The sequence below is a fragment of the Vidua macroura genome, chromosome 22 (assembly GCF_024509145.1).
Source record: "Vidua macroura isolate BioBank_ID:100142 chromosome 22, ASM2450914v1, whole genome shotgun sequence".
Taxonomy (NCBI): Eukaryota; Metazoa; Chordata; class Aves; order Passeriformes; family Viduidae; genus Vidua; species Vidua macroura.
In genome coordinates this window covers 1441076-1710317 of record NC_071592.1, presented here as the reverse complement: position 1 = coordinate 1710317, position 269242 = coordinate 1441076, and the positions used below count along the sequence as shown (strand labels likewise).

At 49.3% G+C, this 269242-nt stretch overlaps 3 protein-coding genes and 2 long non-coding RNA genes across 18 annotated transcripts; 2 read left to right on the top strand and 3 right to left on the bottom strand.

Annotated features, from left to right (window-relative positions):
* Positions 1-57651: 57651 nt before the first annotated feature.
* Positions 57652-60892, bottom strand: LOC128817989 (uncharacterized). The gene is made up of 2 exons (XR_008440361.1): positions 60333-60892; positions 57652-58021 (listed from the first exon to the last, which is right to left on the bottom strand). It is a non-coding gene; the product is annotated as an uncharacterized LOC128817989 (long non-coding RNA).
* Positions 60893-75951: 15059 nt separating this feature from the next.
* On the bottom strand, positions 75952-79200 carry LOC128817983 (uncharacterized). 7 transcript variants are annotated; one of them, XR_008440355.1, is made up of 5 exons: positions 77946-79200; positions 77678-77823; positions 76960-77275; positions 76202-76831; positions 75952-76078 (listed from the first exon to the last, which is right to left on the bottom strand). XR_008440355.1 is itself a non-coding variant. In XM_053996941.1 (5 exons), exons 1-5 carry the CDS (start codon positions 79038-79040, stop codon positions 76771-76773), a joined length of 801 nt encoding a protein of 266 aa, XP_053852916.1. In that variant the 5' UTR covers positions 79041-79200; the 3' UTR covers positions 75952-76770. The 7 variants fall into 7 exon arrangements, 1 of the variants encoding a protein (XP_053852916.1); XR_008440358.1 differs by having other exon boundaries at positions 75952-76831; positions 77946-78130; positions 78530-79200; XR_008440359.1 differs by having other exon boundaries at positions 75952-76831; positions 77946-78650; positions 78871-79200.
* A 73108-nt stretch (positions 79201-152308) lies between these two features.
* Positions 152309-243898, top strand: NCAM1 (neural cell adhesion molecule 1). Of its 7 annotated transcripts, XM_053996929.1 has the most exons (20): positions 152309-152445; positions 198711-198785; positions 199496-199714; positions 201047-201190; positions 201886-202023; positions 202416-202533; positions 203225-203394; positions 204108-204250; positions 208127-208156; positions 211958-212108; positions 212589-212773; positions 213256-213352; positions 213987-214157; positions 214769-214900; positions 226846-226970; positions 228918-229098; positions 237201-237408; positions 238337-238453; positions 239389-240138; positions 241197-243898. In XM_053996929.1, exons 1-20 carry the CDS (start codon positions 152391-152393, stop codon positions 241309-241311), a joined length of 3324 nt encoding a protein of 1107 aa, XP_053852904.1. In that variant the 5' UTR covers positions 152309-152390; the 3' UTR covers positions 241312-243898. The 7 variants fall into 7 exon arrangements, with proteins under 7 accessions (XP_053852904.1, XP_053852900.1, XP_053852899.1 ...); XM_053996925.1 differs by lacking the exons at positions 208127-208156; positions 239389-240138 and adding an exon at positions 215869-215883 and having other exon boundaries at positions 152311-152445; XM_053996924.1 differs by lacking the exon at positions 239389-240138 and having other exon boundaries at positions 152311-152445.
* Positions 228513-231465, bottom strand: LOC128817988 (uncharacterized). The gene is made up of 3 exons (XR_008440360.1): positions 230395-231465; positions 229259-229497; positions 228513-228627 (listed from the first exon to the last, which is right to left on the bottom strand). It is a non-coding gene; the product is annotated as an uncharacterized LOC128817988 (long non-coding RNA).
* Positions 243899-249944: 6046 nt separating the features above from the next.
* TTC12 (tetratricopeptide repeat domain 12) lies at positions 249945-268325 on the top strand. Of its 2 annotated transcripts, XM_053997042.1 has the most exons (21): positions 249945-250063; positions 250612-250763; positions 251042-251072; positions 251567-251644; positions 252495-252616; positions 253301-253360; positions 253807-253878; positions 254232-254292; positions 254374-254562; positions 255099-255165; positions 255651-255739; positions 256303-256468; positions 257782-257874; positions 258021-258084; positions 259897-260031; positions 261106-261207; positions 262539-262607; positions 264209-264310; positions 265220-265319; positions 266852-267077; positions 268167-268325. In XM_053997042.1, the coding sequence occupies exons 1-21, from the start codon at positions 250000-250002 to the stop codon at positions 268240-268242; spliced, it is 2118 nt and encodes a 705-aa protein (XP_053853017.1). In that variant the 5' UTR covers positions 249945-249999; the 3' UTR covers positions 268243-268325. The 2 variants fall into 2 exon arrangements, with proteins under 2 accessions (XP_053853017.1, XP_053853018.1); XM_053997043.1 differs by lacking the exons at positions 266852-267077; positions 268167-268325 and adding an exon at positions 266291-266584.
* The last annotated feature ends 917 nt before the right edge of the window (positions 268326-269242 follow it).

The following is a 269242-nucleotide window of genomic DNA, read 5'->3' as shown; positions in this document are numbered from 1 at the left end:
GAAAAGTTGCTACGAGTGGATTTTGCCTTGCATCTCTCAGCTGTGAGACTCTCACATCCTTGAGGCAGTTTGAAAGGAGGATTTTCCCCCTGATTTCCCACCCTAAGCCCCTGTAAGGGACACAAGGTGTGGCCTGTGCTGTCTGTCTGGGATTGAGCAGCAGGTCCCTGCTCTGGCCTGGCAAGAACTGAGCTTGGCTGTTCCTGGACAGCTCCTCCAGAGCCACCTGAGCTCTCAGCTTTAGCTCCAGGAGCCTTTAGCAGCAAGTGGGTGACCAGGCACTGAGGAAAGGGCCTGTGGGAGAGGCATAAGTGCAGGAAAACACTGCAGAACCGGGCTGCTTTATCCAGGCTTTGCTAAAACCCTTCCCCCTGTCTCAGAGCACCTTGACCTGATCATTTGTGCTCGTGCCTGGCAACTCTGCACTCGCTGGGGAGAGGGGAAGAAAAAATGGAGGGGGAAAAGCATTAAAAATGCTTCACTTGAGCTGGAGATTCAGCCCTGCCTTGGCTTTCTGCCGGCTTCAAACACAGCAGCAGAACCTCTTGTGTTTAGCCCCAAAGGAGTCCCTAATTAGTGGAGAAACTGCAAAGCTCTGAACTTGTTTGGGAATGCTTCAGTGCAGTGGCCCCCTGAGGTTCATTAAACAAATGAATTCAAAGCAGTCAAATAGCTGGGATCTTCAAAGTGACAAGGACCTCAGTCCCCCACCAAGGCAGGCTGGCACTGCAAATAAAATATTTCCTGGAATGGGGGAACTGCTCACACTGACATGCACGGAGAGAACAGAAGGGAAGCCACGGACAAAGCAGACTGCCAAGGGGAAGGGGCAGCAGCAGCTCCAGCCCTGCTGCACCCTCTGCCAGGGGCTCTGGGGAGACAAGGAGCAGCCAGGTCAGTGCAGGGATGGGGGACAGGGGACCTTCCAGTGGCACTGGTGCAGCTGAATGGGATGGGGCTGTGGGGAGCAGGAGTTCCTCAGGAGAAGGACAGAGGTGTGGGGAGAAGGAACTCTTCAGGAGAAGGACAGAGGTGCGGGGAGTAGGAATTCCTCAGGAGAAGGACAGAGGTGTGGGGAGTAGGAATTCCTCAGGAGGACAGGGCTGTGGGGAGCAGGAGTTCCTCAGGAGAAGGACAGAGGTGTGGGGAGAAGGAACTCTTCAGGAGAAGGACAGAGGTTTGGGGAGCAGGAGCATTTTAGGAGAAGGACAGAGGTGTGGGGAGCAGGAGAAGGACAGGGCTGTGGTGAGTAGGAATTCCTCAGGAGAAGGACAGAGGTGTGGGGAGTAGGAATTCCTCAGGAGGACAGGGCTGAGGGGAGCAGGAGTTCCTCAGGAGAAGGAGAGAGGTGTGGGGAGAAGGAACTCTTCAGGAGAAGGACTGGGGTGTGGGAAGCAGGAGTTCCCCAGGAGAAGGACAGACGTGTAGGACTGCTCCAAAAATTCGGGGAAAACTCCACACCTGCTCTCCTCACTGATTTTGACCAAACCTCTGGCACTCCCCCAGATATTTTGGACACAGAGCCTGTCTCATAACGAATGCCCACTCTGTCGGTGCAGATGGGGCCGGCAGAGCCGGGGGCAGTGACATTTCTGGGGCAGGGCTGGAGCTGAGCTCCGTGAAATGTTACCCAAATACCTCCAGCGCCTCCAGGGCACGGCTGCTCTTTCCGTGCCCAGCCCTTCCCTGAGCTGGGACTTCCAGCAGTGGGGAATAAGAACAATCCGGATGGAGCTGAAACTCTCTCAGGATGGAGGGGAAAGAGGGAAAGAGCTCCAAGCCTTGCCCTGGTGCCTCTGCTGTGGTTTCCCTTGCTCCAGCTCAGCAGCTCCGGCGCTGGCTGGGCTCGTCCTGCTGCCTCTGCCCTGGCCCTGCAGCATCCAGGAACGACAAACTGAGGGCGGCTGCTGTTTGCAGAGCCCGTGTGGGCACCACAGCTCCATTTCTCAGAGCTGAGCTGTTCAAACACGCAGAATTACATGAATGCAACCCGACAGGCTGCAGTTCAGCTCTCCAGCCTGGTTCAGGTACTGGATCCTGATCCCCGGAAGGCATTTCTGCATTTCTGTCGTGCCCTGGAGGGAAGCAGGGTTGGTCTTGTCCTGGGTTTTCTCTCCTGATTGCTTTGACCCAGGATTTTCCAGGTAAAGCAGTTTTTTTTAGTAGAGATACTTATTTGTTTCCATTTCACTGATATTTGTTTCCATTTCACTGATCATTACCGAGCTGCTGTGAGATGCAAACTCATTTCTTGCGAGTTTTGGGTAACAGCAGCTTCTGTGTCGAATATTTGGTGACTTTTTCTCTGACCTAGGGGCAACCTGTGCCTTCCTCCTGGCCTGTCCTACCCTGGCACTCGTTCTGGCCCTTTTCTGAGGGTATAATAATTATAATTTGGTTTCTAGAGGTTATGAGTTGGAAAGCTGAGACCAAGGTGTCACCCTGCATAAATCACCCTCAGATTCTCACTCCAAACACGCGCAACACTTAAATATTGCAAACCCCTGGCAACCCTCGGATCTTTAAAACTCTTTGTAAACCCTCAAGGAAACCCTCCCACCGCAAGATCCGAGTTCATTTGTATTAATTATCCGGTGCTTTAGTTAATAATCTTCCCCCAGTGCCACAAATTCCACGGTGCCCGTGCAATTCGTTATGGAAATGCTGCATGAATGGCGCAGGGCGGGGTGGAGGGGACAGCAGGAACGGTGCCCGAGCAGGAGGAAAGCAAGGCAGGGAGTGTGGGGTAAAGTGCTCTCAAACACGGCCCCGCTCCAGCGCCGCCCGCGTTTCCTGGGATTTCAAGGCTCCTAAAGGCAAGAAAATCTCGGGGTTCTGTGGTCAAGATGAGCCCAGGATCGTAAAAAGTGTTTTCCTCCCAGCCCCGCAGCCAAAAAGAGGCTCAGACGCGTTGGTTTTGCTTCTCAAGGTTGTTCATTTTCCCTTCTCTAGGACATTCTCTCTGTGCCCTGCTGAGCTCTGTCCAGCAGCTCGGCCATGGCATTCTGTCTGCCCTCAGGGCAGAGCTCACATTTTATACCAAAAACTCCGTGTGCCGTGGTTACAATAACGTGCCAATGTCTGCCATTGATGTTGGGCACTGTGTCTCTAAACCAGAGTGGTTGGGAGGCCAGGGGCTGATCAAACGGCACAGAAAAAAAAATTTACTAAAAATAAAAAAAATAAAATTAATTAAAATAATAAATATTGAAAATAAAAATATTAATAAAAGAAAAATAAAAATATGAATTAAAATAATTTCAATAATAAAATGAAAATTTAAAATACTATTACTAATAATGCAATGAATTAATGTAATATAATGTAATGTAATATAATGTAGTGTAATAATGTATTGTAATGTAATAATGTAATAATATCATATCATATAATGTAATGTAATGTAATGTAATGTAATGTAATGTAATATAATGTAATATATAATATAATATAATATAATATAATATAATATAATATAATATAATATAATATAATATAATATAATATAATATAATATAATATAATATAATATAATATAATATAATATGGTGTGATGTGATATGATGTGATATGATATGATATGATATGATATGATGTAATATAATGTAATATAATATAATACAATATAATACAATATAATACAATATAATATAATATATAATTAATAAAATAATAATAATCTAACATACAATACTGGTCCCAAACGTGCAGGGGAGCAGGGAGAGTGCCCAGGAGTGCCTGGGTGGGGACAAGGCAGCGATTTCCTGCTCCTCCTGGAGCTCCTCCTTTCCTGCCAGGGAGGGATGGGATCCGTCCTTGGGAAGGTCTCCCTGGATTTTCAGCTGTGCTGGTGGCAGAGCTTTTTGCCACATTTAGGGAAGGAGAAGAGCACGTGCAGAGAGCTCCTGACACCCTTTGCAGGGAGATCAGCCACAAATCTGCCTGTGCTGGGTTTGCTCGAGTTAATAAATTCTGCTGGAGAATAAATAGATCCTAAATTACACCCTGGCCTGGCCAGAGCTTTTATCTTGCCTGTCAGGACTGTGTAATATTAATTATAGCCTGCTCCAGCTGCCCTCAGGGAGAGCTGGCACATGGCTGCAGCACTCAGCTGTGACTCTTATTTGATTTTTTTTTTTTTTTTCATTTAATCAATGCCCAATAAATCTGTAATCTCCTGAATCTGGACATCTGTGCTTAATGTATCCGGGGAGTGACCTAATTAAATTCCAGTTTAGACCATCTCAGGCTGGGGCTGGACCCTTGGATTCCTGCTCTGGTGGCATCACAGGGGTGGGGGAATATCCTCAGTGGGGGAAAACATCCCTGGTGAGGTTGGAGCCACCAAAAATGACCCCTTAAAGTGACCATGGCACAAAGTCCATCACCACAGCTCCTGCAAGGACACGCTGCAGTTAAACCCAGCTCAAAGCAGGGCAGGGATGGGCAGGGTTAGAATCGCTGCGCTGGGTCCTCCAGCCTGGCGTTGGCGCGGAATGATGAATATTTAGAGATGCAAAAGCAGAATTTACGTAGTGCTGCCTTCAGTCTGGGTGTGTTAAGGGCTTGCTGAGCTGGAGGGCACCTCCAAAGCCCGGCCCCTCCGGCTGATAAAGAAAGGCCAGATGGATTTCCTGCTCTTTGGGAACTCCTGGCCGTGCCACCTCCGCTCGCGGCCACCGGAGCGTTTTTTGTCTGCAGCTCCTCCCTCCTGCCCAGCCTGCGGCCCCTGCCCTGCGCGAAGTGCATGAGCAGCCCGTGGGTTTGTTTGCTTTCTTTCAGACGAGCGGGAGATGAATCCCCCTGCCGCAGAATGGGATTTGCTGCTCGCGCCTGGTTGGTAACGCGGTTTATTTTTCCCGAGGACCCTCCTCTGAACCCCACGTCCATCACGAGGAGCAGATCCCGTTATTCTGTGGGGCAAGGATCTGCTTTGTCTGCTTGGTGCCGACCTCAGCAAACCCGGTTTAATGAAATCTAATTGTCCTTAATGCCTTCAATGAACGACAGCGTTGCCACTGTCCCTGGGGCATCGCCAGAGGGTCTCTGTGGCAACTGCTCGCCAGGTGGCATCCCGGGATGCCTGGGTGACATCCTGAGGATGCCTGGGTGACACCCGGGGATGCCAGGGTGACATCCCAGAGATGCCTGGGTGACATCCTGAGGCTGCCTGGGTGACATCCTGAGGATTCTTCGGTGACATCCCGGGGTTTCCAGGATGACACCCCAGGGATGCCTGGGTGACATTATGGGGCTGCCAGGGTGACATCCTGAGGATGCCTGGGTGACACCCCTGGGGCTGCCAGGGCGACATCCCAGAGATACCTAGGTGACACCCCGGGGATGGCTGGGTGACATCCTGAGGATGCCAGGGTGAGATCCCGAGAATGCCAGGGTGACATCCTGGGGATGGCTGGGTGACATCCTGAGGATTCTTCGGTGACATCCCGGGGTTTCCAGGATGACACCCCAGGGATGCCTGGGTGACATTATGGGGCTGCCAGGGTGACATCCTGAGGATGCCTGGGTGACACCCCGGGGCTGCCAGGGTGACACCCCGGGGCTGCCAGGTCCCTGGGGTCAGGCACAGCTCCGGGTTTGCTGGGAGGGGAGCCCAGGGAGGCGCAGGGCACAGGGCAGGGAGCGGTTCTGGTGGTGTTCCAGTGCTCAGCCCCCTCCCAGCAAAGGATTTCTCCCTCAGCTTCGGGGGGATACGGCTGTGACGGTCCTTTGGCATCCCTGACAAGCACTTCCAGCTCGAACCTCCCGATGGTTCCATGGGCTCCCCTCGCTCCAGGGTCGGGCAGGGCTCCGGGCTTCCCCTCGGTGCCAGCAGATGGCAATCCCTGCCCAGGCAGCGCTGTGCTGCCCTCCGCCCTGCTCCCCGCACAGATGTGCAGCTCCAGAGGTGCTCCCGAGCATCCAGAGGTGCTGCTGGCCCTGCAGCTGGCAACCCGCCCACCTCAGCAGCTCCGGCAGCTGCAGCCAAGGATTTGCTGGGTGCCGAGGGGTGGAAGGAGCCTGGGGGGGCTCTGAGAGAGGCTGGGGGGGGATTTTTGGGCAGGCAGGGCTGGCTCTCTCCCTGCGCTGCCGTGCATCACTCACATCCCTGCCGCACGGATTCCAGCTCAGCTGCTTCTGGAACGTTCCTCTGAGAGCAGCAAACGCTGCTGGTTTGGGGATTTTTGCTCTTCTCACACGCTCTGGGCAGGAGATCAAAGGGGCAGAGCCAACTGAGGAGCTGGAGAGGAGGGGAACGAGGTGAGGTCTGGGCAGGTTTGTGGGGTTCACTCACTGCTGGGGAGAGGAGCAGGCAGGAGAGGATTGCAGCCGGGCTGGGAAATGTGCTTTCCCCCAGCCCCTTGCTCTGACACGCAATTCCTGCATGACCTCGCTCCCACCCTGAGCCTTTGTCTCCCTTTTGTGGCTCAGTGCTCAGGAATATTGTGGCTTCTGCAGGGACAGCAGCTTTTGGGGTGGGACACGAGGAGCACAGGGACATCAGGGGCTGAATCTCGCCCTCCTCACCCGTCCCTGCTCTCCCTTCCTTCAGCAGCCCCTCTGGGGGAACACGTTCTGCTTTTCTCTCACTCTTTGGTGGTTTCCATGCCCCACTGGCTCTGACACCCAGCGCTGGCGTTGCTGGGAAAACCAAATGAAAGCAGAGCAACAAATGCAGCAGCGTTTGCTGCAGTGGCTCCTGATGAACTCCTGGCAGCTGAGGGTGAATTTTTCACTCCCTTCAGTGCCACGTGCATTTCCCCACGGCCCTTCTTGCAAGAGGTAGGAAAATCCCAAGCCCTGCAATTATTTTGTCTTTTAAAGTCTTTTTCTTTTTTTTTTTTTTTGGAAGCAGAATGGGGCATCCTTCCTTTGATAATTTGTACCCACATGCTCAGCTTCTTTGCCAAGGGAATTCAGTCCCCCAGGTGCCTCAGTGGCTCCAGTTCCCTAAATTTTTTTGCTGGAGGTGTGTGCAGTGCCCAGCAGGAGCTGGGGGTTCCCCTGCTGCAGGGGAGCAGCACAAATCTCCTTTTTTAGGCAGCCTTTGTGCGGATGAGAGCGTGGCCTAGAAACCTCATTGAGCCCATGTTCTGTGATTTCTTAGCCCCAGAGCAGAGATAAATCCCAGTATGAGCATTTTGAGTCCTGACTTTTCTGGGTTTCTGTGTTCCTCCCCATGGAGGGAGAGTTTTCACTGCAGTTCCCTGCCAGGAACTGTTTTCTTGCTAAGAAAACCAGGGTATTTTTAAATTGACTCTTATTTTTGCCTGTGCCTCAAAAACACGCATGAATTTTGCAGTAACATCTTGAAACCTTTCTTGTCTTGTTATATCAAAAGCATTTCCCAGACAGTGTTTAAGATCAGCTATTCCTGGGACCATTAGCATTGAAAAGCCAGCAGATACTGGATCATTTTAAATAGCCTTGGAGAACTTCCTCCTGACAAGAATCCTCTGAAGGCTCCTCCAGGTTTGGGATTTTTTCCTTTGCCAAATTTATCTTAAAAACTATTTTCAGCAGCATTTTACACCCTGTCCATTCTGGTTTTGGGTAAAATCTCCTCTAAGAAGTGTTGGTTTGGGGTTTTTTGTTTGTTTGTTTGTTTTGTTTTGTTTTGTTTTGTTTTGTTTTTATTAGTGCCTAAAGCTGACCCGGGAGGTGAAATCCTGCAGGATCCAACCCAAACCTTCCCTCCTGCATTTATTGCTGGGGATTGATTTGCTTGGGAAAGGAGGCTCTGGGATCTGGGAGAGCCTGGATCATCCCCGTGGAGGCTTTGGGAAGTTTTGTGTGCCTGGGAGGCTTCACTCCTCACTCAGGATATCAAACTGTGACTCTCCCTAAAGAACGGGCAAACAAAAATGAACCCACAGAACCCAAAAGCTCCAACCTGAGACACAAAAAGCACTTTATTGCAGCCCTGTAAAGCTGTTTTTGATGGAGTTTTCAGAGCTACCTGCCCTCAAATCCAGCCAGGAAGGAGCTGGTGCCAAGACCGAGCTGTGCTTTGGGGAGATTTTGCTGTCACTGTCCCAAACTCCATCTCCACTCCTCTTTTTCCCCATCAACATCTGAAATGTCCTTTTTTCACATGCTCTGGTGGGGTCAGTCATCCTTAATTTAAAGTTCTCCACTCTCACAGGCTGTGAGTTTGGATACACACATTTCTTGTGCAATTAAACCCACAAAGTGCAGCGGGATCTGCATTAAAAACATCCTGCCCATTAAAGTTGCCTGAAATTTCCTCCATGATCCGCAGCTCTTATCCTCCCAGACCAGTTAAAAAGAGAGCATTTTCTGTCTGGGAGCCCCAGAAATGATCAGCAGAAGGAAATTGTTGCTCTTAAGAGCCTTATTGCTTATTAATGGAGGTAATTAAATGGCTCTAGGCTGGGGCCAGCGTGCAGCTGAGAGTGCAGCACATGTTCCTGGCCCGAGTGCTGCACTCAGATTAACAAAAGAATTGATGTAGACAGTGGCTGATGGCTGGGAATTGCTCTTGAGACTGTAATGAACACAGTTGCCTCCTTTAAGCTTCCTTTCACTGAAATAAAGCTAAAAATAGCCCAGGTTGACACTGGCAGCAGAGCGGCTGTTGTGCAACAGCATTAGGATGTCACAGAACACCCGAAATAGATGGAGGGGTGGAGGATCCAGGCTGCTCCTGCTGCTGAGAGCCAGAGGGAAGCAAAGAGCCGGAGCAGGGCAAGGAGGTGAGATCCTTGAACCCCTGGGCCTGCTGCAGGTGGGGTTTTGTGGATATTCTCAGTTCAGTCAGAGAGGAAAAGGGAAAGATTTCTGCCAGGCTAAACCTGGGAAAAAGTCCGGGAGGAATGTAAACAATCTATTATCTTGTTTTCTGGTCACATTGTTTATAGATCTGTTCTACCACGCTGATCTAAGTCCAGTGTGCCAAGCAGGTGAAATGTTTTTACTCTAAGAGCAATGGAATGAATGTTCACGATGTTCTCCATAAAAAGAGAGAGGTGCTTTTAAATAAAGATCGCTCTTTGCCCTCTGAAGATGGAGCCTCTTCATTCCCGTGCCTGCCTCAACAGCCACAGGGTTTGGGACCAGACAAACCCAGCAATTTCTGTGCTCTCTGCTCCTGGGTGGAGCCCCCGAGGTCTGGGGCGCAGGGAAGCCTCTGGAACTGAAATGTGCGACTCTGCTGCGTGGAAATAATGAGAATTTGAAGCACAAATGTCAGAGAGGTGCCCTTTCTGATGGGAGGCTGCTGGGTTTTCAGCTCGTTCTGGAGCAAAAGGCCTTGGTGTTTGCAGCCCTGGGCTGTCCCCTCCTCTGACAGAGGGGGAACTTGGGTCAGTAAAAGCTAAACTGGCCAAAAAACCTGAATTCTCCACTGCCTGACCCTCTGTGCTGATGTGCTGATGCTCATTTAACTCTTGCACTGTTATTTAACTCTTACCCATGTATTGTTATTTAATTTACCCATGTATTGTTATTTAACTATTACACGTGTATTGTTATTTAATGTACCCATGTATTGTTATTTAACTCTTACCCATGTATTGTTATTTAATTTACCCATGTATTGTTATTTAACTCTTACCCATGTATTATTATTTAACTATTACACATGTATTTTTATTTAATTTACCCATATATTTTTATTTAACTCTTACACATGCAATGCTATTTAACTATTACAGATGTATTGTTATTTAATTTACCCATGTATTGTTATTTATCTCTTACCCATGTGTTGTTATTTAACTATTACACGTGTATTTTTATTTAATTTACCCACGCATTGTTATCTAACCTTTACAGATGTATTGCTATTTAATTCTTACACATTTCTTGTTAAATTCATAGCCATGTATTGTTATTTATCTCTTACCCATGTATTATTATTTAACTATTACACTTGTATTGTTATTTAATTTACCCATGTATTGTTATTTATCTCTTACCCATGTATTGTTATTTAATTTACCCATGTATTGTTATTTATCTCTTACCCATGTATTGTTATTTAATTTACCCATGTATTGTTATTTATCTCTTACCCATGTATTATTTCACTCCTCCACATGTATTGTTATTTAACTCTTATCCACGCATTGCTATTTCATTTTTCACACGCATTGTTATTTAATTTACCCACGCATTGTTATTCAACTCTTACACAATCCCGGGGGAGAGAGGTTAAATTTGAGGTTTAACCTGCCAAACGCCGCCGGTGAATCAGAGCTGCTGTGTTTTCTTTCACTTGTGCTAATCCCATCAGAGGTTGCAAAGGTCCTGGGACCCTGGTGGAGAAGAGCAGAGCCAAGTGACCGGTTTGGGTTTTCTGAATAGCATCAGCTCTGCTCTGCTGAGCAGCTGGAACACCCTGCTCAGAGTAAGGCGAGAGCAGGAACCTGCTTGGTGACCAGATTATACAGAATATTTTGGCTTTCTGCTGTTGAGTGGAACATAAATTTTGGGTTCTGCATAAAACAGGCTCCATGTTTTGCTGTAGTTCAGTGGTTCAGTGCCTTGATTTGCTGCCTAATAAAGGTGCCAGCAATGAGAAATCAAAGCTCTGAGCTGGCACGGCTTCACCTGGTGGGGTTTGTGCCCACGAGACACAAAGAGGAGTTAACAAAACCCCTGGAGGATGAGAAGGAGTCTGGAAAGGCAGGACACGGAGTGTTTAAAGACTGTTTAAAGAGGGTGAACCCTACAAGAGCCTCTGAAGGGAAGAGGAACTGCTGTTGATAAAAGGAGAGGATCAGCCAAGTGCTCCAGTGATCTCCAGCACAGGGATGGAGCAGTAATTCCTCTTACCCCAACGACCTCATTAATCAGCTCTCATTCTGTGATGTTGCCTGGTGGTGGAAGCTGTCTCTGGATATTCTTTATTGCTCTGCTGTTCCCCACTAATCAGTGGAAATGAACCACCAGAAACTTGCCCAGTCTCCTGATAATGTGATAAGCGAGGAGCTCTGAGAAATCAGATTTTTTTGGCAGCGTGAGGCAGCGCTCAGTGACAGCTTGTGACTCCAGGGGATCACACACCAGCTTTTCTTCGTCAGCAGCTCCATGGGTCCCCTAAAATTCCTGATTTGCTCCAGCACAGGCTTGCTAGGGACGGGTTAGTTAGGGACGGGTTAGTTAGGGACAGGTTAGTTAGGGACAGGTTAGTTAGGGACGGGTTAGTTAGGGACAGGTTCGTTTGGGATGGGTTTGTTAAGGACAGGTTAGTTTGGGATGGGTTTGTTAGGGACAGGTTTGTTAGGGATCAGTGAGAGAGCTCTGCTGCCCAAATCATCTTTTCCCTGGCTGGCCCTGCCCTCAGGATGTCCTTTGAGATGCCCCCAGCACTGTCTGGGCTCGGGCAGGGATGTGCTGGGCACAGCTGGTGCCCAGAACTCACCTCTGGACCTTTAGCAAAAGGGAAAGTCACCAGCATTTGCAGGGACAGGGGAGGTCCCTGGGCAGACAGGGATGATGCTCGATTTCTCCTCCCACTCCACTCCTCTCCGGGAAGGTGATGTGACAGCTCCCAGCCTGAGAACCTTTCCCTGGGGAAGACTCCCTCTGCTGCTGTCAGTGCTCTCCAGGCTGGAGATGCTCTAGAAAAGAGCTCTGAACGTTTCCCCACTAATGGGATTTAAGCCATGATTGTGCCAGGCTGCTCAGCCTGGAGTTCAGCCACAGCCCCCAGGGAAAAACAGCCGGGGTTTTGCCCTTTTTTTCTTTCCCCCCCCCCCCTTTTCCTGTGCAATCTGCTCCAGCTGAGCTGCCCGTGGTTGGTTTGCCACCCTCGAGTGTCTCTGCCTGGCTGGAGCCTGGAGATTTCCTCTGGATCCGGCAGATCCCGGGCTCCCAGAGCCTTGTGCCGTGCTCAGAGCCTCGGCTGATCTGTGCCATCAGCAGAGATCGGCAGCACGGATCCCTCCCGGCCGGGGTTTTACAGCGGGGCTGGGAGCACTGAACAAGGAGATGGGGCTGGGAGCACGGAACAATAGCTGCGGGGTGGCTTTAACGCAGCTCAGTCCCCGTGAGGACGGAAAATCACAGATAAATTCTCATATTGGCAAGAACAGCGCTAATCCCAGGAGATTTCCTTAGTTACGAGTAAGAGTTTAAGGCAAGCTGTTCCCTTGCCACCTGTTGGCTGGATTGTAACAATTTGTTTCTCTTGTTGTGGTGGGGTTTTTTTTGTGGTTTTTGTTTTTTTAATCTGGAAGATGATCTGTCAGAGGAAAAAACAATGCAAACATTGTTGTCTCAGTTCCAGCTTGAAATTTGGAGTGGTTCTACCTGTTCTGGGTGCCAGAAGCAATGGAGTTCCCACAATAAAAAAGGAATTTAGGATATCAAAGGCTCACCTGCCAAGGAAAGGCTTGGATTTAAATATTATCTTGGGGCAATGGGGAGTCCTGAAGCGCAGTCCTTGCTCAACCAGTGATGCCAAACCAGATTTTTTTGGGGGGAAATTCTCCACTCTGGGAAGCAGACACACATTGAGTTCAGCTTCCCAGGTGCTATAATGGGGTTTTTCTGGGAAGGAGGGTGGAGGGGATGGTTTAACCCAGGAGGGCACAGCCTCCCTTCTGTGGCACAGCCTGACCTGTGCCAGCCACCACCCAGCCATGGGGCTCCTGCAGCCCTGGGGTCACACAGCCAAGTGACAGCTCCCAGATGGTGACAAAACGAGCCCCAAGCCTCTGGTGGGGGAAGCTGAGTGGAGCTGCAGGCAGGAGAAGTGTCAGGAGCTGTTTAAAATAAAAGCACAGACAGAGCTGATGTTGCTGCATCCCCGTGCAAAGAAAATCAGCCTGGATGTCCCAAATCACCCTGAAAAAGGAATTCTTGTGAAATCCATGCAGAGCTTGTAGTCACAGCTCATTGTGCTGCCTGGAAGTGCTTTTTGGATCAATCCAGGAGCAAGAATGGGGAGCAGCCCCCTGCTCTGGGTGTCTGAGCCATTCTGGGCACACAGGGTGGGGATGATGCTGTCACTGAGGCGCTGGGTGTGCAGCAGGCTGGAGAAAGGTCTCGGTGCTCCCCAGGGCTGGGATGCCCCCGGCTCTGGTGGTCCTGGGGTGCTTCCTGTGAGCTCAGGGTGAGGCTGAAACCCCTGAATCCTTCACTCCCGAAGCCACCAGTGCTCATCAAACACAAAATCTGCCTTTGTTCTGCTCCCAGTGGGGTCCCTCAGCCCTGCTGCTCCTGGTTTGCTTCTCTCCTTTCTGATGTTTTCATTCTTTTGTCATTTTTGGGCAGCTGAACCCGAGGTCTCCCGCAAAAACCTTTCTGATGTCTGTCTGTGCTGCATAGAGCAGGTGCCAAGAGCCCCAAGAGCTCAAGTTTTGTATAAAAACTTCTTTTAGAGATCCAGGGAGGTATCCAAAGCTCGCAGCCCCCTTCAGGGACTTCTGCCCAGTCAGTTCTGTGTTTGATAAGAAAAGAGGGGAAAATTTCACTTCTGTGGTTGAAGCTGAATCCGCAGGGGGACTTTTCTGACTCGAATGGCTTTGTGGATATTTTTTTGTTGTTTTTTTTCCCCCCGTGCCTGACCGCCCAGTACCCCCAGAACTTAATCCCCCTCCCACCAACAGCACATGAAAGCAGCAGCTGATTCTCCATGTCAATCTTTCAGCAAGAAGTTTTACCCCTTTTTATTTCCCAGAGAAGAGATGGAAAAGAGTCACTACAGCAAACAGCCGGCTCAGGGAGAGTGGAGCACGATTCTGGCTGAGGGGAGAGGGCTGGAGGTCAGCAGAGGTGAACTGCATGGGAAATATCTCTCTAAACGCTGGGCTCACCCTTATCCTCGAGTCAGACCTGCTGGGACAGCCCCTCACAGACCCAGCACCAAGAGAAGGGACAAAAACCTCTCCCACAGCAGCTCCTTGAGTGCCACACTGAGTGACCGAGCTGGGGACACACCCTGGGGCAGGCTCCAGGGCAGGGATGGCCCTGCAGCACTGCAGGTGTGCCCAGCACGGCCCTGGGGCATCTCTGGGGACAGGGGGACTGCAGGAATCTGGGGGACTGGGAGGGGTGGGGGGTGTCAGAGCAGGGGACAGCACGGGTACAAATCCTGGTGACAACAGCAGCTTCTCCCCCGGCACAGCCCGGCCTGAATTCCTGAATTCTCCACGCTTGCCAGTCCCCTCCTGGAGCAGGAGGAGAGCGGATGGATGCTGCCCTGGCCAGGAATGGCAATGCTGGGAAGCTCTGAAGCCTCAAAAGCACAAGGAAGAATGGTTGAGGAGTGCTGTGAGGGTGTTGGACACCTTTGTGTGGCCCTGGGCCCGGCAGGAGGAGCTGCCCGTGCAACGTGGAGGTGTAAATGTGGTTTCAGCTGGGATCTGGCCCTGCTGCACACGGGATCTCCAGTCTGTGGCCACTCCCACGGAATTCCCATCCCCATCCCCCTGGAATTCCCATCCCCGTGCCCCCGGGGCTGTGCCAGCCCATCCCACCCGCCCAGGTGGGTCCCACCCCTGGTTCCTGGGGCAGCTCCCCGCTCCTGCCTCATCCCCCGCGGCTCCAAAAGCAATCGGTGGCTGCTCCCCGCTGCGTGTTTGTGCTGGGGCTGGAGATCAATCCAGCTCACTTGCTGAATACGCGAGGGGAAGGAATTTAGAAGAGGCAAAACCGCCTCGGTGATGCTCGGCTTAGCTCGTTGCTACGCGACACCGTGCGGTAACCATGGCAACGCCCGGCAGCCGGGTACAGCCCTTTTCTGGGACAGAAATCGGGAATTGGGATCCTGGAGGCTTCTCACATCGCCCTGAGCAGGGGCTCAGCAGCCCAAATGTGTCCCAGGATCCCCTGCGTTTGCTTTTGCAACCACCACTGCTTTGGTTTTGTTTTGCAGTTATTTCTTAAAAAAGGAAAAAAAAAAAAAAAAAAAAAAAAAGAAGTGGAATTTTCCTGATTGTCAGCCCTTGGATGAAGAAATCCTGGCCAGAAGAGCAATAAAACTGCAGGGGAGCCGAGCAGGCAGTGGTTACACGAGCCGTGTTGTCCTGAAAGCAAAGCAGGAGATTTGTTCTGGGTTTTTCTTCTGGTGAAGAAAAGGGAATCGTGTCCTTGCTCCTGCAGGGTCAAAGCCATTGGAACTGCCACAGAGAAACACTCCCTGCTCTGACCAGCATCAGGTCCTTATTGCTTGTCCCGGGGAACGGCCCCAAGAGCAAGGAAAAGTGGGGAATCAGGGATGGGAATGAGGTCAGAGCGAGCTGGCAGCGAGCGGGGAGCCACGGGGGCTGTGCCAGCGGAGCTGCCCGTCCCTGCTCCCCAGGAAAGGTGCCTGAGGTGGCAGAGGGTGGGTGCCTAAGCCAGCTCTCCACAGCATCCTTCCCGTCCACCCTCTGAACGGAGGAGTCTCCTTTGCATCCCTTTGAAGTGCGGTGCTGCCAGGACGCGGCTCCGGGCACGGAATGTTCCCGAGGGTGTCACAGCCATCCTCCCTCCCTGCCCCAGCCCGGGGACAGCTCCTGCTGCGGAGGGAGGCACAGCCAGCGCAGCAGGGCTGAAGGGACCAGCTGGAGACGCTGCTGCAGAGCAGATCATGCAAGAGAACGCGAAGAAAAAGGAGCTTTTGGGAAGAACGAGCACGCACGGGAGTAGGAGGCTCGGAGTAAAATGTGATAAATGTTTGGGATTAAGCGCTAAACCCAGAAGGGGAGAGTAATCTGGATCAGTGCTGAGGAGGGGAGTGGCTGGCTGTCCATCTGGAGTGTTGCAGGGGTGGCTGAGGGGAGCCTGCTGCTCTCAGCAGTGCAGATGCGCCGGGAGAGGGCTGGAATAGGGACGGGAATCCCAAAACCTGGGAGCAGGGGGGGATAGGGCCGGTTTAACCACTCGCATCTGGACTCAGAGCAGCTCGTAGATTTGACCCCGCTTTGCTTTCGAAGCCGTCGTGGGAGGGGAGCTCCGGAGCTGAGAGCAGGATCTGCCCTGCGAGGGGAAACCCAAAGCCTGACGGGGAGCACGGAGGAGCAGCCCCGGCTGCGGGGACACGGGGCTGCGCTGCCGGGCGAGCCCCGATTCGGGCAGGACAGGCGGCCCTGGGCTGTGGAGCTGCTGGGACAGCCAGGGCAGGGCTGGCCCTGGTCACTCGCGGTCACTCGCGGTCACTCGCGGCCGGCAGTGACCGCTCCAGCCCCAGCAGAGGCTCCGGCGCATCCCGGGAGCTGCGGGGTTGCCAAGCAACAGCGCGATCCTGCACAGCATCCCTGCCCTCACCTGCCTCCCCTCCGGCCCGGCACGGCTGCTCTGAGCCCTCCTGGCTTCCCTCTCCTCGGAAAAGCCCCGGCAGGGAACGGCTGTGGGGCTGGGATGCTCCGTGGGGTTTCAGGACGGGGAGATCAGCGCGAGCTGCTCTGGGTGTGGGTTCTGGAAAGGCGCAGCCTGATTTTTCTGGGAAAAACGGGAATAAATCCAGGCAGCACCTGGAAAGCTTTGCCCCCTTTGTCTCTCACAATGAACTCGGAGTTTGTTAGGTGCCCTCTAATCCATCAAATCTGTCAGGGCGACTCTGGGAGTTCCTCAGTCGGGTGTGTGTCCCCAAATTCCTGCAGCCTCACCCTCGCACGGCATCCCTCCCTTCTCACCTGGCAGGGCGCAGTCCTGCAGGGGCTGGGGGTTGTTATCCCTGCCTACTTTGTCCCAGAATTGTAAAGGATGGGCCTCAGCAGGAAATCCAGCCTGGTTTAAGGGACAAGAAGGGAGTTCAGGACACAAGGCAGCCCAGGACAGCCAGGAAGGGGTGTGGGAGGACTGACAATCAGAGAAATGCTGCTCCTTTCTCTTTTTTCTTTTTTTTTTTTTTTTTTTTTTTTTTTTTTTTTTTTTTTTTTTTTTTTTTATGGCAGATAATATTTGGTCATTGGCTTTTATTCCAACTGTGATTTTTTTTCGTTAACTTTGAAGTAAAATTGGTTTTGAGGCATTCATTCCTCCACAGAAATCCAGGTTCAGCCCCCTACAGCCTCTCTCACTAAATTCAGCTCCCCCAGGCCAGTATTTCCCTGGCAGTAAACACCTTGTCCTGCTCCTAAAATCCATTAAATTCCCACAGGATGTCAGGGAAACAGCCACGGCACAGAGGCACGGTGAGAATTCAGAGATAATCAGCTCTGGAAAGCAGAGGGATGGTGCTGGCCCCGTGCAGGGGGTTTGGGCACAGGGGCTCAGGAGCTGAGCCCTTTCTGCTCTGCTTGTTGGGGCTTCCCAGAATTGTTCAGGGGTGAGGAATGGTGCACGTCCCACAAAGAGCGGGGATTTTATGTTTCTGGGGGTGTGGTATCCTCCAAAAAATATTCCCAAAGGGAAGCAGCCACAGGAAATACTGCAGGCAGTCACAAAACCACTTCCAGCACCACAAGCAAAGCAGCTCCAGCAGAGGAGAGCTGGCCCCGGTATTTAAATGATGGCATTATCTCTGATAATGTGGGGAGCTGAGTGCTGATTTCAGCTTTAGTGCTGCTTTTCTCCTCTCTTTTGTTTGGAATTCCAGGTTGGGAAGACATTTTTGGGCTCTCCTCCATGGCCAGATTACACAGGGTCCTCCCCTGGGTGTTTGTGCCTCACCACCACTCCCTGTTAATTTGGGGTTTGTGCTGAATAAATAGTGCCTGGCTATTTGATTTTATTTTTTTTTAAAGCACATTTGTGATGACAATAAATTAAATTGCTTTCTGATGTTTGACAAATATAATTTTCAGGGTGGGTTTTTTTCCCCATCTTTTTTTCTACTGACAACGATTGCAAATAAAATAAAAAAAAAAAAAACCCAACCCAACCAGTCATCAACTCCAGAAAGCAAGAAAGTGCATTTTATCAACAGAATGAAATTAGATACCTGTCAAAATACATTTGTCCTCAAAATAACTATTCATACATTTCATTTTCCTGCATAAATAGATACTCATCTGCTCTCTTCTGCCTGTCATTTGTTACTCAGATCCAGCACTGGCTGTGGGAGGGAAATATTTAAAGCTGCTTCCAAAGCAATGGGCAGGCTGGCTTTATAATTTCTGCCTCTGGCTTCCTTCACTTCATTATGAACGGGGAGGGAAACATCCATTTAAAGTCAATCCAATCAAACTGTCGTCCAAAACACGAATTCCTGGCTGCAGCCCCTGGTTGGGCTCGCTCAGATGTGCAGCTCTGGGGTTTTGATTTCCCAGGCAGGGCAGAGCTCCTTGGGGTGCCCAGGGAGATCCAGGGGGGTTTGGGCTCTGGGATGGGAGCAGTTAAAGTCCTTGCCATAAGGGATGGACACTCCCAAGTGTCCTTGTGGTGGTCAGAGGGATCTAAAGGGGGTTTAGGGCTCTGGGATGGGAACATTTGAAGTCCTGTCCACAAGGGCTGGATGCTCCCGGGTCTGATCCGCTGGATTTCTTTGGAGGGCTTTGGTGAAAAACCAAATTAATCAGCCCCAGGGCTGCAGGGAAGGTCAGGCGTCCCCCCTCTGTGAGTATCCTGCTTTCTGGAAACACTGGAGCTGTTTCCAGCTGAAAATTCCCACTGGGAAGCAGCTGGAAGGTGCCTGTGCCAGTGCAGCTGGGCAGGGAGAGCTCTGAGGAGACGGAGGGAAAATATCAAAGTAAAAACCCGGGGAGGTGTTTCTACCTAGATCAAAACCCTAAAAACACCACATGACAAACAACTTTGCAGCACAACCTTGAGGCCAGTGGGATTTAGAATTCATTGTGGTTTGGATCCAGCCTTTATAAAGATAAAAAATGGTTAAAAATCCCTACCCTGCTGCTGAGATTTGGGAGCTTCGCTCTCTCCCTTGCTTTGTATGGCAGAGGCAGCTCTGGCAGGCAGTTCCTGGAGGGAAGGCAGCAGATCACTGGCAGGTTTGTCTGAAGTGTGTGGACTGGGTTTTAATTTGCCAGTCCCAGCCCTCCATGAGGAGCTGCTAATAAAATTTCCTCTCTTGTAAAGTCTTCCAGCACGAGCAGAGCACATCTGAAAACGCTGCCGATGAAAGAACTTCCTTTGACCAAAGGAGAAAGCACGGATTTGAAAGCCTGCAGAACCAACAACACTCATTAGCATCTGCCTTTCTTCTGGAAGGGCTCTCGGGGGGATGTGAGCACGTTTAACACCGGGTGTATCAAAGGAAACCACTCGCAGCTCAGCAGAACATCCCTGGTGACAAAACTCCTGTTGTGGCAAAGGGCCCCGCTCTGCCCACCAGCACCCCGGGTTCTGCTCCCAAATCTCCCAACTTCTTCCTCTCGGCCGAGCTGGGAATTCAGGCACAGCTTTTCATTCTCTGACCTCGTTCCAGCTTTATTTCTTTGCTGCAGAAAGGGGGAAAGGGGTGGGTGAGGAGCTGGGGCGAGGAGCGATCCCTCAGTCCGGTGCATCCCTGATCCCCCCCCTGCTCTGGGGGTTCACCTGGCTTCCCCCTGCCCAGGCGCCCTGTACTGATGTGCTCCAGGCACCAGCAAGGACTGCTCTTCTGTCTGGATCTCCTTCCCTTCTCCCCACAACAGTTCCACTCTCGAATTTGCTTTAAAATTAAGTGGGAAAAGCAGAGGTGGGAAGTGAATCCACGCCTGGCACAGCAGCAGCCCAAGCCTGGCTGGGCTGTCCCCTGTCCCCTGTCCCCTGTCCCCTGTCCCCTGACCCCTGTCCCCTGTCCCCTGACCCCTGTCCCCTGACCCCTGACCCCTGTCCCCTGTCCCCTGACCCCTGTCCCCTGTCCCCTGTCCCCTGTCCCCTGTCCCCCGAGTCCCAGCAGCTCGGACAAATCCACACCAAATTTGCCAAGGTGAGCCTGGGTTAGCTCTGGACCTGGAGCTTCAAATCTGGGCACCCCCAGAGTGTGGAAAACACTCCAGTGGATTTCCTCAGCTCCAGAGGGTGCTGAGCACCCCCAGCACCTTTGTGGGATTGGGACAGGGGGCAGGGCACATCCCACCCCCAAATCCCCCTGGTTCAGCCCCCCTTGCCCTGCAGAAGTGGAGGAGCAGAGCAGTGAAAGCCTCGTTAAATCTGCAATTTGGAGCTGAAATATCCTTTATCAGAAATTTATAACCCATTTAAAATGAATCCATTCAGGGCCCAGCAAGGGTCCTGGCTGAGGCAGGAGATAATTCCCCAGGTTTATTTATATAGTTTGATAGCTTTTATGCCAGGTTAGTAAAAAAGAGTCTGTGCCAATAAAATACTTTTTCTGCTTGTAAAACTCGGGAGGGTTTTATCTGTGGTGCTGCCTTTTATCTTTCTGCAGGATCTGGGGGAGGCAGGAGAGAACAGTGGTTCAGCCTCTCTTCCCAGCATCCCAAACCATCCCTTGGCATCTGAACCATCCTTGAACTGCTCATTTGGGTGTAAAGAGAGCTGGGACTCACTGATGGAAGGAAAACCCATCAAGGTCTAATCAAAAATCCCCTCAGCTTTCCATCGCAGGGATATAATTGTTAGAAATTACACAAATTTTAATTTTTTAAGTGTAACTTTAGTCATCAGCAGGGAATAAAGGAGATGCTAGGCCCTGGGTGAGATTTGCTCTAATCTGAGGTTCCTTCTCAGCTCCTCAGCTCCAGGGATTGTTGGTTTGGACTGAAATTCCCAGTTTTTCCCTCACACTCATCCATTTCACTGCCCAGCTGGGTGAGGCTCTGGTTTTGATACCCATTAAAAAGTGCCAAGCAGCACCAGTGGTTTCCTTGTCCTTGTTAACAGAAGAAGAGAACCAAGTGGAAGAGGAAGGAAGAACCCCCCACTCCAAGCCCCCCCGGGCAGTTTTAGTCTTGGTTTTCTGTGCTAAGCTGTCTTCAGGCTGAGTTTAGTGTTGATGTAATGATGGTGGGTTAATAACAGCAGCTCTGACAACTCTGATAAGATTGGAATGCGATTCCTGCTGCTGCAAAAAAAAAAAAAAATATCATTATTGTGGAATTTACAGTGACTGGGGAACCACTGGATAATCCTCTGCAAAGTGGAGCATCAGGAAGAGGCAGCAGAGGTGATGCTGCTGCTTAATTTTGTGACCCACACGTGCCAGCTGCTGCTGTGGCACCCAGGAATGGTGCTGGAAACTCACATTTTTGGGGAAAAATCAGGCAAAACACTCCCTTGGGAATTTCACCTGGCAGGGAATGTCCTGCTCGTGCATTTTGTGGCCCTGGAAAAGACCTCAAAGAAGGAATTGTCTGGAGATGGAGGCTGTGGGTGTGCGAGCAGCAGCAGCAGCAGCCGGGAGAGTGGTGACAGGGAATTTGTGATTTGACATGCTGGTGTGGCAGGGGCTCTACTCGCTCCTCGCCCAGCTACAGCGCGGAAACCGGACGGATTCATGGCAGCGTTCATGGCGCACGCAGAGGAAAAGAAGGCGATCAAATCAGAGTTTTCCCCTTCCTCAGAGCCACGGGAGCAATTACAGGGCAGCGTAATCCGAGAGGGGCCTTTGTGCGCTCACAATGCGGAGAAGAAAGGGAACCCCGCGGGGGAAGAGAGGAGCCGGAGGGGAGACAGCGGCAGGGAAAGGAGCAGGAGCGGCGGCGTTATCTGTGACAGCGACACGATGTCACCTGGCAGAGGGACAACACAGGGGGAGACGCGGCTGCAGCGCCTGCTGATAACGGAGAGCAGCGCATCCAGGGAAATGAAACAGGGGAGAGCAGCGCACTGGGATGGAGGAGTGAATCCAGGGAAATTAGGGAGAGCAGTGGCACCGGGATGGAGGAGTGAATCCAGGAAATGAAATTAGGGAGAGCAGCGCACTGGGATGGAGGAAACAATCCAGGGAAATGAAATTAGGGAGAGCAGTGGCACCGGGATGGAGGAGTGAATCCAGGGAAAAGAAATAAGGGAGAGCAGTGCACTGGGATGGAGGAAACAATCCAGGGAAATTAGGGAGAGCAGTGCACTGGGATGGAGGAAACAATCCAGGGAAATGAAATTAGGGAGAGCAGTGCACTGGGATGGAGGAAACAATCCAGGGAAATGAAACAGGGGAGAGCAGTGCTCTGGGATGGAGGAAACAATCCAGGGAAATGAAATTAGGGAGAGCAGCGCATCGGGGTGGAGGAGTGAATCCAGGGAAATGGGGATGAGCACTTGCAGAGGTTGGGGCGCTGCCACAGGGATGGGAAGGCTCTGGGCACTGGAATTCCTGATTTCTGTGATTTTTTTTTTTGTGGCTTGGACCTTCCTCTGAAGAGGCCAAAGCTGAAAGCAGCTCATGGAGACAAAAGGGATAAATTGTCACTGGCCACCTGTTTTATTTAGAGTTTCCTACCCTTCCTATATTGCTTTTGCCCCCGACTAAAATCCTCTGGCACCTTTGATGGAGTCAGTCGATCAGGATCTGAGACGTTCATGGCACTGAGCACTGGCACGGCTTGGGAGGACAGGATCTGCTGCTTCCCAAATGTGCAAGAATTTCTGAATCCTCCCTTTTCCCCATTCCAGGCACTTGGTTTCCTGCTAAATCCTGAATTCTTTAATCTAGGTGATTAAAGAAAAATCCATAGGCAGTACAAGGGGAGTGAAAGTTAAAATATAATGAGCTCCAACTGCTTTTTGTTGTTGTTGTTGTTTTGCAAACCAGTCCATGCACCCTACAAAGAATCCAGGGAAGTGCAGTTGGTGTAATGAGCTGCAATCTTTAACCACGGAGAGCAGTCAGCCACAAAGCAAATCCTAAAAAAAAGCTACTTATTTTCACCACCTCCAACATGGAATTGTGAAATAAAAGCATGAGGGTGATGAAAATATTCAAGCAAGTCCCAAAAGGGAAACAGGGAGAAGCTGTTGATAGCGGGGACTTGTGTTTTTACTACAAAATCAACCTGGATTTGGGTTGGCATTGACCTGGCTGCTCATGGATCTCCAGGAGGATGGAATTCCAGAGGGGGAATGTGGCGCTCTGCTTTGGAGCTATCCCAAGGAAAAATTCCCCTTGGATGCTGATGTGAACAGAGAGGGAAATGAGCGTGAGGAGATCTGCAGTCCCTGTGCAGTGCCAACTTTGCAGGCACTGATGATAAGGAGGAAATTCAGTGTACAGGCAGAGCAGCTCCCCTCGACAGGCATTTAGGGCAGCAGTGACATTTCACAGGCTCCGTGGTGCCAGCAGAGCCATTAAAAGTTGTTTATCACACAGGCTCATCCCTGTTCTGGGGATTTGGGGGCAGCCATTTGGTTTCCACGACAATTTAATTTCAAGGTGCTGAGTTCCCCTCGCGCTCTTGTGTTGATTTGCCTGGGTTGGTTGAGTGTCTCGTAATGGATCTGAGAGAAATGACCTGGGTTGTGTTGGTGGAATTTTAGAGCATTCCCAACCAGATTAGAAAAAAATTATGCCTGGACTACATCAGCTTTACTCATTTGTACTTTAAATCAAGTGAAATCACTGAAAAATAGCTGTTATTTGTTACTGTATTAACATGTTGCAATTTTGCATCTTTTTCCTGCCCTGTTCTCATTTTCCCCTGCAGGTGAGTGGAGGTCACAGGTAAATTCTGACACTTTAGGAAGCACAGTGAATCCCTTAACACAGCTTTGGGAGCTAAATTCCCCCAATAAATGCACACTTGTAATGCCTGGGAGTGAAAGCAAGGGCAAGGCAGCCTGCAGTGTCTAAAACTCCTTTTTTCCAACGATTAAAATAATCACTATAATCAATCTCCCTGTTGCCAAAGCAGGAGGATCCTTGTAAAACCAACTGTGAGCAAGTGGGTGCAGAAGAAGTGGATAAATATTGTTGGGAATGGCTCAGGATGGGGATGAGTAAGGGCAGTTATCCACACCTTCAGAGGTGTTTATACTGATGCATGAAGCGTGCAAGGAACAGCTTTGGATGGGATTTTGGGAAGGAATCCTTCCCTGCGAGGGCGGGGAGGGGCTGGGATGGAATTCCCAGAGGAGCTGTGGCTGCCCTGGATCCCTGGGAGTGTCCAGGCCAGGCTGGAGCTGCCTGGGACAGTGGGAGGTGTCCCTGCCATGGCAGGGGTGGCACTGGGTGGGATTTAGGGTCCTTCCATCCCAAACCATTCCAGGATTCTGTGTCTTGCTTCTCTGGAGAATGGATTTGCCATGGAGCAGAGGAGAGCCCCGTGCTCTGAGGAAGGAGGGTGGCCATGGGGCACATGGATCACCCTGATGTCCCCAAAACCATCTGGATTCTGTTGGGGTGGCACTGGGGGAGCAGTCAATCAGACGGGTTCTGTGGCAGGTTTAAAAAGAACGAGGAATAAATTCCCTCCATCCCTCGCTCCATCCAGCGAGAAGCAAACACGTCAAATCTGCCAGCTGGGGCCAAACACTGGGGAAAACCAGAGAGGAAAGGGCAGAGAGGGAACATCTCCAGGCTGATCCCTTCAAAGTGATGCACCGGGCAGGGACTGCCCTGGGACAGGCTGAGCTCGGTGCCCACCTGTTGTGAATGCAGGTGAGTTGGTGGGAGGAGATGCTGATGTCTGACTCCAGCTCAGGAGGCTGAATGATTTCTTTATTAGAACTGTGCTATAATCCATTAATTTACTATTTAAAGGAGATACTAAAATTACAAACCTACTTGTTCTGACTGCCAAATCTAACTTGTGACCCTCTCTGACAGTCCAGCCACAGGTGGGTTGGGTTGGATTGGATTGGATGGGATTGGATTGGATTGGGTTGGGTTGGATTGGATTGGATGGGATTGGATTGGATTGGGTTGGATTGGATTGGGTTGGATTGGATTGGATTGGATGGGATTGGATTGGGTTGGATTGGGTTGGGTTGGGTTGGGTTGGGTTGGGTTGGGTTGGATTGGATTGGATTGGATTGGGTTGGGTTGGGTTGGATTGGATTGGGTTGGATTTGCCACCAGGCTCAAACAATCCTCCCCAGAATCCAACCAAGCAATCACCCCAGGTAAACAATTCTCCAAACACATTCCATATGGAAAAAACAAGGAGCAGAAATAGAAATTGTTTTCTCTTTCTTTCCTCTGTGCTCCTCTATGAAAAAATCCTGAGAGAGAGAAGGATGTGCTTACTACACCCGCCTTGTTTACATCCCAAATGAGCAGTGAAATGAGGGAACTCGATGCTGACAATCTCCGGGCAATTAAATCCCAGCTCGGCTGAGGTGTTCAGGGAGGTGCAGCTCAGCCCTGCTGTCCCTGCCCTGCTCCAGGGGCTGTGACAAAAACCCGCCTGGCCCTGGGGATTAATGACCCTGCGGAATCTGAAAACCAAACTGGGAGGAGAGAGAAAAACACACTGATTTTTCTCCCCACCTTTTTTTTTTCCTTTCTTTTATTAGCCTCTAAATAATTAAGAGGCGGATGGTGCTCTGCTTTGCAGCCCGAGCTGGCCCTGGAGCAGATGGAATAAATCCATGGGTTGCCATTCCCAGTTCCCTAGCAACGAGCCAAAGCAGGGAAAGGCGCTGGGCTGAGCACAAGAAGATGTTGAAGCAATTAATATTCCTCACCCATGGCTCCAAAGGGCAGCCCTGGTGCAGGGATGGGCTCGGGGAGGGAGGGAATCCTGCCAGCCCCAAAACAAGGGGGCACAGAGGGAACATCTGAGAGTGGGGAATGGGAAAATGAGGATTTTTTTTCCTGGTAAAACATCGTGTGAGAGGTGTGATTTGGCGGTTAAATCGTGCATCCTGCCCAGCTGAAGGACTTTGTGCAGTTTAAACCAAGCTCAAAATTCAGATTTCTTCAGCTGGCTGCAGATCCCACACGTGGCTGGGGGCCTGGGCATTGGGTTGTTCCACGCTGTGGCAGCAAATAAATGAAGTTCTGGGGACTTGTTTTTGAGCAGCCTGGGGTGGATGGAGAAATTTGGCTGTGGAAAACACAGCTGGGCTGGGGGAGGAGGGTGAGGCAGCACAGAACCAAGCCCTGGTTACTTAAACCAGCAAAACTCAGAGAAATAAATCACCTGTGTGCTGGACAGGGACAAACTGACGGTGACAGCAACAAGGGAAGAGGAATAATTGTCCAAGTGGGACGGGAATGCCAGGGAAGGAAGGGCTCTATGTCCCCAAAATCCTACATGTGCTCATCCAAAATTGTTTTGGACAACCTGAATTATCCAAGGATTATCTTGGCTGCTGCAGGGAAAGCTCTCTCCTTATCCTGCTGTGGATAACCCGACTGAGAGGTGCATTTATTTCCATCCTAAAGCTTAGAGGGATTTTTTTTTCTTCACCAGAGTGAGAAAATTGAGGTGTAACAATGTTAAAAACCAACCAAACAACCCCTCAAGGATGTGCTTGAAGCACTTTGGCTTCCTACAATTTTTTTTGTGGATGAGAAGCAACGTCAGATTTGCTCCCGATGCTCTGCCAGGAGACCAGGTTAAAACACACTTAATTGACCCCTGACTCATTAATTGTTTAAGGGGGAAGATAGCGACAGCTTCAGAATATTTAATTAACCGCTGAAAATTCGGCAGCGAGTTAATTACCACGTAACATTTGCCTCTCTTACAAACATTTCTTGAGACGGGGTAAGCAAGGCAACAATAATTGTAACAATTAATTAGAAATTAAACTGATAATGGCTACAGCTGCTAACAATTAGCGGCTAATTATGTCAAGCACTTTAACCGTTTGGAGAAGGACTGGAGGGTGGTCGGAGAGGGAGAAATAATTGGCTCCACCCTTCCTGAAATTTGTTACTTCGGAGTTTTTTTGGGAACGAAGAAGTTCAGCCGGGTTCCGGGGAAGGCTGGAAATTCTGAATTAGCAAGGATTAAAAAACTCCCTGTTTATCAAAAATTATCCATGTTTAGAAGACATTAAGCCTTCGAATTTTAGGGCACCATCAGTATTTTTTACTTTATTTTACTGGGAAAAGCGTTTCCAAGAGGCTTCACACAATGCAAAAGCTGCCCTTTCCCAATACTTTATTTCTTCTTGGTTTGGAAAATAACAATTTCATGTTTTAAATGCCTTGGGCCTCCATGATGTGAACAGTGAAGAGCAGGAATTGGCTCTCTCAAGGCTTGGGTTGACACGTGAGGAGCCAATGGCTTTTATATCCCTCTAGAAATGCTCTATTTTGGCATCTCTTGGTAATTTTTACCATTAAAATGGGTCTGTTTGATGCTGTGAGAGCTTGGAGTCCTTCCTGTTGGTCTGGGCAGCTTTTCCCCATGTCCCCTTCCTGTTCCTTGGAATCCTGACCATATCCCAGAGCAGCCATTCCATGGAGATGGCTCCTACTTTGATTCTCCTGAGCAGGGCAGGTGCCAGCAGCAAAAATACGGGGTTTTCCCACTTTTTTCCCCGCTGTGAGTAACACTAAATTTCTCACTGCAGCATCTCTGGTGAGCAAAACACCAATTTTGACGATTTGGGCCCCAGGGGTGACCTTGGGGCGTTGTCCCCTGCCTTGCCCCACACTGTGCTTGCCCACTTCCTTTTCCCTCCCCAAATCCCAGCCTCCAGCAGCCCCTGGTTGTTTTTGGAGCACAACGAAGCCCGGACTTTGCCAGCACGAGACAATGGAATGCAGTAATTGGAGCTGTAAAACCCATCTGTTCGGGCACACGGAGTTTTTTCTGCGCGGTGTGGAATTGCTTGTGCTCCACGTTTCTATTTAAATCCCGTGCCTGTGGAGGGAACTTGCCCTGCCAACGCAGCAGAGGCTCTGGGATGAGGGAATAGCCGTGCCCAGGGGGGTTTCAGGGCTCAGGCTGTGCACCCAGCTGGGGCTGCACCTTCAGAAGGCACAGAGCTGGCACTGCTGGCGCTCCCGAGGCGGATCCTGCTGCGTTTTGGGCAAATCTGGAGGCCAATTATTGGTGTCGGTGGGCATCGATGATTGCTGCTGCCATGGGAGGGATGTGCAGGTCCTGCCTTGTCCGAGCCCTGCTCTGCTCCAGCTTCAGCCCGGTCTGAGGAAGTGAAAATCCCAGGGTTTAACATCTCCTCCAGCTCTTCCTCAGCCGAACTTTCTCATTTAAATCACTTCTTATGTTAAATACCTGCGGTTTGGGCCATCCCACCCACATTTACCCTCATTTGTGTGCCTGAGGGGCTGAATTTGCCCAAGGTTTGGCCAGTGAAGAGCTGCAGGATTAGTGGGCAGGCCCTGCCAGGTGTCCTGCAGGCTGCTGGGCTGCAATTCTGGTAAAATTCCATGTTTAGCATGGGTTTTTTGGCAAGAACTCATTCCCTGGCTGCACCAGTGTTCCTTGCAGCAATGCTTTGTTGCTTTTGTTGTGCTTACCTATTTTATATAATTAGAATAGAATAGAATGGAATATGTCATAGAATAAAAAATTATCCCTACCACCTTTTCTTCAGAAATCTCCTGCACAAAGCTCGTGCACCATCTTAGGGAAACCAGTTTGCTGGTGTTGGGCTCCACAGAGGCTCCTGGTAAATTCAGCTTTTTATTTTTAGTCAGGGAAGCCACACGTGGCTCTCGCTGCTGGATCCATCAGCAGGCAGACAGGTGGGAGAGGGGAATGTGGAGATGTTTTCCCCGTGTGCTGAGGCAATCAGCAGGAGGATATTCTGGGAGCTGGGATGTGCTTGAAGGACAAAAAAATCCGGAGGAACAGAAACTAAAAATCCCTGCGTGGCTGCCAGGTAGGTCTGGGGAAAAACAACCCAAATGAAATTAGAGCCCATCAGGTTTTTGAGCAGTGTTTTATGAGCTGGAGAGGCTGCAGTGGCTCTCCCCTCTGCAGGGAGGCTGCAAGAAGATGTCAAATCTGCACTGAGGCACCGTCAGCGAGGAGGAGATGGAGTCTGCAGGGTGGCTGCTGGTGATTCCAGCAGGAAAGAAATCCATGAATTCACCTGCCTCACTGCAGCCAGGCAGGAGGGGCAGGGAGGTGGCAGCATGTGGAGAATCCTCTCTTCAGCAGTTTCCTGGGTTTGAAGGGGTGGGGAGGATAAAACCAAGCCCTGGGCACTCCCTGAGATGCTCCTGGCTGGGAACGACCTTTGGGCAGCACCCAGACTGTCACCAGAGGACACAAGGAAAAACCACGCACCACAGCTTTGGTCACGATGAAGAGACTCATTTATTTTCTCTGACTCCAATCTTTTATAGTTCTCAAAAGGTGCCAGTGGATTGGGGGGTGAGCGTGCCACCTCTCCAACGACACTGGACAAACTACCTGCACATCAAATTTCTCTGCCTCTATGAAAGATTGGAAAACAATAGGTTGTTTACAGGAAGTTGTGTGGGAAAGTTCTCTACAAGAATGTAAACTCAGAAGGCTTTAGAAAACTCTTGAAAATCAGGGTGACACCCAGACCCTGCAGGAGCACTCAGCACAGAGCAGGAGCAGCAGCCTCCACCCCCTCTGGGTGTTTTCAGCAAAGAGAGACGAGCTGGGAGGTGGGGAAGGGACCAAACCAGCTTGGAACCATCTTGAAGGAGTTGGGCTGGGCCTCAAAACGAGAAGGGGCAGCTTCCATGGCTTATCTATCAATGGCAGCTGAGTAACAACTGGAATAACAGCTAAAATCAAGTTTCGTGCTTCAGTTTAAGGGGATAGAGGGTTTTAAAGGCACGTTAAAGCGGGGATAACCTGAAATGGGCCAGGAGAATCCAGTCCCAGTTTGTCAGGGGGGTTGGGGAGGGGGTGAGGCTGTTCCATGGAGTCCCATCTGACATTCCCAATCCATGTGCATGGAGGAATGTGCCTTGGTTTCTCTGGCAGGGATTTCAAAGCCCCATTTCAGGCTCTGGGGCAGGGGCTGCTCTCCTGCCAGGCTGCTCTCCAAGCTCTGCTTCCTCACACTCTGGCCAAGGCAGGAAATCTTTGCCCCCATAACTCCCCTCAGACTGAAGCAACCACAAAAATCAAAATAAAACCTGCACAAAACCCAAACCCAAACATTTCTAACCTGTTGATTTTGCTGGGGCAGCACAAGGCAGATGCCTGGATGCATCCCACTCCCTGTTTTCCATTCAAAGGGCTTTGCAGTGCTGGTGTTCCAAGGAAGCCTCTCCCTCTCCTGCTCCAAGCAGAGCAGATTCCCATCCCCATGAAGCTCCCTGCTGCACAGAGCCATTACTGCAGGAACCATTTCTCCTCGTGCCCACACTCTCCCTTAAGTGCAGTTTATATAATTTTAGGAGTTTTGGGAGCCCCAGCGAATGCTCTGTGTTACCCCCTTCAAACCAAGGCTCACATCAGCATCTGCTGGGTCTCCTCAGGTGAGGTGGATCCTCTGCGTGTGTAAAACCTCCCTTTTCCTCCTCTGTTTCCTCGCTTCTGCTGGCAAACACAACATCTGTGCCTTGCACCGTTAGCCTTTATGTGGGTATGAGCAGACAGGGATTTTCTCTGCAATAAAAATCATCAACAGAGCCATGAAATGGGTTTGCCTCCCTGGCTCGGGCTGCACACGTCCAAACAGTAAAATCTGTAACCCAGAGGTGAATGTGCAGTAAAAAAAAAAAATATAAAAAATAGCAGCAGGAGTTTACCTCAAGTGATTTTCTCTGCTTCTGAAGCTGGCAGCGCATTTAAGGATGTTTGTGGCCTTGTGCTTAATATTTCCTTGATAAATTTGGGTCAGGGATGGATTGCTGTAGGTATTTTAGTGCAAAGGAAGAAAATATTTGTAGAACGGGAGCTCAGTGGAGGCAGCACAGGTAGGGGGGGTTGAGCAGTGGGAACCTGCACTGGTTATACTGGGATGGCTTTTACTGGGGACGATATCCTGTGTGATTTCTGTTTTGGAGCAGTGGTTGTGTTCACAGGGAGCAATTCCTCCCTCTGAGGATTCCTCACCCCCTGGTGCTCAGTCTGGGGCCCTCCTGCAGGGCTCCTGGAGCCTCTTCCAGGCATGGATTCACAGATCTGTGGGTTCAGAGCCCATGCTGATGCACCAAGGTTTATTTTCTTTAAAGCCAGGGATGTTTGCAATTACCCTAAGTGTGAACACATGCTTCCAATCCTTGTGGGAAGAAAGCCCTGGCTCCTAATGAGATTTATTCCCCACAAGCCTGAAATAAATGGAACATGGCAGCAGGAGCTTTTCTTTCTGCAGCAATGCAGCGAAGCTGTAAATATTCCTCAAATGATCTAATCCTTTTATGCTCCTCACCAGGAGAGGCACTTCCAAGTGATTCCCTTTTAAGGCTCCTTTTCCACCCAAATTCCTCTCCGGAGCAGTCACTGGGGTGGCTCTGAGCAAGGTCCAGCGTGGTTCCCCCTCAGCACCTGGAGGAGAATGGGTTAAGAGGGAGACTCGAGGCCTGAGCCAAGAGAGGAGCTGCACAAGGGACACTTTTGGCTGATTCCTGGTGGATTTTTAACCTCGCACACGAGCTGTAGGAGCACTCTGCACGGGAGGCAGTGCTGCCGCTTTCTCCCTGCTTTCCCTGAGCCACAGGCTGGAGTTTGAAGCTTGTGGAGGATCAAATTGCCCTCCAGGAGCTGTGGCTTTAGGGTTGGCATCTCTCAGGTTGTGCTCAGGGCAGGAGGTGCTGGGCCCCACCAGAGACCCCCCCCATTCAACCCTGGGCAAATCATTGCAGCCTGTGCCTGAGTTTGTGCTTAAAGCTGCCTTAACCCGTGGCTTAAACCTTTCCTTTTCCAGGCTGTCACCTCAGGGAGGACACGTGGGCCACGGAGCAGGGGCTGCCTGCGAAGGTGACAGCGAGATGGATGCGAGGCAGCCAAGGAGCTTGGCTTGAACCCCTGCTCCCAGCCAGGAAGGCTCCCAGCTGTTTGCACATCTGGATTCTCTGTTTGTGCTTAGAGGAGGTGTTCTCCTACTGGAGAGGGCCTGACAAAAATTACTTTGTGGGAAAAAAAAAAAAAAAAAAAAAAAAGAAGCTCTCCCTCCTGCTCAAAGTTTAATTTGCCAGTAAATGCCCCAAATATCAGGTGTTGTCAATTATTGGGGTGTCTAAAGAGTAACCCTACTCCAGGTTGTAAATGGCTCTGAGTAGCAGAGATGCTCCCTGTGAACTGTGAGAAACAACACAAGTCCAAGGCAATAAATAAAGATGTCTCATTATGAGGAATGAAATTAATTAGGAAACTCAAAGGTCATAAGAAATGGCAAATTTGGGGATGTAATTTGCTTGCAGTGACTTGATTAATGCTGGGCAAAGCTCTCTGCTCGTGGAACAGATGAACTGGGGCTTTATCAGGGCCTAAAGAACAGAAGGGACTCCAGACCTGCTGCTTTCTTCATACTTCTGTCCTGTACTTAGAAAAAAAAATAGTTTTCTTTGAACTTATTAGCTATGAGTTCTTTGGGTACTCTAAAAATGATTTAATAGCTTGGGCTTAGGTGACTGTTAAACCTAAATTGTCAAATTAGGGTTTTATACCATGCCTTCTAAAAAGATTAACTTCATAGACGTGGTCCTTGCAACCTCCTTCTGTTCCTGGTGCCTTTTCCATTCCTGTTCCAGGTGTTCTCTGTCCTGCTGGGGGTTCAGCTGAGCTGGGAGAGCCCTCCCAGCCCTGGCACTGTGGGATCCTGCTGGGCCAGGACCTCCGTCCCACACGGGGTTTGTCCCCCAGGCACCTCTGAGGTGGCTCCCAGAGCTCCAGCACAATCCCCTGGCTGCACTCGGGCTCCTGCGTGCTCAGGGGACTCACAGTTCTGCTCAGGGTCCCTTGGCAGATGTTTCCTAAAAATGAGGCCCCTCCCCATTGGTTTCCTCGTCCTGAACTTGCTGTGCTCTGGCAGAATTCCCATCCCACAGCCACTGCTTTCCCTGCCATGGCTGCCATGTAAGGAATAGCAGAACTCTGAGGAAAAAAAAAAAACAACAAAAAAACACTGATGGTAAACTTGATGTTGCTTCAAATTGTAAAGTCAGCTTGGGTGTGTTAGTTTTGGTTGGAGATGGGAGAATTTGGGGTTTCCTTTCTTTCCTTGAGATGTGGATCAGTGTTCTAGAGAGCTCAGATGAGTTGGAATGAGCTGATCTGCTGCTCTGGGAGATGACATCGATGATGATGATGATGATGATTATTGATGGCTATTACACCTTTTTAATGCAGGAGCAACCCTGATGCCCCAAATATTCCATTGAACCAACCCCAATCTCAGAATTTAAAGTCAATCCTCACAAATTCTGCCAGGTCCCTCTGCCTGCTGCCTCTGGCTTTTCCCTGTCCATATTCCAGGCTGGAGAGATGCTCACAGTGCTTTCATTATGCTCTGTTTTCCCCTGGCTGCCTCTACCTTGAGCTTGCAGGGGCTGCAGAGAGTGAAACCCCGAATATTTTGTCACTTTGGTGGCCCCGGGGTCGTTCCCAGCTCTTTTCTGTCTGACCTGGCTGCCAGGGCTCTGCCTGGTTAGCACCAAGGATCAGCCCCTGGCTCCCTGCCCCTTATGGACTTTCATGTCAATTTTTATTGGGATTATCGACTGTTAATTAGTCCCACCTATAATTACTCTGAGGAAAACCTTTCATTTGGCACCAGGGCCTGTTGACTCAGCTTTCCTTGGGAATGGCTGGGGATCAGCTCAGCAGCTGGATTTTTAACAGCACCCCTGGCACTCATTCCCAGCACTCAATTCCCATTTCCAGTCCAGGATGAGCCTGGGGGGAATCTGAGCACCCCTTCCTGCACTTCCCATCCCCGTGGCTCCGCTGCCTGGGTCTCACATGGAATGAGGAGGTAAATCAGAATAGAACTGGGATTTTAGGCCTCTTTCCTGGAAGGAAAAGTTCTCCCCCAACCAAATCCTTGAGGCTCCATGTGAGCATCTGCCTGCAGCATATGGGAAACAACGTCTGGGAGAGCCAGGCTTCAAAGCGGGGAGGTGATGCTGGCAAAAGGCATTTTTGGGATGTTTGGGGATGAAAACAGGCTGCTGGATAAAAACTGAGGTTTTGGTAGGATTCTTTTCCTGTATAACTTCTTAAAATGATCATCAGAGAATCTCAGTCGTGGAGAATGTCATTACAACTAAAGCTTAGGTTGTTATTCCCAGTGTTTGAAAATGGAACCACTTCAGGCCCATTTCTGCACGTGGTGTGGGCTGTAAAAGCCTCCAGGTTCCCAGCCATTTTCTGGGGAAAAGGGTTGGAAAAATTCATTTGATGCTGTTTCTCTGGAGCCAGAAATGGCTTTATCCTGTATCCCATCATCCCAGGCCATTTCTATTCAGCCCTACAAGTGAAGGAGCTGATAGAAACCTCCCCCACATCAACAAAGTGCCCTTATCTTAATAGGAAGGGACCTTTGGGGTTAAAAAGGACTGGAGGGGGTCAGAAGAGGGAATCTCTTCCAGCAGAAATGAGGCAGTGCTCCTGCTGACACCACGGGATTGATTTTTACAAGTGGGGCACTTCAACATCTCCACTTTCAAACAAATATTCAGGGGGTCACAGATAAGCTGGGAAGATCAGCAGCCCCCATTGTCTGGGACACTGGAAAGCCCATCAGGTAGGAAGGATTTGGGCAGGAAATGTTTAAAAAAGAGGCTCCTGAATTTAAATTTTCAGACAGGTTTTTTTTTTTTTTTTATTCTCTCCTGGGAGCAGAAGGGAGCTTTGATGGTGGAGCTGAGGACAAAACAAGCAGGAATGTGTGAGGAATGACACACTGACAGAGTTCCTGTCTCCCAGAGGCAGATTTTGGTGCTTTTTTTCAGCTTTTTCAGCCTTTGCAGCCCCCGTGGGTGGGGACAAGTGAAGCTCACTTGGATCTGGGGTTGGCAGTGGCAGGAACTGGGGTTGGACCTGGCAGATTCCTTATTTTTGATTCTTCCCTGCCTATTTGTTTGTGGTTGCCTCCCCCTTACAAATCTTGCCCGGCTGCAGTTCCAAAGCAGTGTTTTAGAAGCAAATCACATCTTTTTCCCTAATAATCCCTGAGAAAAAAGAGCTCCCCAGCAGCCCCAGGCCTACACGGTGCAATTAGGTGTGCTCGTGGCATTCTGCACCTCAGACCTGACTCCCAGTGGCCTTCTGGGGACAGCAAGCTCTGATTTTATTGGCTTCATTATCCTTTTCTCAGGAATTAATAGCTCCTGAGACTCCTGGCCTAATGTGGCTGATTTATGTTGGAATTGAGCAGCAGCAGGGAAATTGCTGGCTGGACTGAGGATGCAAACAGGAAACAAAGCTCACCCGGGGGGTGGGGGGAGATGCTCCGGCTGTGCCTGAGGGGTTTGGGGGCTGCTGCCGGGGTCAGCCCTGAGCTCTTGAGGGGCTGGACACTTAATTATTGCTTTAATTTTTAATGTGCTGGGGGAAACATGCCCTGAAATTAAAGAGGCTGCGTAGGTGAGGTGGATGTTTTACATGGAGAATGTGGGAGCAGCAGTTTTCTTAAGGAATTCCAAGCTATTCCCTGGTTCCCAGGAACTTCTGGTTTGGAAATTCTGTTTGCTGGCCATTGATAAGATATGGACAGACTTCACCATGTGTGGGAGCTTTCTCTGGGCAGGATCTGCATCAGCTGGAATTGTGGAGCTGCTTTCCCCCCAGCACACGCTGTCCAGAAGGGGCTGTGCTCCCTAAAATCCCTGGATTTCAGGCAGGCTGGATATGTCAGTCTGTTGTAGATGCTGTGACTGCTGCTCTCGAGGTTCACTCTCTTGTGAAAGAGAAGAAATTCCTCCCTGAGGAATCCTGAGGGATCTCAGCTCTGAGGGAGAGGGAGGAAAGAGGGGATTTTCTGTAGCCTTGGCAGTTCCAGAAAGCACCACCCCGGTGCCACAGGGGGCTGGGACAGGGAGAGGTGATGGATGTGATCCAGGACGTTGGCTCTGGATAAACAGAGCACCTGGATCCTGCAGAAATGGAGCTTTGCACTTCACTGATGCTGGCAGCAGAGCTCATGAGCCCGACAGGGATCAGAGAGCAACTTTTGGAAATTCCTGCCTTGGGAATTGATGAATTTGGGTCTAAACCAAGGGGAAAGTGGGTTAGCAAGTGGAGGAAATGGCAGATAAGGCTTGGCATGCCACAGGACGGGTCTGAGAGCTGTGCAGAGAGTGTGGAGACCTTTGGTAGTGCAAGGGGTGGGCTGGCTGCGAGCTGGGGATGTGCAGGGACAGGGGAAGGGCCTCGTGGAGAAGGGTTAATCCCACCTGGATTGCCAGACCAGCCCTGGTTGCTGCTGTGTGAAGTGAGACCCCTCTGCCTTGCGGTGCTCCCCCAAATCCGTCGTGTGACCCCAGGGCAGCTCAACCCCCAGGATTTTCTTGCAGGAGCAGCTCTCTGGCAATGCCCAGCTGTCCCTCCCTCATCCCTGCAGCCCTGCAGAGCCCTTGGCCCATTCCTGCCCTGCGCTGCAGGGAAAGCAGAGCTGATCTGCCCCCGAGGTGGGGCTGGGGGCTCGGGGCTGGAGCCACTGGATGGCACTGCTGCCTTGCACAAATCCGGCAGGAGCTGCCTGGATCTGGGAGGTAAAAAGGGAATGCTGGCAGGGACAGAGCTTTGGGGTGGCACTTGTCACACGTCCCCATGGCTGGGTCCTTCTGTCAGCGACGGACAGAGGAGCTGGGAGTGTTCCCCGGGTTGGAATGGCCCTGGGAGCCCTCAGCCTGGGCACGTTCCCTGTGGGATGGGGCTGTGCCCTTTTCCCAGCCTGGATTTGGCAGAGGTGGGGTCAGCCAGCCCTCAGGGCTGCCCGGGAGCAGGGGACAGATGGATCCCAAAGCCTCCTGCCATTCTTGGGTGCCCCGAGGTGGCTTCAGCCCCTACTTTGTGGTTGAGTCTTTACAAAGACTCTCAGGGCTTTGCTTTCTGCTCCCTTTCCATGTCTGAGCTGACTTACGAGAAAGGGAAAAACCCAAGAAACACCAGGCAGAAGAAAACTTGCAGAGAGAATGAGAAATGACGTTTCTTGGACTGTGCTGAGAAACTTTGCAGGTCACCCTTGCTTAGATCCTGTTCTGGACCTTCTTCAGAGCACGGCCACAGCTGGGGGAGCCTCAGGCCCGGGAGGCAGAGCAGTGATGACAAGTCCAGAGGGTTCACAGGGAGAGGGAAATGGAGGGGGAAACTTTGTGTGAGATCAGCAGATGAAAACCCAACCACTTGACCTTCTTTGAACTTATTTCAAACCCATCAGGCATGGAGAAAATTGAGGCTATAACTCAGGTTGCTCCTGTTGGTCACATTACCAATTCCATTACCCTGGGCTGTTTGTCTTAATTGAGCTGCAGTCTGGCCTATGACTAATTGCCAGGTCACTCTGGCCCTAAATTAAAGAACACGGTTGTTTTTTCTACTTTTAACAACTTTAAAGTCCAGTTATTGTCACATTTCTTCCAAAAGTCTGTGGGTTTTGTCCAGGCAGGCTAAATGGTGTGCTGAGTTCAAACCAACCCACATTTTTCTTCTTGGGATGGTTATTTATATTCCAGTGGTGGCTACACAGAAAATGGCCCTGGAGGTTACTCTGACCACTGGGAGTTCATTACATCAACAGGAAAAAAAAAGGTGAGAAAACGGCCTCCTGCTCTAAAAATCTCCTTGCTGCTCCCTCTTACCCCACACCATCATCTGTGGTGGGGTTTGGCTCCTCTCGCTTCTCCCCAGCATCACCTGTGAGCCTCAGCAGCACTCTGGGGGCTGGGACTGCTGCTCAGAGCTGCCCTGCAGGGTGAAACCCCTCCTGACCCTGCAGCTTGGGTTTTGGGGTGAAATCCCCTCCTGACCCTGCAGCCTGGGTTTTGGGGTGAAACCCCTCCTGACCCTGCAGCTTGGGTTTTGGGGTGAAACCCCCTCCTGACCCTGCAGCCTGGGTTTTGGGGTGAAACCCCCTCCTGACCCTGCAGCCTGGGTTTTGGGGTGAAATCCCCTCCTGACCCTGCAGCCTGGGTTTTGGGGTGAAACCCCTCCTGACCCTGCAAGCTTGGGTTTTGGGGTGAAATCCCCTGCTGACCCTGCAGCCCAGATTTTTGGGGGTGAAATCCCCTGCTGACCCTGCAGCCCAGATTTTTGGGAATTTGGGGGTGAAATCCCCTGCTGACCCTGCAGCCCAGGTTTTTGTGGGGTGAAATCCCCTGCTGACCCTGCAGCCCAGATTTTTGGGGGTTTGGGGGTGAAATCCCCCGCTGACCCTGCAGCCCAGATTTTTGGGGGTGAAATCCCCTGCTGACCCTGCAGCCCAGGTTTTTGTGGGGTGAAATCCCCTGCTGACCCTGCAGCCCAGATTTTTGGGGGTTTGGGGGTGAAATCCCCCGCTGACCCTGCAGCCCAGGCTCTGGGGGTTTGGGGGTGAAATCCCCTGCTGACCCTGCAGCCCAGATTTTTGGGGGTGAAATCCCCTGCTGACCCTGCAGCCCAGATTTTTGGGGGTGAAATCCCCTGCTGACCCTGCAGCCCAGGTTTTTGGGGATGAAATCCCCTGCTGACCCTGCAGCCCAGGTTTTTGGGGATGAAATCCCCTGCTGACCCTGCAGCCCAGGCTCGGGGGCTTTGGGAGCAAGGCCAGGCTGAAGGCAGGGCCCGGCTTGGCTCAGAGCTGCTCCCTGTTCGGCTGAGCTCGCCCTGGCTGCTCCAGCAGGGTGCTCAGGGTGCCAGGGCTGCCTGCTCGGAGCCGCAGCAGCTCTCCCCGGCTCCGGGGCTTTGCAGGCGGCCCCAGGGCGTTTGTGTCCCCGTCACCCCCGTGAGGGAGGCTGGGCCTGCGGGAGTCACCGTGAGCTGAGGGCATCCCTTACGCTTGAAGGGCCTTGCTCACAATCACCCTCCCTATAAAAATTGCACTTTCAAATGTCCATTGTCCATTTTCAAATGTCCAAATTGTCCATTTCAAATGATCCTGGCTAATGATTCTTCCCCTCCGGTGATTTCCAGGGCATTTCCTCTGCCTCGGCCCAGGCCGCCAGGCTCTGCGGCCTTTGGGGCAGGGGCTGCCGAGGCCTTTGCTGTGGCTTTGGGTGCGGGAGGAATTCCAGCACTTCTGGAGGGGAAACCAGAGGGAGGGAGGAGGGGATGGGCTGCCTCGTTGTGAAAAATGCGGATTTTAGGATTGGCTTCTCGCAAATATTGCAATGAATATCAAATGCGTGATGTTAGAAAGTTATGCCGTGTTAATTCTCTTAAGTAGCGTGTTAAATACAGTTTTAGGTTATAACACGATGTTAAAATAGAAACTCTGCGATGTAAGATATTTGTTACTAGCTCAAGAAAGGGATGAGATAATCAAGAAACTCTTCACACGGAGATAACAGCCACAGGGCACATAAAGAGTTACAGCTCCTTATCAGAAAAGACAAACGTTCTTCCACCTCCTCTCCGTCTTTATGGAACCACCAGAGTTAAGGGGAAGAAGTTGACAAAAACCAAAAAAATTCTTAACTTGCAAGGAATTTATGCATCTTGTATGAGATATATGTATATGCAACAGGCTGTTGCTTTTAAGGTGATTCCTTTGTTCACAAGGCATGCTTGTTGTGGCTTAAGTGCCCAAGAGCATCTGGACATCCATAATTCATTGTTCTTTATTGTCTTGTAATTGTCCCAACTCTCAATTTTTATTACTCTAATTGTATTACTATTTTTATAACCATTTTATTTTTATTAAACCTTTATAAATTTTTAAAACAAGTGATTGGCGTTTTTCACAAGAATACTCTGGAGGGGCTTTGTGAGGCTGGGACAGGGCTCGCCTCAGTGCCCTGGGGAGAGGGAGGATGTGGCACAGGGAGGAAAGCCCTGGTGTCCTTCCCTTGCATCCCCCAACGGCATTCCCAGAGAAAAGGCAAATAAAAAAGCAAATAAAAGGCCGAAGAACCCAATGCCCAGGGTTTGTGCAGGTCCTGCATCCTGCCCCAGCCTTGCCTCGTGGGAATTATTGAACTCCCTTTGCTCCTGGCCTATAAAATGAGGATCAAAGCTTGCCCTGCTCTGTCACAAGGAGAGTTCATTAATATTCATGAGGCAAGGTAATATTCCAGGGGAGGGAATGGTTCTAACTGCTCTGACTAATGAACATCTGTCATCTCCAGCACTCGGGAAGGTAAGAGTGATAGAAAATGTGAGGTACTGCTGCACACCCAGACACTTCAGAGCTATTTACCCACTCACACAAACCAAATTAGCACCTGCTGGGGAAGTGCAGGGGCATCCATTCACACAGACAGATTTTTTCCATCAAGGAATGTGCTTCAGAGATAGAGGCAGCCTCGGTTTCACAATTCGGCAATTAACGGGGCCATTAAATTGAGTTAAACACATTGAAGCCAAATGAAGTGCACCCAAAAATTTGGAACTGGATATCACAGCCTCAAAGCAAGGTATGGCTTTACATTCCTGACGGCTGTCACTGGTCCCTGGGATGTGACAAAGAAGTGGCTCTCTCCAAATTTCTTGGAAAAACACCAGCCCTGACACCACTGCAGCAGCCTCAGCTGCGTTCCTGTACCTGCTCTCAGCACTGAACACTTGGTAAGAGGAGATCTGATTCAAGGGCCAAAAAATTCAAATTAAAACAACCCAGGTGCTGCATAATGCCTGTTGCAATGCCAAGGAAACTTCCTCAGAGCTGGTGAGACCCAAAAGTCACCAGGTCCTGATGCAACCCAGGTTTTGTGTGTTGTAACAGAGCTTGTAATATCTGAAATTTTCTGCCCTCTAAAGGGCTCTGATCCCTCATTTCTAATTATAGCAGCTGGGATAACAATCTGTGCTGGGAAAAGCCTTTTACAGAGCTGTGCTGATTCGTCCTGAGTATTTATTGATTAATATAATCCAAGCTTACAAGCTCCTGAGCACTGACTCCTCTTTATTTATTTTTTATGGCTTATTAGCATTCACCTGAAGGGAAGATGATGGGTGCTTCAAAAAGAGCAGAATTCAGAAAAGCAGCTCCCTGCAGAAAAGCCACTCCACCCTTTGCTGTGCCCCAGCCCAGTGATTTTGGCTTCATCACAAAGCTTCTCCCCCACACCCCATTTTTTTTGTCCATCCAAGAAATGCTCAGGAACAAGAGCTTGTTGAAAGGGGATGTGAGGGAGCAAAGAGAAAAGAGGTCAAGAAATTATCAATAGGAGAATCTGTCAAGGTGGCCACTTGGCCAGGTTTGATTTCTGTGAATGTGTCCCCTCTGATTAGCTTTACATCTCGGGGCTATTATGGGAGTGTATTGTGTTGGAAACCATTCTCCAAACTGAAAATGCCCCACTGCTTCTCAGGCCCTTTTTTTTTTTTGAGCAGGGAGTGGGAATGTTTTGTGTCTGGGATGAACCATGGCCTCTCCTCCCGTCCTGAAGCTTCACAGATTGTTCTCAGATTTGGACACACTTCAATGGACACTTTTTAATAATTTTTTTTTTTTATTCTGTCTATAGGTCTTTTGTACATTTTCTTTCTTGCTTTTCAAGGCTGAGAGTTTTGAAGATAACAAGTCCATTTGTCTCCTGCTTTTTGAAATGTAGATATCGATTTTTGCTCAATTTCCCCTGTTTTTGCACCTGAAGTCAACTGGACAGAGGAGCCAGGAAGAAAATGATGGACCACTGAGGAGAAAGCTGAGCTGGAAAGCACAGGAGACTCCCACAAGACTGAATTTTGGCTCTCCCATCCTCTTGTAGGTGGTGTGAGAGAGTGATTGTGACCAAAAAGCTGCTCCTGGCTCCCCCCAGTGCAGCCAGGTGCTCTGGATGGTGTTTATTGAATTTTTACTGACTGCCCAGCCCAGCTCTGGGTCTGATGTTCAATTCATCTGCAGGATATTCCTCCCTTTGTGTGGAGGTGCTTGCTGGGGGAGATTTGGGGCAGCAGAAGCAAGGAAAGAGGAGAGTAGGTCATTAAATAATTAACAGGAGGTGCTGAATTCCCTTTTTTCTGGGGTTATATTCCTGCCTAGGCGCAGTGGTCCCGAGAGAATTGGGACAATTGGATTTTTTCCCACCAGATTTGCCCTGATGCTCTGGAATTGCTGGGTAGAACTTTCAGTGCTGTCCAGCTCAGCTCGTGCCCTGGGCTGCCTGGCTGGAAAATGGGAAGCAAGGCTTGGATGAGCCTTTTTTTTGGGGGGGGGAGGGGGGGGAATGACATTTGTGTGGCACAGACTGGTGTAAAAGTAGGTTTTTGTGGAGTGCACCATTTCACATATGGAAATATTATAGGTACCCTGGAAAGATGTTCTAAATCTGTATTTCTCCACGAACAGTGCTTAGCAATGTGCTTTTTGCTTTTTTTTTTTTTTTTTTTTTTTTTTGGTGGGAACTTGGCTGTTCGAGTCTCCACCTCAGCATTTTGAGGGTTTTCCAAGGAATTTCTCCTTTTCTTCCCGAGAGCCTGGGCTGATCACCTGCACATCAGGTGGAAAGCCCCTCCTCCAGCAGGATGGTTGCTAATTTTGAGGTGAGGTGGCTGTCACAGCACCGCCAGCGTCGCCTTGGATGTGACATTTGAACAAAGCTGCTGCAGGCTCTGTGCTGCGCTTCCGTAACCATCAGCATGCTAATTAGATGCAAATTGTGTCTAAATATTTAAACTCAAATCAAAACAAGCCACTCTCCCTGCTCCATACCAAGCACCCAGCTCACCCATGGCATAGCAACCATCTCCAGGAGGTTTGGGAGGCATCAGGAGGGATGGGAAGGGGTGTGGGGAACACTTCCAACACGACCTCTAAGGATTGAAAGCGTTTGTTCAGAGCAGCATATGGGCACACAAAGCAGCCCTGACAGCTCTATTAGGGAGCTTTCACAAACTCTTCTTCCATATTGGAATCTTATCATGGCTGCAGTTTGTGTACACATTTATTTATTTGATTTTTTTTTCATTTTTTTTTCTCTTTTTTTTTTAATTTTTTTTTTTTTTTAATTTTTTTTTTTTTTGAGGCTGTTTATTGGGAGGGAGGTAGGAGAAAGGAAGATCGGAGACTGTGGAGTGAATTTCCAGCCCTGTGCTTGGCAGAGATGGGCTCTACCTCCCCACACAGCACAAATGAGATCGCACATCCCCAACTTTGCTTTCTTGGAGAGGTTTTGCCACTTTCCCCAGGGAAGGGAGGCTTTTCCAAACAAAACTGATCAACACCTTCTGTTGTAATGAGATGTTTGTTCTCTCTGTGCTTACACAGAGAAATCCAGTGTGGAAGGAGCCTGTGCAGCATTGCCACAGGGCCTCAGCTCATGTGGAATGCTGGAAAAGCTGGGATTGTGTCCGAGGGGAAGCCCTGGCAGCAGCTCAGTCCCCAGCACTGCGGCAGCTGCCTCCTGTCAGCCTGGGCTGAGCGAGGGGCACTGAGGGAGCAGAGGCTGCAACCAGGACTGAAAAGCAGGGGCTGCACTGGGTGCTTTGCTGGCTGCAGGAAAATGAAGAAGGATTTGGGACGTGCTTCCTTATTTACCAATATATCCATGTGACTTTGTCACTTCTAGCCCTCATTTCTGCTGCTCAGAGGCCGAAGAACTTCCCCTGTGTTTTATTCCTGATTCTCACCTCTTGTTCCCCTCTCAGGGCAGAATCCCTGGTGGGCAGGCCTGGCTCTCCAGAGCCTGGGGCTGTTGTTCCAGCTGTTCTCTCCCCGACAGGATTTGCTGTGTCCTCCTGTGCCAGGGCCACTGTCCCACCGTGCCCTGGCTGCCTTTGGGGACAAACTGTGATTTCAGGCTCCACGCACTGCTGTGTTCGTGCACAACCTCAGCTGCTGGCATGAAATCACCAACAGAGCATGGAACAGCCCCGGATTTCACCCTGCACCTGCTGAATTCCTGTGGAAGTTTGGGATCAGGGGACACAGAGCCAGGACCTGCTGTCTGAGCACCCCAGCAGCTCCTCTGCCCCGAATTCCGTGCTCCAGGTGCTCAGTGCAGGTTCCAGGAGCTCCTGGGATGTCAAACTCTGCACCCACACAAAACCCCAGCACCAGCAGTTCTGGTTTGCTCAGCCAGATGCCTTTAAATTGAATTCATCCCCAACTCCAGTTCTGTGCAAACTCCATCAATTTGCCTGCAATTAACTCGTGGCTCTTGCAGAATTAAGCTGGTTCTTTTTTTTTTTTTTTTTTTTTTTTTTTTCCCTTGGAGAGAGTTAAAAAAAAAAAAAAGAGGCAAATCAGCAGCTGATGGAGTCCTGCTTTTCATTGTCCAAACTGCCAGCTCCTGGCTCTGTCTTCTCATGCCCACAAACAACGGGGCCTTCCCCTTCGTTAGGTTTTATTGCTTCTGCTGCATTGAACAATAACAAAGGTGCAGGAGTTAAAGTGCAGGTGCAGGATCCACTTCCTGCCCTCAGTGAGTGGCTGTGGCAGTGATTTTATGGGCTGTAACCTCAGACAAACACGAGAAAATCAGAATTTAGGGTATGACAATAAACGTTTAGGCTCAATTGGGTTTTTTTGCCATGGACTAGTGGGGTGCACAGAGGCAAATACTGAGGTTTATAGCTTTATTTAAGTTCTATTAATTTGTTTAGCTGGGTGCATGTCTGCGTCTGAGCTTTCATTTAATGCAAGGATTATTTCCTAGGTGGGATTCAGGCTCTGTGAGTCATCAATGAGGAGAAAAAATGAACTTCTTTGGATAAACTTGCATCTCACAGATTACATGAGGTTCAGAATTTACACTCCTGAGCTAAACATTATGACGGGAAAAATTAAAATGCATTATGCATCACTAAAATTAATTAATTTAATTTAATTGAAATTTTGGTGTTGCGTGTTCTGAGTGTGAAAAAAATTTTAAAAACCCTAAAATTAAATTGAAAAAAATTTAAAAACAAAATGTGTCCCAGTCAAATTTTGGCGTTGCCAGTTTTGGGTTTAAAATTCCCCCAGCCACTTCCAGAGCTGGAATTTCGTTGCTGCTTTCACGAGCAGCCCTTGGTAAAAAATTCTGGTGAAATGAAAGGGTTGGGTTTCTTTGCTTCTCTTTCACTCATCAGCCAGCGAAGGTCAGGCAGCTGGAAGCCTTTGGGCACTGTGGCACTCAGGCTTGCTCTCATTGTTGCTCGCAGAAAGGAGAACAGGAGCAGCTCCCCCAAATGTTCACATTTGTACAAGTCCTCCCTGTCCTGGCCCTAAAAGGGGCCTTTGGGGGTGGCTCCCGGAGAAGGAGGAGGAATTCCCAGCCTGGGATTTCCAGCCTGGATTAGGTGCAGGTCTCCCACGCAGCTCCTCAGCAGCGTGGCCACACAAGTCCCACTCTTTGGGGACTGAAATAAAACCTTTGGGAAGAGCTCCCTCCACTTTCAGAGCTGTTCCCCATCGAGTTAGAGCCCAAAATGATGCTGGGAAATGCTCTTTGGTGAGTTACACGCTCAGCACGTGGCCGGAGGAGGCAGGGGCTGTGATTTGGGACAGAAATCTGGGGGTTGTGCAGGAAAAGCTGGCAGCATCAGGTGGATCCTGTAAAAAAACCCTCAGGATTTATCTTCCCCCTTCTTCCTCATGATGCTGAGCCTCCTGATCCACAGGAGAAGGATCTATAGGATGGAGATCCACAGGAGAAGGATCTATAGGATGGAGATCCACAAGAGAAGGATTTTTCCATGTCCTTTCTCACCCTGTCCCATCTCACATAACTCGGAACCATCTCTGTAACTGCATGTCCAGGGGTAAAAACTTCATTTCCCTCAAAATCCCATTTTTAGGAGAGTCTGGCTCTGGGATTTCAGCCCTTAATATAGAGATTGTTCATGAATTGAAAACTTGGGCTGAAAATGGGGCAGGGTCTGATGGGAGAGTTTTCCATGTAATTCTCGTGGGTTCCACAGGCATTTTCCCATAGAAAATTTGGGATCACCCATTGCTGCAGCAATGATCAGATAATCTCAGCCCCCAGCCTCGGAGCACTGCGTTAATTAAAGCCTGGCTCCCCTGTGGGAATTGCCCAGTCCTTTGAGGGGAGGATGAGCATCAAGAGCAAGAGGTCCTGCCAGGCTTTGCCAGGATTTTGGGCTGGGGGGAGCTCCTGGATTTGTGCCAATGTCAGGAATTGAGGATGGAACACCCACGGTGCTGACCACACAGATCAGGCCCTGCCCTGCCCTGCTTGCTCCAGAAAATGCAGCTTTTCAGCACAGTTAGTGATGGGCTTGGACTCAGCCCTGGGGGGCTTTTCCAGCCCAAATGGTTTTGTGATCCAGCAGAACAGAAAATGCCCAGCACAGGGAAAACCAACCTTCACCAGGAGCTTCTTGGCTGCCCCTCTGCCCCCTCAGTGTCTGCAAGGGAGACCTCTGGGCTGGCAAATTCAACCTGGCTGCAACTTCTCTCTCCCAGTGCTGGGAGAGGTTTAAGTCCCTTTTTGTGTGGCTTGGGGATTGTTTTCTCTGCTCTCTGCTTGTTTTTTCGGTTTTCCTCTTGACTTTGTAGTTTGGTTTTACTCAAAATAGAAACATCTGTGGCTGGTGCCTCTCTCCAGAGAGCCAGGCCTGTTTATTCTCCTTTTTCTGGACTAAAATTGTTGGAGAAATTACTGTTCAAGGCCTTGGGTAAGTCCTGACTCCACAGACATCAGATTTCTCAGGGATTTCAGTGGTACAAATGTTTTCTTTCGGGGGTTTGGTACCTCTATTTTCTCTACTATTTAAGTGCAAGAATTAGGGGAAGAGAAATACCCTGTAAAGGAGTCAGAACATCAGTGGAGGGTTCCTTCTCTGCTTTGCTGTCTGCAGGAGCTTCTAATTCCAAGTTGTTCCTGGCTGTCGAGTTTGAACTGTGCAAAGAATGATCCCATGAGAGCCTGCAGAACCCTCCCTGCCCTCCAAATCTTGCAGCATGTAGCTTTTGGCCTGCCATTTGTTTTCCTTGGGTTTAAGAGAGGAAAGAAGTAGAAGAGCTGGAAGTGGCCTGGAGCACTTTGTCATCTTGGGGTTCATTGTTGTGCTGCCTTGATGAAAAGTTTGCTCTTTTTGACTCCTCCACCCTTCCCTGCATCCGATCAAAACTGCCCAGGGAGCTCCAAGCGAGGAGAGATTTTGTTTGCAGGGGATCAGATCAGCTGTGTCAGCCCCGCTGGGGCCGGTTCCCTCACAGAGCTCAGCCCAGGAGTTGTTTGTGCAGGGCAGAGATAAGGAGCAGCATCAGGCTGGGAGTTTGCACGGGCTCCTGGGGAAAAGCCAGCCAGGGAAAGCAGTCCCTGCTGTCACCCTGGCCTGGATGAGTCCCAGCTGGGAGCTGGGTGTCCCTCCTGACAAAGGAGCAGCGTAAGACGTCCCTAAGAGCCTTGGAAAAAGGAGGAATGACAAATGTTTTGTGCAAATTGGAATTCATGTAAATATTCCCATATGAGAAACTTTCATTTATCACTGAAAATGACTTTATGGCGGTGAAATCTTTGCTCTTTAATGACCTAAAAGTGCCCTGGTGCTGTCTGGGATGCAGGAGCCAAGGAACATTCCTAACTCAGCAACACCGAAGTAGTGAAGCCAAAGCTTGAACTTTTAGGGAAGATTTGTCAGAATCCTTATCCTGACCTAGTGCACAAAGGACAGTCCAAAAAATGGAAAAAAAAAAAACCCGTCCTTGTCTTTAATTTGGGGCACTTTTGGACAAGAAGTCACAGGGAAACAAAGGGAAAAGCAGCCCCATGGATATTTACTGGCATGGCCCCGTGTCCTGGGAGGGCTTTGCCTCAATTATCAGGTGACTGAAATCCCTGGAGCCTCAAGACTTCTGGAATTCACTGTTAGGGAAATAATGCTAAAAATCCTTTCCCTTCCAAATCAGGAGAACCCTTTCCAAGTGGAGCAACCCCACTCCCAGCTGTGGCGCTGCCTCAGTTTCCCCAGGTCCAGGAGCTCCCCTGCATCTGCAAACTCTGCACACCTGGGTCTCCAGGAGGAGCCTCAATGAACCCCCAGCCCTTTCCTGGCTTTCTTATTTGAGGGGTGCAATTCTTCCCACTGGTAATTAGGGTGATTAAGGGGTGTAAATAAGGGGTCTTGGATGCAGAACGTGAGAAGTGAGAGCTGTTCATGCAGGGGGGAGACATTTCCTGATGCATCCCACTGCCCTGGAACTGAGGATGCTCCTGGCAGGAATTCAGGGAATTCTGTTTCAAGTTCGGGGCTTTAACGGCTTTGCAGAGCATTTAAAGGGAAATTAGGGCAGAAAAAATGCAAATGTGACGCTGGGATGGCGCTGTGTGTGAGGTTAGGGGGTGTCTGGGTTTGTTTTTAGAGGAGATCATTTAGGGGAAAGCTGGAGTGAAGAATTCCCCGTCCCAGCCCACCCAGGCTGCTGTTCCTTCACCCAGGGTTTTCTGCAGGGATGCTGCAATGAAAGCCACGTGTGAACCCCCAGGGGAGGGGGAAGCAGCACCCCCAGGCATGTGGGATGGAGAATTCCCTGCCTGGGAAGAGGATCCCCAGCTGATGAACTCAGCCCAGATTCCCTGCCTTGCTCTCCAACAGCCTCTGTGCAGCCTGGGTAGAAATGAGTTCATTTCAAAGCTGTGGTGGAGATTGTCTGGTGCTTTCTCTCTTCTGCTCTTCATAATTAAACATTTCAGCTTTAATTGCTCCTGTCTCTATAAACAGCATCATCTTTTACCCTCTAAATTATGCTCTGGTACCTTTCCTTTGCTGCAAGAACCTCAATCACCAGAGTTGTGTTCTCTCCCCTGATTTTAACAGCTCACTCCTCTTCAAGAGCCATTCAGAGTCTCATTTGAAGTCTCTAAAATATGAATTATCTGGGAGGAGACTGGGAAAATATTGGAAATGTATTGGATTTGGGCTCCATAGCCCAAGGTGAATGGGATCTTTGGCCCCTTATTTACATGTGTCCCTTTAAAATGGGGATTTCGAGAATTAGAGTTTATTTTTCTCCTGTGATCAAAGTAGGAATAGAGATTTCTAAATAATCTTGAAACTTCCTCCTGGTTTGTTGGTTTGGGTTTTTTTTTTTTTTTTTTCCCAATCAATTGATTTACTCGGAGCTGCTGTCCTAAAGGCTAATGAGGCAGTACAGAGATTTATGGATGATATTTCCCTACCTCTGATGGGACTCTTTTAATGCCTAATTAACTCTGAATCAAAGCATCCCAATCCTCCTGAAATCTGAGCCACCAAGAATCCACTTTTTGTTGATTTTTCACCCAGGACTTGTGAAAACTGAGTCTTGGCTTCCCTGATTCCCTTGGAATGAACCACCAGCACCACTGGCTCTGGGATTGGGCCTTTGTGTGCAAAGATTTGGGGCTTTCCATACCAAATGTCAACTTTGGTGAAGAGTTGAGGGGATGTGTGAAAAGTGGAATTTACTTGTGTGGCTGAGACATTTCTGGTCGAGCCTGCATCTCCTCTGAGAGAGACATTGTAGGAGCAAAGCTGAGCCAAACATAAACAACTCCGGGGAGCCGGAAATTCCTTCAAGCCCGTGAAAAGAACAATATTTGTGGAAAAGCTGGACGGCCTCGTGCTGGATGTGAAGGCAGCCATCTCCAGAACAGTGTGAGCATCTCCACGAGGTTTGTTTTGAAACAGGAGCCACCCAGCAATGTGAGCAGAGCTTTCATGGCTTTGGCTTCTCCTCTGGAATGTGGCTGCTTGCAGAGGGAGAGGGATTCAGAGCATCCTCAGGAGAGAGAGGCCTCAGGGCTTTGAAGCTGATACTGTAATTAAGGCCATATTTATATAAAAGTAAACATTTGGGATAAGAACTCAGCGCTTCCTCCTTTCCTGCTGCTGGTGGGTGAAACTGGTGGGTTTTGCTTTTTCTTCCTGAGCTTGGCCACGTCCAGATGATTTCCAGCAGCTCAGGGTGGAGGGGGCATCACTGATGTCCACAAAGGAGCTGCTCGTGTGGCTCTCCTGCATCACTCCTGGTAAATTCCATGCTTGGGAGGCTCAGGAAACAGCTCCTGAGAGGCCAGGATTGGGATATTTGTCTTACATGCAATTTGGGAGGTGGTTTGCTGCTGCAATCTGTTGTGTAAAATGTTCCAGAGAGAGAATTGGGAATGGATTCTTCCCCAGACCTTTTGGGGGAGTGGGAGGAAGGAGAGAGAGGAGCAGTCTGAGGAGAGGAGTGGCAGGAGGGAGGTGGGGTTGGGATCCCACAGATCTCAGTCCCATGTTCCAGCAGCCCCTGTGCTGCACTCTGCTCCTGCCTCTATTCAGCACCACAACAAGGATTTCTGCCCCTCAGAAATGTCCTGATTTTTTTTTTTTTTTCTGATTTCCTCAGAACTTTGCCCCTGATTTCTGGAGATCAGGGAATTGCTCCTGCCTAAACCCATGCCCAGCTGGAATTCTGCTTGAGCACCTCCAGGCCACGTTTGTGCTCCTCAGACGTGGTGCCTCTCCTGATGAGCAGAGTGCAGCCCATAAAGCTCCTTCCACCATTTGCTGGGTGCCACTTCCAAGTGGTTCTGTTTTTCCAGGGCAGCTCAGCTCTCTGTGACATCAGAGAGAGAAGCACTTAGAGAAGGAGTTTGATTCTCCTCAGGAGAGAAGGAGGAGAGAGCCTCTGGATCTCCCTAAAAAATAATTTACCTGGAAGTGGCTCTTCAGCTGAGAGGGCACAGCACTGATGGACCTGCAGAGGAGCTGGGCTGTTAGAATTAGAGATATTATATATAAATACAATTTTCCAGGTGTTCTGTGGATCTACAACCAAGCTGGGCTAAATCTTCTCAGCATCTGTGTAAGAACCTGCAAGAACTTCTCTTTCTGGGCCATTTTTTTATAGAGTGAGTTTGGGAGAAAGATTCTTCCTGCCTGTTGATGTGACCTTCAAAAGCAGAGAGGGAGTGGAAGGCTGGAGCACAGGCTGAAATGTCTCATTTCGTGAAAGACACAAGGAAAGTTAGATTGATTGATGGATAATTCCCTAAGGGGAGAGAATTTTATTAGAGGAAATGACTGCCAAAAAAATCTTGAAATAATTAATATCAGCACTTGCAGTTTTTAAGTGCTGGGAGAGAGAGAAAATGAGGGGAATTTATAATCCAGAGCAGAGGAGCTGAATTCAGGGGCTGTGTGTTTTATCCAAGGTACTGAACGAGCTGATGGAGAAGCAGATATTTCACAGTTTCAATTAGCACAGATTACTTTATTACTTTCTCCCAGACAGTAATTATTTTTGGTGATGAGGAAGCCTTGCAGATTTTTAAATTTTCCCTGTGCATATGGGATGGAGTACAAGGATGAACTGTAGTGACAGGAAGTCAGATCCCCCGAGAACTTCAGTCTCTCTGAAGGGATGGATGGCTCAAGGAAACACTTCTGACATTTAACAGCATGCAAGTGTCAGAAACGTCTGATCAGGGAAATTAACAGTGTTTATTAGCAAACAGAACGACAGCATTTTTAAATCCCTTTCATTAGGGCTGTGTTTGGAGAACAAGGAGCAGGACATGTGTGAGAATTTTAAAATGGAGCTGGCAGGAGTTGGAGGATGAATGAATCTTTTTCAGGCTCAGACTGCCTCTTTCCAGTCCCTGAAATGGGGAATTTAAACTGGGAGTGGTTTCAGGGTCCTTTAATGGGCTCATTTATCTTGTGATAAGGGCAGGGATGTTCCAGAGCTGGCCCTGAGCTTCCCCTTCCCGTGGAAATCTGGGCTGGGGAGCCCCAGGTTCAGCATCCCAAATGTGCTCAGATCATCCAGGAGGACGTGCTCTGCTCCAGCACAGTCTGTCAGGGTCAGAGAAGAAGGGAGGGGAAGGGCTGAGCTGCTGAAATGATCTGGTGCTGCTTTTCCCCTCAGAGCTGCTGCCTTGCGTTCACAAAGCCCCGCAGCAGCAGCAGCAGGACATGCACAGAACCAGCTGCAGCTTTTGGGAATGTTTTCAGCAGCTCCTGCCTTGATTTTCCCCCTTTCTGTTTTGGAGTTTGACTGGTTCTGTGGCCAGGGCAAAAATCAGTGTGATCTCTTTTGAGGGGGAAAAACCTACAGGGAAAAACAGGAATAAATCACAGCCAAACAGTGCTTTTTTTTTCTTTATTTGAAAGATTTCCAATTCTTTTTCCTCTGAAATTTGTAATAGGCCAGAAGTTTTTATTTCAATAAGGCCCTGTTGGATTGAGGAAAGTGGCTGAGAAAAGACAGGACTAGATGGAATAAGAGGCACTTCAAGAACCACCCTGGCCCTGCCCTATTTGCCACGCTCAGGCAGAGCTGGGGTTTTATTTTGCTCTGGTACCAATCCATAAAAGTGTGATTAGGAAGCCTGGCTTCCAAGCTGCTACTGAGCAGATGTGCCCATTGTAAAATCCCATTTCTGTTGTTCATTCCCTGCTTTTTGTTTCCTTCCAGGCCTCTCCTCTGCCCAGCAGCCCAAAGCAAACACTGCTGGCACTCTGCAAACAGCCAGGCAGGCTGAGCAGCCTTTTTGGGGGTACAGAAAAGGAGATTTTATCTGCTCCTCTGGCCCCTGGCAGCTGCCCAGGGCTGTTAGCTCCATCCTTCCCCAATAAATACGATTCTCCTGGGCAGAGGTGGGTGATAAAGGTCTCTGTCCTGCAGGGCCTTTGTGCTCAGCCTTATCAGCCCCTGCCCAGGGATCCTTTTCCCTGCTCCCAGCGGCAGGACCTGCTCCTGGAAGGGCTGTGTGGAAGGCATTCCTTTTCTTTGCCCTCTGGCTGTGTGGTTTTGCACAAACAGAAAGTAAGAAAGGCAGCTCCAACACGAAGAACTGTGTATTTCTGCAGTAAAAGTCAGTGAGGCTCCACTGATTCCACAGGCTTTGATAATTTACATTGGGTTTTCTCTGGTGAGTCTGATTTGGTTTTAATCCCTCGCCAAAATGAGGGAAAATTGCCATTTCTGGGGCAGACAGGCCCCAGATGTCACTATTTCATCTACAAACGAGGAAAATAGTGAATTTGGGAATACTTTTAATGCTCCTGAATCTCCCTCCCTTGGCAGGAGCACCGTGGGTTAAAAGGGAAGGGGTCACTGAGGATTGGGCTGCAAAACACCCCAAAACCTGGTCAGTATTTATCTCTATAATAATAATTAGCCCCAAATCCACAGATTTATCCCTCTCCTGGCTGTGACACCCATCAGAGCAGCTGAATCACCCACCAGGGGCTGGAAATGTCAGGGGACACCTCCCTCAAAGCTCTGCTCTTTGCTGCTTTCCCTCTCCCCCTCGTTTTTGGGGCCAAACCAGGTGGGAGAGGGAAAGCCGGAGCTGTTTCATGGCTTTTTGGTGCAGAGAGCCACTCTCATTTTAGTTCTCTGCCTTATAATTAAGGCTTTGAGCTGGTTTTTCTCTGTCTCCCCTCTCTGTGGTCGTGTTTACCAGGAGGAAAATAAATAGGAGCTCTCCCAAGGCCAACTCTCAAATTGTACCCTTAGAAAATGTTGGGTTTAAATTGCCTGTGGTCCTGAAGCTCTTCCCAAGGCCCTGCCTTGGTCTCAGTTTAAGAGCAGCACTATAAATAAGTACAAGCAATGGTAAATCTCTGAGTAATGTGGTTCTATGATGTAGCAGAAGCGCTAAAAAATCAGCACAAAGATGCTTTGCAACCCAGAAGTTCAAAGTGCTGTGTCAAGCACGCTGAAGCTGAAGCACGGATGAGGTAAAGCCAAATATATCCTAAAGCCTTAAATTTAATCCACCCCATTCTGTGCCACGAGGAATCATTTATTGCTGTAAATCACCACAAGAGATGATTAATTGCCTGGCATTAGCACCACGTTCTCTGGTGAAATTATCACTCCAGCCATGGCATCAAAACATATTTCACCTCCTCTCCCCAGGATGAAAACAGGAGCACGTTCCTGTGTGTTAATCAAGCCCTCCATTAATCAGGGTAAGACACTGTAATTGTGATTACAGTCAGAAATCAATTAATGCTCACCTTAAAATAAAGCAGTGCTCTCAGCTGCAGCAGGTGCCCACTCTGTGACTTTAAAGCCCTTTTTGGTCTCCACAGCACCTCAAGCCCTGCCTTGCTTTGCAATCAACTGCACTTATTTGTTGTCTTTTCATTCCCTCCCTCCAGAAGGTTCAGGGGCATAAACATTCCTCAAGGCTCCTGGGGCTGTTCGAGTGAGATGTTAAACGTGGGCTTTTGTCTCTCCTGATCCCTGGAACTAATGCCATTTTTGGCATCCTGCTCTGGCCAGCCTGGCCCTCTCTGCAGCCTGAATCACGTCCTGGTTTTCCAGGCTCAGCTGCGTCTCTCAGCTCAGTGTCAACATTTGCAGGGCACAGGGGAGGGACTGGCCTGGGACTGGGGTGTCACAGCAGCCTTGAGTGGATGTTTATTCCCTTTCTACCCACCCAGGCTCCTCGAAGGTTCCAGAATTCCTGGGTGTGCTCAGCTCCCTTCAGTGTCCTGACAGGCGCGACTGAGACTCCGGGTGTGACCACCCAAGAGGAGCAGCTCCCCCTGAGCCCTGCTGGGGATGAGCTCTGGGACAGGACTTGCAGGACTTGGTGAAGTTTTTGGGACGAGAAATGAGTGGCTGAATAGCTGAGAGGGCTCAGAAGAGAGGGGAGCTGATGGTCAAAGGAAGTGACCCCACGTCTCTGGCTGGGAGGAACTTTCTGCTTAGAACAAACTGGCACAGACAGCAAAGAAACCTCTGGTTTGGGGCTTGCCAGCCTTCCCAAAAATAGTCAAGGGGGGAGAGGTTATCGTGGTTTCCCTGGGCAAGGACTGTTCACCCTTTCAGCGAGTTTGTCCCAGGCTGCACAGGCAGTGAGCAGAAAACCCACAGCAAAGGTAGAACAAGGCTGGGGCAGGCAAGAAAACAGAGTTTGGGAGTGTTTGTTCAGCATGAAACTCTTTTGGTGCTTCCCCTTTTCAATTAAGCTACCAGAAGAGAATCCAGATTAATTTTCAGATCTAGATCTGATGAGCAAACGCTGCTTTGCTTCCCTCTCCAACAGCTCTCCTTTCAAATATCACTTGCCTCAGTTCTGGCCGCTGCTGGTGGAGAATTTCCCCGAAGGAAACTACTCCTTGTGGCCTCTGGGAAGAGCTCTGGAGCAGGAATTGCCCTGCCGGCAGCTCCCACCTCGTGTCCCCTGCCAAGGAGCCAGATGGAGGTGGGCTCTAATCAGGTCACTGCAGGAGAGGGGAACGGAAAGACTTGGAGGAGGCAAGAACTGGGAAAGGCTATCACAGCTATTTTTGATTCCCGAAGAGGAGAGATTAATTTAGATCGTCTGGTGTACACAAGGAAAGAGGGGGGAAAAAAACCAAAAAAATCTGTTTGAAGACAAAGGGGCCCAGTCCTGACTGTTCTTCTGGGCCCCGTCATTAACTGCGCTGATGAAAAGGGAACAAACGGCTCCTGCATCATTACTGAGCCCGGGCTGTCACACAAACTGCTCCAGACACGGGGCTTTGTTCCCAGCAGAAAGGGAAGGCACACATGCCCTGGATGCAGAGAGAAGTGCGGGGTCTCATGGGGCTGATTAGGGGACACAAAAGCGAAAGCGCAGGAACGGCGTTGCTGACGCGCTGCCAGAGCCAGCGGTGCCTTGTGACCTCAGCCCAAAATGGGAAAACGTCCCGAGGTTCACACACTGGAAACCCAGTGAGATGATCTCTGTTGAATTCTGCCACTCTTCACCAGGGAAGTTGGGAAGCAAACGCTCTCCTGAAGAGCAAACCACCAAAATGCCTCAAACTCCTCATCAGGCTGGTGTGAAGTGCTGGATGGTCAGGGGTGCTGAGCTATAAAAGAGGAGGGAGGGGTAAAATCCTGTGGTCTGCGTGATCTGTGCTCCCCTGGCAAATATTTGAACCTGGAAATGTTGATGGAAGAGCAAAGGAAGAAGCTACAAAGGATTGTTCAGCTGGAAGAATTACAGAAGTTCGGGTGTCACATTTTCAAGCTTAAATTTAGAGTGATCCTGCTCTTGGCAGTTGTGGGAGGTGAAGGACCTGAAGCATCAGGTGGCAACAGTGCAAGCCCTTGGATCTTCTCATTTTCTTGCCCCTTTTCTCCCACAAATTTCTCCAAATGAGCAGATTTTACTTTTCAGACAGTGGCTAAGAGAGCTGTGAGCTGGGTGAAATTCCGAACGAATGGAAACTGCTCAAAACAAGAGCTGAAATACAGAAGTAAAGTGAGGTTGGGTCTATTCACAAGCCAATTCCGGGGGTTATTAGCCCACTTCTACTCCTCTGTTCATCAGGCAAAGGCCGGCAATTTCTTTGTTGCCGTAGGAATCCTAACACAAACACAGTAAATGAAGTGAAAACCTCATGCAAATGGAGTGAAAACCTCATGCAAATGAAGTGAAAGCTTCATTTAGGACTCAATTCCTTTGCCTCACCTCTTCCTGTCAGGGCAGAGACAAGGAAGAGTTGATAACAGGGAGAGGTATTGAACCAACCTTTCCCCTCCTGAATTTAAGTTTAGCTCAGTCTCTGACCAAAGGCCCTGCAAATCAATTAGGGCTGACAAGCCCGGCTCTGAGTGCAGCACCGGGGCAAACGCTGATGTCTCAGCACTGAGAAAAAAAAATCTCCAGTGTTTCTGACCTTGGGTGGAGTAAAACATCTCAGAGCATGAGCAAAACAGAGAAAAAAAAAATCATTTATTGGTGAGCACCAGCGCTGGAGAATAATCAGCTCCCTACAGCTGCTGGATGGCTTTGGCTGGGATGTGACCAATTACGAGATTATTGGGGAAAAACTGAATTTCCAGCATGATTTCCATCCTTCCTGTGAGAAGGTCCATGGAATTTCTGTGGAGTACCCAAAATTAGGGCTCGTTCCTCCCTGGGAAAATGACATTTGGTGCTGGGGCATCCACCCTCTTCCTCCTGGTGCTGATCATTCCCATTTATTTGCTTTGATCCCTGTCAGTGCCACCTTTTGGGTGCAGGGAAAGGTGGATTTTGGCTGACAAAAGCAGCCCCTCATGCCCGGTTGTGGAGCTGAGGTGTTTTCAGCCCTCAGGTGATGACAAATTGCTGCTTCTTGGGATCGCTCTGATGGGAGAAGGACAGCCTTGGGGGACTTCAAACTTCCATTACTTTTTAATGGGAGGAACTTTAATAGAAAGGCTGAAATGCAGCTTCTTACTGCGGCGCCTCGGTATTTCTGGAGCCATAAATTCTCCCCTTGCCCCTCTGCTATTACTGATGTATCAATTCTTTCTACTTCTCTGAGCACTTAAATTGAAATAAAATCAGGTTTTAGGCTTTATGTATTTTTAAAACAATGAAATTCAGCTTAAAGTTGTAGAAAAACACTCCTTGGCGTGGAGTCCTCAATAAATGAGAGCAGCAAGAGGGGAAGTGCAGGATTGTAAATCTGGGAGGGGGAAATCTCCAGTTTTGTCTCTGTGGCTCCCTCCCTTGCTTCAAATCCCCCCCTTTCCCCTGTTAATTCTGCCTGCTTGAGTTCATTCTGTATTTTTTCTGCTTTATCCCCTTTTTCTCAGCCAAACTGCTGAGGCACAAAGATCTTTTCACGTTCCGTGTCCCCCCCACAGCAACAGCAGAGGCGTGAAAAGCCAGGTGATTTTAGGTGAAAATCTCACCTTTTATACCAGGGAAGAAATGAAACAAAACCGGGTTTGGGTTTCTCGTGGTGGGGGGGGATTTTTGGTGCAGATTTTGAAACCCAAGTGGATGTTTTGAGTTTGAAGTGCCAGGGTTAAGGGGAAGAAGTTGGCAAAAACCAGAAAAATTCTTAATTTGCAAGGAATTTCTGCATCATGTATAAGATATATAAATATACAACAAGCTACTGCTTTTCAGGATTGTAAAAAATTCTTAATTTGCAAGGAATTTCTGCATCATGTATAAGATATATAAATATACAACAAGCTACTGCTTTTCAGGATTGTAAAAAATTCTTAATTTGCAAGGAATTTCTGCACCATGTATGACATATATAAATATACAACAGGCTGTTACTTTTCAGAGTTATTCCTTTGTTCACAAGGCGTGGTTTTGGCAGCTCAGTGCCCAAAAACATCCACACGTCCAAAATCCTTTGCTTTTTATTATCTCGTAGTGTCCTGATCCTCACTGTCCAGATTTTTATTGCTCTAATTTTATTACTATTTTTTTATAACTATTTTATTACTAATAAACTTTTAAAATTTAAAAAACCAAGTGATTGGTGTTTTTCAAACTCATCCAGCCAGGCACTAAAATCATCCTCCAACAAAGGGACCGCAGCGCTCCTGTCACTGAAACTTATTTTTCCATGCAAGAAGCAAAGTGGATGAGCTGGTTCCTAAAAACCACAGCCAAGGCCACAGCTGAGACTTGGGGCTGCTGAAAAATGAAAAATCATAATTAAAAAAAAAGGGGTTCAGACCAAGCTGATTTGTTTGATCACAAAATGATTTCCCCCCCTTTGTTTAGGCATTCCCGAATATTTCATTTTGTCCCAGACCAACAAATCTTGGGATTTATCACCTCCACCCAATTTTGGCTGTGATTTTTTTTTTCCCCCAATAAATTTAATTGTTCCTCAGTTTTTTTTTTTTTTGTTTCTTTTCCTGTAAAGAATTTTGTGCCCTTTTGATTAAAATAGGAAGAACTTGGTGGGGAAATCAGTGAAATCTTTTCTTTCCCAGCCCTCCTGGTGCTCCTAAATCTGATTTTAAGTGTCTTCAGATGGGATCACACAGGATCATTTGTCCATGTGTGAGAGTGCCGGTTGCTTCCAGGACTCTGTGGAGTAGCGAAATAAATTAAAAAGGGGGAGGAAAACCGCAGGAAAAATAGAAATACACGAATTTCAGAGGAAACCATCCCGTGTCCAAATGAGGAGCAGCATGGCAGCGGTTGGCGCTTTCTGAGCAGGCGTTTGTGGATTGCTTGGGAAGGACATCCAAATGTCAATGAACACCGGCAAAGGCATCATGATCAGGGCACCCCGAGGGTCCCAGCCCTTCCTGGCTGCCTCTAGGAGCAGTAATTGAGCAAATGAAATCATCCCGGGCCAGGCTGCTGGCAGCTGCTGCGGGATGCAGGAGTCCGTGCAGGGGCTGGTTGCAGAGAGAAAAGAGGGCTCAGCTGTGGGAAAGGGGGAAAAACGCTGCCCACAGCAAGGTGGGAGCTCTGTGTCCAGCTGGGAGCATCAGCCCCGGGTTCTGGAGGGGCTCTGAGGAGCCTCCTGCAGAAATCTGCCTCATTCCTCATCCTTTCCAAAGCCTCTTCCCAAGCTCTCCCTTTCCTGCCTCCCGAAATATCCAGCTCCCATGCCACGCTCCACATCCCAGAACACTTGTTGGGCCAGCAGGAAAAAAAAAAAAAAACACCTTTTTTTCAGGTTGGAAAAAACCTTTCCAGCAGGAAAAAAAAACCCAAAACTTGCAGCCCAAGGACAGAGCTTGGAGCAAGCTGGGGTAGTGGGAGGTGTCCCTGGAATGGGATTTGGGGTCCCTTCCAACCCAAACCAGTCGAGATTCCACGATTCCCAAGCGTGCACACAAAATCCCTCATCTGTGGCGACCGTGGAGGTGCAAACCCCCTGCCAGCAGAGCCGGCAGCAGCTCAGAGCCCCCGGCTCTGGGCGTGGTACAAATCCACCAAGCTGCACAATCAGAGGATGGCAGCGCAGCAGAAATGAAATTACAGCTGCTCCCGAGGCACCGTGACCCTGCGAGCAGCGGCCCTGGCAGGGGGCCAGGCCTGCACTTAGAGGGATGGTTCTGGAAAAAAACAGGAGGCTGAATGACATTTTTCATATTAATATCTATGACATTTTTCATATTAATATCTATTCCTTCCCTGTCCCCCAGCATGTTAAATTCAGCTGTGCACCAGTCCAGGCTTGTATTCCCATTTTCCAGCTGAGTTTTGCGATCATTTATTAAGCCAGAAACAATTAAATCAAGTCCTGGTGTAGCTGTTAATTATAAGGAAATAAGGACTTATTTCAATAATGCTGCTGTTGTGTTCTGCTTTTCTTTTGAGCTCAGTTTTTAAATCAGATAGAAATGGGAAATCGGGATGCTTGGAAGAATCTCAGCATCCAGATTTCCAAGCCTGGTGCCTCTTTTCCTTTAAGCCTTAACCCAAAAAGCTTTATTTTTAAAACTGCTCTCACTCTGTGGTATCTCTTCAGAGCTTCTGTTCCATTTGGCAACTTTAGCAGCTCATTAGGGCTTCTTGCTTTTATTTTGACTTGGGTAATGAGGGCTGTAAAGAATTGCGAGTCTACACTGGTGTTAATGAAAACCAGAGTGCAAAGGGCAGAGCTGATAAATCCCGCTCTCTGAAGGGGCTGAGAATGGAGCAGGAAAACATCTCAGCCAGGATTAGCTCGAAGCTGCCTCAGCAGGGCCCAGCTTTGCGAGGGATGGTTTGTCTGGGGGGTAAAATCAGCCACGTGGGGGTTGCCCCTTGCTTTTCAGCAGATTTGGTGCTCTCAGGCAGCAGGGAAAGCACTCCTGTTCTTCCAGGCTGCCTGAGAGCTCTGTCCCAGACGGAGCAGATGGCTCAGCTCTCCCTGCTCCTCAGCCTTCCACCTTGACTCCGGGCTTTGCTTTTTCCAGGGTGAATTAGGGACAAGGAGGAAAATCCCTGCCCAGCCCTGCTGTCCCTGTGTGCTCCCCACCCCTCTGTCCTGCCTCACCTGGATTTCTCCCCGTTGCCATGGCAGAGGCTGCAGGCACAGCTCTGCTCTCACCTCCACAGGCTCTGAGCACGTGTGGCTGCTTCTCCTGCAGCCCCTGCACATAAAAATTTCATGTCTGCAGCCGAGAGTGCATTTCATCAGTCTGAGTGCCCTGACGAGGGCTGGACTTGCAGGACCAAACGAGGCTCTGCAGGCTCAGTGATCGTGTCAAGGCCTGGCTTTTCCTTCTCTAAACCCGCTCTGAAACCCGGCCTGGCACTGCCCATGTCGCCCTGAAAATTCATCATTTGTCATTCCCAGCGTTCTAAGTCTGGCCTGACTCCAGAGAGGTCTGACAGAGAGGAAATTTAGATTAGAAATTAGGGAAAAATCCTTCCCTGTGAGGTTGGGGAGGGCCTGGAATGGTTTCCCAGAGCAGCTGTGGCTGCCTGACCCCTGCCCAGGTTGGAGCTGTCAGTGTCCCTTCCAACCCAGGCCATCCCTTGATCCTGGGAGTGGCTGCAAAATCCCCCCAAGGACGGGAGTGGGAGCTTGCCTGTGAGGCTGCTGCTGCTGGATTTGGCTGCTGTCAGGGGAGCTTTGATCCCAGCTCCTTGGAGAGCCCCCTTGTTGGGATAACGGAGCATCCTCCCGCCGTTCCCATGGCAACGGGATGCCAGCTCCATTGTCCTGTTTTGGGGACACCAGGGGACACACAGGCTCGCCCCAGCGAGCTGCTGGCCCCATCACAGGAGCCCTCACGGGGATTTGGTGCTGCTGCTTCCCCAGGGAAAAGGGATCTGGGAACTCCTCAGGATGAGCCCCATGAAATTCCATTTTCTGCCACCTTTTAATGCGTGACATCTGTCCAACTCCCCAAAAAAAAACCTCCAACTCCCGGAATCCTGGAGTTTTAGCTCCTCTTCCATTCCTATTCCATCATTTTTAAAGCATTCAAACACGCAGGGAGTCGAGCTGGTTACGACTCCTCTAAAAAAAAAAAGCATTTAAACAAACCCGACCTGGAAATGTGCTCGGCTCCCTCAGTCAGGGAAAAACCCCAAATTTCTAGGAAAAACCCAAGATCTTTTTTGAGTTTTCAGGTGTATTCTAGGAAAAAACCCAATTTTCTCGGAAAAATCCAAGATATTTTTTGAGTTTTCAGGTGTTTTCTAGGAAAAATCCCAATTTTGATGGAAAAACCCAAGATCTTTTTGGAGTTTTCAGGTGTTTTCTATGAAAAAGTCCCAATTTTTTAGGAAAAATCCAAGATATTTTTTGAGTTTTCAGGTGTTTTCTAGGAAAAACCGCAATTTTTAAGGAAAAATCCAAGATATTTTTTGAGTTTTCGGGTGTTTTCTAGGAAAAACTCAAATTTTCTAGGATAAAGCCAAGATCTTTTTTGAGTTTTCAGGTGTTTTCAGGTGTTTTGAGTTTTCAGCTGTTTTTCTAGAAAAAAACCAATTTTCTATGAAAAAATCCAAGATCTTTTTTGAGTTTTCAGGTGTTTTCCTTGAAAAAAAACCCCAATTTTCTAGGAAAAATCCAGGTTTTTTTTCTCTGATTCTTTGTTGTGCTTGGCTCCATTCCCACCCGAGTTTCCCTTTTGGAAACTTTTCCCTTTTTTCCCCAGGAAAAGCAGGTTTGAGGCATTGTCCCTTCCTTCCCAGGGGTCTCCCAGTTTGTGCCAGGGAGGGATTTTGACAGTGGCTCCACATTCTCCTCTCCCCCCAGTTGATCTCATCTCTCAGCAGGATTTTTTTAAACCTTTTGTTGGCAAAAAAATTGTAATTTTCCCTGCATTTTCTGTCCTCTCTAAAGGCAGGGACCGTGCTACAGTCCCAGAATTGTAATAACTTATCTCTCCTTGTTGCCTTTGTGTCAGGTGTTATTATTAATCCTTATCAGTCTGTTGAGGGGAGGAAATTAAAAGGTCTGAAGGGACTGAAACTCAGAAAATTTTGTACTTTGGTTACAAGCAGAAGCAAAAAAAAAAAAAAAAAAAAAAAAAAAAAAGATTATGTACAAGATTGAGAAGTAGATTTCAAACAGATTTCTTTTATTTTTGGAAATAAGCAGTACAGAGGCAAAAAAAAAAAAAAGAAAAAAAGAAAAAAAAAAGGAAACTCTCCCTTCATCCCCAAAAAAGGATGGGAAGCCAAAGGAGAACCACAGCAAAGCCAGACAGGGCAATTCAGTCCAGCATTAAATTGCAGAGTTAAATATATTTAACTGCAAAGGAGTTATTTGAAGTTGCTGTGACTAAATAATGGATTTCATTTTCATAAACAACTCATTTTCCTTCACAGAAAGCACCCAGAGCAAATGTTGCTCTGAAATTGTTTAATTAGCAAGCCTTGCACTGAGTTATTTGTTGTGAACTTTCTGTCTTTCAGCATCTTCCCCTCTTAGATTAAATCTCATTTTCCCACTCAAAGGCTGGGGTGTGAATGGAATCAGCACTTTCTGTATTTAGAATGGAACTGGGTTTCTGCATTATTAAAAAGGAAAAAAAAAAAAAAAAAAAAAAGGGGTTTTCAGGAATCCTGGAGCTCATTTAACTTCTCTGTTTCTTGTTTGCAGAAATGTTTTCCAGGGCAAGCACAAGCACTGGGGTCCAGTCGTTCTCCAGCTGGAAAAGGAAAAGCAATTTTGCTCCAGTCCCACGTCCATGACCTTGTCCAGCTGCTCATAAAATGGGATTTATTCAACACCATCCCAGGCTTTGACCTGAAAGGTTAATTTTAACCAAACTGGCCAATTTCCCTTTAATGGGATTTATTGGCACCCAAATAGGAATCAATAGGAATTCTCCATTACTGGGCTTGTAAAACCAGCACCGAAAATAGAAATAAATAGGAATTAGTCGAATCAAGAGAACAAAAGTAACAAATGCAGAGCTGTGCCTGGAGCTGATTCTTTGGGGTTTAGGTTTCCATTCCCCGCAGGATTTTGGTGTGGGTTTGGTGACCAAATTCCCTCCCTGCAGTTCCTAAACTTCTTTTTGAACAGAATTTCCTGCAGGGCTTTGGGGAAATCTGATCTGTGCCCCGAGGAAGGTTCATTTCCAGAACTGCCCCTTTCTCCCTTCCCGCCTGGAGCCAGGGATGCTGTTTGTGAGCTCAGCACATATTCCAGCCTTGCCAAGAGATTTTGGGGGCTGTGGGAGGGGCAGTCCCAGCTCCCAGGGGAGTTTCAAGGTGGGCTTACAGAGGCTCAGCTCTCCTTCCTGCTGCTGTCAGAAATTCCCTGCATTTCCTGGGAAGTTGTTTCACCTCAGAACAACCCCCTTAGTCAGGACTTGTGGCTGCTCCTTGTGGCTAAACAGCCAGCTCTGTCTGCAAAAGCAGTCATAAAACATAAAATTCAATCCTCTTCCACCAGAATGCATTAAAATCTCTCTTTATTTTATTTTTTTTTTTTTCCCCATGGGGAAAGATATCTTCGAGCTGTCCCAAAGCTTCCAGCTCCAGCCTCATTCCAGCTATCCAACAGCGTGGAAAACGTCCCAGCCTTTCAAAGAGCAGCCCAGAGCTGGGACAGGATCTGTTCACTTTAGATCAGCTGAAGGTTTGGCTTTCAGTGCCTGCAGCTTTGGGGGCTGAGCTAAAGGGGTTTATTTTTCCACCCAGACATGGATCAGACAGTGCTGAAGCCAGGACATTCTATCAATAGAGCAGGAAGTGTAAAGCACTTTATGTGTGAAAAGAAATATTAATATTTGAGCTAGAACTCCCAGAGAAAACATATCTGATAACCAGAAACAGATTTTGGTGCAGATTCTTTTTTTTTTTTTTTTTTTTTTCCCTGAACTTGCAGGAAGTTTGGGGGCTCTGTGTATCTTGCAAAGAGAAAAGGAAAGCACTGAGAGCAGCTCAGGCTCTGTTGTGTTTGGGACGAGGATGTTTGAAAGGAAAGGCTTTGCCAGGCTGGGCTGCAACTCTGGCAGGGCAGCAGGGCAGTCCCAGAGCACTTTTCTGTGTCATCCTCTCACTGAAATCTGCTTTTTCACCCAGCCTGGTTCAGAGGGAGACTGCTCTGCAGCAGGGTCCTGATTCAGCTGCAGGGGACCCATGGGGGATTTCCTTTTGGGTCACTGCAGTGCTGGAAAACCCCACAATCACAAATGCTCCTCTCTGCTGTCCTGCAGGTTGGAAGCATCTCAAGGACCTGAGCACATTTCCAGGCTGCTGGGGCTGAGAAAAAAATTGGATTTTTGGGTGATAATCAAAGGCTGAGTCTCCATCCTGCCTGTGCCACCACCTTGGGGTGAGCCCCTGGGTTTGTGGCAGAGGAAATTGAGATTTTTCATCCCTGCTAGGGTCTGGCTGGGGGTTGCTGCAATAATTTGGGGATGTTTAAAGGAGGCTCAGGGGGGACTTTTCCCTCCACAGCTCCCTGGCAGGAGGGTGCAGCCAGCTGTGATCGGGCTCTGCTCCCAGGGAACAACAGGAAAAGGGGAACCAGCCCCAGAGCGTGCCAGCTTTCCTAGAAATTCCCTTGTCTTCACCCTGGGGGCTGACTGGGAACCTGGCAGGGAGGTGAGGGGACCCCAGTGGAACTCGGCCAATTTCAGCTCCTTCTGTAAAGCACAAAGAGCTGCAGTGACGATGCCACCGATTTACCTGCTGGAAATGTGTGGTTTAAGGTGTGCTCTCCTGTCTCCTCCCCTTCCTCTTCACACCTCCATTTGCAACATCGCTAAATTCCCTGGTAACAAATCTCCTCGAAGCCCTGCTCTCAAAGGTTTCCCTGCTGCCATAAATCCAGGCTGAGGAACAGATTGGAGGGGTGTAAAAAATGCCACGTCAGGCAGCAAAACGGGGAGATAAGGGGCTGAACAAGCAAACAGGTGTTTGATCATTCCTCACCTGCTGCCAGAGCAAACAAACCTTTAAAAATAAGTAAATGGACAACGTGTCCTTTTCATCTGCTTTATCTCGTCTGCTTTGAGCTGGGAGATTCATAACTCGCTCTCCTCGGGCCTCGTAAATTGTTTCTATTATTCATGATTAAAGTCCGGAGCAGAAGGTTCTTGCATATATCAGCAGACACTTGTTAGAGACATCCTGATGTTATTAAGACATAGATTCAGCCAAAGGTCGTTAGGAGAGCGTCCAAATGGAAATATCACATGGGAGACAGAGGAGAAAATTAGGGCTGAATGTAAAATAGGAGCGGGGAAGCGTCGCAGCAGGACAAAAAGGGGACAGGGGGACAGTTTTGGGGCAGGGGACAAGTGGGAGGAGGTGCAGCACATCACTGTCCCCTCCTGGTAAAGGGCACGTGGGGGACAGAGGAGAAAATCGGGGCTGAATATAAAATGGAAGTGTCACTGGGAAGCAGAGCAGGACAAAAAGGGGACGGGGGATGGGGGGACAGTTTTGGGGCAGGGGAAAAGAGGGAAGAGCTTCAGCACATCACCGTCCCCTCCTGGTGGAGCTCAACCCCAAAACCCCGCCCAGTTTGTTCCAAGCATCTCTGAGCTGGGCTTTATCAGGGCAAATTCTAGATGTAAAGCCACACTAGAGCTTATCCCTGTTTAACACGGCCCCCTCCACGCCTGGCAGGAATATCCAGATGTTCCCGAGCCTCACACAGGCTGTGCCTGCAGTTCCAAGAATGCAGCTGGAGGCCTGGATGATGTGGGAACGTGCTGCTGCTGGCCCAGATGAGCCCTCCAAGCTCTGCCAACCCCCTCCTGTTGGAGCTGGAGGTGCTGGGAAAACAAAGGTATTGATTCATTGATGGTGGTTTAATTGGAACAGATCCACAGAGCAGGAATAGCTGCAGCTCCCAGGGGTCCCAGGGAATCTCCAGGCAGGTGCATTTGTCACATGCTTGGCTGATTTGGAGATCCACAGGAGGAGTCTGAAGGGGAAATAAAGGGCATTGAGAGGCAAGGAGCAGATTCCTGCCTGCCAGGCCCCTCCTGTGCGTGCTTTGGGATGTGTTTGTGTCCCTGAGAGCAGCTGCTGGCAGGTACTGCGTGCAGTATTGCACTGGCAAAGCATGCTCTGTGCTTCAAAAGTGCAAACGTGCCTTATCCTGGACTGGAGTCAAACCAGACCCCATGAAAGTACCAAAAAATCCTTTTTTCAGTTGTAGAGCCTGATTTGTTAAATCACATCAGAAAGGGGCCATAGACAATGGCTGTCAGTGGGGTGTTTGTTAATTCTCACCACAACGCCTGGGCCAGCACCACCAGTGCCTCAAAACCAGCCTTTTGTGCAGGGGGAAAGTCCAGAAAAGAAGATGATGTTGCCTTTTTAACAGGGAATCCTTTCCTTTTTGTTTTTTTTTTTTTTTTTTTTAATTTAATTTTTTTAAATTTAATTTTAAATTTAAATTATGAAGTGCTGTTTGAGATCCCAGCTCACTGGGAGCACTTCTCCTCCTGCTGAAGGCAAGAGCTGGGCTGGGTCTCTGTTCCTAACCCAGCTGCTTTTGGCTTCTCCCTGCACAAAAGGCTGGTTTGGAGGCCCTGGTGGTGCTGGCCCAGGCGTTGTGGTGAGAATTAACAAACCCCACTGACAGCCAGCCATTGTCTATGGCCCCTTTCTAATGTGATTTAACAAAACTGCCAGCGAGTCAAAATTAATGCAAATGAGTGCAAATTCACATATTCCAAAAGGATTAGAATATCATTAATGTGGGCATTAAATATTTAAACAATATCTCTATGAAAGAATTATGAGCTTTCAAAGCTTGTCTGTGTTTTATGACCACATTAAAGCAGTTGTAATGACATCTTCTATGCTGGGACTTGGAATTATCCTTTTTTTTAAAGGATCATCGTGGCCAGAGCCCCCAGTGTCCCCCCAGGTCGTGGTGGCCCTGGGTGTTGTGATCCAGAGCCCAGCTCCAGTGGATGTGTGGGGGTGGGAGAGGCAGGAGCGTGGCTGTGAGTGTAAAACCCAACCAGCATCACCAGCAGGGCTCTGCAGGGCCATTCCACCTCTGTTCTGGGGTCAGAGCTCATCCCTGGCCTTCGTCCACGTGGGATTCAACTGCTGGAGGGCTGGGAAGGTTCTCCTGGCTATGGGGGATCCCGTCCCCTCAAACCGTGCAAGAATTCCCAGAGCTTTGCTCCCTCTGCTCATTCTGTGCCTCAGCTCCAAGGGATCTCTTCAGCTGTGCAGGGACAGGGATCTCCTGACTCGTGGAATGGGTCTAATCCATGCTTTATTTACACATCTGTACCTGATACTCTGCTTTCCCGTCTAAACCAAACTGAAGCCACGTGGTAAAACAAGAGGCACGTTCCATAACCAGCTGCAGTGAAAAGCTCTGATTTTCTGGGAATAACTTGATGGAAAGTCTGCCCAATTTCAGTTACAGGAGCAGGAGGACTTGGAGAACGTCTCAGCTGAGAGAAGAGCTCGCAGGAAAAACAGATGACCACAGATCAGATAGGGACAGTGGGGATCGAGGCACTTATTTGAGTGGCAAGTGTAAAATTAAGATGAGCTTTGATATTCCTAGTGAAGGCTCAGCCTATCCTGAGCCTGCCAGGCCTTTCCCTGGCTCTCCATGAGAACAGGAGCTCATCAGGATAACTCAAGGGATCCAAATGTAAAATTTGGATGGTCCCAACAGCCACAATGATGTTTTTAAGCCCAGGAGGGCTTTGACAGGCAGGTCTGCAATGGGATCTGAGCTCAGCTCTCCACTCCTGGTATAAAGCACTTCTTCTGTGCCATGTGTGCCTAACAAAGGGATTAAAATTAAAAAATCAAAGGGAATCAAGTGCATTATTCCTCTCAGGGAAAAGAGAGAGGGGTGAAGAGCCCACTTGTGTGACTTAATGTGTTTTTTAAGGAGCTCTCTGGCACAGTGGGAGGATGGCTGGGAGAGAGCCACGGATCCAGAGTCAGGGGGAAGATCTTTGGTGATGGCAGGGAATTGTTCTCCAGGCTCTCCAGCCTCTTCTGCCGAGGCACTCAGCTCTGCCAAGTGCTGGGAGCTGGCAGTGGGACGTGCAGGGAAGCACAGTGGGCTGAGATGATTTCCCAAACATTCTGTGCCTCCAAGCTCTGCCTCTCCTCACAGCTCCCTGCCAGGGTTTAAAGTGAGCAGGGCCAGCACCTGTGGCTGGATGAGAGAGCTGGCACTGCAGGGAGGCACGGGACAGGGACTGGATGATGCCCCTGGGCCCCTCCCAGCTGGGGCTTTTCCAGGAGTGTTCCTCTCCTGGGGAATGGCAGCTTTTGCTCAGGTTTTGGGCATGGAGCACGTGGCCCTTTTCCACAGGGCTGCAGGAGGAAGCTGGGCTGGACACACAGGGCTGGGCTTTGGAATCCTGGCACTGGAAATCTCCCCCTTCACCAGCAGAGAATTTCCTTGTGTTGCTTTCAAAGGCAGGGCTGGGCTGGCTGCTCACCCCTGCAACACCACACAGAGGTTTCCGTGGGGCAGGCAGGGATCCAGGCAGGGATCCAAATGGATTCAGACCCTGTTTTCATTTCTGACCAGCACAGAGCAGCACAAAAGGCAGAACTGACCAACCTGAGCTTTTGAACCTGCTTAAGGATGGTCAGGCACCACGAACATCAATTCTGTGACTAATCTGATCCATCTCTAAATGTATTCCTTGTAATCAGCAATCTGTTTTCTTTAACTACAGGCACCTCTACGTGACCAGTACATGATCTAATTAAATGCAACATATTAATGATCCCCTGCATGGATTTGTGATCCTGTAATGAACGGCAGAACTACACCACAACTCTGCTTGGTTTGGTTGTGGCTTGGATTTTAAAATTATTTGCTCCATTTAATGGCCAAATAATTAATGATAAATCCGTGCGTGACGCTGCTGTAAAATCCATGATGAAACCTGCTCTGAGAAGCTCAGCTAAGGTGGGAGAAATGATAATTAATTCAGCTCTTGCATGGATAATAGTTGGTAGGAGGCTGAGCTGTAGATCTGGGCTTGCTTTGCCAGCTCCAGTTTTCCTGTTTTGTTGCTGTATCCACAAAAACAGCAACGGGGAGTTGGGGGATGGAGCAGCAGTGACACCTGAGAGCTGCAGAAATCTGCTGGAATGTCAGCTCTGAGATTCCCTGTGATCTGCTGCAAACCTCGTGGCAGATTAAAGACAGAAACTGGGAAGTTGGAGACAGAGCTGGCTGCAACTTGAAACAATCCCATAAATATTTATTTATGCACAGCTGCTCTGGTGGGTGACTTACAAGGGGACTCCATCCCCCTTCCCTTTTGATTTGTACAAGTCCCATAAATTGTCATTTTTTTTGACCACTGCTTTATTTAATTGCTAAGCCAGCAGCATGGTTTCAAGTTAGACATGAGGAAAAGCTGGAGGATTGTTCAAGGAATGAATAAATGGTTTGGCAGGAAGCTCATCACTGAAGGGAACAGACTTTCTCAGCAAGGGGTGAGTGAAGGCTGATCCTGCCTTGGGGCAGCAGAGCCCAGAGAAGCTTTTCCAGCCCCTTCTCACCCCAGCTCCGAGGAATCTGTCAAGTGATTGTTGAATTTTCTCAGCTGTTGGTGTAAAGTGAAAAACCCAGGCCTGGACCTCGAAAACCACAATGCCCTCACACAGAAGGCAGTGGGGGACACCCAGAGAAAAACGAGCCTGACAATCTGCAGCCCTGGTGCCATGGAGCCAGGAGGCAAATTTAGACAATTTCAGGGTTGTTGTTTTTTTGGGTTTTTTTTTTGTTTGTTTGTTTGTTTTTTTTTAGCTTTGCAAAGTCTGGCAATTGGATTGGTTTCAGCTCCTCATTGCTGCTGGTTGATCCTGCTGCAGAATCCTCGGTGCTGCTGCTTGGCCTCCTGAAACTCGGGCTCCAGAATGAGGTTTGGAGCTGGGTTTGGGGTCCCCCGTGCCAGGCAGGCTCTGCTGCAGCCAGCACAAAGGCACTGCTGCCCCTGAAAGGGGCCGTGGCTCTGAGCTGAGGCCTCTCAATGAACTCCAGGGGAGTCCCGGGGGAGTTCCTGGAGCTCCTTTTCCAGGTGTCCCCAGCTGAGGTGAGCACAGAGAATCAGATCGATTTTCCTCTCCCTCGCTGGCAGCCGAATTTCCATCACAAAGGAGCTGCGGTGAGTGCGCAGAGAACTTCCTCAGGCTGACCTCAGGCACCTGGACCTTGGGAAGGAACCTCCCTGGAGAACCTCAGGCAGTGAAAAAACCAGGCAGGGAGGGGTCGGAACCTCCACAAGGTTGCAGTGGTTCCAAGGAGCTCTGGGTGCTCAGGAATTGGTTGCTTTGCTTCTTTGAGCAGGTATTTTATACATATATGTATAAAAACACCAGATAAATTGGGGCAGTGCACGCTGCCTTGGCTCTGCTTTGATCAGGGTGTAGCTCCTCCAGAGCTGCCCTGATTAAATCAGAGTGAAAATAAATTGAAAGGGCTTCTGTCTGATTTGTGAGACTTCTTCAGGTGTTAAGGGGGGAGAAAAAACATCCAAGGAACAGGAAGAGAGGATTTACCATTTCATTGCCAAGGAGAACTCTTGCTAACACAGAGAGCAGTGAATTGAGGGCTAGGAACTGTGAGATTTCAGTGTTCAGGTAGCCAAGAGGAGACCACTGAGGCAAAACTGAGGAAAAACACTGCAGATTCATCAGCACCGTGTCCTGCACGGCACAGGAAGGACAACAAAGCAGTTTTTCCCTTCCCGGTGTGGGCTTCCAGGAGCAGAGGTGAGGTTGCTCCGGATGCTGCAGTGGTGCTGCAGCTCTCTCCAGCAGCATGAGCACCTCTCCCCGCGCCATGAATATTGAAATCCCCGAGTCATTAATCTCACTTCCCCACCGAGGACAAGGGATGTTCAATTCCCGGCCACAAAAAAAGGCTCTGCAGGGATGATTGAGTTACTCCAGTTGCTTAAAAGCTGCCTGGAACCACTGAAAGGCCCTGACAGGCAGGGAGGGGAGGTCAGGGGTGGAGTTCGTCACCTCCCAAACAGAATTAATCAAGGGGACAAAATCAGAACACGCTTGCTATTGAACACGGAGTCAATGCCCGCTGGAAAGCAGCGCGGTGTGGTCCCGATTTAGAATTCCCAGAGGGGACTGAGAAAGGCTTGGGGAAAGTCCAAGGAAGGAGAGCAAATCCCTTTGTTTCCAGGGAAAAGGGGAGAGAGAAGGATTGCCTCAGGAAAGCGGCAGAAAGAGGAATTCTTGGCAGGTCTCCCTGCGGTTTTAACCTTCCGTGGCGTTTTTAAAGGTTTGAAATCCAACGGGGGGAGTTGGGAAAGGACAGAAATAAATGCAGGAAGGTGAATCAGGCAGGAGCATCCTCGTGGTCCTTTTGGGACAGCTCAGCCAGGCTCTGCCCGCACTTTGTGCTCCTGGGAACTCCAGCAGGGCAGGAGGAGCACCCTGGAAGTTCCTGGAGGGAATCTGGGAGGGTTGACAGGAGACTTTTCCCCTCACTGCCTCTTTCCACGTGGCTGGCCATGCCCAGATCCACTTCCAGAGGGGATTTGCAGGCTCCTGTCCCTTCCCAGGAGTGCCACCGAGCCTGCTCCCTTCCCAGCCCCTAAAACACCGAGCGGTGGCTCAGCTGGGCCACCCAGCCTGGCAGAAATGCTGCTTTTCCTGGCTTGGTCAGTGTCCAGAAAACTTTGAAGCGTCAGAGGGATGTATAAAACAATATAGAAAGCATCTCCTTTCCTCTCCCTGCCGGCTCCTTCCCCCCATTCTCACCCTGATTTGTTTGTGCCACTCTGGGATGGACAAACAACCCCAAATCTCTCTTTGTTGGCTGCTGTAAAACACAGGCAGAGATGAGCAGAGATTTCACTGCAAGAGGCAGGAGACCTTCAGAGGATGTTGCCTCTGGGGAAATTTGTTCAGCAAGAGGCTTTATTTTTAATGTGACATGGAGGAACAAACCACAGGATTGAATCTTTTTGGTAAACCTTGCACAGGGCCCACGGCCCAGCTCGCTCTTTTTGCAGCCTGCTATTATTCATGCCCCAGATTTGCTTTTTCTCAATGGGTTTCCCGAGATAAAAATGTGCATTCTGAAAGAAAAAAAAAAAGAAAAAAGATTGATAAAATAAGTGTATTTGTGCTTTGTAACCAACCAGGCTCTCTCAGAAGTCTCTTTTTTTTTAAAATGAGCAGCACATTTCAGGTGTGCAGCTGAATTTCCTGATTCCCAAAGCTGCTTGTCAGAATTATCAAGACAACGAGTTGCAGTAATTTGATTATTAGGCAAAGCATGCAGAAATCTCCGGGTTTCCTTCCCCTTCTAAGAACAGTTGTTCCTGAGTCTTTATCTGCTGCATTTGGTGAACTTTTGCTGAGGTTCAGGGCTCTGAGCAGAGCAGCAGAAGCTGTTCAAGTTTCCTTCAGCACCAGAGTGATTCCAGAAAAGCAGAGGCAGAAAAACGTGAGGAGAAGCTGTCTTGGAAATGAGGCCAGGTCTTGATTGCACCCAGTGGCTAAAAGGGGAAGCAACTTGGACAAAAACTCCATCTGGGAGCTCTCCAGTCTGGATTTTCAGGCAGACTTGCACGTTGCTCGAATTCCTTCTCTTCCTGCCTTGACCCCAGCATCAAACTTGGCAGATCTGTTTGGGATCAGAGTGGAACAGAGCCTGGAGCTTGTGGGTGATCAGGTAGGGAGGGTTTATGACCTGACTGTACTCAGGAATATGTCTTTTTTAAAAACCTGTGGTGTTTAGGAAAGCTTGTGGTGTGTTTTTTTGCTGGCTGGAGGAGACATTGCTGTTATTTTGTTGATGACATCAGTGGGAATTTGACACTGTCTATTTTGTTACTTTATTTCCAGGAACTGGATCTCTTGAGTAGGTCTCCTGACTTTGCTCTTTTTGATGGCAAAGCTGGTTTTTAGGGGAGTCTGGATGATTTTCTCTCTTTTTTTTAAAACGTTCTCACGGCTCCCAGCTCAAGAGGGCCTGTTCAGGGTGCAGGGATCAAAAGGCTCTTCCAGCTCAGAAATCAGGCACCAGCCCTTGGGAGGAAAGCTCCAAACCCACCCAAACTCAGCGTGGATGAGCGCTGAGCCCAAATCTTGGCTGTGGAGCCCTCAGCCAGGGCTCAGACACCAGAGGGGGAGCAGACCTCAGCAAACACCTCCCAGGAGCGCTGGGCAGGGCTCTGGGTTTGTTTTCCCCACGGGGAATCTTTGGTAGTTCCACATCTGCTGAACAGCCAGCCTGGAGATGAGGCCCTGGGTGATATCAGGGTGAAAATTGACTGAGCCAGGGCTCAGCACCAACGTTCTGCTGAGCACCAGGAGAAATGGGAATCCAGAGAACGCCTTTACCAGACACGCAGCCCCGGAGATGCTGCTCCTCCTGTTGCCATGGTTACCACACTTGTCTGACAATATTAGGAGGAAAATGTTCACATTGATTTCTCCCCCCTCCCCTTGTTTTCCCCCTGAAATAAAAGATGATACCTGGGAATTAAATTAATCCCTGGGCTGGCTGTGGTTGTGTCTCCAGCGCAGTGCCTGGCATGCACATGCACAGGGATGGATTTTTCCCCTTTGGACTTCACCAAATTCCCTCTTTGCCACTGCTCCTCTCCCCTTCACCCTTTGCCTGCCGTGGTTCCCAGAAGAAGGGGAAGGGGAGGGTTCCCAGGGGTGGGGGAAGAAGGGTTATCGAGGGGTTGATGGTTTTTGTGTGTACTGGGAGGTGGGTGTGATTTATTGAAAGGCAACATTTCCGAGCAGTGCTGTTTCACCGCTGCTCAGAGGAGTGTGGGTGCTCTCATTTCACTTTATAACTCCCATTCAAACCAAGCCAGCTGGGAATCAATTCAGAGAACAGCATCAAGCTGAATTTCCCGTGTTGTAAGGAGACATAAAATCACAGGAAACGGAGCTTGCCCCCTCTGACCTTGTTAGTGGAGCACTCACTCAGGTCTCTGATGGCCCAGACGAGGAGTGTCCCACTTTCACAGTCACTTTTCCATCCTCTGGGCACACCTGACACTGTTTGAAGCAGCCTCAGAACTGATTTGAGCCACGCTGGTACAAAATTCCTCAGGTGGGAGGCACTGGAGCCTGCAGGAAAGATGGAGAGGGACATTCCACAAGGATGTGCAGTGACAGGACCAGGGGGAATGGCTTCAAAGTGACAGCGAGGAGGTTTAGAGGGGATATTAGGAAAAAACCCTTCCCTGTGAGGGGTGGAGGAGGGAAGGGTGGTGCTGCTCTGGCACAGAGGGGAAAGAATCCAAGAGGAGGCTTAGTTCCTCCACTTAGCAATGAAAATCAATCTTTCCCTGTTGGAATCTGAGAATCCTAAAAGCTTCCAGCACTGAGCAGGGAGCAAGGAAACGTGCTGAGTGCCAAAGAGCTCTGAGTCCATCCCATCAGCAGCTCCCCTGACCAACTCCACAATAACATCTGTGCTTCCCTGACCCTCTCCCTAAATCTGGGCTTTCATCTCTGCAGCTTGTCCTGAAATGGGGCTGAGGGATGCTTGAGAAGGCACGGAGCTGAGGATGGGGCTGCTCAGCAATTCCTGGGAATCGCTGCTAAGCCCAGAGGAATGCAATGTTCCTGTCACAAACTGGCACAGAACTTCGGAGCATCCCTCCATTGCTCCATTTAAACCTTAAACGTTTGGATACAAAAACCTCAAACATCCTGGGCTTTTGGGTTTTTTCCCCTTAATTTTTGTCCTTTAAAGCTTTCTGTCCCTCAGTTTATCCCTCCCACGCCGAAGAACTGAGGCAGCAACACAAGATTCCAAACACATCAGTGTCATTTTTACCTTTGCTGGCTGCTGCAGCAAATTAAAACCACCTGCTGGTGATAATCCCCCTGCCTGGAGGCTTAATGATGCCATGAACTCTGCAAGGAGAGTTTTTGGTGTTTGATCCAATTATCCAGAGCTAAAGATGACTCAGGAAGGGGAGAGGGATGATGCCAGGCTTCTGTGTCACTGGATGGTCACGCACTAGAGACGAGCCTTTGAACGGGCTGTATCACAGACTTTTACTGCAAAATCTGATTTAGGCAGACAAGAGTAAAGGCTGGGGGAAAGAATTTCTCATTGCCTCAGCCCACCAATGGGGAAATGAGGTGCAGTGATGCACGAGGACCTTCAGAAGCAGCCCAGCCGGGGGACTCTGGGATGGCTGATCTCAATCCTGCCTGCAGAGCGACGCTTTCTCCTGTCTCAGTGCCTCCTGCTCTTTCTTTCTGCTTTTAATTTACATTGCACCATTTAACCATTATTGCAGGCCCTTCGGGCTATTTATTCTTGGAGAATAAAAGCTGAATGGGAGCGCCGTGTGCAGGAGCTGGAGCAGCAGTGAACGCTCCCTGCTGCTCCCCTGCTGCCTGGCAGAGCTGGGGCTGCTCTCTTTGGCCCCAAGCAGGTGCCAGTGAACAGAACGGGGTGCCCAGAGGAGCTGGAGCTGCCCCATCCCTGGAGGTGGCCAGGCCAGGTTGGAATGAGATGCTGCAGCTGGTGGGAGGTGCCCAAGGCTGGGATGAGATGAGTTTTGAGGCCCCTCCCAAGCAGAACCATTCCATCACCTTAAAAAGCTGTTTGTAATTTCCCCTTCCAACATATGTGAGGAGAGTGAATGTGAAAAACGCCGGGTTTGCCCCCTCCCCGTGATATTTAGGCAAAGAACACTTCTTGAAGCCAAGAGAAAGGTGTTTTAATGGGGTGTGCTCAGCAGAGGGGTGCCAGGGGCTCTGGCTGACCTAACTGCTCTCCATCCCGGCCCCACTTCCACAGCAAACTGCACAGCCCCACGGATTTCTGGTAAATGTTGTGATTTTAGGGCCCTGGGAAGTGAAACAATAACGTTTATTGGTTTGGAGAGCTGCCCACAAGAGTGCACTAATAAAGGTGGGGAGCAGCCCGTGGGGTCGGTGAGGGAATCCTGAGAAGAATAAGGAAAATGAAACCTTAATTCCTCTGACCAGCTGATGGCCAAAACACATCCCCAGAGAGCAGAGCTCCGAATCCTTCAGCTGGTTCATTCCAGGAGAGATTTCTAAAACGTGGAATTTCTGTACAAGCCTTTTTTCCCCCAAAAAACAACAGATGCAAGCGAAGAACACAAAGGGGATGAAAAGATCTGTTTTGATGAGTAGGCCTGGGAGAATTCAGAGCGAGTTCTGAGTGGGATCTCTTGGCCCATGTGCTCAGAACAGAGCATCACTCAGTGCCTGGGCTGATTCCACATCCCACAGGAGCCTTCGCCTTGTGCTCTCCCCCAGCTTTGTCTTTTCCTCTTTAACTGAGCAGGACCAGGAAGGTCTGTGCTGTTATCAGGGCTGGGTGAAGCTCTGGGCTGTGGAGGGGGACAAACCCCATCTGCTTTGTGCAGAAATCCACATCCAGCACCCCGGGGATGGGGACAGGGGGGTCCCAGTGCCATTTGCAGTGGGGTCGATAGCTTAGGTTTAAGTTTTTCTGTTCTGGTTTGGTGTGCAGCTTTCAGCTTTATATTCAGTGTCACTAGGATCTTTCTTCAGGGTGGTGAAGCCAAACAATCCTGTTCTAGCTGCAGACTCGGGGACAATCTCTTCAAACTTCAGGCCCAAAGCATAAAAAACATGAGAAGAGGAGGGCAGGCAAGCGAGCAAGGAGGATGAAACTTCATCATTTGAAGCTGTTAACTGGGCAGTTAACTCCTATGTGCAAATGGACTAAAACTTACAAAAATGTGACCAAGCTCTCTTTTGCTTCCATCTTGGAGCCATCTGGGTACTGCCAGGGTGTGGCCTCTGAAGGCACCTCAATAAATCTCCACTTTAGTGCTCTTGACTCCGTCCAGCCTGTGTTCCAGCCCCTTAGGGCATCAGGGTGACACCCCCATTGCTCAGGCAGCCCCCCTGAGCCTTTCCCCCGCAGGAGGGAGGCTGGGGCAGCCAGCAGGAGCAGGAGGGAGTCCTTGGGATGGCCAGCACGGCTCCAGGAGACCTTTGCTGCCCTTTCCTGTGGCAGCACACTCTTCTGTCTCTCAGGATTTTTTCCTCGAGGAGCACAGAGAGAAGAAAGAGAAAACAATTTCTATTTCTGCTCCTTGTTTTTCCCATGTGGAATGTGTTTGGAGAATTGTTTACCTGGGGTGATTGCTTGGTTGGATTCTGGTGAGGATTGTTTGGGCCTGGTGGCCAATCCAACCCAATCCAACCCAACCCAATCCAATCCAATCCAATCCAACCCAATCCAATCCAATCCAACCCAACCCACCTGTGGCTGGGCTCTCAGAGAGGGTCACCAGTTGTGAGTTAGATTTGGTAGTTAGAAAAGTTTGTAGTTTTAGTATCTCCTTTAAACAGTAAATTAATGTATTATAGCACAGTTATAATAAAGAAATCATTCAGCCTCCTGAGCTGGAGTCACACATCAGCATCTCCTCCCACCAAGCTCACCTGCATTTACAATACTTTCCCAGAGCCCAGGCTGTGCACAGCAGCTCCTCATCTCCTTGGGCAGCTGCTGGGCTCCACAATTGGTTTCTTTCTCCTCAGCAGGACTTGGGGAGGCTCCCAGGGAAGCCCTGCGCTGGGAAGGGAGGCTGCTGGCCCCCGTGACAAGTGACATGATGGAGAAAATTGCCATGTCAGCCCTGATTAGGGACAGCATTTCCCTCCCTGCCCCAGAGGAGCCTGAGAAGGTTCCGTGGGAGCTGGGAATCACCTGGAGCTGCTGGCCTGGCTGGGTGTGGATGTTTGGGAGGACACCCAGGGGAGGCTGCTGGGGCCTGGGGGATTTTTGAGCACATTTTCGTGCTTGACCTGCTCCTCACCCCTCCCTTTGCCAGGAGACAAGGGAACAATGTGCTCCTTTCTGAGCCAGGGTGCGGGGATATTTTTGGCTGCTTCCTAGGGATGAGATCACAGAGGGAACTCAGGGAAAACAATTCCTTTCCCCCCTAATTAGAAACCAGCAGCAGCTCTTGCTCTCTCTAGGTCTGTTCAAAACCATTTGCTGGCTCTTGCACAGCCCCTTCCCAAAGGCCTGGTTTTAGAGACACAAGGCTGGGCTAAGCTGGCTCCAGCTCAGCCTCTGCCAGTATTTTGGGTGGCTCTGAGGGCATCATCTCCCTGTTGATCAGCCCCAGAGAACCCTCTGCTACCCCTGGGATTAACTCCCAATGCCTCCACGCAGTCTTTCCTCTATTAGACAGGAAGAACTTTGGAAAAAGTTCCAAATACCACCCTAAAATCTGCATCCCAGCCTCGCCTAGGAAGCCTTTTTACAACAATGAATTTCCATCCCACCTGACAGGGACCATAGGCAGCTGCCACCCTGATTATCCACAGCACAGAAATCTCCTTTGGCAGGTTTTGGTTTCCTTATTTCCTCACATTAATTGTTTCCCTGGGAGCCCGGAGCAAGGTTCTGTCCCAAGGAAAAGGAAGATGTGGCAGCTGAAGTGTGAGGGGTCCTGCCTGGGCTGTGTGCTTGGACATCCACGTGGCTCCTCCAGGGAAGTGCAGGGAACTTTCCTGCTAATGAACTTCCTTGGAAATGCCCATTGTTCTCCCAAATTATTTTAACTCCATTAGTTTATCACAGCCTTTTAAGAGTGGTGTTTGGCAGAGCTGATGGAGAACCTCACCAGGGTCAAGAGAGAAGGAAAGGAGCATTTCCCACATTTTCTCTTTAGCCCCGTTTTCTCCATTCCCAGGGCCCACTGACCTGCCCTGCAAATAAAATTGTCAGAAACCAGGACTTGGCTCTTGTGACAGCTGAAACCATCCCAATTCTGATGGAGAATTCTGATCTCATCCCAATCCCTCCCACGCCACAGCCACGCTGTGCTTGGCTCCCTCTGCCAGGGTTTGTTTGCTGTCAGATCCGACAGGGGATTTTAGCTGCAGTTGGAACTTTAAAAGAAGCAGCAATCCTGTTCAGGGCAGTAGGGCAGGGAAAAGGGGTGAAGAGGAGAGCTGGGATGTGTCACTATGGGACACGAAATGAGCTCACAGAAGCTTGGTAACTTCAAAAGAGAAAAAGAGCTGATTTTATTTATGACCTCACAATATATAGAATTCCAAAAGTGGAATTGCCACCTCTCCAACCACACTGGTCAAACCAACAGTCCATCAATTCTCTCCTCCCACAAGGAAGAATGCAAAACAATCATTATTTACATGGACAGTGTGTGACAACTCCACTAGAAATATGGAAACATCAGAAGGCATGGAAAACTTTTAAAAGAACTTTAAAACTTTCAAAAGAACTACAAAAGAAAAAGTTAAACTTTCAAAAATCAGGGCAATGGGAATGGTTTCCAGGGAGGGAGGAGCGTGCAGGAACCCCTGAAGGATCTGCTCCCACACAGACCCTGATGATCCTCAGGACCCACAAAGGCTGCAGAGAACCTGAGCAGATGGAAAATGTTTCTATTCTCAAAATCCAGCTGAGATTCCTGGGTTTGCCTTCCCTCCCTTGCCCTTTGGATCTCCCCTCTTTTACTTAGTGCCACGCAACCCTGCAGGAAAGAACAATTCCCTTATTCCTGTGGAAAGGGAAAGGAATGATCCCCATCCCAGACCAAAGAGATTTAAAAGGATCTTTCGTGTCTGGAAGTGCCAATAACAGCCCTCAGCAGCAGCAGAGGAAGGCTCCTCCAGGAGCCTAAACGTTGTCTTTTTGTGGGGAAAAGAGAAGTTTAAGAACACAGATTGCCCAGGGGAGGAATATTTGCATGGAGATTTTCCTTCTGGCTGATATCACATCTCCCTGCCCGGGAAATGAAGCGAGGGGAGGTTTTTGCATGCTCTGCATGGACGAGGTAATGGGAGATTTTGTGCTCCAAGTGGAGATAGCAGAATCACGTCGGGCAGGTGAGAAATTGCCTCTCGCTTTCCTGCAGCCACTATCACCATTCTGAAACGGGGAGGGGGGGCTGGACAGAGAAATTATCTCCAGCAAAATAAAGCAGCTTTTAAAATAGCAAGCCTGGAGGAACAGGTAACTCATCTGTAGGATCAGTGCAGTACAAGAGGAAATCCAGATTAATATTTAGCAGAAGCAAAAACTCTTTAATACCACATGTTCCCCCAGAACGTTCTTTTCTCCTCTTTATTGTTCTTTCCCTTGGAATGCTTTGGAAGCAACTCAGGTGATTCTTTGCAGACTGGAGCAGTGCTAAGAGTTTTTTTTGTGCTTATATTATTTCATGTACAGCTGACAGTGCGGGTTGTCCTGTTGGTGCAGGTGCAGCTCCAAAATCCTTCCAGGTAATTGGGATTTTTTTGAAGGAGCCATTATGGAATTTCTCATTCCCATCCCATCATCTGTGAGGTTGCAGCTCTTCTCTCCTTCCGAAGGTTGGGGTGGGTTTTTTTTAATGGGTTTTTAGCCGCTTCAGAATTTTTGTTTTGGATTTCAATATGGTTTTAATTAAGGTAAAGATGTTAATGGCACACTTAATGTTCATGAAAGCAACAGCAGCACTCCCCCAGTGACTCACTTAAAGAGAGCACATCAGGTTGTGCCTTTATACTGAAATACGCTGGATGTGCTCTTTTCCCATTTTATCTCTTCACAGCCTTGGATTGGACTGGCACTGAATTGAAATTCCAAACAAAAATCCTGAAATGGCTGAAACCCCACAAAATTGGACTTTTTCCCCTTCCCTTGGCTGGCAAAGCCCCTTATCTGGGAGGAAAAGAGGCCAATAATTGGGAATTCAGCATCACCATGTGACTGCCCAGTGCTCTATGGATATGAAGGGAGACCCAAGGAAACTGGAATCCACCTGTTGGCATTTGGGGCTGCCCAGCTTCATCCTCTCGCTGCAGTCACTCTGCATTCTCCTCTCCTAGCAAGCCCCCACTCTGCTGGCATCAATAACAAATTAATATATTCCTGTGTAGCGAGCAGCTCTTAATAATTACGTCAACCCTTAATTTGCTGTGACTCAATTACTGCAGCAGCTCATTGACATTGTTAAGGTTAATAACTCCGAGATGCAGAGGACAGGACACATTACCAATCACACCCATTGTGGCAATTCTTGCAGCAAAGCAGGGCAACAATAGGCAAAATGTTATTTAGCAACACTCAGGCAACAGCTTTGCCAACAGTCCAGTCCCCTGGCAGAGCTGCAGAGGTGCATGGAAGGTGCTCTGGGAGGTCCTGACTGGGAAATTCAAGCAGTTTGGGCTGGGAGGACCTTTCCTAAATCCTGGGGGATTTCTCCTCGTGCTGGAAGAGCCAGGTTTTGGATCCAGTACAGGCAGTGCTGGTGGGCTGGTAAAAACCAGCAATTTTTCTCACCTCCCTGGTGTGTCTGGACTACAACAATCTCCTCGAGGGAAAACCCCCGTGGAATATTGCCCCAGCAGTGGTTTGACCCTTTGTTCTGAGCATGGCCTTAAATGTTTCTGCTTTTCCTCCTTCAGAGCTGCAGCCAGGCAGGACCACTCCTCTCCTGCCTTCTCACCATCACTGAGCAAAGGAGTGATGGTTTAATGTATGTGCTGAAGTGACTCCTCAAATGAATCTTAATCACATGGGCTAATTAGAGGCTGTGTTTGTTAATCAGATGTGAATAGCAGGGTGATTTCTCTATTTAGATAAACGTCTGCTGCAAAACCTCTTGGCAGATGGGCCAATGTTTGCTCCCCCCCAGCCTAAGTGGGCATTTTAGCAGGTTGCAAACATAATTTCATAGCTAATTAGGGACAAATGAAAACAGCAATCCTGGTGTCCACCACCAGGGCCCAGACACTCTGCTGTGGTGGGAGGCAGGGAAGTGTTCTGTGTTGGGATCAGCCTTTGGAATTCCTGGATCCTCCTTGGGGTCCTGGTCATGACCTGGGCTAAGCTGATGCACAGGACTGCTCAGAACTCTCTCCCCCACAAAATAAATCAGGGTGGGATTTACTTGCAGGCTTTACAGGCTGGAAGGAGCCAAGTTCAGTTCTTGGGGATGGCCTGTGCAGGGCCAGGAGTTGGACTGGGATGAGCTTTGTGGGTCCCTTCCAGCTGTGATTCCACGATTCTAAATAAAACTGAAACCTGGAGACAGCAGCTGCAGCTGATCTTGTGGCTAACCCAACTGCAACCCAAGTTTCTGATGCCCTCAAGTCCTGAAACCAAGGAAAACAGGTGAATTTAGCCTTAAGAGGCCCTTGAGATCTGTCCCTTGGGCTGTGGGTGCTTTTCCTTCTGCCAGCTCTCCCCTCTCATCATCCCATGGACCTTCTCCAGAGTGCTGAGCTGGCTCTGCCTGGGGCATCACCTCCCACCTGCCTCCTCCAGTCAACAGCTGAAGCTAAAATGACATTTTCAGCGTGTTTGGCTTCCCTTACACTCTCCAGAATTACCCTGAAGAGTATTTAAATATCTCTCCTAATAATTACACCGAGTTCCCTGCTACCCATATTCCCAGCAGCTCCTCTGCCAGTGGAAGTGCTGAGTTATCCTGCTCTTATCGTGCCTACCTATGGATTACAAATAGATCTTATTAACTGCTCCGAGCTGACACATCTATTGGAATAAAGGGGCTCGTTTCTTCCCAGGCAGCAGAACAATCTTCCTGTTATGCTAATAAATACAGGAATTTGCATAAATCTAATCAGATGGGGAGGCTCAAACGGAGCCCAGCGCCCCCGGGTGCTTGGGAGAGCTGCTCCTGCAAGGGGATTGAGGCCCCACCAGTTGGAACTGGGCAGGGACTGGGAGGGAAGGAGGTGAGAGTGGTCTTTGCATCAACGCAGCTCAGCTTCCAGGGGATTGTGTTGCAGAGCCCCGTCCTGGCTTTCACAGCCTGTTGTATTATGCATTGTATGCATTAAATGTTGTACTGGAGATAAGAAAAGGCAATTTGCTCCGAGCCCTGATTGTGCTGGACCATCCCTTCGGATGAATAATGAGGGGCACTGTTTTGTGCTTTTGTAACATGGCAAATGCAGCACCCCAAAACCCCCGGCTCTGGCAGGTGCTGGGAGCATCCCCAGCCTCACAAACCCCCTTTAGCTCTGGTGGTGAACAATCCCTTTCCCTCCAACCCCATCCAGATAACGAAACAAACAAAAAAAAAAAATCCTGCGGATTTGTGGAGAGAAGCTGCTGGAAGGATTTGTGACACCCATGACCTTGTGTAGGGTTTTGTGTCTTGGACAGCTCTGCACCAGATTGGGCTGAGGCTGGAGTTTTTTGCAGGGCAGAAAAGGGAAGTTTCTGCAGCCTCCTCCCTTTTAAAGCTGGTTTGGAGCTGGCAGTGCTGGCAGGTGCAGCTCCTTTCCTCTCTGCACTGGCATTAATGACAAACACATCTCCCTGCCCCTCCTGCTTTACCCTCCAGCACTCCTGGATTTGCTTTTGGAGGGCAGGAGAGTGCTGCCTTCCCTTCCCAGCACTCGTGCAAACGCCCAGCAGATGTCTGCTCCCCTTGGGAAGCCTCCCTCGGAGCCAGCCCCAGGATCTGCTGTGGATGCCAGCCTGGGCAGGGAGAGACAAACAGCAATGGGTCCTCACAGAGGCTTGTGAGAATTTTTAGGGAGCTGTAGGAATGTGATAACTTGTTAGTCTAAACCATCTGCAGTGGTGTTTTTCCACCTTGCTTTTCTGTTCCTCTCAAGGACGGTGCGTGAGAAAGATGTTTTTATTAATTAACCAATCAAACAGAATGTGTCGTGTCGGTCTATTTAAGCCAAAGTTTCCTTTCCATTAAAGCTTTCTTTTCTTCCTTTCCATTAAAGCCTTCTTTTCTTCCTTTCCACGCTGCATCCTCGTCTGTTCTTGTGTCGTTCTTGGCACAAGGGTGACAATCTGCTGCGCTGAGCAGGGCAGGCTCACTCTGCTGGAGAGGCAGGTGAAGCCAAGGCTCCCCTTCAAGGCAGAACCAGATGCACCCTTCTTGCAGAAGGAGCCTTAAACCACATCCCCCAGCGGGCTTTTGCTTCACATCCCATCTGGATTCCTGGCTGGGAGTGTTGCTGTTGAGCCCAGCCCTGCCCATCCCTGCCGAGCAGGGGCTGGTGCCAAGCGTGTGCAGCTCCACAGCAGCCTGGGAGCTGGGATTTGTTCACCTGGAAAACACTTCCATGCACCTCCAAATGCTTCAGGAGCAGAACGTGGCTCCAGCTCCGCTGGGGCAGTGGCTGGGGACTCTTCTCACATGGTGAGGATGCTCCCAGGGCAGAGGGGGAGAATTTGTTGTGTGAGTGGCAGCAATTCCAGCTGAGATCAGGCAGAGGAGGCACCCAAGGGCAGGGACACCTTCCACCAGACTGCTCAGAGCTCCATCCAACCTGGCCTTGGGCAATCCCAGGGACGGGGCAGCCATGGCTTCTCTGGAACCTGTGCCAGAGCCTCACCTCCCTCAGAGGGGAGGAAAGAGATGACCCCTCATAGTAAAACACGGCAACCCTGGCTCAGGGAAGAAATGCTGATGTTTGGTTCTAGATCAGAAGGCTGAAGGACAGCTTTATTAAAACTATACTGTATTACATTAATTTACTATTTAAAGAGATACTATTTTATTCTGTATATTTATTTCTTACTTACCTAGCTAATTTACAAACTCGTGACTCTCTGCTGAGAGCCCGAGGCACAGCTGGATCCCACTGGTCACTGACCCCAAACAACCTTCACCAGAATCCAGCCCAGCAATCCCTGCAGGTGAACAATCTCCACACCACATTCCACATGGGCAAAACCAAGGAGCAGAGATAAAGATTGTTTTCTCTTCTCCTCTCTGTGCTTCCCCCGAGAGACAGAATTATGCCTGTCTGTCCAGAGAATGTGAATGTCACATCCCCTCTCTCCAGAGCTGGAAAATCACTTTTCCATCATGTTCTCCTTTAGGTTCAGGCTCTGGAGGTGCCCCTGCCTGAGGGATTGCCTTCAGTCCATGCTGATGTTTAAGCAACAGAGTCCTCTGCCCCCATGTTTTCCATGTGTTGTAAAAACCCCTCCATTCAAGACCTTCTAAAAGAGGACGATGGTTTAATTCCCACACAGAATCTTAAAGCACCACCTGCTCCTTGTACAACACCTGTAAAGAGAAATATTCCCATCCGGATGGTTTGGGCAGCATCCCTGTGTGCAGCACAGAGTTTGGCATGCAGTGGCTTGGTTTGCTGTGGCTGAATTTTGGGATCCTAAAAGCCTTCAGCTGCCCATCATTGCCCCAGCACAGCCCTCCCCTGCAGCAGTCACAGGTCAAACAGCAAAAGCAGCATCAATGTGGGTGAAAGAAAAGCAGCCCTGGCCCCCAGAGCCCTGCAGGATTCACCCCACACCCAGCCAGGTGATTTATGCCAGCAATGATGACTTCAAATTTTATCATTTGGTGCCGCTCCAAGAGGCCCACAGGACATTTGGCTTGGGATTAATGCAGGAAGGAACTTCCAGACACTTGGGCAGGGCAGGACCCTTGGAGGAACTGAGAGGTTTTCCTGAGAATGTTCAATGTCGCCTTAAATTAGGCCATAAAAAGTAAGTGCTTTTTAAAAGCAATCTTGCACAGTAGGGCCTGCATTGTCAGAGCTTCCTGGTGATTTAAAGGTTCTCCTTCCTCGTGGCTCCTGCAAAATCTCCAACAAACGGGAGCCTGGCTGCTGTGAAAAATACCCTTGCCTGTAAATCTAGAGGAAAAGCTATATATATATAAATATACCTATATATATATAAATATATATCTAAAAATGTGATAAACATCTATAACCCAGAGCCCATAAAAGTGTGAGGCTGACAACAGAGGTGGGAAGCACTGTCAGGGGAAGAGCAAGCCTGGATTTTTTGGTTAGGGATGTAAAGGTGGCTGCTGCTGTGATGTTTTTCCATGGTGTTTCTTGTAGTATTTAACTTTTTTTTGTTGGTTTTTTTTTTTTTTTTTTTTTTTTTTTTTGGAGGCTCACACTGGCTGCTTTGAACAAGAGAAAATCCCCCAGCACTGAAGTGGCTCATTTGTCATCAAGCTGCTTTTTTTGGTTTTGTCTCGTTCTCTCTGTTACATCATTTGAGCCTCCCTTGCTGGTTTCCAGCATTTCCTGGGGGTTTTCTTCTCTGACTTTTCTGTGGGAGAGGTGGTGCTGTTGGATGGGACCCGGGGGCTGGGCTGGCTCTGTTCTGCTCCTTTTGCTGCTGATCCACGTCCCCACATGTGCCTCCCTCCCCCTGCTCGGCTCCAGATTTGCCTCCTTTGGTGATGGTGCTTTAATCAAATCTGTTTTAATGACAATTATTGTATTTTATTTGATTAACCACCGGATCCAGCTGCCCTGCATGGCCAACATCTCTCTCTCAGTGCCTCTTCCAGAGCTTTTTACCCCCTGAAGCCCTCTGTCCACCCCTGGCCTTCAACTCTCATCAGCTTTTGCCTCCCTGGCTCAGCTTCTCCTGCTCCAGTGCCACCCCTCTGGCTGTCCTGGGATTCCCAAAGAATGCCAGCGGGTTTCTCTGTGGGGCAGGGCTGGGGCTCAGCTCAGCAGAGGGTTAAGGAAACAATGTGGGGAGGAATTAGGGCAGGGCAGCAGAGCCTGGCCTTTCCCAGAGCCTCACTGAAAAGCCCTTTCAGAGCCATTTAATGTCCCCTGGCAGGGGCTGAGCCCGGGGACAAGAGCCCTCTCAGCCCTGTTGGGTGCTCTGGGTCGCCTTACAGGGGTTGGGTTTTTCTGAAAATGTGCACATGGACCAAAAAAAAAAAAAAAAAACCAAAAAGTGTGTGTGGGGAAATTCAGCTTGGTAAATAACATTCCCTTCCCCATCAGAGCTTAACAGGGAAGGACAAAACCCAAGCCCAGCTCCAAAAGCCTGGTCCTAATCTCTGGTGACATCTGGAGCCAGCACCAGGCTGAGGAGCAGCTCTGCAGCACGACACAGCCGAGAGCAGCAGAGAACAGAGCAATTTTCATCTCCCCACTCCTTCTGTCACGCCTGGAGCTGTGGCAGTGGGAGCTGTGCCTTGCAGCTCTGCCAGGCACCAGGAGCTCTCCTGACTCGGTTCTGCAGCTCTGTGCACGGGCTTTGTGCCACACAGCAAACTCAGAGCAGACTGGAAGGGCACCGGAATGGGTGAGCAGCAAATCTGCAAATGAATGAAATCTTTGTCAAAGCATTTCTTTGGTTATCTTCTCTCCTGTCCCTCTGCCGAGGGATCCGCGGTGGGAGCACCCCCAAAATGGGCTGAGCTGGCAAAACCCTGGTGGAAAATGCCCAAAATACAGGCAGAGAGGGAGAATCCGGGGTGCTGTCACTGCTCAGGTACTCTGGCTGCCCGCTGCCCTTGCTGCTTGCCTCAACCCCTGCACCTGGGGAGGAAAATGATCTGGCAGCACCAATCTCTGCAAGGAAAGGACACAGAAGGCAGGGGAGGCTCTGCTCCCCTCTGGGTCAGCAAGAATCCCCTGAGGAGGAACTTACAGAGCTTCATTGCACCCCTGGTGCTGAGCTCCAGATGGAAAAACCTGAGCTGCTGCAGGTCGGGAGATCAGGGGGAAATGATTGCCCAGCTGAATGTCCCAGCTGAATCCAGGGAGGAGAAAGAGCATCCAAGCCCTGCTGGGAGAGAGTGGGGATGTGGGCCCAGCTGGAAAACCAGGGCAGGGAGGAGCTGCCTGCACAGGGTGGTGGGCAGGAACTCGGTGATTTGCATACTGAGATAATGAAAAAGTCCAATTAGAACCATAAATCAGGTGAATCCTGGCAGGACTGGATTGTGCCCTACAACAGGAGGTGGCTCTGCAGTGAGGGGGCTTTGCTGGAGGAATCCAAGTGAATTCTGACACCCAGGACAAATCCACACAGGGCTTTTCCTTTTCCTTCTGCACTTGGCTTTTGCAGCACCTTGGATGAGGAGCAGCTCTTGTTTCCACATCAGGAACGAGTCCAAGGATGGTGGCAGTGGTTTGTGTTTGGTGCCAGCTCTGCAATGGCTTGATTGCAAAACCTGCTCTTTTCCCAGGTTCCTAAATCTTCGTTTCTGGAGGTTTTAATTGGAGGTGAGCAAAGTAATGATCTGCCAGCCACGCAATCCTTGCTCTATTCATCTTGCCAAAAGGGAAAAAAAAAAAAACAAAACTGAATTCAAGGAGAAAAGAATGATCTCAGAGGTGTTTTCCAGGCTTAATGATTCTGTGGTGCTGCAGAGGGCCCAGGGGTGGCCTGGGTGTCACCAGCCAGCTCAGGAGGGGCTGTGACACCTGGGCTGGACATCCAGGCACAGGGCAGGGGCCAGGGGAGTGCTGAGCTGCTGTGGCTGCTCCGGAGAGCTCCACTCGGGGGGAAAAGCAATGTTTTAATCCAGGGAGGAGCTTTCTCCTTCAGCACCTCCTAGAAACTCCTTTCTCTCTATGATTTATGATCATGTCATTGAGCAGGAAGGTCCCTTCAGGCCTGGGCTCTGGCAATTAGCACTGCAGGCTGATTAGAGAGCAGGGCAGGGCTCAGCAGGCCCAGACTGATGTGCTGCTTGCCAGGGCTGTCCCGGGGTCTGGGTGTCAGGATGACCCTGAGAGTGTAAAATTCCTCATTTCCCAGCCCCACAGCCAAAGGAGTCTGAATGCCCAGGGTCGGCTTCTCAAGGGTGTTCATTTCCCTTCTCTAGAACATTCTCTCTCTGCCCTGCTGAGCTCTGTCCAGCAGCTCGGCCATGGCATTCTGTCTGCCCTCAGGGCAGTGCTCACATTTTATACCCAAAACTCCGTGTGCCGTGGTTACAATAACATGCCAATGTCTGTCATTGATGTTGGACAGTGCATCTGTGCCTGAAACCAACAGAAAAGTGTCACCAGCACAGCGAGACATGGAGGGCAAGGAGAAGGAGAAGAAGGTCAGGACACGCCCAAACCCCTCCATCGTGTCCCTTGAACCCCATTCTAAAAACCCCAAAATTCCATTTTTCCACCCTATGTTAATTCAACCACCACACTACTCAAACCCTTGTGGTTTGTAATTCCTCACACAGAGTTGGCAGCTTTTCCCACGGGCTAAAATCAAAGCCACAGGTGATTTTGACTTCGTGCCAAGGTCCCCGAGCCCCCTCCAGGGTGTGGAGCCAGCCAGGGCAGCCACAGGGATGTGCTGGGCTCCCACAGGGCTGGGCCACCTCCCGCCCTCCTGGGTAGCCACATCCTGCAAACCCAGCTGGGTAATTCCTCCTGCTCCATGCCCAGGCACAGACAGCTTTTATTTTTTTGATTTATTCATTCATTTCTCAGGGCCAATAAAGCCAATCCATCGTGCTCCACGTGCTGCCCTGCCCTGGGGAGCTCAGACAAAAACATTGCAAGTGTTGATTCCCTGAGCAGAACGGGTGGAACACCTGGGAAAGGGCAAGGGAGCTCCCCACTGCAAACACCTGGGGTGCTTCATGAAATGTTGAAATGTAGTGTCTTCCCTAATGTAGGATTTCATTCCAGCCCTGCCTTGAAAAAATCACTACCCAAATAAAAAAAAAAAACCTAAAAAAAAATCCCACCATATAAACACCCACGTTCCCAAAAATAAAACCAATAAATACCACCAGAACAACAACCAAATAAATCAAACTACAACAATAAAAATATCACAAATAAATTAACAGCAACAAAAAAATATTCCTAACTCAACACACCCATAACGCCTCAAACCATCAAAACAAAAACACCACCTAGTGATTTTGTCAAGAAGAGGAATCCAGGCCGTGCTCGGTGGTGCTCAGAGGCCAGAAAGTGATGTCCAGGAAGGGGATGGAGGAAAAGCTTCCCTGGGCAGGGATGCACACAGGAACAGAGGGCAGAGGGGGAGTGGAGCCTCCCTGGCTGGGATATCCAGAACCCCCTGCAGGGAATTCTGTGCCCTGTGCCCTGGCACGGCCCTGCTCGGAGCAGCTGAGCCAGGGGGTCCCGTCCAGCCTGAGCCAGCTGGGATTCTGTTCTTGCTGGAGATGAAAATTCCATTTCCTCAGTGCTCCCTTCTACCCTTGCTGTCCCCTTGCTGTTCCTGCTGTCCCAGCAGCCAGATCCCTCCTGGAGGGACACAGGTGAGGTGGGAAGGAGCCAGGTGAGGTGGGAAGGAGCCAGGTGAGTTTGGAAGGAGCCAGGTGAGGTGGGAAGGAGCTGGCTGAGGTGGGAAGGAGCCAGGTGAGTTTGGAAGGAGCCAGGTGAGGTGGGAAGGACCTGGCTGAGGTGAGAAGGATCCAACTGACTGGGAAGGAGCCAGGTGAGTTTGGAAGGACCCAGTGGAATTGGGAAGGAGGCAGCTGAGGTGGGAAGGAGCTGGCTGAGGAGGGAAGGAGCCAGCTGACAGGGCAGGACCCCGCTGAGGTGGGAAGGACCCCGCTGAGGTGGGAAGGACCCCGCTGAGGTGGGACTCAGCCCAGCAGGGCGATGCTGGGGCAGAGCAGTGAGGGCTGTGCTGAGGGAACTGCAGCACCCACATCACCAGTGACTAGGAAGGGCAATTCCAGGTGCCTGTTTCTCATCACTGATTGTATTAAGGCTCCTAAATGAGGCTGAGATAATGAGGTGACATCTCCTCAGTCGGGGGAGGCGCTCTGTGTGGGCAGGGCTCGTGGCAGAGCCGTACCAGGACATCCCTGCTGCTGCCAGCACCGAGCATCCCCTGCCCTGCCCTGCACCTGGGCCAGCTCAGCAGAGCTCCCAGAGAAGCAGCTGGGACCAACTCCTGCGGGCCAGGCTCTTTCCCTCAGCTGTGCACTGGGTTTGCTGTGTTTCCAAAAGCTTTTGTGTCTGTGAAAATCGCTGCACAATGTGCCAGAGCCACCCTCTCCTCAGCAGCTCAGCTCTGTCAGGGAAATCCTCCAGCTCCAGAGTGCCCAGGGTGAGGAAATGAATAGCAGCAGCCTGGGAGTGTTTGCTGCATTGGCTGCCACAAAAAGCTCTTTCCCTGCTCCCCCGTGACCCTCTCGCTGCTCTCCCTGGGGTGGGAACTCCGTGTGTGGGAACTCTGAGCAGAGAATGGAACAAATGGGAGGCTCCAGACCCTTCCTGCCCCAGAGAAAGCGGCCCAGGGTGGGGAGCAGCTTGCAGGGTGCTGCCAGGATAACCCCAGGCCCCCTTGGCAAGCACAATCACAAATGGCACAGAGCCATTCCACGCTGGGGACGTGCTGAGGGAGGATTTCCCTGCCACGGGCACTGGGGCTGGGATTGATTAATTCCTGCTTTCCTGGGCAAACCTCTTCATTTGTGGCTGCAGCAGGATCTCGTGCACTGCTGGGGATTGCAGGGTTTGGGTGTGAGAGGCAGAACACTGAGCATCAATAAATCCACGCTCCTGGAGTGATCAGAGAGATGTCCTGGAGCTGTTACGAAGCAGAATCCAAGGGCAGGATCTGGAATGGGAAATTCAAATCCTGATAAGAGCATTTCTTGGTTTAACCCAATTTCTATTCGATATTCCTCCGCTCTTATCAGCTGGGTTTGTCAGGATAGCCCCAGCTCCTGCAGCTGCCACAGCAAATCCCAAACTCCAGCCTGTGCTGCTGGGGAATGGTGATGTCTGTTCCCACAAACAAGTGTATCTCAGCCCTGCAGGGCACAGGGCAGTGCCTGTCCTGCTTTTCTGGTGATAACATGGCTGCTTTCTCACAGGAAGCAATTTGGGAATTGCACAGATCATTTCATTTTCTTGCTGTTTTGTCCAGGCCCTGCTCTTCTTTTCTCTCTCACAAATACCCCTCTGTAGAGAAAACATAACAGAGAAGAGCCTTGGGAGAAAAGCAGAATATTCAGTGAATCCTCAGGGGATAGTTCTGCTTTTACTGCAGAGTCACCACCAGGAAAAATTGTAAATCACTTCTTCTCTGCCTTCCTCTCGATGCCTCGCTATTTAAAAATGTAATTAGATCTGCATGTTCCTTGGTTTTAATTTTCATTATGTGTCTGGAGCTGTGTTGTTAAGGTTGTTTGATGTGGGTTCCTAAGTGAAAATAACTCTGCTCCATCCTGAATATCCCTGCACTTGATTCCATTTTAGATCAGGGAAGTGTATTATTTTAAAGATAATAACTACCCAAAATAAAAAAGCTTTTCAAGAGATTTAATCCATATTTTCCAAAGGATTTCTGGCTAGACCAGAGGCTGGTGTTATCTGCAGAGTTGGATAACAGACAGGAAAAATTCCCTGCACTCTCCTTGGGTTTTTGTTTGGACGTGTAGATGGAGATCGCAGGGGTTGTGGACAGAGGATTGATGCACCCTGAAACTTTAAATGGGATAGACAGGAGCCAGGCTGTGGATGTGCCTTCCCTGGACATGGCCTGGGGGACAAAGGTCCCAGCTGGCCCTGGGTGTGAGGGAGCCAGCCCTGTGGATAAGAACATTCCAGAAAGGCTCCACGTCCCCACCTGCTGAAATCATGTTCTCAGTTTGCACACGCAGGAAAATGCAGAGCTGCTGTGTTCCCTGAAGTCAGGGATGTGCTACAGCTGCAGCTGAAAAATTGCCTTTTTTGATGCAGGGAGTGTAAGCACACGGCAAAATGCTCTGGGGTTTGCCCCTGGAATATTCAGGAATTAGGAGCCCTGGGCTCTTTGGGAGAATTCAGTTTTTCAGTGTGCGACTCTCAGAACAAGGTGTCAGGGAATCACTTTAAAACAACTACACTGGTGAATGAAATAAAAATGAAAAATAAAACCCGCAGGCCTGCCAGGTGAACCCTGTATCCCCTCCAGTCCCAGTCCAACCAGTCAGTTCCCAGTTCCCACTGTGACCCAGCCCTCTTTGCCATGCAGCTCGTCCAGCTTGTTCATCAGGGCAGTGCTTTATTCCTGGGAATAAAGCCTGGGAATTATTCCCCTTCCTGGGAATGGGAGCTGCTGTCCCTGCCCATCCCCAGGAGTTTCCCCTCTGCAGCACACCCCTGATTTCCAGCCAGACAGAGGCTATTAATAACTCTGCCCTTAATGAGCTTATTCCAAGATCACCCAAGCAAGGTAAAAATTACTTTGCTCACCTCGTGAGAACCCGAGGAACCGGAGGTGATTCTGCTCAAAAAGGGGGTTTTATCCTGGCTTTTAGCAGGAGGTTTTTGAGGAGACTGCTTTAAAACAAGGGGTGGAATAAAGGAGCTGGGAGTGCACTGCACACTCCGGGATCTTTGTGCTGCTGGCAGTGGTGCGAGGTTTGTTTTTGTTTGCTTGGCTTTGTTTTGCTTCGGTTTGTTTCACTCTGTTTGTTGATTTCTTTTTTTTTTCTGTCAACACAAACAGTGAAAGGGCAGCAGATACTCGGGGAGATGGATCTAAGCTGGGAACTGCTCTGCTCCCTCTGTTTGCCAGGCAAGGACTGCAAATGCTGCTCAGGCACTGGGAGCTTTCAGCACCAAAGCAAACGCATTCACCACCTCTTCTTCCAGCCCTTGGGGTGGTCTTTCTGCAGAATTCCACATTTTGGGACCATTTCAAGCACCAACAACTTCTCCAGGGCCAAGCTGTGCTTTGGAGAGGCCACAGCAAAGCTCTTTTCTCACGTCCAGGGATTCAGCCTCGTTTCTTTGCCTGATTTTGGTGCGAAGCCTTCTGTTCATCCCAATTGCTCTGGTTGTCCCAGAGAGCTCTCTTAACCACACACATTTTAATGTTTTCCTCCGCTGTTGTCTCAAATCTCTTCCTTACTCTTTGATGCTCTTTTTGGGCGAAGTTTTCCTGGAATCCTCACAGGTTTCACAACTCCTCTGAGTTGTCTCGAGGCTGTCAAAGGTGCCTCCCTTGCCCCCTTTACAGAGAATCACATAAAGACCTTTTCCTCCTCAAAGCCCATGGCCTGGGAAACAGAATTAGAGAGCTGCACGAGGCATTAGAGGAACAAACAAATGGGTAAAACTCGATATGATGCTTCTAGTTTGGGTATTTCTGCTTTGCAAAGATAAAAGAATCAATTTCCACCTCCCAACAATTCCTCCTGGACCCCTGGGCAGGGCAGGGGGGAGCCTGAGGTCCTCGTGCTGCTGCTCTGGGTTGGGTGCCCACTCCTATAACCTTTCAGAGCTGTCTCCTGTCTCCCAGCATTAAATTTCTCATTATCTGCCTGCTTAGAGACCAAGGCTTTCAGGGCCAGGGCTGCTTGACTCAGATTTTGTCCAACAACTGATGAAAGAAGTCTTTGCTCTGCTTGGGGTTCTCTGGGTAATGAATTTCTCCAGACTTGGAGAGGAGTGTTGGTGGAAAGGTTGAACAAAGCTGGAATTAACTGAGAGAACTCTTGATTAGCAGCAGCTCTGGGAGATCAATCCGTGAACATTCAGGTGCAAAGGTGTATTTTCCCTCAAATTTTCACCTCCTCTTTAGGGCAAGAAGGAAATGGGAGAGAGAAACTCCTTTTGGTTCAGGTGTCATTCTCAGTAAATGGAAATTATTACTGAAGAACTTGCGGGATGAGATTTTCCTAAGTGACAATTAACATGAAATATCTGATGGTTTTCTCTGCAGAATGACAGGCAGGAAGTTTCCAACTGCAGCCAGCCAAGGAACTTTCCTCTTCCCCCTCTAGCCATGTCACAGCAGCTGAATAATTTGCTGTGTCTTTTGTAATGATTCTTGCCTTGGTTTGTTCCTCCTCTCTCACTCCCCCAGTACTGAGGGCAAGTTTTATCCTTTTTTTTTTTTTTGTGATAAAAACAGTTAGGAACAGAGCTCAGCAGGAAAAACTCAGAAGTTTTTTTTCCAAGCAAGGCCAAACCATGGAAAGCAAACCATTTTTCTCTCCCAAGGAAGAATCCTTCCAGAGCCAGGTGCCTCCAGCTCCATAAATTCTGGTGTCAGCAGAGCAGTGACTTGTGGAAGATCAGCTCCAAACCAGGTACAGCAGTGAGGCACACGGAAATGCCTCTGCCCTTCCCATTCATCTCTCTCAGAAAGCCAAGCAGAACATTCCTCTTCCCTGCCCGGGCTTCCTGGAGAGCCCAGCGAGGAAGGGACTCAATCTGCTGATGGGGAAAGAGCTCCCAGCCCTGCCCCGCGGGTTTCCAGCTCAGCTTTCCTCCTGGAGCATCCAGAGCAGAGTGTGCAGCTCCTGCTCGGCCCTGTGCGGAGTCTGGGGATCATCAGTGCCCCTGAGAGACCCAAACCCTGCCTGGAAGTTCCTCCCTCCCCTTCCTGGGGTGTGGAATTCCTTCTGTTTCACACCCAAGTGCTTTTCCCTGCTTTTTTTTCCCTGCTGGTGCAGCATTTTCAGAGTTTTCCGTGGAAAAGAGATGAGGATCAGGTGTAGCCGTGGGATTGTTGTGCCAGGCTGCTCCCAAAACACAGGCTGGAGCTGCAGAATTGCCCCCAAACCGAGGCCAAGCAAGGGCCTGGGCTCTGAGGATGCAGCAGACAACATCCACCAAAGCAGAAATCCTGATTTTTTTAATGCTTCCCCCCCAGATTTCTGTACCACAAGGGCAGAGAAGAAGGAGATACAAGAGATTCCTTCCCACTACCAATTTTTTTAACATATTTCCACCGTGCCTTTGTTTTAGTTCACCAAATCCTGCCTGGCTGCTCCAGTTTATCAGCCCCATCTCAGCTGCAAGGGATGCTGGCCAAGGCCTTATCACTTAATTTTGCTAACATCCCTCATTCCTAATTCATAAACCCAGCTCTCTGACAAATTGAATTTGTGTAACACAGTAAACAAAGGGGCCTCCAACTCCACTTTCCTGTAATGGACTGACCTTGCTGGGAACAGGCAGGCTGGGGAAAGGGCTCAGCACCCACTGAGGACCCAGCCTGGTTATTTTGCAGCCAAGCCAAGAGGAATTTGCACCTGGTGTGATCATTTGAAATGATATTAATTACCTCCCAAGCTTTCTGCAGGGAAATGGAGGGGGGAACCTCTGTGTACAGTGACAAACAGGTGAATTCAGCTTTATTATTTATAATAAATAATATTCTTTATTATTAATATGCCCCCCCCCTTCCTGGGCCCAGAGGGGCTGAGCAGAGTCAGGGTTGATGGAGATGCAACAGAATTTCAGAGCCTCCCTGGAAAAGCTCCCTGAGCTCTGTCCAGCTGTGCTCCCTCCACAGCAGCTCCTGCTGCTGCCCCATTTCTCTTCCCTCAGCAAGATGTTTTCCCACTCCTCCCGTGCCCAGCCTTTTCCTAACCCCTCTGTTTCTTGTTGTTCCCTCCCTTGGGAGCAGCCTGGTGGTGGCTCAGCTCCCTGGCAGTGAATGGGAGCAGCTCCTCTGCCTTCCTGATGTGGCACCTGGCAGCAGGGCTGCCTCCAAGCCTGAATCTGGCACCTCAAAATGCATTTCCACCCCCCCCCCACCCATTTTTCCTCCCATTTCTGTCAAAAACCTGAGCGGCTCCCATCCTATAAATGCAGATTATAGAGGAAAAGAGAGAGAGAGAGAGAAATTCTTGTCACTCCTTTGCATCCAAACACAGCATCCAGGGAGACAAAGTCTAATTTTAGAGTGCATCAGAGACAGCAGCATCTGAGTAAACTCATCTCTGCCTCTCCAGCACTGGCCCCCGGGGAGGCTGCGTGTGTACCTGCAAGCAGCTGATAATAAATCACTCTGCAAGGTAGAAACAAAAATAAGCAAGAGATCCTTTTCCCCTTTGTGGGCAGCTTGCTCCCGAGGCAGCCCCGTTGCCAGGGGGGCTGGTGGTTGGAGGCAGGGCACAGTGGGTGCTCTTGAAGTGATCTTTAAAGAAGGAAAAGCTCCTGTGTTGCCTGCAAATAGAAAGGGCAGGGGATCTGGTGGCACGTTCCTGGAGCAGATCAGCATCACAAATCCTGCTCCCCTCTGAAATTTATCTCTTCTCCCTTTGAGGCTTTCATTTCAAAGCCTTATGAGGGAAAAAAAAAATGATCCTGACAATGGAGAAGAGATATTTAGCTTTCCCAAATAGCTGAAAACAAGGTTTGCCTTCTGGGATTTACACATTATTATAAATACACACATTTATGGCTGGACTGTTGAGACAAGAGGAGAGTTTTGACCCAGTGCGGGGGGGAATAACTTTTTGGAATAAAATCCAGCTGGGCTGAAAATCCAGGGGCACCCCAGGCAGAACAAGGGACTCCTCCTGTGGTGGAAGGCACAAACCTGGTGCTCAGGAGTGTGCAGACCCCACCCCTCAGATATTCACCTTTCTGAGCATCCCTTCCAGAGCAGAGCAAATAAATCCTCCCATTTCCAGCCTTTCTCTATCATTTTCCCCTCCAATTGCCACAAGCAGGAGCAGAGCAGCATTTTAAGGTGCCTGTAAACGTCCCCCTTGTCTCAAACCAGCCAGGAAGTTTGCAGGAAGTGCCAGGGGAGCAGAAAGCCTGGAAAAGCAGAAAGCTTTTGTCTCAGGAGCCTCTCCCGGGCTTCTCACCAGCCCATCATTACCTGTGTGAGCTGATGGAAACATCAAAGGCATCCAAATGGCACAGCCAGGCTTCCCCAGAGCTCCCAGGAGCTGTTATCAGCACACCACCTCTGCAAACACAACCTGTGGGCAAACAAGAGGGAAAAAGGGTTTTTTTTAACATCCAGAATTCCCGCTCCAGCTCCCAGAGACCCTTCCCCAGCTTTGAAGTTGTTCTCTCTGCAGTTGTTTTAGAGCCAAAGTGGGCTTGGAGTGGGCACAAAAATGTCTTGAGGAGTTCAGGCACTTCCCACAGATCCCATTTTATGCTTTTCATGTGCCCTGAAGTTCCCATTTCTGTGAGGAAATGAATTATATACAACATTTTTGGCGTTTTGGGAGGAAAACGGTCCCAGGTCTGACTTGTTGCTAATGTGTTGTCAACACACAAAGGAGGATATTTAATGCCAGTGCTGGCAGATTAACAAATTGCCTTGTCTGGTGTTCTATGGGATGTCACAGGCCTGTCAGGGAAATGCTAAAACTCTTATCTTTAGCAGGAGCTGGCGATGAGCTGGCCTTTGGATTACAGGGCAATTTCAACCAAAACACGTAGGGCAAATGTCATTTTTTATGTTATGCCAGCTGACAGATCCAGAACCTCCACCTGCTGCTGGAGGATGCTGGATCCCATCACCCAGCCCAGCCCTGAGCATGGAAAACCCCAGCAGCAGGAGCTGCCAGGTGGGAAAACCTGAATTTCAACTTTAAAAATGTCACCCACACGAGAAGGGGGCAAAGGAAGGAGGGGGATGCAGTGACCAGTGCAAACTCCCAGAGACAGGGGCACAACTGTGCTTGGGCCCATCTGATTGCCACAGCCTGGCACAGGTAAGCAGTTTACACAGTTTGAACCCTCTCTGCCCCCCAAATCCTGGTTTTTCCTGGCAATTGGGCTGAGTCAGCCCCTAATCCAATCTCCCAGAGCACTCTGCTGCTGCAGCTTCCAGGGGAGATGAGTCCCACCTAACCCAGTTATGCCCTGATGAAATGACTGATGCCAGGCACTTCCTGGAGCTCCAGAGGGACAACCCATCCTGCCCTGGCCCCTCTGGAGTTTGCAGAATCCCCTGGCAGCAGAGCCAGGCTTTCAGAGCACGGCTTTGGGGTGCTGGGTCCTGCTCTGGGATTCCTCCTCTGGCCCCAGCCTGGTCCCAGCAGCCCTGAGAGCTGCAGGTTCCTGCAGGCTAATTAACCGAGAGCAATTAGAGCTGGCTGGACCGTGCTCTCCATCCTCCCTGGAAAATCTCCCCCCTCAGCTCTCAGCCAGAGGAATTCCAGCTCGGGGCAGAAGTGCCCTGCAGGGCTGAGGCTGCTGGGGCACAACTGCTGCCAGGGCTGGTCCAGGGGATGGGAGCAGCTGGGGCTGTGGCACTGATCCCTGCCCACATTCCTGGCAGGAGCTGCTCCACAGCCACCCTGGCGCCTGCCAGCCCCTGCCATCACTCCTGGGTGTCACTGGTGTCACCAGGGGCCGTGCACAGCTCAGGGACACAGGGGACAGTGACAGGCTGCCAGCCAAGCCCCAGTGTCACAGCCAGTTCTACCTTCAGGAAAGGATGTGCGAGGTGTGATGGCTAATTTAAGGCAGAAATGGATTATTGTCTGTGTCATCATCCCTCTGGATGACACTTGCAGAAGATGACATTTGAGTGAGGTTTGCTCTTAGAATAAGCAGGAGTGATTCCCTTTTTTGGACATTTGAATAAATCTGTCTCTTTAAAGGAGTCTGGCTGGGCAGAGCTGCTGCTCCGCTTCCCTCTGGCTGCTCCAGAGACTCCTGGGACTCTTAAACCCCTCCCTGCAATGAACTCGATTATCTCAGTCACTCGTGGAAAGGCTGAACTCCTGCTCCCAACAAGCTGGAAGGTTTATTTTCCATCAGGGGCCCCTGAGAAACAGGATCCTGTGAGTTAATAAACACCTCTGCTGCTCCAGCCCCCGGTCGGATGGACTCGGATCCAAAAGGCAGAGGAGAGCCCCACTGCCCTGGCCAGGAATTTCTCTCTTTTCTTTCACTCCAAGGGCAGGGACTCCTTCCACCATCCCAAACCCCATCCAGCCTGGCCTTGGACACTTCCAGGCATGGGAGAATTTCCATGCTGGGCTTTGGCAGCTGCCCCGAGCCAGCCCTGGTTTTTCTGCCTTTCATGAAACAAAGCACGGACAGCAGGACAGGGATGGGTTGCTAGAAATGCCTTTGGGAAGAGGTTCTTCCAGATCTGCTTCCCAGCGTTTTCTTTTCCTGGAGAACCATTCTAGGGGAGCGCTGGAATATCTCAGCCTGGTGTTTTAAAGGGTCTTTAAATATTTTGGGGAATTAAAGAAAAAAATTTGCCCTGGCAAGTCCAAGGAAGTTCTGCTGAGCATCCAGAACCAGAAGAAAATGTATTTTATCACTTTCCATCTCCCCCAAAGGAGCAGGGCCAGGGGCTGGTGGGAGCTGCTGGTGATTGCAGGATCCCAGGGCTGTGATTACAATTTGTCTCCATTGTGAATGCTCCAGTTTAGGAATAATCACTTTGTTTAACTCCAGCTCTGTCCCTTTGGCTCTGCATTTAAAAATAAAACTCCAGAATATCTTTGGAGCTTCGGATCCACCAACGCCTTGCATAGGAAGGGCACAGAGTGGGGTCAGACACACCCAAAATCTTTGCTGGTACCACTGAAATCTGGATTTTCCATCAGCCCACCAACAGCAGCACAGGGGTGTTTAAGCTAAAGCCATTAATTGAATTAACAGCCCTGTGTAATGCTCTGGCTGCTTTTAGGAACACGAGCTTTCAGCCCTCACAGCTCCTGGTGGTTCCTGCAAGCATTGATTTGTTCTCAGGAGCAGCAGGAATTTTGCCACGTGGCTCTGTGAGAGCTGCCCCAGACATTTCCGACAGAGGAAATCAGTGAAACTTCTGCAGCCTCAAAAAAAAGAGACGAGTTATTCTTGCTGCAGACCTCCGTCTGCCTTCCCCTTCCACTGGGGCAATAAACACATCATTTACTGATTAATTCTGTGCCTCTGGCTGCTGACTGAGTGTTCTGCGGATTTCCTCTCTCCCTTCACAGTTTGCTCTGCTACAACAAAGCCCTGACTCCAAGTGGGAGCTGCTCCCAGCTCTGTGTGCTCCAGCCATCCCGCCCATAAATGCCCCCTGGAACTCAGCTTAAACCTTCAGGTTGTTGGGAAAAGGTAAAAAAAAAAATAGATAAATGCCTGCCTTTCCGTTTCAGAACAGTCAGTGCAGACTATTCCAGCACCCCAGCAGGAGACAGAGCCAAATTGTGTTTTCTCAGAGGTTTCACACAGGTGCTGTGCCTGCACCTCCTTCACGTGGTCCTGGAGAAATCTGTTTAAAACCTCAGCCCCAGCTGCTTTTGGAACCTGCAGTCCTGCTCAGAGCCTTTATTCCCTCCCTCTGTTACTCACTGCACATCTGGCAAGCCAGATTTTGTTGTCAGAGAGAATCAAGGAGTGCAGAAAGAAAACATTAAAAATATATCTACAGCTCATGGCGAGGGGCTCTTGCTGTCCATGCCATGGATGAGAGAGAAATTGAGTTGTTCTCTCTTTTTGCCTCACTCTCTCTTGCCCATGCTTTGCTGGTTTTCCCTTACTCTCAGTTTTTCCCCTTTCATATCCAATTTACTTGCTCAAAGGGGCTTGTCCAAGCTGAGTTATGGAATCTCCAGTTGCTCCAGGGTTCCCAGGTGTTTGCAGCTTGGGAGCTCTGTGATATTTTCTGCTCCACTTGCCCAGGGCTGCAAACCCTTGGTCCAGCCTGTTAGGCCTTATCTGTGTGGAGCAATCTCCCCAGACATTCATTTAATCCAATCTTTATTTCGTTGCCCCCATTTTTCTGCTCTTTTGAACCTTGGATAGCAAGAGGGCTGACAAGGAACGCGTGCATTCTGCCTGCAGCTGTATTTATTACAGCTTTTGGGGCTCTTTGGGGTTTTTTCACAGCTTTAAGTGCCCGCCAGTGGCAGGCTCAGCAGAGAATTGAAAGAAATTTGAGATTTCCTCTGCTAAAGACTAAAGCTGCCATCAGAGCAGGCCCACCATGCCAAGTGGAGTGTTTTAATCTCTAGGATTGATTAATCCAAACCCAAAACTCCCTGGAATTATGGAAGGGAGGGGAAAGCAGAGCAGCAGTGGAACAGCAGAGCAGCACAGAAATGGGTGCAAACCAGGAGCTGCCTTGTGCCACCCTCATCCAATTGGGAGCCTTGAGTTTCTGTTTGAACTGAGCAAAACAAACACTCTTAACCCAGGGAGGAAAATGCCAGGAGACTCCTAAAGCCAGCAGTGTTTGCATGGACAATTTTAAGTGGCACTTCACAGTGTGGCATTTCCTCCCTGTGCTCCAGGCAGGAGAAAAAAATCCATCCCCAAGTCAAAAAAGATGAAAGGAAAAACTGGATTTTGATAAAGCAGGGCATAAAACCAAAGAGTGTGAGCAGAACTGAAACAAATGGAGAGATCCAGAGTGAGCTTTTCCTTCCTACCCCAGACACCTGTAGCTGCAGTGTGCTTGTGCTCATTCCCCAAGAATTTACTGATTCTGGAATATTCAGTGATCCTGCAGCCACAGGCTTTATCTGGGCACTCCAACATCTCCTAAAAATTATCCAGGAGCTGATATTAAATATTCCCCTTCTCTGACCTACCAATATTAGAATTAACTAATTCTAATTCTGATTGCTTGGGCAATCCCTGGGCAGAACTTTGGGCTCCAGATCCCAAACCATTCCAGCCAGGCTGCACAGAGGAATTTTCTTCCTGTCTCTCCTTTCTATATTTAACTCCCCAAGGCTCATTAACCACGAGCCTGCACCTTGTTACCACATCAATCCCACGGAGTTATTTTTCTGCTGCAGTTATGCTTCAATTTGGAGTATTAATTTCCTTTAACTCTTGCCCTATTAATCACTTTAACAATCAAATTAAGACAATTATTGTAATGAGTTAATGGATTAGACGGAGCAGACGATGCACATTTATAACCACTTGTGCCAGGGCACTTTTCCCAAAGTCAGCCTCGTCAATAAAATATGAGATCATAAAGCAGCTCCTATAGGGCTGAGGGAAGGGCTGGCAGAGGTTTCTGTCTGACTGATTTAAACCCGTCTGTCTCAGCTCTCGGGGAGCTTTTATGTGCTCTGGGCCTATTAAAATCCAGTGCCAGGCTCTGAGAGGCAGAGCTGTTGTATTTTCCTGGGATATTAATGCTGGCTGGCAAGGTGTTCTCTTTTCCAGCACCTCCAACGCGGCTGCTCTGGATCTGTCATGGGAATGAGGCTTTTTTCACCACGTTTTGTCACATGTTTTCTCAAGGAGATGCTGCACTGTGAAGTTCCATCATCCCTCCAGTGGTTCACAGCTTTCTGCTCCTCGGGTGGGAATTTTGGCCTGGGGAATTCAGGGAATTCTCCAAGCACTGAGTCCTGACACCCTTCCTATTTCCCTGATTTAAAACGTGATTTCTGGTGGGATTAAGCTGGCATTTCCAGGAGATGGAAAGAGTGGAGGGACCAAACCCGACCTGTGCAAGAGTTTCTGGATGTGTTCTCATCCCACGGGTCAAGGTGGGTTTGGAAAGGCTGAGATTTTGTCACTGATGAGGCTGAAGAGGTAAAACTTTAAGGTAAAAATGTCCTGGCCGTGATCAGTGGACACCAGAGCATTTAGAGGGTGAACAGGGAAAGAACAGGACAGGGGGAAATAACTCCTGAGGGGAGCCTGCAAGGAACACAGAGAGGGATTTTTCCAATTCAGGACGAGGGGAATGCTTTCACACTGACAGAGAGGAGGTTTGGGTGGGATACTGGGAAGGAATTCCTCCCTGCCCAGAGGAGCTGTGCCTGCCCCAGCCCTGGAAGTGCCCAAGGCCAGGCTGGATGAAGCTGAAACACAAGGACTCAACATTTTTATCTCATTTGGGCCAATTTTATCTCCTTTGGACCAATTTCTGGGCCTAAATGCTCTCCCTACAAACAGCAGGTGCCTGATAAGAGGGCAAACCCTTCTCTGGGCCCCTGAGGAAGGATTCCCTGCAGGAGAACCCTTCCCTCTGGATTTCCAGCCCCTGGCACTCAGGATAGAGTTAGAAATGCCTTTCTAATGGCTCAGATCCATCAGCAGGGCTTTGCTCTCTGCAGCCCAGTGCTATGATGGATCTCCCAATTCCACTGCACAGAATCCCATCCATATTCCCTGAGCAGCTCCTGCTCAGATAATACTTCAGTTATGTGCCCATCCATCCCGATAAACTCCAGGGCTTACAGATCTATTGGAGTCTTTGCAAGGGATGTGCTGGGGAGATAAATGACAACTTTCCAGTCTGGAGCATCGATTCCCAGAGTGAAGGGATGAGCTCGTGGGTGGGACAGGGAAATGCATCAGGGAGATGGATATGAAAAATCAAAATGACCAGGGCTGAGCTGGGAGGAACCAAAAAATCTGTTTTGACCACATAACCCTGTGTTGCTGCTGCTGGAGGAGCAGGAGCTGAGGAACAGAGCTGTTGCCCTAATTTTTAAAAGTATTTTCTTTTATAGTTCTTCTGGAAGTTTTAAAGTTCTTTTAAAACTTTTCCATGCCTTCTGATGTTTCCATATTTCTAGTGGAGTTGTCACGCACTGTTCATGTAAATAATGATTGTTTTGCATTCTTCCTTGTGGGAGGAGAGAATTGATGGACTGTTGGTTTGACCAGTGTGGTTGGAGAGGTAGCAATTCCATCCTCCAATCCACTGCCACTTTTGGAACTCTATATATTGCGAGGTCAGAAATAAAATTGGCTCTTTTTTCTCCTTTGAACTCACCAAGCTTCTGTGAGCTCATTTCGTGTCCCATAGCGCCACAGAACCCAATGAACTGATTGAGCAGGGCAGTTTCATGTCCAAAGATTCATTCCCTTCAGGTATTTTTGTCTCCTGGGTGAGATGTGCCTTGGAAATACAGAATTCGAGCCCAGCAGCCAGGAGTGCAGAGGCAGAGTGGAAATGAGCCTGTGATTTGCCAGCAGCAGCACAAGGGGGTTGCTCTGTTCCCGGGGCACCCCAGGGGAGTGGGAAATGGGGAATGGGGAAATGGGGAAAGGGGAAGAGCCAGGCCATGCATTTTCTTTCTTTTATTAAAAGAAAAAGGGCACCAAATGGAGCATTTTGGACTTGATGGTCTTTCCCAGCCTGGCTCAGTGTGTGATTGTGTGCTGCCCCTGGGGACACCAGCACAGAGCAGTGGGGATCCCCAGGGGCTGCCCAGAACTCACCTCCTCCTACAGTCTGGAAAATCAGGATCAAGTCCCAGCTCCTCCACAGCCTTGTGTGTGTTTTGCCACTTCTCCCTGCCCTGTGTCACCCCGGGGCTGGGACCTCCTCACCTCCCCTTCCTGAGCCTCCCCCTGGCAGGGCTGGATCCTCTGGGATTTCATTTGCATCCATGGAAATGACTGCTGGGAGATGCTGTGTCCCAGATTTCACCTGCCAGCTCGTCAGTTCCAAGCCTTCCAGGGAGTTCATTAAATATCCAGCTCCAAGGATCCTTTCCAGGGTCAGGACTGGGAAGTTCATCTCTCAAAGCTGCTAAATTCAATATCATTTAAGCTCTAATCTAAAGCCATAATATGATTATACTCTGATACATTTTTATTTTCAGCTCTGGCTCTATTCAGGTACATTTCCTTTTCAGCTTGGTCCTTCACATCTATCACTGCTTTAAATCCCAGTCACTTCAGAGTAACTTTTTAATGGGAAAATCAATTTTCTCTGAGTGAAATTTCATTACCAGAGTTCTCGTTCAGAAGGTGCCTGATGGTCAAAAGCTGAGGATGGGGCTGAGGGAAGTGCAGCTCATCTCTGAACCTTTCTCCCAGGCTGGTTTGTCCCCTGAGGAGATGCCCAGCACCATAAATAATGCCCAGCACCTCATGGGGAATTTTGGGCACCAAATTGAAATGAGAAGGACAAAATGTGCTCCAGGAACCCAGAGAAGCCACTGGACGGCCACGTGCAATAAATTTCCACTTCCCATCCCAAAAGCTTCCCTGTTTCCTGCCATGCCAGCTGCTCCAAGGCACCACTGCCATGTTTTACGTGGTTTTGATTTTTACTGACACTTGTGCAGAGCTCCTTGCTGCAAAAAAAAAGAAGAGAATAAAAAATTACTGCCACTTCTATCAGAGGTTTAACTGTAAAACCTCAGCTGTGACTTCTGGCTGCCCAAAAGAGCAGAGCTGAGGCTCTCTCATTCTCTTGATTTGTTTGATGTTTGAGGTTCACCATCAACGTGGGCTCCTTCAGCTCTTTCTAGGGCCAAGACAAGGTTAAAAAAATTCCTCTTGCCTTTGAATCTCAGCCTTGCAGGAGACAAGTGCACAACTACAAAGGTTGTGATCTCATGATCTTGGTTCACTTAAAGAACAATTAAATTGCAGTTTATGCCACGGGCAGTCGGAGTTGAGTTGGGTGGCAACAAATGGAGGGACAATAAATGAAAAATCCATAATTATCCAAGGTGGGAATCTGGTGCCAAAAGGCAGGAGCAGAGCATGGAGAAAGGAAAATGTCAAGGGGATCCTGGCTGCTTTCTATGGAAGCAAAGGCCCTCACCCCACCTTTGAGGTGACCTTGCCACAGTCTTTTGTGCAGAGTCCTGTCTGCCAAAAATCCTCCCCACCAGAAACCCTCCAATAAAATAAAATAAAATAAAATAAAATAAAATAAAATAAAATAAAATAAAATAAAATAAACGACCTCCCTGAGATAAATGATCATCAAACTCTGACTCCCCCACCACAAGCCCTCTGTTAAGCAAATGAAATAGAGACCTCCAGGCTCTCTCCCTCTTTTTTTCCTCCCCTGTGATAAACTGCCCAATAAAAAAGATATTAAGTGGGTATAAATTAGATACAGGCCCGTCTAAATGGGAAACCATTACAACTACACCAATAAACAGCTGCTGGAGTGTTTCAGTGCAGTTGTGACCATTCCAGCTCTGGTTTTGTCCCAAAAAAAACGAGCTGGACACCCCCAGTTTGTGTGTGTGTCACTATTGGACACGAAATGAGCACACAGAAGTTTGGTGAGTTCAAAAGAGAAAAAGACCCAGTTTTATTCAAACATCTGGTGTTTATAGAACTCCAAAGGTGACCATGGATTGGAGGATGGAATTGCCACCTCTCCAACCACACTGCTCCAAAGATCAATCCATCATTTCTCTCCACCCACAGAGAAATATGTAAAATATTCTATTTGTACATGAAATTGTGTGGGGACTCTGACTCTCAAAGATGTAAACATTATCAAAAGGCTAAAGAAGTTTTATGAGAACTTTAAGACTTTCAAAAGAACTATAAAAGAAAACGTAACACCTTTAAAAATCAAAGCAACGTGTGGAGGTCAGTGCTGGCACCCCAGTTTGTGTATCCAGGTCAGTGCTGGCACCCCCAGTTTGGGTACCCAGGTCACTGCTGGCACCCCCAGTTTGGGTACCCAGGTCACTGCTGGCACCCCCAGTTTGTGTACCCAGGTCAGTGCTGCAGCTCCCTGCACAGCATCCAGCCCCTCTCACTTTTCATTCCCAGGTTTAAGCATTCCCAGGCATCCAAATTGAAAGCAGCACCACGAGCAAAGCTCCAGGCAGGGAATGTTGGTCCTAATCCCGCTGCAAAGCAGGGATTTCTTCTGCTGCTGCTGGTATCACTTCTGCTCCTGTGACTGGTCCCGTTTGTCTGGACATCGGGACCGTTCAGCAAAGTGCACGACCTTGGCAATGTCAGCTCTCTTCAGCCCCATGAGGAGTGACAAATGTGTGTGCACAGGGAGCCTGGCTGGTGGCAGAGGTCAGGGCAGGCATCTGTCACCACGGGGCTGCCAGCAGACACGTGTTTGCATCCCAGCAGGAGCCCCCAGAGCCTGGGCTTCACCAGGGCACAGCAGAGCTCAGTTTGTGTCCCTCCCACCAGGGCTCCAGCCTGATCCAGCCCCAGGGTGGGCTCCGTTGGAAATGCAGAGTTTTGCCTCTTTCACAAAACCATAAATAAATCATTATCAGGTTCCAGATAGTTAAGACTGAGCCCTTTGCCAGTGCAGAGCTCAGTGACTTTAAAGTAACTGCTGAGCCCAGTAATAAATTTTAGAGGGAGAAGTCGCGGACCTTTGGAACAAAATTCAACTCCTACATCTGTTGAATTCCTTTCCAAGGTTTTCTTTGCCTAAAAAGTCGGCAGAATGGGAGAGTTTTATTCAGAGGAGAGTTTTGTGCAGCAGAGCAAGTGATTGAGCTGATGAGCAGCCGCCCCTCCTGCAGACAGAGCTTGGTGTGCAGGAAGCAGCTCTGGAAATAAACAGGGAGAAACAAGGAGAAATAAGGAGAAATAAGGAGAAATAAGGAGACATTTATCCAGGAGTCCTTCAAAATAGGAGCAGCTTCTCCTTGTGTTGTTCCAGGCTGCAGGCACACTGCTGACCCGTGCAGGCGAGCTCATAAAAATAAACTTGTGGTCTGAAAAAGTGCCAAATCTCCTTCCCAGTCTGCCCCAGCAGAGACCTTGGCTGTTGTGCTTGCAGACACATCCATACATCACTGGCTGTCCTTTCATTAGGGCTGCAGGGCCTCGTTATCAGTCCCTCATTTAGTGCAATTTGCAGAAAAACACCAGGTTTAGGCTATGAGCAAAAGCACTTCCCCCCCTCCCCCGTGCTCTTTTCCTTGGTGACTTTCCAATTAGAGCTCCCAGTTTGAGTGCCTGCTCATCTGGAACACATCAGGCTGCTGAGGAGCTCAGCCCCACTGGGGAAAAGCTTCCCAGAAATGCCCTGCTGGAGTCTCTCATTTATAGAAATCCCTCCAAAAGGTCCTCCTGGCTCAACACCATCCCCTAAAGCTGCACTCATCCCACACCGCCCTGTATATGGAATTAGGGAGCCAGGACACAAGGAATTTCTTTCCCTTTCCTTCATGAGCTCAGCCTGAGCTCTTAATACCAAGTTTAGCTTTTCAGGGGATCCTAGGGTAGCTCAGATCCTTTGGAAAGGGCCCACCTGTGATGCAAAGAATAATTTTATATTTGTGGTGGAGAGGAGAGGAAAAGAAAGGAAACCTAACATAAATCAGGCTTGTTAAGACTCCTGCTTTTTCCAGCATTTACAGGAGATTGTTTACTGTTGGCCAGGACAAAATTTCGGGGTCTAAATAATAAAGGGCAGCTTTAGGATGCATTAATGCACCTTGCAAAGCACTTAGGAAAGGCTGGTACCTCTGATGGAGTCAGGTATTGATCCAGAACTGACACACAGCAGCCTCATTGTCCTTGCATTAGGGGGCAGCTGTTAAGTTTTGGTTAAAAGGGAGGTGAATCCTCCCTCTCAGCCAGTTTAGGATTTGTCTGCTTCTAGAAACATCACTGGGGGGAAAAAAAGAAAGAAAAGCACAGCCTGACTAAGCAAATGTTCTCCCTGCTGTGATGGCAGCATCCACAACAGATTCGGGGGGAAAAATACAATAATCACAGGCAAAGCAAACTCCAGGATCCCTGCAAAAGCTGTTTTCTAATAAAACATCATCCCCTCAGGAAATTAATTTGTATGCTTAATTGGTTCAGAGAAATCATCTTCAGCACGATCCCTTAAGGACTTTGCCTTAATCTTCCTTCATTATCCCATGCTTGCTGCTAGGACCTGGCATGAATTTTGGGATCAATGTGTAGCAGCATTCCCATTTCTTCGGGATCAAACTGGCCCTGATCAACTTGTGGGATCGTCCTGCAGTTTGTCCTTTTGAGGGGAAGGAGGAATCCTTCATTTCTGGCCGTGCTCCATCCCCTGCAGGAGCTGGCGCTGGCTCAGCCCTCCCTGCAGAGCCAGCCCAGGTCTGTCAGAGCCCTGCTTCCAGCTGGGAGCAGTTCCAAGCTCCTGTGCTCTTTTTCTCACGTGCCAGGACATGCCAGGCTGCTGATGGGATCATCCCAGCCACAGCTGACAGGGAATTCCAGGCTGCCACCAGCAGGGATCCCTTGCTTTGCTGGATTTTCCTCCATTGCTTTGCTCAGAGGTCAGAACGCTCCAAAAAGTGGCTGCAGCCCCCCCAGCTGGGCTCCCCCTGTGGACAAACCCACCCTGGTGAAATTCCAGAGCTCCAGTTTGGGTAGATAAACCCATCCTGGTGAAATTCCAGAGCTCCAATTTAGGTAGGTAAACCCACCCTGGTGAAATTCCAGAGCTCCAGTTTGGGTAGGTAAACCCACCCTGGTGAAATTCCAGAGCTCCAGTTTGGCTGGATAAACCCATCCTGGTGAAATTCCAGAGCCCCAGCCTGGCTGGATAAATCCACCCTGGTGAAATTCCAGAGCTCCAGCCTGGCTGGATAAATCCACCCTGGTGAAATTCCAGAGCCCCAGCCTGGCTGGATAAATCCACCCTGGTGAAATTCCAGAGCTCCAGCCTGGCTGGATAAATCCACCCTGGTGAAACTCCAGAGCTCCAGCCTGGCTGGATAAACCCATCCTGGTGAAATGGTGAAATTCCAGAGCTCCAGTTTGGGTAGGTAAACCCACCCTGGTGAAATTCCAGAGCTCCAGTTTGGCTGGATAAACCCACCCTGGTGAAATTCAGAGCTCCAGCCTGGCTGGATAAACCCACCCTGGTGAAATTCCAGAGCTCCAGTTTGGCTGGATAAACCCACCCTGGTGAAATTCAGAGCTCCAGCCTGGCTGGGAGCTGTCCCAGGGAGCAGCAGGTACCAGATCATTCCTGAGAGGATGATCCTTGCTTGGAACTCTGGAACTTAGATCCTGCCAGAGGAGCCTCTGCTGAGTTCTGGCTTTTCCCAGCTCTTACAGGATGAGTTTTACTTCAGGAATTGCTGGAAATGATGACACAAAAGCAGGTTTTGGTGCAAAGTCCACACAGTTCTTTCTGAACTGCTGCAGATTCAGAAATTATGAATTCTGTTATCAGCAGAACAGGGTTCTTATTTAGGCTCAGTTTTGTCTCATTCCCTTCTCCAGAACACACCCCCACTGCACCTCAATCAGAACAGCAAGTCTGGCTTTTATTAAATTGTACAAAAGCAAGAAGCTTTTCTTTTTTTTCACATTTTTAGAGGATTGTTCATAGCCCACACAGCATCTGTTTGAGAGTGAGATGAAGTCACAGAATTTCCCTTTATCGCCGGGAAATTGGGTGATGCTCACGGGGGAATAAAGACTCACGTTGAGAAAAGTGACTGAAAAAAGCTGTTCCTTGGATTTCTGCTCTGCTGGAATGCCAGCAAGGGCTGCTCACTGCCAGGGAATCATTTGTGACAGGAAACACCAGCTCTGACAGACCTGGAGTGCAGGTTCCTGCAGTTCCTCACGTGCTTATATCAGATTTCAGCTCCTAAAAAAGAAAAGGTGGAAAAGGGAGGAGAGAAACCAAAGTTGATTCCAGCTCCCAGGATTTGGGAGAGAATCCCAGAGCATGCAGGACACGTTTCATCTGCACTACAGCTGGCCTCCTTCTCCTATTTATAGGTCAAGAAAATAACATTTTTGAATCCAGGAGTTGAGGCAGTTGCCAGGGGAAACTCGATACTCTAGAGGGAAAATTGTTCTTACATTTGCAAAACTTGGGGGTTTCTGTAACAACTAAATGTAAACCAAATGTGACATGAGGAGGAGGAGGAGGAAAGAGTGGGTGGAAAAACGGGAGGATGAAGTAGAAAGTCAGCTCAGGGTTTGGTGTGGAGTCCTGGAGTGAGTTTTGTCCCTTCCCAGGAGGAATTCAGCACCGTGAGCTCTCAGAACACTCTGGGAGCTCTGTGCTGGAGGGCTCCCCGGGCAGGGACTCTGCTGGTCTGCTTTTGTGTGGCACAGGAAAGATAAAACCGTGCCAAAGCTGAGGAAAGGGCTATTTCAGGTCAAAGTTCTCCAGCTGGGCCGAGTTTCTGAACACCCAGAGCTCATTTGCAGCCAGCTCTGCAGGCAGGCGTGAGCTCAGGCTGCTGCTGCTGCTGCTGCAGAGCCTGCACAAACTGAGCAGCCAAATTCAGGGGTCAGAGCTCACCCCACCATCCCTCGTGGGCAGTTCTGCTCCTGCAACCCAGCTCAGGAAATGCTGGCACTGCTCTTTATAACATCACTGCTTTGGTTTTTTGTTGTTGTTTTTTTTTGTGTTTTTTTTTTTTTTTTTTTGTTTTTTTTTTTTTTTTTTTTTGTTTTGTTTTTTTTTTTTTTTTTTTTTAATTTCCAAACAGAAGAAAATGGATTTTTTACAAAGAACTGATGAGAACCAGACAATGCTTGTGCACCCACACACAGCACACAGGCACTGAGCTGCTCTGGACAGGGAGGGGAATGGAAAATCCATCTGAAGACACAACAACTGGCTCCTCTTTGCAGGTGTGTGCCAAACCCAGAGCCAGCACCAGCAAGGCAGGAGCGATGCCTTCAGGGGCCACCCAGGAGCTCCAAAGGCTGCCCCAGCCCTGCCTGGCTCCCTTTGAAGCAGCAGCAGCAGCCCAGGTGTGGCTCTGCAGGACCAAAACCTGGCCAGAGCTGTTCTGTAGCCCAGAGCTGTTCTGTTGCTGTGGCCCAGAGCTGTTCTGTGGCCCAGAGCTGTTCTGTAGCCCAGAGCTGTTCTGTTCCTGTGCCCAGAGCTGTTCTGTGGCCCAGAGCTGTTCTGTTCCTGTGCCCAGAGCTGTTCTGTGGCCCAGAGCTGTTTTGTGGCCCAGAGCTGTTCTGTTCCTGTGCCCAGAGCTGTTCCTGTGCCCAGAGCTGTTCTGTGGCCCAGAGCTGTTCTGTGGCCCAGAGCTGTTCTGTTCCTGTGCCCAGAGCTGTTCCTGTGGCCCAGAGCTGTTCTGTGGCCCAGAGCTGTTCTGTTCCTGTGCCCAGAGCTGTTCCTGTGGCCCAGAGCTGTTCTGTGGCCCAGAGCTGTTCTGTTCTTGTGCCCAGAGCTGTTCTGTTCCTGTGGCCCAGAGCTGTTCCTGTGCCCAGAGCTGTTCCTGTGGCCCAGAGCTGTTCTGTGGCCCAGAGCTGTTCTGTTCCTGTGGCCCAGAGCTGTTCTGTGGCCCAGAGCTGTTCTGTTCCTGTGCCCAGAGCTGTTCTGTGGCCCAGAGCTGTTCCTGTGGCCCAGAGCTGTTCTGTGGCCCAGATCTGTTCTGTTCTTGTGCCCAGAGCTGTTCTGTTCCTGTGGCCCAGAGCTGTTCTGTGGCCCAGAGCTGTTCTGTTCCTGTGCCCAGAGCTGTTGCCCTGGCTCAGAGCCCGGGGCTGGCACAGCCTCTGCCCGAGGCAGGGCAGGATTTTCCATTCTGTCCCACATCTCCATCGATCTCTCCCGGCTCCGGGGCTGTTGCTGGCTGCAGGGGGATTGATCAGGAGCATGAGGATGGGCACGGGTCAGGTGGTGCCATGCCCTGCTCTGCCCCAGCCCTGCTGACGTGGCCTGGCAGTTGTGCCCCGTTTGGGCTGTCACTGTGACCTCCCTGGCAAGGGGACAGTGCCACAGGCTCAGCTCTAGAGCTGGGGGACGCCGGAGGTTTTCAGCTTTTCTGGTTTTCTGTCTGCATCCGTGTGTAACTGTGAGCTCCACACACGGAGATGTGTACACAGAATGCTGCTCAGCTCTCTCCCCTTTTTGCTCAGGCTAAACAATCCTTCTGGGCCTGGGAACAAGGTCAGCACAGCCCAAAAAGGACAAACAAAAGTGAATCGGAGGGAGAAGCAAACGGGGCAATGTGACTTCATTACCTGAAGCTGTAATTGGACAATTAACCCCTGATATGCAAATAGGCCAGACTTGTATCTGCCCAAAAATCTCGTGGCTGCTGCCCATCGTGGGCAGACATTCATTCTGGCAGGTTTTGGGGACACAGCATCCCAGGAGCTGCTGCTGCACCCTCAGCTGCTCCTCCAGCGTGGGAGATGCTGAGGTTTTTCCCATTTCACTCTCAATAAACGCTTCCCTGCCTGCTGGAATTGATGTGTTGTAAGAATTGGTGTCAATTCTGACAACATTCCCCATACTCACCACGGGGGTGAAGTGCCTTCAGTGTCAAAACATCCTGTTGTGATGTTTGCAGAGCACTTGGAGGGGCTCCTTTCAGGAGGCTGGCTCAAAATGGGATTTGTTTTCTCAACATCGCACTCATCTGAAAAATTTTGACAGTCTGGAGATTGTTGTGGTGGATTTTGGGAACTTTTTCACTCCCTCCATGCACAAAAATGTGCAGGTTTTAATTGCTGCCTTTCTAAAGAAAGGAAAAATCATCCTCCCCCACCTCCTTCCCCTCCCATCTGAAGGTAACTGCATCAAAAAACATTTCTTGCTTAAAATTTGTTTGCTGTCCTCTCCTACTAATAATGTTTTCCTCCCTGTGTCTCGCACCATTTATGTGAACAAATTAATCTCTGGAGCTCCCAAGATGCTAAATAAAAGAGAAATATTTGACAGCTGGGAAGCCAGGAGATTAAGGGGGAGATTTTGGTACCTAAAGCCAGGTAAGGATGGGATGTTGTTTATCAGGCACCAAGGCCACAAAGATTGCATCTTCGGGCATCAAAACAGCCCTGAAATCTGCCTGTGACTTGCACGAAAATCCAGAATAAGGCTGAAAGCAGATATTTTAAAAAATCTTCAGAGGTGGAACCGCCTCTGCTCGTGGCAGCTGCATGAAATATTTCCCCGTGGGGATGATGCAGTGGAGTCAGGAGAGCAAGGAACAGAGCCTGGGATGTCTGGAGTCTCTCCCAGAGGGTTTCAGTCCCCCCCGGGCTCAGCACACGCTGTCAGAGGCGTTAGGTGACGCTGGTAAATATTTGCAGTAGGAAATCACAGCTTGAACCCTTCGCTTGCTCCACCAGCCAAGCTCAGACCATCCCATGCTCAGGAAAATCTCCTCTGAGCCCCATTTTGGAGGCCAGCAGCCTGGCTTGCCTGGGTGATCCACAGCAGGTCGTGCTGAGGTGCCAGCTCTGAGGCAGGGGGACATTAATTTGTCTCCAAACAGCCCCAGTGACAGAGCCTGTGCCCAAGGTCAGCTCTCACTGCCCAGACAAACCTGGAGGGACAGAACACTTTTGTGCAGGGAACACTAAAAGCTTGCTGGAGAAGGAGACTGTGAAACAATAGCTGAAAATAAACAAACAAACAAAAAAATTCCCATAAAGTTCCAGTGGTTTTGATCCACCAGCAAATTTAAAAAAAACAATCGAGTGGTTGTAGCACAAAGAAATTAATGCAGGGTTTTAAGTAAGAAATACAGGCTGGGTGATCCTGCCCCATAAACATTTCGGCTGGGCACAGGGAGAGCATTAATCCTCGTGATTCCTCAGGCCACAGGACAGCCAGGTAATCGTTGGAGTCGTGTATGATGAAATGGAATGCAGGGGATAATTCCTGCCCATCGATCCGGGCCAGCCTCTGGGGCTGATTTATGGCCAGCCTGGCACAGGAGCTGCACTGTTGCAAGGGCCAGTTAAGTTTATGTGCTGTGTGATGTTCAGAGTTAATAGATCTGGAATTATAGACCGTGGAGTTGTTCCCACTGAGGCGAGTTTACCTCGAGGGCCTGAGCAGAGGAGGTGGCACAGCTGGCAAGGATATTTATGCTTTTGACCCAATCTTTAAATATTATATTTTAAATATTACATATTAAATATATTTTGTCCCAATCCTTAAATATTTTGACCCAATCCTTAAATATTATATATTAAATATATTTTGCCCCAATCCATAAATATTAATCCTTAAATGTTTTGACCCAATCCTTAAATATCATATATTAAATATATTTTGCCCCAATCATTAAATATTAATCCTTAAATGTTTTGACCCAATCCTTAAATATGATATATGAAATATATTTTGTCCCAATCCATAAATATTAATCCTTAAATATTTTGACCCAATCCTTAAATATGATATATGGAATATATTTTGTCCCAATCCTTAAATATTAATCCTTATATATTTTGACCCAATCCTCAAATAATTAAATCCTTAAATATTACAGTCTAAGCTTTCTTAGCCAATCATGTTGTGACACACAAACCTACAGTACTACACTTTAAACTTCTTGTTACCTTTGGAACTCCTTTTAGTTTTTCTGTATCTTAAACTCTAAAACTCTAAAATTTCCTCTACTTAGCTTAACATGTCTCTGCTTTAAATTATAAATTCACATTCTTGCTTCTAGCGCCTAAGTTTGGAAGACTTTTCCAAGGTCTCAGATCAAATCCTGGGTTTAATTCTAAAGCTCTGGCTCACAGGCCCAGCTGGCACAGCTGGCACAGCTGGCACAGCTGGCAGGCACCCCTGGCATTTGGATCCCTTGGGGAGGGCTCGTTGTCAGCAGGAGAGCAGAAGAATCGAAGCAACTTCTGGTCACAGCAAAAAAAAAATAAGTTTACAAATGGCCACAGCCCCAGGGTGTGAATCGGAACCCCAAATCCATGGGGTTGCACTGAGCTGTGCTGGGGAGGGAGCAGGGATCTGGGGACAGAGGGGTTAAATTTTGCCTTCCTCTGATACCAGCATGAACCAGAGCTCAGCACAGCTCAGGAGGACTGACCCGGCTATTTAGTGCCTTGATACTTCTAAATGTTATTTAGTAGTTCAGTGTTTCTTAATGACCCATCCAAAGTTTTGAAGTCTGCACTCAGAACACCTGAGCTGGCTTCTGCCAATCCTGTTTTTCCCTAGAAATGGGATTTTTGTGAAAAGAGGAATTTTGTGGTGGCTTTGGGAAAAGTCAGCCTTTAGTATCTATAGTTTCATCTCAGACTGGAGGAGGGTTGTACCCCAAAAAACCTGTTTATTAAAATACACAAAGCCTGTTTGTTAATGGGAGAAACCAAACCCGTTTTTCACTGATTTTGTACAAAATGGAACACGACAGAGGGATTCCTCGAGCCCGCTCACATCCACTTCATGGCCATTCATTCAGGAAGAAGGGATTTGACTGGAGTTTGCAGTGTGTTCTGCAGGGACACGTGCCTGGACCAGCCTCCCAAGGGCTGCTGGAGGTCCCAGCCGAGATTCTGAATCCAGAAGGATTCACACGAGGGAGGAGCAAGCAAACCGTGCTGCCAAAGCCAGAGGAGGGAGCGTGGAAAGTGATTTTGCAGTTTGTGTTTTTGCAGGGAGAGGCTTCCCCCTGCTCCACTTCCCTGGAGCTCCTGGGTGGCACAGCGAGCAAAAAATAACTTGGAGCAGCTTGTGAAAGCCTCCTCGGGAAGGGGAGAAATGTTTTCCTCTCTGCTGTCAAGCTGTAAGCGCTGTGAGGAGGGGAGGGCTGTGCCTGGCACCCGCGGGGGTCAGGCTGCCCGTGCACGGCTCCGTTCACACCTCAGCCCCAGCCAGACTGAGCATTTGGAGCAGCAGCTCCATTTCTTACAGGCTCAGAGGATGCATGTGAGCAACATTTGTTTTTAACCTCTCCATCAACGGGCGTCTGAAACTCCTCCTGGCAAGCTGCTCCTGCCTGGGAGCAGAATGCTGCCAGAAGTTGGGGCTTTCTTCTGCGTCTGTTGTAGGGCAAAGCTGGGCTCACCTTGCCAGGTGAGGCTCCCACAGAATCTGTGTTTTGAGGCCATTCTCCCTCAGGAAGGAGAGGAATTAGAAGGTGGAGCTGGGGGTTGATTTTGAGGCCTTTCTCCCATGGAAAGGAGAGGAATTAGAAGGTGGAGCTGGGGGTTGATTTTGAGGCCTTTCTCCCATGGAAAGGAGAGGGATAAGAAGGTGGAGCTGGGGGTTGATTTTGAGGCCTTTCTCCCATGGAAAGGAGAGGAATTAGAAGGTGGAGCTGGGGGTTGATTTGGGGAAATGGGGTGGCCCCTGCAGAGCCCTGCAGGTGGGACAGCTGCCCCTGTGGCTGTGTTTGATCCCCTTTCTCTGCAGAAGGGGTGTGGGATCCCCACAGAAAGAAGCCATGGAATTGTAAAGAATTCAGCAGGAGAAGTCCATCTCCCTCGTGGCAGCATCCCTGCAGCAGGAGCAGCCAAAGGAAGGTTTGGAATACAGATGGTGTTGAGATTTTGATTGGGGGTTTTAGGGAGCAGAGAGGACTTTGCCAGGTCACACTTTCTGGCTGAGGATTTCCCTCTTGAAAGGGTCTCGTTTCAATGTGTCTCACTTCCCTCTTTTTTCCTGGAAGAGAAATTTTCATTGGAGGCCACTGCTGGAAAACCCAGCAGACTGGGGACTTGCACAAATGTCATTTATTTCCCTTTATGCAGAAAACAACAGAACTGCTGTGGGGAGCTGGGTCCCATTACTCAGCTCTCTGCGTGGGGTTGGACTCGATTTAAGTGGCAGAACCCTTAATTAGGGCTCTGAACAGGCCCCTAATGGAGCAGCTGGGGGAGAAACATTTGTCTGATCAAAGCAAACAGAATTGGATTCCTTTCCCTGAGGGAGCAGGGAGGGAAACGGGGGATGACAGAGTGAAGACACCGAGTCCAGCAGGACACAGCTGGATTTTTCCTCTGGTGACCTCTCTGTCTTTGAAAACATCTGCCTAGGAAGCTCCAGATGCAGATGAGCAGCTGCAAGGGGGGTCTGGAGAAGAAATGGAAAAGCTGCATCCAACCTGGGCTCCTGGTCCCCAGAAGAGCCAATAAAAAAGGGTTGTTTCAGATTAAAAAAGCTGTGGAAGAACTCAGATGGAAATCTTAGGAATAACATTACCCTGGATCCTGGTCATTCACAGAGGCCAAATTCTGCAATGTTCAAAGCTTCTGCTTGAAAAGGCTTTTTGAAAGTGGAGATTTTAATACAACCTGTGAAGCTTTCGTGTTGACTCTGCACAATAAAACATTCCAGAGGGTCTGCAGTTCCCTTCCCTGCAGAGGAAAAATGCTCCCTTGCTGCAGTGCTGAGGAGAACAACGTGCAGGTCGTGGAGGGCTTTGGATGCTGAACCCCTCTACGTGGGATGGAGATGGGGTGGATGTGAAAAAAATTGTTTTATGGGGAAATTGTGTGCTGGGCCCAGCCCCAGTGACTGGGACAGGGAAAAACACCAGCTGAGGGCAAAGGGAGCATTTATTGATGTATTTTCCAGGAGGTATCATGGTGACCATCCCCCAAAAATCAGTGTTCTCCACTCCTGGTGGAATTTTATTCCCTGCAGCCACACTCTTTGTGCTTCAGCTGTGGGCTGTGTGCAGGGATAATCCCAGGGCTGAAGGCACCTCAATGTCTGGCTCTAGAGCTGCTGAAAATTTGGGGTTTTTTAGCCCAAAGAGCCTTTGAGACACCAGGGATGAGGGAAACACAGGTTTGGTGTAAACTGGCAGTGTGAGCAATGCCAGGAGGAACTGGGAGCACTGGGCAGCTGCCAGAGCTGTGGCACCTCTGGAATTAGTGGGAAAAGGCCTGATTGACTTGCTAAAAGTTTTGTATGAAGTTGTTGTGGGCAGGGCGAGCTGAGGAGAGCAGAGTGTCTGACTGAGTGTCCCCAGGAGCCCAGGTAACAATGGCAACAGCCCTGTTTGCTTTGCAAGTGCCTGTACACAGCAAATTAAAATCAAATATTGGTTCTGCAGCAGGGACTCCGAAGGGGAGAGTTTTTTTTTGGGTTTTTTTTTTTTTTGCTTGATAAATAGCTGGGTTTGTGTGGGGATTCATCTCAGGCTCCACACAAACAAACCTAAACTCAATATTTGCCCATCTGGGGTGGGCTGACCCTGGCTGGGGGAGACCCCTCCCCATTTGCTGTCATGGGCAAAACAGGTCCCACTTGGGGAAAATGAATTTAATTTATGACTGATCCCATCAGACTGAATAAAACATCATCCTAAAACACCTTCTCTCCCTTCCAAGCTCAGTTTTAGTCCCATTTTTCTGAACCTCCTCTCCCCAGCAGCCTGGGGGGACAGAGGATGGGGTTGGGCTCAGTTTTTCCAACCTTGCTTCTTTAAGAATCCCTGCTTTCCTTTTTCTCTAAATGAATAAGAAAACCCCAACCCAACAAATACCCTGAAAAAGGGAAGGTCTGCAAAGAAACGGGCTGGGATTTAAGGACGAGATCTTGGAAAGGGAATCTGCTGCCCTAAAAGCGAATTCCTGCTTTTCCCTTCCCAAAGATCCCACCCTTGGGGCTCCCTCCTCCCACTCCTCACCCGGACACACAAACACAAAAGCTCCTTTTTCAGCTGCCTTTGGAACACAAACGGTGCCAATTAGCCAGCGTTTAGTGGGGGAAACAGAAAGTCAAAATATTCCTGCAGATCCACATATGGCCAGATCCTCGCTTGGTGTCAACGCTCGCAGCTCTGCTGATTTTTTTGGAGCTGGGCCACACTTTCCTCCTGCTCTGGCTCAGTGGAGCTGAGCTGATTTTGGCTTTTCTAAGATATAGATCTGGGCCATTGTTCCAAATGACTTCAAGAAGCTGGAGTGGGGATGTTGTTGTGGTGAACAGCCCCGTGCTGGAGCATCCCCCGTTCCTTCAAACCCCCTGGAGCAGAGGGAGCAGGGCCTGCTCTGTGGGACCAAAAATGCTCATTTTCAGACTGAATTGAACATATGCCTGAAAGTTGCCCGCTTGCCCCCAGCCAGAAAAGTGCAGTTGGCACCTCTGGTTCCTGGCAGGGCTGGGTTCAGAGTGGACTCTGGGTGCAGATCCAAATGGGAGGCCTGGAACGGGAGTTGTTCCCAACTATTTGATGTTTCATCACAACAGAGGTCGGGGAGGTGTGGAGGGAGGAAATTCTGCTCCATGTTTCCTGGCAAATGAGAAATCACCCCCCCCAAATGGTGCCATGGCTGGATAAAAACAGGAGTTTAACGGAAGATTTAATCCATGGAAGCTGAGATTTGAGTGCAGCAAACTTTAAAACGCCCCATGTCAATTAAAATATAAAATAAAATATCCTTCCTTAAAAAGAACTCTCTCAAGGCAGCACAATTTGCACAGAGCTTGTGCTGGACCATGAAGTGGAAGTTTTCCTGCCTGCTTTGTCAATTGGAGGAATAAATGGAGTTGAACACTAACAGAACTCTCCAAAGGGCATTTTAGAACCAGGAGAGGAGGGGAAATGGAACAGAAACCCACCAACAGGAGGATAAACAGGAAAAATGCCAGTGAAGCTTGAGCAGCCACACGGTGATAGGGGATCCTTGGGAAAAAAAAAACCCAAATATTTAAAATGAGAATGCTGGTGACCTGTTTCTAGAAATTTCTCCATGAGAAAATTCATATTCTCTCAGGAGCTGAGTGAGCCCTTTGTGCTCTCCTGGAACCATAAATTCAAGGGGAATTATAAGTTCTGCGTGGTGAATTTTGCTCTCTCTCAGGAGGTCCCTTGGATGCGTGATGGCTTTCAAATTTTGAAATAAATGTGCCCTTTGGAAATCAAAAATTACTCCATCTGTAGAGTTAATCATGAGATATCTCTCACCATTAATCAGCTTTTAATTTTATCCTTGTGTAGAGGCACAATCTGGAAACTGCTTGGGGAAAATCAGAGTTGCATGAGGGAGAAAAGGAGTGAGTCAGTAAATGCATGTGGATCCCTGAGTGCAGGCAATGCAGGCAGAACTTCTGTCAATGCATGAATGCACCGTTTGTAATGGGAAATAAAACCCCTTGTAAAAGAAAAAAAAAATGAATGTACGCAGCATTGGAAACTCAGGTTTTTGTGAAGTCCCACTCTGCCATTATTTGGAAAGGCCAAAAGGAGGTGGCACACAATGTATCGTTTATTGGGACGTTCTTTCCTGATGGTGCAGTTTGGAAAGAGGGAAAATAATGTGGGAATGGGAGGTAGAGGCAGCTTGGAGAGGGAAAAATGAGACAAACACCCTTTTCTCCTCACCCCTCTGGTGAACAGGGCACTGCAACTCCTCTTTTTGCCCAAAACCTGACCCTGCAGATTACATTTTTGGGACTGTAAATCTGCTAAAAGTCTGTGCTATCATTTCATGCCCCAGGTGGGGCAGAAAATGGAGTTATTTTTGCTCTAAAAGCCTCTGCCCAACTCTTTGCGTGGGCACAGGCAGGAGAGAGGCTCTGCCTGCAGCTCTGCATATGCAGATTTCTTATTATTAATTATTTATAGGTCACCAGGAGTGTGCATGGAGCGTCAGAAAAAACACAAAAAACAGGCTGGCACCTCCTGTGAGCTGTTTCCCATCCAAGTCTTTAAGCAGGAAATTTGGAAACCCAGCATTTTAAGGACAAATCTGCTGATCCAGTAGGAATAACTTGTTTTTCCCATTGAAATTGGCACAGACTGGCAGGGAGCAGCTTTCAGGAGGGAGGATCCCACCAGAGTTTTCATTACAGGAAAGCTTTTCTGCCATTCTCTGCCCTTTTCCCTGTTCATGAAATGGTTTATTTATGCTGCCAAAGGTGTTGAGATGCCAAAGGCAGAGCTGGATTCCTGCAGAGCCACATCCCAAGGGTGCAGAACATTTGTCCTGCATTTCAGTTCCTGCTGGATTGAGTTCTCCAGCTGTCCCTGAGTGTCCTGGTCCAGCTGTGCCACACTTTGGGTGCAATCTGAGCCAGGGATTTGCAGGTGAAGAGGCTTTGTGAAAGCCACAGGATTCCCAGGACATTCCTGCTGGGAATGCAACAGGAATTGCACAAACCACCAGCCTGGCCACTTGGAGCCTCTTCAGACAGCTCCTGCTGCAAACCCTGCTTTGATTCCCTTAAAACTCTGCCTGGAAGTCTGAGACAGGGGCTGGAGTGGGTGAATGCAGCCCCTGGTGCTGCTGGAGGAGCAGAGCTCGGGCAGAGCAGCCTGGAAAAGCTCCAGGACAGAGGGAAAGGAAAGAAATGGGCACTGGTGGATTTGTCCCAGCAGTGTTTTGGGGATGTTTCAGCAGCAGAGCACCAGAGGAAGCTCAAGGAGATTCCAGCCCCAGAACTGGGAGAAAAGGGATTTCCAGAGTATCCCTGGCAATTCCTGCCTTGAGATAAGAGGAACAAACAGGGCCCAAAATTCCTGGTGCTGCTTTAGTGTCCCCAGCTCTGCTCCTGGGCTGCTGCAGCTGCTCCCTGGGGTCAGAAAGGCATCAAAAGAGTGGCCTTCATCACTGATGCTGCTTAATTACGTGCCCCTGTTCTATCCCTGGGGCTGGAAATAAATATTTTTCCGTGCCTGGCGAGGCTAAACATAGCATTGTGCTCCATTTCCACTTCCCCTTCAGCACTGCTCTGCTCTCTCATCTGCCCGTGAACACCCAGCCCTTCAGATGGTTGTGGTGGGGAACTTTTTCCTTTCCTTTCCCTTTCCCTTTCCCTTTCCCTTTCCCTTTCCCTTTCCCTTTCCCTTTCCCTTTCCTCCCTCTGGCTCCATTCCCCAGGGGATCACAGTAGTGCTCCAGGGACAACTGGATTGACTGGGTGACAAGGAAGGTGTTGGTGACATCCAGTGCATGGCATGTGTGAGAAAAATCCGAATATTGAACAGCCTATTGAATAATTCCTCTCTTCTCTTCTCTTCTCTTCTCTTCTCTTCTCTTCTCTTCTCTTCTCTTCTCTTCTCTTCTCTTCTCTTCTCTTCTCTTCTCTTCTCTTCTCTTCTCTTCTCTTCTCTTCTCTTCTCTTCTCTTTCTCTTCTCTTCTCTTCTCTTCTCTTCTCTTCTCTTCTTTCTCTTCTCTTCTCTTCTCTCTCCCCCTCCCCTCCCACCCATTCAGAGCCCAGACCTCATTAGGAGATAATTCAATTAGGTAAGATCAGCTCTGAGAGCTCATAAACTGCTGCAGGAAGAGCCAGCTGAGGGGCAGCCCCTCCCGAGTGAATGAATTGAGGCAAATGTCCCTCTGTGTCCCCAGAGTGCCATCCAGGCTGGGCAGCCCTCCCTGGGCCAGGTGTCCCTGTGCCACCCCCATGGCCCAGAGCTGCCCAGCTGGGCCCTTGTCCTGCACCCCCCGGCTGCTTTGTTCTCCTGGAAGCACATTTTATTTATGGAGGGTGTTAAAAGACACTGAATCCCTGCCGGGGCTCAGCCCCAGCTCCAGCAGAGGGGGAGAAGAGGAATTTCCATCTGCTACCAGTGGATGCAGGAGAGGCCAAAAGAGGGCTGCCTTTGGAACCTTTGTGAAGCTGGGCTTGGTTTTACAAAATAAAAGCCAAGGCTGGGTCGGTTCCAGGGCAGCACAGGAGTGAGGGGAGGTTACAGCAGCATTTATGCCTTTGACCTGCATTTCCATTTGAACGTCTCACCCTCTGCAGAATTCAGCTGAGGGGCTGCAGTGGCTGGAAGGGGAATGAGGAACCTTCCCAGAAATACCAAACACCCTTGCTGGGAAAGAGCAGAGCACAAAATGCAGGAGCACTGCTGAGGCTTCCTGCCCCCAGGATGAGACACAAATCCCTTGGGCCACCCTTTTATTCCCCTGTGAGGACGTGGCTGCCCCTGGATCCCTGAAGTGACCAAGGCCAGGCTGGACAGGGCTTGGAGCAGGCTGGGATGGTGGGAGGGGAAGGGACTGGAGCTCCCTGTGTGAGGAGAGGCTGAGGGGGCTGAGCCTGGGCTCAGGGGGTGCTGAGTGAGGGTTTATTGCTGCTCCCAGCGTGGGGATTTCCTCCAGCCTTGGCTTCACCCCACACCAGGGTGCTCGCACACGTTCTGACAAAATCTTGCAGGGTTTTCCATGGCTTGTGAGAGGCTCTGGGGAATGGTGGCACCTGGGAGCCCTCCCTCTCCACCTGCTCGTGACTTGGGCATTTCCATCCCTCCTCAGCTCTGTTTGCAGGCAGGAGCCACTGTCACTCCAGGGCCTTTGAAATCACATTTTAACGGGTTCAAATTGCCCAAGCCCAGCCTCCTTCCGGCGGCTCCCTCCAGTGGCTGGCTCCAGGAGCCGTTTTCCTGCTAAACCCGTCATTTTTGGGAAGCCTGTGTTTGTAGCTGTGTGATAAACATCAAAGCCGGGCACACCTCGGCATTCCCGAGGTGCAGCTTGCCAGGAAACAAAATCCCCGAGGATGAGAGCTCGGGGAAGCAGCAGTGAGTGGAGTTGTTTAATTGAGCCTCTGCGGGCTGAAATGGGAAGGGGAAGGTGTTGCAAGACTCAGCAGAAAGCTGAGATGGAAACATTAATGGAAAATATTAATGGGAAATAATAATGGTGCTTCAACAAGTTGCCACTATCAACCCACCTAAATTTCTTTGTCAGCCTGGATTAAAGTCCCTTAGAACAAGTGAAAGCTGAATGCAAAGGGTATGAAACAGTCCTGGTTTTGCTCTGGGACGTTCCCACCTTTTCCCAGCTGCGGTTTGGTGTGATGGAGATGATTCCTGAGCTGGAAAACAAGGGCCACTGCTGGAACCTTCCAGCTGGAAGAAGGATGCCCTGATCCACTGTGCTGTTCCTTAGGCACAGGCACAGGAATTGCCAGTGTTGATTCATTTAGCTCAGGCCCAGGCAGGTCAAAATCAATCATGTCAAAAATCCATCACCTGCATTCAGTGAGTTTTTTAAAAGGGAATGAGAGGTGCAGGCTGCAGGAATAAATCACGTCGGAATGGGGGCTTGCTTGGAAACAAACCCATCATTTGCTCTGAAAGCATAAATATGTTGCTTGCTCCGAACATTTCCGCAATATTTAACAGCCTGCTTGGCAAGGAGACAAGCTTGGCTTGGAAAAGCTGTGTCTCGAGCTCAAAAAAATGGGATTGAGGATCAGGGCCTCCCCTTTTCCAGACCTACAGCTCCCTCTTAGTGGTTTGAGTGACACCTTCGCCTTGGGCAAGGCTTGAAACTGGGAAAAATTCCCCTCCAGCACTGAGTGGGAATGTTGTTTATATAAAGATCTCAGCCTGATCCCCAAACCTCTGCCCCAGGGGTGCATCCCCAGTGTGTCTCACACCAGGATCAGCTTCCAGGGCAGGGGGAATCAGCTCTCTGTGCCTCCTTGGCACGGGAAGCTGCCAGGAATGGAACCCAAGTGTGATTAGCTGGGAGCACATTCCCAAGCTGACAAAAGCAGTGGATGCAGAGCCCTCCAGCAGCACGGGGCTGTGAGTTATTTGTAGCTGCTCGTGCTTGGTCAGAGTAAATCATCCCAGCTCTGCTGACAGCGCTGCAGCTCATCCAACCTGCCCCAGCTGGAAACTCAGCCCTTTTCCTCTGCTGAACACAACATCATGGAATCTCCAGGGGGAAAAGCAACGGAGACAGGGCTGCAATGAGAAGGATTAGGCTGAGGCAGAAGTGTTAAAAGTGAAGGGTGAGAACTGAGGCAGGGATTGTAGGGATGGTCTCACTTCTTCCATCAGTGCTTGACACACAGATTTGCTTTTATTCGGGGTATTTGAAAGAGGAAGAGAAAGAACAAACACTGAAAGAGCAAACACTTCTTCCAAGAGTTGAAATTGCAGAGCAGCAGCTCACTGGGGAGCTGTGCCCGGCTCAGGCGTGTGAGCCTCCCTGCCAGCTGGAGATTTCCCATGGACTCAATCAGGGGCTCTGGGAAGGAGCATTTCCCACCTCAGCATCCCTGCGAGCCCCGGGAGAGCCCGGGAGGGAGCCCCAGCCAGAGGAGCTCCAACACTCCCAGTTTCACAGGTGGGGATTGCACCAGCAGGGACTGCTCTGCCACACTTGAGCTTCCCTCTCCATCCAGTCCAGCGGAGGGAACACCTGGGAACAAGCAGCACCTGCAATGGCATGAGACAGGTTCTGTCTCACACCTCACACCCCACTCACCTCCATTCTCACTTTTTCATTCTAAGGGATGTTTCTTTTGCCTCGCTGCTGCCAAGTTTCTGTTTCTGAGCAGCTCTCCCAGTTCATCAATGAAAAATGAATCACGGAGCTGAGTCAGCCCAGTCCTCAGGCAGCTGATTTCAGGATCAGCCAGGAAGCAAAGGCTGCAAGGAGCAGCTCCATTTCACCCCGTGTTTCCCATGGGAGCAGCCTGGATGCAGAGATCTCACTGGAGATGTTGGACATTGCTTTGGAGTGCAGGGAGCAGATCCCATCCCGAGGGAGCACAGCCCTCACACCTGAGGACAAGCCCTTGCAAAGACTTGTAGGACGTGTGGGAAGTTTCCCAGTTCCTGGTTTGCAGCCAGGAGCTGGGTCCTGGCTTTGTTTTGCAGAAATTGCTGGTGAATCACGTGGAGCTGCTGGCGCTGGGAGGATGAGCTGGCACAGATCCCCCGGGGGATAAAGAAGGGTTTTGTTGTGTGTGAGTGGCTCCTGGTTTCACTGAGCTCTCCAGCCAGCCCAGCGGGAACAAATGGCCAAGCAGTTCCAATTCCAGCTGCATTCTTTCCAAAGCTGGGAAAAGGGCAGAACAGGTGGTTGTGACAGATGCTCAGGGGTTAAAAACCCTCCAGTGCAGAGGATGTAGAGGGGACCACCATGATCCCCACTTGGGATATCCTTCAGGATGTTCAGGTAACCTGAATTCTGCCTTGGCTCTGTGTTTGGGAATTTTTAGGAGCATTCCTCTGCCGCTTTTGGACAGGAAATCAGAAGCACAGAGCTAAAACTGCAGCCTTGGTTATCCCAGCATACAAACCACGAGCTGTGAACCGCCGGGCTCAAACCTTTGTCCAGAAGCTCTGAATTGCTCCCCTCCATCCCCAGGGCTGTCACTGGTGATAAAGTGACCAATATGAGGCAGGAACTGAGCAGACAGCAGGGCACGGATGGTATTCCCAGATGGAGCAGAAGCTGAGTGATGAACAGGGAAATGTTCTGACTGGGGCTGTCCAAGCTGCAGAGTTCAGCCCAGATATTGAAAAGGAACGTGTTGGATGCTTTAGGCCAGGAAAGAGATATCAAGAAGATGCTCTGAACACGGTGCCTCATTTATCAAAGGGACAAAAGCACAGGTTACCCTGTCAGGGAGCTCTCCCCTGGGCCCAGGGAATAGGAGCTGCATTAATATTCTGGACATGGAGCAGGGAAGGCACCAACTCTGCAGCCTCGGTGCAAAAAAAGAGCCCCGGGAGCTGTGGGGAGCTGAGCCAGCCCTGCCCCTCTCCTGGCTGCAGGTCTCCCTCTCCATCTGTGGAGCAGGAGGGATTTGGATTGCATGTCCTGGTGATCATCCAGCAAGGCAGGCGTGTGGATTTTCACAGGAAGCAAAAGGAGGAGGAAACAGTGCTGTTGTTGAGCTCAGAGCTGTGGGTTCTGGCAGGTGGGAGGGGTGGCAGAAGGAAGGAGTTCAGGTTTTCACAGCTTGTGGATCTACTGAGGGGTTCCTTCCATATCCAAAGAGCCCAGACAGCAGCTGGGGAAGGCAACAAACACTGAATAAAACGGGAATCCCGCAACTTCCCTGTGTTCATTAAACTCTCACCCTCACAATTACGGAGCAGAATTAACCTGGGCAGAGCTGGGAACGTTCTCGTGGCAGATCAGCACCAGCCTCAGCTCCCAGCAAGGACACACAGGCAAATCCACCTCACCCACATGGGCCAGGACCTTCACATTGCCACCCCGGGGCAAACTCAGGGGACCCTTCCTCCTGTTCCACGGGGGAGGCTTCAGGCACAACCCTCGTGTTTGGTCTTGATTGTTCCAAATGAAAGCTGAGATTTCTTCCTAAGCAGGATACCAGGGGGGTTCCAATCACACTGTGCTGCGTTTGGGCACCTGGTTATCACTGCACACCTTTCATCTTTCCCCAGGGATGTATTTTCCATGGGCAGGGAATGCCAGAGCCTGACCTGGCACACTGAGCCCGTCCCCAGCTGCAGGCACCAAAGCCAGCAGGGAAGGATATTTGCTTTAATGCTGCCCTTTAAATATTTAAGGAATCTTTTAGGCAGCTTTGCAATTTTAAAAGGTTCTCAGTGATGCAAACGCCTTCCCCTCTTGCCTGAACTCTCTGCTTAGGCTGCAGCGTGTTCAGAGCCATCTTAGCCTGACCTGCTTTGAAATGGAGGAGGTTTTAAATCCCAAAATACACAGAGAAAAGCCCCAGTAGTGCCTTAATGATGCTGGGTCCCAGGTGGATCCCTGTCCCCAGGCTCAGGCTCCTCTCCCCAAAGCCCCTGCTGTGGGATGGGGTGGCCTGGCTGTTTGGATGCTGCTGCTTGGCTGATGCAAACCAGCGCTGCCACACATCACTGTCCTCCCCAGGGACTCATTTGTGTGGCCCCAGCCTCAGAGCACTGCTTCATGCAGGTGGGGAAGGCATTAACTGGGAGTGAGAGGCACCTGGAGCCACCTGGAGCTGCAAGGAAGGCAGAGACAGCAATGCCACTCACTTCTGAAATGTTAGAAGGAAAAAAAAAAAAAAACCAAACCAAAAAAAACCCAATCCAAATGTGGAAAACTGTGTTTATGTCCTGCTGTTTGTCATAACCCTCCTGGCAGACAAGTTCTATAAAAGGTGAGGTGTCCAAGAGAATTCCTGGGAAAGGAGAGGGGGAACACAACCAGCAGCATCAGTGGGGAGCAGGAATAATGCAGATTTTTTGTGGGATTTAAGCCTGCCCCTTTTCCAGAGCCTTTCATCCTCTGCTTACAGCTGAAGTGCCCTCAGCACCAGGGCTTGCTCCAGGCCGTGTCTCCCTGCCAAGATCCCTCCTAGAACGGAGTTTGTGTTTACAACAGGGAGGTGAAAAGCCAGGGGGAGTTTTCATCTGTGCCCGTCAGGAGCGTCATTAACTGGGGCTCCAGCCCTAAATAATCCCCTCGGTCTGTCAGATCACAGATTATCAACATGAAAGCCAAGAGCCTGGAGCTCCCCAGCAGCAGATCAATGCCGGGGCTGGAGGAGTCCCCAGTGAGAGGCCGGGAAAGCCGAGGCGCAGGGATTTAGGCTGGGACTGGCAGCGCTGCCAGGTCCTGCCTGCCCACAGTGCCCAGAGTGGGCAGCTCCTGCCATGCTTTGGGGCTTTTCCCTCGGGGCTCAAGGCAGGATTTCCTCTGTCCCAGCAGCAGAGTGCTGGGGCCACAAGTTCAGGGCAGGAAGGGCTTCCCGAAGCTTTCTGACATCCCTGGCGCGGTGTTTAAGCACTCTGTTGTAGGTGATTAGCACTTGCTTGGTGATTAACAAGTTTGCTGAAGTTGCCAGGAAAAGTGCCGGTGGTGTCCTAGGGATGGAGGTGACACCAGGTTGAATTTCATCTCCTCACACCCATAACCATTAAAAAAAAAAAAAGTTTATAAATCCCTCTTCATCTATCCAGAGACTTTCAGGAACGTGCAGGAAGCCCAAAGGATCAATTAATGCACTTCATTATCCCTCAAGGAACAGACCAGGTTTGACTTCTTCCCTCAGAAAGAAGTGGTTCAAGGTCTCCCAGTCTTGGAAGCTGTTGCATGAAAACAACTTTGCTGTGCTCTCCAGCTGTTTCAGGGTATCCTGACAGGGATTTTTTGGCACTTTTAAGCTCACGTTCAAGGTGTCTTGTTTGAAATTGCTGTTCCTGCAGCTGAGGGAGGTTTCCATGGTGTGTTACGATCCTGGGGGATGTTTGGCTGTGGGATCTGCTCCTGATCTGACTCTCCTCTGGGATCTGCAGGTGGCTCGGAGCGTTCCTGCTGCAGGGATCACCTCCCAACCCACTCCTGCTTCCCTTTTCCCACAGATTCCTCTCACAGGCAGTCGGATCCTGTCTGCCTTCAAGCCTGAGCTGATTGCAGGCTTCACCCTTCTCACCTTCTCTATTCCTCTCCTCTTCCCTTCATTTCTTGGGTGACACCCGGGACAATGAGAGCCCTGAACCCCACGTTCCCCCCTTGTTCCCCGCCTCTCTCCTGTTCCAGAGGCGCTGCCCGGCCCCCGTGCCTGTCCCTGGCTGCGCTGGGTGCAATCAGTGCCTGTCACCGTGCTGGAGTTATTAAACATTTCACCTCCCTGAAAGCCCTGACAAGAACCTCATTTCAAAGGCCTTTCAAACACTCTTTAGCCCAGATAAGGCTTGAAGGGTGAAGAGGCAACAAAAAGCAGTTAATCCACTTAACTGCCAGGGGAAACTTCACCAGCCAAAAGAGCAAGTGGGTTTTTGGGATGACTTCTCGCCAGTCAGATCCTGGGGATTTCCAGCAGCTGCACAATCCTCCCTGCCCGTGTTTTCTGGTAATGAATACTAACGATCCTTCACTTCGATTTTAATTGCCTGCCTATCAAGCTTTGTTAATCTTCCCCATTTTCCTGAATCTTTCATCGTGTCACTTTTTTTTTTTTTTTCCCTGTGTTTCTTCTGTGTTGACAAGGCATTTAAACATTTCGCCAAGCAGAAAAAGAAGTAAGGGAAGAAAAGAAAGAAAGAATGAGTGAGAGAAAAAGCAAACATCCCCTTTGCATCCGGAATGCTCGTTTTCCAGATGAGAAAATAAGTGGCTGTGGTGGTATCTAATTCAAACTAATCGGTTAATTAGTGAATATTGAGATCCCCATCCTTCCAGGAAGACTGGGGGCTGCTTCAAAGTCAGACTGTTCCTAATCCAAACAATCCTTGCAGCTCAGACAGGTTTCCTTCCAGAGGGAAGCTCACAGCATTTCAGGAGGAATTTCACCGCGGGTTTGACTTGAGTTTTGCTGAATGAAAAAGGTTTGGACCAGAATCGTTGCTGTGGTACCAAGTTGTGCAGATGTTTGTTGTTTTTACCCAAGAACCAGCCCAGGAAGAGCTGCCCTCCCTGTGGATTTGCCATTCCATGCTGAAACGTGGCCGGCCCAATTTACTTTCAACTCAATATCAAATGAGCCAGTGCAGGAAAATCCCTCTGAGCTGAGCATACACCGTGCTGGCCCCAGCTCTCCATCCTGGCCTCAGGAGCTGCCCAGGAGGATTCCAGGAGGATTCTCCTGGCCCCAGCCCTGGCTGGGTGTCATTGCTCCAAGTCTCCTGTGCCCTGGGCGCTTTCTCTGCTGAGCAGCTCCACCGAGGAGCTGCTCCCTCCTGCCTCTCTGCTCAGCCAAATGTGCTCAGGCACTGCAAAGCTGCTCTGCCTTGCCAGGGAGCTGCTGATGTGAGCTGATGTGAGCTGTGCCTCGGCAAATGGCAGCAGGGAGGGACACGGGCCAGGGGGGAGGAAACAGCGCTTTTCTTTCAGGGAATAAAAACAACTCCACGTGCAAATTGTCCAGTTACAGAAATCCACGCCACAATCTTGAGATCCCATCGTTCCAAACACATTTCTCCCTTCTTAAAACTCCTCCAGTCTCAATTACTGAGCCTCTTTCAGAGCTTTGAGACGTTTGTTATTGGCAAAAACAGATGTGAAGTTTTGGGTGTCCCATCCACCTAATGGAACTTTCCAGAGCATCCTTACCTTGCTTCCTCCTACAAAAAAACAACATTATTACTTAAACCTCCTTTAAAGCAAATGAATTAGATTTTTGTTTGAGGGGAAGGTGGCATGGTGGTCTCAAACCAAGACCCTGTGGGGCCAGCCCAGTCCGTGTCCTCTGCCCAAGGGAAAGGATGAGAATCCTCATTTTGGAGGGATGAGAGGTAACAGATGCTGCACGAGGAGTCTGCTCAGAGTGGCTGGAAGTCAGAGACTGTTTTTAAACAGGACACTAAATACCTCAAATGTGGGATTGTCTCAGCTCCCCTGTCAAATTTGCCATATTCGGGACTCGCTGTGAGGAGTTCCTTATTTGCATATTGTGTGAAAGCAACATTTCCATCCACAGCTTAGACTTTGGAATTCCTTCACACTTGGTGCCCTTCAAGAGGAAAGGAACAGAGATTCCTGGGGCTCTCTGCACTGCTGGCCAAGAGGCCTGGATTTGGAGCCACACAGAAACTGAGGGTTGCTTTGGAGACAGACACTGAGCAGCAGCAACTGGCAAAAATTAAAGTTAGAAATCCTGGTGGCAGCTGCCATAAAGTCCTTGCAGGGGGAGGATCGAGCGAGGGGATGGAGAGCGCAGAAATCACTGGGGAAGGGGCTGAGCTCTCCCTTCTCCCACCCCCTGCCCTGGAGATTGATTCAGGGATCACTGAGGAAGGAATTGTGCCCCATTGTGCTGCCTCAGCGTTTGCACAGCACTGCCATCCTCCCCCAGGCCCTGCTGTGCGCTCCCTCCCTGCACAGACCCCACGGACAGCTCGGCTGATGCCCAGTTTCTGGGAAGGGAGCCTGGAGGGGAGAGGCTGGCAGGGCAGAGGGGCAGCAGGGCTGGCAGAGCTGGCAGAGAGGGGGCAGGGGCAGCAGGGGCTGCGGGGATGCTGCTGAGGGCTCTCTGTGCAGGGATCTGGGGCAGTTTCACAGCCCCTTCCCAGCCTGGCAGAGCTCGGTGCAGGAGTGAGATGTGGGAGGGCTCCAAATCTCTCAGAGCTGCAGATTTAGAATGAGGACGTTTTAAGGATTTTTTTTTTTTTCTTTCTTTCTTTTCAGGAAAATCCGAGGGAGTGTTTGTGGCCAAATCCCTCCTCTCTGGAGTCTGCTGTGTCCTGGCGGAGCCTGGGGGAGCACTTGGAGTGATGCTGGCAGGGCTCTGCTCTGGGGAGGGAGGGAAACACAGGAAAAAAACCCAGCACAGGCTCAGGCTCCCCTGGGACAGCAGCTCCACGGTTGTTTTCACACCTGCTGTGCCCTGGGAGCCCCCAGGTAGCAGGGACGTGTCCCCAGCTGCCACTGCTTGTTGTCACCACCGGAGCCTTCCTGAAGGCAGGCAGCTGCTGCTGCTGCCTCGATTAAACCTGCTCTGGGCAGCTCCTTAATGAGGAGTTTAAAGCAGCAGCAATTACAAGCTCTTAATCCATCCCAACGTAGGAGTGGAGCAGGGTTTGCTCTCAAAAATAGTGCTGCAAACTGGGCCACAAAGCAGGGAAAGGAGAATCCTGGGAAGAGCAGGGAGCCAAAGGGGGCGATGAGGATGTGGAGGGAGCAGAGAGGGGAGCAAGGCTCAGCAGGAACAGCTGCCTTGAATTTTCAGCTGCTGTGGGTCAGCAGAGTGCAGAGAATGATCTGTATTCATCTGTCCATCTAGAAAGGACATGTATCGAGCTGATAACCTGCCAAGATCCCTGATGCTGCTAAAGAAAGGGTTGGCTATTCACACGAAAGTAGAATTTACTCCTCGTGTCTCTTCCCATTCCCAATTTTTGGCAGCCCAGTTTCTCTGCTGCCCTCCCACCTTTCTATCACGAATACCATAAAAAATCTGAAGTCACCATGGACAGGATCCTTGTGTTGCCCAGGGAATAATGTCTGATGGCAGCTGGGAGCCTTCATGGGAGAATTATTCACTCTGCAGTTTGTCAGCTTCTCCTCAGGACTGGAAAACGCAGGCACAGGTGAATCTGTCAAGCTGCAAACACACCCAATCCTTCAGCAGAGGAGGAACTGCTCAAATGTAGAAAGGGAGAGGGGAGTTTGCCCTGTGTCACACACACAGGGAGCAGTTCCTCGTGTTCACCTGGGGGAAGTGTGTGTCCTTCACAAAACACAGCCAGTGCAACATTCACCGGGCAAAAAGGGTTCATTTCTGAGAGAAGAAAGAAATTCAGAGCAGTTAAGGATGATTTTTGTGTTTCAGATCTTTAGAAAACCTCTAGGAAGTGTTTGCACTGATATTTAAACCCTCTACCCCAGACATCCCCAATCTTCCACGGCTGCGTGGAAACCCAAGTTTGGCATCTGTAAAACAAGTGTTTCATCTTATCTTGTTGATACGTCACATTTTAATAGAGAAATGCAATCCAATAAGGAGAGCTGCAAAGCCAGGTTTCCTATAAAACCAGAATTGATTGGTCTCTGCTGCAGCCACGCTGAGAAGTAAGAGAAGGTCAATGATCTTAAATCAGGAGGTCCTGTCAGACACCTCCACCAATCCCCTAAAAGGAGAGGGCTCCCTCATTTCTGGCTCAGTGCAGAAGCCAACCCCCAAATTTAATTCAAAAGCAGTGGCTGTTGGTGCAGTTGCAGCCCTGGATGTCAAATCTCTCAGGCTTTAATGCCTCAGAGACCAATTCTGCTTCCTCTGCTGAAAAGGAAAGTGAAAAACAAAGGAGGGGGGAGGCCACATCCTCCCCCAAACTCCCAGCAAAAGTCAGCTAATAAAGCACCTGCTTTGCTCCTTCTCAAAAGGCAGGAAATAGGCAATTTCACTGCCCGGGTAGGAACCTGCAGGATGGGGCTTCAAACCAGTGAAGGTGAGCCCTGAGCAGGTAAAAAGTCACCTCCCTGCTCCACAATTATTCTCACAACAGCTGAGTGTCAGCAAGGTCCTGAGACAGCGCTGCCCCCTCCACTTCAGCTCCACAGCAGAGAAATTGCTCAGTGCCACGATTAAATCCTCCCAGTCCCTCTGGGCCCGGGGCACAGCCTCTTCAGGAACAGGGAAGGGCACTTGGAGCTCCTCTTTAGAAATCTAAATTACACCGGGAAGTAATTGCTAATTATTATTGCTATTATTATTTGTTACTTCCCGAACTGATAAGGTGTGCATGATCTGAATGCTTTCAAATCCTCCCTGCACTGAGAGATGAGTTCTTGCAGGCCAGGAGTCTCTGGGAGGAAGAATACATTAGGAAATGCCAGCTTTATTGCCAGTCCTTTGTTTTTTTTTTCCTCCCTGAATGGGTTCTGTGAGCTTTGCATTTATCATGCGGGGGGAGAGGCAATTAAAATACAGGCAATTAAAATGCAGAGGTGAGCATTGATGCTATAAAACACAGCTAAGGAGAGGGCAGGCTGGATCTCCCTGCTGCTTCCTCAGGCAGGAGGGGATGAGGGATGCTCTGGGCTCCTCGGCAGAAAATGGGACATCACTGCCAGCCAGGAGGGGATGTCTGGGTGCAGAGCAAGGATTTGGGCCCAGAAAAAGCATTTCCAGTGGAGAGGCTCCTCTCTGCCCCTCAGAGCTGCCCCTAACTGTCCTGGCCTTGAATTCCCTGTGCCCATCTCAGCTCGCAGGAGGCAGCTGGGCTGTTTTCCCGTGGAAACTCTCTGCCAGACAAGGAAAATAAACCTTTATCAAATCAGCATCTCCGTGTGCAGGTGGAAAACAGCCCAAGCCCAAGAGGCGTGGCAGTCATTTGTCAATTATTCGAACCATTTAAGGTGTGGAGGATTAAGTGGGTCAGCACCACAAGGCTGGGCACTCCCACCTCACCATCTTCGCCAGGGATCTTCTGCTGCTTTCTCAGGTGTTTCCTACAAAGCCTGGCACTGCTGAGCCTCTCCCAGCTCCATGGTGCCCATTGTGGCACCTCCAGCTTTGGGAATATTGTCCAGAGCTGCCCTCTGAGGGGGCACAGCTGGCACACACTCATTCCTCCAGGTCCTGCCCAGCTCTGCAGGTCACTTCTGTGTTTATTTCCTGCAGACAGAGAGCTGCATTCCTCTGGCAGCAGTGATTTCTCCCCAGCAGGGTTGTCCTCTCTGCCAGGCACCTTCCACTGGCCCGTGGCTGCTGCAGCTCGGGTGTCAGCCCTCCCATCCCGTCAGGAGGGTGCAAACAGCTCTGCCCCCCACACGGGCAGCTGTGCACTTCTCCTGCTCCAGAACACAAGAGCTTTTCATCCCCTCGCTGCCGCTGGTCAGGGTCTGCGTTTGTGCTGCTGTCCCGGGGCTGCCTCTGATCCCCAGCCCTGGCAAACGCTCCCTGAGACACAGAGACACCTCAGCACGAGCTGCCGCTGCCCTGGGCACACCTGGGCACACCTGGGCACAGCTGGGCACAGATAAGCACACCTGAGCACAGCTGGGCACACCTGAGCACACCTGAGCACAGCTGGGCACAGCTGAGCACACCTGGGCACACCTGGGCACACCTGAGCACACCTGGGCACAGCTGAGCACAGCTGAGGACACCTGGGCACAGCTGAGCACACCTGGGCACACCTGGGCACAGCTGAACACACCTGGGCACACCTGAGCACAGCTGGGCACAGATAAGCACACCTGGGCACAGCTGAGCACAGCTGAGCACACTTGAGCACAGCTGAGCACACCTGGGCATACCTGGGCACAGCTGAGAACACCTGGGCACAGCTGAGCACACCTGGGCACAGCTGGGCACACCTGGGCACAGCTGAGCACACCTGGGCACACCTGGGCACAGCTGAGCACACCTGGGCACAGCTGGGCACAGATAAGCACACCTGGGCACACCTGGGCACAGCTGAGCACACCTGGGCACACCTGGGCACAGCTGGGCACACCTGGGCACAGCTGAGCACACCTGGGCACACCTGGGCACACCTGGGCACAGCTGGGCACAGATAAGCACACCTGGGCACACCTGGGCACAGCTGAGCACACCTGGGCACACCTGGGCACAGCTGGGCACACCTGGGCACAGCTGAGCACACCTGGGCACACCTGGGCACACCTGGGCACAGCTGGGCACAGATAAGCACACCTGGGCACAGCTGGGCACAGCTGCAGCCCCAGGGGGAGCCTGCTGCACTGCAGCCGTGCTTGCCCAGCTCAGGTGAGGCAGGGAAGGGCAGCTTCAGAGCTCGCTGTGGCAAAGCCACTCTGCTCTCAGAGCTCTGCGGCCGCTCCTGGGAGAGCACCAGGGCTGCGCTGCCCCGCTGGCACCTCTGCGAGGGACACGGGCAGGTGACAGGCCAAAAGCAGAGCTGGCAGGAGGGACACCGTCCCACAGTGACACTGCCACTGCCCCACAGTGACACCGTCCCACAGTGACACTGCCACTGCCGCACAGTGACACTGTCCCAGCAGTGACACTGCCACTGCCACTGCCCCACAGTGCCACTGCCCTACAGTGACACTGCCACTGCCCCACAGTGCCACTGCCCTACAGTGACACTGCCACTGCCACTGCCACTGCCCCACAGTGACACTGTCCCAGCAGTGACACCATCCCAGCAGTGCCACTGCCACTGCCCCACAGTGCCAGTGCCCCACAGTGACACCGTCCCAGCAGTGACACTGCCACTGCCACTGCCCCACAGTGACACTGTCCCAGCAGTGACACTGACACTGACACTGCCCCATAGTGCCACTGCCCCACAGTGACACCATCCCAGCAGTGCCACTGCCCCCCAGTGCCACTGTCCCCGCTGCCCAGCGGCCTGGCTGAGATGCTTTAGGCCAGCTCTGCCATTCCAGCTCTGCCTCAGGAGCAGCACGCAGCTCCTCTGAGCCTGTGTCCCCTCCGTGTGTCCCCTCCGTGTGTCCCCTCGGTGCTGTGCCTGTCCCCTGTCCCCTGTCCCGGAGCAGGCCCTGCGTCCCCGGCTGCCAGGGGCTGGGGCATGGCAAAGAGCTGCAGCCTGCCTTTCCCCAGCCTGGGAACCACCCCGGAGAAAGGGCAGGGAGGAGATGGGATGTGCTGCAGGTCACACCCGGAGCAGTGGCCAGGAACAGCAGCCAGCTCCCACTTCCCTTCCCAGAGCCCTGTCCCCTGTGTCCCCCCGCGGGGCCCTCAGGGTGGGCTTTAATCACCAGACCGAGTTTGTTTTCATGGCCCTGCATTCCTCACCCACACGACATCGGATCCTCTCTGCCCTGCTGGGCCAGGTGGGTGGACACAGAGGAGAAAATCGTCTCTTTTTTTTTTTTTTTTTTTTTTTTTTTTTTTTTTTTTTTTTTTTGAGAAAGAAAATTCTCCAAGCCTTTTCCAAGCTTCCTGCTTGACTCCAGCACTGGGAACTTCCTCAGGGGGGTTTTGTGACCCCTCATCCCACTCAGCCTCGTTGCCCCTGGGGAAAGGAGGGCTGCAGAGCAGTTAACCCTGAGCTGGCGGGGCAGTGTGGGGTCCCCATCCCTGGGGGGGGTTTGAAAGGATGTGGATGTGGCACCTGGGGACATTGGCAGTGCTGGGAGAGCTCGATGATCTCAGGGGTCTTCTCCAGTTCAAATGATCCCAGGGTGAAATCAAGCCAGCAGCAGAAACACAGCAAAGCACTGCAGTGCTGAGGGAAGGTGCTGCTGGGATTTTCCTGCTTGGCCAAACAAAAGAAGCAACGGAATTACCAGAATGAGGCCTTGAACAGCACAGAATTAATGAATTACAGGGCCATGAATTAATGAATTACAGGTACAGGAGCCCCGGGATCACCCTGGAGAGGGGAGCATGCCCTGGCAGTGCTGCTGTCTCCAGCCATGGGTGCCCTTCCTGCCACTCCCTGGCAGGAACCACCCACACCGAGCAGATCCCACAGGCTCTGCTGCCACAGCATCCCAGCCCGAGCAAAGAAAAGCCGGGTTTAGCCCAGCTGAGCTGAACCTTAGCAGTGAGGCCAGCGCCACATCACCACGGCAACAGCAAGGCCGGTGCTGGGCAGGGCCTGACTGCGCCCCAGCCTTCATCCCTGGTGGGTTAAACCATCCCTTTTCCATGGAATCCCGGGATCACTGAGGCTGGAAAAGCCCATCGAGTCCCAGCTGTGCCCCAGCCCAGAGCCCTGAGTGCCAGGTCCAGCCCTTCCTTGGGCACCTCCAGGGATGGGCACTCCAAACCTCCCTGGAGATTTTCACCAAACCCAAAACCTCCTGTGACAATAAGACGGGATGGGGACATGAGAAGGAGACACAGAGGCATTAAGGGACTCCTGCATCTCTGTCCCTGAGGGATTTGTGCTTGTGAGATCCTCCTGCTGTGAGCTGGGCTTGGCTTCGAGGGGCTGGGCGAGGATGGAGCTGCAGTCACAGCCCGAGTGGTTCTGTTGTGGCAGGAGCAGCAGGAGCTGCAGGCAGCAGGCTTTGAAGCTGCCTCAGAAGTGCGTGGATTCCCCAGGGATGGGCTCCTGCAGGTGTTCCCTCTGTCCCATCAGCTGCCACGCTTTGGAACCAAATCAAAGTTTTTACAGAGCTCACTTTTATATCCTCTCACTGCCCCATCACAACACGTTCAATTGGGAATTTAGGCCAGAATTGCCTTTTAACAACAGGAAAGCTCCTGTTTTTCTCCTGAGAAAACCTCCAATCCTGGTGCTATCAAACCAAATAAATTGGATTTGTTTCCTGGATGCAAATGCCAGCAACCCGTGGCAGTTAATTGCAAGTTTTCCTCGCAGGCTGTTAGTGATGGAATCTCGCTACAAAAGACATTTCTGATGTTGGGTGCTCTGTAAATATTTATGTTCTTTCAGTGGAGGAATGCCTCGCAATCAGACAAACCACACAAAGGCAAATGAACTCATCAAAAGAAACCACAACTGAAACGCAAACATTAGGAAAAAAAAAAAAAGGGGGAGAAAAAGCCTCTCTTCTGAGAGAACTCCAAGCCCAGGTGGTGCTGTGGGTTTTACAGAGTGAGAATCTTTTTTTTTCTAATCTGCAGGTGCTTCCAGATGATGAACAGGATGGGAAATCTGGCCCAGTCCACCTTAAATCTCAGGATTTAATGGAATTGCAGTGTTTTGTCAGGCTCAAAGGCTGTAATTACTGACCAGGAAATAATCACCACTCACACTCAAACACTCCAACTTTCACCCGTGCCTTTGGTAAATTTCAGACCTGCTCTGAGCCAAATATTTTGCCTCCTAATCACTGTTTACACCCTTTATTCGTAAACATTTGGTAGCAGCAGGAAGGGAAAGTCTGTGTTTTGTCAGTTAAAGCTTTCTTTATTTCAGCCTTGTTTTTTAACACTATCAGCTAATCCCCAGCACCAAAACAACGCTGGAACTTTGTCAGGAGTTTGCTGCTGATATCCAGAAATATAATTGCATTCATTTATCTCCCACCTCCAAATTTTAATGGATTTTTTTTTTTCCCCTCACAGATAACAACAAGGACACAATGGGCCATAGATAGGCTGCAAATGTGAAGTCTCAGTTTTCTTCTTTCTTTTGAGCTCCTCTTGGGACAAACGCAAGCAGCACAGTAGCACCAGGGCTGCAGGAGTGTCACAGGAGGGCTGATGGGTGAGCCCAGGTCCTGTGTCCCTGCAGGAAACTGGATTCCACCCCGACGGTGCAAACCACAGCCCTTCCCTGCCAGGAGCCTTTGGAGGGAATGGCAAAATACAAATGGCCTTCATCAGCCCGGCCTCTTCTCCTTGCACAGCGTTATCCTGCACATGGCAGAGCCGTTCCCTGGTGGAGGAGCCTGTGCTGGGGTTTGCCAGAGCAGAGCTGGGCTGTGATCAGCACTGCATTCCCGGGGAAAGGCAGGAATGCTGGCAGGAGCTCTGACAGCAGCTTTGTGCAGCACAGCTCGGGCTGTCAGAGCAGGGGGAGGTGGGGAGCCCAGAGGGGCAGCGGGCAGGAGATGATGCTGTGGCTCTCCTGGGAGCCTGGAGCCTGCACGGCCAACCCTGGGGAGCTCCAGGAGCCCCCGGAGCTGGCAGACACTGAAACGAAGCCTCCACCCCTGCCAGGCTGGGGTGAGACCTGCCCGGGGCTGCCCCTTGCCCTTCTCCAGGAGCAGCTTGGCAGTGTCTCCTCAGGGACTGCAATTCCCAGAGCTCATCCCAGCCCAAGGCAGGAGCCGAGCTCTCGCAGCGCAGCAGGGACCAAAGTCAGTCAGTGATGGAGGGGATGTGTTTCCCTGCCCATGGTCACCTCCAAACGCTTCCAACCAAGCAGCAGCTGAGACTGGGACAATCCAGAGGGGCCTGGATCCCTGCAGGGATCTGGCAGAGCCGGGATCTTCCTCTCCCAGAGGAGGGGTGCTCAGACAGCATCAGGGAACAAAGGGTTCCTCAGCTCCTGATCAAAGGCGTGGCTGCAGCTCCTGCCTCGAGCCCCATCCCTGCTCCCTCAGCTGCCGGCAGCACGGCCCGGGGAGCTGGGAAAACAACGGGAAACAGCAACAGGAATGGTGCAGAGCAGCGGGAGGGGCTCAGCACCCCAGCAGTGCCTCTTCCCTCAGCCAGGAGAATCCCGTGACCCACGGGGCTGTCGGAACCCAAGGTGTCCCTCAGACACTCTTGGATGTTCCGGGCCCAGGGCAGAAGCCTCTGAGACCCTGGCAAGCAGCTGGAAACCCCTGTGGTTTTGAATTTGACCCATGGAACAATTTACCAACCTTGCTGGAAGAAGAAGAAATCACAAAAGTTTAGATATTATAATAGAAGTAATCACAAAGTGAAAGGAAGGATTTTTGAGTGCTGTACAGGGGGGTTTAGGCCTTGTACAGAGGGGTCTGAGTTTTGTACATGGGGGTCAGAGGTTCTAAGATGGAGGGATTTGGGCGTGCCCTGTCCTCCTTCTTTCTCCTTCCTATTCCCCATGTTCTTGGTGGTGTTGGCACTCACAGACTGGTTTAGAGTAGAAAGTCCCTGTTCAATATAGGTGATAGGCATTGGGGAAAAACTATAAACATTTAACACGTAATGTGTGATATAAAAGATGGCGCCAGCCCCTTGGGCAGGGGAGACAGAGACAGAGAGAGACTCAGAGTGAGAAGGAGTCAGGGACAATGCCAGGGAGTGTGTGTGCCTTGGGATAACGTGCAAGAAACTGCCTTGAGACCGGATGACTGAAGACTGCTGAGTCTTTCTTTGAAGGCACGGGCTGGAGGAGAGACTTTAGCACCTCCCGGGGTCACCCCAACCTGGGGGTGATTCCAACACCACGCAGGCTCCACAGCTCACAAACGTCTCCCATTCCCTTTCCCAGCTGCTGCTCGGCTGCTTTCACCACTGCCCTTCCCTTCCAAATCCCAAAATGCAAGGGTCCAAGCCCTGAGCCCCTCTCACCAGCCCACTCAGGTGTGGGCTCACTGGGAGAGATGAATTCTGATTATTCCAAAGGGATTCCAGCTTTGGGGATTCACAGATGTGCCAGGGCATAAATCAGCAAAAGACAGAACGGAAAAGGCAAAACATGACTCCTAAAAAGGGCTCTGCAGCAGGGAGGAAGGATGGGAAATTGTTTCAGTACCTTCATGAGAAGATTCCAGCAGCAGAATTCCCATTGTTCCCTCAGCAGAGCATCCTGGCAGCTGCACTGGAGCCCAGAGCTCCACCAAGGCAGTGGGAATTTTTCTTTGCCCCATCAACCTTTGAGCTGTCCCTGCATTCAATACAGCCCCAAGATTTCCAGAGCTCCCAGAGCTGGGTGGGAGCTTGCTCCATCCCCATTTATTTGTGGATGCTGGAACGGCAGAAACCTCGGGTGCAGCTGCTTGCAGGGACTTTTTTTATGGCTGTGGTAAATCCAACAAATTTTCTGCTCTGAGCACCCCCACAATAACACAGCAAAGTTCTGGCTCAGGCAAATGCTTGGAACTGGGTTTTACTGCCAGGATGCAGCTTGCTTATAACAAATCCTGGACTTTTCCAAGTTGGCCTCTGTCACTTTCTGCTGAGAGAGAGAAACCTTCCATTTTTAATTCTGTTCTGTTTTGTTTTTTTTTTTTCTTTGTTTTTCATTGGTTTCTCTGGAAAGTAAGACAACTCAGTCAGGGAACGTTCGAATGGAAATTATTCTTGCAGAAAGTCTTGCAGATTTGCAGGAGGTTAAACCAAGGAAAATTGGGAGCCATTATCTTCCCAATGCCAGAAAATGTGTTGCCTGAATTAATGGCTGATTTCAGGAATACACTCAGTAACGCCATACTTCAGAAATGAGATGCTAAATTCCCAGCAATAGTCCCGTTCTTTATTAAACACTTTGGTTAATTAGTCTGGGAACATTTCACAGGCTGGGGCACTGTGAAGAACTGCAGAAGGTCACAGCAGAAGGCAGCAGGCGATGGATTAGTGAGCACCAGGACTCAGCAGGTCTGTTCAGCCTCTGAAATCCGACTGCCTGAGCTCCCCAGCCCCCTTTTTTCCACCTGTAACCACATAAAATAAAAGTGAATAATGATTCTTATGGTGAGGAGACCACGAGAATTGTTCTTCCTGAAGAGGCTTAAAGCTGCCAGCCTGAAGTGAGAGCCACCTGCACTGAGTTTGTGTGAATCCACAGCAAAGCCACGTTCCCTGCAGGATTTATCCTGCAACCCCCTGCCTCCAACAAACCAGGGGGAATGATAAACACAGGCTACAGTGGGAATTCTCTCCTGCCCCTGGCAGCAGAGGGTTTGGAGCTGTGGGCTCTCACAGGCTGAAGCTCCCAGCAGAAGGAGAGCAGCTTTCTCAGCCTGCAGAGCTTTCGGTGCTGCTGGCAGTGCCACCTTTTGCCTCCGTGTGTGGCCCTGCTGTCACCCTGATGGAGCTCAAAGCCCGTGTTCCTGCCTTGCTGAGCCACTGCCATGAATTAATGGCATTAAAGCTCCCATCATGTCCTACATGACGAGCGTGCTGTTGATCCCTTCCCCTGGCAGAGGCCCAAGGCAGGTAATTACCCTGAGCCTCCCTCGTGTGCCCGTGGGCAGCGCCTGCGACACCGTGGGCATGCTGGCAGCTCTCAGTGCCTGCCCAGGCCACCCCAAACACAAACCCGACGCCTTTAAGGGTTTTCCCCCTTCCCTTCTATAAAAACATCTTTGATTTCGAGTGCCATCTTCGCTCCAGGATCAGTGTTCCAGGGAGGGATGTGCTGGAGCCCCCATCTGGGATTTGTTTACGTCCAGCTCTGCCCTGACAAGGGCACTTTGTGCTGCTGGGGATGGAGGGGGACAGCAGGGAAAATGATGCCTCTATTCCTGGGTAAGCACCGATTTCCAACTGGGATTTTATTCCAAAAAGGCCAGAAATACAAAATTACTCCTCAGCTAAGAAAGTAGAAACCAGGCCTTGATGTACAAAGGATTGTTACGCAAAAAATCCCAACCCTGGGGCTGCATTAGAGAAAAAAATACAGTGAGTTGTACTTTTAGCTTAAATGAACCAGATATCAAACTAAAAATCCAGGGACAAATTGCAGCAATATTTCAGCAATGAGTTATTGCTGAAAACATTTTTTTTTTTTTTTTAAAGTCAGAAAAGAGTGAGAAAAAAACCCCAACAGTCCCAGGTAACAATGTTGTCACCTGGCTGATCATAAATGTGATTGTCCCCCAGCTCTAGAGGGGTGCCCCATGTCAGGTCACCACAGCTCACCCTGTGTATCCCTTAAATGAACTGGAAACACAGCACAGAAACGTGAAACAGATCCTTCTGCTCTTGGATTTTGCTTTTATTCGCCCCATTTGTCCTGTGATTTATATGGAGAGCACAATTTGGAAGATTGCATTGTGCCAGCAGTGAGGCCACACACCCTTCACGCCAAGATGAATTATTCTGCAGCTTTCCCGTGCTGTTAAATCAGAGATGGGGGCAATGGGCAGAAGATGAACCTGTGATTAAGCAAGATTTTCTTTTTCATGTGGATTTCCCAATTTTGAAATATTTTTTGATCACATCATAGAAAGTACTTTTGGATAAAAACCATTTCTTACATTTCCATCTTCAATGGCGTGAACGACTTCCCAGACATTGCACAGAGCTTGAAGAAGAGTGGGAGGAGGAAGGGCCCCAGAAGAAAAGGAGTTCATGGAGTTTAAAAATGCAGTTTACATGTTCCACAAGAGTCCTGCAGGAAGATGCACGTTCCACATGCATTTTAAAGGTCCTACAAATAAACAGTTTTGCTCCCTCTGCTGAATATTTTGATTTTGGTAGCAAAAATAGGAAATACCAGCCTGACACTAGGACAGAATCCTTTCCCTGCAGGGCCAGAAGGGTCTTTTGCAGTGGGATTCTTTTAGAAGTGAAGCTTGGTCAGACACGTAAGATGGAAATTTGAAATATTGAAAGTGTTTTCCTTCAGTGCAACAGCTTTGTTAAGTGTTTGACTGTTTATGAAATAAAAGCTGATCTCGAAGTTAAGCCCAGCTGCAATGGCTGTGTTTAGTGGCCTGGTGCTATGGCTGGGTCTGACTCGTAGCCGTGCTGGGAATGAAGTGCAGTGTGGATATTGATTAGCCCTGGAATCGTGAGTCATTTCCTCTGATACACTGCTGAGTGTTAGCGTGCCCAAGGGGCTGGTTTAGGCTTCAAAAAAAAAAAAAAAAAAAAAAAAAAAAAGGGAAATACAAAGGGAGTGTGGGCTGTGGAATGGCAATGACTTTCATTCAAAAAAAAACCATCTTTGCAGAATGGCTTGGCTTTGAGAAGGAAAATATTTACATCCCTTCTAATCTGGAGCTGGAATAACAAGAAACAAACCTTGAAATGGCAAAAAAAAAAAAAAAAAAAAGGCAAGATCCCACAGTTCCAGAGGCTTTGTAACATTAAATTCACTTGAAAGGACAAATCACAGCTTAGGTTTTAATTACTTACATTGCTGTAATGGAGCTTTTGGAGAAGGGCTTGAGGGAGAGGGGAAGGGATATTTTGTTTTTCTTGCATTTATTTCCACCCTGCTGCTTTCAGGACTGGCCTCGAAGCTGAGGCTCGGGAGCTCTGTTTCCAGCTCCCTTTTGGCTTTCCTGCAGGGAAGCACCAGACACGTCACTGAATCCCACCTGCACGGCTCAGCTGAGGTGACTTTGTTCTGCCTCTTCTGGCTGTGTCCCCAGCAGGGCTGTGCCCGTAGAACACGCCGAGTTTGGGGTTACAGAACAAAGGGGACTGGGGGAAACCAAGATTTGTAAAATGAGAGCTGTGAAAGAATAGGGGGACGTGCTGAATGCCAGCATCTTGCCAGGGCTGCTGCTGGAGTGCAGGGAAGGCTGCACAAGCCGAGCTGCATTTAGGGGTGATGATGATGATGGGTTTGTCTCCAGGAGATTCAGCAAGACACGTTTTAGGCCCCAGGGACCCCCCTGACTGCCACAGGCAGCGTCTGTCCCTGATTGTCCCACCTGAGTGGGATCAAAATGGCTTCAGAGAGGCTCCTGGGCGATAGCAAAGGTTTTTGTGTTGTTTTTTTCCCCTTCCAGGATGAGCACAGCCCTTCTCCAGGAGAGGCTGGAGCAGCTGTGCAGATGGCAGACATCTGCCAGAGAAATGCATCATCTTACATCATCTGGCACCGCTCCTGCCAGCACAGAACCGCTGATTTGTCACCCAACAATTCCTCATCAGAGATGAAACTTGTGTGAGGACAGCTAAAGCCACACTAAAGATGTTCTCCTGATCCCATCTGGGTGGTTTCAGTGACATTCATGCCAGCCTGAGACCTCCTAAGCCTGATGTGGAGATGAAAGCCACCACATCTGTTATTGTTGAATGCTTTACATGAAGAACCTGTCCATGGAGCAGCACCTTGTGTTTAGGAAATCATTTAATATCACTTTAATTCAGACTGGAGCACAAGAGCAGCAGCAATGAAAACTGACTCTAAAAACCAAGGGTAGAACCCTGAGACAGAGCTCTGAAAGTCATGGTCAGGACTGGAGGGCAGGAGCTGCACTGGGGTCTGGGGGTGATGCTCACGAGTGAATTCGGACCCCCACACTGGTGATGGCAAAGATTAAATTCCAGCTGTGGTGCCCAAAAGTTTCATGGCTGAATTTCAGCACCCAGATGTGCCTGGGAAGCTGCCTCAAAACAACCTGGATATTGTAAATCCCAGCGCCTCCATCCAGGCTGTGGTAACAAAGCAGAGGATGAATTCAGTTCCAGAAAAAATGATTTTTGCCTCAACAGCAACAATTTTCCAGGATCTTTTCCTCTCACTGCATTTCAGCACCATCTTAAGACCATTATGTAAAAATAGAAACACTCCTTTACTCATATTTTTATCCTCTCCACAATATTTTTAGAGAAATGTGAGGCTGACATAACACAGAGTCAGAGAGTGAGATTCTGTTACAAGTTTTATTCTTCTGTGCCTGAAACCCAGTCACAACCAAAGAATGTTGGGGAAACATTCAGCTCTGCTCTGGGCTGATTTCAAAATGGAATTATTCCTTTTTCTCCTGGAATGACTGCCTACCTGCCTGCCTTGTGGGCAATCAGCATAATCCTGTTTAGTTGCCTCTCAGCAAGAGGAAGAATTAAGGCACAGTTCTGCTCCAGTGGATTCGTCTTCTGGAGCTTTGACTGGCAAGGAGCTCCCTGTGGTAAGGAAAGAGAGGAGCAAAAAGTTGTAAATTGCTCTCTCTTTTTTTTTTTTTTTTTTTTTTTTTTGGTCCTTTTTTGGATAGCTCTTTACTTTTGGGGGATGGGGGAACCTTCATTAAGTTTCAAAGCGAGTCCACTGGTCATTGATGCTTCAGAGGCAATGCTGGGGAATAAATCTGCTGAGTGTGGGTCTGGCAGTGCAGCTCCATGTGCAGAATGTGGCTCCTCAGAGCTTTCACATGTGCTCGAACATTCCTGCCAGGCATGTTTATACTTTTTAAAATCAAAGCAGGCTGAGGGATGGATTTTTTCAATTAAAACAATCCTTTATTGCTTGCTACCATGAGACACCCTCTTGTTTTAGTTTCTTTTATGCTAATTTAGCACACACTGGTTTTACACTTGCATTAATGCACATGATGTGACGGCGAGGCTTGGAATAAATATTCTTATAAATAAAAGCAGCAACTAGAACAGCTGTTCTTTTAAAATAGCCAGGTATTAGTGATGCTGATGTCTGTTATTTATTTAGAGGCACTGGGTGATGGAAGTGCTTTAAATACCTTTAGTATTTTAAATAAAGCAAAAACCAGTGACACCATGGGAAGAGAGGAAGAGATCAGTCAATTAATCCTCATGTACTCTTTACACCCCTCTTAATCTCTGTGATTCTGCTCAGCTGAGAATCCTTTTCTCCTGTGAACTGAAGCACCAGAGTTGACTGGGTAGGTTAAAAATATGAAAATGAGACATTTACTGCACACTGGCAGTGTGTAAAGGTTTTACACAGGGAAGCGTGCATGTTGAATGTAACATTTTAGCTTCAAGGACGGAAGATTTCCTGTATTCCCACAAGTGCCAGGTGACTTCCAGGAATGCCATCAGCTGGGTGACATGTGAGCTGTGAGTCAGGCTGACAGAGCATGGAGTGGAACATCCTTTCCCTGGGTATTTCCATGACTAACAGCTCCACATCCATATCCTCCCAGCTCTGGGCAGGGAACCATCCCCTGGCTGTGGGGAGCAGAACTCCAGGAGAAATCCAGGATCAGGCTTGGAGCTGGCTCCAGGTATGGACACGAAGCTGAGGTTTTGAGTGCTCAGATTCCCAGTTCCTGGGCTGTAACTTTACCTCTCCAGTTCTGATGACTTCAGCCTCATTCCCATGGTTGATGACATCACCAGAGCACAGGAATATCTGTGTGAGCCGCGTTGTCTAAACAAGGAAAGGGAGATGCTCTTACTTTTCTGCTATAATAAGACTTTTAAAAATAATCCGTGGCCTGGCTGTGAAGAATATTGATTTGAGGTCCTTTTGCATAGTGCTGTTATCCATCACCATAATCATCTGCAGAGCACAGAATAATCCCCTCTGACCACGAGGAATTCTGAGGTGCAGTCCCTAATCACGCCCCTTTTCCTGAGCCTACAAATAAGGGAGAACTCTGCTTTGTGGTTTGAAAATCTGGGTCTAATATCTGTGAAGTGCCTGTATAGTTAAAATTCACTTTTACTGTATTTGCATAGCAGAAGTGGAATTAATTTGACAGATTCCACTGCTGCTGCTTTTAAATGTGGCAGAAAACTTCAAATTTCCTGCTCACTTTTATGCCAAGTACCCAGTGAAGTCAGGAACCGAAACTTGCACTTCAGTTATTGATTGATGGGATTTTTTTCCCCTTTTCATTTTATATATTAACGAGAAGAAATGCACAGGCATGGCCCATAAACCTCTGTTAATGGCCAAAAAAAAAAGGGAAATGTGTCAGGTAATGTACTTGGAGCACCTCATTCCATTTGGATATGCCTGGGTCTCGTCTCCATTGGATTTTCATCATAAAACCCATGATTTTGTTTTTAAATTACTTGCAGGCTTAAATTCAGGCAAGACACTTGGTGCCTTTGCTCTGTCAAGTATTTTGAAGAGAAAAGCTCCTATCTGTGGAATTCTGCTCCAGGTGAAATGGTGTCTCCAGGTTCTCCTTTATTCTGCCCCATCCCTGAGCTGGAGGGGGTTTGGGGTGATTTTTCCTCTGCTGAATTCCGTGTGAGTTCTTCCCCTTATCCACCCTGGGAGTTAAAACTCCCACAGCAGGGACTAAAATATAGTTTGACAGGGATAAAGATCTGCTGATATCTCCAACAAAACAACCGCTCCCCCACAGTACACAATAGTTGGTGGTATTTGTTGTGTGCAATATTCTCTCTTCACGGATCCTTCTGTTCCAATTTTTGGGGATGTCAGCTTGCAGGGAAGAAGAGCTGCCTTAACTGATGTAATGTTCTCTCCAAGATTATTGATTACCACAGAGGAATACTCCTGCTTTGCAAGTATTTGGCTCTTTTGTTGATTTTTGTGGAGAATCCCTGGGATTTCATGGGAAGCCCTCGGTTTGTAAAAGTGGTGTCAGTGACAGCGTGTGCACTGCCACGGTCTCTGACTCTGCGTGCTCTAAGGGCCATTTTCACACGGTGCCAGGGACACCTTGGTCCCAGGGTGGCCTTGGGCACTGCCAGGGATGGGGCAGGAATTCCTCCCCAAAATTCCTCCTCAGCAGCTCCTCTGCAGGCCTGGAACCATCGCCCTTGCCCTGGCACCATCCGCCCAGGATAAATAAAATAAATAAAATAAATAAAATAAATTAAAATAAAGACGCTGTGCAGCCCTGCTTTGTTCTCGTCTGGGGTTTCTCTTTTCAGGCCAAGCTCACGGAGATTTAATCTCATAAAATTGGGTAATAATTGCTGCAAACTCAGAACCCTTCATGATAAAAAATATACCTAAAACGTAGAAATCAGCGAATTGTTTTCAGCAGAGAAGGGTATTTCTTCCTGACGTTTTTATCCCAAATACTCTTAGGGCAAGGTTGGCTTTCTGCTGAAAAAAAAAAATATATCTAGCATATATAAACATATTTAACATGTATATAGTATATATAAATATATAAAAAAATATATAACACATATAAATATAGCATATAAAATATATAGCATATGTAAACATATTTAACATGTATATAGTATATATAAACATATAAAAATATATAAAACATATTAAAAAATATATATAATATAAAAATATATGTAGCATATGTAAACATATATAACACGTATATAGTATATATAAATATATATAAATATATAACATATAAAAATATATAGCATATAAAAATAGATATAGCATATATAAACTTATATAACATGTATATAGTATACAAAAACATATAAAAATATATAATATAAAAATATATATAGCATATAAAAATATATATAGCATATGTAAACATATATAACATGTTTATAGTATATGCAAACATATATAGCATATATAAATATATATAACACATAAAAATGTATATATAGCATATAAAAATATACATAACATAAATAAACCTATACACCATCTATAAATATATAGCACATACCTAACATGCTCTATTTTTATACCATCTAATTACACTCCATGATACAATATGTAATTCATATATTGTATTTTGCTATGTTAATTGCATGCCAAAATAATTAATATACCGTTAACATTAGCATAATTACGATTATATTCTCAATAATATGCTGTAATTGATACAAGCTACATACATAACGTATTTTTATATGGTGTATAAGACATAATATATACATTTTTCTATGGCATATAATACATAGTATTTACACATAACTGCATCCATGTTAAATACATACTGTATGTATGTTAGAATAATTTATATTCTAATTCTATAGTGTAATGTGATAACTAATAGAATGGAATAATATTATATATATAATAATAATATAATAATATTTATTTGCATAAATATGAAATACCTTTTGTATACTGCATGCTACATATAATATACATTTATTTACATACATATGAAATACATATTACATACACATCAGAATACTTTATAATATAATCTATATATACTAATAATATAATATACTAATAATATCATGTGATAATAATGAACAGAATAGAATTATGTCAAATATTAAAAAAATATATAATAATGTGATGATAATAATTAATAAAGATGGGATGGCAATAAATAATAAGGTGATAAGAAATATAACATAATGTGATATGATATGATATGATAATATAATATCATATCATATATCATATCATATCATATCATATCATGCGATAAAATATATAATAATATAATATATACTAACATTACAATGTGATTACAAGAATTAATAATGATGCTATGATAATAAACAATAATGTTGATAATATCATATCATATCATAATCATGATATATAATATATAATATATAATGCTATAATAATGTGATGATAATAATTAATAATGATGTGATGATAAATAATCAAGTGAAGTATAATATATAATATAATATAATACAATACAATACAATACAATACAATACAATATAATATAATATAATATAATATAATATAATATAATATAATATAATATAATACAATACAATATAATACAATACAATACAATACAATACAATAGAATACAATAGAATACAATATAATACAATATAATATAATACAATATAATACAATACAATATAATACAATACAATACAATACAATATAATACAATATAATATAATACAATACAATATAATACAATACAATACAATACAATACAATATAATACTATATAATACAATACAATACAATACAATACAATACAATATAATATAATACTATATAATACAATACAATAGAATACAATACAATACAATACGATGCTATAAATATATACTAATACAATCTCTAGTAATACCGTAATTCGGTAAGAATTACTAACGGCGCTATGGTCATCAGCGCTGCGGTGATAACAGCTATCAATAATCACTTCCCCCCTCGCTCCCTCCCCAGACAAAGCTGCCTCGCCTCCCCTCCCCCGCGGGCACTACTTGGCGTGGCGGAGGGAGCGGCGGCGCGGCGGCGGCGGCGCGCAGGGATCGGAGCGCGGCGCGGGCGCTGTCAGTCAGCGCGGCGGCGCCGGGACGCGCCGGGCGCAGCGAGCGCAGCGGAGCGGCCACCCCGGGCTCGGCTCCCCGCGCCCTCCCCGCGCCCGCAGCCCCGGCGAGCGGCTCGCCGGCCCGCCGGTGCGATGCTGCTGCCGCTCGCCGTGCTGCCCTGCGCCTTCGTCCTGCTGCGAGCCGCAGGTACGGCGGGGGCGGGGGCGCGCCGCGAACAATGGGGTCGGGCGGACCCCGCCGCGCTGCGCGGGGCTCGGCGGGTGCGCTGCGGGGCCGCGGGGTGGCAGGGCGAGGAGGAGGAGGAGGAGGCGGCGGCGGCCGGGCAGGGCTGGGCTGGGCTGGGCTCCCCCGGGGCCGCGGGTCGGTGCGCGGGGGGCGCAGACAATGGGCGCGGAGGGGATGCTGCGTGCGCCGGGGGCGGCGGGGGTCGCGGCGGGCTCGGTGCGCACCGCGAGGATGCTCCCGCGGCCGCCGCCCTCCGCCGGCGGGGCACGGACGCGGCCAGGGAGGGAGCGAGGGATGCGATGGCCGTGGAGCGGCTGGAATAATAAAAGAAGGAGGAGGAGAGAGAGAGGGAAAAAAAAAAAAAAAAAAAGAAAAAAAAAAAAAAAAGAAAAAGGAGGGGCGCGGGGCGCTGCCGTTGTGGAGCGGCCCCGGGCGCGAGCGGTGGTGCGGTGGCCCCGCCGTGGCCGCTCGGTAGCCGCCGGTGGCCGCCTGGGTCGCCACCGCCCGGGTCCGGGAGCGGCAGGTGGGCTGGGAGCGGCAGGATGGAGCGGCCACACCTGCGCCGGCCCCGCCCCAGCCAGCATCCCTGCTCCGAGCTGCATCCCTGTGCGGTCCATCCCTGCTCCGAGCTGCATCCCTGTGCGGTCCATCCCTGCTCCGAGCTGCATCCCTGTGCGGTCCATCCCTGTGCGGTCCATCCCTGCTCCGCGCTGCATCCCTGTGCGGTCCATCCCTGTGCGGTCCATCCCTGTGCGGTCCATCCCTGCTCCGAGCTGCATCCCTGTGCGGTCCATCCCTATGCTATCCATCCCTGCTCCGCGCTGCACCCCTGTGCTGTCCGTCCGTCCGTCTGTCCGTCCCTCCTGCCCGGTGCTGTCCGTGCCGGCGCTCCCCGGGGAGCGCTCCCGAGCCGCGCTGGGCTCCGCCGGCGTTTGCTCCCTGTCCCGTCCTGTGCTGTGCTCCTCACCCCTTGTCCCCCGTCCCTCGAGAGCATCCCGGGCTGGCCGTGCCATCGCCACCTCGCAGCTGTCACCGCGCTTGGCTGGCAGCCCCTCTGGGCTCCGCGCTCTTCCCGGTGCCGTGTCCGTGTGCCCGCGCTCCCCGGAGCTGTCGGTGTGTCCTTGCCGCGTTCCATCCCTGGCTCCATACCCACCACCCTCCCCACGCTGAGGATCTTCATCTCCTTAAGCAATTCCCGCTGCCGGGGCTCTCTCTGCTCCCGTGGTGGCAGTGGCTGTCGCGGCGGACCAGTGCCACCAGTGCCACCAGTGTCCCCAGGGCGGCTGCCAAAGCCGAGCCACCTGTTTAACATCAGCACAGCGCCCACCCTGAGCCGTGCCCGGCTCTCCCAGCGCTGCTGGCTAGCCTCTGTTTAATTAAAAAGAAGAGGAAGAGGAGCGCTAATGAGGGGGTCTGTGCAGTAGCGGGGGGTCCCCGCGGCCGGCCCGGCCACACCCTCGCGTCCCCGGGGCTGCCAGACTGCTCCCTGCGATGGCACAGCCATCGCCTCCCCGACACGTTCACACAGCCTTTCTCAGCTGTGGGAGGGCACAATGAAGCGCCTTGCTTTGGTTTTTTTTTTTTGGGTTTTTTTTTTTTTTTTTTTTTTTTTTTTTTTGTTTTTTTTTTGGTGGTTTTTTTTTTGGTTTTTTTTTTTTCTTCCCGAGGGAAATAAATGGGTGTAAGCAAAAGAAAAATTATCTGCGTATCATCTGTTGCCCCACTCAAATACATGTTTATCCAATAATAATAATTATGAATATGGAGACTGCCTAGGGAGCTGCACAGCTGGAACTGTTAAATCAGCATAAAATGGAGAACACAAAAACCAAATAAAATATTAAAAAGCTAGAACAAAGCAGCAGCAGTGTTTATGGTGAAAACAGCACCAAGCACATCCAGCTCTGCTTTCCACCCTAAAGGATGCTCTGGTCTTGTACCTTCTTTTTTTCCCCAGCCGAGCTCACCAGTCTGTGATGGGGGAGAAGGAATTTTGCTTTGAAAGCTGTGGAGGTGTCAGTGCAAGAGGGTGTTTTATTTCTTTTTATTTATTTTATAAAAAATAAATAAAACATTGTGCTGCTAAAAAAACCCCTTAAGCTTAAATGTAAGAGGAGGCAAGAGGGGAGATATTTATCAGTGAGGAATCCCTGAGGAAACTGTTGTGTGAGCACAGTTGTGGGGTAGGTTCACAACCAAACCATGTCTTTTATGTCTTTTAGAATAATTCCACATTTCGTGTGTCTCCCTGTGGCCTGTGATAGGGATGATTTATTTTATTTAGTCTGTTGTAAAATTAAAACATTCTCTGATAATGTAGAAGCTGATTTATAGACAGAGCAGATGGCTCCTCTCCTTTCATGTACATCCTGAGAATTGTGGTTTCCTCAAGAATAGGGAGGATTTTGTATCAACTTTATCCCCTTGACACATGAACTTGAAAATTCCTGACTTGGCTCTTGGCTGGTTTTTTTTTTGGGTTTTTTTTTTTTTGGGGGGTCTTTTGCCTGTGGGTTTTGCCAGAGGTTTTTTAAAGGACATTTCATACAAGAGTAACTTCACGACTAGCCGGTTTTTAAGTGTTAAACATTGTGGCTGCTCTCCAGGCTGAAAGTGCCTTCACTTTTCCTGGCTGCTCTCCAGAAATGTATTTTAAGGATAGACTGCTCTGCTCTCGGGTACGAGCGCTGGTTCCTCGTGGATGGAGAATGCCATGGGGGGGGTTGATGGTTTTCCTGTTTGTTTGGGCTGGGAGGGCGATGCCATGGATTTCCTGCACGGGCTGCCAGGGAAGCAGAACCAATTGCTGGGGGAGGAGGAGGAGGAGGAGGAGGAGGAGGAGGAGGAGGGGATCCTGCATCTGCTGCCATCACTCTGCGAGGAACAGAGGGATAGCTCGGGGAGGAGACAAAGCGCAGTTTATTTCCTCATTTAAAAGGGTTTTCCTCACTATTTTACACACCTGGTGCTATGAAAAAGGCACAGTTCTGGTTTTTTTTTTTGGCGGGTTTCCTGGGTGGTTTTGGAAGCATCGCTTCTGCGGGGTGTTCAGCTTAAGGTGGGCATTGTGAACCTGCCCAAATGCCTCTGTGAGCAGCCTGGGAGGAGCTGGTTCCTCTGGAATGGTGTCGTGGCTTCCACGCAGGCAATTCTGAGAAAGCTTCAAGGATCTGATGCTACCAGGGCAGCGCTTTGCAGGTGCACTGAAAAGAGGGTGTTTATTTCTTTGTTTATTTCCCAATCCTTTATTTCCCTTTCCCACGGATGTGAAATGTGATGTGAGCCAAGAGGCGCGACTCACTTGTAAATATGGAGCTTTGAAAACGACGAGGAAACAGAATTGTGTTTTCCTTGCTGTTTATAAACTGGGGGAATGGGAATAACTCGGCTGAGGGTGTGTCTGGCAGGGAACTACGGCTCCCAGCAGCTCCTCCTCTCTCCTGGACGGTTCCTTTGCGCATGTTTTTTAGGAATTAATGTGTCGCTTTTCATCCAAAAAAAAAAAAAAAAAAAAAAAAAAAAAAGAGCCACCAGGCAAATAGACTTCGAGCCATCCAAATCACAGGAGCAAATTTGAAGGTCAGCTCGGGGCTGGCTGTGGCTCCTTTTGTTTAGGAAAACACATTAGCATGGAGCAAAGGGCTGGCTGTGCTCGGGGATGGAAATGAGCAGGGCTTGGCAGCAGGGCCATTGTGGGTTCCTGGTGGGGAAATGCAGCTGCTCATTAGGAGCGATGCCTTTTGAAGTGACCCTGAGAGCCAAACGGCAGCGCCTGCTCCTCCTGCCTTCGGGATTGGCTCCGGCAGCCGCCACAGGGAGGTTTTCCTGGGGCTTTGGGTTTGCAGCGTGCGTGGAATGGAGAGAAATAGATCAAAATCAAGGGTGAAATTCAGATTAAAACAAGTGTATGGCTTTAAATCCAGTACTTTCCACTGTATTGATGTTAAGGCAGATAATCCCTCTCCATAGAGGCAGTGATGCAGATTCCAGACCTTCCCAGGGTAAATGACACACACAGGATGGAGTCAGCATCCCTGGAAGTGCCCAGAAAATACGGGACCGTGGCACTTGAGGGCAGGGTCGGGTGCTGAACACGGTGGTGGTGCAGGGTTCACAAGGACATTCGATGGTCCTAAAGGTCTTTTCCGACCTTAACGATTCTCTGGTTCCACGAAAAGCAGTTTCAGGAGGAATTTATTCATGGGAAGGGTTAAACATGGTCAGGGGCTGCCCTGGGAGGTTTGGATTCCCCATCCCTGAGGTGTCCAAGGAATTGCTGGACAAGGTGGGGATTGCTCAGAGCTTGGAGGGCTTTTCCAACCTCAGTGGCTCTGTGATTCCATGGAAAACCTTGTGCCAGAACACGTTGGGCTGTCCAGGGGAGGTGCTGACGTGTTTCAAAATACCCAAGGCCACCTGAAAACTTCCTCAGAGCATTTTTTTTTGGACCCTGTTAGAGCTTTGGCTTCTGAGGTTGCTTTTGGGCCAAGAATTTATGTACTGGAGGTGCTTCAGCAGAATTCTGACTTGGACAAATGCGGGACATCAGCAGCCTCAGTCCTGAGAGCTCCAGATCTCCAGGCAGCTGCCGGAAAAGCTGATTTTTGGGGAACAGCACACAATGGGAGGTTTATCCTGCAAAGCAAGTGCAAATTGCTTTAAGATTCCTCTGAAGAAGCAGCAGCAGCAGCTGTGGGGTAGAGTCACATAGAGCCGTGCTTAAGAGCAGGGGGAGTTATCTGAATTCTTAAACGTGAATAATAATTAGGATGGAGATCTGGTGTTTGCAGCAGAAATCACAGAGCCGTGTTGGGTTTGAGCAAGAAAAAAAATAAGGATGCTTGTGCCTGAAGATTAATGTCTCGAATTCCTCTGCAGAAACAGAGCTGGGGTTGGGAAATGGGGGAGGTTTTCAGGAATCTGTATTTGCCATGTAATTGCTCAGGGTGGGTTCGGTGCCCCCGCCCAGGAATGGAGGCACCAAGGGTCTGTCAGAGGTAAATTCAGGTGGTAAATTCTGGCTGGAGACCAGCTCAGAGAGGGGACAGAGCCCAGGGAGTGGCAGGCCCTGATGCCACAGCCATTCCTGCTCTGGCCCATGCAGGGCTGCAGCCCCAGGTCCTGCATCTGATGCAAGGCAATTCCCTTGAGGCTGCAGGCAGTAATGGGATCCCTGCTGGGGCTGATCCATCCCCTATTTTCATCCCAGATCTTGTGACAGGACAGATGCAGGGGGGTGTTGGGAAAATGGGACTTGGCTGGTTCAGTACAACCCAGGTGGAATAACGTGGAAAAACATTGGGAAATCCATTGAAATGGTCGATTTCTTAAAGTGGGGAGCAGATCTGATTTATTTTGAGTTAAAACAAATGTCCCTCACTTCACCAGGGCATCATTGGCCAGGACAAAATCCATTCAAAGAAACTCTTGGCTGCTTGAGTTGTTCCAGAATTGTCAATCTCATTGTGTCTTGAACAAAAATATTTATGTTTTCTTTCTAGCTGAGTTTTTAAGGTCGTTACGGCCATTGGGTAAATCGGGGTAGGTACTTTCCACAATTTGTTGTTAAAATCAGGCAAGTCAGGTTAATTCTCTGAAAATCCACCTGCTCCTCAGTGCTGAGGCCACTTTTGGAGTGCAGGGTGCAGCTCTGGGCTCCCAGTGCCAAAACAATCCCTGGATTTACTGCAGAGGGACTGGAGGAGCAGCTTGGTGTGAGAAGAAGCTGAGACTGGGAAGAGAAGGCTCGAGGGGATGTGGATGTGGATAAATTCCTGCTGGGAAGGAGTGAAGACAGCCAGGATCTCCCCAGTGATGCCCAGCAACAGAACAAACTGGAATACAGCAAAAATACAGCAAATCCTCTCTGCACGTGTGAAAACACACCAAAATCCCTACTTTTCTTCTTTTTTTTTTTTTTTTTTTTATTTTTTTGGCTGAATCCTGGAACAGGTTGAGGGGAGAGATTGTGGATTCTCCATCCATGGACCTTCAGAACACACCTGGCCAGACCCCTGGTGACCTCCTGGACTGGATAATCTCAAGATGTCCCTTCCAACCCCAATTATTCTGTGACTTTTGTACCTCTACTCTTGTAAAAACAGTCATAATAGAAGCTTATTTGAATATTTAATGTACTTTTCCTTTGTTTGTATTCATGACACTTATCACCCTTGAATCCTTAGGATAAACAAGAATGTTAATTGTTTGTTGCTGGTTTATGGTTAATTATAATTTACCACATTGATTAACTTGAAATATGACTGCAAAGACATGAATGGGAGCGTGTAAATCTGCGTAGAGAAATGGGGAATTGTGTGAAACAAAGGGTTAGAGGAAGAAATGAGCCAGGTAACACATTCAGGCCACGTTTTGGGCAGAGTTGGGTCAAAATCCGTGCTTGAAATTCAGGGTTCTTTCCAGAGGAGAGCCCTGGCTGAGCTGTGGAATTGAGCAGGTGATGAATGATGAAATAAAGTGATGAAGATTTTAGACAACGGAAATAGAAAATTGTTGCCTCCAAATTTGAATGGGTTTTTCCAGATGTTTAATATCTCTTGTCCCAACAGCAACTGTATAAAAAAATACTTTAAATGTTACAGCGACTGCAATAAATTCCTGCAGAATTTAGTTAATTGTCCCCGAAACCAAACTGTAGGATTGTAAATATCCTTGCTTTATGGGAAAAAAAAAAAAAAAAACCCTAAAAATTTATTTCTAAAGCGCAGCTCTTTGCAGCCAGTTCCAAATGCAGCTCTTTTTACAGCAAAGATTGATGTGCATTTAAGCATTCTGAAATTTAAATCCCTTTTTTTTTTTTTTTTCCTAGCGCCTTTACACGTATATTTGGCATATTCAAAGCTGGGTTTCACCGTGCCACCGAGGAGGAGCAGCCAGTTTGGTGGTGTTTGCACAATATTGGCAAACTGGGCTCTAATACGGGGCATTATTGCACAACTGATCAATCAATCAATCAATCAATCAATCAATAAACAAACAGGGGCAGTGGCTGAGGGCAGCCCGGGGCTGGGGGATGCTCGCTGCTCCTGGCCTTGCATGTTAATGACCCTCTCCAAGGAGCTGTGATTTGCATTGTGCAGGCTGGGGGATTGTTGTGCTCAAAAGGGTTTTTATTCCATTCAAGTGGGGCTGGGAGCAGCAGGATCCGGGTTTGGGGAAGGAGAGCCCCGCTCTGCTCCCTGCGCCTCCTCGGGGCTCTGCCAGTGCCAAGCGTTCCCGAAATGTTCCAATGTTCACCCTCACTTGGGGTGGAAAATAAAATACTGGCCGGTTCTTCCGTGGGTTTTGCCTTTTGGGATGTCAGCAAGCCAAGATTGAGGTCTTGATGCCGTTGGGAAACTTGGAAGGGGTAAAGGTTGGGGAAATTCAGATTGTGTGAGGTCGGGAATAACAGGATTTCTCCCAGGTAAAGGCTGGGAAAATGTCAGATTTGGGAGTTTGGGAATAACAGGATTTGTTCCAGGTAAAAGTTGGGGAAATTCAGATTGTGTGAGTTTGGGAATAACAGGATTTCTCCCAAGTAAAGGCTGGGAAAATGTCAGATTTGGGAGTTTGGGAATAACAGGATTTCTCCTAGGTGAAATTCAGGCTGTGTGAGTTTGGGAATAACAGATTGTGTGAGTTTGGGAATAACAGGATTTGTTCCAGGTAAAAATTGGGGAAATTCAGATTGTGTGAGTTTGGGAATAACAGGATTTCCCAGATAAGGGGTGGGGAAAGCTCAGTTCTGTGAATTTGGGAATAACAGGATTTCTCCCAAGTAAAAGTTGGGGAAATTCAGATTGTGCGAGTTTGGGAATAACAGGATTTCTCCCAAGTAAAAGTTGGGGAAATTCAGATTGTGTGAGTTTGGGAATAACAGGATTTCCCAGATAAGGGGTGGGGAAATCTCAGTTCTGTGAATTTGGGAATAACAGGATTTCTCCCAGGTAAAGGCTGGGGAAGTCTCAGTTGTGTGGGTTTGGGGATAACAGGGAATAACACAGCATCCCTCTGGTGATGTGGTTTTATGTACCTCGGAGCAGTGTGAGGTGAGGTGCTAATGAGCTGTGGCTGTGTGAAAAAAAATCCAGAAAAGGGGAGATTCCGGATCCTTTATCTTTGTACAAATCTCAAAAACCCCGCAGATACTGAAACATGGACTTCAGTGAGCAGTAGAGATGTTTCAGTGGGTGATGGTAGGTGTTCTGAAGCAGAAAATGAGCAGATAAAATACATTATCTAGGTGGACACAGACTCACACACAGATGTTCTAGTACAGGAATTCTGTTGCAGTGAGTAGAGAATTGGGCTGTGCTTGTGAGTTACCAGCAGCTCATGTTGTGAAAACTGGTTGTGCCGAAGACAACCTCTTGATGGAAGGAGAAATCTGCATTTCAGACACCCAGTGAGCACAGCAGCGTGCTCCCCAAATGCAAAGCTGTTATCTGGGTTTGTGTTGAATCAATATTATTGAGCTGTTTGCTGAGTCCTTGGTGTCTCTTTGCTTTTGCTTTTCCTCCTTTCATCAACTCCTGGGCACGTTTTCTTACACGTGATTATTCTTGTTCCACAAGGAAACTGGCAGAGTTCCCTCCCAGTGTGAATGTCAGGAGTGGAGTTATGCAAAGCAGCAGTTTCCAAACAGGTGCCCAAGGAGCTGAAAAAGCCTTCAGGGGGGATGCTCAGGCTGGGCTGAGGTTGGCTTTAACCTGGAAAGGTCTTTGTGGAAATGAAACACTGGAGTGGAGCTCTTGGTGTGTTTGTTGTTGTTCTCTGTGTTCAAAATGGTATTTTCTGGGTTTTTTTTGTAGGGAACACGAGGAATTTTTGTGTAATTTGGTAATGCTGTTAAGGCAGCAAGACGGGGAGAGCATTTTTTTTACTCAGTGTTCATTTTGCTGTATTTGAGAGAGAATTGTTGGGTTTTTGTGTGGATGTTTTGGGGTAGGGATGGGTGGATTTTCATGGGGTAGCAGAGCCTTGCCTGTGTCACTGCAGTCAGAAGGAAATGCCCATTTATTTCCCTCATAATTCCCTATAAAGCCCATTGCACTTGCAGTATTTAGAGGTGAAGTGCAGCAGGAAATACTGAACACAGCCAGTGCTGGTATTTCCCTCTCCTGAGAGCTGCCTTCATATTGTTTTTATATTGTTAATATTAATTGTGTGCAAGCTGTGGCACTGCTCTGCTCAAGCACTTAGAGCCCACCTGGGTGTGCTTTGAAATCCTCAAAATGACCATTTCAAAACTTCTTTGGAATCTGTTAGCGTGCCTCACAGATCCCACACAGTCCAGGATCTAGTGAGCAAAATGCCCGCTCATTATTGTAATTGTTATTATAATATTATTATTACAGTGTTATTAAATTGTTATAATTATATTGGAGGAGTTAATTTTGCACTTTTCACTGTGTTGATAGTGAGAGAAAGACATTTATGCGTGGCATTTCAGCAAAATGCAGCCAACAGCTGCTTGGCCAAGGAACTTTTTCAATTCTTGTGAGGCTGCAGGAACCAAAAGAACAGAGCTGGAGTGTTTGCAGTTGTGTTTGCAGCAGATAATCCCCCCAAGCCCAGCGTGCTGCAGGGCTGGAGCAGACCCACGGAATTACTGCACACTCCCTAAATCCTCCTGCACTTTAATCTCCCCATGATCTCTGGGAAGGCTCGCAGTGTTTATTCCCTTTATTCCATTTATTCCATTTATTCCCTGCTCCCTCCTGGCTGGGCTTTGTTGGGAATGGAGGGAATAAAATTTAAATTTATTTATTGTGGACAGTTTGGAACAACTTTTTTTTTTTTTAATTTTTTTTTAAATTTTTTTTTAATTTCATATTGATTGACTTCTGGCTTTGCCATGTGTTTTATTTGGGGATGGGCTTTGGCCATTTCGCTCTCTGATTTTTCTCCATTTCTCTGTAAAATGAATAGTTGGTGAAATACAGGCAAACTTGGAGTAGTTTGTGCTTCATGGACAAAAACAACGTCGTGCTGCAGTGATTGTTTGTAGTTTTAATTTCCCACTTCAGGCTAGCATGACTATTAGCTCCAGAGTGAGAAATACCATGAAATATTTCTGTTTAGAGTAAAAGTTATTTAGCATAAATACTAGTAAATAAAAAGTTATTTAGTTAAATATATATTGAAAAGTTATTTTTTGTCTAGAAATGGGTGTTTCTGTTGGTAGGATGCTTTTATTCCTGGCATAAAAGGTGGGGTTTTTGTGGTGTGCAGTTTGGTTTTGCACAGTAGATAAATCCTGCTTTTATCCAGTCCCAGGGAATATCCAGGGAGGAATTTTTCTCACCTGCTCACAGGTACTGAGGGATCCCTGTGAAAATTCCAAGTGCCTGCTTGAGTAGAGATCCGTGTAAATCTGCTCAACGACCATTTATTTTTAAATAAATGACTTGTGCTGATCTTCGTTACACCTGGTGAAAAATCGGGGTTTTAATTGAAAGAGAAAATGTTTTTGTTTTTTTTTTTTATCACCCAGGCCCTGCCTTGCTGCTCACACTGCAATTAATGTGACCTGCTGCTCATTAATGCCTTGCTGTGGGTGGGGAGGGAAAAGCACAGAAATTCACATTTCAGCAGTGCTCTTTTCCTGCCTGGATGCTCCCAGCTCTGCTGGAGGAGCTCTGGGAGGCTTCGAACCAATTTCTCAGCATTTTGTGCTGCCCCACACTTAGGCTCTGTTGTAAGAACAAAAATCTCCACCCCATCAGCAAAGCATTGAGCAAACCCAGTCCTGAGGTGGTTTTTTTTTTTTCACTCAGTCTCTCTTCCAGGAGAAAACTGCACTTCAGACCCTTTGATTGGGCTCTTTTTTAAAGCACTCAATTTCTGCAGCAGCTTTTCCCATTATTTTACTAAGGAATCATTGAATATTCAAGGTGAGAAGGTGCCCTTGGAGCAGTCCCTGGAGTGTTTGCCTGGGTTTTTTCTTGTGTTCTGGGCAAACACACTTGAGGCATTTCTGCTTTTATCAATGGCAGTGGTTGGTGTTTGCTGATAAAACAAATAGAAATAAATGGTTTCTGCACAAAGCTTGTGGGATTGCACCGTTTGAATGTGAAAATAATACCTGAGGGGAGATGGGGGAACTCAAAAGGCTGGCCTTTAGGAGAGACTCTCTCAGTGCTATCTAATACCAATAAATTAAAGCTTTTTTTGCTTTTTACTAGGTGTGCTTCAGTTTCTGGTGACCTGTCTCTGTTTTAGTTACATTTTACCCGTTAATCCCCCCCCAAAAAAAAGGCTGAATGTGCCAGAATGTGCAGATGAAATCCCAAGTGTTGCAATCCCCATGATTTTGGTTAAAAGGAGCCATTTTTATGTGAAGAATCCTTGCTTCATGAGGCTGGATCTAGACTCAAATGAGCCCACAAAGCCGTTGTGAACCATTTTTGTTGTGTTCAGCCCTGAATTTCAGGCTCTGCTTTGTAGCTGCAGGCGCTCTGGCAGGTCTGGAGGGTGAGCAGTGCCCTATTCCAAAGCTTCTGTGTTTTCCCAGGAGCTGCTTTTTATCAACCTCAGTTGGTCCATCCAAGCAGCCTCGAGATAAAAACAGCAAATTTTTAAAACACTCCTGCTTTGGGGCGTTCAGGCCCTGAGTTACTGATGGGCTCTGCAGTGTCCTCTGTGTCCAGAAGATTTATTGGGTGGGATTTATTATTTCGTGGCACATGCAGAAGTCCCTCCAAGCATTCAAGAAACAACAGATAAAGGTATTTTCTTATCAGGTGAGGCGTTCTCTTATCTCCTTTTCCTTGAAGATTGGGGCAGTAGTGGGACGAGAGGAATTCAGCTGGAGTGGTGAGTGAAAGCAGTGCTGCTGATTCCCTTGGAATTTAGCACTTTAAATGGATTAGAACTAAAAATATCCCTGCCTGGCATTGCGTCAGATGCAGGAGCCTTTCAGAGGCTCTGCATTTCCACGTTTGATGGCAATTTCAGAAGATTCCCACGTTGGAGCTAAGTGGGAGCCAGGATTCTTCACTGGAGCAGCAGTGTTGGGAATAATTGTAAAATTCCTGGGGGCTGCTAAAGTGGGAGCCCACAGAAGCAGCGTTTGGGAAGGAAAAGGTGATTTTTGTTCCAGACAAAAAAAAAAAAAAAGGGATTTTTGTTCCAGACAGGGTGTGTAATTCTCTCCTTGGACATGTGGGAGCCTTGAGAGGAATTGGTTGGTGACTTTGGGGTGGGACCTTGCAGCATCTGGTCCACATCTCCTGGTCAATTCTATTGCCAGTTAATTCACTGCTAGTTTGGGTTTTTGGTTAATAATGGTGTGTGAACCCTGCCTTAGGGCTTGTAATCCCCAAACCCAGAAATGGCACTGTACCAATGGAAAGGGAAGTAATCACGTGTTGTGCTTACCTAAAAGCCTGGGATTCACTCCCACAAGGGAGGGGATCTGGATTGAACTTGTGTGCTCCTGCTTTGTTTGGACAGATTTGACTCTCCTAGAGCAGTGGAATGAGCTCAGTGCCCTCATAGAGGGGCGGGACCAGAGAAACACAGAATCCCACAGTGCTAATTGGGGTGCTTTTAATGAATTGTGGGGGCACCACCGTGTTAAACATCCTCGTGCATTGTTAGTTCCTGAACTGCTGGGAAATCCCCATCAATCAGCGCAGAATGGTTCCCCTTACACTGAACGTTTTTGGCCCATGTTTTGTGTAACTGCAGAGCTGCTGGCTGCACACTCAGGAGCTCCAAAGGTGAGTTTCTGCTGATGCTGGAGGTGTGTTTTGGGCTCCAGGTGTTGGTCCTGCAGGTTTGTGCAAGGTGAGGGGAGCTGAGCAGTGTTAAACTCGTCAGTGTGATGGATCAGCTGCCTGCACTGCAGGGAAGGCTCTTTGAGAGGCTGTAAATTCCAGACAGGTAAGATTTGGAAGCTGTCATCCAGGTTAACATTTTGGACTCCACTAGATGGCACTGATTTATTGTGCTGTTGACAAAAAAACCATCAAATGCAGTGGGAGACTTTTATTTTTTGAACAGGAGCCATAAAGGAGGTGATGAGGATGCTCAGTATTTATCTGTTTGTCTGCTGGGTGCATTGGTGGTTTCCTTCATGACCTCCTGCTTCTGAAGTGGAGTTTTGGATGGGGTAGGCCAATCATGGGCATATCTTTTAAATATTTGGCACTGGGAAGACATCTCTAAATAAATACCTGGTTTTTCTTATCCTCTTTGTGTTGAAGGAAGAAGCTGGGCCAGCGTTGGTGCAGGCAGCTGGGTTTGCCATAATTGTGTCTCAAACCATCACAGAATCCAGGATAAATATAAATTCCTTCTCTTTCTGATAACAAAAGAGTATTCCTGGTGGGTTACAGTCACACAGTGCCAGTTCTGGTTTAGACCAAAGTGATTTCAGTGTGGTGGTGCTGGAGGGCACTGGGTGGGAGCAAATAAATAATTATTCCAGCTCCAGGGGCAGAAATGGCCACGAGAGCTCTTCTGGTAAATTTGGTGCTCAGATTCTCCCCAGGACCTTCAAACTGCCCATTCCCAAGTGCTCTTATCTGCCCTCACAAAGCCAGAGCCCCTTTCTCATCTTCGCAGGGTGAGAACTCCCTGGTGTGGAACTCACTGAAGGCAAAACCCCCCCCAAAACAAGGGTGGAAGAGCAGGGAGCTACCCCAGGAATCTGTAATTCCATCTCTTCTGCCTTCTCCCTGCATCCCCTGTGCCACCACATGCTGCCCCTGAAGGCATCTCACATCCCACCCGGCCCAGGAGATGTTCAGGATGCTCCAAGAGGAGGAACCTGGAGTTGGGCTTGGTTCCACCTCGTTCTGCTCCCGTCATCTCCTCTCCCTGGCAGCTGAGGGGGAGCTGAGCAGTGCTGCAGCCTGGCCTCGCTTGACTTCAGCACTCGTGGGTGTTTTAATCTGGTGCCTCACGAGAGAAGTTGTTCCTGCAGAGAGTGTGCAGCTCTCCCTCCCTCCCTCCCTCCCTCCCCAAAGCCAAGCCTGCCCGTTTCCTTGCCTGCCTTTCAAGGGATTTGCAATGAAGTGGTTTTCCCAGGAGATCAGCCTCCCTTTTCCATTGGAAAGGTCTCTTCTCTGCCTGCCCTGTGCTTGGAGGGATGAAGCCTTTCAGGAGCCTCAGATAAGCACAGCAGTGACTCCAGAACTCAGCATTTTGTAGGTGCTGCTGGTTCCTCCAGCTGCAGGTTTTGGGGCAGTGTGTGGGGTTGCTGCAGCTCTGGGTGATTCCCTGGGGAATTTGTGTTTCCCCCTGCCCAAAAGCTGCGTGGAGACGTTGGCAGGGGCTCAGCAGCCAGGGCACTGCAGCGCTGCAGGGAGGGACTGAAATGCAGTTTTGTGCAGCTGGAGATGTTTGTGGTGTCAGTGCCACAGAACTGGCACTGGTGTGCTGATGGTCTCTGTCTCCTTCGGGGTTTCTTGGTGGTTTTCCCTTCTCTCCTCTCAGACTGGAGGTTCAGTTGTTAGTTTGCCTCCAAGTTCTTAATTAGTGATGGTTCTCAGGCACAGCTCACTGCAGTCTGTGGGACTCCTTCCTGTGACATTGACTGGGTTGGGTTTTTCTAAATTTTTTTTTTTCCTTTTGACACCACGAATTTTTACATAAATTTATGAATTTTACCCTTGGTGGGGAAGTGGTGAGGTGCCCTGGCTTTGAATTAATTCCTAATGCCATTGTTTCCTAGCTCTGTGATTTATGTCTATTCCGTTTCATTCTGGGGTTAATATATTATTAATTCCTAATTCCATTATTTCCTGACTTTTTCCCATTGCCATTTTTTTTTCTTTTTTTTCACAGCGTTTGTCTCTTGTTTGCTGCGTGCTGAAGCTTTGATATTCCTGGATAAATGGATTATCAATAAATTGATCATGTGCAGTGCTTGGGAACAGGCTGGCTGTCCCCAGGGGCAGATGGGCACCGGGTGTCTGCTGTCCCTTGGCTCTCACAGATCTGGTTGCAAATTGGCCCAAGAAGGGGATTTAGGGGAGCATGGCAGGGGCTGTTGGGTTTGTGCTGGTGGGAGAATCAGGCAGGGCTGGCTGGGGACTCCAGGCACCGTTTGCTGTTCTGTTTTCCAGCACAGAAGGTGGAATAGTAATTTATTATCTGACATTCTTGGCAAACAGATGGAAACCACTCTGCTTGTGAATTTGCAAGGGAAAAGATTCTGGGAGCAGGCTTTGCATATGTCCTTCCCCCCTTGGTTTTTGTGCATGCTTAGGAAAACAACAATGAAGTCATTCCTTGTTGTTGGAAGGAAACTTGTGCGGCGTTCCCACTCCTGCTGTCGAGATGGATAAGAGAGACATCCACTCATGGCAGATGGATGGAAGAAAAGGAAATAAAATAATAGCTGAAAAGTGCAATGAGCTCTGCGAGTTCTGCTTGGTTCTCATCCCACATTTGCATTTCTTAGTGTGGAATAAACCTCTATTTGATGGAGAAGAAAGGGGAGATGTTAAGGCTAAAAACAACGAATTAAGAAGTGAGCAGGTGAATAAATGGCTCAGGATCAGTGAGCAGTCAGCGTGCCCTTTGCAGCAGTGACATGTTTGTGTTGTAGTTTGCCTTCGTAGTTTTCTTCAAGAGGGCAATTAATTAACTTGTTTCTTTGTTTTGGTGAGGTTTTTGCCTTTAGTGAGTTTCACACCGGGGAGTTCTCACCCTGCAAAGACGAGAAGGGCTCTGGCTTTGCGAGGGCAGATAGGAGCGCTTGGGAGCGGGGATTTTGCAGCTTTGGGCGATGAATTGCCCTCTGGGCGTGTGCCCTGTGCTCTCAAGGCTGTGATCAGGCGCTGCAGAGGTTCCTAAAGCACTCGGGTTGTTCAGGAGCAGCAGCAAGTGGTTGTGACTGGGTCTGGAGCTTTTCCCCTGTAAAATCCAAGAGCCTGGAGAAGGCAGTGGAGGGAATCAGACAGATGGGCTTAACCTAAATCCCCTGAATTCCCTGGGGACACCTGGCCCAGGCTGCTCTCCTGGCTCGGAGCTGCTGTGTGAGGTGTGTGAGCGCTTCATTCAATATCCAGGGTACATTAAATGTCCCTCGGGGCTCCTGGAGGGGGAGAAGCTGCTCACAGGGTCAGGGAGCCATAGAGGCACCAAGATCTCCTGATTCCTGGGCAATCCCAGCAGAAACCTGGGAGGTTTCCACTTACAGCTTTGGTGACAGCTCCAGGGAATGTTTGGGTTTCCCTTCTAACTAAAAAAAACCAGCCATGGCATGAAGGTTGACTGCAGATAAGCAGGAATCTCACATCCATGCATTAACGGTGCATTCCCGTTTTTCACATCAGCCACTTGGATCTCTCCATCTCATCTGTAGTGGATTTTCACCGTCTGAGTGTTCATTCCAATCTCTGCAGCTCTGCCTTTGTGTCTCCCATCATAGCAGGACCCATTATCTCTGAATTCCACCCCCGAATTTCTTCCTGCGTGGCCTGGAAGAGGCGGAAAAGGGAGATGCCAGCGCAGAGATTCCCCGTGAAAACAGCTCCTGCACGAGCCCTGCCTGACCCGGGGCAGGTTCCTGCTGCAGGAGCAGAAAATCCCATCTAAATCCTGGTGCCACTGCCAATTCATCAAAGCCAGGCACGACCCCCGGACTCCTTGTTCTGGTGCCCGTTAGGAGCAGCTGCATGGTGGACTTTGATGTCCTGGGAGGACAATGGGATCACTGTTCCAGCCCCAAACCGCCTCTCCTTGCTGTTCTCTTTGTCTGGGGGCTCCAGCAGTGGGGAGGACGTGAGGGGCAGCACGAGATGTAAATCTCTGGCAGGAAATTGCTCACAAATGCCATCACTGGGACGTCAGGATTCGAGCAGGGGATGCACTTGGAAGGCAGCAGAATTTTAATGCTGGCAGATAAATGAGGATGAAGGGGAAAATTGTCCTCGTTGAAGAGGGGAAAATCCAGCTTAATTCAGAGCAAAGTGTAATTAAGGGGGAGAAAACTTCTGGCATAGATGGAGAGAGCTGAGAGATGGCAGGAAAAGTTCTTGTGCACGGATGAAATGTCTCTATTTCTGTCTGGTTTTTCTAGAGAATGTGCCCACGTTTTCCTGGGGTATTTGATGAAGTGGACACCCAGCAGGTTTGGGTAATCCCCTCCTGATTTGTGCAGCGAAATCTGAATTTCTGCAAAGCGAGGTGCTTGAAAAGCAGCGAGAAAAGCAGAGGTGGTGGATCCTCGTGTTCCTGAGGAGGAGGAAGGAATTGGGAGGGATGGGGATGGGATCATGGGGTGACAGAAGCACCATCCCAGTGGTTTGGTGTGAGACAACACTTCCAGATGTTTCTTCCCCTTCTCTCCCTTAAAGCTCTCATTATTTCCCTCACTCCCCAAACCCGTGGCTCATTAAGCTCAGAGATACATTCTTATTTCTGTTTTCCCCATAATTCCGTGTCAGGATCCCAGTGAGTCACCTTCTCCGAGGGTTTTTGTTGCTGTTCCCTAAATGACAGCAGTGACTGAATTCCTGCTTCCAGGCATGTAGGAGATCCCACATTTCTGCTGCCATCTGTTACCAAACTTTGCGGGTTTTGTTTTTCCCAGTTTGCAGCAATTTGAGGGAGAGTAGGGGAAATAGAGCAGGTGATTGATTAAAAGGAGAATTCAAGTGATGCAAAACATTCCTGTAATGACCAGGAAAAGAAGAGTGCCTGGAGTGCGGGGCTTTAGGAAATCCAGCAGCCTCTGACAGAAGATGATTTTACTCCAGTACTCTGCCTCTCTTCACCCTGTCCTGAACCAATTTTCAGTTTATCTCTTTATTTTCAATGGTGTCTGGCTGTAATTGCAGCTCATTATCTCTGTTGTGATGCAGGCAGGGGCGAGGGTGTCCCAGGAGGTGCAGGCTGATAACAAAAATCACCTTGGGAGTGAGCTCTGAGTGCCAGCCCGGCCTCCAGAGTGCATTTTTTTAATGAGCTCACCCCGTGGAAAGATCCATTGTTCCCTGCACAGACAATTGCTGGCTTGTGCTGTTGGCAGTTCTCTGCTTGGGCACAATTCTTGCCTTCTGTGGGAATTGTCCTTTGGGTTTGGCTTTTTCTTCAGCAGAGACAAAAAAAAAAGGAAAAAAAAAAAAAAGGAATAAAACCCCCATCGAAATACATCTTTAATTATTTGTGTTTTAGTGATACAAAGCTTCCACTTCATTATGTGATGCTTGGAGCAGACTTTTGAACATGGATGAGCAAACAACACTTTGTGTTTTTCCCACAGGGAAAGAAAATGTTTCTTAAAACTGAAATCCCCCGTCATCTGTGAGTCAGGGCTGATTTTAGGAAGGAGTTGATTGGACATGAATTACGTAGATGCTACTCCAGAGTTGAAATTATCTCGGGTTACTGTGGGTATTTTTATCTGTGCAGCTGCAGGATTGAAGGCAGAACTGTGCCTACAGCTCTGCTTTCTGTAAAGGAGAATTTATAACAGAACATTTTAATCTTTCCCTTCACATATTCAATTAGCAAGCTTTGATTTCTATCTTTTTCTGTCACGCAGACAGATTCCACCTGCACTTTGGATTCCCTGACCACGCTGACTTAGGCACCAAATCCTTTTTTCCCTCATTGCATGAAGAGTGTGTGAATTCACCGGGCACATCTGTCCCCAGATGTGAGGGCCAGCTTTGGTTCAGGGTCGTGCTTTTGGCTCTTTCTGCATTGAGCCTGGGATTATTTTAGGTATCTCAGAGTGGAACTGTGCTTAAACCTGAGAGAGGAGCAGATGGATCTCAGCTGGTCCCATGTGGGGGCTCCTGGGGCTCCTCAAAGTCTGGTTTTGTACTCCCTAAACCCTTTTATCCTGTTACAGCCTTGATTTTTTTTATTTATTAATATTTTTTTTTTCCTAGAAGGCACAGGACATTTATTAAGAGCTGTGAATGATCCTGTTCATGTGTTTTTGGAGCCTTTGGGGAAGAGCAGCCTGAAGCTGTTCCTTTTGTGCTTGTCACCTCATGGATGTGCCAGTGAGTGTCCAGATGCAGGGAATGATGGACACGGCAATCCCAGGGCAGCTTTGCCTGCTCTGCCCCGTGTCAGGAATTATTAGCTGTGCTGAGCATCCAATCCATCCAAATCCAGCAGCTAATCCCGTTGTTTAAAGGAAATTTTAATGCTGCACAGTGTCAGAAATGTTTGGTAGCACTTCTGAGCTCGTTGTGTGGCTCCTGAGGGTTTTGGTTTAGCTTGAGTCGCCTTCAGGATGATTTGGTTGGCTGGAATGTCACTGGGACCGGCCTGGGTAAAGGCATTAAATCAGTGTGGCAGTGACAGCTCTGGGGAGAGCAGACCTGGCTGCTGCTGCTGGGCTGGAACTCAACCAGCTGAGCATTACTGGAGTGCAGAAGGTGATCTGAGCAGCGTCAGTCAGAGGAAAATGATGAACAGCGAGTAGCTGTTCTTTTCAAAAAGCCCTTGCAGGCCTCACTGGGTGTTCTCAGTGTGGCAGACACAAAGTCTGGGAGCAGGGAGTGATTATTTGCTGCTGGAGATGTGTCTGTGTACCTGACTGATGTGCCCACAAGAGCAATCCCTCACTTAGCAGCGAGGAGATCAGAAAATCCAAATATCTTTGTGCGGGTTCAGCCCGGAATGAGCTTTGCTGAGCATCCCCAGGGGGTTTCCAGGGTCCTGGGAGTGCTGAGCATCCTGCACTGCTGCTGGCTCAGCCTGCAGAGGCTGCTCCTGATGGAGCAGCTCCTGATGGAGCAGCTCCTGAAGGTGGGGAGAGCTCTGCTGGCCCTGCCCCTGCTGCTGCTGCTGTGGGGTCCAGAGCAGTCCCCTGGGATTGTCACATCTCAGTGGGGCTGTGTCCTGCACCCCAGGGTCTGTCCTGCACCCCAGGTCTGTCCTGCACTCTAGGGGTCTGTCCTGCACCCCAGAGTTTGTCCTGCAGCCAGGGGTCTGTCCTGCACCCCAGGGTCTGTCCTGCACCCCAGGGTCTGTCCTGCACCCCAGAGCTTGTCCTGCACCCCAGGGTCTGTCCTGCACCCCAGGGTCTGTCCTGCACCCCGAGATTTGTCCTGCACCCCAGGGCTGTGTCCTGCACCCCAGAGCTTGTCCTGCACCCCAGGGCTGTGTCCTGCACCCCAGAGTTTCTCCTGCACCCCAGAGTCTGTCCTGCACCCCAGAGTTTGTCCTGCACCCAGGGGTCTGTCCTGCACCCCAGGGTCTGTCCTGCACCCCAGAGTTTCTCCTGCACCCCAGAGTTTCTCCTGCACCCCAGGGCTGTGTCCTGCACCCCAGGGTCTGTCCTGAACCCCAGGGGTCTGTCCTGCACCCCGAGATTTGTCCTGCACCCCAGGGTCTGTCCTGCACCCCAGGGTCTGTCCTGCACCCCAGAGTTTGTCCTGCACCCAGAGCTGCTCCTGGCTCCAGGTGTCTTGTCCTGGCTGATAAAATGGGATGTTCCAGGAGGGGCACTTCTGCCCACGCTGGGTTTTTTGCTCCTAAAAAGCAAATCCCAGCTGGGAGCATCCTGCAGAGCAGGTCCTGGGTTTCTCACTCGGTGTCCCTTCGAGCATCCACCTGCAGAGCCTGCTCTTGACTAAAATGTGCATTAAATCCGTTGTGTTTCCCTGGATATCCTGCTAGGAGAGCTGCTATCACCTTTCATGACCCCGTGAACCCTTTTGGGAACATTTTCTCTCCGTGTTGTTCTCTGTTTCTCAGAGAAGTTCATGCCATCGTTACATTGAGTTCTCCACCTTCAGGTGCTTCTGGAAAACTCTGTGGAGATTCAGGTGGCCACACCTGGCCAGGATGTTTGTTTTATGGGATGTGGATTTCAGGGGCTCCTCTGGGAAGCCAGAGCACCCCAATAAAAACCCTTCTCCCTGGGGAACCTGAACCCCACGGCTGAATTCCTGCCTTCCCTCAGATCCACAAGCTTGGCCCAAAATGCCATTTTTAAAATCCGTGCTCAGATGATGTAAAATGAGCAGGAAAACCCTGCTCAGCACAGATGCCCTTTTCCAGCACCGGCGTTCCTTGTGCAAGGAAAACCATCCCATGCAGCCAGAGGAGGGAGAACCGGAAATTATGGGATGGCAGCAGTGCTGTATAGGAGCCTTTCACTGCCTGCCCACAGAGCACTTCCAGAAAAACTTGGAGCCAGCACTTCCCTTGGCAGCAGCTGCTGGAGTTTTTATTTTTTTTTTTAAGTTAATTCAAATTATCATCTCCTGCAGACAATCCTGACTCAATGGCCTTGGTTTAAGACTTCTCCAGACCAGGCACACGAGGCTGTTCCCATTGGATGTGAGCAGCTTAAATCCCTGGGAATCCTTGATTGTGGGGAGGCTTTTGGCAGTGCTGGGAGTCGATTTATTGGGTTTTTTTTTCCCCCCCAATAACGTGATGTTGCTGGAATTTTCCATGAGTGGGAAGGCCTGTCCTTAGATATCTTTTTGGGAAGTTGTGTGGTTGAGGGGGTTGGGAGCACACCCTGAAATAAGTGACAGGAACTGGAATATCTGAGTGGAGTGGGGAGGCAGGTGAGTCCCTGGGAATGGGATATCCCTCCCAGTATCCCTGGGCTTTTGGGAGAGCCCACTGCAGCATTTTGGGGTCACAGTTGGCTTCCAGGATTGCTGTAATTGGAGAGGTAGCTGATTTTACCCATTTTTTCCAGCCAAAGAGCCATTTCTGAGCCCTTAGGTTGGTGTCCCTGGGAGCAGGTTTCCCTGTTCTGTGTGCAGGGAGGGAGCTGGGACAGCACAATCCTGCAGGGAATTTCTTGATTCTCCCAAGGTGTGGGGAGCTCACAGAGCTTCCTTGCATGTCCCAACTCTGCCAGGGACAGACGTGCAAATTGTGGTTAAAAAATGATAATTGTGCAAACAAAATGGGCATTGAGCTGTGAAGGAAGGCAGGGTTCTGTGCAGGGAACAGAATGTGCCTGTTCACATTCAAGAATTCCAGTGTTTGGGTTTCTGATTGATTTTTAATTGCTGTAAGTAGTGCCCTGTGTGTGTGTGCAGGACTCACAGGGGTGGTGCTGTATTTAAAACATCTTCCTTCCCATGCCACTTGAATTTCCAGTTGGTTTCTTTTCTTTTATCTAATTTAGCACCGTGCCAAAGGTGTTTTCCTGCTTCTGGAAGGAGATTTCTCTGTTATTTCAGCGTGTCACAGGCAGGGAGGCTGAAGGGGTGCTGCCAGGCCCAGCCTTTGGGAAGTGCAGCTTGGATTGTTTCTGGAATTCTCCAGCTGCTCTTCCCAAGCCTTACCATCATCCTCACTGAACAGAAGTGCTGGGGATTTGTCAGAGCCCAGCACATCCCTGTGGCTGCCCTGGTCTCCAGACCCTGGCAGGGGGACCTTGGCACCAAGTCAAAAACACCTGTGGCTTTGATTTTAGCCCGTGGGAAAAGCTGCCAACTCTCTGTGAGGAATTACAAACCACAAGGGTTTGAGCAGTGTGGTGGTTGAATTAACACAGGATGAAAAAGTGGAATTTTGGGGTTTTTAGAATGGGGTTCAAGGGGACAAGATGGAGGGGTTTGGGCGTGTCCTGACCTTCTTCTCCTTCCTCTCACTCTCCATGTCTCGCTGTGCTGGTGACACTTTTCTGTTGGTTTAAGGCACAGACACACTGTCCAACATCAATGACAGACATTGGCACGTTATTGTAACCACAGCACACGGAGTTTTTGGTATAAAATGTGAACACTGCCCTGAGGGCAGACAGAATGCCATGGCCGAGCTGCTGGACAGAGCTCAGCAGGGCAGAGAGAGAATGTTCTAGAGAAGGGAAATGAACAACCTTGAGAAGCCGACCCTGGGCATTCAGTCTCCCTTGGCTGTGGGGCTGGGAAATGAGGAATTCTACACTCTCAGGGTCATCCTGACACCCAGACCCCAAGAAGGATTCTCTGCACATCTGCTTGGAAAGGAGCCCTCGGAGCGCTCGTGGTTGTAATTAGTGGCTGTGACCCTAATGAAGGTGGCAGTGTCCCACAAGGACAAGCCCCATTCCCTGTTGTTCCTCTCCAGTGGAAGCTCCCAGAGCTCAGGGTGGGATTTGGCTGCACTTGGTGCCTTGTGATGCCCCAGAATGAACAAGAGGCCTATTCATGGCTAGAGTTTCCCTACAGAGACAATATGGAAAACAAGGAAATTGTATCACTTCTTGTCCCCAAACATACTTCAATTGAGTTTTCCTTGTTTTCCCTCTTCCTGGGTTATAAATCATATTGCCTCTCCCTTTTTTTGGTTGCTCCCAAGGGCTGCATAACATTTTTAAATAATAGAATGTATATTCAGTGCTTTTAAATAATAGAATGTATATTCAGTGTTGCAAAAAACCCTTGGGATTGTATTTTGTCAGTGGCTTTGTTGGATCCTTGGCTGTGACATTTTTCTGTGAGAAATCTGCTTTCTGAAATGAATTCTTGAATGGGACTCACTGGAAAACAAACACAGCTATACATTATTTACTTTTGAAGGGAAAGAATGGTAAAAAATGGCCTAAAAGCAACCCAAAACTGCTTTAGGTTTTAACAGCTCGCCACCCGGTAGAAAATGTTTGTGGTAGGACAGGTGAGCTTGGGGAAGGTGCATTGATTTTTACTCAATGATCAGGGAATCCAATTCCATCAGCTGTGCCCCTGTAGGATCACTCCTGCACAGCCTCTTCCCTTCCCTCCTCATTTTCACTGCAGCTCATTTTTTCCTGGTGTTTCGTTCTTTATCATCTGTTCCCTTTTCAAAATAATTAAGGAATGAAACATATGATTTGTGGCAATTATCTTGCACATTGGAGGGGGGAAATACACAGTTTGTCTGGTTGCTTTGGTGTTGCAGTTTGCAGAGTTGATAAGCAGCCCCAATTTCCTGACACATTCATTTTTCAAGTTGTTTCAAGAGAATCTGATGTGACACAGTGAACAAAAGACTAATCTAATTTATCTTTTTGATTTTTTTTCCCCTCATCTCTCTCTCATCCCTGTAACATTTCTGCTTGGCTGGCTGCATATGTGAATGGGTTTTGTGGTGGCATTTCAATTTTGGGGTGGATATTGAGGCAGGGAGCAACGTGTGAAGACAAATTGCAAAATAATCCCCAAGTCTCTCTACCTGTGGAGCAAAGCTCTGATGTCCTGCAGGGAAAGTGACATTTTTTAGAGCACGTGCTCATGTCCAGTGGAAGCTGGGCTGGCTCTGTGGTGTTTTCATTGCTGAGGTGGTTAAGGAAGGGCAGGTGGGCTCTTGTTGGAGCCCAGCACATCCCTGTGGCTGCCCTGGCTGGCTCCAGACCCTGGAGGGGGCTTGGGGACCTTGGCACCAAGTCAAAAACACCTGTGGCTTTGATTTTAGCCCGTGGGAAAAGCTGCCAACTCTGTGTGAGGAATTACAAGCCACAAGGGTTTGAGTGGTGTAATAGGGGAATTGACACAGGGTGGAAAAGTGGAATTTTGGGGGTTTTAGAATGTGATTCAGGGGTGCAAGATGGAGGGATTTGGGCGTGTCCTGGCCTTTTTCTCCTTTGCCTTGCCCTCCATGTCCTGCTGTGCTGGTGACACTTTTCTGTTGTTGAAGGCAGAGATTCCCTGTCTGACACGGGTGGTGGGCATTGGCACAGATCTGTAAACAGGCAATGTGTAATTTTGAGTTTATCATGTGGGAGCCGCCCGAGGCAGAGGCAGACTGCCATGGCTTCTGTACTGGACAGACCTGGGCAGGTCAGACAGAGAATGTTACAGATAAGAGAGAATAAACAACCTTGAAACCTCCACCTCACGCATTCCAGACCTCTTCTTCGGCTGCTGGCTGGGGAACAAGGACTTTTACAATTTGGGGGTCATTCCAAGCAAAGCAGACCCCGTCAGGCTCTGGGCTCAGCTTTGTGTTTAGGGTTTGTGTTTAGTGTTTGTGTCCAGTGTTTGTGTCCAGTGTTTGTGTCCAGTGTTTGTGGTCAGTGTTTGTGTTTAGAGTTTGTGTCCAGTGTTTGTGGTCAGTGTTTGTGGTCAGTGTTTGTGTCCAGTGTTTGTGGTCAGTGTTTGTGGTCAGTGTTTGTGTTTAGAGTTTGTGTCCAGTATTTGTGTTCAGTGTTTGTGTCCAGTGTTTGTGTCCAGTGTTTGTGTCCAGTGTTTGTGGTCAGTGTTTGTGGTCAGTGTTTGTGGTCAGTGTTTGTGGTCAGTGTTTGTGTCCAGTGTTTGTGTCCAGTGTTTGTGGTCAGTGTTTGTGTCCAGTGTTTGTGGTCAGTGTTTGTGGTCAGTGTTTGTGTCCAGTGTTTGTGTCCAGTGTTTGTGGTCAGTGTTTGTGTCCAGTGTTTGTGGTCAGTGCTGCAGAGTCCCCGTGGCCTGGAGTGGGCAGTTCTGGAGTGGCACTTCCCAGGCTCGGGGCTGCTGCAGAGAGAAACGAGCTGGTGGGAGCTGGCACGGCTCCCTGGGGGCTGATTGATCAGCATTGATCGGGTTCTGGGCAGTGCACTGATCAGGTTCTGGGCAGTGCATTGATCAGGTTCTAATCTGTGCATTGATGAGGTTCTAATCTGTGCATTGATCAGGTTCTGGTCAGTGAATTGATGAGATTCTGATCAATGCATTGATGAGGTGCTGATCAGTGCACTGATCAGGTTCTGGGCATGAATTGATCACATTCTGAGCAGTGCACTGATCAGGTTCTGGGCGTGAATTGATCAGGTTCTGAGCAGTGCACTGATCAGGTTCTGGGCATGAATTGATCACATTCTGAGCAGTGCACTGATCAGGTTCTGGGCATGAATTGATCAGGTTCTGATCAGTGCACTGATCAGGTTCTGGGCAGTGTTTTAGCTGTGCACCAGGGGCTGCTGCTCAGGCACACAGAGATGATCACATCAGCTGCCTGCCCGTAGATAACGATTGATAACCCGAATGTGGCTGCTGGAGCTGAGCTGCCAGCTGGGGTTCCCAGTGCCAGGGGCCCCTGATAATCTGTTTTACACCATCCCTGTGTTCTTCTCCATGGGCCTGCTCCACCCCAGCCTCAGGTCCCTGTATCGGCCCGAACCAAAGCTCAGCTGCCTGCAAAAGCAGTTTGCTTGGGTTTTAATTCCTTTCCAAGGGGTGAGGAATGAAATGTGTGTGGAAGGAAGCTTTGCAGACAACAAATGCTGTTTATGTGCTGCTGCTTTGCACCGAGACTGCATCCAGCCTTAGGAAGTAGCTGAGCCCTGAAAAGAAAGACTGAGGGGTTTTCTCCTAATCCTGTTTTACCTTGAGGCAAAATCTCTTCTTGGGTTTTAATAGTGCTGGCCCCCAGGCCTTAAAAAAGGGGATTTAGAAATGCCTGGTGACTGTGATGCAGGGAAATCTTATTTTCATTGACGAGCTGTCAGGAGTGCAGTGGGGTTTGGCTTGTGTGTGTTCATCTCCACAATCAGGGCATGGCATGGATGGGGACGTGTGAGGGACAGGATTGCTCGTGGCACTGGGGTGTGGCTCCTGTTCCTGGCCATCACTGCAATGATTTGGGTGACAGGAGTCTCCAGTGCCCTGGCAGGACTGGTGCCCTATTGGACCTGTCACCAACCTAAAGGAAATATTAAAATAACAAGTCAGGCTGAAGCACCACGGGAGGAGCACAAGGATGGGCAGTGTTTTGCTCTAGGTGGAGCAGAATGTCAGGGGCAGAGTTCAGAACAGCTTCATAATTCCAGTAATTCAGGCCAGGAAAACCTTCTGTTCCACGCTGCTCTCCCCTAAACCCAATCTTCACGCTGCTCTCAGATACTGGGCATTAGATAAGGTTATTTCATGACTCCTCTTGCCTCGCAGAATTTGCCACTTATGAAATGATTCCATTTAGCAGATTAGTTTCTGTAACTGCATATTGCTTTTCATTAAAATTTCATGGGGCTTTTATTTAACATGCACTGGAGCCTTGTTTATGTGGGACCTGTTGAAAGCAAAGTGGATTAGGCCGTTTAAGCCATGTATAATCCATTCCCTATGGACTTGTGTTTGCTCCTGCCTGCCTGGCCCTCATCCCTGCTGCTGTCCATCCATCCTGCAAGGAGCAGGAGTTCTGCATTTGCTGCACAAGAAATTAGCAGTGCTTTAATTGCGTGATAACAAACCTGTTCCAGGCCTCTCCTCAGCTGAGTTCCAAGTTTTGCTCCCTTACTGGAAGCCCAGTTTAGGCCCTGGAATGGTGCCAGTTCTTGTTTGCAGGAGCTGGTTGCTGTTTACGTGGAGATTTCTGCCTGGTTTTTATGGATTAAGGGCAGGTGTTTATTAGTTTGGAGGCTCCAGTTTGTTTCATGGTTTGTCCACTGTGTTTAGCCGAGTCACTAAGGCAGTGCTTGGGTTTGTTGTGTTTATCCCCACGTGCCACACAGGCCTGGGACCTCCTGGCTCTGACTCTGGGGAGGATTTGATCCATTTTGGGTTGTACACATTGGCAGCATGGGAAAGGAGCACGGAGCCCATGGAATACAAGCTCAGGCACTTTATTCCCAGCTGGTTCTGTGCCCAGTCCTGTCTGTCCCCAGCACAGTGCAGGTGCTCCCAGGAGGCTGGGATTCATCTGGGCTGCAGTTTGGGATTCAATTTGGGATTCAATTTGAGGTTCAGTTCATCCTTCCCCAATTTCCTCAGTTCCAGACTCAGCCTGTTGTGTCAGGGGACAGGGAATTCATTCCTGCTGAGAATCCTCCCATCCCCACGCTTTTTTAGGGAAAAAAGATGGAATTTCAGATGTGAATCCACCTTGGACATGTTGCTGGTTTGGGCAGAATTATTGGCACCACCTGCAGCATCCTCCCCCTGCAGGAGAGTGGTTCCCCCTCAATTTCATCCATTAATTGGCTGCAAATGTCCAGCTTTAATTTTAATGCTCTCTCCACTTATTCCTGGTGTGTCATTTGGCCGTGGGGTTTGAAATAATTTCTCACAGCTCCCTCCTGAAGCCCCTGGCTTTGGGATTGTTGTGCTCCAGAGCTTTTTTCGAGGCTCCTTGGAGAACAGGGCTCTGGTTTTGGGGGAGCTGCAGCTGGGATCAGCTCCTGCTCACAGCTGACCTCGCAGGGAGCTGTCACGGAGGGATGGGAAGGCCAGGATCAGATGCCAGGGGATGGAGAGGTCACTGGTGAGGATTTTGGGAGCCATTCCCCAGTTCACCACTGACATTCCCACTGTAGTTTTACCAAGGCAGGATCTGCAGTGCTGGAAAACACCTGGGGGCGAGAGGAGACAACAAGGAGCAGGAGAAGATGCTCCAAGAGTCTTTAATACCCATTGATCAGGTGGGATGGTGAATTTCAGGTGTTGGTCCGTGCCCCTGCTGCTGGTGGGATCTGCAGCAGAGATGAAGGGTGGGTAACTCCCGATCCCTGCTTTTTTTTTTCTGCTCCTCCTGAAGGTCCTTGTGGCACCAGAGCCCTTTTTGGGGGAGCTCTGTGCTGCTGAAATCGAGCAGCCCAGAGGGTTCCTGGGGCGTGCTAATAGCTTAATTGTCACTTGTAGCTCTTCTTGGTTTTCAGCTTCTTTATCCTCTGAAAGGTGAGAAAATAAGGCCAAAAAATCCAGAGGCATTTTCCTTTCTAAGCCCCTTTTCTCCGGGCTTCTGAAATGTATTTATGGCCAGGGCTCCCTCCTAACAAAGGCCTCTTTGAGGGTCCTGTGGTCGGCTAACATTCCCTCCTTTCACATGAAATTAAGGGCTGTGATTTACTGCAGTGACCTGAGTGCCTGAGTGCTCTCATTTACAGCCAGCATGGCTTTTTTTTTTTCCCTTTTTTCCCCTTTTCTTTTATCCTTTTTTCCTTTTTTTTTAGATTTTTAGGGGTTTTTTTTCCTTTTTTTTCTATTTTTTCGTGTTTTTTTTTTTGTTTGTTTGTTTGTTTGTTTGTTTTTCTGTTTTTTCTTTTTTTTTTTTTTTTTTTTTTTTTTTTTTTTTTTTTTTTTTTTTTTTTTTTTTTTGAGGGGAGGATGTTTTTAGGTGGGTGCTTTAGTTATGCAAACATCCTGGGCTGGTGTCACACAGCTCCCAGTGGCCCTGCTGGACTCCCTGCCTTTACTTTTTGCCTCTTGCAGTTTTTTTTTTCCCCCCTGGCTTTTCATCCAGCAAAGAAAGGGCCCAGATTTATTTACTTTAATTAACCAGTGCATAGATTTCTTTTGGATTTTCATAGGTGCTGAAGGAGGGGGAGGCTTGGCAACACTCCGTCCCAACTTGCTGCTCAGCATTTTTAGGAAATAATAAATTTTCATCCCCAAATTCATTCCCTGAACCATTCCCAAACCATCCCTGTTACCATGGCAGAGATTTTCAGAGCTGGTTTTGACCTTTATCCACCCAGACAAGGCATCCCCATGGCCCCATCCTTCCCCTGGAGCATTTTTGGGGTGCACCTGCTGTCCCTGGCTCTTGGCAGTAATTTTGGACAGATCCTGGTGGAAGTTAGAAAGAGCACGTTGAGATTTTTCTCTTTGCAGCCAGAAATGTTCATAAAATGTCATGTGATTTCAGGGTGCTAAAATAGAAATAATATATATGAAATATAAGGGATTTTTAGGGTGATAAAATAGAAATAATATAAAATATCAGGGGTTTTTAGGGTGATAAAATAGAAATAATATATCAGGGATTTTCAGAGTGATAAAGTAGAAATAATGATACAAAATATCAGGTGTTTTCAGGGTGATAAAATAGAAATAATATAAAATATCAGGTGTTTTCAGGGTGAGAAAATAGAAATAATATATATAAAATATCAGGGATTTAATAGTTTATTTCATTATTTTATTTAAATATCAGGGTGATAAAACAGAAATAATATAAGAAATATCAGGTGTTTTCAGGGTGAGAAAATAGAAATAATATATAGAAAATATATGGGATTTTATATTTTATTTCATTATTTTATTTAAATAGTGTGATAAAACAGAAATAATATAAAATATCAGGTGTTTTCAGGGTGAGAAAATAGAAATAACATATATAAAATAGATGTGATTTTATATTTTATTTTATTATTTTCTTATTTTTCATTATTTTATTGTTATTTTGTTGTTAATGGGCTACAGCAGCCCGTTCTTTTTGGTGAGGACACTGGTTGAGCACAGAGGAAACGCTGCAGCGCAGTCGGCGCCCAAAGGCACCGAGCACAGCACAAGATTTGTGCTCGTTCTCTCACACTTCTTAACTAAAACACACATTGGATCCTCCTGGGCTCCTTGCAGAAAAATCTGCTTTCCTGGGTGGATCTGGCAGGAGGTTTGGAGGGAATCACAATCTGGGGCTCCTTCCACCCCTGCTGCCACCTCCTCCTCTCGCAGCATTCCTCCCAAAATTGCTGTTCCTGTGCAAAGCCCAGGAGTCTTTCTCACTTGAAATATTCAATTCTGTGTTGTAGGGAGAGTGAGGCTCTCAGGGCTGCCTGCTGGGGTTTGGGTTTCCTTTTTCTTCCTGGTTTTTTTTTTCTTTCCTTCTGTGGGATCTGTAGGATTTTTCCAGTTGTTTTTTTTTATTTTTTTTATTTTTTTTTTTTTTTTTATTTCCTTCTGTGGGATTTTTCCTGTTTTTTTATTTCCTTTTGTCAGATCTGTAGGATTTTTCCTGGTTTTTTTTCTTTCCTTCTCTGGGACCTGTAGGATTTTTCCTGTTTTTTTCTTTCTTCTGTGGAATCTGTAGGATTTTCCCTGTTTGTTTTTTTTTTTTTTTCTTCTATGGGATCTGTAGGATTTTTCCTGTTTTTTATTTCCTTCTGTGGGATTTTTCCTGTTTTTTTTTATTTCCTTCTGTGAGATCTGTAGGATTTCCCCTGTTTGTTTTTTTCTTTCTTCTGTGGGATCTGCCTTTTCCCTGGCAGGTGGAGGAGGAAGGCTGGGCTGCTCCCAGTCCCCATGAGGATGGGATGGAGATCCCATTAAAACCTTGGTTAATTGGGAGCTGTCTGCACTGATCAGTCTGGCTCTGAGGAGCTCCATAGGTGCCTCTCCCGGGAGCTGTCTCATTGCAGGAAATACAAATTCAGCTCAGGACAAGGACTTGCACGAGAAGAAAAGTGCTGCCTGGAAAAGAAGGCCAAAACTGGAGCGGGGGAAGAGGAATTGATTCCTTTCCTTTCATCACGGCTGGGTTTATGCTGGATGCAGCTCCCAGCCCGGAGTGAGACTCTGCTGGTATTTCATCCTGCCTCTAGCCAGATCAGTGAAATAAAAGATGAAAATGCAGGTTTTTTTTGCAGAGTCTCAGTGTGGAAGGTGGTGTGGTGGGTCAGCACAGGGGGCTGTGCTGTGGAAGTGTCTCTCTGGCTCGCTGCTCTTTGTCATGCTTGGCACGCAGCACAGACTCGCTGAGAAGCGCTGGAATTACCCTTGGCAGTGAAATTCCTCTGCTTGCTGTGGTCTGTGGTGCCTGCCTTTGTTTTAAGAGGTTTTCCCCCTCAGGTTTTCAGCGTGCTGCTCCCTCGGTTGTGGCGCTGCTGTTGCGTTGCTCTGTCATCTTCTGTCTCCTTGTCTTCCTCTTCCTTTTATCTGTCCCTGCCTGTCTTGTCCTTCAGTGCAGCAGAAACAAAACGCCCTTTGTGGCTGCAAACCCGGCGTGCCAAATACTCTGAATAACTGCAGCACTGCACGAGTGAATGTGAAACATAAAAGCGCCAGTAAATTCCTTTTAATGCCATCCTATAACAACAAGAATTCCCCTTTTAATAACGGGGGCAGTGGAAGGGTTGACCTGGTTGTTTGATGCGAGCGTTGGCTTGCTTGGCTGGGTTCAAAGATTGTGTGTTTAGCTCTGCAGCCCTTTGGTGTTAATGATGCTGCCTTCATTAACATGCCAGGGAGAGCTGTGCTCCTTTCCTGGGCCAGATCCTTCCCTCACCTGAGTCCCTGCTTCAGTCCAGGCTGGAGTGGAGCTGTTTTATTGCCTTTGTTGTGCCTGGGGAAGGGAAGGGCACATGGATCAGCCACTGCTGGGGCTGCACTGTGCACTCCCACGCACAGCTGGAGAAAGAATTTTATTATTTATTCACAATAATAATAATTATATATTCATAATAATAATATTTATTAATAATTTTAATAATAAAATATTCACAATAAAGGTTATTATTATTATTATCATTTATATTGTATACTGATAATTGCATAATCAGTACAGAGTGGCACAGAAGGTTCTATGCAGGTTTTGTGTCATCATTTCATTTAAATTTCCTGGTTTCACCTCCTCTGTGCGAATTCCCTGCACTCATTCCTCCTCCCTGCTTTGCTGGTGGTTGGGGTTGTTATGGGGAATTATTCTGAGCCTAACAGGCTTCCCTGCACTGCCTTTTCTCCTTAGAGATGAAAGATCAAAGATTCTAAATGAGGGAATATTAAAAAGATTCATGATTTGATGGATAATTTCAGAAGAAAGAGACTGGACTTGAGTAACCACTTTGAATCTGGGGCACTTGGAGATCATAACGGGGAGATGTGGAGTGAAAATGAAGCAGCACAGATGTGTAAACCCTCAGAACATAACTGCACCTCCTGCTCCATATTCCTGGCTTGTCTGGAGGATGCAGGTCCTTCCCAGAGACCCAAAGGCTGAACTATTTCAGTTTCTACACCTGAAACAGCGTTGGGGCAGCACGAGCAGGCCCCAAGGGTCGGCTCAGTGATTTGTGTGTGTGGAAAACATCCAGCAGAGCTTGTTCCTGGGATCCAGCTCCGTTCTTAGCTGGGAATTCGGGAGCACACCTCAGGAAAAGGGCTGGGATCTGAGGGTGCAGGGCAGGCGCCAAAAATCTCCAGCCATGAGGTGTTCAGGTCCACCTGTACACCTGAAACAGGATCTGGGGGTTGAGCTTCCTCATGGAACCTAAAGGAGAAAAACTTCTTCAGAGGAATCCTGCTGTGGACCTCTAATTTACGCCCCAGTATTCGGAAAGTCGTGGTTACCCCTCTGATGTGTATTGGCTCTTTCTGTTCAATTATTTCTGGTTTTTCACAGGATTTCTGTTCAGTTCTGTTAATTGTAGTGCCACTACAATAACGCTGTGGCATTTCTGGGGTCACCGTGCCCAAACTGAGGCCACTGCTCAGAGAGGATTTGCTGTTAGTGCCAGCTCTGCCTCCTGCTTTGGAAACTCCCGGGTTGGGTTTGCATTTTGGACTGACCCGAGCAGAACAGAAGCAGTTTGGGATGGGTGGATGAGTTTTTCTTTCCCATCCAGTGACTCTGGGATAAGGAATGCTGGTTATTTTACCTCTCTGGTCTGCATTGTGCTCGTGCTTCTTGCAGCCTGTCCCAGCTGCTTTTTCCTCCTGGGGAGGGGCCACGTTCATGGGATTTCATTGTGGGATGCAGGAATACAAAAATAAACCCTCGACACAGGGACAGGGCTTCCCAGCCCCACTGTGGTCTTCATTCCAGCAGAGCAAGCAGTTGTTAGTGGCAGGAGAAATGTGTCCCAGAGATGCAGAAATAGCAGTGGCAGAGCTGGGCAGCTGTGTGGGGAGCTGGAGCAGGCTCTGGGCAGGGGCCCCATCTGCTCCTGATAAAAATGTAAGGGGAGAAAATAAGGGAAAGTGGTGGCTGCTGCCTCCTTCCACTCCTCCCTTTCTGCCCAGAATCTCAGGATATCCTGGGCTGGAGCCACAAGGGTCAGCCAAGTCCAGCTCCTGGCCATGCACAGCCAGCCCAAACCCCCCAGCAGAGAGGGGTGTTGGTGCAGCAGCTCCCAGCACAGCCTCTGCCCTGCTTGTCCAGGTGAAACCGGGACCCCCTGAGATCCCCCAGCACACCGTGGGGCAGCCTTGCTCTGCTGGAGCTGGTTCCACCTCTGGAGGAGTTCAGAAATGGTGTGGGGTGGGTTGAGGCAGAAGGATATCATGGGGTATTTTTAGGAAGAATTTGAAGCTGTGCTTTGCCTTGACTTCCTGTGAAAGTCACAGGCTGGAGGACTGAAAAAATTGCTCAGTTTTTCTGCTTTTCTGACACAAAATCCACGCTGTAACTGGGATTATTTGGGTGGAACCAGCTCGTGGATGGGAGGTGGTTGGGCTGGAAGTTTGTGATGTCTTGCAGGCATTCTGGTGGAAGTGGGCATCTCAAACCTGCTGCTTTCAGTGGCAGAAACATGAATACTGCTTTTCCATTTGCTGAACTAGCTTCAATGCCAGTTCTTTCTTCCTCATAAGGCACCCTGGAAAATGGGAGCACAAAGTCCTTTTTGCCCTTCCATGGCCATTAACCTTGTGTTGTCTGGCTGAGTCCAAGCCCTTCCTGAATTAGAGTGGAATTAGAGTGGATGTTTTCCACGGCTGTCCTGAGGGCAGTGATGATTCCTGGCTCTGTGTGTCATGCGTGGCACAGGTCTGTGCTTGGATTTTTGGAGAACTTCATTTGAGGGAAAGAGGGCAGGGTTGGAATCCTGTGCTGTGAGCACCTGACTTGTAGGCACAAGGAAATTTGCTTTAATTTCACTGAAATAAAGGCAGTTTCTTGGCTGTCCTGACCTCTCAGAATCCAGATTATCCACAGTGGATATTGGGGCTGAGCTAAGCCATTCCTGGCAGGTTTTGCCTTTATTCCTTTCTGGATCCTCTGAAGGAGCAGATCAGCAGGGTGGTGCTTTCTGACCTTAAAATACTTGGTTTAGGAGGGCAAAAACCCCATCCATGTAATTCAGGAACCTGGCAGGAGTCCCAGTTTTCATGGACACTTACAAAGGATTATTTAATGTGCTTGGTGGGCAGGGGATGAAGGGAGGAGGTCTGAAGACATGTTTTCCTTTTTATTTTTTCTATAAGGAATGTTCAGTTCTCCACTTTTATTGCCACTAAAGAATGTCAGGGACATTGCTCATCCTGTCAAGATTTTCTGCTGCAGCCTAGATCTGCTCTTTGTCCTTCCTGGCCTTATTTGCCCCAGTTTCCACCAGTATTGTTTTTAGTATAAACCAGAAAAACTGCATTTACCTTTTTACTGTTCATTCAGTCAATTAAACTCAGTAGGTTTTGATTTGTGTGGGGTTTTTTTGGGTTTTTCTCCTGATGTATGTTGATAGGGCAGGGTTTTTATAGCCAGGTTTTCTCAGGGAAAAGGTGACATCCTGAACTCTGTTTTTTTTTGGGAGATGGTGAGAAAATGACTTGGCAAATAACCAAAGGAATGTAGATAACAAAGAACACAATTTATTACTTAATGGGAATTGTTGGGAAGAAGGTGTTCCAGTTTCATCCCTTCCCTTCTGCCATGGCTGGTTTCATGCTGCCTGTCCACACATTTGTTGTTGGCAATATTTTGTTGTCCCAGATGAAGTTTTCTGCTGATGAAATTCCATTTTTTCAGCCTGAAACGATGGGGAGAGTTTGCAGCGCGTTCACTTTTCCTCGTGTTCCTGGTTCTTTGCACAGCCCTGGGTCTGGGTGAGGCTGGGAAATGCAGGGCTGGGATTTGGGCTGCAGAAACGGATCTTGGCTCCTGGAGGTGGAGGTGAAAGCAGGAAATTGTATCTGGGCCATGCAGCCGTGCATCTCACTGCTCCCTGGGGATGTTTTAAAGCAAAGAGCAATTAATGGTGCTGGTGGCAGGAGGGTTTTTAGTGGGGCAGGAGTTGTGGCCAGGCTGTGACACTTGGGTTTGTCCTTTCAGCACATCGATCCCTGCTGCGTGTCTGCCTTTGGGTTTGGCATTCTGGGAGCATTTCCATTCTCTGCTGCTCTCAGAGGACATTTCTCTGACTCCTGCTGCCTTTTCTGGCCGTTTTCTGTATTCCAGAGCAGTGTTGCTGTTCTTGTGCTGTCATTTCACACCCAGGAGAGGAGCAGGGAGTGTGGGAGGGGAGGAATGCAGCAGGAATCCTCAGGTGCTTTAAAGGTCTTTGCCCTCACAGATCACTGAGCATCTCCTTCCCTTCCTGTTCCCTTTCAGTGAGTAGTTCTTACACTATAATTCCAATTAAAACCCTAGGTAGGTACCAGGAAAACGTGGTAAACCTGATTACGTGAGAGCCCCATTGTTAACATCAGTCAAACACATCAGTGCTCAAAGTCATGTCGAGATTTTGGGACTTGTAACCCTTACCAAAAATCACTCCAGCATATCCTGAGCTGGAAGGGACTCAGAATGATCACCAAGTCCAACTCCTGGCTCTGCAGGACTCCCCAGCAGTCCCACCCTGTGCTTGGGAGTGTTGTTGTCGCCGGAATTTGGGAGATTCAAGTGTAGAATGAAGGAAATTCAGGTGTAGAATGAAGGAAATTCAGGTGTAAAATGAAGGAAAGTCACGTACACAAGGCAGCTGGAGAAGACCCAAACCCTCAGGCTGGTGGAGCACTCCCAGCCATTGGCAAACAGGGGCTGGGTGCAGTCTGCCCCTGGATATTGATTATCCCAGGGATTAACCTTGCCAGAGCAGCTCCTGCCCGTGCCCAGGTATTGCCCCTGGCTCGTGCCTGGTGCAGAATGCTCTTTAAACTGCAAGCAGAGCCCTCCCCTGAAGCACTCAGCTGCAGTTCCACGGGGTAATAATCCCAGGGACAGAGCCTGCCCAGGGAGCACATCCCAATAAAGGGACTGGGAGCAGCAGAGCAGGCACCAAAAATCTGCACACAGGAGGTGTCAGTGCTCAGGATGGGCCCTTTGTGCATCTGAATGAGGCCTGGGGGTTGAGATTCTCCATGGAACCTAAAGGAGAAAAGCTTCATCGGAGAAACCCTGCCTTGGACCTTTAATTTACGCCCCAATATTCTGAAAATCATGGTTAACACACAGTTTTATTAGCTCTCTCTCTGTTTAATTGTAGTGCCACTAATTCCAAGCTTTTTCTGTCAGCAGTTGGACCAAATTGTTCTGATATTTCCCTCCTGTGAGGAGAAATTTTGGAGGAGACAGAAAAAAACCATGAGTGCAGCAGGGTGCAAAGCTGGGAGGAAAGCAAAGTGCTGGGCTGGTGTGCGTGGCTCTCCCAGGCTGCTGGTGCTTCCCTGGGATTACAGATCTGTGCTTACATTTTGGCCATTCCTTTTGGTGGAGTCGCAGTGGTTTTAGCACAGATTAAAAGCCTTGATGGATTTAATCCAGCTCTTGGTCATGGCAGTGATGAGCTGTGGCTTAAAGTGAATTTACAGCCTGCACCCGTTATTTTCCTCCTGGAGGGTTCCTTTTGATGGGTGTTTTCTGTGTGCAGCATAAATTAAAGATGCTGAGCACGTGGGGCCCGAGGCTCTGAACTCAGTCAAACCCAGAGAGAGCAATGCACTGAGGAGATGGAAATCAGAATGTGGCACTAAAGGGATAAAGGAGCCAGCTCTGAGCTGTGTTTGTGCCCTGTGTGCTTGGGTCTGTGTGGAGAAGATGAATCTCTGTGCGTGCCTTCTTTATTTCATGGGGGCTTTCTCAGAGATCTTTTCCAAATGCAGTGTCAAGCACCCAGCAGCAGCAGGAGTCTGGTTCCCTTTTCTTCAGTTTTTCCCTCTATCCTGGATTTTACTGCAGAAGGAGAGGTGTGAAAATCCAGTTGTGTTTGGAGCTCGCTGGAGGTTTTCTTCTGGTGCTTACTTGGAGTAAATTCTTGCAAGGAGGAGTAAGTTATTTCAAGGAGTGCCTTTCTTGCAGAGACCAAGAGAGGTTCGGAGCTGAACTCCTGACAGTTCTCTTAAATTTTGGGGCACAGATGCTCAGCTGAAACGTTCTTTGTCTGCCTTGCATAACTGATGAGTTGCAGTGATTACATTTCTTGTGTTTGCTGGGCTGAATTCTCCCTGGGTTTCCAGGAGCCCTCCCAGAGGACAGTGGATGGAGGCTTTTCTTGGCTCCTGGCAGTGTGGGGAGTGTTTATCCTGTCAGTCACAGCTGATGCTTAAAGGCCTTTGGACCCCCTGGCTGGGTTCAGATTCCTTTTGTTTCTCCCTTGGCATCACCTATTTTTGAGCTTCTGGAGCTGTAAATGATGTGTAAATTCGGGGTTGTGTGAACTGTTCCCGTTGTGGCCGAATGAGGAGGGGCTCTGATTTATTGCCTTCACCTTGGCTTTATTCTGCCGGCCAGGGAGTTGAAGCAGTGCTGAGCAGCAGAGAGCAGTAAACAAGCTCAGTTCTCTCTTGCCTGAGGGGATTTTTGGTTCCTATGCTTGCTGAGCAAATAGGGCACTGTATTAGCATGTTATTCTTCCCAGTCTTTTGCCTTCTGTTTTCATTATAATAATATTCCAGTTTTCATTAATGATTCTGATAGTCCTGAGGATATTCTGGAGGTTCTCTTGCAGTTAGCACACACTTGAAACGTTGCCCACAAATTCCAGTGGTATTTCCAGAGGCACTGATGCTGTTAGCAAGTCCCTAAATTCCCAGAAACATCTTCATGGTCTGTCCCGTGGCAGGGCTTTGGCCATGGGCTAAGTGGTTTTCTTCATCAGCAGTGAAGGCTCGTCTAAAAAAGCAACAAAAATTATAAATACTGACATGTGCTCTTGTTCTTTCACCTCCTCGTGCCTTCTGCTCTCCCCATGTGGCTTTATTTAGTCGACAAATGTAGATAAAAACAACATTTATTTAATGAAGCAGCCTCCCCATGTTCTTAATGTCAATTAATTTATTAATGAAATTTCTTCTTCACCTCACATAGCAAGGGAAAGTGAGACTGTTTAGTCTTAGTGTAAGGCAGGGCAGCTTTGGTAATTCCTGTTCCTGACAGAGGAGTCAGGCTGAGTCTGATTTTCAGCTCAGTCTAAACTATCCAGTGGTACTCAGCTACCATGGAATTCCCAGGTCCCACCAGGTATGAAAGATTAATTGACACATTAAATAAACTGTTGATTTCTGACACTTCACACTTGGCAGAAGACGGCTCCAGATACGAATTTAAACTACTAAAATCTACAGCAGTCTCTCCAAAGCACTTTTGTGAGCCACAATTCACCAGAGGCCGTAACTCTCAGAAATGCAGGTGGAACATTCCATGTTTTCCCACTGCCAGAGGGCATGTTGGATGGAATTTTGGGAATAAATCCTTCCCTGGGAGGGTGGGCTTGCCCAGAGAAGCCCTGGAAGTGTCCAAGGCCGGCTTGGACAGGGCTTGGAGCAACCTGGGGTAGTGGAAGGTGGAGCTGGATGAGCTTTACAAGTCCCTTCCCTTTTAGGTGCAGAAAACTCAAAAAAACTCAAAAGCACAACCTGGTGCCCTGGAGATGAGTTCTCCATCTTCAGCCAAGTCCTGGTGTGACTCCTCAGACACTTCCACCTCCTGCTGGAGCAGCGAGAGCAAAACCCACCTGAGTGCATTTCCAGCAGTGGCGCTCCCGCAGCAGCGGTGCAGAACGTCAGGGCTTCGCTTCTGCGTGCTCTGCCCTCCTCGGGAGCAGGGAAAAGAGACAAAAACTGCATTCTGTGTTTCCTCTCCTCTTCCTTTTAACTGAAACAGAGCAGAGAGGTTCATTTTCCTCCTGAGAATTCCAGTGCGAGGCTGTGATAGGCAGAGGGAGGAATTAATTCTGCAGTGTGGGATGGGAGGGATGTGCTGGGCCTGGAATGTGCCTTCCTGGAGGGAACCTGCAGCGGGTGTTCCACGGGAGTTCATCATCCCTGGAGCAAATACTGGGCTTCAGGCTTTGCAGCTGCTTCAGCTCTAACCATTGCTAAAAACACGTGCCCTGAACTAAACCACCACATAAAAAGAGGAATTCTTTTCAACACTGGAGTGTGGTAGCAGCTCTCTGGCCACAGACAACTTTCCCAAGTTTTTTTTTGGGGGAAAGTCAGTGAGATCAGAGAAAAAAAAAAAAAGAGAAATAATTCTTACCTTAACTCGTTGTACTCGTTGGTGTGCACATGTGGAATGTGTTGTGTGGATTTGTTACCAGAGGATGGTTCCTTAACCAGGTCAGAAAGCACCACCCTGCTGATCTGCTCCTTCAGAGGATCCAGAAAGGAATAAAGCCAAAACCTGCCAGGAATGGCTTAGCTCAGCCCCAATATCCACTGTGGATAATCTGGATTCTGAGAGGTCGGGACAGCCAAGAAACTGCCTTTATTTCAGTGAAATTAAAGCAAATTTCCTTGTGCCTACAAGTCAGATGCTCACAGCACAGGATTCCAACCCTGCCCTCTTTCCCTCAAATGAAGTTCTCCAAAAATCCAAGCACAGACCTGTGCCACGCATGATCAGTGCTGATGGAGTTTGGGTTGGAGGACCAGTGAGGTCTAGTTGTATCGTGACTGTTTATAAGAGTAATGTTTTTTTTTTAATAAAGACAGAGATTGATTCGTTTTCTGTCAATCATGGAGTTAATACTAATTACTGCCCCTTTGGGGAGGCCATGCAACAACACTTGAGGATCAAATCTCGGGCTAGGAGTGCTCCTAGGGCTGGCTGATGGGCCGTGGGGGAATGCAGCTTGCAGGGAGCAGGGATTGCTTCCTCTGAGGAGGAGGAGGAAGAGGAGGAGGAGCTCCTCCCTGGTGCCACCCCTGCCTGAGGAAGGCAGGAATTCTGTGTTCCCTGCAGGATGCAGTTTGTGCTGCTCAGCACGCTGCCAAGGCAAACTGGCTGCTGCAAGATTAGCCTTGAATCCTGAGCTTCTCCAAATCCTGTTTTTCTCATCTGCTCCGGGTTCTCCCCACGGCGCAGAGTCGCCCACCCAGATTTCTCTTTCAGCACAAGATTGTAACTTGCTTGGTTTTTAATTAAAATTGTCCATACTCTGATTTAATGGCTCCATAAAGCATCCTGGCTTACCCAGCCTCAGGTAAATGAAAATATTTGCTGTGGTAAATAGGACTATTAGTTTTATGATCCATAGTAATAAAAAGCTTTTATCAAGAATGCTGTCAAAAGAGGCATAAAATTGTGTTCCATGTAAAAACACTGAGAATGTCTGGGAAGTTTTATTGCAATTCATAAATTTCTGTAGGAAAAGGTGTTAATGGTATCATTTCTTGGTGTGCCCTGTGGTCATTTAAAAATTCAAAGCGCTTTGGTGTCTTTATTTTGGGGTGTTCCTCCCCTGAAGGTGCCTTTGGGGATGTTCTTTGGGGATGGCTTTTTGGGATGTTCTTCCCCTGAAGGTGCCTTTGGGCACACCTTTATTTTTTGGGGTGTTCCTCCCCTGAAGGTGCCTTTGGGCACACCTTTATTTTTTGGGGTGTTCCTCCCCTGAAGGTGGCTTTGGTGTCTTTATTTTGGGATGTTCTCACCTAAAGGTGCCTTTGGGCACACCTTTATTTTTTGGGGTGTTCCTCCCCTGAAGGTGCCTTTGGGCACACCTTTATTTTTTGGGATGTTCCTCCCCTGAAGGTGCCTTTGGGCACACCTTTATTTTTTGGGGTGTTCCTCCCCTGAAGGTGCCTTTGGGCACACCTTTATTTTGGGGTGTTCCTCCCCTGAAGGTGCCTTTGGGCACACCTTTATTTATTTTGGGGTGTTCTGTGCTGAGCTGCTGCTCCCTGCCCGCCTCTCCACGATCTGATATTCCCCAAAGGAATCAGCAATCCCCTCCTCCAGTTCCTGGCAGATTTAGGGAGTGGTTGCCATGGCGACCCTGGGGGAGGAATTGGATCTGCAGCCCAGCTGGGATCAATCCCAGCTGCTGCCTCCTCCTCCTCCTGAGCAGTCAGCGTATTTTTAATAAAGTGACCGTGCACAGGAGCCTTGTCTTTGTCTTGTTAAGCCTTTGTTGTGTGTGAAATCCCGAGGGCTTTCACCATAATCTGCTTTGCTCACCAGCCCTACAAATCCCGCCCTTACTCCACGAGCCGTGGCCATTAGATCCAGGAGATATTTCTTTCCTGATGGTTTTTATTTCTGGAATTGGGTTTAATTGGTGAATCATTGCTAGAAATGAGCAAAATTAAAGGTACAGCCTGTGAGAGTGGAGCCAAGGCTTTGGTCACAGCTGAGCTCATCTGTGCTGTGCTTTATTTGCCCAGATATTTTTGATGTTTTTTTGATTTTTGGGTTTTCTCTGGGCTTTGTTGCACTAATGCCTCGTTACCTGGGTTACCTGTGACAGGAGCACAGGATTCCTGCTCCTGGAGACACCCTCCGAGGCAAACCCCATCCAAATTCCCTCCTGGGCTCAGACTGGGAGGGGTGCCTGGCAGGGAGAGCCCTTAGAACTGAGTTTAACCCTTAGAACTGAGTTTAACCCTTAGAACTGAGTTTAGCCCTTAGAACTGAGTTTAACCCTTAGAACTGAGTTTAGCCCTTGATGGGAGCTGCGGTGAGGACACATCTCTGGGGATCTGAGTCTGGAGTGACCCCAGCGCTGGAGTGAGGTGAGGCCAGAGGGATTCCAGTCCTTGTTGGCCCCCAGGGCTCCAAGTGGGACCCCTCGGGGTCAGAGCTGCAGTGCTGGGGGCTGCAGAGGAGCAGTGGTTTTGTAGGAAGGGAGGGGTGTGAGGGGCTGAGCTCCCGTTTATCTGAGGGACTGGAATAAACTCCCGTTTATCTGAGGGAACAGAGCCCCACAGTAAATCCCTAATTGAGTGTATTTAGTGTTCCAGGACGTTCCTTCTGTGGAGCCAGAGCAGTGAGAGCACTCATATTCCTGTTTCTGGTGTGTCACCTTTGGAAGTTGGGCAGCCACGGACCCCGTTGCCAACAATTTACTTTATTTACTTTATTTGCAGGTAGAGCCTCCTCCCTTAACCCCAGTGTGAGCCCAGCAGGGACACAGCCTCCCTGTCTATTACCAAAATCACGGCTTAATTTGAGCTCATTTCTTTTGTTGGGATGCAAAACTAATTATATTGAACTACAGATGAACAGGAAGTTGCATTAGCAAATTTGTTGTGTTGGTTTTTTTTGGTTTTTTTTTTTTAATCAATGGGGAATTATTCAGCATTTTTTGGGGGCTGGGGAACTTTATAAGCAGATAAAAGATATGGGGGAGGGCAGAGCTATAAAAAGTGTTATTGTGTGATTATGAAGAGGCCTTTTAATGCAGTTATTATGTGATGCTAAAAAGGCCTTTATTGCTTGAAGTTGGAAGCAGAATACAAATGGGCTCGCAGTGTCTATTAAATGAAGAGTGGAAAAAATAGTCCCCATTTCCCTGAACTGCAAAGCAAAAATAACGATTAAATAGCGATTAAACCCAGCAGTGCTGGCTTTGTTAGTGTGATCCCAGCCCGAGCTGAGGAGTGGGGAGGTGGTTTGTGAGATGTTCTGGGGACCTGTTTGTCCAGGTGACAGTGGCAGCAAATCCTGCTCCAGCCAGGGCTGAGCTCTCCCCGTGTGACGCAAGGACAGAGGAGCTGGAGTGGCTCCCTCACAGGGATGCTTCCTTCTCCTGCAGCTGAATTCCAGAAGGTACCTGCAGCTTCTGTGGCTGGGGCTGCTGGACAAGCACAGCTGGGCTCTTTCGTCCCTAATTTCATCTCCAGGGATCTGTAGGACAAAGTGTTTGCAAACCAGGGCTAGGGCAGCCCCACAGCCTGTCCAAAATCCCCCGGAGAGCCACCAGGAGAGACTGGGGAAAAAAAGAATTGTGCATCTCTGGCAGAAGAGAAATGTTGGGATTTCTCATTCTGTGTCTTTAATAAATCCCCTGTGTGTGTTTGTGCATAGGTGAGCACTGGGAGCTCCCAATCCTGCTGGAGAAGGGAGGGAATTGGCTCTTGGGATCAACCTGAGCATCCTGTTCCTGGGCTGGGCACGCTGCTCTGGAGGGTGTTCGTTTATCCTGGGGGTCTCATGGCAATTCCTGGCTTTGAAAAGTGCCTTCCTGGAGTTAGGAGCAATCCCAGGAGGTTCCCCCTGTGCCTCCCTCACGCTGGGAAGGGGCTGAGCTGATGTTCAGTGAAGGAACTGCCGCCCCTCGGCACAGCCTTGGCAGAAATGCTGTCCCTACTCCACTAATGATGGGATTTAATGGTAACTTTGCAGCTGGGGGAGCAGAGGGAGCACTGACTGAATGAGGCAGAACCAGGCATGTCCTTCTTTCTCTCCTGTCTAACAGTTTTGCCTTCCCAGGGGTGGTTTCCAGGTTTCATTCTCTTGAAAATCCACCCAGCACTTCAGTGCACAGAAGGAGCTGAGCCCTTGGGGAAAAAAAACCCCAAAACCAGGAAAATCTGAGAGCTGGGTGTCGCTGCCTGGCCCCAGATCTGCTGCCTGGCCCTTCTGGCTGTATTTCCAGTGAGATATTCCCTGGCTGTGTGATTTCCTCCTGTTGTTGCAGCTAATGTGGCACAGCCAGGCTGAAGGAAGCTGTAAGGCAGAGCCCAGGTGCTGAATTCGGGGTGGTGGAGAGTTCAGTGCTTCCCACAGAGCCTGCAGCAGACATCACCTGGGGATGGAATGAAAGGCACTGACCAGCCCAGCCAGGGCTGCGTTTGCAGAGTGCACTGTGGGGAGGGAAACGGGGCTGAATTTCTGTCAGGCCTCTGTGAGCTGCACCCAGTGATTTATTAAAGAAATATGGATATTGATCTAGCACCAATATCCAACTGTGACGGACAAAAACTCTCTGACAGTTTAAAGTGTATGTTCATTGCGGCGCCGGGCAGCGTGTGGGGTAGCTCCCAAATGCACACTGCACCTTTCCAATGATTACAGAGTCCTTTTATCCACACCAGAATTGAATACCCAAAATACAAACACATATTCATCATTTTGGTACATCCCATTCCTCGCTTCCTATGCTAATCATTCCAAAAGCTATCAAGCATGCAGAGTTTGTTCCTTGAAATGGGTCGGTGGTCCCTTTCATGGGGAGGGGTCCCAAAATGAGGAAGTAAATGAAGTCTTCCTCATTCTGACCTTTCTGCCTTTTCAATGCAAATATGAGAAATGAACCTTGGTAGAACTCCCATTCCTTGTCCTCAATTGGTTTCAGAACAGAGGAGGCCCACAATTGTCTCATGTTCCTAAAAGCTGTTTGTCAGTTTCTATATTCTCCATTACAAACCCAGCTAACGAAACATTGTGTTGACAAGCAATCAATTCTTAGTTAACTACTAACTCTTAACTTCATCAAGGCCTACTTAAAAAATCCCTTTATTTTACTTAACTCTAGTAAGGCTTATCTCTAACTAAAATCTTAGCTCCTCTAAAATCCCTAAATCTCTTAAAGTTTATGTTTCACCAGTGCTGAGCAGAAAAGTGCTCTGAAAGCCCTTCCTTGGGCTGGTTTTCCCAGCTCCTTCCCGTGACTCAGGAGGTCCAGGGCTACTGGGATGTCCCTGTCTGGAGTCCCTGCAGGACGTGCAGCCCTCCGTGTGACCCTGGCCAGAACTGGAGCACTCCCAGCTCTGCTTCCAGCTGCGTTCCTGGGGTTTGGGGCTGTCCCCCAGTGGTCTGGGCATCTATCGGGACAGCCTGCTGAGCCCCAGGGAGGAGAGGCAGGAAAGTGCAGGCAGCTTGCACTGGGATTATCCAGCTCCCATTAGTGCTTCCAGTCTTCTCCTGCAGAGAAGCACTGTGGCAGGGTGCTTGTTGGCTAAAGGCATGTGCTCAGAAAATCCTGGTAGTCCTGTGCTTTCCTAACGAGGGCAGGCAGTGCTCCCTCAGCTGTGGGAGCTCCAGGCTCAGTGCCTGACCCCCCAGTCCATATGTTTCCCCTGCACTTTAAGGAATGTTGCCATTGGCACACGCAGCCAGGTTTTCATTCCTGAAGCAGTGCTTGTTTCTTATAACCCCAGGAGTGCTTGGCAGCTGAAATAATGCCTCTGTGGTCTGGAGGTAAAATTAGCTGCTCTGGGAGAGGGATTTTCAGATTTTCATGCACTACATGAAAGCGCAGAGGCTGTTGTCCAAAGAAAACCTATTTTGGTGTCCCCACATTCAACTTGACCCAGGCTTGTTAGGCCACAGATCTGCTGTGGAATTAAGCTATAGCTGGAGGAGAGCCAGAATCCAATTACATTTTCTGCCTAATGGGTCATAATTTATGCAATGAAGGAGGCAGGGATGATGCTGGGGGAAAAGGGCACTGGGCCTGCGTGGGTGTGCACTGGGAGGGGCGGCTGGTAAATGGGAATGGGCAGGACAAGGATGCTGTCCTTTGGTGTTTAAAACCTTCCTCTGGTGTTTAAAACCTTGTTGTGGTGTTTAAAACCTTGTTCTGGTGTTTCAAACCTTTATCTCTTGTTTAAAACCTTCCTCTGGTGTTTAAAACCTTCCTCTGGTGTTTAAAGCCTTCCCCTGGTGTTTAAAACCAGCAGTTCAGATCAGAAAATAGGTGTCATCCTGGGCTGTAAATTGAAGGAGGGGTCCGTGGGGATTGTAGGGCTGGCAGAGGTTTTTTGCTGGAGCCCACAGCCCTTGTCTGACTGTGCTCATTCCCTTCCCAGCCTCTCTCCAAGTGGACATCGTTCCAAGCCAGGGGGAGATCAGCGTTGGAGAGTCCAAGTTCTTCCTATGTCAAGGTGCGTGCGGGCTGCAGGCCCCTGGGTTGGTTTGTTCAGTTAAAAATGAGACAGACCCTGCTGGGATGGTGTTGGTGCTGGGGGGTCAGGCAGAGCCTCAGCTGTGGGGTTTGGGGCAGCTGTGGGGTTTGGGGCAGACCCTCAGATGTGGAGTTTAGGACAGAGCCTCAGCTGTGGGGTTTGGGCCATGCAGGGCCAGGCTGTCTCACTGTGCTGTGGGGTCAGTCAGAGCCCTCAGCAGTGGGGTCAGTCAAACCCACAGCAGTGGGGTTTGGGGCAGAGCCCTCAGCAGTGGGGTCAGTCAAACCCACAGCAGTGGGGTTTGGGGCAGAGCCCTCAGCAGTGGGGTCAGTCAAACCCACAGCAGTGGGCTTTGGGCCGTGTGGGGCCACGCTGTCTCACTGCAATATAGGGTCAGGCAGACCCTCAGCAGTGGGGTTTGGGGCAGAGCCTCAGCAGTGGGGTTTGGGGCAGAGCCCTCAGCAGTGGGGTCAGTCAAACCCACAGCAGTGGGCTTTGGGCCGTGCAGGGCCACGCTGTCTCAGTGTGATATGGGGTCAGGCAGACCCTCAGCAGGGGGGTTTGGGGCAGAGCCTCAGCAGTGGGGTTTGGGGCAGAGCCTCAGCAGTGGGGTCAGTCAAACCCACAGCAGTGGGCTTTGGGCCGTGCGGGGCCGCGCTGTCTCACTGCGCAGCTCTCTCCCCCCGCAGTGGCCGGCGAGGCCAAGTTCAAGGACATCTCGTGGTTCTCCCCGAACGGGGAGCGGCTGAGCCCGAACCAGCAGCGCATCTCGGTGGTGCGCAACGATGACTTCTCCTCCACCCTCACCATCTACAACGCCAACATCGACGACGCCGGCATCTACAAGTGCGTGGTCAGCAGCCCCGAGGAGGGCGACTCGGAGGCCACCGTCAACGTCAAGATCTTCCGTAAGGCAGCGCCCCCTGGGCTTTTTCCCTTCTCTTGGTCAGGCAGGGCTAGGGAGGAAACTGTTTCACCTTCCTAGGAAAAGGTTTGAAGTGTTTGGAGGAGGGTGAAAGGAAAGGGGGTGTGGTATTCTCTCTGAACAGAGAGAGACTCAGCTTTCTCAGGATTTCTCCTGAGAGAAGCAGAGAGAGACAAAGCAATTCTTATCTCATTCGCTGCTCCGTTTGTGCCCGTGTAGAATGTGTTCTAGAGATTACCCAAGGTGATTACTTGATTAGATACTGGTGAGGGTGTTCTAAATTCATTGACCAGTGAGATCCATGCGTGTGTCGGGACTCTCAAGAGAAAGTCACAAGTTTTCTAATTAGTTAGTTAGTAATGGTTCTTGTTAGTGTAATATAGTATAATGTAGTATAATAAAATAATTAATTAACCTTCTAAAATCATTAGAGTCCTACACATCATTCTTCCCACACCAAAGATCCCAACACCAATAAGGGGGTGTTGAGATGCTGCCTTCACTCTTGGTGAGGAGGGGAAGGTGGGAACAGGAGGGATTGGAGGATCAGGGCATCTCCAGCAGCCCCACGGCTGAAATCCTCCTGAGGGGCAGCAGAGCAAGGGGAAGGAGAAGATGCTGGTGCTTCTGGCAGGAGTAACAGGGAGAGGAGCTGCTGTGGGTGACACACACCTCTGGTGTGGAGGGAAGAGGGGCCCACATGTCCAGAGGGTTTGTAGAACAAGAGGACACAGTCTCAAGCTGAGACTGACAGAACAAGAGGACACAGTCTCCAGCTACATCAGGGGAGGTAGAGGTTGGATATTAGGAAAAAAATTCTTCACCAAAAGAATAATAAAGTACTGGAATTGTCTTCCCAGGGAGGTGGTGGAATCACCATCTCTGGATGTGTTTAAAAAAAGACTGGACATGGCACTTGGTGCTATGGTCTGGTTGAGGTGTTAAGGCACAAGTTGGACTTGGTGATTTTAGAGGTCTCTTCCAACCTCTTATTCTGTGATTCTGTAAAGAGCCACCAGCTGCTCCAGCAGAGCCCTGCCAGCAGCCTCTCCCTCCCTGCTGGGAGGCTGAGCAGTGCCAAGGTCCCTTCTTGCAGCAGGGGTTATTCAGAGCAGTAATTCAGCCCCCTGTGGGCACAGGGCTGGACATGGGGGTGCTGTGGGCAGTGCATTCACTCAGACCTTGATCCTCCCCCAGGAACAAGCAGATTTCTGGGGATTTGGGGCTTTCTCTGCTCCCCTCAGGCTGGAGGCAGGAGCACAGCTCCAGGTGTGCTGAGAAAGCTGCAGTGACCTTCTCCTTTCCCTGTCTCCAGAAAAGCTGATGTTCAAGAACGCTCCCACCCCTCAGGAATTCAAGGAAGGAGATGATGCTGTGATCGTGTGCGACGTGGTCAGCTCACTGCCCCCCACCATCATCTGGAAGCACAAAGGCAGGGATGTCATCCTAAAAAAGGATGGTAAGGGCTTGGTTCTTGTCCATTCTGGGGTCAGATGTCCATCTCCCTCCCACACGGAATGCTGGTGGCCACAAGGGACAGGAGAAGCAGCTTGTGTCTGACACGAGGCCATGGGATGTGAATTTAGTCATCCCAGGTGCTGTGGTTTGCCAGTGGCAGGGCAGTCATGTTCCCACTGAAATGGCCACCAGGCCATTGCTGGAAAAAATACACAAGAGATGCTGGAAAAAAAAATACAGATGAAAGAAGTGCCACCAGACAGAAAAGCTGGATGTTGTGACACCCTCCAGCCTTGCTGAGGAAAAGGGGCTGAAAGCTCCTTGCAAGAGCTTTTCCCTTTCATCCCAAATGCTCCAGCCAGCCGTGTCCAGAGGGGCTGGCAGAGGCACAGACTCCAGCTGAGCAGGTTTGGCACACAGGTAGTGAGGCTGGAGCCCTTGGGCAGGAGGGATGAGTCCCAGAGTGCCGCTGGCCGCTGTGATGCAGTGTAACCGTGTCCGTGGGAGCACGGATCTGCTCACCTCCCTGAGCACAGCACAGCACCAGAGCAGTGCTGCTCTCCACACGTGTTTCTTCCTTGGCAGAAGCACATCCAGCCACAGCAGCATCTCCAGTTCATGGTGGGGAGGGAGATTTTGTTGCAGGAAGGGTGAGGAGAGGCTGGAGTGAGCTTCCCTTCCCTTTGTCCTCTGCAGTGCGGTTCATCGTCCTGTCCAACAACTACCTGCAGATCCGGGGCATCAAGAAGACAGATGAGGGGACCTACAGGTGTGAGGGGAGGATCCTGGCCCGTGGGGAGATCAACTTCAAGGACATCCAGGTCATCGTGAACGGTGAGGGGCTCAGAGCAGCACCTCACCCCAGGCTGCTGCTGGAGCTGCTGCCTCGGAGTCACACCATCCTCTTCCTCTGCTGTGTCCAAAAACAGCAGGGAATGCAGGGAGTGTTTGCCAGGTGTTCACAGGAAAAGAACACCTCCAGGCACCTGAAGCTTAGAGTGAGGAACTGAGCTTGGTGGCACTCACGAGTGGTTTTGGCCACCACACTGAGTTTTTCTGTGTCTCCCCACCCAGTGCCCTTCCTCCCCCGTGCTGATGACTTCAGACATGTCTCAGACTCGCTGGTTAAGCCCTGCAGCTGGTGGTGACAGCGTTTGGCTGACTGGTGCCATCAGAGGGGCACAGAGAGCCTCCCTGTGGCTCACACCTTCTGTCCTCTCTTGCAGTGCCTCCCTCGGTGCGTGCCAGGCAGAGCACCATGAATGCCACTGCCAACCTGAGCCAGTCTGTCACCCTGGCCTGTGATGCCGACGGCTTTCCTGAGCCCACCGTCACCTGGACAAAGTAAGATGCTGTGTGCAGTGTCCTGCTGGGCTGGGGGTGCTTCCCCTGCACAGCCAGGCTGGAATAAAGGAAGGGAATGTTCTGGCTGGGATGAGCTGGTTTTGCTCACAGCAATGGCCTCGTGATGGGGCTGAAGCCACCTTCTGCTGTGGGTTAGGCTGGGAGCACAGAGCCCTCCCAGGGGGGAGAACCTGAGGGTAAAAATCCTGCTGGTTGAGATAAAAACAGTTCAATCAAGCAAAGCAGAACAAGGAATCCCTTCAGTGCTCCCCATCCTTCAGCCAGGTCAGCTGTGTCCCCTCCCAGCTTCCTGCATTTCCCTGTCAGGCAGTGATTGCCACTCCAGGGGCTCTGTTCTTGGAATTCTGCAGCCTTTGGTGAAGGTTAGGAACACAAAGTGACCCAGAAAAGCTGATGGCAGCTTGGAGTGGTGCCTTGGTAGGCAAGAAATCACCTTTGGTGGGGTTACAGCTCCGTGGTGTGCCAGGAGGTGAGAGCTTCATCTGCCAAGAGCCCTGGGGCAGGAAAGGTTGGGAATAGGGCTCAAGCTGAGCTCTGGAGCCCACGGGGAGAGGAGAAGGGGCTGGTCCCTCTGGGCACGGGGAGCTGCAGTGTAATAATTGCATGAACAAGCCTGAAGCAGCCTGGGATGGCTTCTGCCACCACAGCCCCGTGTGCTTTGTGCCCCCAGGGATGGAGAGCCCGTGGAGGAGGTGGAGGACGAGGACAAATACAGCTTCAACTCGGATGGCTCCGAGCTGGTCATCCACAGGGTGGACAAGAGCGACGAGGCCGAGTACATCTGCATCGCTGAGAACAAGGCTGGCGAGGCCGACGCCACCATCCACCTCAAAGTGTTTGGTAACAGCCCGGGCAGCCCAGCTGGGTGCTGCTCACGCTGGGGGGAGCTGGGGGAACTGCTTGTCCCACTGAATGCCTGCTGGGGCTTCTCCCCAGCTGTGCACCTCTGCCATGGTGTGTGTGCTCCAGTCTGCTCAGACACGGGCAGGGCTGGTGGGTCAGACCCACAGGCTGCTGGAAATTCCCTGCAGGCCTGCCAGGCTGAGTCCTGATCCACCAAAGCTGCTCTTAAAAGGGCTTTAGCACTTGAGTGGGGCTTGCTGCAGCCTGGACGGGGAGGTGAGCTCCACCCCACCACTGTGGGAGTGACCTCAGGCTTGTAGGGGTGAACCAGGGGCTTTCCTGCCTCCCAGGAATCTGGAAGTGTTCAGGAATTTGGAATTCTCCCTGCCTTGCATGCAGCCACCTGACCAAGCTGCTAACAAAGGGCTGGTTTGGGGCAGGGAGGTGGAAGAGGGAGCTGGTAATCCCAGGGTGAGCATTTGTACCCCCTCGACTGGGTCCCCTCTTAGGAGCCTCGGCTGTGAGAGTGAGCAGAAGAGGTTTTTCAGGTCCTTCACTTCTGCCCTCATAAAAGTCCCTCTGCTCCTTCCCCATTTGGCAGTAAATGGTCCCAGTTCTGCCCAGTGCTGCTTGTTCCAGCACTGCTGGTGACAGACAGCTTCACCCTGAGCCCCACCTGAGTGAAGGTTCCTTTTTCTTCTCCTCCCCAGCCAAACCCAAAATCACCTACGTGGAGAACAAGACAGCCATGGAGCTGGAGGATCAGATCACGCTGACCTGCGAGGCGTCGGGGGACCCCATCCCCTCCATCACCTGGAGAACCTCCACGAGGAACATCAGCAACGAGGAGAAGGTACAACCCTTCCCAAAGCCCCCAGGGGTTGTGGGGTCAGCACAGCTCGTCCCTGCCTGTCCCTGGCCTGGAATTGCATGCGGATGCACGTGCAGGGCCCAGGCTCACAGCCACACCTGGTGGCACAGGTGCCCTTCTGTGACGAGCCACCTCGGCTCTGAACACCTGGGGAGACGTCCTGTAATTCCTGCTCTGTTCACTGGGGGTGAATTCAATTGGAGAGACCCTAAACCCTCCTCAGAGGAGTTCCTACAGCTGCAGGAAGCTCCTGGGAGGTGGGAATGAGCTCCCTGATCCCAGAGCTGGCCGTGCTGTGCAGGTGGCAGGCGAGGGCCGCTCCCTCTCCGGGACGCAGTGGATCCAAAATGAGCCTGTTCATTCCTCCTCCGTGCTGTCCTCTGGCACTGCACATCCCTGAAGCACAAAAGCCTGGCTGCCTTTTGTGCTCACCTGTTCTGTTGATCCCATCAATACCATTTTGTTCTTAAAAGGCAAAAATAATTAGCAGTTTTTTCTTCTTGAAAAAGAGTGCTGGTGTTGTTATTTGCGACAGCTCCTTTAATTAGACGAGGTCGGGGTGTGCTGCTGTACTGGAGATGTTTCATAAGTGATCAGGAGGCAGAATTTGGAGCCAGAGAATGCCTAGACAGAAGTAGGAGTGAGGAGTTGTTGCTAATTAATAATCTCCTAATAGCAGGATGCTTCAGGGCTCAGCTGCCTTGGCCATGCCAGGGGTTCTGGCTCAGTGTGGAGGCAGCAGGTGACACTCTGAAAGTCTTGGAGCAACAGAAGTGTCCACTGTCACTTGTCCCCACAGCTGCTGTCCTGCCCTGCAGCTCCTAAATGAGCTGTTTTAATTGCCCCCATGACGTCAGCCCCTCCCCACGTTGTTCATGTGTAACTTTATTAATCAGGGTGCCAAAGTTTTCCAGCTTCACTTCTTTCTTAGCATTTTCTGGATCCCAGGGCTGCTGTGAATCCCTGCAATGTTCAGGGGGAGGTTCCCAGTGCCTGCAGAAGCTGCAGCCTGACTGGGGGACCTGTTTGGGCAGGATTTGAAGTTATTTATTCATAGCTTTGTCTCTGTTAGGAGAGCCCTGGGAGGTGCCAAGGGCTCCAGTGCTGCTGGCTCTGGAGTTTGGATGCCAGCCATGGACAGAGCTTGGGCAGGGAGGAGAATGTAAAAGCTGAATCAAGTGGTAGAAGAGACTCCCTGTGCAGCCCACTTAAACCATCAGGGGCTCAGTGGCAAAACTGCTAACTAATTTTTGCTGATTTTTGAGACTCTGCTTGATGCTCTCAGCTTGGGGATCAATTGCAAGGGGAATGTTCATGCTCTGACACTTCGAGATGGGGGAAAAGCCAAGGTTTGAGGTACTGCCATGTGTTCATGTGCTGGTTCAAACCTTCAGGGCAAACATTATTTTTTCATCTCCCATGCACTTTCTAGGCTGGATTATTTTGTGTGTGTGTGCATTTTGTTTTGGTTTGTCTTGTACTTTTCTCATTCTCTCCCGTGCGCTCTTAAGTTGAGGGAAATGTTTCAGATGAGGTCAGAACAGCTTTATAAATATTCTACTACAACTTCTATTAGAATATTTAATTATATTAAATATTCTGTTACAAATGCATATATTCAGTTTATTCTCCACTTTCTCTGGGACAGCACAGGGAAGTGGATGGTCTTTGATGCAGGACAAACAATGTTATTTTAAGAATCACCAAGCCTACTTTTGAATATTTCTGTTACCCAGGTACTTGGATGCTTCTCTCTTGCTTCACGTTGTTTGCTCTTGTAATCGTCCCTCAGTGTAGGTTTTTTGAGGTGTAGAGGTCCCTTAACTCCCATAACATTCTGGAAAACCTACCCAAACCCCCAAAGAAAAAGGAGGGTTTAGCTCAGCTGTGTCTCCTGGCAGATTTTGGGATGTCCCAGTCTCTGAGTGCTCAGCCACCCTTCCACGGAGCAGTTGTGGGGACATTGCTGGGTTTGTGAGGCAGCAGTGCAGCCCAGCCTGTGGGGAGGGAAACACTCTGCAGGTCCTTGATCCTTTATCCAGGGCTGGATCTCCTGGGAGCTGCTCTCCCAGCCACGTCACCATTCCCTGCAGGGCAGGAAACAAAGGGAGCATCTTCCCACCAAAGGAGTGGAAGAGCAGAGGAAGGGATGAGCTCTGATTTCTCCCTCCTGCATCCCAAGCACAGTTTAGCCCCTGTGCTGTCACTGGGCCTTTCCCCCAGGGCTGCCCCACAAGGCTCCCTGTTCCTCAAGCAGGAACATGCAGATTCCTGCATGGATCTGAGTGGCTTGGCTGAATTTCGGGTGCCTGACAGGTGAATTCCATCAGTGCATTGTGCTGTCCTAGAAACAGCCCAGCCCATCCTCCCTCTGGTTTCTGGGTTGCTGTTGCAGCCTCTCTCAGCTCTGTGCTGTTGGCAGCCAAGGCAGATGGATGAGTTTTTAATAATTCAGGAATCTGAGGGTGCACGAGGCTTTGGATTCCCCCCTCATTCCCGGCGTGCTGCTGGGTGGAGCTGCTCTGTCTCTGTCCTGGTGAGGGAGAGTTAGTCTGGGATTCTCTGGGGTGGGGAATGTGGCTCTGCCTCTTCCCTCCCCTCCCGAGGGCCATTGCAGAGAAGCTCTGAGCGTTTGGGAATGGGCTCTCCTCCTTCTTCATCTTCCTTTGGGGTTGACCCAGGGATGAAAAGTGTCTCTCTGTGCTGGGACTGCAGAGAGCAGTGAGCAGGAGCAGCAGGGGACTCACAAGGCCATAAGTGGGGCTGAACAAAGGGATTATTCTGGAATATTGCACTGCCTGCTCAGCAGGATCCGTGCACCTAGAAATGAGCAGGTCTTGGGCGTGTCCCAGCCCCTGCAGGGGTTGGTGAGCTCCACCCCAGCTCCCAGTCACAAAGGAACCATTTGCTTTCACCAGAGGCGTTGTCAGAGAGGTGTGTGTCCCATCTGTATTTCAGTGTCGCAGTGTTCACAGGGCTCTGCTTCTGGTTCTCATTCCCTGAGCCTCCATCTCCATCCCTGTCACTCGTGTGTGCTGTGACACCCCCACAGTGTGCCCGTGCCTCACAGCCAGTGGTGCCATCCTGGCTCTCGTGGCAGCAGGTGATTTTTGACTCCTGAATTGAAGGGGATCAGTTGAAATTATAGAGAGCAGGAGATAGCTGAAATACCAATTATAGGGGGGGAATGGAACGCAGCAGCTTGGCTCCTTGCAGCCCCAGGGAGCGTGCTCCTTGCTGCTGGTGGCTTTCTCTGAGTGGGAAATATTTGCTTTAAAGTCAGGTTTGGGCATGTTTCACTGCTCTGGGGCTGTCCCCAGCCCAGCAGGGGCCGGGTGCTGCCATCCCTGACCTCAGGGAGCTGGAGCTGGGGGTCCTCTGCAGCTCTGGGGCTGCTCCTCCTCCTGCCACAGCCTGCATGGAACCAGAGCTCCAAATGCATGATGAGCACATTAATCAGCATTAATTAATCGGTGTGGGGTGGCAAACAGACCAGGGGCACAACTCCAGGTCTGTCCCCTGCAATTCAGTGGCCACTTCCTGAGCACCAGGTGTGTAGGAAAGGTGAGATGTGACAAAGGAAAGAGTCACTGATGTCATAAATCAGTCTTGAGGTGCCATCAGCCTCTGTTTAACCATTTAAAGACCAATGCAGAGGCTGTGAAACGGTGAATGCCAGCCCAAACTGATGGGAAAGGGAAGCTGTGATCCCCCCCACGCAGGAGATGCTCAGCTTGGAGCCTGCATGTGCACACAGCTCAATGTGCTGCAGACACTGGTACCTGAAAGCAACCTTTGATAAACTTTTATTGCTTTTTTTCTGTTGTTGTTGTTGTGTTCTATATCTGTTCTCTCCAGGCTTCGTGGACCCGGCCCGAGAAACAAGAGGTATAAGATTACCAGACCTTTAGCAAACTTCTTAGGTCGTTGGATTTTGGTTTCTCTTCTAAGCATTACAGATTAACAAGTCTCTAGTGCAGTAACCAACTAAACGAGCATTAATCCGGCCCAGTAAAATACCAGTACATACAAGAAGCAGCTTCTAGAGGTAGAAATTGCTTGGCATGTAGTGATGCATTTTTTGGATGAGCAAAGCAGCTGTGTTGGGAGTGAGGAACTCTGCTTGTCACTTAAAAATTAAAGTGAAGGCAATTAAAATTAAAAGCAAATGTAAAATGCTCTTTTCACCATTTTTTTTCCTATGCTGCCAGTGTGAATCATCCTCTCTCTCAGAGAGGGAAGAATTAACACCAACCTGTATTTTGGGAAAGTCTTTTTTCCCCAAGAAAGCCTCCTCTGCTCCAGCCAGCTCACCTATTTGCTCATGGCACTCCTTCAGTTTGACCTGCTCTGTAAAGGAAACTGCATCATGTTCCATTTCCAAGTCAATGCAGAGAAACCTTGCACAAGGGGCATTTCTCCAGAAAATGCTCCAAATTGCTCAATTCTTTTCATTTGTCTTTGATCTGCAAGGGTCAGCGAGGGGGGGGTGGGATAATGCAGTGACTGGGGTTGGTGCAAATGGGGTTTGATTTTATTTCAAATTCAGTGCTGTGCTTTAATAATAATAATAATAATAATGCAGCTGATTTGTAGCCCTCTTGCTTCAAAATGGACCAGAAGGAAAGTTCTCAAGCAAATAACAGGGGTCAGGTGGAGAACAAAATGAGCTGTCAGAACTGGGTGACTTGGATTTGTATTTTTAGCATCAACTTTGTGGAGGCTCTGATTTTTTAAATCATTTTGAAGCCATCCTAAATCCCAGAGACTGAACAAAGTGAAGCTGCAACTTGAGCACCACCCAGCTGTGTTTCATGGGGGGCTGAGGAGATCCTGCCCATTCTTCCTTCAGAAGAATCTGTTGGATTGTGGCAGGTGGAGGCACCAGATACTCAGGGCAGTTTGCATTGGAGAATTTGGAATTTGAGTAGCTGCATCTCTCCAGGACTCACAGGAATTCCTGTCACAGCTGTCCCCTCCCTGCCCCAGTGTTTTCTCTGTGCTCTCTCTCTCCAGCTTTTTGATTAATATGAGCACTAATACTATTAAGTTTGCTGTCTCTAAATTTCTTACTGCCTCTGTGTCTTAAAATACCCCAGTGGGGTGCAGGATATATCTAAAATTGCTTTTAACTTGCTGTAAAGTTGCCTGGGGGCTTTTAGCAGTGGATTCCAGCAGCAGGATGAAGGTCAGGGGATGTTTGGCATTAAGTGTTTCACTTTTACTGAAGGAATTTCGGGTGAGGAGGTGAAGTCAGTCCTGGCAGCATCTCTGGGTACCCTCAGTCACACCCCAAACTGGTAACTGGGAATGGGTGCAGCACTAGGAGCTTTTAGGGCTGCAGTTAAATACAAATATCAAACCCTGCACTGCAAGCACAGAGCAAGGAGAGAGCCCTCCCCTTCCTTCAGTGGAATTCCTGCCTGGGGTCGGGGTTTTCAGGGCTTTGTGAGGGTGTGGGAAGTGGCTGAGGAGCAGAGAGGACTGTGCAGAATTATCCGTGGATGCTTCTTTAGGAAGGGCCTGAAAGCTCCAGAAGGTGCAGGGGAGGGGGATAAAAGCATTTTATTTGTCTCTGCTCTCCCCCTTTGGCCCTGAGCTGTTGAGCTCTTGGCCAGCTGTGATCACAGAGGCTGTGCCTCAGGGCAGGGCCAGAATTTGGGGGAAAATGCCTGCAGTAACTGAGGATAAAGTGCAATAATTGGCAGTATAGAGAACATTCTACTCTGTTCTGAGGAGGGATTCCCTGAGCTGCTCTCCCCAGCACTAGGATTTTGTTATTTTGTTAGCCTAGATCCTTGCACTTGGGGGATTTGGGTAAAAGGGGTACAAATGTCAACATCTGGCTCCCAAATTCCTGCCAGTCCTGTCTCCAGCAGCCAGAGCACCTGGTGGGCTGCAGTAGGGAGAGACAAAACTTGAATGTGCTTTCTTGGCTAGGCGTTTTTCTCTTCCTTAGAGTGTTTTTCCTGATCTCGCTTTATCTTCCCTTATTCCTTTTTGCATTAAAAAAACAGAGCTTTATTTTCATTGCTCATGAAATCGTCACTGACCATGATTTCCTGGCACTCCTTTGTGCTGGGTCTTGAGGAGGTGGGGAGAAAGGCAGGAGACATTTGGGTGTAAAACTGCCTTTTCCAGAATCACCTGTGCTGATCCCACACTGGTATTTTGTCCCTTCCACTCTTCTGGTGAGGTCACAGAGACAAATATTGAGGATATTCCCCCAGATCTGGAGTCCTGGCACCCCTGGGTGCTGCTGGAATGGGCTGGGGTTTGCAGGGAAATCCAAAGTCAGACAAAAGGAGAGCAGTGCAGTCAGCCAGGGCAGATAAAAGCAGATTTTGGTTGTGTGGTACCACGGCAATTTCGTGTCAGGCTCTAGGAAGTGATGCCCACAGCCCCACGTGTCCATGGAATAACTGTGCCCAGGACAGGGATGGAGCCTGTAGCTCATGGCACTGGCCAGGGATTGCAGCAGGGAAGAAGAGAGGAGAAAAATGCACCTAGCTGCTTATGTGTCATCAGAAGATGCTATTTCTGTGCCTTTGACACTGGCCCTGTGCCCATGAACTGCTGCTGGAGCTAAGTGAGGTGACAAAAGACATTTTTTTGTAGAAACTTTGTCAGTCTCAGCACAGAGAGAGGCTTCAGGCCCGGAGGTCTGACACCTGAGATACCAGAGATGCTTTTTGTGCACTTGGCTGTTGGAAATCCTCAGGGTTTTACTCATTTATCAGCACTTGTCCTGTACCTTCCAAGGAAACAGATGCTCCTGCAGAGTGGCAGGAGGCAGCAGCAGGCACAGCCATGAGGGTGCCAAATTTACTCCCTTGTGTTTGTGCTGCAAAATCAGAAATGAGAGGAGGGAGAGATGGTGCTTGAGAGCTTCCAGGCTGAGGCAGAAGCAGCAGGAGGGAGAGAGGAGTCCCTGGCTTTGCGTTTTCTTGGATTTGGTGACAAACTGGAGAGGAAAACCACGCAGCCTGGGGTGGCTGGGTGGGTGCAGTCCCTTGGCAGTCCCCTGGGATTTTACATTCCTTGTTTCTCTGTGTCAGTGGCATCCCCACACTTTGTTGCACATGGGAAATGGTTCTGGAATTTTCTTGAGGCAGGGCTGTCTATCTAGAGGCTTTCTTGCCCTTTTCACTGCACTTTCCTCTCTTCGTGTGCCACGTTCAGGTGAAAGTTCTGAGCTTGCTTTTTGCCTGATTCAGCTCCGAGCTCTGGATCTGTTCTTCCTTACCCATTTCAGGGGCACTGAGATAAAATCAGCATTGCTGAGAGCACAGGAAGGGCTGGATTCTCTGACTGGAAGCTTTTGGGAAGGTTTCCTTGGGTTTTTTTTTCTCCTCTTTGCATGCTGCCAAAACTTTTTAACCAGAGCTGGATCTCTGCAGTTCCCATGCTGGGGAGAAGCTTGACTTTGTTCTCAGACGTGTAGTGTTCTCAGATATGTAGTAGCTGATACTTTGGTCCTCCTTTTGACGTTTCCCCCCTTCCCCCGAGTGCTCTGAGCCGCTGCTCACAGTGTGGGCCCTGTGGGACGGGGAACTGCCTCTGGTGCTCTCACCTGGCCTCAGGTGAGGGGATCGTGGTGCCGCGGGGCTGGGGCAGGGCGTGTGCCATCACGCCATGGGCTGCCCCGGGGCCGGGGCTGGGCTCTGACCGGGCTGTGCTGTGCTGCAGACGCTGGACGGGCGGATCGTGGTGCGCAGCCACGCGCGCGTCTCCTCGCTCACGCTCAAGGACATCCAGTACACGGACGCGGGCGAGTACGTGTGCACGGCCAGCAACACCATCGGCCAGGACTCGCAGGCCATGTACCTGGAGGTGCACTGTAAGTGCCTGGGGGGGCTTACAGGGGGCTGGGTCCTCCCCTGGTCCCCTCCCCGCGGTGCTGAGGGTGCGGAAGCAGCTCGGGCTGGGGAAAGCTGAGATGCTGCAGGGTGTTCCCTCTGATGTTCTCTCGGGGTTCTCTGGGCCTGTCTCCAGCCTGGGTGCTCTGGGCACCTCCCCACGGGCCTGCTGCAGTCCCCTTTGTTGGGGGTCCAGTTCTCCCCTGGAAGAGCTTTCCCAGCCCCATCCTGCTGTCTGCTCCTCGCGCGCTGCGCAGGAGCAGCCGCGGGGCTGAGCAGGTTTTCTCTTTATGCCCTTCAGCCAAAGACATTCCCCACGCCCTGGATGAGAGGACAGTTCCCATTTCCAATGTTACGTTCCCTTTCCCGCATTGGGGTGGACTCCAGCCAAGGGATCCTTACAGGGAGGCTTTTTTGGGAGCTCGGCTGCCTCCAGTTGCCTTCCCAAATGTGTCTTTCAGATGCCCCCAAGCTCCAGGGCCCTGTGGCCGTGTACACCTGGGAAGGAAACCAAGTGAACATCACCTGTGAGGTGTTTGCCTACCCCAGTGCTGTCATCTCCTGGTTCAGGGATGGGCAGCTCCTCCCCAGCTCCAACTACAGCAACATCAAGATCTACAACACCCCCTCTGCAAGCTACCTGGAGGTGAGGAAAAGCCAGGAGGGCTCAGTGCCATCAGATAATCGATGTTGAAAGAATTCAGTCTTGTCCTCTCGGTAGAAATGAAGTTGGGGTGGTGTTTCTAGCATATAAATTCTGAGAAAATCAGGTTGGAGAAGATAAAGAGGAGCAGGAAATGGAAGATAGTCAGGTAACAGAAGACACATTGTGTATCACTTATTGAAAGTATAAAATACTTTCATGAAATAAAATATACTCAATTGTTGTGGATTATTTTTTATCTAGAGGCCTTAAATAGACTTTTTAACTGAAACATGATCTGTTGTAACTTCACAAAGCCCCTGCTTGCCTCTGCTTTTTGCCCACTGCAGTTCTCTCCCCCATGGACAGCCCTGGGAGCACAAACACCTGGGTTTTATTGTAGCTTCTCCCCAGCTAAATTCAGGGTGCCTTGGCAGAGTGAAAAGGGTTTTGTGGTCCCAGCCTGAGCCTTCCTTGCCCCACAGGTGACCCCAGACTCAGAGAACGACTTTGGGAACTACAACTGCACGGCTGTGAACCGCATCGGGCAGGAGTCCTCCGAGTTCATCCTGGTGCAGGCAGGTGAGCAGGGAGGGCAGGCAGCAGGTGACACAGTGGCCCTGCTTCACTGGTTCGTGTTGCTGGGACAGCAGGAGAGCAACTTCTGCCTTCAAAGAGGCTGTTCATGGATTTCCTGCTGGGCTGGAGCTGCTCAGCATCTCTGGTCCCTTGTTTCTCCAGGGGCTTGTTCTTTTCTGTGCTGCCAGAGCGCTTTGTGAGAGCTGGGATCTTTGATTTGTGCACCCCAGCTCAGCCAAACCCCCTCACAGCAGCTGCACTGCAGGATCTCAGAGCTGGGCCAGGCCTGGGAGGGCTCCAGGGCTGCCACAGGGGCATTTGGGGCTGGTGGAGCTCTGCACTGCAGTGCCCTGTGGGAGGGACAGAGGGGACAGAGTGGCATCCAGCATGCCTTTGCTGCACTGCCCTGGTTGTTCTCTTTGGAGACGGGACTGGGAGTCTCCAGCCTCTTAGAGAGGAGCCAAAATTAAGATCTGTGCACTAATTAACATCTCTAAAAGCTGTCTGAACCCTCTCCGGGGCTCAGCCCTACCCTTGTCCTGTGCTGCACGAAGCCAGGGGCTCTTGGGTGTTCCCAGCTGTTCCTGAAGCTCCTTCCGCAGTTCTGTGTCTCACCACTGCTGTCCCTTGTCCCCAGACACGCCCTCCTCGCCCTCCATCGGCAGGGTGGAGCCCTACTCCAGCAGTGCCCAGGTGGAGTTCGACGAGCCCGAGGCCACGGGCGGGGTGCCCATCCTCAAGTACAAGGCGGAGTGGAGGGCCCTGGGCGAGGGGGACTGGCACTCCAGGCTCTACGATGCCAAGGAAGGTAGGAGCGACCCAAAAAACCCCGTTCCTTCACCTCCAGCACCGAAAAAACATTGGCTTTCCTGTAGGGAAAAGCCAGGGAGGGTGGAGGGTTCAGGTTGGAGGCTCCAGACAAGTTTTTAAAAACATTTGCTGTGAGTTTTTAAACATTTGCTGTGAGTGACACGTGGAGTTTTCAACTGGAGGTGAGGGTTGGGCTTTGCTGAGAGCTCAGTCCAAGCAGGGTGGAGAATTTTTCACGTGCTGCTTCCCACAGGAGGCTTTTGAACCCTCATCTGTCACCCCTTGGTCCCCCTTGGAAAATAAACTCTGCTATTCCAGCAGCAAACCCGTCCTGTTGAAGTGATCTGTAGCAGTGCTCGCGGCACAAAACCCATCTTGGACTCAAGCAAAGAATTTTGATTTGGGGAGGGCTGTAAAAGGGAGAGTCCTGCTCCAGAGCTGAACTTTCCACCACCAATCCCGTGTGGAGCTGAAATTCTTATTTTAGTTCCCCACTGGAGCGGTGTGATCCCAGCTTTATTTGTCCCTTTTCTCCCCGCGTGGGGAAAACAAAGTTTGTTCATTTCTTTCTTTGAGTGCTGAGCTTTTCTTTGCTTTTTTCCCCCCCAGCCAACGTGGAGGGGACAGTGACCATCACGGGGCTGAAGCCTGAGACCACCTATGCAGTGAGGCTGTCAGCAGTCAATGGCAAGGGCGTGGGGGAGCTCAGCCTGCCCGCCGAGTTCAAGACACAGCCAGTCCGTAAGTACAGCCCAGCCTCCCTCTGCTTCTCTCTCCTGGAGCCTCTGCCATGCATGGATCTCACCTTTTCTCTCTCACAGACCTCGCTGCACCCTCTGTTTTCTCTGTGGTTTTGGGTTGGAGTGGGTTTTGTTGATAATTCAAAGTCTTCTTTGAAGGGAGGAGGCGGAGGAGTTTTACTTGCGCTGGCTGGCGTTTCCAGTTCAACCTTGGTGGTGCCAAAGAGAAGGGGCTGTGTGTGAAGGAGATTTTTAATGAGAAAGAGCAGCTGAGAAGGGTTTTGGTCGCAGAGAATGTGATGTCACTGTCACAAGGCTGGTTTGTTTTCCACATTAAGGTGTTCAGCACAGGACTGGCCTTGGGCTGTGGAAGGTGAAGGGAGGGAGGGTTGCTCTGTTCTGCACATCCTGCTTTGAGATGGCCCCGCAGCTCTTGAGGGGATTCCATGGATTCCTCGGGCTCTTCTCTGCTCTGCCTGGGCCATTTCCACCTTCTGCTGTGGCCCAGCACTGTCCTCCTGTTCCAGGAAAGAATTAAATCCCAGGGAGCTCGTCACGGTGGGAAGCAGAGGAAGAGGAAAGCGGTTAAAGGTGGAGCAGGGGGCGCGAGCAGCGCGGGCAGGGAGAGCTGTTCTGCCGTGGTGCTTCCCCTTTCCTCCTGCATCCAGCCCTGGACTGTCGTTCCCAGCCCTCTGCTGGAGTTCTCTCTCCAGACCCCTCTGCTGGACCCAGGCCTGGCCGTTCCAGCCCAGCCCCAGCATGTCTGGAGTCCCCTGAGCTGTGCCCAGGCCCTGCCCATCCCTGCTGAGCAGGGCACACCTGGCCTGGTGATTTTCCCATTTTCCAGCTCCACATTCTCTGTCTCCTCACATCTTCTACATTGATTTTTTTTTTTTTCTGTTTCTGTATGTCTATCTCTGTCTTTTTATTTCGTTTTTGTTCTGTGTCCCATCCATGGATAAACTGCAGGCATCCCTCACCCACGTAAGTGCTCTCTGCATTTCTTTCACTCTCTCTTTGTGTTTTTAGAGTGCTCCTCTAACACCCAGAACTTCCAGCTTTTAATTCAGTGCCTTTTTCCTCTCAGGGGCTGTAGGATTGGAGTAACTGGTAGTGTCCATTTCCTAACAACACTCACTCTGGAGTAGCCACTCCGCTCTTCTTTAGGACAGAATTAGGGTTAACTCTTTGTCTGTGCTCTACAGCATGCAGCTGAAATATTTAATGTAGTGATTATCTAATCATAATAATAATAAAAATAATAATAGTTAGCTTGTTGACTCGGAGTGGAGTAGTGGAAGGCTTCATATTTATGAATCCATTAAAAATAGTTCAATTTTAATGATACTGAGATAATTCAGGGAAATCAATTCAGCTAAATTGCAGATCTGGTTTAGACCAGAGCCAACCAAAAACTTCAAAATTTTGAATATCTCCACAATTTTGAAAGCACAGAATTGAAGAAAAAATTGAATTTTTTTTCCTTTTCTCACTAATGATTTTACCATTGGGCAGTCTTCCAGCACTTTTGTAGATTGTGTGATTAAATAAATAAACCTCATACTAAATTTTTTTTAAAATGGCATGTTCCTCACTTCCCCATGCAAAATGAGTCAGGAATGTGATGGATTTGTGTAATTGTGAGTGAAATATAGAGATGGCTCCATAGCTTTGTGCCTTTCCAATCAAACCTGATCAATGGAGCTAAAAAAACCTCTTTATCCCCGTGAGCATTATTCCATTTATCAATGCCTCCCATGGGGAGCTGCTGCTATTCCCAAGATTACAAGGACAAGCTTGAAGAAGCTGCTTTGAGATTCCTGAAGCGAAAGAAAGGAGAGGATTTTTATAATATTTTTATTTTGAACCGCGCTTGTGCCATTTCCCCTTAAAGATTGCATTGGACAAAAGCTTGGCTGTAGTGGAACAGGAAGGGGAAGGATGGATGGACAGATGGACAGGCAGGGCTGCAAATTGCAGCAGTTAGGGAGCCACTGGGGGGCATTTCCAGAACATTTGTGCAGTCTGGGATTGTTTGGATCCTGTTAATCCCAGGAGCAACAATAATAAAAGAAAGATTTGAGGGTGGTGGTGGTCAGGGCTAGAGCCCAGGCTGAGGACTGGGGCCCTTCTGAACTGGAGATAAAGAACCCCAGGGAGAGCAGGGCTGGGATCCCCAGCAGTGCTGCAGGGAAAGGGGGAAATCCCGTGGAGAAGAGAGGAAAAAGAGCTCGAACAGCTGTGGCAGCAGCAGACCTGTGTGCCCAGCCCCATGGCCAGCACCTGGGGACAGGTAGGTGGCTTTGCAGAACATTCCAGCACTTCTGGACTGGAGTCTTCTGCCTTTTTTTTTTTTATTATTTTCATGTGGCAACGGGCTGTCAGTCACTCTGTGCTCCCCAGCTGCAGGGTAGGTTGCAGTTCTTCCTCCTTTAACTCATTTTTCATTCGCAGTTCCATCCTGCTCTTGCAGCCTTTGCAGCTGGGATCATCCTGGGCGCTGTCCCCAGTTCTCTCTGCTCCTTCCCAGAGCCCATCTGGGGCCCTGGCTGAGGAAATGGCACCACAGAAATGCCTTTTTGCCATCTCTGCTGGAATTCCAATCACCTCTTTGTGGGCAGAGTCACAAGCAGGAGGATTTTTTGTCCCCTCAAGTGCGATTTGAAGGTCACAGAGACATTTCAGGAATTTTACAGCTCAGATTAACCAAAGCCACTTGTTTTCCTTGCCCAGTTATTTAAAGTTTCTGTCTGAATGTAAAACCTGACACAATTTTTAATGCCTGCTGGGATAAGTCTGAAGTAATTTTGTTTTATTTAATTTCCCTCAATAAGAAAAAGAAGTTTCTGTCTATTTGAGAGGCCCTCTCCATGAGGTAATTAGTGATAATTATGGATTATAGTGGCACAGAGGAGAATTCTGGAGGTTGGGAGAGTGTCTGAGTTGACCTGGGTTTGTATTTTCATTTTAACCATTTGCTGCTTTTCTTCATTTCCTTTTTCTTACAAGCCTGAAGCCAAACAAAGTCCTGGGGAAGAGGGGGAGGGTTTGAACCCAAAAGTGTTCAAAGAGAGCGTGTGTGGGGCTGGTACCAAAATACCTCCGTGTACAAACCAGCACTGAAATCACCCCCACGCCCCCCACCTCCTCATTTCCCGGCTTTTGGCAGCATTTTCCAGCCATCCCCTGCCTTTGCTCACCTGGTTTCTCTTTCTTCAGCCAGTGCTGCTGCCCCCAGCTCCCGTTTAGCAGACAGTGAGTATGGCAGGAGGGCTCTGCTCCCTCCTGGCTGCTCTGCATGATCCCCTCAGCGAGTGTGCTGCATTTCTGACACCCCTGCACGTTCTCCTGCTTCCCTGGAGTGGTTCCCCCGCCCCAGATCTCTCTCCCTGGAGCTGCTCTGCAGCTTCCCAAGGTCTGATTTACCCTGCTCATGTCCCTGCCTCTTGGAGGCACAGCAGTGAGAATTCCTTTGGCTTGGAAGGTTTTGTGGGGACTAACAGAGAAATCCCTCCCAGCCTCTGTCCCTCCTGCTGGGTTCTTCCCAGGACTTTTGGAGCAAAGACATTCCTTGTCCTTCTGCCCTGGAAGTCCTGGTGTCAGTGCTGGCCCAGTCTGTGCTCTGGGCAGTGCAGGCTTCTCTCCAAACTCATCTCTTTCCCGAAGTGTTCACATTTTTAGGGTTCTTAGCCCTGGTTTCCTCCTCTCTCTGTGTTCCTGGGTGTCCTGCAGGGAGGTGGGAACAAGCAGGGGCTCAGATCTCCTCAGGAGCTGCCCTTAGAGGCCTCCCAAATGTTCCATTAATGGGCAGGGTGGGGCCAAAAGGGGGCAAAAATGGGGATTTGGAGCTTCAGAACTCTTGGGGATTGGCAAAGCCTCAGGGCAGGAGGGCCCTGGGGCTCCAGGACCCCCCTCCCTGCAGCAGGGCTTGGCAGGGCAGGATTCCTGCAGCCTGCGTGGGTGACACAGCCCTGCCACCGCGGCTGCCTGCCCCCCTCAGTCCCCTCCTCTTAAAGCTGCTCTGTTTCCCTGCTGTCAGCCGTGGTTCCCTGACCGTGCCCTGTGCATCCTTCTGTTTCCATAGCAACCCCCCCTCCCGCTGCATCCCCCAGCCCCGCGGCACCGGGTGAGTACCTGGGGCTGCTGCCCCTGCCTGGGGTGTGCTGGAGCCCGGGGATGGCCGGGCTCTGGGGCAGCCTGGGCTCTGTGGTGCCAGCAGAGAGCTGGGTGAGCATGTTCAGATCCCAGCACGCTGCACTCTTCCCCCTCTTCCCCCTGAAGAATGGGAATGAGAGGTTTAGAAAAAGCACAGAGAGGGAGAGAAGGAGAAAGAGGAATGCTTTCCTTTCGCCCTCCCCGTTTTTGTGTTAAAGCTGCCTTTGCAAAAGGGATGTGCATTAAATGATTTCCTTGCTGCCCTGCCTTGCTCTGTTTGCTTTGAATATAGGGAGATACAGTTGATATTAAAAGTAGGGGTATTGGATGCTGGAAGAAGATGCAAATGAGGAGGTAAAATACCCTGCAGGAGAGATCCCAGAGCCCTGCTTGCCTTAAAAGACACCTCAGGCTTCCAGAAAATTCCAGATCTGAGGTGGGGACTGGATTCAGACTCCCTTGGCTGGGTGGTCAGGGGAGAAGAAAAACACTGAGTGAAGATGTGGTTTACCTGGTGCATGTGTGTGTTTTGAATAACTAATGATCCCTGCCAAGCCAAATGCTCTTCTTGTGACTTGCAATAATAAGAAGTGTGTGTGTGGAATGTGAGGTGACTGAAGGATTTACCTGAGGGGGCTGAGAAGTGGTTTTCTGAATGGAAAACACTCAGAGCATGAAGTGTGGGATGATCTTGGGGGTTGGGATGGAGGGAGAGGAGAGTGTGGCCAGTCAAATGAATTTATAATTAATTATAATGAATGCATTTATGACTGGCACGTTTCATGGTCTTACAGGTGCCTTTAAATGTCCTTTACCTGCCAGTGGCCACCAGCAGCGTGCTCCTTGTGCAGTAATTTTTATTTCCAAAGTGCCAAACCCCAATCCCTGATGCACTCAGGGGCTGAAGAGACCTTTTCACTCCTGTCAGCCTTGGAGGATGGGCTGGAGAGGACGAAGGGCAGGCTCTGCTACTCATCCTTTATTCATCAGCTGGCTGTTCCTGTGTGGGCTTGACACAGCTCCCCTTGGAGGGAAAACGTTGGGTTCACGTTTTACAGAACAGTTTGTTCTTAAAAAAAAACAATCTTTACCCAGAAAAGCTCCTAAGAGCTAATTAATGATAAACATTTTCCACAGTTTTGTTGGCGTGGGGACTGTGTGTTGAGGAGGAGGAGGAGGAGGAGGAGGAGGAGGAGGAGGAGGAGGAGGAGGGGGAAAGTTTCCCTTCTGCCCTGCACTGGGGTTCAGGCTGTGAGCAGGAGCAGAGCTGTTATTTGTGTGTACACTGCCTTTCTGCAAGCACTGCCCACATTGGTATGCTGGGCTGTGCTGCAGCCTGTGAAAATGAGAAATTCAGCAGCAGAGAAAGGGCAGTGGCACGGGGCAGATGCTCCTCTAGCTGTGCATCATTTAATTACTGCTGCTGCTGGGAGTGATCTGTGCTCTCTCCTGGCCTCCCCTCGGGGGCTCAGTGAATGAAACCAGCAGCAATTAGGGAATGAGAGCTGCCCCCTGGCACCACGGAGGCAGGCACAGAAAGCTGATGAGGCTGCAGGGCTCTCTCCACTTTTGGGCTTTTTGGCTGTGGGCTCGGTGGGCTCAGTGGCACCTGGGAGATGGCTGTAGGCATGGAGGAGGTTTAGGAATGTCTCTCCTCGGATTTAACCCTCTGAGGTCGCTCCAGGAAATAGTTCTGTACCAGTTTTGACGTTTTTCTTGCAGCTCTCTCAGCTCTGGGACCTGTTTTGCCTTGCAGTGGTTGAGCTCACTTGAACAAGGGGATTTTTTTTCAGGTTGGAGGGGGCTTGGAGCAACCTGCTCTAGTGGAAAGTGACCCTGCCTAGGACTGGAGAATCTTTAAGGTTCCTTCCAACCCAAACCATTTTATTCTATTTATGCTGCTAGCTCTGCCCTTGATCTGCTCCTCTCATGAGGACAGGCCGCCTCTCTTGCCTGGTTTGAAATCTCAGGTTATATTGAGTTTACTGCAGTTTGGGAGAGGTTTCTGCCTGACCAGAAGACAGGGATCTTCCTTCCAGGCAACCTCAGAGCAACTCTTAAACCTCCCTCCTTCACAGTGCCCAGAGTTCTGTGAGCTTGTGTTTAACGAGAATGGATTGAGAGCTTGGCTGTAACAAATGGATTTTACATTCTGTGCCATCAGTTTTTTCCCCAGTAATGGTTTGTCCTTAATCTTGTCAGAGACAAGCACCCAAAAGATTAAGGGTTTAATTCTCTATACATCAAATTAACAGGGAACTACCAGAGCACCGTGGAGTAGCCTCATTAGGATGAGACAGAGGCACAAGTGAGAAATGCGAGTTTTGGAGTGATTTGGGAAGGGAATTTGGACTCAGCGCCGTGCTCTGGGCTGGCAGCTGATCTTCCCTCATTCCCTGCCACTGTCCCTGCACTGCCTCATCTCTCCCAGCAGCTGCTGCCTTCCCTGGGCCCCGTTGGTGAGGGATTCCTGTCCTGGCTGGCAGAGCCCCCCTGGCCCATCCAGCCCCTCGGTGCCGCTGCCGAGCCCGTCCAGCTGCAGCTCCTGATGGACAAGCCCCTGGGCCGTGCTCCCCTCAGCAGCGTTTTCTCTCCTGCAGTTGCTGTTGAGGGGCACGTTTGTGCTGCAGAGGGAGCACACAGCAGTGTGGGGTGCCACGGTTTGTCCTCCTTTTGGGCTGGTTGTGACCCTTGCACCCCCGCTGCCTTGCAATAACAATATTCCCTTTTTCTTCCCAGCAGTTTTGTGGATTCCTCCAGCAGTCCTGGCACACACTACAATGATTTTTGTCCCTTTTGTTCTTTGTATGACTAAGCAGTGACGCAGCTGTGCCTAACACAAGGCCATAACTCAGTGCTTGCTGTGATTTAATATTCTTATTTTCCAGGCGGTTTTACTGTCCCCCATCCCAGTGTTTCTGATATATGCTGGCTAATTTAATTTTGCTCCTATTTTTATTTACTCTGTAATTCTGTTGTTGATTTTTTTCCCTTGCCCATTGTTTACATCAGTTTTTTAATTTTTTTGTATTTTCCATGTGACCTCCTCCACTTTCCTTTCAACCAAACTCATGTGCGTGCGTATCATGTGAATTTGTCATGTGGCTTGCATGGTGCTGATGATGTCGTCCTCGCTGGTGAACAGAAGGTAAAATACTTTGTTCTGATTGGTTGCCTAGATTTTTGGGGTGAGGATTCCCCTCCGGGATCTCCAAATTCCAAAAAATAAAAATCCCACCGAGCCTTTTTGGAGGAGTTGCTCGTCACTGTCTGCATGGGAAGAACTCGACTTCAGTCCTCTGCGTTGAGCTGGAAAAAATTTGGAGGGAAAACAGGAAAAAAAAAAAACCAAAAAAAATCACCTGGCTCAGTCATTTGCTTCTTCATTCTCAGAGTCCAGCAAGGAACTGTCCTAGGAAGGTGCTAAAAAACCTCTGGAATGAACACCAAAATCCTTTTGCCTGTCTGTGGTACCAAGCACAGACTGGAATTTGATGGGAAATCAGGGCTCACATTCTGGGAGCACCCTCTCTCCTGTTGCTTTAGCAGCATTTTGACCCTATAAAATACACATTTATATTGGGATATGTGCACACAGCCACACTGTACATGTTTAGTAGCCTTCCAAAATAATCCTGAATTCTCTGAGATCTGATTATTTGGCGTATGTCACAATTTGATTTAAGAAATCATTTCCTCTTTATTGTGAGTAGAACTTAAGCATAGCTGGAATGAGCGCTGTGTTATGAAATACCCTCTCTATAAAATGCTGTTTTAAATCCTCTCTCTGTACAAAACTCTGCCTATAAATCCTGTGAAATAGCACACACAGAGTCCGTGGTGGGAGCCAGACCTCACACAGCTCTCACCAGAGGTGCTGTGGAGTTTCTCCTGCCTCGTTCCTCCCAGCGAGTCCCTGGGGGCCTGGCAAGGCTTTCACTTTCCACAGGAGCTGCTGATCCCCAGCAAACCAAGAGGCAAATGATTGAGCCAGGCGCTTCCTGGAGATGGAGGCAGCTGCAGCAGAGCGTGGGGTGGTGCAGAGCAGTTCCTGCAGCGCTGGCCTTCCCACATTTGCTCTGAGCACAGCCTCGGCGGGGGGAGGGAGGGGAGCTCCTGCTCTTCTGCTGCCCCGGCCAAAGGAGGAGTTGTGAGAACCAGGGAGGAATTGGCTTTTTACAATCCAGGACTTCTGGAATCACCTTTTGGTCTGGGACCACCCCCAGGAAAGGATTTAGGCTGGGGTTTGCCAGGAAAACAGAACTAACACCAGTAACCTTCCCACATGACTGCATGCACAGAAGAGCCCTGTCCTGCTCTCTTCCCTCTCTGCTGGACTCCCAGCAGGATGGGAGACGTGCCTGTCTCGTTTCTGCACGTTCTGGTCTTGTTCCTTATTTCTGCTGCTGGTGTTTGCTCCCCTCGTGTGCACCCCGACCCCCAGCCTGTTCTTTCTCTGTGTTTTTGCCTCTCCTGGAGGCTCTCCCTGGTGTCTGTTCCCAGTCCTGGTTCCGTGGTGCTCAGAGATTGCAGAAATCAGCCCTTTCCTCGTTCCTCTGCTGCAGAATTCTCCAGGTTTGCTCTCTGAGCACAGGGAGGATGCAGGACCTTTCCTTGCTGCCAGCTGGGCAAGGATTTAACCTCAGTGATCTTTCATTTTCTCCTTTCTCCCCACCTCAAGTTGCACCCACTCCCGGTGCTCGTGGCACCCTCTGAAAAACACAATAAAACCAAAAATTTCTGCAATCCAGCAGACCAGTGTTAGGGCAAGGAAGCCCTGAATAGAAACCAAAGGGTTGAGAGGATACCAGGAAACATTTCCTGCTTCCCTGCAGCAGCAGATGATCAGTGTGCTGATGGCTTAGCAGGGAGTGGGTGAAAATTCAATTGGAAATGCAACGGCTCAGAGCACTGCCCTCAGCTCCCCTGCCACCAGCAGCTCTGGGAAGCCCTCCAGGCTTTGGGAGCCTGGAGAAAAGTCCTCATTTCCTTGCTCAGACTCCCCCTGGGTTCGTGTGGAGCCCAGGGGAGGGATGGCTGAGCTGCCCCTGGCAGGGGCACTGCAGGCCTGGGCTGTCCTGAGTCCCAGCACAGCAAAGGCTGCTCCTCTCACAGCTGAAGACCTGTCTGGGGCCTTTCCTCCTTGGCTGAGTGTCCTGGGGGGAGTTGGAGCATCAGCCTCAACCCCTCAGCATCGTCACTGGGAGCACGAGGTCCTGCATCCTCCTGCCCAGGGAGGGCTGGAATCAGATCTTTGGTGATCAAAGAGAGGAAAGCTGGGCTCTGTGGAGCTGCTGGCTCTCACCCAGCCAAGCAGCAGCAGCAGCAGCACGTGGGGTCCCTCAAGGATTCCCGTGTTGCAAGGCTGGGGAGGGCTCTGAGGAGGGAGGGACAGGCTGGTTTCTGCCCTGCATTGGCAGGAGCTGCCCTGGCATGGAGCACCCCCGTGATGCTGTTCTGCTTTGCAGCCCCCGTGCATGTCTGAGCATGAGTCCTCCTCTGAGCTCCTGCTGACCACCTTCTCTCTCCAGCTACTCACATTTTCACTCATTGTAGGGTTGCTGATTCTGCTGGACTAAACTTTTCCCACTAAACTTCTTCCTCCTCTGTTTGACACACTAACCCAGTTTTCATTTTACAGCCCTGTGTCTGGATTGCATCCAGCTGCTTGAGATAAATGAAATAAATATGTATTTCTGGAGGGAAAACGATGCCTTACCAGGGCTTGCACTGCTCCACCTGTTGGTTTTCAGCACTTAGGAGTGTTCTTTTCTTTGAAGAGAAATGTTTCTCAAAGCTGAAATGAATTTAAACTGTTGGGGGAGGAAGGAGTGGATCAGGAGCTAGAAATTAGATAATTCAAAGTGAAGAAAAGGAAGAAAAGTTTCAGCAGAGCAGATAATTAATCATGGGAATGGCTGTGTGTAAAGTACAGCAGCATCTCTGACATTTGAAATCAAGAATAAGCATATTTTCAAAGGATATTCCTATTAGTCTCAGTGCTCAATCACTGGGAAAAAAATGCAGGCTGTGTTAGATGAAAGGTCAGATTCTGTAAGTGCAGTGTTCCCTCAGCACTTGAGGGTCTCTGTGCTCATCACTGATGGTCTCTGAGACTGGGGGAGTGGGGAAGGACCCAGGAGATGCTGCTCTCCTTCTGTCCCTCTGCCACAAACACTGAGAATTCAGCCCAGCTGCTCGGGCAGGGCTCAGCCAGAGCAGAGCCAGGGCTGCCCCTGCTGCTCCCGGGACCTGCCTGGGGCTCAGGGTGACAGCACCAGGCTTTTGCTTCTGGGACTTCCTGGTGATTAACCAGGACAATTAGTGCAGAGTAGCTCCTGCCAGGCAGCTCCACAGTCAAAAGCAGGGGCTTTGTGGTGGTGTTTGTCTTTTGGGATTGAGGAAGAAATGTCATTGCTGGTTTAACTGATATGTTCAATGTGCCCAGGCGAGGATGGGCTTTCCCTGTTTATCCGTGCCTTAAACCACACCTGTGTCACCTTCTCATGTTCAGTGAGCACTGAGAAAGCTGGCCCAGGGTGGAATGCACATCTGGCACGTCCAGGGGGTGTGGGAGCCTTGCAGTGGGGATAAAGGCAGAGGAAAGGATTTGGAAAAGCAAAACATAACCTGGAAAAAAGGAGTGGTTTCTGTTTGCATCCGTCAGAGGAGTTGCTGTGTGGTTAAACACAAATGTGTGTGTCCCACACTCCTGGAGTGTGATTGCTTCCCTTCTTGGAACAGTGCAAGAGCATGGAATTCATCTGAAATCACGGTTTCAGCCCAGGTCTTGCAGTTTTCCATTGGTGTTTCACCAAAAAATTTCCTTTGAAAGGGAGGAGGGAGGGGAAAGGGCTTCAGATTCCTTCTGAAGATGAACTTTTGAAGGAGGCTGGGAGATGAACCTTCCTGTGGCCTCTCAGGAGTGCCTGTGCTGTCCACGAGGAGCTGGACACAAATCCAGGGGTGCAAATCTGCAGTCAGACCTTCTGTATTTGGCTTTTTTAGCAGAGGTGCAGGGTGGGACTGGGATCCTGCCGTGGCATGGATGGAGGAATTGAGGAGCTGGGTGGGAAAAGCAGTTTGGGAGCTGTGGGTTGCAGGGGTGGGGTTGGAAATCAGTGTGGCCTGCAGGAGGAAGGGACATTTCCATTTCCTGCTGGTGGCAGGGCTGCAGTCTGGGAAATGAAAGCCTTTTTCTCCTGAAAATGGGTGTTGCAGAAAAGTGAAGGGCTTTCTCTGAATTTCTCTCCAGTATGCCCTGGAGTTCCACCAGTGCAGGCTGAGTGGGGGGATGTGCTCTGGGCTTCTGTTCAGGTGTTTTCACATTCATTTATGTGCTCCAGCAACCCTAAAACCCCTAAACAAGTTCAGGGTGTGGACCTGGGTGTGTCTGAGAGGCACAAGGTCCTTTTCAGTGGTGCTCTGTGCATGCCATCCCACAGGAGCAGCCAGAGCCCTTCCTGATGTTTGCCAGGTGTTCCACAGCAGTTCCTACAAGGAATTGCTCATTGCCTTGGGATTTTCTTGGGGGAGAGGGGATCTCTTTCACTCTGACTCCCTTCCAGCACACGCAAAAATGGAAATTTGGTGTTTCAAATGCAAGAAATACTCGGGTGTGGCAAATATTTAGCTCAGACACACGGTGTCCTCTGCGTCTGGGTCAGCTCATGCCCTGAGCTGAGGACAATGAAGTATTCTTCTGATTTTTTTATGAGCACTTTTTCCTTGATAATGCCTTTTTTTTTTTTTTTCCCCCCACAAATAACCCTGAATGCCCCGTTGTTGCAGGGGAACCCAGCGCCCCCAAGCTGGAAGGTCACATAGGAGAAGATGGCAACTCCATCAAAGTGAACGTCATCAAGCAGGACGACGGGGGCTCCCCGATCAGGCACTACCTGATCAAGTACAAAGCTGTAAGTGTGGCTCAGCCCGGGCTGCTCGGCCTCCCTGGGCTCTGGGAGGGGCTGGGCTGAGGAGAGAGATCTCTGTCACTCAGGTGGTTGAAATGTGACGTGCTGAGATGTGAAGGAGCACTTTTGCAGGGGCAGAACTTGTGGCTTTTGCCCTCTGGAAATGGTGTAGCGCTGGGGCAGCACGAGAGGAGGGATTCCTTCTCAGGAAGCAGGGTTCTGGGCAGGAGAGAGGCTGCTTTGGCATCTCACCCTCTCCACCCAGCAGCATGTGATGGTTCCAGTGAATCCCAGAACAGCTGGGGTTGGAGGGAGCTCTGGATTTCACCCAATCACAGGGACACATCCAGGTGGCTTTGGGATGTCTCCAGAGAGGGAAACCTTCCGTGGGTGCCTGTCCCAGAGCTCTGCCACCCTCCATGGGAAGGAATTCTTCCTCATACTGGGGTGGAACTTGCTGTGTTTTAGTTGGTGGCCTGTGACATCCACCAGAGCCTGGCCCCATCCTGTGACACCCTTTGGGGGTGTCTGTGTGGGGTGACAGCGCTGCTGAGCCCGTGGGGTGCCCCTGACCCTGTCCCCTGTGATGCCTTGAGAGGCTGCAGAGGCTGGCCAGAGCTAAAGGAATAAAGCAGGGGTTTGTTAAAAGGCTTTTAAAGGACACACCTCGGGCTGTACAAGAGCCCAGCTGTGGCTCCACCCAAGGTCACGAGTTTTGACGCTTTTATAAGTTCTGGTCCATTTCCATATTGGGTTAATTGTCCAATTCCAGCTCCAGGTGCTGCAGTCCCATCCTCCCAGTTTGCTCCCCTCCATTCCCTGCTGTTTGCACTTTTGGGGCTGAAGCTGCAGCGATGTCCTTGGTTCTGGGGCTGGAGAAGGATTGTTCTGTGTGCCTGAGCTGTGAGGAGAGCTGCTGACACTTGATATGAAGTGAACTCGCCCCTCCACATCCCTGTCTGCAGACAGACAGACAGCAGGACAGAGCTCTCCTTTGCTTTTAGTTGGTTTTTAGCTAACTAAAAGTTAGCTGAAGTTTAACTAAAACCTAGCTGAAGTTCTGAGGCAGAGGAGTTCTCTGGACTGTGGTTTTTCTTTATCTTTAGAGCTGTTAAACCCACTCCAGGCTGAACACCCAGACAGCACTGGCAGCTCTCACCTGCAGCCCGCCAGGCCAGGCCTGGGCTGCAGCATTCCCATTCCAGAGTGATGCAGTAAGGGTCTGGAAAACACCAAAGCCCAACCTTAAAGCATCACCTGGGTGGCAGCAGCTCTCTGGCCACAGAGAGAAACACAACTTTCCCCAGGCATCGTGCTGGGGAAAGGCTGTGAGGAGATCAGAGAAAAGAATGAAAAACCATTCCTACCTTAACTTGCTGCACCTGGTATTGTGAACACGCAGAATGTGTTAGAGAGATTTCTTTACCAAAGAGTAGTTTTTTAATTAGCCAATTAGTGACGGTGTTTGAATTAGAGGATGTTGTATAGGACATGAGAAAGCACCACGTGAGCCACTGCTATTGTAAAGGTAAAAAAAAAGGCAAGTTTATTTTCTGACTCCAGGATTTATAGTTTTCCAAAGGTGCCAGTGGATTGGAGGGTGAGCGTGCCACCTCTCCAACGACACTGGCCCAACCACCAGTCCATCACTTCTCTGCCTCTATGAAGGAATGCAAAACAATAAGTTATTTACAGAAAGTGTATGAGAAAGTTTGCTAAAAGAAGGCTTTAGAAAATCTTAAAAAATCAGGGCGACAAGAGGACCAGTTAAATCTGCCTGAATCGTGGAATTGTACCCAAGGTGCGTCCTTTGAAAGCCTTCTAATAAATTCCCTTTTACAGACAAGTGGGATTCCCCTTGTGTATAAAAGCAGAGTAAAGGCAGATTGCTCAGCCCTCCGTGAGCCAGTGCTGCGCTGCCCTGACAGCATCCCCTGTGCCCTCCTGCAGAAGCACTCCTCGGAGTGGAAGCCCGAGATCCGGCTGCCGTCGGGCAGTGACCACGTGATGCTGAAGTCCCTGGACTGGAACGCCGACTACGAGGTGTACGTGGTGGCCGAGAACCAGCAGGGCAAGTCCAAGCCTGCCCACTACGCCTTCCGCACCTCAGCCCAGCCCACCGTCATCCCAGGTACTGCTGCTCTGCCCCCCTCCCCGGGCTCTGCTGCCCATTAATGCCCCGGAGCTGCCCTAATGTGCCCCAGTAACCCCCAGAGCTCGCTTGCTTGAAGCCCATCCTCTCGTGGTTGGTTGCCCCATCCGAAGCTGAGGGGTTGTGGCTGCGTGCGTACCTTGTGGCAGGTATGTGGGAGCGCTCCCTGTGGCAAACCCCTGCCTGGCTGTTCCCAGGGGATGCTGGCTCCTTGTGTGGGGTAGGAAAAGCTTTCTGAGAGCAGAAGGTGGAATTCCCCTTTTAGACCCCAGCAGGCCCTCCAGCTCTGCAGGGGGATGCTTTTCACAAGGCAGGTCTCCCAAATCTCCTTCCTGCCTGCTTGTCCATCTCTGGAGGAGTAAAGGCATCAGGAGTTTGCTGGCAGTCGGATGAGAAGGCAGTGAAAATCTCTCTCTGAGCATTTTTCAATTCAAATCACCAAATGACAGTAATTTTCAAACAGCAACGATTCAGTGTTGAGGAGGAGATTAGGAAAAAATAACTCAAAGGATAACTTCAGGATGCTGCTGGAAGCTCTTAAGACAGACTGTACTTATTAGTGTGCTCATAAAGTGAGGGATAAGGACAGCTACTGCAAAAGCCAAGCAGAACTCCCAGCTGGGAAACTGCAGCTGAGCAGTTTGTGGCAATCTGTTGAAAGGACAGTTAGGATTTCATTTCTACATGTGGACATTCAAAAAAAGGAGAGGGGAAACCCACACAAAGCAACCAGAACCTGAGGATGGGATGGCTGGAGTAGCTGTAAACTGAAGCTGTGCTGGTTAAAGACAGGGATGCTGAGTCAAGGCCTCCCTGCACAGGCAGGGTTGGTGCTGCCAGCCCGTCCTGAAGGATTTCATTGTGTCTCGTGTTTTCTCTTGAAAGCAGAGAGTTCCCTTCAGTCTTTCCCCGAGAATTCAGTCCCTGCCCTGCTCCCCTGAGCCCATTCCCTGGCTGGAGGGAGCAGCTCAGACCTTGTGGGAATGCTGCAGTCCCCCTTGGCTGAGGCAGGTCTCGTTGTTGAGCACAGAAATGGGTGAAAAAGTGGGAAAAGTGGGACTGGCAGTGAGGAGGAGGGAGATGGGCCAAAGGAGAGCCTGGGGGTGCTTGAAAAGGCGTAGTTTTGGGTGGAAGGACCCTCAGTAACTCATTAAACATCTCACTCTGTGGTTCTCATTCTCAACAGCTCTAACCCTTGCTCCCCCTCTGATCCCTTTAAATCCATGTAACATGAGCAGGAACCCTTTAAAAAACAGGGACAAGCCAGTTTGTTACCAGGGGTGAAACTTCTCTGGCCTCTCTGAAGTTATTCCTTGCTTAGCTTGGTGTGAAGCCCAGGAGGAGCCGGGATCTGAGGCTGCCACTCAAACGTTGCACGTGGAAAAGCAGTTTTTGGGCGTGCAGGGTTGCCCCAGGAGCTGGAATTCAGGTGGTCCTCAGAACGTGCTGTGTCCTTGTGCAGTGCCACGGCTACTGCTGCCTTTGGGACTCTCTGTGACAAGGCTTTTGCTGGCTTTGTGACTCTTCCTCCCGGGTTTTTGTCATTTTGGCCTCCCAAGGCGTTCCCTGGTGCCCAGACTGAAAGAGGAGAATATTCCCAGGGCCAGGTTGGTTTTTCCTCTGCCGTGCAGCCCCACAGGTTTTATTGCCAAACTGCAGCAGGGAAGAGGCTCTGTGTGTTCCTTTCCTTTCCTTTCCTTGTTGTCCCCGTGGCATTTCTGTGCTTTGATCTCAGAATGAGCTGTGCAGGAGTCACAGGCAGTGCTGTAGCAGGAATTGTGCTGTGCCTGACAGCAAATGCAGGAAAATGTGCATTTATTGTGTGGAGCCCTTTGTTCCCCTCACCTGTGCAGAGTCCTGAGTGGCTGGAAGGATAAGGGTGTTATTTTCAGTAATAATAACAACAACAATAATAATAACAATCATCACACTGGCATTGGAGTGGCTGCCAAGCAGCTGGGAGGCTGAACGGCAAAGTCAGAGGATGCTCCTTCAGGATAATGTGGATTTTTTTATCCAGGCTTTGGGGAAGGGTTTGGACAGGCAGGTGGATTCTCTGCTGCACCAAAGCTTTTCTTGTCTTCCTTTTTTCCCTGTTGGAGGCAGCGTTGTGCTCTCAGACTCCATCTCCCCGTGTCTCGCTGAGCCCCTTCTGTCCCATCATTTTAATCTCATTTGCTTGCAAACCCCACCCCCCTGCCTTGGACCCTGCTCTGCAGCTTTGGGCTTTGCTGAGCTTCTGCCCCTTTTGTGGTGAATGTGCTGCTCCTTGAACCCTGAGCCACTTTAATTTACGAGATTAAGTAAACCTTTGATTCTTATGTTTTCTGTATTTATGACCTAATTTTTTTTATCTATTTTTCTCTCTCTTTCTCTCTCTCTCTCTCTCTCTCCCCCTCTTTTTCTTTCTTTTTTTTTCTTCCTCTCTTCCTTTCTTTCCCTCCCCTCTCCCTTTTCCCCCAATTCCTTTCCTATGTCTGTCATCCATGGTCACCTTGGATCTCACGGGGAACATCCACGCTTGCCACATGCACCAAATTTGTTTTTAAAACAACCATATTCCCCCCTCCTGGGAACCATTGTCTGGCACCTGCAGCGACCTTGGGAAGTCCATCAACGTCGTCCTCCTTTGTCTCATTGCTTCTTTCTGCAGTGACTCTGCTTTTGCTCTGTTAGAAACTTTCAAAAAAAAAAAAAAAAGAGTCAAATAAAGCAATATTTGCTTGGGAAGGCCTGGGTTGCCACCAAGGTGTGAAAGGAGATAACTTTGCTTCAGAGGACTGTGTCAGTTCAGAGGAAAAAAAAAAAAAAAGAAAGAAACAAACACAGAACACTTAAAAAAATGTTTAATTTGAAAGAGTCAGTATTTTGTAACAAGGAAAAAAGGTTTAAGCCAAGATTTTTCTCTTTAACTTTTTTTTTTTTTGTTGTAATGAATTTGCCCTTTTAAATGGATGTAAAGAAAGATTTTTTTTTTGTGTTGTTTGCTTGCTGTTTTCATCAAAGGAAGGTGCAATGTTGAAAGCCTTTAAGATCCTGCTTTTTACTGATTTCTCTGCACATCTGGTGCTGATCTTGTGCAGAAGGAGGCCCCATCCACAAACCCAAGCCCACAGACTGTAAAAAGAAAGAGAAGATTTGTCAGAGACCATCCTGCTGATTGCCCAGATGTCTCTGGGGGCTTTTGCATGTGGATTCAAATGTCTGGAAGGTTTTCCTGCCGTGCTGCTCTGACCATAAACATCTGCTGGGATCACACTGGGGGCACTGCTGCTTTTCCTTCTTCTCCTCCTTGTCCCTCCCTGGCGTGCAGATTGCTCCTGGCCCACGGTGGAGCTGGGCACAGCCCATGGACACACACATTGCCAGGGCTTCTCTAACCCCCTGGATTTCCACTGCTGTGTTGGCACACAGCTCCCTCTCCTTGCTCTTCTAACAGGAAATCTTAGCTTGGCTCGAGTCAGCAGAGCAGCAGAGTTGTTGTTGCTGATCTTTAATAATCCTCCTGGTTAACGGAGCGTGTGACAGGATTCATCCATGGGCTGAACTGCTGGGTGTCAAATCTTGGGTATCAAATCCTGGGAACTGCCTTGAACAAAATTCACGTGATTTTTTGCATTGCTTCTTTGAAAAACAAAAAAAAAAAAAACAACAGAACTCCCCACCCAAAAAAAAAAACCAAACAAAAACCCCACCAAAAAAACCCGACACAACAACCTCAATGAATTTTTTGTGATAGGAAATCCACTGGGATAGGAAATCCATCCCCCCTGATGCTCTCCTAAAATCAAGGTTCTCTCCCTTGAATTGTCTGTCCAGAATGTCTCAAACCCTCTCAGCTGGGTGGGGTTCATCTTCCTGACAGGATTCTCCCAGGGACAAACAAAATCCTGCCCTCACTCGTGTCTGACTCTGCCTTTCCTGCTCTGCTGTGCTGGTTCAGACCTCGTTCTTTAGGAGCTGGGAACTTTTCTGTCTGGGTTGTGAATGCAAACTTGGGGCAGATGTCACACACAAAAGCCTGTGGGTTTCTTTTTTTTTTTTTTTTTTTAACAGAACCCCCTCATTTCCAGTGTTGTAGAGTGTAGACACTTTGTTAGAGCTTTGGAGTTTGCTGAAGTGCAGCAAAATAATCCTGATACTAAAAAACGGTGTGACTTCCCCTCTTAACTGGATTAATTGAGCTCATTGTAGATCCGGGATCAGCTTTTTGTGGGTTTCCCCTTATCCACAGAGGGAGGTCCCTGCCTGAGGCTGAGATGTTTCTCACCAAAACCACAATTATTGAAATGATCTCTGTAACTTTGCGTGCTTGGTGTGGAGAGAGAGCAGCACCTGTGGGGAGGGGGTTCTGTCCCAGGAGAGGGGCTGAGGCCAGGGGAGGATTCTCTGTGTCCCTGGCAAGCAGCTGGGACATCCTTCATGTGGCTGAAATGAATCCCAAACTCCACAGCCATCAGGAGCCCAGCCAGCATGGAACAATGGCAGAAAGAGCTTCTTCCTTTCTCTTGGTTAAAATAAGGAGCATGACTGGGGCTTTTAGCACTAATTTGTGCAGGTTTGTAACACAGAGCTGCAGAGATTTGTATCAGAGATCTGTCAGGCCCTTGAGGCCTCATGTTCAGGGTCTCAGGCCTTGATGTGAGTAAAATTACATTTAAATAGAGTTTTTAGAAAAGCCAGCTCAGAGAAGAGGCAGAGATTCAGGTCTGGAAGCAGAAGATGCTCAACCACTGGGATTTTCATGGCACAGGCACCTGCAGCTCCTGTGTGTGTGTGTGAAGGGCTGCAGAGCCTTGCAGCATTCCCACAGTTTGTTGAAGTCTCTCCATTCCCAGAGCTGTTTCTCAGAGCATTGTTTGGCTCTTTTCATGGGCAGGAAGGTTTGGGAATGTCCTGCTCCACCAGGAGCAGCTGCAGGTGTCTGCACCTCCGAGGTTCTGGGGGATGAAAAGAAGGTTTTATCTAAAAGGTTTTAAAACCAGCTTCTCCTGACTCTTGGAGCTGCTGGGGTGGGGTGGCAGTAAGGGCAGGGGTGTGATTTACTCCAGGAAAGAGGATTTTGGTGTCACTCTGTGTTCAGCCTGGAGAGGAGAAGCTTTGGGGTGACCTAAGTGCCCCTTGCAGGAGCTGGCAGGAAAAGGGGAGAGGGATTATTGCCAAGGGATGGGGGAATGGCTTCAAACTGCCAGAGGGCAGGGTTAGGTGGGATCTTGAGAAGGAATTCTTCCTTGTGAAGGTGGGGAGGGGCTGGGCTGGGAATCCCAGAGCAGCTGTGGCTGCCCCTGGGTTCCTGGCAGTGCCCAAGGCCAGGCTGGATGGAGCTTGGAGCAGCCTGGGGCAGTGGAAGGTGTCCCTGGACATGGCAGGGGTGTGGGGTGGATGGGATTGAAGGTCCCTTCCACCCCAGACCGTTCTGGGGTTTCACCATCCCCTGACATTCCCAGGGAAGCAGCAGAGCCTGAAGGAACAGAGCTCTGAGGCCACAATGCCCAGGAATTCAGGGCAGCTCTGGGAAATCCCATTCCCTGCCCCAGGCCAGCTCCCCAGGCTGCTGTGAGCTCACTCCCAGGGGGTGGGACGGGGATCTCTGTCCCTGGCAGAGCTGGGCACGCTGGCAGGGCAGGGTCCTTGTCCCCAGGCTGAGCTGGGCACTGCCTGAGGGAGCAGCCCTGTGAAAGCTCCTGCAAAGGGAGCTCCCACCTGGGAGCAGTTGGCACCCACTGGGAACAGAGAGCTGCTCTGGGGTGCACAGAGTGGATTTTTGTTTGCTTTGGCCCTTCTTTCTTTTGCCAAATCCTGTAGGACCTTTGAAATGCCCCGAGTCCCACCTGCTTCTCTGCATCCTTTTTGTCTCTTTGCCTGTGCCTGGACCTTGTGTAGCTGAGACCCCCCTAGGAGGACACAGCTGAGCTCTCTGACAGGGCAGTTTTTGTTCAGAAATTAAAACTGCTGGGTGGTTTTCCTGTGCACTGTAAAATGAGGGGGATTAGAAAAGCCAGTCTCACAGGAAGCTCATTTTCCATTGGAAAACCTAATTTGTAATTAATAAATTCTTCACTTCTTTAGAATTAAGGACTCCAGAAGTTCTTTAATGGTTTGTGTTTCCTTATTTAACCGGTGGAAATGTTATTCCTCTTAGTCCTGAGAATGGCAAAAGGGGATTAATGGAAGGGTTGGATGTGGATCAGATCAGAAAAAGTCCAACATCAATTTATTACATTTATTTCATACACACAGTGTGAGCAGCTGCTCCACAGCCCATTTATTTATACATTTCTTTTGTACACAGAGTTGTTTTAGGCCCCAGCGAACCCTTTAGGGATGTCTAAATATTAGTTTCATTAAATACAACATAAATCCAGCTACAGGATGGAGGCAGTGGTTCTACAAAGTATTTGGAGATCAATTTAGTTTAATCAGATGGGACAGTCTGTGAAAAGAATAATCTCCACTATGATTCCTGCATTTTGTAGGAGCAGCAAAATTCCTTTACAAGGAAAAAGAAAGGCAGCACCAAGAGCCTCCCAAGTCCAGGGGGCCGTGGAGGATTTTTATATTATGTTTCCTTACTGCCAGTCCCTGGAAGGTTTGGAATATCAATCCATGCCATGAATTAGGATTTATGAAACCACAACTCATGGAAAAGGTTCGGAAGTTCCTGCAAATTGCAGGGCTCCCTTCCCAGCCTAGAAACCCAAATTGCAGGCAATTACCTTGGCCCAGTTTCCTTGTCTGAGGTGTGAAATCTCAGAATAGCACAAGGACAGGGACATTCCTCTGCAGGCCTGCCCTGGTTCCCCCACCTCCATCCTCCTCCTGGGGCACGGGAGCAGGGCAGGGCTGGAGGGGAGGGCAAGGGGCGAGGTCGGTACCTGCCCAGGGCTCTCCCTGGGGCTCTGGGGGGAGCACAGGGGTCTGTGCCTGTCAGAGCAGGAATTTGGGGGGGTGACAGCTCCTGGAAAAGCTGGTGGGGGGAGAGGAGGCAAAGAGCAGCACTCTGGTGTGAGTGGAATTTTCCAGAAGGGGAATATTCCAGCTCTGGAGGGAGGTCTGACCCCTGGGCTCACCCTCAGGAGCTCCTGCCCACAGAGGGGTGGGGATGGGGAGTGTGACACAGCTCCAGGAGCACCTCAGTTATTGAATCATCCACCCAAGGATCCTGAACACACCCAGAGGGGGAAATCCCTGCCCTCCTCACTCCCTGCAGGCACCAGAGGGTGGTGAATGGTGAATTGACCTCCCCGTGCAGCTTGCTGGGCTGTGGGACAACGTTCTGCTCTCCAGGGGCTGGGCTTGTGATCCCAGAGTGACTCGGGTGCCTCACAGAGGCTTTCCTGCACTTGTCCTGCTGCAAGCTGCATTCCTTGATCCGTCTCGGGGTCACAGAATGAAACAACACCTCTCTGCCTCCTGTTTTTAACCAGCCTAATGCATGGCAGAGGCTGTGGCTCTGCCTGGAGCCCTGGGAAGGGTCTTCTCACCTGTCCAGGTGGGGGATCAAGGGGCTCTGCTGGGGGTTCTGCAGAGCACAGAGCTCAAGGCTTTGGGGCTCCAGGGGCTGGGGTGGTGAGAGGCTGGGCAGCCACGAGCAGGTCCTGCAGAGCTGGGTCTCACCTGAGCTCCAGGGAGGGCTTTAACTCAGTTTCACCCCCTCAGGGGCTCACCAGCACTGAGCATGGCCCAGTGATTCGTATCCCACCAGGAAAAACCCTGCTGCAGAGTCTGGCCTTTGCTTCCACTGCTCCTTGGGCCAGGCCTGGGCAGTGCCAGGGCCACGCTGGACCTTCCTCTTGAGGAGGAGGAGGAGGAGGTGGAGGGAAGCAGGAGCCCTGCCCTGTGTGCACAGCAGGGATTCTGCCGTTCCCTTCCCAGGCTTTATCCCAAGAGGGGTGGGGAAAGCCCCATCAGGGCCATCCTTTCAGGCAGATTCTCTGTAGGGTGAAGCACTGGTTGCTGCACAGGGCTGGTACAGTGGGTGGACTTCTAAAAAAGCAACTTAAGTGCGGCCAAATCTGAGCCCTAAAACCCCAAATTTTAACCCGAACGCCTTCTCTTCTTCTCTCCCTTGGTCTCTGAAGCCAGCACTAGCCCTACCTCGGGCCTGGGCACTGCTGCCATCATTGGCATCCTCGTGGTGGTCTTCGTGGCGCTGCTGGTGGCCGTGGATGTCACCTGCTACTTCCTGAACAAGTGCGGGCTGCTCATGTGCATCGCCGTCAACCTGTGCGGCAAATCCGGCCCGGGGGCCAAGGGCAAGGACATGGAGGAGGGCAAGGCGGCCTTCTCGTGAGTACTGCCCCCAGACCCCCCCTCTGTGCCCCACTGCCAGCACAGCAGCTGCCTCAGGGAGGGGGGGCCCTCAGCTCGGTGGGGAGGGGGCTGCCCTTCTGGTGGGGCTTGCAGGAAGGTGGCTTTGGGGTTGTTCCCCTGGGGTTTTTGTCTCGTTCTGTTGGTAGCCATCAAATAGGTGGCTTCAGTGCTGGACATTCCAGTGCTGGACATCTCAGTGCTGGACACCCCAGTGGTGGACACCCCAGTTCTGGACATCCCAGTCACCCCAGTGCTGGACATCCCAGTCACCCCAATGCTAGACATCCCAGTCACCCCAGTGCTGGACATCCCAGTTCTGGATGTCCCAGTCATCCCAGTGCTGGACACCCCAGTGCTGGACACCCCAGTACTTGACATCCCAGTCACCCCAGTGCTGGACACCCCAGTGCTGGACACCCCAGTGCTGGACATCCCAGTCACCCCAGTGCTGGACACCCCAGTGCTGGACACCCCAGTGCTGGACATCCCAGTCACCCCAGTGCTGGACACCCTAGTTACCCCAGTGCTGGACATCCCAGTGCTGGGCACCCCAGTCACCCCAGTGCTGGACACCCCAGTCACCCCAGTGCTGGACACCCCAGTTCTGGATGTCCCAGTCACCCCAGTGCTGGACACCCCAGTGCTGGACATCCCAGTCACCCCAGTGCTGGACATCCCAGTGCTGGGCACCCCAGTCACTCCAGTGCTGGACACCCCAGTTCTGGATGTCCCAGTCACCCCAGTGCTGGACACCCCAGTCACCCCAGAGCTGGGCACCCCCGGAGCTCTGTGCTGGGGCCTGGAAGGAAGGAGGAGCGACGCCGTGCCCGTGTCCCGCTGTGGCCGTGTGCAGGCTGTCCTTGCAGGAGGAGCCATCACTCCCCACGCCGTTCCCTCGTTGCAGGAAGGACGAGTCCAAGGAGCCCATCGTGGAGGTGCGGACGGAGGAGGAGAGGACCCCCAACCACGATGGGGGGAAGCACACGGAGCCCAACGAGACCACCCCGCTGACAGAGCCAGAGTATGTGGCCTTAGGCAGCCCTAGCACAGGGTCACTGCATTGCCCTCAGCTGCCCTAATCCCTCAGGAACACCAGTTAGGGCAGGAAGAGAGGAAGAAAGGTAAAATCTCCACGTGCCAGTGAGGAAGTGCCTCCTCTCGAGCTTCAGTGGTTGCTGTTCCCAGCACTGGAAGGGAAAGGGGAAGGAAGCAGTGTTTCCTGAAAGGCTCTGTCCCGCGTGGAGATCCAGCACTGTCCGGGCTCACTGCAAGGGATCCAGAGCAAAACCAGCCCCAGCTGGCAGCGAGCCCCGTCCCAGCAGTGCTGGCTGAGAGCCTGAACCCGTGGGGAGAGATCCTCCCCAGGAGCTGGGCCCTGGGTGTGGAGTCACAGCAAGGCCGAGCGTTCTGAGAGAGAGCCGAGTCTGCATGGGCGTGTGAGAAAGGAGTTGAGGTGTGAGGGGGGCTGTGCAGGCCTTCAGACAAGGCTGCAGCAGCAGGACAGGACGAGGAGAGGGGCTGGGGACCCCAGGGTCCCGCGCTGGGGCCGTGCTGTGTTGGTGGCAGGTGGCACAGGGCTGCAGGCTCGGGGGGTTGCCTGGAGAGGTCAGGAGCGACAGGCTGGGAGGAGAGCTGTAGGGAGAAGAGTCTGACAGGATCCCATTTGCCTCAGCCCAAACACTCCACGTGGACAAACCATTCCTGCAGGTCACGTCCTCTTGCCTTTTTTCTCTTCCTGATGATCCTCAGCCATCCCAGCCTCGCTCCCTTTGCATGTGTGACCTCTGCACGTCTCTGCTCCTGAGTCCCTCTCCATGTCACGTGTGTGTGCTGTCCTCACTCTCCCTCTCTGCCCCCTCTCCCTGCTGTGGTTTCGGGCCTTCATTGTCTCTCTCTCTCTTTTTCTCTCTCTCTCTCTTTCTCTCTCTCTCTCTTGTCCCCGTGTCCCCCTCGCAGGCACCCCGCCGACACCGCGGCCACCGTGGAGGACATGCTGCCTTCTGTCACCACGGGCACCACTAACTCTGACACTATCACTGAAACCTTTGCCACTGCCCAGAACAGCCCCACCAGCGAGACCACCACGCTGACCTCCAGCATTGCCCCGCCGGCCGCGGCCGCTCCCGACGCCGCGGGCCCCGGCCAGGCCACCCCGGCCAAAGGCGCGGCCGCCGCCTCGGCGTCGTCGCCGCCGCCCTCCTCCACCCCCAAAGTGGCCCCTCTTGTTGATCTCAGCGACACCCCCAGCTCTGCTCCGGCCACCAGTAATTTATCTTCAAGTGTCCTGCCGGGGCAGGCCGTGCTCAGCCCCAGCGCCGCCGCGGCCGACGCCGCCAAAGCCGGGAACAAGCCGGCCGCCCCCAGCCCTGCCAGCCTCACCAGCCCTGCAGCTCCCTCGGAGCCCAAGCAGGAGGTGGCCAAGAGCCCCGAGAAGGAGCCTGTGCAGCCCAGCACAGTGAAGAGCCCAGCAGAGACCCCCAAGAACCCGAGCAACGTGAAGAGCGAGGCTGCCTCGGGCAGCGCCGCCAACCCCTCGCAGAACGAGGACTTTAAAATGGACGAAGGGACCTTCAAGCCACCAGACATTGACCTTGCCAAGGATGTTTTTGCAGCTCTTGGCACTGCTACTCCTCCTGCTGCCAGCGGGGCTGGTGGGCAAGCCCCCGAGCCTGCTGCTGCAGACAGCTCTGCCCCTGCAAAGACCGAGTACGGCCACCTTTACTCTTGTGTTGGTTGTGTGCTGTGTCCCTCGTGCCCTGGTGCTCGTGCTGTGTCCTCTGTTGGGTGTTCTCTTGACTAATCTCGCTGTTCCCTTAGCCCACTAACTCACCTGAGAGCTTGGCCTGGAAGGGGCCAGGAGGAGAGCAGGAGTGGGCTGTGCCAGGGAGGCAGAGGAAAGGAAGCTGGGAATTGATCAGAGATGTGTTGTTCTTCAGGCTCTCGGGCAGCTTTGTCTGTCCTGGGTTATTCTTTCGTAAGCAAGAGCAGAAATAGCCCAGTTTGGTGTAAAGAGCTCTCCTCAGAGTGCTCAATGAGCACAGCCCCCAAATCCCTTCTCCTGCAGGTCAGAGGAGCCTCTGAGGGTCAGGCTGGGCAGCAAGCAGTGCCCTGTGCAGGGGTGACAGCACTGGAACCTCTGGAGTTGTCCCCAAGCTGGCAGGAAGGAGGCAGGGGCAGCCTGAGCCTGGCTGAGAGAGGGGGGAGCACCCTGAGCTGGGCAGGAGAGAGAGAGAGAAGAGCACCAGGGGGCTGGGGGAGGGTCCCAGCTGTGCTGCAGATGTTGGACTCTGGCTGGGCTGGCAGTTGTCACCTCTGGGGGTGGTCACCTCCCTCAGGCTTGTGAAAATGTCTGTGACAGAATTGCTGTCTTCTGTGTTCCCCTTTCTGCAGCAGCCCGGGGATTTCAGGGCTGGCTTCCTGTAGGAACACCAAAAAAATGGGATTGCTGCTAAATTGTCGGGGAGTTGGGGTGCTGGAGCCAAATCCCTCTGCAGCTGTGTGAGGTTTCCTCGCTGCTCCTTTTTGCACCCCTGCAGCTGAGCCCTGAGCCAGGCCAGGGCAGGAAAAGCCCAAAAAAAAAAGTTAATCTAGACCTAAATGAAGCAGGGTGGGGGAGCTGAGCTCGGTTCTTAGTCCTGTGGCAGGAAATGCTGGCTTTGCTCTCCCAAAGAGATCCAGCCCAGCCACTCTTTTCCCCGTGGCTGGCTCAGCCCAGGCTGCCTTTCTGTGCCTCTAAACCGTGTCCTTGTGGTGCTTCTCCCCAGGAAAATGCCAGCAGAGGACAAAGGCGCCGTGCAGGACAGGAAGAGCCCCCCAGCAGAAGTGAAGACGGTGCCCAACGAAGCCACACAAACAAACGAGAACGAGAGCAAAGCATGATCAGCACCGGCAGAGGGGACGGCAGAAACCTTCACCCGAGCATTGAAATCACAACCCACACGCCCATCTCATTCCTCTAGTGTCTGTTGCCTTTTTTTAAAACGGAAAGACAAACAAACAAACCAGAAAAAAATGCATAAATGGGGGGAGGGAGGGAATGTCTCTTTTTTCCTTTTCTTTTTTTTTTTGTTTCCTTTTCCTCTTCTCTTTTTGGTTTTTGTTTTTTTTTTTTTCTCCTTTTTGTTTTGATTTCTGTTTTTTTTTTTTGCTTTCTTTGAGATTTCTAGAAAGGTTCTATTCGTTGTGCACTTGCTTTTAAAAAGTAAAACATGTTAAGAACAGGGTTAAACCCGTCACCAAATCAGGGCTCAGCTGGCCCTGTGTATATTCAAACAGGCAAACATTGCAATGCTGGTTGCAGTGTGGTTGGGAAGCTCAAAATCAAGTAGTCCTAGACACAAAAAAAACAACAAAAAAGACAAAAAAAAAAAAAGAAAAGAGACCCTGTTGTTTCCTTTGTTAGTATAGCAGAGATAACCACTGTGCTGCTGGGCACAGCTGGTGCTTAAAGAACAAAGTCCACAATTTATTTTTATACTTTTCAGTCGAGTTTGAAATATGTAAAGCCTCATAAATAAGTTATCATTTCTGTTCACCTTGTATCTGGTCAGTATGCAAAGTGTCTCGAGCTCTTTGTGACTGAATCCTGCTCGCCACGTTAGACCTTTATTTGGGGTTTATTATTATTATTATCTCTTTTTTTAGGAAGAATGCCAAAATTGCAGCTTTGGGGGATGTATTTCAATTTGCAGTATTCAGACTCTACATTTCTTTTCCAATTTTATGTTCCAAAAAAAATTTTTTTTTTTTTTTTTTTGTTTTGGCCAACTTTGGTTCTTTCCAGTGTTTACAATTGACAGATATTTTTTTAACTTTTGTTGTGTTGAAATGGATGTGTAAAATAGCTGCCTTTTTTTTCTTTTTTTTTTTAATTTTTCTTTTGTTTTTTTTTGGTTTTTCAGTCAATCCAGTCCTGTAGACACTAGGGTAGCAGCATGCTTGCTTTGCAAAGGGAGACATTTTCAACCATGGATGTTTACAGTAGTCGTTTCCCCTTTTCTCTTTTCTTAATTATTGTTATTATTATTATTATTGTTATTATTATTATTATTATTCTTACTGGAGTAAGAAGAAAAGCTGGGGTTCGGTTTGGGGTTTTTTTTGGGGGGTGGGGGTGTTCAAACCACTTATCACCAGTCAAGGGCTTTATCCAGCAATCCCCAAATCTGCTTGGGGTGAGGGAGTTGCTGGAGGAAATCCTTCTGTGCTTAAATTTAGTTTGAAGTCCCTCGCTGGACCTGGGCCTGACTGCATAAGAGAAATATCATCTCTGCTTTTTTAGGACATTCTCCCCTTTCCTTCACGGAACTCTCCCGGAGCTCTGAGGAGCACAAGGGAGGTTGGACAGTGTGGGCTGGTCTGGGCTCAGGTGTGTGACCAAATCAATCCCTCCTGATCATGGCAGAGAATTCCAGTTGCAGAAAATCCCAATTTCAGTAAATTCCAATTTCAGCAAATTCCAGTTTCGGAAAATATTGGTTTCAGTAAACACCAATTTCTGTAAACAACAATTTCAGAAAATTCCAATTCCAGTAAATACCAGTTTCAGAAAATAGCAATTTCAGAAAATTCCAATTTCAGTAAACACCAGTTTCAGAAAATCCCAATTTCAGTAAACACCAGTTTCAGAAAATCCCAATTTCAGTAAATACCAATTTCAATAAATTCCACTTTCAGAAAATCCCCATTTCAGAAAATCCCCATTTCAGAAAACTCCAATTTCAGTAAAACCCAACTTCAGTAAATCCCAATTTCAGTAAATACCATGTCCTCTGACCCTAAAACTAAAGCCCAAAAGCAAAGGTTTTTTCCCCCAGAGGTGCTGGGCAGGTTCCAGAGCCTTCCTGCAGGTCCAGCTCCAGCAGGAGCTCCCGGGGGTCCCTCCGTGGGACCCTCGTGGCCGTGCCCTGCCCTGGTGTGTGCCCTGCAGGACCAGCCCCGCTGGAATTCCGTGCCAGGGGCACCCCGGGCATCCTGCAGAGCTGGGCAAGGGCTGAGGCAGCGCCTGGCAAACTAAATTATGGATCAATGGGATTTGTTATCAGGAATCGTGGAGCTACACTGAGATTTGGGGGTGAAAAGGAGCTTTGAGCAGAAGGAAGGCAGTGGAGTGTAGGGAGAGACCAGCCCATTGTATAGAGATGTTCCTCCTGTTGGGGTTTTGGGTATTATTTCCTTTTTTTTTTTTTTAATTTTAATTTTATTTTATTTTCCCTTTTCTTTTTCTTTTTTTTTTTTTTTTTTTTTTAATTCTACTTTAGATCTGCAAGCTTGTGCACTGTGGGTGCGTGACTATTTTAGTGTGAACCGTGTTTTTTGTCATAGTATTGAAATAATAAAAGCTTCAACATAGTTTGGATGTGGAAGGTGTAGCGCTAGTTCAGATTTGAGAAACAAAAACAAAAATAAATATTCAGGAATTAAAATAATTTAAACAAAAAAAAAAAAAAAAACAGAAAGAGAACAACTCTTACAAAGAGCAGAAGCCTTTAAATGAGAGAAGCGAGCCGAGGTGACTCTGGTGTTCCCAGAAGGAGGAGGGGCTGTGGAGGCTGTGTCCGTGGATTCCTTGGGAATATTCGCTCTGTTCAGTGGCATCACACCATTTCCAGCTGTGAGAAGCAATGCTCTTGTCATTTGCTGAGTGTGGGGTTTCTTGCATTTTGTTTCGCTCAGCTCCTGGGGCGCACGGGGAGGGCGCTGGGGGCGCAGGCTGAGGCTGCCCCGCCCGTCCCGGCAGGATTTTGGGCAGGACGGGGCCTCGCCCCCAAACCCAGCCCCAAACCCACCCGTCACAGCAGTGTCCCTGACCTCTGGGGACCTTGGTCCCGAGGATTCCTTTCTTTTCCCCCAGGAAATGAACGCAGCTGGGCAGCAGTGGTGCCTCCATCCCTTTTTGTGCCGCATTCTGGCTGGTTTTGTCACCCGAGCCCCCAAAGCTGAGCAGCTGGTGGGAAACGTGCCACCATCCCCAAAAACCTGCCCAGGGACCTCCCCCAGCACCTGCCAGGCGGGGACAGGGGGAGCTGCCCCACCTGGATTGGCGTTTCTGTCCCAAAAGGGGACGAGCTCAGAGCCCAGCACCCGGTGACAGTCTGGGGGTGGCACTGCCTGGGCTTTAAGGTCCCTTCAGTCCCAAAGCTCTGGTTTGGGGTGGATGGGCGAGTTCCTTTCAGTGAGCCCTCCCCACACCTGTGCTGGGCTTCCACGGCCCCCAACAGCAAAGAATTCCAGATTCCATTTCCACCTGCCCCGAGCCCAGGCAGCTGCAGCCTCGGGGCTGCGATCTGTCCCCTCGAGGGGACCAGCCTGAGGGTGGTGGCACTGCCGTGGCTGCTCCGGGGTTGGTGGCACTGCCGTGGCTCGGTGTGTCCATCCCTGGGGTTGGTGGCACTGCCGTGGCTCAGTGTGTCCATCCCTGGGGTTGGTGGCACTGCCGTGGCTCTGTGTGTCCATCCCCAGGGTTGGTGGCACTGCCGTGGCTCTGTGTGTCCATCCCCAGGGTTGGTGGCACTGCCATGGCTCTGTGTGTCCATCCCCAGGGTTGCTGGCACTGCCATGGCTCTGTGTGTCCATCCCCAGGGTTGCTGGCACTGCCATGACTGCTCCAGGGTTGGTGGCACTGCTGTGGGTGCTCCGGGGTTGGTGGCACTGCCATGGCTCTGTGTGTCCATCCCCAGGGTTGGTGGCACTGCCATGACTGCTCCAGGGTTGGTGGCATTGCTGTGGCTCTGTGTGTCCATCCCTGGGGTTGGTGGCACTGCTGTGGCTCTGTGTGTCCATCCCTGGGGTTGGTGGCACTGCCGTGGCTGCTCCGGGGTTGGTGGCACTGCTGTGGGTGCTCCAGGGTTGGTGGCATTGCTGTGGCTTTGTGTGTCCATCCCTGGGGTTGGTGGCACTGCCATGACTGTTCCAGGGTTGGTGGCACTGCTGTGGTTGCTCCAGGGTTGGTGGCACTGCCGTGGCTCTGTGTGTCCATCCCTGGGGTCGGTGGCACTGCCATGACTGCTCCAGGGTTGGTGGCACTGCTGTGGCTGCTCCGGGGTCGGCGGCACTGCCGTGGCTCTGTGTGTCCATCCCCAGGGTCGGTGGCACTGCCATGACTGCTCCAGGGTTGGTGGCACTGCTGTGGCTGCTCCGGGGTCGGCGGCACTGCCGTGGCTCTGTGTGTCCATCCCCAGGGTCGGTGGCACTGCCGTGGCTGCCCCCTGCCTGTCCCCAGTGTCACAGGAGCGGTGCCATCTCGTGCTGCACCATTCGTACAGGTGACAATAGTGCGTCCCGCCCGTCAGCTTCCAGAGTGGCGTCTCCTTTTCACACTTTTCTATGGAGCCTTCAAACCCCACGTCTTTCACCACCAGGCTGTTTTGATAGTTGTTCTCAGCCCCTCCATGGCCATCCTTCCCCAGCATTCCCTACTTTTGGGGGCCTTCTATCTTGTTAAAAAAAGAAAAAAACAAAAAATCTTTTTACCGAGTGAAACATCGACTCCACCTTTATCCCCATTCTCACTGGTGTAAATACTGATACTAACTGAGGATTTTGACTTTGCATTCTGTCAGAATACTGTGTTCAAATAAAAACTACAAAAAAAAAAAAAAAAAAAAAAAAAAAAAAAAAAAAAAAAAAAAGCCAATGCCTGCAGTCTGCCCTTCTTTAGCTGCTCTGCCAGGGCCAGCGCCTGGTCCTGCTGCTCGTCCTGCCTGAGTGGCACTGAAAGCACTTTCAGCTTTATTTCTTTGTCCTTCTATATTTATTTCCTTATTTCCTGGAGGTAGCAAACACCAAAATGCAGTTTCACAGCTACTGGGAAGCTTTTTCCTCCCCAAAAAGGCACTTTTCTGTTGCCTGGCTGTGGAAAGGGTGACTGAGGGTTGGGTGTAAGGGGTGACCTCTGCCCAGCCTGAATTGGGTGCCTGAACTTACTGAGGTTTGAATGGAATTCATTTCTTCAATTAATTCATTTTAAAGTCTTGATCTTTTTTCTAAATTCCAGCTAAAAAAATTGACCAAACGCCCCACTTTAATTTTTTTTTTACTCTGGGGATTATGGGGAGGGGAGGGTTGTCTTATCTTCACCAATTCTGGCAAAACAGAGTGAATTCTCACATAGAAGTTCCCATTTAGCTGAAAAAGAGCTTTTTAAGCCATTCCCCGACCACCTGATGTAAAAAACACCAGCTCTTGCAAGTGGGGAAGCAGCAGTTGGCCCAAGTCCCTGGTTGGGGTTGAAGGGGAGGCGTGCTGGGGTTGCCCCTGGAGATTTGGGGTTGCCCTTTCTGGGTTCAGAGACCCCTCAATCCCCCCGGTCCCTGTGCATCGTGCCAGCTGGGTGGGACCTGTGCCCTGCCTTTGCCTGGCTCCCTGCTGCACCCCCTGAACCTGGAGGGGCTCAGGCCTTCCTCCCTCTTCTCCCAGAGAAGTGAAAAGGGATTTTCCTGCCCCTGGAGCTGGGGCTGCGCCCAGTGCCAAAACCACTGACAGATCCTTTGTTAGATCTTTATGTTCCTTCAGCCGTTTGCTGAACCCTCAGACCTTTTAATTTCCATTTAATTTTAATTTTCCCTCGTCTCTCCCTCTGTTAAGGCCATGGCACCCGACTGGCAGTGTCACCTTGGCTGAGTGTGGCTCCTTTTCCCCCGGGCTGAATTTGGGGTAAGTCTGAGCAGGGCTGGGGGGGGCTGGAGGGAGATTTTTGTGCTGCCTCTTTCTCTCATCCCTTCTAGAAATCATCATTATCTGGCCTTTTATCAGGTAGCAGTGTGTGACTATCGTGCATGAGCTTCAGAGCATCATTTTAAGTATTTTTTGAAGTATTCAGGGACTAAAGGTGCCTCTCCCCTCTGCACAGTCGCTGCCCTGTGTGGCTTTATTCCCCAGGTTTTGTGGGATAACAAATAAACCCCAAATTCCCGAGCATCCCACCACCCTAGCTATGACCTCGTGGGTTTTTAACTGGACACTGGGCTGGGAACAGCTTCATTAGAGGGGAAAAACCCCTTTGGGGTGGAGGGTGGTGTGGGCAGAGCTGATGGCAGTGAGGGGAGGGACAGGAACTGTTTGGGTTTGGGGCATGAGGGGGAAAAGGGTTATCCTGGCTGTTCCTACCAGGAAAAGGAATATCCTGGCTGTTCCTACAAGGAAAAGGAATATCCTGGCTGTTCCTACAAGGAAAAGGGATATCCTGGATGTTCCTACAAGGAAAAGGAATATCCTGGATGTTCCTACAAGGAAAAGGGCTATCCTGGCTTTTCCTGCCAGGAAAAGGAATATCCTGGATGTTCCTACAAGGAAAAGGAATATCCTGGATGTTCCTACAAGGAAAAGGGCTATCCTGGCTGTTCCTACAAGGAAAAGGAATATCCTGGCTGTTCCTACAAGGAAAAGGAATATTCTGGCTGTTCCTACAAGGAAAAGGGATATCCTTGCTGTTCCTACAAGGAAAAGGAATATTCTGGCTGTTCCTACAAGGAAAAGGGATATCCTGGGTGTTCCTACAAGGAAAAGGAATATTCTGGCTGTTCCTACGAGGAAAAGGGATATCCTGGATGTTCCTACGAGGAAAAGGAATATCCTGGATGTCCCTACGAGGAAAAGGAATATTCTGGCTGTTCCTACAGCCAAGGGATGGAGGGGATGGGGGATTCTGGCTGCCTGCGGAGCTCAGCACCTCTCTGGCACTCAGGATTCCATCTCCAGCTGATGAGGTGGGATGTGGAAGCGGGGCAGTGGATGCGGCTGGGCTGGCGGTTCCCGGTGAGGTCTCTAACTTCAGCCGCAGGGAGAGCTGTCCCAGTCCTGCCGGGTCCCTGTCCGTGTCCCAGCATCCCAAATAAAAGCAGGCTCGGGTCCCTGTCGCTGTGCTGTGGGTCCCTGTCCGTGTCCCAGCATCCCAAATAAAAGCAGGCTCGGGTCCCTGTCGCTGTGCTGCCGGGTTCCTGTGCAGAACGGCTGAGGACGTGCCGGGAATGGCAATCCCGGGCAGAGCAGCTCCGCGGTGCTCGGGCTCCCTGCGGTGGCCGACAGCTTCCATCGCCGCCGCCTCGCAGAGATCCGGAAAGCCTTTCAGGGAGATCGCAACAGAAAAATAATCCCAGTCCGGCATAAAAAGCGGGGCAAGCTGCAGGCTGGGCATCAGCAGGAATTTCTGCACGGGGAGGTTTAAACATCGGAGGGGCTGCCCGGGGAGGTTCGGAGTGCCCATCCCCGGAGGTGTCCGGGGCGGCAGCCAGAGCTCTGGGCTGGAGACAGGGTGGGGACGGCTCTCAGGGAGGGCTCGGCGGGGCCGGAGCTGCTTTCCAGCCGGGATAATCCCGGGATTCTGAGCCGGGGGCCCGCGGCCGGGACCTGCCGCTTTCCCGCCGAACTGCCGGCTCGTTTACATAACCCCGCCCTTCATTTGCATATCAAGCGACCGTTATCTACATAACCCCGCCCTTAATTTGCATACCAAGCAACCGTTATCTACATAACCCCGCCCTTAATTTGCATACCAAGCGACCGTTATCTACATAACCCCGCCCTTAATTTGCATACCAAGCAACCGTTATCTACATAACCCCGCCCTTAATTTGCATACCAAGCGACCGTTATCTACATAACCCCGCCCTTCATTTGCATATCAAGCGATCGTTATCTACATAGCCCCGCCCTTCATTTGCATCGCCACGCCCACCCGCGGGTGCGCGTCAGGCGCGTTCCCCTGGCAACGGCGCCGAGGGTTCGAGCCCGGCCCCGGCGGCTCCCGCTGTCCCCTCTGTGCCCTCTGTGTCCCCTCTGTGCCTCTTCTGTGTCCTCTCGGTGTCCCCTCTGTGTCCCTCAGTGTCCCCTCTGTGTCCCTCTGTGCCCCCTCGGTGTCTCCTCTGTGTCCCCCGGTGTCCCCTCTGTGTCCCCTCTGTGCCCCCTCGGTGTCCCCCCAGTGTCCCCTGGTGTCCCTTCAGTGTCCCGCAGTGTCCCCTCTGTGTCCCTCGGTGTCCCCTCTGTGCCCCCTCTGTGTCCCCCCGGTGTCCCCTCAGTGTCCCCTCTGTGTCCCTCTGTGCCCCCCCAGTGTCCCCTCTGTGCCCCCCCAGTTTCCCCTCTGTGTCCCCTCTGTGTCCCTCTGTGCCTCCTCTGTGTCCCTCGGTATCCCCTCGGTGTCCCCTCTGTGTCCCCTCGGTGTCCCCTCTGTGTCCCTCGGTGTCCCCCCAGTGCCCCCTCGGTGTCCCCCCAGTGCCCCCCGGTGTCCCCTCTGTGCCCCCCCGGTATCCCCTCGGTGTCCCCTCTGTGTCCCCTCTGTGTCCCTCGGTGTCCCTTCAGTGTCCCCCGGTGTCCCCTCTGTGTCCCTCTGTGCCTTCTCTGTGTCCCCTCTGTGTCCCTCTGTGCCTCCTCCGTGCCCCCTCTGTGTCCCCTCGGTGTCCCCTGGTGTCCCCTCGGTATCCCTCGGTGTCCCCTCTGTGCCCGGTGTCCCTCTGTGCCCCCTTGGTGTCCCCTCGGTGTCCCCTCTGTGTCCCTCGGTGTCCCCTCTGTGTCCCCCTGTGTCCCCTCAGTGTCTCCTCAGTGTTCCCCGGTGTCCCCGCGGTGTCCCCGGCCATGCTGCGGGACCAGGACACCGAGGCGGATTTCCAGCGCTTCCTGCGCCGCGTGGACGATGTCAGTGAGTGGCCGCGGGGAGGGGCAGGGCTGGGGGCGAGGGCGGCGGAACATCGCTGGGAAAGGGGGAGATCCCCGCTTCGGCTTGTTCCGCGTTCGCCCGCGAGGCTGTGGGGCGGCTCCGGGGGCTTCCTGCTTTTATTTGGGATGCTGGGAGCCGCTTGCTGCTCTGCGTTTCCGTAGAAGATGCTGCAGATTGATCCCCAGAAGGAACAAATGTCGGCACAAACTGCAAGGTGGCTCCTGAAAGTGACAGGGAATCCACGCCGGGAAAGTTGCTGTTTATTTATTATTGTTTATTATTTATTTGAAGTGCCCAAGGCCACACTGGAGCATCCTGGTCTACGGGAGGAGTGCCTGCCCACGGGACTGGGTGGGGTTTAAGGACTTTTCCAACCCAAACCATTCTGGGATTCTGTGATTTTATGGTAAAAGCCATCCTGGCCAGCGGTGCCTTCAAAGCAGGTGCCACCTGAACTCCTGGTCCTTCCACGTTTGAAGTCCTCTGTGTGTATATATATATTATTTGGGTTTTTTCTGTGATTTTTTTAGCCAATTTGCTGCAAGGCCTGAAGTCCCCGGACTCGTCTGTGCAGGAAAAAGCCATTGCTGAGGCAGAGCAAAGGCTCCGAGAGCAAGGAGCCAGCAGGGAGGAGGAGGAGGAGAGCAGGACCACGGTGAACAGAACACTCATCAACACTTCTGTAAGGGCGTTTCCTTCTGAAATTAAAGCTGGACTCAGTTCGGGTCTTGCCTCGTTAAAGACACAGATGGGAGCTTCCCAGAATGTCGGGATCTGTCAGATCCTCGCCATGCTGTGTTGAAATGTCAGACTGGTGCTCCTGCTGTGGGCCAGGCTGGGTTCTTCAGACGCCCCCAGACACTCCCCGATGCTGGCTGTGGCTTTGTGCAGCCCAGCCAAGTGTTCCTGTGCTGCTGTGCCTTTCCCCAAACCACCTGTGCTGTGTTTCTGTTTTTCCAGGGCACGGCGAGGGTGGAGGCAGCAGATGCAGGTAGGACAGTGCTCCTCTCAGGCTGTCACAGCTCTAAAACCAGCTCTGGCAGGGATGGAGTTCATGCCAGAGCTGATTCCACCCCTGCCAAAGTCCAAGCTGACTTTTTCTGGTGTCTTTAACCAAAATTCAGTCAGATCTAGGACCACACTCGAGGTCTTACCAGCATGGCTGTGTTTTTCACAGGTGGGAGCCTTGTTCTCTTCTGGCTCCTCATGTTTTTACACTTTTTATTGTGAATTTCAAAGCAAACCTGTTTGTTTGAGGAGAGGAGCTGCAGCAAGGCAGGCCGGATCCTCAGGGGTGGCATCATCATTGTCTGTGACAGCTTGTCAGCCACTGCCACTTTAACTCTGAAATGGCCCCTTAGTGTTGGCTTTTATTAACAAATTACTCAGAAATACCCTCGGAATGACTGCTTCTTCTCTGTTTTAATGAAGTTTCCTCTTTTTTTTTCCCCCCACTAAAATGCCACCAACTCTCCTGGCTGGAAGATGGCTTCCTGGCAGCTTTGGAGAAGGATGCCAAAGAACGAGCCCAGAGAAGGAGGAGGAATGAGCAGCTGGCAAACGGTGACTGCTGAGAGCCCTTCGGGCTCTTCCTGCAGAAATGACCTGTCAGGGACTGAGGGAGGCGTCCCCAGCCCTGGGACAGGCTCAGGGGTTCCTCAGAGCTGCTGCACCCTGCTTCTCTGCAGGATCTCCTGCTGCTGGAGCTGCTCTGGGACGGAGGGAGGGAGGGGCTTGGGGCTGGCTCAGTTTCCCCTCTGGAAGAGGAATGGCTGCAGTGAAATGATGGAAATGATGGAAATGATGGCTGGGCTGGAATGCTGGGGCTGTTCCAGCAGGAGAGCGAGGCCTCTGTCTGCTCAGAGTGCAAAGGGAAATGGGGGGGAAGGGAAATTGATAGATGGGAAATGGGTGGATGGGAAATGGATGGAAGGGAAATGGGTGAAAAGGAAATGGATGAAAAGGAAATGGGTGGAAGGGAAATGGGTGGATGGGAAATGGATGGATGGGAAGTGGATGGAAGGGAAATGGATGGAAGGGAAATGGATGGATGGGAAATGGGTGGAAGGGAAATGGATGGAAGGGAAATGGATGGATGGGAAATGGGTGGAAGGGAAATGGATGGATGGGAAATGGGTGGAAGGGAAATGGATGGAAGGGAAATGGATGGATGGGAAATGGGTGGAAAGGAAATGGATGGAAGGGAAATGGATGGATGGGAAATGGGTGGAAGGGAAATGGATGGAAGGGAAATGGATGGATGGGAAATGGGTGGAAGGGAAATGGATGGAAGGCAAATGGGTGGAAGGGAAATGGGTGAAAAGGAAATGGGTGGAAGGGAAATGGGTGAAAAGGAAATGGGTGGAAGGGAAATGGGTGGAAGGGAAATGGATGTGCTCAAGGCATTCTGCAGCCCTGAAGGAGCAGGGGAACGAAGCCTTCAGGGCAGGAGACTTCGCCCTGGCCATCCAGAGGTACTCAGAGGGGCTGGAGAAGCTGAGGGACAAGCAGGAGCTCTACACAAACAGGGCCCAGGTCAGTGGCAGGGAAGGAGCCACTTCTGGCTGGTTTTTGTGTTGCTGTGCCAGGGTAAAACCCCAAACCATTGTTCTGTTACACCCCCTTGGATGTGGTGAACCCCTGCTCCTCCAGAGCAACTGGGGGAAATTGTTCCAGTTCCCAGTTTTATTCAAACACTCTGATTTTTTTATTATTAATGCTTTTCCAGGAATCAATTCTATAACTGTAGAGTGAAACATTTGCTTTGCAGTGTCTATAAAAAACACTCTGATTTTTTTATTATTAATGCTTTTCCAGGATTCACTTCTATAACTGTAGAGTGAAATGTTTGCTTTGCAGTGTCTGAAAAGAAACATTTGCTTTGCAGTGTCTATAAAAAACACTCTGATTTTTTTTATTATTAATCCTTTTCCAGGAATCACTTCCATAGCTGTAGAGTGAAATATTTGCTTTGTAGTGTCTGTTTGCCTTGTATGCTCTGTGTGTTTGTGTGTGTGTGCAGAATTCTATTCTAAATTAGAAAACCCAGGGAGATGGCAGACAAGTTAGGAATGGAAATCACCCTGCAAAACCAATGGCCAGGCCAATCAGCAGTCTAATTTTCTTCTTTTTAATTAGCCAGTGTTGGTACAACAGCAAGCAGAAATTGCTTGAAGGATTCTAATTCTTCTGCCTGGACTTTTTTTCTGTTTATTTCAGGCCTACCTGAAGCTCCATGAGTATGAGAAAGCCATCAGTGACTGCGAGTGGGCATTAAAGGTAATTCCACAATTGTCAAGTGGTGAAGAACTCTAAAATCAGCATTATTTACAGAAATCCATATTTTTGACTCAAATGAACAGGAAAATAATCACCTTTTGGAAACCCTGCTTTCCACCCTCACCTCAAGCCTGTCTTTCTTGGGTGCCTGGGGGCAATAATGTGGCATAAAAACTTTAGACACCACTAATAAATGATATATATGAATAATTATATATATGAATAATATAATTATATATAGGAACAATTATATAAATTACTATTTATATATTATTTATTTCTTTCTAATAGATTATATATATATATAATTATATATATAAATTGTATAAATACCCTAATCTTTGCTTTGGGCAGCTCTAACAATTAATCAGAACGCTGCAAAAAAAACATTGAAAGGGTGAAATTTTCTGAACACATAACTGATAACGATCTCTGGTTGAACTCAGTGCAATAAGAACTGCCTCAAAGCCTATTTCCTCATGGGGAAAGCTCACCTGGCCCTGCAGCACTTCACTGAGGTAAGCTGGCTGAATTCCAGGGCCGTGGGACCACGTTTTGTTCTGCTTTGCTGGGTGAGAGGGAGAACGTCTCATGCCACGCCTCAGTTTCTGTTTTCTCACTGCAACTCTGGTTTTTTGCTCCTTGGGTTTTACTGGAAAATTCCCGTTGAATTTGCAGCAGCAGGCAGGTGTAGGGACTGAGAATATTTGACTTTTTTTGAGAGTTTTGATACCTGCGTCTCCATAAATTTTACTTCTCACATTTATTAAGGACTGTGGCCCCAAAATCTTTTGGGATCTGACTGGGATATCATTGATGCCATCTTCCTATTTCCAGCTGAAACTGAGAGCCCTTTTTTCTCCCCCTGAAGTCCAGGCAGTGCTACGAGAAGATGCTGCAGATTGATCCCCAGAAGGAACGCCTGGTTAAAGGTGAGAAATTGATATTTTCACTCTTGTTCTCTGGTGAAGAACAAGAGAATCTCCCTGCCACGCTTTTTTGTGCTCTCCCAGATTGTGTGGACGAGGCCAGGCTGGAGGAGAAGAGGCTGAGAGATGAGGAGAGAGCAGAGAGGGAGGTGCAGGCTGGGAGTGCTGCTGCTTTATCCATCCAGGAATTGCTGCAGAGCATCAGCAGCCCCCACCACGACATCCTCTACTACACAGGGGGCATCAGGCTCCTGGCAGAAGTTGTGAACAGTTGTGAGTGTTGGTGCAAAATGTTCATTTGGTTAATTGTTGTTAACGTGGGGAGGTGTAACCCAGGCAGAGGAGGGCAAGGGAGCAGCTTTTAAAGGAGCAGAGTGGCTGTTCCTGTATTTAAAACACCAAACTGGCAATGTTGGATATTTCAGCGTGGTCAGTAGGTGCTTACAGCATTTTTTAGAATCACACTGATGTTGTAGCTGAGCTGCTCAGAGTTCTGAGGGATTTGGGTCTCATTTGTTCTAAATATTTGTAATTCTGTGTTAAAGCCCGTTGAGTTACAAAGCTAATTTTGTGTTTCAGCCTTCCTAGATAATCTTTCACTCAAAGCCAACAGGACCAGGCATGAATTAGAGCAATTTTCAGCTTGAGAACCATTCCTGCTTCATTCCTTCTTGAATTTTCCCCCATTCCCAAGGATGTTTTTCCCCAGAGCTGCCGATGCAGTGACCTTTTCTTTTAGCACTGTGCAGGAAGAGCAGGAGCCTGCCTGGCTGTCACACACCTGAGCTGTTTGTCTCTGCCTCTTCCAGGCACTGGGCAAACGCTCTTCAGGACAAACAATGGCTTCAGTATCCTCAGGAACGAGGCTGTCAGAGGGTGAGAGCTCTCCAGAGGGGCACTCCAGCCTGGGGAAATGGGAATATTGTTTTCAAGAAACAGAATCACCTCTTGAAATGCAGATGAACTGATCAGAGGAGGATGTAATCCCAGATTTTAGTGCCTGAATGGGGGGACTTGTACCTGACTCTGACACAAACAGAGCTCCCTTAGATGCAGGGAGGAGAATCCATGGCTTGCTGTTTGTGTCTGCTCTTTCTGGGCAGTTATCCTATCCCTGGTGGTGAGAGCAGGTTTGCAGAAAAAATCTGAGTAGAAAAGAACATCTGAAGGCTCTGGCTGCACCCCCTGGTGCTGGGATTGGGCACCAGTGAACATTTGGGTGTTCCTGGCACTTGTTAGGGCTCATCCATATGTTGGGTGGTGGCTGCAGACAGACCTGAGGGGTGAAGCACGTACAAATTGCCATTCCCTGGGTATTTCCCACCCTTTGCTCTGTTCACAAGCTGACTTTTCTCATTCAGGGCCTTCTGTGCAGAGAGCAAAAGCCCTGCTGAGGTGGAGCTCTGTGTTTCCCTTCTCCTCCTGTGGCAAGCTGCCTGTGCTGGGAACGGTAAAGCCCTGGGATCCACACTGAGCCCCGTTAATGTGAGATTAATTTGGCATTTCTGGGCTGGCACTGGGGCTGGGCATGGCCACCCCTCTCCCAGAGCACCTGGAGCCATCCAGACGTGGTTGTAACCCGAGTTGTGTAGCTCAGAGGAGGTGCTGGGTGCAGCCATAATTTTGGCAGGACGAAATTTCCACTCCGTGAGCATTTCAAATCCACACAACGGGTGGGAAGTAAATTCCCTGTGATTTTTGCTGCTCTTAAGATAATACCACTTGCACAATTTTCTCTGTTTTATGCAAAAAGCAGAGTTTTATAGAAGAGAAGGCTGAATTATTTTAGAATTAGCAGTGCTTGGGCAGGTGCCTGCCTCTGTTTTTAGGGAATACCCACGTGGGTGAGAAATGGGCTGGGGTGGGGGGTAAAGTGGAAATGCAGAATATTGGTGCCTGTGCTGCCTTGCGTGGTCCAGCTGTTCAAATAAAACATTCATGCTGAAAAAGAAAATAACTGAAATGAGGATGCCAGTGAGTGACATTGCAGTGAGATTTCCTCTCTCCTTCCAGAGGAAAATCAGCGTCTCCTGTTGGCCCAGCCCGAAGTGAGTGCCCAGCTGCCAGAGCTGCTCTCCTCTGGCACAGCCCAGATCCAGAGGGAGACCTTGGCACTGATCTCTCTCTACTCAGAGCACCAGAGAGGCCGGAGGCTGCTGGTCAGGCAGGACCTGAGCAGGTGAGCAGCACCAGGAAAGTGCCCTGGCAGTGTCAGAGCTGCCCCAGCTCCAGGGGGAAAAGGGGACTCGGGGGTGACTGTTGCCCTGATTTTTAAAGGTGTTAAGTTTTCTTTTATAGTTCTTTTGAAAGTTTTAAAGTTCTTTTAAAAGTTTTCCATGCCTTCTGATGTTTCCATATTTCTAGTGGAGTTGTCATGCACTGTTCATGTAAATAATGATTGTTTTGCATTCTTCCTTGTGGGAGGAGAGAATTGATGGACTGTTGGTTTGACCAGTGTGGTTGGAGAGGTGGCAATTCCATCCTCCAATCCATTGTCACTTTTGGAACTCTATATATTGCGAGGTCAGAAATAAAATTGGCTCTTTTTTCTCTTCTGAACTCACCAAGCTTCTGTGAGCTCATTTCGTGTCCCATAGCGCCAGGTGACCTCATCACTCTCCACAGCTCCTGAAAGGTGGCTGTGCTCAGTTCCTCTTTCTCCAGGAACTGCCAGAACCAGAGCACACAGCCCTGAGCTGCACCGAGGGAAAGTTAGGCTGGATATCAGGAAAAAGGGTGATAAAGCTCTGGAATGGCTGCCCAGGGAGGTGGTGGAGCCACCACCCCTGGGTGTGTTTAACAAATCCTGGATGTGGCACTGGGTGCCAGGGTTGAGTTCAGGTGTTGGGGCTGGGTTGGACTCGATGATCTTGGAGGTCTCTCCCAACCCAGTGATTCTGTGAATTCCTGGGGGGACACAGTGACACTGAGCCTTCTGCCCCTTGGGGACAGGCCTGGCCTGGCAAAAGTGGGAGCTGGATGTGTGGGGTAGAGCTGCAGGAAGTTTTGATGTCTGAAACATCAAGATTTAAGTTAATTCCTGTAATTTTGAGTCCCCTCCTCTAAACCCATGTAGCACTCTCGCCCTGGTACCTCTAAAATCTCCTGGATTCCAGCTGAGAGTCTCTCCTCATTTAAAAATGGGGATTTGGGGTTAGTTTGTGTTGCCATGGCTCACTGAGCAGGGAAGGAAAGCCCATTGCATTGCCTTTGTCCCATTATCCTGCTGCTTCCTCCCAGGTCACCCTGAGAAATGTCCATTTACTGGTTTGGAGTGATAATGGGTGATCAGGAGACACTGGCCATTTTTCCTGGGGAGGAAAGCTGAAAGGAATGAGCCACATCTCAAAGGCTGCTAAAAGAATCAGATTTAACTGTGGCTTGAAACACCAACAACCTAAAAAAATAGATTTTTGATCTTCAATGATTAAACCAAGGCTGACACCAATTTTTGGTTGTTTTTTTTTTTTTTTTTTTTTATTTTAACACCAGATGGCTGCAGATTTTGATGGCATTTGTCAAGTGCACTGATGCAAGGGCTGATAGTGCCATGAACATCCTGTCTGACTTAGCTGGGGAGGAAAGGTAATTTATTTAAATTCCTCACTCATTTCTCTAAAGCTGTGCTGTGAGTATGACCTTTGCTCTGAGCTTACTGGGGCTCCTACTGCTCTTCTCTTGCCTCTAGCTGTGGTTTTTGACTAAAACTTTGTTTTTTTATCCCCCAACAGGTTCCAGACCCAGTGTCGGGCCATGCTTTCCACGGGTGTTTTACCTTTATTCACACAGTTGCTGGTAGGGAAGATCTGATTTTGTATTTCCAGTTTATTTTTGTGTAACACGTCCTATGTCTGCTGTGTGGGTGTAAGAAATTGAGTTTTTTTTCAGGAAAATGTTCTTTTCTCCAATATTTTGTCCCACAAATCCCTAGTTTAATATTCAGTATAAACTCTGGCCTTGGTTGCAGATTCCCACTGATAATTTCACCTTCAGCTTTGAGTTTTGCTCTTCTTGATGTGACTTTAATCCCCTGTCAGCAACCTGTTGTGTACCTGGATGGTGATTTTTGCCTTCTAATCTGAGGGATCAGGGTGAGGAGCTGACATTGGGTGCCGAGGTAGAGAATCCCTTTCCTGGGCATCCTTTATTCCAGCAGCACATTTAAAATGTCCTGGTGCAGAAACCTGTCCTGAGGGAGGGGGAAGATTGATTCTGCTGGGCAGTAAAATACTCCCATTTCTCCAAATGAGCAGCAAGGCAATAATTTCATAACTTTCCCATTGTTTGTGTTTCTTCTTGCTGGAATTCCAGCTGCTCTGTGCCCTGAGGGAGAGCCTGCAGGAAATGTTCACACCTGGGGATCAGGGGACACAAAAATCCCTTTTCCCCAGAGCTCATAAAGCAGAAGATGAAGTGAAAATGGGGGAAATCTGCAAAGCTTGGGCAGCTGGGCTTTACCAGAGAGCTGCTGCAGTGCCCGTGGCCAGAGGGGCTGCTGAACTGTGGTGAAAAATTAAGACTTCACAGTTTTAATAAAGATTTGTAGGGCCGGTATGTTCCTTCCAGCGCTGGGCGCTGCTCATGGGGGCAGTTTCTTTATTTAAAGGACACGTGCGCCCCTGAGGAGCCTTGATCTTGTTCTTATTACTCTGTACTAATTTACATATACATAGAATCTTACAGTAGGTTCATGCATATTCATTCTGCTGATTTCACGTTACAATTTGTAGTTCGTCTGTTGTATAGAGAACTTTTTAATATTTTTGTCTATTTCTTGTGAATTAGCTTTGGTTTTTTTTGTTTTTTTTTTTGTTTTAGAGTTCAAGAGGCTCTTCTTATATCTTTACTTTAGAGACTGTATTTTTTCTCTCTGGCTGGGACAGTTTTACAAACACAGCATAATTAACAGACTAAACACACTTCATATTTTATATTTTACTAAGCACATTATATATATATCATACTATTTTATATTTTATATTTTACTAAGCATATTATACATATAATATATTTCATATTTTATATTTTATTAAGCATTTTGTATATATATCATCCTATTTCATATTTTATATTTTACTAAACATATTATATAAATATAATACTATTTCATCTTTTACTAAGCATATTATATATATCATCCTATTTCATATTTTATATTTTACTAAACATATTATATAAATATAATACTCTTTCATATTTTACTAAGCATATTATATCTATATTATCCTATTTCATATTTTATATTTTACTAAGCACATTATGTAAATATTATCCTATTTCATATTTTATATTTTACTAAACATATTATATAAATATTATACTATTTCATATTTTACTAAGCATATTATGTATATCATCCTATTTCATATTTTATATTTTACTAAGCATCCTATTCATATTTTACTAAGCATATTATATATATCATCCTATTTCATATTTTATATTTTACTAAGCGTATTTCATATTTTACTCCCGTTAACAAGCTACCGCGCGGCACATTTGCCTTAAATCTAAATATCTTTTTCCTCTGTACACACACACACGCGCACAGAGTGCCGTGAGCCGCTGCCTTGGGGCTGACTCTGCCTTGCCTTGCTGTGTTTGCAGGCGCGTGCCGGGCAGGCGGAGCGGGCAGCGCTGGCGCGGGCGGTGGCCGTGCTGGGCAGTCTGTGTGCAGATGTGCAGCTGCGGGCACAGCTGGCTCGGAGCAGGCACTGCTGGCAGGCCTGCCTGCAGCTGCTGGTAAAGGAACCAGCCCTCCCCCTGTTTGTCTGCTCCTTCGCTCCAGCTGGGATTTTGGGGGGGGGGGGTCTCAGAGCTGCCCCCAGCTGTTCCCTCCAAAGCGGCCCCGTCCTGTTGGAAGCTTTTTCTGCAGCCTCGGGTCAAGTAAAGTATTTTCTTGTGGGTCTGCGCTCTTCAGCACAGAAAGTTTAAAATTCTTCAGCACAGAAAGTTTAAAATTCTAGTTTAAAATTTTTCAGAACACAAAGTTTAAAATTCTAGTTAAAGTTAACTAGAAAGTTAAAATCCTAGTTTAAAACTCTTCAGCACAGAAATTTTAAAATTCTTCAGCACAGAAAGTTTAAAATTCTTCAGCACAGAAAGTTTAAAATTCTAGTTAAAGTTAACTAGAAAGTTAAAATTCTAGTTTAAAACTCTTCAGCACAGAAATTTTAAAATTCTTCAGCACAGAAAGTTTAAAATTCTTCAGCACAGAAAGTTTAACATTCTAGATAAAATTAACTAGAAAGTTAAAAGAAAGTTTAAAATTCTTCAGCAGAGAAGGTTTAAAATTCTAGTTAAAGTTAACTACAAATTTAAAAGAAAGTTTAAAATTCTTCAGCACAGAAAGTTTAAAATTATTTAGCACAGAAATTTTAAAATTCTTCAGCACAGAAAGTTTAAAATTCTTCAGCACAGAAAGTTTAAAATTATTTAGCACAGAAATTTTAAAATTCTTCAGCACAGAAAGTTTAAAATTCTTCTGCACAGAAGGTTTAAAATTCTAGTTTAAAACTCTCCAGCACACAAATTTTAAAATTCCAGGATTCTAACACCTTCCAGGTGAGGCTGTGCCGTGAGCACAGTCCCCAAACGCTGAAGGTTCAGGGGGTGGGAAGGGATCTCTGTAACATCCCGAACATCCCAAATTTGGGGTGTGCAGCTCTGGGTCCCACACACGAGGCTTTGTGTCACAGAGGGTCCTCAGCTCTGCTTCTCCCAGAACTTTTCCTCCCCCTGGAGCTCCCTGGAAGGCTGAGGAAGGGCCTGGCCTGGCCCTGGGAGCTGATTTTGGTGCCCTGCTCTCTCTCTCAGGATGGGTGCCCTGATGCCAGCAGCCCTGGGTACCAGCAGTGCGTGTTTGCAGTGCTGGGGCTGATGATGAACCTGCTGCTTGAATCCAATGGCACCATCCAGGTAGGCAACATCTGGGAATTTAAAAAAAAAATTACAGCGTTGCAGGTTGTTTTTAAGGGTAGTTGGCAATTTAAGTAGGCTGGAAAGTGAAATAAGCTACGGAATTTTCTCCTCTGCCACCACCTCCAATACATAAACAGCTATGAGGACAAAACCCGTGTGAAGTGCATAAATTGTCTTGCCATAGTGGTATAAATGTTTTCTCTGGAATCACTCTGCAACTGTGCCGTGTTCTGAGGTCCTGGCTGCATTCCAAAACCCTCCAAAGCTCAGGATCCCAGCAGGAAGGCAGAGTTCCGCAGGGTGCTGCAGAGCTGCTGGCTCCCTGCTGTCCCCTCATCTCCAGGGGATTCCTTGGCCCTCCCAGCCCCAGCTGCAGCTCAGTTTCCCCTGAGTATCCCCTGAGTATCTCCTGAGTTTCCCCTGAGTATCCCCTGAGTATCTCCTGAGTTTCCCCTGAGTATCTCCTGAGTATCCCCTGAGTTTCCCCTGTCTTTTCCCTGAGTATCTCCTGAGTTTCCCCTGAGTATCTCCTGAGTTTCCCCTGTCTTTTCCCTGAGTATCTCCTGAGTATCTCCTGAGTATCTCCTGAGTTTCCCCTGTCTTTTCCCTGAGTATCTCCTGAGTTTCCCCTGAGTTTCCCCTGTCTTTTCCCTGAGTATCTCCTGAGTTTCCCCTGTCTTTTCCCTGAGTATCTCCTGAGTTTCCCCTGAGTACCCCCTGAGTTTCCCCTGTCTTTTCCCCAAGTGTTCCCTGTGTTGTTTTCCCTGAGTTTTTCCTGACTTTCCCCTGAGTTTCCCCTGAACTTCCCCTGAGTATTCCCTGTGTTGTTTCCCCTGTGTTGTTTTCCCTGTGTTTCCCCTGTGTTTTCCCTGTATTTTCCCTGACTTTTCCCTGTGTTTCCCCTGTGTTTCCCCTGTGTTTCCCCTGTGTTTCCCCTGTGTTTTCCCTGACTTTTCCCTGTGTTTTCCCTGACTTTCCCCTGACTTATTTCCCCTGACTTTTCCCTGACTTTTCCCTGTATTTTCCCTGAGTTTTCCCTGTGTTTTCCCTGTGTTCCCCCTGTGTTTCCCCTGACTTTTCCCTGTGTTTTCCATGTATTTTCCCTGTGTTTTCCCTGAGTTTTCCCTGACTTATTTCCCCTGTGTTTTCCCTGACTTTTCCCTGACTTTTCCCTGTATTTTCCCTGACTTTTCCCTGTATTTTCCCTGTGTTTTCCCTGACTTTTCCCTGACTTTTCCCTGTATTTCCCCTGTGTTTCCCCTGTGTTTCCCCTGTGTTTCCCCTGTGTTTTCCCTGACTTTTCCCTGACTTTTCCCTGTGTTTTCCAGGACTTTGCCGTGCCCATCAGTGGCAGGTGCCTGGCTCTGCTCAGCCATCAGGACGGAAGGATTGTCACAGTAAGTCACCAACAAAAGCTGGGTTTGGCTCTCCTGAGCTCTTCAGAGCAAACCTCTGCCCTGAGCAGGAGGTTTTGAAGCCTAAACCACTCCTAACAGCAATAAAGAAACAACAGATCGCTTTTATATTCATTTTTATATGGTTTGATGCGAGAGGTTTTCAGGCTTCTCTTGAAATCTGTTTAATAGAAGCTCTTACAAACCATTTCAGTATGGGACCTGTGAAAAATGCATATTTTATGATTGGCTTTTCGCAAATATTAAATTGAATGCTGTATGTGTTATGTTATATTGATTAGAAGTGCTGTATTAACATTTTTAATAGCACCGGAAATGTAGTTTTGTAGTTAAAACGAAGATTTAGTAGTTAAAATAGAAGCTCTGGATGTGGGGTTTTTTGGAAGGAATGAGATACTCTCTTTGAGATAACAGTCACAGAACACCTAAATCTTCCAGAGAAGAGGAATTGATGGGTTTTGTATCAGAAAAAGCTAATTTCTTCAGGCCTTGCTCAGCCTCAAAGATTAAAAGAATTTAATCTTTTAATGGGGATTAAAAGAAGCAGTTGACATACAACAGACAGAGTTTCTTGTTTTAAATAGAATGTATGCATAACCATGAAATACGTATGAATATGCAACAGGCTGTTGCTTTAAGGGTTTTTCCTTGGTTCACAGGGTATGGTTTTGGCAGCTCAGTCCCCAAAAACTTCCAGAATTCTTTGCTTTTTATTGTCTCGTAGTGTCCTGATCCTCATTGTCCAAATTACATTAGTAAATTTAGTAAAATTACATTGTGCTTAGTAAAATATAAAATATGAAGTGTGTTTAGTCTGTTAACTATGCTGTGTTTGTAAAACTGTCCCAGCCAGAGAGAAAAAATACAGTCTCTAAAGTAAAGAGATAAGAAGAGCCTCTTGAACTCTAAAACAAAAAAAAAAAAAAAGAAAAAAACTAAAGCTAAATTCACAAGAAATAGACAAAAATATTAAAAAGTTCTCTATACAACAGACGAACTACAAATCTGATTTTATTTATAACTCTTTTATTACGAATAAACTTTTAAAATTTAAAAAAACCCAAGTGATTGGTGTTTTTTCCCAGGAGCATTTAAAAATCAGTGGAGAGCAAAGAGCATTTGGGTGTTCAGCTGTTTCCCTTTGCAGTTCTTGGGTGGGAATTACAATTGTGCTCCTGGGACTGGGGTGGGACTCCAGGCAGGAGCAGATGTGGGCTCTGAGTCCCTTCCCTGAGCTCCCAGGAACTTTTCTGAGCTGTTTTACTTCTCTCAGTGCCAGCAGTGCTGGGCTGCTCTCTGCCAGGACTTTGTACTTTTATTTTTTAATCAGTGAACACCCAGGGTCCCAGTTTGGGCTCATCTCTCCCTGTGCTGAAGCTCTGCTGTGCTCAGTTTCCAAGGAACAGCAAAAAAAGCCACATCCTTTGTTAGATTCTGCAATTCTGGGATTTCCTTAATTTCTGTGAATTTCTCCTTTCAACGCTTCAATTCCTTCAGTCTCACCGTGCCAGGAACAAAACAATCAAGCTGCCTGGAGCAATAAATGTTTGCTTTTGCCTCTCTCTCGTTTTGCCCTCCTTTAGAGAGCCACAGGAGTTCTGAGCCGTGCCCTGCCGGCCTCTCCCGCAGCAGTGGAGGAAGTGGTGAAAGGAGGAGTGGTGAAGAAAATGCTCAAATTGCTGAAAGTGAATCCAACTTTTTGTTATTTCTGCCTCCACTGTCCCCCTGAGCAAAGCCACCCCCCCTGGCCTTGTGCTCCTCTCCCTGGAGGATGTGGCTGCATCCTTGTCCATTGTAACAGTGCCCCAGGTTTCACGTGAAGCCTTTTACATTTTTTAAAAAAATTCTTAATTCTAATTCTTCATTATTTTTTTTTTCTTAAATATTTAAAATTTTTTTTCTTTAATTCTTTCTCCTTTAATTTTTTAAATTCTTAATTCTAATTCTTCATTATTTGTTATTTAACCTTTTAAATTTAATTTTTTTCTTTAATTCTTTCTCCTTATTTTTTTTTAATTCTTAATTCTAATTATTATTTAATTTTTTATTTAATTTTTTTCATTTAATTTTTTCTTTAATTCTTTCTTCTTAATTTTTTAAAATTCTTAATTCTAATTATTATTTAAATTTTTTATTTAATTTTTTTCATTTAATTTTTTTCTTTAATTCTTTCTTCCTAATCTTTTTTAATTCTTAATTCGAATTCTTCTTTAATTTTTACTTTTTAATTTTTTCTTTAATTCTTTCTTCTTAATTTTTTCTTTAAAAATCCTTAATTCGAATTCTCCTTTACATTTTTTTTTTCCCCTTTAATCTTTGCTGTATATCTGTGCCCGCCGGGTGTTTATACAGATCAAGTTAGTCCAGAATAAAAACCCTGGGGCTCTCATCAGGGGGAGCTGATGTGGAAAGAACTGCCCTGTAGAGATGCAGGGAATTTTGTGCATCCACGGGTGGCAGGAATTAAATGAGATTGAGGTGATGCCAGCCTGAGGTGATGCCAGCCTGAGGTGATGCCCTGAGAAGTTTTCATGCCCGAGGAGCAGCTGGGAGTGCCCACGGTGCCCGCTGCTCTCTCTGCTTTCCCCCCTCAGGCCGGGGCACAGCTCACATCCAGCTCTGCCATCCAGACCCTTTCCATCTGCGCCAAGAGCAGCCGCAGAGCTCAGCAGGAGCTGCTGAAGTGGGATAAAAGTGAGTGAAGCTTGGGATTTCCAGGCCTTGGGGCTGTTCCTGGTGTCCTCCGTGGGGGTGTTGCCCTGCCATTAAAGGCAGCAGGAGCTGGAGGCAGAGGAATGGTGCCAGAGCAGTTTTAGGGTCAAAATCTGCGAAATCTGAGCAGTTTTAGGGTGCTGCTGATCTGCTCTGCTCTGTGGTACAGCCCTGCTTGCATTGCTTTAAAACCCAGCCCCTGTCAAAGCTGATGGAACCACAGCAGAGAACCCTGAGATTTTTTTTTTTTTCTGCGAAATCTGAGCAGTTTTAGGGTGCTGCTGATCTGCTCTGCTCTGTGGTACAGCCCTGCTATCATTGCTTTAAAACCCAGCCCCTGTCAAAGCTAATGGAAGCACAGCAGAGAACCCTGAGATTTTTTTTTTTCCTGCAAAATCTGAGCAGTTTTAGGGTGCTGCTGATCTGCTCTGCTCTGTGGTACAGCCCTGCTTGCATTGCTTTAAAACCCAGCCCCTGTCAAAGCTGATGGAACCACAGCAGAGAACCCTGAGATTTTCACTGGCTGAGCCTGCCAAGGAGCTGCCAGTTCTAGCTGCACCCCAAGGATTTCCTCTCATGAAAAGCCTCTCGGAGCATCCCCTCCCCTTTGTGCAGCCAGACTCCTCCAGAGCTTTCATTGCCTCAAGCCAGCAGCAGCACTTCAGCCTCATTGTCCCCACCAAAACTCTGGGGTTTAACCTGTGAGAAGTCACTAATTCTTATTTTGTCAGCTCTGTTTGCCAGAGGAAACCTCCCAGGTGAGAAAGCCGTGGCTGTATTTATCTATTTTATCATTATCAGTGATAATGATGTTCAGGATGTTCAGGATTCTGTGGCCTGAGACGCTGCTGCTGCTTTCAGGTGTCAGAGCCAAAACTCTCTGCTGTCCTCAGGGGCAGCTCCCAGGTGAGCTCTGGATGCACAGAAAGCTTTTTTTATGTTCCTTTTCCCAGCTGTTCTTTGCACAACAGCATTTCTGGTCTAAGGCAGCTGACGTGGCACGTTCAGCTCTGTGTGAGAGAGACCTCTGGGCAAGTGGAGCTCAGGCAGCTCCTGCCTGTCACCCTGCTCCAAGAATGACACAAGAACAGACAAGAGACCAAATTGCAAGAGGAGAAAAAGAAACTTTAATACAAAGGATTCTCCAGCTTATATAGACCGATGCATTCTACTGCATTGGCTAGTTAATAAAAAAACATCTTTCTCACACACCGTCCTTGAGAGGAACAGAAAAGCAAGGTGGAAAAACACCACTGCTTTATGGAATGTGATACTAACAGGGTATCACATTCCTACAGCTCCCTAAAAAGTCTTACAAGCCACTGTGAGAACCCATTGCTGTTTGTCTCTCCCTGCCCAGGCTGGCATCCACACCTGGCTGAGAAACTGCCACGAAATCCCCTCGCTGCTCCAGCTTTTGCAGGGAAACAGCCCCAGAGCCAGCCCCTGCAGGCAGCGGGGAGCAGCTGGAGCAGCTCTGGCCGTGCCTCACAGAGATTTCCCCCTCCTGCCAGGCTTCCAGGTGCTGCTCAGGCTGCTGGACTCGGGGGACGAGGCGACTGTGGGGAACGCAGCTTTGTGCCTGAGCCAGTGCCTGCTCCTGCCCGGGGCTGCCTCCTCCCTGCTGGGCTCCAGCGTGGTGCAGCTGCTGCTCAGGCAGGCCGGGGGAGATGCTCTCAACACCTCGGTGCAGCAGAACTCAGCCATTGCCCTGGCCAGGCTCTGCGTGGCTGAGCCGAGGTAGGCCCCACAAAATCCCTCTTTTTATTTCCCTTTTCTGTTATTAGGTGATAATCCCTGAGAAACCAACTGGGGTAAGCCGAGTCTGTTAGGTTAATTGATGTAAATTCTATTGAATTTATAGATGAATAAATGCTATGAATTTATTAGAATAGATAAATAGAATAAATAGAATATAGAATATAGAATATAGAATATAGAATATATAGAATATAGAATATAGAATATATAGAATATATAATAGAATATATAGAATATAGAATATAGAATAGAATATATAATATATATAATAGAATATATAGAATATATAATAGAATGTATAGAATATATAATAGAATGTATAGAATATATAATAGAATATATAATATATAGAATAGAATATATAGAATATAGAATAGAATATATAGAATATAGAATATATAGAATATAGAATAGAATATATAATATATAGAATAGAATATATAGAATATAGAATAGAATATATAATATATAGAATAGAATATATAGAATATATAATATATAGAATATAGAATAGAATATATAGAATAGAATATATAGAATATATAATATATAGAATATAGAATAAATTCTATGAATTCTAGTTCCTTCCTCCAGCCAGAATTCCCCCTTTGTGATCTGTCCCCAGGTCCTGCTCTGGGGCTCCTGGGGTGCCAGTTCTGTCCCCACATCTTCCAAGGAGTTCATTGACAGAAGGGGTGTTAGAAATCTGTAGATCCCAAATGAGCACCAGAGAAAGTACCAGCCCTGAGATCTGTCTAAAACAGCAGAGATGGAAGGGAAACTCTTTATTTTCTTAGTTTTGTCAATCTGAAATGCCACCTATTTGAAGGATGTCATTTATGTGCCTTTCTGAGGGCAGTAATAATCTAGAAACTCTATTAAGAGTATCTGTATGAACTCTATTATTAATATTATTATTATTATTATTATTATTATTATTATTATTATTATTATTATTATTAATATTATCTAGAAACTCTGTTTTATATTAAATATAGCATTAAACACCCCTGAAAGCTTAAAACTCCAGTTTTTAGTCACCACCTGTTCCCCCTGTTGTCTCTCCAGGCACATGCATCAGCTGAGGAGGCTCAATGGCCTGGCCATCCTGAACTCCTCCATGAAATACGTGCACAGCAGCTGAACTCCTCAGAAACCCTCCACAAGCGCCCTTCATCTCACTGCTGTCGAGTTTTCTTTGCTTTAATAAAATTAATTCAAAGCACATCAACTTGTCAGTGGCTTTTTGGAGCGGTTTTGGTCCCCCACAGAAGCCAGTGAAACACTCTCAGGAGGAAGAAGTTGATTTCTTATCTCAGCTACCAGCTGAAGTTCCCCCTTGCATTAGGCTGCCTTTGCTTTAATAATTGACATAAATTTAATCAGTGGCCGTGAATGCAGCCTGGCTTTTTTTGGTTGGTTTTGAACACAGGAAACAGAAGAATTTATTACATTTCTGTGAAGAATAAGCACAGGCCAGCCCAGTCTGACTTTAAAATGGCTCTTCAGCTCCCCTCCTTGGCACCTGGGGGGTCAGTTCTGTGGGGAACCTTTGTCCCCTCAGAGCTGGGGCTGACAAATTTTCCAGAGAGCAGCTGAATCAGCTTCCCACAGCAGAGGAGGGATATTCTGGGATGGCAGGAGTGCAATGGATCACCTCAGTTTAATCATCTGGGGGGGTTTTGGGGTTACAGCCTGCCCAGACAGGTAACAAACCCCACGTGGAGGGTGCAGGTGGCAGGAATTTTCCTTCCAGGGAGGGGGAAAAGCTGCCCTTGGTTCTGCCAGGGAGGTGAGGGCAGGTTTGGGCTGGCAGGGGGGTCAGTGAGTTCCTGCTGGCTGCCCCGGCTCAGCCTGGAGGATGGAGGGAATATTGTTGAATAATGGAGAATATTGTTGGTGCCAGGGAGCCTCCCTGGCTGGCCCTGCTGCTCCCAGCTGTCAGTAGGGCTTTATCTGCCTCTGCTCAGGTGTTCTCACACAGGCAGGGCTGTGTCAGCCTGTTCTCTCAGCCTGGCTGCAGGTGGGTGTGCCTGGCACTGGGAGATTCCTGCTGGGTGCTGCTGGCTGCCTGCAGGGACTATTTACAGTTATTTGGGGGCTTTGTGGCTAAAAACCAGCGTGTAGCTGTGACTGGGCCCAAG

Bases quoted from the DNA above. Each gene is read 5' to 3' on its own strand.
- LOC128817983 (XM_053996941.1), bottom strand. From the start codon at position 79,040: ATGAGATCAGAATTCTCCATCAGAATTGGGATGGTTTCAGCTGTCACA. The intron at 78,131-78,950 runs GTCAGTGGGCCC...TCTCATCCCTAG, and splicing joins CAATTTTATTTGCAGGGCAG to GAAGCAGCCAAAAATATCCC. The intron at 76,832-76,959 runs GTAAGTTTTAGT...TTGGGCCTGAAG, and splicing joins GAGAGCTTGGTCACATTTTT to TTTGAAGAGATTGTCCCCGA.
- TTC12 (XM_053997042.1), top strand. From the start codon at position 250,000: ATGCTGCGGGACCAGGACACCGAGGCGGATTTCCAGCGCTTCCTGCGC. The intron at 261,208-262,538 runs GTAGGCAACATC...TGTGTTTTCCAG, and splicing joins AATCCAATGGCACCATCCAG to GACTTTGCCGTGCCCATCAG. The intron at 262,608-264,208 runs GTAAGTCACCAA...GCCCTCCTTTAG, and splicing joins AGGACGGAAGGATTGTCACA to AGAGCCACAGGAGTTCTGAG.
- NCAM1 (XM_053996929.1), top strand. From the start codon at position 152,391: ATGCTGCTGCCGCTCGCCGTGCTGCCCTGCGCCTTCGTCCTGCTGCGA. The intron at 198,786-199,495 runs GTGCGTGCGGGC...CTCCCCCCGCAG, and splicing joins CAAGTTCTTCCTATGTCAAG to TGGCCGGCGAGGCCAAGTTC. The intron at 202,024-202,415 runs GTGAGGGGCTCA...CCTCTCTTGCAG, and splicing joins CATCCAGGTCATCGTGAACG to TGCCTCCCTCGGTGCGTGCC.